Source organism: Grampus griseus (genome assembly GCF_964374135.1).
Source record: "Grampus griseus genome assembly, chromosome: 11".
Taxonomy (NCBI): domain Eukaryota; kingdom Metazoa; phylum Chordata; class Mammalia; order Artiodactyla; family Delphinidae; genus Grampus; species Grampus griseus.
Genome location: NC_139005.1, coordinates 90,392,408 through 90,678,888, shown reverse-complemented (window position 1 = coordinate 90,678,888; position 286,481 = coordinate 90,392,408). Strand labels below are relative to the sequence as shown.

The following is a 286,481-nucleotide window of genomic DNA, read 5'->3' as shown; positions in this document are numbered from 1 at the left end:
CTCCCAACCCTGGCTCCCGGCACAGGTTGTCTGGGCGCCCTGGAGGGACAGAACTCACCACTGCAGAGGGACGCCACCGCCCCAGGGCATCAGGTCTGCCCCAGGCCCACAGGGCACACCGCTGCCCCAGCCCCTCCCTGCTGCAGGTGGTGCAGGCCGGGTCCTCCTCCTTCACATCTCCGCTGAGACGTCACCCTGTCACCCCCACCGTGCCACAGGGCCATGCGGAGCCCACTCACGTGTTGCACTTCCTGGGCAGGGCGTAGCCCTCCAGGCCGGGGCGCATGGCGACGTTGGTGAGGGTGTTGCGGCAGCTGCGGCACTGGACGGAGATGCGGGTGGCCTTAGCACGGACCCCAGAGGCGGCAATGATGATGCCGGGGATCTTCACCAGGTGTGACATCGTGTCCGACTGCAACAGAGCCACGGGGAGGGTGGCTGGTTAAAGGGAGCCGGGAACACCTGAGATCACGTGAGAGCATCTTTTTCTAATGTGTACTGAAGTATTCAGGGATACAGGACCATGTCTGTAACTTACTTTAAAATACTTTAGCAGGGGGCTTCTCTGGTGGTGCAGTGGTTAGGAATTCGCCTGCCAACGCAGGGGACGCAGGTTCGAGCCCTGGTCCGGGAAGATCCCACATGCCGTGGAGCAACTAAGTCCTGTGGCGCCACAACTACTGAAGCCCATGTGCCACAACTACTGAGCCCACGTGCCACAACTACTGAGCCCATGTGCCACAACTACTGAAGCCCACGCGCCTAGAGCCCATGCTCTGCAACGAGAAGCCCGCGCACGGCAATTAAGAGTAGCCCCCACTCACCACAACTAGAGAAGGCCCGCACACAGTGACGAAGACCCAGCACAGCCAAAAATAAATAAGTACATAAATAAATTTATTTAAAAAATAAATAAAATACTTTAGCAGAAAAAAGAAGAAAGCAAATAAGGCAAAATGTTAACAGCCATTAAATCCAAGCAAAGGTAGATGGGGTTCATTACACTATTCTCAGTACTTTTGTCTGTGTGATTTTTTTTTTATAATAAAAAGCAAAAAATAAGAAAAGCTCCTTTCAACATCATCTCTTCTTCCCCCTCCCAAGAGCTTTTCTGGGACAGACAGGCAGGCTACAGGTTCGTGCTGAGGCCCCTCAAAGCCCAGAAGGTGGGGAGGGGAGGGGAAAGGTTCGGGAAGGAGGCTGCCCCCCCCCCAAGAAGTGAGACCAGAGCCATGTGTTGCTGCCACGGCCCGGGGACCCCAGACCTGCTGAACCCGCCCCCCCCCCCGCCCCCGCAGAGCTTGTCTTCTGGAAAACTATCTACAAGCTGCAGGAAGCCTAGCCCTCCAGGACCCCAGGGTTGGAAAAGACTGAGGCTGCCTCAGCCCATAAGCCACCCCGACAAGCGATCCTTCTAGAGAGGACCCCTCCTCTACCACTGGACACCCGTCACCCAAGGCAGGCCAGTCACTGGGTTTTCCAGTGGGTCTGAGAATAGGAAGCTTGTCCCATGTGGCGCTGAGCTTTGCTTCTCTGAGGAAACAGCTGCCTCGCACAACAAGTCCAATACCGCCTCCGCAGACAGGCAAATGCGTGATGCTTGGGTGAGTTCCACACACGGTCCCAGGTCCCCTCCCTGGTGCTGGGCACATAGACGAAGCCAACACGCTCCACAGCCTCGAGAGCCCACAGCCCAGCCCTGCTTCTGGAACAGAACTGCCATTGTGCTAATCAAGGAGGATTTGGCAGGGACCCCAGCCAAGCTGCAGGACACAGGGATTCCAGCAAAGACCTTCTGGTGAGTAACACAGAGGTGACACTACCTGGGCCCACAGTTCAAAGGCACAGCTACACGCATCCTTTCATTTGCTTCTCACAACAGCCTCGTGACAGAAGAACCAACGTCAGGCTCTCACTTCCTCCTCAGGAAGCTCTCCTGTCCCAGCCCTGCCTGTTGTATCAATTCTTTCACACGGCAGCCCAAGGGAACCTTTGAAGATAGAATCGGCCCATCCTCCTACCTAACCTTCAACTCAAGCTGCTTTCCACAGCAGCCAAGGCCCTGGCCATCTGGCCTCTCTACCCACTCCCTCCCTTCCTCTCCTCCCACCCTCACTCCCTGAGGTCCAGCCACACTGGCTTCTTTCTGTCCCTTGAAACCTGCTGCTGTCCCCACTCCAGTACCTTTGCACCTGCTTCTCCAGGAGCCTGGAACGCTCCTCCCTCAGGCTGTCACAGGGCTGCGTACCCCTCAGGTTTTCGCGCCAACATCACTTCTTCAGAGGGGCCTTCTCCGACCACCTCCCAGACCCCTGGCCACTGTCACATTGCCTGTTTCCTTTGCTTCATGACTCGTATCACAGGACCTGAAATCAGCTCACTGCTCCTTGTCTGTTTCTCCCACTGTAAGCTCCATGGAACCAGGTCCTGTCTGTCTACAGTGAGGGTCCCCCAGCACCCGGCGAGGGGCAGTCACTCGATAAGTGCTTGTTGAATAAAACCAAAAAAGACTGGATGGCAGACTGGCTCTGCCAAACTCTCTCTCGGCCTCGTCACTCTCCAGCCATGCTGGCTGTCCTTCCCTCGGCCTGGCACACACCCTGCCCCCCTTGCCTCGCAGGCTTTGTACCAGCTGTGCCCTCCCTGCCCCCTCGAACATTCTCTCCCAGCTGTTTGCGTGCTGCCTGTTCTCACCCTCAGATCTCCACTCAGACGTGCCCTCCTCAAAGCAGCCTTCTTGATGTTTTCCAGAAGGGCCCCCACGTTTTCTCATCACCCTCCTGGTTTCTCCCGTTGCTCTTACGGTCATCTACAGTGACCATGGGTGATGTTCACCGGCTTATCCAGTCTCCCCGGGGACAGCAGCTTGTCCTGAGTTCACCACTGTTTCTCCAGGACCCAACTCACGCCTTGCCCACAGGAAGAACTCAGCAAACATTTGCCCAATGAGCTAAGTTTTCAGGGGCGCAAGGAGGCTCAGAAAGGTCGAGTGAGTTGCTCAGGGTCACACAGCTGGCACCCAGGTCTCTCTCCAAAGCCCCTCCTCACATGCAGCCGCCACCGCCACCCTTCAACTGGCCTGAGTGGACCCACCTTCAGGCTACGGATGCTGGACGGGCTGGCATCCGACTTGAGCATGACTTGGATGTCCTGGAGCACCTCGTCGCCAGCAGGCCGGGGCCGGGTCACCTCATCGGCCACCTCCTTGGCAGCTTCCTCCAGCTGGAGAGGAGGAGGGGGGCAGGCTGTGAGTGACCAGAGCTGGGCCAGCCCTGGGGGTTCGGGGGGGAGGGGCGGGGAGGTCCCACTCACCAGCTGCAAATGCTCAGCCGGCTGCTTGTACAAGTAGTCGGCCAGGTCCTCGTCGAAGCTGGCAAGGTCCTCCATCTCCACCTCGATCCAGTACTCCCCCAGGTTATAATGGCGCTTGAGTTCATCCCTGGGGTGGGGGTGGGGAAGGAGAAGAGGAGACAACGCTGGCTGAGGTGCGCCCGCACCCCGAGTCTCCCACACCACTGCCCCGCCACCCCGCTTCCCAAACACATCTAGTTCCAGGCGGTTCTGTTATTTAACCCTGCAGAGGTCCCCCCACTGCTGAAATGCATCCTCCAGAGAAAGCTCCACGGAAGGGGTCCAAGCAGCAATCAAAGGACAGTTCAGCGCTCACAGACAGGGTTCTGTGCACAGGTGTCTGGAAGACTCTCACTGCAAACCAGTCCTTTCAGTGGACTCCTCGGAGCCTTTAATCCTCTCTCAGATACTAACAAGGCACACGGCTAGAACCTGGAGACTGAAGGCAGCAGAGACCATGCCTGTCTTGTCAACCACCAGAATCTTTTTACAGAGCACCCTATGGGACTATTATCCCAAAAACACATTCGGGGGCCACCGACCTCCTCGGCCTCACCCCTGTCTACCTCATGTCCGGAGCCGCATATAACAGCCAGCCTGGCCCCGAGAGCCCCTTGCTGTAACACGCCACCCCATACCCTGCCCCTGCGTGCAACTGCTCCTATCTGAAATGCCTTCCATGCTTGACACTCTCCTCTCAGCTCAAGGTCACCTCGGCTCCCCTGGAAGCCTCCCTAACTCCCCTTGTACATTCCTCCTTTGCAGTAATTATCACTTTGTAATTTATTTGTAGCTCCCTATGCCTCATTCCCACTGACTTAGAAGCTCCTTGAGAGCAAGTAGTATGAATCTTTTCATCTTTGCATCTCAGAGTCCAGCACATAGATGCTCAATGTCGGCTGATGCATGAATAAATGGAGGCAGGAGTGGCTGTGCCGTTTTACTGATGAAGAAACTGAGGCCCAGAGAGACCGTCACTTGGAAGTCACTCAGCTAATAATCAATCAGGCCCAAGCCTGGACCTGCAAACTCACGTTCTCTGCATTTTAACAGCCTATGAGGATCTGGTGCGACGGCACCAATGTACAATGACTAGGAACAGGGGCCTTGCCCAGCTCATTCAGTGCTGCAGCCCAGCACCTGGAACAGTGCCTGGCATGCAGCAGGTGCTCAGTCAATAGGAGGTGACTGAGTGGAATGAAGAATGAATGGATGAGTGAAGTAAAACATAACTACCATTTTCACCTTTTGCACCGAGAACTTGGTTTACAAGATATCGCACACATTACACGAAAGGACAGCAACAAATCAATGAACAGGAACAAATCCTGGACGAAGAACCCAGGTGAGTCACTCAATCGTTAACTTTAGATGTGAAACGTACAAAACCATACGCCACGGGGGTGCGGGGCCCAAGTGAGTGGACGAAACACCGCTGGGACCGCACCTCCCCTCCTGCACCGCTCCGGCCCGCACCTGTACTTGAAGGTGAAGCCCGTGCGGTCCGTGCCCACTCGGTACTGCCGCAGGAACTCCTTGAAGCGCCTCTGCAGCTGCGACTTGCGGGCCTGCCCCTCATCGGCCGCGTTGTCGCCCCCGAAGCTGTCGCTGTAGAAAATGCCGGGGTCGTCGAAGCCCGACATGACTGCACCTGGCGCGGGGACAAGGAGATGGAGCAGATTCATGGCGGGGGGGGTTTATGGGGCCACGCGGCGTCCCCTCCGACACCTGGGTCCTAGGCTCCGAATGCGGGACGGGCGTGAGCCCGGTTCCGCCTCCCGGACCCCTACCCCAGTTCTCCCACGAGAAACCCCTGCTGCCCAGACCTACTGCGCCCCAAATGCAGATGCCTGTCGACCCCTGGGCCCGGCTCCGCGGTGCCCACTCCCCAGCCCCAGTGGCCTCACCTCTCCCTTCCCGCGCTCCCTGGAACCAAAGAGACAAGAGCCCCGACAGTCCACCGCCGCCTTTCGCGGGAAAAACCAGACGCAGCGTTTGGACGCCGCGGCCGCTGCGCCCTCATTGGTTCGCCGGGACCCCGCGGCCAGCGATTGGACCGTGCTGCGCCCGCGAGTCCCGCCCCCCACGAGCGGGCCGCCGGAGAGGATTGGCGGCAGGGCGCATGACGTCAGGCCTCCTGGCCTCCTTCCGGGCTCCATTTTGTGTTCTGGACAATTTGGCGCGAAACTGACCCGGAAGTAGCGGCGGGGCGGGGCGCAAAGATGGCGGAGGGGCGGGCCGAGGGCCGGCGCGGGCGTGCGAGGGCTTTTCTGTGTACTCTTCTTAAACCTTTTTCAAAGTCTCAGGAAGAAACGACCCCTTTCAGAGCTATAGGTCCCTGAGAAGTACCCCTTGCCGGGTGTGAGCCTGCTTCCCCCTAGCGGCTGGAGGGGGCGCTGCCTGCCTGCGCTCCCAGCTCTCACCCTAAACACGCTTCCAAAAGTGGGGGATTAATCATTCAGAAGCCACCTCTGGTCTCGGTAGCGCCTCTAGGACGAAACTCAAACTTGGGACTCGAGGGATGTTTCCTTAGACCCAATTGGTGATTTTTTTTTTTTTTTAGTTGTATAAGAGTTTTCATTATCTGGCAATGCTTAAAATTTGTGAAAATTCATGACCAGATTCCCAGCCTAACTTTAAAAACGGGAAGATCTGGCAAAACTTGACGGATTCTCAAGCGGCAATAAGGACTGCATAATCTCCCCTCCCTTCCTTTCCATTCTCACTGGCAACATGAACTATTTTTCCTAATGTTTATTATTTATTTGGTTGCACTGGGTCTTAGTTGCGGCAGCCTGGCTCCTTAGCTGCAGCACGTGGGCTCCTTAGTTGTGGCATGCAAACTCAGTTGCTGCATACATGTGGGATCTAGTTCACTGACCAGGGATTGAATCCGGGCCCCCTGCACTGGGAGCGCAGAGTCTTAACCACTGTGCCACCAGGAAGTCCCACAACCTGAACTGTTGGAAAGAACTTTTTATTCCATAGGCTACATTGGCACATACTTACGGGGAGTGTTTAAAATATGAGTCTGTTTATAGGGTTTCAAAATTAGATCAAACGAATCTGAACCTTCAGGGAAGTCCCTCTGCATGGAGACATAGCGTTAACTCATTCTATTTAACAGTTCTTTTATTTTCCACCGTGTGAAGAGAATACAAATTATTCAGCCATTTTCCTGTTAGTAGAATTTAAGATGGTTCTCTCTCCTCTCCCTCTCTTCCTTCCTTCGTCACTACAAACGGTATCAATGCTCTTGTCACGAAAAAACTGGCAACAGGGCCCAGGGTGGGAAGAGCTAAGTCGCTATTTTGAGTGCCTACCCTTGGCATACATAGCTCATGAACAGTGGCTCCTGGACCTGGTTGCACCTTGGAATCTCCCAGGAAGCTTTTTTAAAAAAATACATTTATTTATTTATTTTTGGCTGCGTTGGGCCTTCGGTGCTGTGTGCAGTCTTTCTCTAGTTGCAGCGAGCGGGGGCTACTCTTCGTTGCTGTGCGCTGGCTTCTCATTGAGGGGGCTACTCTTTGTTGTGGAGCACGGGCTCTAGGCGCGTGGGCTTCAGTAGTGGTGGCTCGCGGGCTCTAGAGCGCAGGCTCGGTAGTTGTGGCACACGGACTTAATTGCTCCGCAGCATGTGGGGTCTTCCCCGATCAGGGCTCGAACCCATGTCCCCTGCATTGGCAGGCAGATTCTTAACCACTGCGCCAAAGCTTTTCGTAAACAACGATTCCGGAGTCCTGTCCCAGATCTCCAGAATCAGAACCTCTCCGGGTGGGGCCCAGGATATGCGGGTGTTGTGATGCCACCATCCACAGACTGGGGTTTGGAGGCCACTGGACCCTCCTAATAGCTGTAGGAGGCAGGTGTACTGTTAGTTTCAAGGAGACTTGAAGTGACTTAACCAAAGGTTCCAGACTTGATGACAAAGCCAGAACTAGGGAGAGGTCTCCAGGCACCCAATCCTCAGTCACATAGGAGTCGTATAAGGAAAAGCCTTGTCCCCTGCTTTGCTAAATACACCTCCAGCCAAGGGCTTTCACTCTCCCAGACTGGGAGGCTGCATTTCTACCATTTCAGTGGCTTTCGGGACTTCGGAGAGTGGAAAAGACTTGGGTTTAGAACTGGCCGGACCGGGTTTAAATCCTTCCTGACCCTCAGAGAGCGTTAACACTCCTCACAGCTTTTCTCTGAGGATCAAATGAGATGATATCATGGGTGAGATGATTAGCAGGAATCACAAAACACTGATCTCCCTTGTTTCATAATAGTTTTATACACTGTTGGTATTTTACATGCATCTCATTTGCTTCTCAAAACAGATGAGCTGGGTCTCACTGTATTCATGTTAAAAGTGACAGAACTGGGCCCCAAAAAGGTTAATAACTAACCCCAAAGGCAGAGCTACAAAATGGAGCAGCAGGGATTTGAACCAGGGATCGTACTCCAGTCCCTAGGGTTCACTGTACAGGACACAAATTTTACCCCCGAATCTGCTCATTTCAGCCTAACAGGGAATCCCATCCTCAGTAAGGCTGAGTCTTGCATCAAGCAGCGTTCACCACGAAGATCTGCCCACCGACTGCTTAAAGGTCACCACCCCCCATCCTCAGGGCAGAGCACAACATCCCAAACCAGCTCCTGTCATCCCCACCTTCACCCCTTCTCCCCACCAGGCTTTCAAGAAACAAGTGAGAATAAGTCAGCTCCCCAAAGGTAACAGAACCCAAGAAAAACACTTCAGGTTACTATTAAGCCATGTAGTTTATTATTTCACATAAAAGTTAGCGACCAAGGCCACAGTGCTGTTAAACCCCTCCCTCCCACCCCAACCCTGTTATAAAAACAAAACAGAACACAACAAAATACCACAGCTCAGGCCGAGTCAGGAACGAAAAGTGGCTCCGACGAAAACAAGACGGAAACACGAGACACAACATCTTTGCATATTTATACAAAAACTGCCACGGCCCAGGGGGCAGGCGGTCACAGCATGTCAACAGGGAGACCGGGGACCCAGGGCATTTGGAGGTTCACGACAGCGGTCACTTCTGGCTACATCTTTTGGGCTCTACTGCAGGAATGGGGTGGGGAGGGTGCCCTCAAGGCTGGGCAGGACCCCTCGTCCCACTCTAAAGTTCAGGTCATTGGCTGGACGTGCTTTTGGTTGGGGGAGATGCCGCAGACTCCTTTCTTCCAGAGACAGAGGGACGCAGGAAGACGGCAGGGACCCCGACAGCTGCTCCCACCCCCCATGCCCAAGGGAGGGAAGTCGGCCAAGAGGCTGTCCCTCTCCAAAAACAGTTCACGGCCAGGAGCCAGCATGCTTACATTCACAAGGTGTAAAGCCCCACGGCAACCGTTGCCAACAGAAAGCTGAACATGAGGACCCATCGCATGAGCGGCACCTGGGAGAGGATGCTGAGCTGGGGCTTCCCCCTGGACGCCTCTGTGGGAGCAGAGTCTGAAAGAGAAAGGGGACAGTGTCAACACCAGGAGGACAGAGGTGGGCCCGTCTGACATCACAGAAAGACAAAGCAGAGGGGCCTCAGCAGGGTCTAGTACAGTCCCGCTCAACGCAAACCAGTAGCCCTCCGGCCACTGCTTACATACCTCCGAAGACAGGGAGCTTACTACTTCTCCAAGCTCTCCAGTCTTCCATTTTCGGCTACATTGTGAGGAAGTACCCTCCAGGGATACCCAGGGGACCACACTTTGAGAACCAGTGCGTTAGGGCCAAGTCCCCTCACCCCCACCAGGTAGCCAATCCCACCAGGACTGGCCACATTCCAACGTTCCCGGGCTCAATCCCGCCAACAGAGGGGTCGACGTGGGCCTAGCACACATGAGAAAGCCGCAGGGCAGGCGGGCGAGGGCGGCCCCGGGAGCAAAGTCCTGAGGTGACCTGCCAAGCAGGTGGCTGAGCCTCACCCCTCCCCTCCCCCAACTCCCGAAGCCACACTGCCACCCACCGGGCTGTCAGGGGACATTGGGTGGAGCACTCCGGTGCTTTTGGAAGTTTCCCAGATGTTCAGACAGCCACCCCGTCGAGAGCTGTCTGAGAAGTGTGAGGGACGGACTGACACGAGACACGACCCCGAGGTTACGTGTCTTCCCCGCGTCCATGGCAGGGGAAGAGCTAGCAGCTGTCCTGGGCTCCCTGCCCCATGTCAGGGCGTCTCTGTGTGGGAACCATTAAAAGGTCCCCAAAGGAACCTCAATTAAGAGGGGAGAGGGCTTTGCCGTGACTTCTGAGGGTCCTTGGTGTGCAAGTCTTCCTTTCGAGCCAGTGACCTAGAACGAGCCCAACCTCCCTGATTCTGGAACTGGGGAGACCGAGGCGTGGAGGGGTCACCCACGTGGCTGCAGTCACCCGCTGAAGGCTGGCCCCACGCCCTCTGCCCACGCCCGACTTCACATTTAAAACATTGAGGAGACAGAAGAGTCAACAGGTGCTGGAGCCAGAGAGCTGCGCCACGCTCCCTCCAAATGCCGCCCCCTGGAAGCCCTCACCTTGCGCCCTGCTGCCAGCCCGCCTGCGAAGGCCTGGTGCCTGCGAGGGGCTCTGGTCCTTGGCGTCCTGAGTCAGCAGTTCCTGCAACTCCTCAAACAGCTGCAAGACAAAAGACACATGTCTCTGTGAGAGGTGGGGACCGGCCAGCTGAAGGGAGGTTTGAGGTGTGTGGTTGTGAAACGTCAGGACATACCAGAATCACGGGAAAAGATACTGAACATCCATGGACCTTTCACCCAGCTTAAGAGATAAGATGTCACAAGTCCATCTGACCCGCCTGCCTGCTCCTCCCCAAATACTCCCCAGTAATAGCCACCGTGAATTCAGAGTTCACCGTGGCCACTCACGCCCTTATGTTGCATCCCTCTGCAACTGATGTCATGAGCGGTACCCTAGCAGGCACTCCATTCTCTTGGTGAGATTCGCCCCTGCTAAGTGTGCTCCATGGTATTCATGAGCCAGGGTTTACAGATGAGAAAACTGCAGCTCCCAGAGATTCAATGCCTGGGGCCGAGGCTATCCCAGAGGTCAGGCAGCACAAGCCAACTCTCCCATGGGGCTCTGGCTCCAAAGCTCCCGTTCTTTCTATACAACCTCTCTGAAAGACAGATTTTCTTGGAGGACTGACCAGGTTTTGTGGGTGATGATGTTGTTTTTTAGGGGAATGCAAGGAAGGAGCATTGCTCCATTAAGGAATGCTCGGACCAGGCTCTTCTGGGGTCCCAGGCTGGGAATAAAGAGCCAGGGAGAGCATAAGCTGGGAACCCCAGTCCCCGTGGGGCCTCCAGGTGGGGGGAGAGCGATGGGATTCTCAAACATCCGGATTAGAAGAAACCTCACCCGCCCTGGGAACACACCCACCCCCAGCCCTGCCCAAGAAGTCATCCTTCAAGGAAAGGCCTCACTTGAAGCTCACCTTCCCCTAGATTTGAGACACTTATAGAAAGACACACCCAGCCTCCCTGGCTGGGCTGAGGCCCAGAAGGCGGAGGCCACGTCTACAGCACCCATAACCCCTGCAGTGCCAACCTGGCTACACACAAATGCACAGGCAACTTGTATGTTGTCACAGAGGATTGCCACAGAGTGCCACAATGGTGACGCTCACATCCCACAATAACCAACCATAGCTAATATTAGACAGGTGATGCCATGCCAGGCCGTGCTATTAGGACCTGATTGATTTAAATTCGCTTAAACCTCACAACTCTTACGAGATAATGTCATTTCCCCATTTTACAGACAAGGAAACCGAAGTACAAAGCGATTAAGGGATTTGTCCAACATCACCCAGCCAGTAAGTGGCAGAACTGGAACCCTGGCCCCCGAGCCCCTGTCCCTAACCGTGACCCTCGGCCCCCACCTCCCCTGCTCTGCGTGAAATGTCCCTGGAGGAGCAGCTGGGGGACGCGGCGGCCACGCAGGGCAGCCAGACCCTCACCTGGATGTTGAGAAGGAAGGCAGCCTTGGCCTCATCGAGGGCCCTCTTCCTGACCTCGGGGGTCATCTCCAGAGTGTTCATACGGGAGCGGTACAGCTGCTTGAACTTGGTGGCACTGGCGATGTTGGGGAAAGTGAAGAAGGCCAGGCCCTCTCCGGAGCTGGGCAGGTCCAGGGCCTTCTGAGCGATCTTCTTGAGGACCTGGCCCCCGGACAGGTCACCCAGGTAGCGGGTGTAGGTGTGGGCCACCAGCAGCTCAGGCTCGGCGCGCCCCACCTCTTGGAGTCGCTGCACGTAGCGCCTGGTGGCCTGCGTGTAGGGGATGGCCTCCTGCCAGCGGGACCCGTACCAAAAGGCCATGTCCTGCTCGAGGGCCCCCCTTCGGTGCAGCTCGTCCGGGAAGTAGAGGGGAGTGTAGACCGGGTTCTCCTTGTTGCGTTCGATCTCCTCCTCCAGGGCCACATAGATGTGGTACAGAGATGCCATTACCAGCTGAAACCAGAGCGAGCAGGTCGGTATAAGACCTCCCCATCCAGCCCCTTCACACTACTGCCTTCAGAGGGACCCTCGTCACCTCCCCGGGCCAGGCCCCCACCTCCTGCCAGCCCCTCCGATCTCCTCCACACAGCAGCCAGAGGGAGTGTCACAAGAGAGAAATTCAATCATGCGCTGTCTGGGCCTAAAACCCTTTTATCACACTGCATAAAACACGCAGCCTCACTTCGTCCTTGGAAAAATCCAACAAAGGCATAGCTATGCCCATTTTACAGAAAAGGAAACTAAGGCCCAGAGAGAGTATGTGACATGGAGGTCACACAGCTAGTAAGAAATGGAAATGGAGCCAAGCCCAGGCATGGCTAGGGGGGCCATCCTGGCTCTGGAAAACGTACGTGAATGAAAGTACTTATAGGAGATGCCAGGCACCTCCGGCCTTTGACCTCTCGATGACCATCTACAGGGCATGGTTCTCCTCCCCAAAGGACCCCTCTGGAAGCTGAGCTGGGGGACAGGGCCAGTGCTCCTCGGTTCGGGGAACTCCCGTTACACATTAATTCTCTAGTTTGAGTTTGAAAGAGGACAAAGGATAAATGCTCTGGTGGAGGTTTCCAAGATGATTTCTGAGCCATAAACGTTCACGGCAGCGCCATTTCTCACCGGGGCAGAAAGCCAAGCAGCCTGGTACAGAACAGCCTGGGCCTTCGACTCTGACCGGCCTGGTTCTAACCCGGCTCAGCCAGTCCTCAGCTGTGTGACCATGGATAAGCCACTCGCCCTCTCTGGGCGATGTGAGGTCTGAGTGGCTCTGCACAGGTCAAGCCTCGGTTCCCTTCCCTGCAAAGAGGGGTAATCCAACCACACAGTAATGGGCTGTGTGCAGGTCCAGCAGGATGACACAGGTAAAGCGCTAGGTGCAGCCGGGCACGTAGCCCTTGAGTCAGAGGCCATGGTGATAAAAAGTGCTACCTCCATCAGCATGATCCGAGTGAGCACTGGGTCCTCTCGCGGACCTTTGTGCTGCCTTTGAACTCAGCGGCTGAGAAGAAAGACCCAAAGTCTACAGTGGCTGGGGATGGGACACTCCAGCAGCCACGTCCCCACTGCCTCTGCCCCAGCCTCATCTCAGCAACTGTAGGTCAGCTTTTTTTTTTTTTTTTGGGCGGGGGAGGACAAGGGGGCAAGGGCATAGCCCAGGGCCCCAACCCCTTAGAGCTGCGCCTTAAATCTCCCTTCACTGAAGCACCTCTCATGTTGGAAGTGGGAGAGGCTCCCGAAAGTAAAAGGCAGGGGTGTCAGGAGTGGAGGGCTACAGCTCCCCAGCCCCACAGCTCAACCGGAACGAGCCTTTCCTCACACCCAGCACCTGCCTGGTTCTTTGCCACATGCTTTCCTTCTATTTTTATGAATTTCACAGTTGTACTGGGAAATAGCAAAACCTGTGCCTCACATACAACGGGCACTTAAGAAAACCCTGCAGGGAATTCCCTGGCAATCCAGCGGTTAGGACTCTGAGCTTCCACTGCAGGGGGCACGGGTTCGATCCCTGGTCGGGGAACTAAGATCCCGCATGCCATGCAGCACAGACAAAAAAAATTAAGAAAAGAAAACCCTGCTGTTGAAAAATCTCATTTCATGGATGAGAAAAAGGTACCTTAGGGAGGATAGATGAGGTGTCCTTAGTCTTACTATTAGGAAATGGATGTGCTCGGGCTCGAACCCACATTCCCCCTTGCCTTCAGAGGCAGATGAGAACTAGATCAGAAGCATAAGCTCTGAAATGAAACCAGCCTTGGTTCCCTTTTGGCCTTTCCCATTTACCTACTGGCTGTGTGACCTTCTGGTAATTACTTAGTCTCTCTGAGCCTTCCCTTCCTCATCTTCCTTATCAAGACTGAAGCACTAATTAGAAATTAAGTAAAATGCCAAGCAGAGCCTAGGTGGTCAGCTGATGGTAGTACTGCCCCAGCCCCTCCACAACACCACACAGCAGGCTGTGAATCTGCTGTGTGACCTTGGGTAAGTCACCTCCCCTCTCTGAGCCTCAAAGTCACGATCTGTAAAAAGATTCCCTTGAACATGCCCATCTGGCCCCTCAGCATCCCTGGTCCCCACCCCCACTTAAACCACTGCCCTGAGCCTTGGGAGCACCCACACCCAACATTCCCTCTGCCAGGGCTGGTACCACCAGGCCACATACCTTAAAGCCTTCTCGGGTCACCTCGCCCTTCTGAAAGTTCTTCATGAACTGGGCGTTCTCCGCCAGGGTGTGCACCTCCTTGGTGGCCTCCTTCAGGGCCTCTGACAAATCCTGGGGCATACTACAGAGAAAGGGAGGGACGTGAACAAGGTGGGGGGCTCTGAGCAGAGTTCTTCCCAACGTCGAGCTTCTGAGGGTACCCCCGCCTGTCGGCAAGACTTAAAGAGATTTCAGCTTTTATCACACTTCTCTGCAGAAATCCAGCCTCCCACGTAATAAACAGCCATGTTCCCAACTGCCTTAAGATGCAGCCCCATCCACACTTTTCAGTCATTAAGATACTATGTAACACGGTCCCCCCCAAACCAAGAGGGAAGTCCTGGTACCAGTTATTCTCAGTGGAGGAGAGGAGGCGGCAGCACAACCCAGGGAGAAGCAGCAGTTGGCAGGATGCACATTCAACTTTGTAAGTGCTTTGATTGGCTTTTAGACCCAAGATTTAATTCATTAACTTTGTTGAGCTCAGATACAAATCTCATGACCCCTTATAATACTTTGCTCATCACAGAAGTGTTTGAGTTAAAAAGGCTAAGTAAATTCAGCTTTACTCAAGAAAAAGTCCCTTTCGGCGAGTATTTCTGCCGTATGTCTGCAACCGCCTCCCGAGAAAAGGGTCATTTCTCCTTTCTCTCCCACACCTCTTCCAGAAACATCATCCCCTCTTCTGTATGTGCTGATCAAATTCTTGGGAGAAGGAAAGGAGCCAGACTCGGAGGGGGACAAACCAAGGTTCACATCCCAGCTAGCCAGGGAACCTTGGCCTTGCTGCCTCCCCCAGCTGTGCCATTCTCATCGGTAAATGGGGACACAGAAGCCACGGTGATGTCCTGCTCCTGCATTCAACAGGTAGTGAGAGGTGGATGCGGCCAAGAGGGGGCTCTAGTGAGAAAAGCAGGCACTCACAGCCAGCCTTGGACAGCCCCCAGGATCTCGGATTCAGCACACGGCCACCTCCAAGCACACACAAGTCCAAAGCCAAAAACAAAGTTGGATCCCACGGCAACACTCCCATCGGGTCACCCACCCGGAGCCAGGCATGTAATTCATCTTTCATCGCTCCGACTACCCCACCGGGCGGGACTGGAACCCCGCTCCTCCTTATACCAAAGCCCAAGAGACCGGCCGTCCAGCGAGGTCGCTTCCTGCTTCCCGGCTGAGTCTCGGCAGCTCGGCAGGAGGGCAGGGGCAGGGGCAGGGGTCGCCCCTCCCGGGAGAGGCCGGTCCCTCGCCCCGCGCTTGCCTGTCGGGCTGCAGGCGCTCCATCCTGCGGTGGTGCTGGTGCGGGGTCCGGTGCTGGCTCCGACGTCTCGGGACGGGCTCTTGCAGGCGGGAGAGCGACTGTGCAAAGCCCAGACCGTGCCGTCTATTTATCCCCGGGGCGGGTCACGTGGCCGCCGCCAGACAGCCGATCCACACTTACTGGCCCGACATTGCAACACCCGCGAGGGCCGGCGCCCCGCCCGCCCCTGGCCTGCGGGGGTGGAGTAGGCGCGGTCATATGACCTTTGGAAAACAAAGCTATTTAAAACAGGACGTGAAAAGAAAAAAAAAAAAAAAAACCAACAACTTCTGGAAATCTGAGCAGCTGTGTGATCCTGCCACTTCCAGAGCCTCCCACCCAGTGATGGAACTTGAACGCTCCAGGGGTCTGAATGGTTCCAGAGGGCTGGGAGGCAGCGCTTCTAAGAGCAGGAGGTGTGTGTGTGGGGGGGGGGGGGGTGGCAACGTCAGGGACTCTCCGACCCCAGAGCCTGCCTGCAGTTCCCCGCTTCCCCTCCCCAGCCTGCTCCCTAAGTATCACCTCCTCCCGGGTCCCTCAGCTGGCAGCCTGCCTCCTCATACACCCTTTAAATGTCCACTTAGGGCCTTTTTTTTTTTTTTCTTGAGAACCTACTACGTGCTAGAGACCGCACTGTTTTCATGGTTCATCCCTCCAGTTACCCTGTGGGGTAGATCACTACCATTTTACAGACAGTGAAACTGAGGCTGGGGAATGAAGTGGCATGCCCAAGGTCACACATAAAGCAGGAAGACGGGACCCAAGCCCCAGGGTGAGTCCAGGTCGCTGCCTGCCTCCTCCAGGCCTTCTTAGCACTTGGTACCCAACCGGACAGCAATGCTGGTCATCCGGACCACCTCCCTGCTTACCTGCGTAGGGCGCTCTTCCAGGACTCATCAGGTCTGATTCATCTCACCCTCAGTGCCTGCACCAGGCCTGGAACGGAGCTGGCTCTCTGATCAACTATGGAATTAATTATGCAGGAGATTGATCCCTTAGGACTGGGGATAAGTATGTCACTGGGTGAGCCCAGATGACAAAACAAACAGCGAGGATGATTCCTAAGGCCCCTTCCCAATGCTGCAATACTGGATTCTAGATTAAACAAAACAAACAAAAAAGGTAATTTTGGCTCATTACAAGGATGTTGTTTGTAAACAGGGTAGCAAGTGCCCCATTTCTGAAGGAGTGTGAGTACAGGCTTGAGGACCGCCCGTCAAGCACGGATTCCCCAACTGGGGGACTACGGTGGCTGAGGCATTCCTTCCCAGCTGTACCCCTATAGGAGTCTCCGATGTTTGGAGGAAGTCTGGAAGAACCAGGCAGGTATGGGAGGTCAGTGTGTCCATCCAGTCCAAAGTCAGAGCTCTGGCCCATGATCCACACTCTTCCAGGGTCACTGACCTGAATTTCAGTCACCAAATCAATCCAGTGACCTGGGGGTTGCTGAGCCTCCTAGATAGAAGGGCTATACGCCAAGGAGTTCAGCTCTTGGTATAAATTATATACCCACCTTCTGCTTCAATGAACAGTGATAGCAATACTAACAGCTAATGTTCACTGAGCACTTACTGTGCGCCAGACGCTGTACTGAATGCATGTATTAACTGATTAAATCCTCACAACACCTCCATGAGGTTGGTACGGTTATTGTCCCCGTTTTACAAATGAGGAAGCTGAGGCAGAGAGGTTAAGGGTTTGAACCCAAGCAGTGTGGCACAAAGATTTCAAAATTTAAGGTGCAGTGTCATCTCCCAGAATACAGTGGAGGGAGAGACCACCCGAAGGAACATGGTTATCCCACTACAGCCCAGAAGTCATCTCCGAGGTTGTCCTTGAAAGGCTCATTCTACAGAGGGTGGCATTTACTGGTTCACAAGATTCACAGACGTCAGACCTAGAACTGGAGCTGCTAAAAGATTTCAAAAAAGAGTTGCCAAGAACTTTCTAGAAAGAACAACTATTAGAAGCAGATGCCCCATTAGAATGTAAGCTCCAGGAGGGCAGGGGCTTTGCTTTGTTTTGTGAAATCTCCAGAGACTGGAACCATGCCTGGCAAGTAGCAGACAACATCGAATGAATGAATGACTAACTAAATAGTTGCCACAAGATCTCTTTCTGGTAAACATGATAATATTGCTAGGCTGCCAGAAAGGGCTGGAATCAGGCTACAATTACGAATTGCGATCTGAGCCAAACTTTATTGAACACTTACTATGTGTAGAACCTTTACGTGCAAGATTGCATTTAATGCTGGCAACAGCTCTGTCATTATTTGCATTTTGTCCATGTAAATATTAAGGCACAGAGAGGTTAAGTAGTTTTCCCAAGTCACACAGCTAGTGATAACAGAGCCAGGATTCAAACCATGGCACTTTGAAGCCACAGCCCATACTCCTGACCCCCACACCACATGCCTTCTTACAGGGGGGCTAGTCTGTCCTCCAGGAGTTTAGAGGATAAGCGTGTGAAGGTCTGAATGCTTCCCATCAGCCTGTCCGTTCAGAAACCCCAGAAGGTAAAGCTCGTGTGATCTGACATCTTCGTACTTAACGTGGGGAAGCAGAGGGCCCAAGAGGGGAGTGACTTCCCCAGGCTGTGCCCCGTAGGACACAGAGCCTTCAGTGACCCAGAGTTCCTGGCTCCCAGTCCGGGTTTGCTACTCATTCCAGCTTCTTCCCTGGGAGCCCCTGACTTGGTAAGAAGAGACCACCCCTCCGTCCCAGACGACCCCAGGGCAAAGGAGGCCGGGTAAGAGTTGATCTAGTGTCTCTTCTGTCCCAGTGTTGAGCTTGTGGCCCTTCTCCGTGCTGATTCAGCTTCCTGACTTACCCCTTTCCCTGTCCTCAAGCAACTGGAACGATGTGAATGGTATTCTTTCTCCTCCTGTGGTAGGCTGAGGTTCACATCCTAATCCCAGAACCCCCGCATATGTTACCTTACATGGCAAAACGGTTTTTGCAGATGGGATTAAATTAAGGATCTTAAAATGGAGAGACTATCCTATATTATCCTCATGGGCCTAATGTGATCAGAAAAGTCCTTATAAGAGGGAGGCTGGAGGGTTACAGGTACAGAAGGTGATGTGATAAGGGAAGCAGGACACAGAGAGCTTGGAAGATGCTGTGCTGCTAACTTTGAAGATGGAGTTAGGGGCCACGAGCCAAGGAAAGCAGGCACCCTCCAAAAGCTAGAAAAGGCGAGGAAGTAGATTCTCCCCTAGAACTCCAGAAGGAATGCAGCCCTGCCCACCCATTTCAGGACTTCTGACCTCCGGAACTCCAGAGAATCAATCTGTGTTGTTTCAAACCACTGTGTTTGTGGTATCTGCCACGACAGCTTCGGGAAGCAGGACAGGGATGGATAGAGAGACCCTTCCTGCCATTTCCCAGCGTTACAGCTTTATTGCATCAGAGAACCCACCACCCTCTCTCTGGGATTTCCTTTCAGAGTCAAATGCTTGAGCAGCTGAAACGGGCCAGTTTTGTATGTGTGCTGGAGGTACGAAGCTGAAGAGGCTAGAAGCCCACCGTGACAGAATGTGGGTGCTCAGGGTCCTAATGAAGTCTGGGCCTCGGGAAATGATCCAGAAAGGGGGCAGGGGGCACCAGAGACAAATGTGAGTGGAAATCGGAAAGAAACACTGGGGTCTGCTCTGAGCCAAGCATTCTCCCAGGCATGGTCACGTTTCATCCTCCCCAAACCCAGGAGGTGGGTGTTTATCTGTGGTGGGCAGAATCATGGTCCCACGAAGATGTCCTTGCCTAATCCCTGCAACCTGTGAATATGTTCTATTACCATCGAATAGGGGCGTACTTTGCAGATGTAATTAAGGTTACAGACCTCAAAGCAGGGAGATCACCCTCGAGTCTCTGGGTGGGCTCAGTCTAGTCACAGTAGAGAACTTTCCCAGGCTGGAGGCAGAAGAGACCTGGCAGGAGAAGTCAGAGAGACGTGAAGTGTGAGGACTCAGCGATCGTGATGCTAAATCAGAGTCAGGTCAGGGCGGGCCATACAGGCTGGGAGATGTCGGGGGTGGGACGTTGTTTTGGGGCCGCAGGGAAAAGGCACAGCCGAGGCCCCTGGTGGCACAGACCCGGCAGGGACAGGCAGCAGCATGGAGGCCAGTGTGGCTGCAGCAGAGAGTGGGAGGGGACAGGGCAGAAGATGGGAGCAGAAGAGATGCGAACAGAGCCTGTAGGGCCTGCAGGCCGTTGCAAGGACCTTCTACGAGTAGGGGAGACTGCAGGGCTTGGAGGGGAGGAGTGCTGGGGTCTCACTTGGGGTTTCCTGGGATCAATCACTGGTTACTATGGGTGACACAGGACATGGGCAGAAGGCTACCTACTGCACAAATCCAGGGAGAGATGATGGTGGCTTGGAAAGGGCGGGGAGAGACGTGGCCTAGGACATTCATATTTTAAAGGCAGCACTACCAAGAATGTCCGAGGAACAGGAAATGGGATGTGAGAAAGGGGAGAAGTCAAGGATAACTCCAAAGATTTTGGTTCAGCCAAGTGGGAGGATGGAATTGTCAGTTCACCGCAGTGGGGGAACCTCAGCAGCTCAGTCTTGGACAAATCCATTTTGAGATGTATGGGACAGGGCTTTGCCAACGCTGTGCAAACACTTGAGTGGGAAGCTTCTACCCTTTTCTAGAAGTTTCACTTCCTCCTGCCAGCTGTGAAAGCTGCCCTTTCACCAAGCACCCCGTTGGAGGCTGAGGAAGCAGCTGGTGACTCAGCAAAATCTGCCTTTCCTGTCTCCGCCAGTCCCCCCTCCCAACCATGACACAGCAGAAACGCAGCTGGTGAGAGGGCAACGTGGAAACGGAGACTCAGCATTCCGAAGGCGCCGCCCCGCCCGCCTGCCTGGAAAACAGAAGTGGTTTGGACCGCAGGGAGGGGCCAGGGCTGCAGCTCCCGAGGCTCCAAAGTGAAAAACAGAGGCAAGGCCCCCGCTGAGGCTGGGGGAACACGGGGTTGGGGGGTGGGTGGCCTCTAGCTTCAGCTGGACCGGTATTCCAGGGGAATCGGTGGACCCCCGCCTGGGTAAACAGGGTCACTCAGGGTGTCCTGACCGCACCCATGCCCCACACAGACCTTGACCCAGCGGGTGTGGGGCGGGGGGTGGCATGGGGAGCGCAGTAGTGATGTGCAGCCTAAATGGACCACAGCCTTCCTCTCCGCAAGGCACACGAGCCCAAGTCGTGAAAACCATTCTCAGTCTGGACTGTAAAACGCTGAATCTTTCAGGGTTGTGAGAGACCTCATAAAGAAGGTTGAAACCCCACCAGGAGAATGGGAGAAAAACGTTTGCTCCACGTGTGACAGACAAAAGATGAACATTCCTAATAAAAGAGCTCCCCATGTTATATGTGTATAACTGAATCACTTTGTCCACTTGAAACTAACACAACGTTGTAAATTAACTGTACCTTAACACAAATAAAAATAAAGTAAAAAAGAGAGAGGAAAAAAAAAAGAGCTCCCCAAAGCAGTAAGACGGTCACCAGGAAATGTTAGGTTTTGTTTGTTTGTTTGTTTGTTTTTTGCGGTACGCGGGCCTCTCACTGTTGTGGCCTCTCCGGTTGCGGAGCACAGGCTCCGGACGCGCAGGCTCAGTGGCCACGGCTCATGGGCCCAGCCGCTCCGCGGCATGTGGGATCTTTCCGGACCGGAGCACGAACCCGCGTCCCCTGCATCAGCAGCCGGACTCTCAACCTCTGCGCCACCGGGGAAGCCCCAACGTTAGCATTTGATAGGGGTTGCTTATCATGACCTTCCTGGGAGGGCTGGATGCCCTCATCCACAAAAATGCAGGAGAAGGGGGGGGGGGCCCTGGCCCTGACGGAACACCTTTTCATTCCTTATCTCCTGTACTCCTTCTCCTGCCCCTGATTTTGCTGATAAGGCAACTGAAGTGTTGGCAGCATTCCTCTGGTCAATACGCATGGCTAGCTCCACATGGCCCCTGAGATAAAGTGTAAACTCTTTAGCCTGGCACTCCGAGCCCTCGGCCACGTCTCCAGTGGGAGGGATCTCACCCTTCTTGCTCCGTCACACCCTGTGTGCCAGTCTCAGGAATACCTACCTCCCCCTGAACTACCGAGGCGCGCACGCCTCTGGTCCCTCTTGCCTAGAATGCTCTCTCCTGTCCCTTTGCTGGGCTGGTCACCTTTCAAGACTCAGCCCAGAAACAGATTATAGGCCTCCATGAAATAGCTAAACCTATAAAACATATAGAATAAATCATAAAGGAAAATCTTACTGACCTTAGATTTGGCAAAGATTTCTCAAATACAACCAAAAAAAAACCAAAAAAAAGCACAAAATATTAAAGAAAAAAAACAACCAATGGGACTTCATTAAAAGTTAAGACTTTTGCCCTTTCAAAGACACTGTGACCAAGAAAAGAGGCATCAGAGACTAGAAGAAAATATTTGCAAAAATATATCCAACAAAGGACTTGTCTGTAGCATATGTAAAGAACCGATACGATTCAATAATAAGAAGGCAAATAAGTGAATTTTTAAAAACAGGTAAAAAGTCTGAACAGACAATTTACCAGAGAAGATATGTGAATGCTAACTAAACACATGAAAAGGTATTCAAGTTCATAGGTCGTTAGGGAAATGCAAATTAAAACTGGTATGAGACATCACTACACACCTATCCTAATGGCTAACATTAAAAGCTGGTTCTTCCTGCTGCCGAGAATGCAGAGCAACGAGAACACTCATTTACTGCTGGTGGGAACATAAAATGGTACTCGCAGGAGGCCAAGTGTGACACCCCCCAAACTACCACTTTGGTATGAGGGTTATTTTGAGCTGAAGACAACTAAGAGCAAATGTTAGCAAACCATTCTCTGCTTTCCCCCTTACTTGCTTCAAAGCAGGCTTAGACAACTCCAGACTCTTAGCCCAGGGACGGCACTCAGAGGAATCGGCGTAACACACCTTGCCAAATGAACCCTTATCTTCCATTAGTTTCCCCCGTACATTTACCCTCCCCCAGCTTGCTGCCCCCAAAGCCTAAACTCTTTTTCCTTTTTCTTGTCACCCGTCTACACATGTATTCTAAGATGCTACATAAGCCCCAGTTCTGACCACTCTTTGGAGTTACTCAGCACTGTGTTCCTCCCATGTGGATGTACGCTGTGTGTGTTAATACACTCTGCTTCTCTCTTATTAATTTATCTTTTTAAAAATTAATTAATTAATTTGGTTGCACCGGGTCTTAGTCGCGGCCCGTCAGCTCCTTAGTTGCAGCACGTGACTCCTTAGTTGTGGCATGCGAACTCTTAGCTGTGGCATGCATGTGGGATCTAGTTCCCTGACCAACGATCGAACCCGGGCCCCCTGCATTAGGAGCTCGGAGTCTTAACCACTGCGCCACCAGGGAAGTCCCTAATTTATCTTTCATCGGCTTAATTTCCAGGGCCCCCAGCTGGGAACCTAGGAGGGTAGAGGAAAAAGGTTTTTTCCTCCCCTACAGTACAGCCACTTTGGAAAATGGTCTGGCAATTTCTTAAGAGGTTAAACATACACCTACCGTACACCCCAGCGATTCCACTCCTAGGTACCTATTTGCCTACAAGAAATGAAAGCATATGTTCACACTTGTACATGAATGATCACAGTGGCTTTATTTGCAAAAGTCTCAAACTGGAAACAACCCATCAACAGGTGAATGGATAAACGAATTGTGCTGTGAACATACTCTGGTTACTCAGCAATGAAATGGAATGAACCATTGACCCACACAACGTGAATGAGTGTCAAAATGATTATGCTGAGTAAAAGAAGCCAGGCCCCCCGCAAAAGAGTACTCACTGTATAATTCCATTCATATAAATTATATAGGAAATGTATATAGAACTATAGAAAGTTTCAGGAAATGCAAACTAATATAACCAGATCCGTGGTTATCTCATTGGAGGCGGGGATTACGAAGGACCATGAGGAAACTTTTGGGAATGATGAACAAGCTCATTATCTTGATTGTGGAGATGGTTTCGTGGTATACATATGTCAAAATTCATCAGTTTGCATACTTTAAATACGTAGAGTTTATTGTATGTCAGTTACATCTCAAAAAAGCTGTAACTCAGCCCAGACTTTGCTGATGTTCTCCCCTTCGCCTTATGGGGTCCCCCCACTGAGGTCCCTGTGTCCCAGTTGCCCCCATCCTGACCGTGAGCTTCTTGAAGACAGTGAGGATCGTGTCACTTCTATGCCCAGAGCCTGGCACAAGGCAAGAAATCAGTATGTATTAAATGAATGAAGCTTAGCAGGGTTACATCTCCTGCCGATGGTCACACAGCTCACCTAGGACTTGAGGCCAGGTGTGTCTGTCTCTAAAGCATGCTGAAGTTCTACAACACTGAGCTGGGCCTAAGGCAGTGAGGGATGGAGAAGGACCAGTACCTTTCTCGAACACTGCCTAGCCTCCATTAGCACAGGTCCAGGGGCTGAAGACCTATGGCGAGACCAGGCAGCAGTCCAGTGTTTGGGAGCTTAGACGGCTGGAGAGCTGGGCCAACATGGAGCCTGACTATGGCTCCAAGACCTGGTTGGACCTGGTTCAATCTGATCACAGCACTTGTAGGTAGTGTAGACTGGTCAAAACAATGAACCCTAAGCAAAAGGACTGCCGTCAAATCTGGGATTCATGACTTACCTCGTGTGTATACTTCAACCCCACTAAGCTTTTATTTCATTGTCTGACAAAACGAGGAGACATAATTGCATCAGCTCAAGGGGATGTGGTGAGGATTAAATCAGTTTAATATCTGTGGGAAGCTCAGAGCCGGGCCTGGCACAGGAAGCCTATAATGAGTGTTAGGTGTTGTTTGATCAGAAAGGGCCATCCAGTTCCCCTTTCAGGATCCCCCAGAGCCTTCTTCCTATCTAGAAGTCTCTGGATGGTTCTGAGTAGGGTGGGGTCACTAACATCTGACAAACCTTGCTCTCAGTTGGGAGTTTTGAATATCAGATTCCTCATCTTTATTTTTTTCTCAAAAAGTAATCTTTGAAATAATTCCAAATATGCAGAAGTTGCAGGAATAATATAGAGAATTCCTGTGTTTTCACCTAGATTCACCAGTTGTTGGGTTAGCATTTGGTCACATTTGTTTTATCATTCATCCTGTCTCTCTCTTGATTTTTTATATATATACATACTCTTTTTCATATAATATATATTTATTTATTCGTTATTTTTTAATTAAAAATTTTTTTTATTTTATTTGGCCACACTACACGGTGTGCAGCATCTTAGTTCCTTGACCAGGGATGGAACCCATGTCCCCTGCGTTGGGACTGCAGAGTCTTAACCATTGGACTGCCAGGGAAGCCCCCATATAATATATATTTATTTTAAATAAATTTTTCCTGGCTCATTTAGTATGTATTGTATCTGGAAGCCTGTCTCTCGTAACCTGCAGTACAAGTATAAACATCAGGAAATTTGACTTTTATACAAATCATTATATAAAGCCTATATGCAAATCTCACCAACTGCCCTCAAAGGTCCTTTATAGCCCTTTCCCTCAGTCCAGGTTCTAACCCAGATGCTGCATTGCATTTAGTCGTCCTGCTTCTCTGCCCTCTGCAGCCTCTGTTTCATGACTGTGTCGTTTGGGGATGCTCCGGACTGGCTGTTTCCCAGACGACCCTGCCTTTGACTAGATCCCCATCTCCTGAAGAGGATCATCACGCCCACCCCACTGGGCTCTGCAATCTGCAGTGTGAAGCCTCCAGCACTGCGCCTGGCCGCCAAGAAATGTTAGTTCCCTAAAACAGGGATGAGGCGAGGACAGCAGGCTGGGGAGGAGGGGAAGGGAGGAGGAGAGGAGGGCTCGCCTTGCTGGACTCCGCTGTCCGAGGGGACGTGCGGGATCCAGGGAGTCACCGCCTCCCCCCGCCCGGCAGCGGGGATTTTGCCCAGAGAAATTAAACCGGGAGCAGCTGGAACCGTGACTCAGCGAAAACAGATCTCGGGACCGTGACTCAGCGAAAAGCCGCAGGGGACCGTGACTCAGCTGTACGTGCCTGGGAAATGATTACTCAGCAGGGCAGGCGGAGCCCGGCCACGTGCGCTGGCGCCCAAGCAGTCCTCAGGAAGGGGACAGCGTGCCGGCCTTGACCGCCGAGTCCTCCCCAACTCCTCACTTTTCTGAGAGCCAACAGCCGTTTAACACCAGGGCCAACCGTGCAGGGCTGTTGGGAGGCTTACATGAGCTCTGGAATGGCAGACGTTCACAGGGTACCTTAACAAATGACCTGGAGCGAGTGACACCGCCACTCACTGCCTCAGCAGTGTGGGAACTGCTGCAGTGCCTCGAAGGTGGTTGGCCCAGCCGAGTGATCAGCGATTTCCTTCTGCCTGATTCAATATATACTTGGTTGTCTCTCTGAGACTTCAGTTTACCCATCTAAAAACTGAGGGACAGGGACTTACCTGGTGGCCAGTGGTTAAGAATTCACCTGCCAATGCAGGGGACACGGGTTTGATTCCTGGTCGGGGAAGATCCCACATGCCGCGGAGCAACTAAGCCCGTGCACCACAACTACTGAGCCTGCGCTCTAGAACCCGCGAGCCACAACTACTGAAGCCCACGTGCCTAGAGCCCACGCTCTGCAACAAGAGAAGCCACAGCAATGAGAAGCATGTGCACCTCAACGAAGAGTAGCCCCCGCTCACCGCAACCAGAGAAAGCCCGCGTGCGGCACCGAAGACCCAATGCAGCCAAAAATTAATTAATTAATTAAAGAAAAAGAAATTAACAACAACAAAAAGACCTGAGGGACAAGATAAGCTCCCTTCACTTAATGACAGTCCATGGTCTATTATCATCCTTGAAGCTTAGATAAATTTTTAAAATAATCTGATTTACCCACCAGTTATGAAAGTACTGCATGGCTATTTGCCACAGTGAAATCTGTAATCTCACACTTGCAGACAATCAGTGTTAATATGCTAGCATTTTTTTAATTGAAAAAATGAAAAAGTGTGTCATACTCACAAAGGAGTAAGTATACAATATGATATGTAAGAAACAGTGAGCACAGCTTAAGAAATAGGTGTCTTTCTTTACAGCCTTTTTCTTTGCAAATTCTATATGTTGTGACCATGTCTATTTTGTGCCTTTTTTCCCCTTTTACTTAACCATTTTCCTCAAATATCACAAGCCCCTTGTAAGCATCATTTCAAAGGCTGCACAAAAATCCACTAAGTGGACATATATATTCATTCAACATATAATATACCTAAGTGGCCAGCCCCTATGTTTAACCTTTGGGTTGCTTTTTCTTTTCTTTTCCTTTTTTTCTATCAAAAGGGGAAGATGAGTATTTAAAACAAACAAACAAAAATAACCTCAGTGGATTTCATATAGCAGGGGAGGGGCATAATTCACATCAGAGATTTGCCTTTTTGATTTTGGAACACACTTTGCTGCCTCACACCCACCCCACAAGGTCTGAAAGGAGAAGGTGAAACAGAAGGAGAAAGGGTGGAGAAAGGGTGAAGGGGGAGGGGCTTCTGAGACAGGGTCCTTCAGCTGAAGCTGGAAAGTCAGCACACGGAAGGAAGAATACAGCCCAGCTGCTACACTGAGGCTTAGGGTGAGAAAGTGGTGAATGGCCACTGGGCTTGTGGACAGAGGTAGCAAATATTCAACTTTAAGGTGCTGCCTTTGCTGCGTGCCCTGTAATTCTCCTCCACCACCCCAGACCCTCAGTCAAAATCTGCAGTTCACAAAAGTCTCAGGCAGCGATCTTTGCAGGAATGAAAAAATGGGTTCCCTGAGAAGAGATGGAGGCTTCAGAAGCAAGAAATGCGGGCAAAGGGGGGTGGCCTGGGGGACTGTGAGCTCCCCCAACAAGAGGTGCCTTGTGGGGGGGGGCTGGGGACTTTGTATTTGAAAATTAAAAAACAGGGTGTTTCTACATAATTCAAAAGTTGGGGCACCAGGGAGGCACACACTGGGTTACACATCATTGTGAATAACAACAAAAGGAACATCTTCAGGCAAAAAGTGTTTCCTTATATAAAGTAGATAAAGAACAAGGACCTACTGTCTAGCACAGGGAACTATATTCAACGTCTTGCAATAACCTATAATGGAAAAGAACGTGAGAAAGAATATATATGTATATATGTATAACTGAATCACTTTGCTGTATACGTGAAACTAACACAACATTGTACATCAACTGTTCTTCAGTAAAAGAAAGTTTTTTGAAAAAGTGTTTCCTGCTTTTTTGACTATGGGTTTCCATAGAAACCTGAGAGCAGAATTACTGGGTCAAAGCATAAACATATTTTTAAGGCCTCTAGAGTCGTTTGCCTAATTATAGGTAAAAGTAAGTTATTGCTTTTTAAAACTTTGACTATTTCCCACATTTTCTATAGTAAATATGACTTTTATTATTGAAGCTGAGGGAGGGGGGGTTGTTCTCATTTGTTTGAGTGACAGCCTGGGGGAAGGACCACCTTGGGGTCCTGTGAGCGAAGGCAGCGAGGGGTCCGGGCCCCACCCCCTCAGGAAAGGAGAAAGGATTCTGGGGCTCCAGGAAGAGGCCTGTGATGCTGCACCCAGGGTAGGGAGGAGCCTTCTCACAGCTCACTTGGCAGCCCTCACCCCCAGTACCTCAGTATGTGACTTTGCCCTGAGCAGTTGGCTGGGCAGCTGGCTGGAGGTATGTGTAAGTGTGTGCATGTGTTGTGTGTGCATGTGCTGTGTGTGCCTGTGTTGTGTGTGCATGTGTTGTGTGTGCCTGTGTTGTGTGTGCATGTGCTGTGTGTGCATGTGCTGTGTGTGCCTGTGCTGTGTGTGCCTGTGTTGTGTGTGCATGTGCTGTGTGTGCATGTGCTGTGTGTGCATGTGTTGTGTGTGCCTGTGTTGTGTGTGCCTGTGCTGTGTGTGCCTGTGTTGTGTGTGCCTGTGCTGTGTGTGCCTGTGTTGTGTGTGCATGTGCTGTGTGTGCATGTGTTGTGCAGGGATGCAGTGGGGTGGTGGAGGAGGCAATAAGGAATGGAGGAGAAGCTTGGTGGTGTGTTCGGGGGGGGAAGAGCTCTCCTTCCTCCCTCCTCCCGCCCAGAGCTCAGCCTCGGCCTCTGCGAGAAGGGGAAGCAGAATTGGCTGATAAGGCTGATATGTGCCCCTGTGGAGTATGGGGTGAAGTTCAAGGTAGCCTTATGCAATAGGAAAGAAGGAACCTAACTCCACATTGGTTCTGTTTCTTTTACTTGAACCTTTGTATTCTATTGCTTTTGCTGCAAGTTAAGAATGTTGCCTGTAGCCTGAAATACACAGGATAGCCCATTCTGAGGGCTCTGACCTTTAAAGGGCTAACACTTTTCCATGCATATAGAGATAAAATTTGCAGAACAGGGATTCCCTGGTGGCGCAGTGGTTGAGAGTCCGCCTGCCGATGCAGGGGACATGGGTTCGCGCCCCAGTCCGGGAAGATCCCACATGCCGTGGAGCGGCTGGGCCCGTGAGCCATGGCCGCTGAGCCTGCACGTCCGGAGCCTGTGCTCCGCAACGGGAGAGGCCACAACAGTGAGAGGCCCGCGTACCGCAAAAAAAAAAAAAAAAAAAAAAGTTGCAGAACAGAGAATAACATTTGTCTTGTTGGAGGGTTCCAGGAGCATCATGACCTGACCTACCTGGACAGCTGCAAGAACAAAGGACTCTGACAACACGAAGTCTACAACAACCAAACACCCGCCCCCACTGCTTTAGAACAAAAGAAGCCTGAATTCTATGTTGGGTAAGATGGTTCTTTGGGACACTAGTCCACCATCTTCTCGGTCAGCTGGCTTTCCGAATAAAGTCACTATTCCTTGCCCCAACAACTTGCCTTTTTTTTTTTTTTCGGTACGCGGGCCTCTCACTATTGTGGCCTCTCCCGTTGCGGAGCACAGGCTCCGGACACGCAGGCTCAGCGGCCATGGCCCACGGGCCCAGCCGCTCCGCGGCTTGTGGGATCTTCCCGGACCGGGGCACGAACCTGTGTCCCCTGCATCGGCAGGCGGACTCTCAACCACTGTGCCACCAGGGAAGCCCATGCCTCTTGATTTATTGGCCTGTCGTGCAGTGAGCGGTACGAGCTTGGACTCAGTAGCACTTAGGGAATGTTCTAGGCAGAATTGTGTCCCCCCAGAATTCATACGTTGAAGCCCTAACTTCAACATATGAATGTGACTGTGTTTGGAGATGAAGTTAACAGGAGGCCCTTAGGGTGGCCCTAATCCAATGTGACTGGTGTCCTTCTAGGAGGAGAGATACACAGAGCCCCGGGGCGCATGCCCAGAGGAAGGGTCATCTGCGAGCCATGGAGAGAAGCCTCAGAAGAAACCAGCCCTGCTGACTGTTGCACCTCCAGCCTTCGGAACTGGGAGAATGAATGTGTGTTGCCACCCGGTCTGTGGCACTTGGTCCTGGTATCCCTAGCAAACTAACATGGGGTCCCCGACTCCAAAACCTGGAGGGACCCTGAGAGACCAGACTTACCAACTCTGCCTTCCTCTCCTCTTCTCCCTTTCTCCCTTTTTATTGTGAAAGCATTTCAGACCTTCCGAAAAGCTGAATGGGACAGCATGGTGAGAACCAGCACACCCGTCCCTGAGGTCACATACTGATGACACTTTGCTGCTTTTGTTTCTCTCCCTCCTTTTCTTTTTTATAGGCAGACCTTGGAGATATTTGCAGTTTCGGATCCAGATCACCGCCATAAAGCCAAGATTGCAATAAAGAGAGTTGCACAAATTTTTTGATTTTCCCAGTGCATATCAAAGTTGTACTATACTGTAATCTAAGTGCGCAATAGCATTATATCTAAAAAAACAATGTATATACCTTAATTTAAAAATACTTTCCTTATCATACTAAGTGAAGTAAGTCAGATAGAGAAAGACAAATACCATATGATATCACTTATATGTGGAATCTAAAATATGACACAAATGAACTTATCTATGAAACAGAAAACAGACTCACAGATATAGAGAACAGACAGGTGGTTGCCAAGGGGGAGGGGGTTGGAGGAGGAATGGAGTCGGAAGTTGGGGTTAGCAGATGTAAGCTTTTATATATAGGATGGATAAACAACAAAGTCCTACTGTATTCAATGTCCTATGACAAACCATAATGGAAAAGAGTATTTTAAAAAAGAATATATATCTATATATATCTGAATCCCTTTGCTGTAAGCAGAAATTAACGCAACATTGTAAATCAACTGTACTTCAACTTAAAAAGTTAAAAAATAAAAATATTTTCTGCTACAAAATGCTATCATCTGACAACACAGGGTTGTCACAAACCTTCAATTTGTAAAAAAAAATGCAGTATCTGCAATCACAGTAAAAAGAGGTATGCCTGCATTCTTTTTTTCAGCACTGCTTAGAAGTAAATTGCAGACATCATAACCCTTCACCTGTGAGAGAAAGGGCTCATGCTATCATCATCACACTAAAGAAGGTGACCGCTGACTCCATGATGTCCTTCACCATCTGTCCACATTCCATTTCCCCAGGGGATCCCCAAAACAGCTCTTTAAAAGACACCTTCCTCCCCCATAACCCAGTCAAGTTTCACACCTTCCTTTTGCTTGTCATGTCTTTTTAGTATCTTTTAACAGTATCTTTTTTTTTTTTTTTTTTTTGTGGTACGCGGGCCTCTCACTGTCGTGGCCTCTCCCGTTGCAGAGTACAGGCTCCGGACGCGCAGGCTCAGCGGCCATGGCTCACGGGCCTAGCCGCTCCGCGGCATGTGGGATCTTCCCGGACTGGGGCACGAACCCGTGTCCCCTGCATCGGCAGGCGGACTCTCAACCACTGCACCACCGGGGAAGCCCTTAACAGTATCTTTTGACATTAACTTGTGAAGAATTGTTTTGAAAATTTATGTCAGTTGCCTTGAAAATGTCCCATGTTCAGGACTTTCCTGATGGTCCAGTGGCTGACTCCATGCTCCCATTGCAGGGGGCCCAGGTTTGAACCCTGGTCAGGGAACTAGATCCCACATGCTGCAATGAAGATCCCGTGAGCCACAACTAAGACCTGGCATAGCCAAATAAATAAATAAATATTAAGAAAGGAAAACAATACTCCCATTTACCATTGCAACAAAAAGAATAAAATACCTAGGAATAAACCTGCCTAAGGAGGTGAAATTGTATTCAGAAAACTATAGAACACTGATGAAAGAAACCAAAGATGACATAAACAGATGGAGAAATATACCATGTTCTTGGATTGGAAGAATCAATATTGTGAAAATGACTATACTACCCAAAGCAAGCTACAGATTCAATGCAATCCCTATCAAATTACGCATGGCATTCTTCACAGAATTAGAACAAAAAGTCTTACAATTTGTATGGAAACACAAAAGACCCCGAATAGCCAAAGCATCTTGAGAAAGAAAAACGGAGTTGGAGGAATCAGGCTCCCTGACTTCAAACTATATCACAAAGCTACAGTAATCAAGACAGTATGGTACTGGCACAAAAACAGAAATATAGATCAATGGTACAGGATAGAATGCCCAGAGATAAACCCATGCACATATGGGTACCTAATTTACAACAAAGGAGGTAAGAACATACAATGGAGAAAAGACAGCCTCTTCACTAAGTGGTGCCAGGAAAACTGGCAACATGTAAAAGAATGAAATTCGTGCCCCGATCCGGGAAGATCCCACATGCCACAGAGCGGCTGGGCCCGTGAGCCATGGCTGCTGAGCCTGCACATCCGGAGCCTGTGCTCTGCAACGGGAGAGGCCACAACAGTGAGAGACCCGCGTACCGCAAAAAAAAAAAAAAAAAAAAAGAATGAAATTAGAACACTACCTAACACCATACACAAAAATAAACTCCAAATGGATTAAAGACTTAAATGTAAGACCAGACATTATAAAACTTTTGGAGGAAAACATAGGAAAAACACTCTTTGACATAAACCACAGGAAGATCTTTTTTGACCCACCTCCTAGAGTAACAGAAATAAAAACAAAAATAAACAAATGGGACTTAACTAAACTTAAAAGCTTTTGCACAGGGAAGGAAACCATAAACAGGACAAAAAGACAACCCTCAGAATGGGAAAAAATATATGTGAGTGAAACAACAGACAAAGGATTAATCTCCAAAACATACAAACAGCTCATGGAGTTCAATATCCAAAAAACAAACAATCCAGTTAAAAAATGGGTGGAAGACCTAAATAGACATTTCACCAAGGAAGACATACAGATGGCCAAGAAGTACATGCAAAGATGCTCAACATCACTAATTATTAGAGAAATGCAAATCAAAACTACAATGAGGTAACACCTCACGCTGGTCAGAATGGCCATTATCAAAAAAGCTAGAAACAATAAATGCTGGAAAGGGTGTGGTGAAAAGGGAACCCTCCTACACTGTCGGTGGGAATGTAAATTGATACAGCCACTATGGAAAACAGTATGAAGGTTCCTTAGAAAACTAAAAATAGAACTACCATATGACCCAGCAATCCCACTACTGGGCATATACCCTGAGAAAACCATAATTCAGAAAGAGTCAAGTACCACAATGTTCATTGTGGTACTATTTACAATAGCCAGGACATGGAAGCAACCTAAATGTCCATCGACAGATGAATGGATAAAGAAGATGTGGCACATATATACAATGGAATATTACTCAGCCATAAAAAGAAACGAAATTGAGTTATTTGTAGTGAGGTGGATGGACCTAGAGTCTGTCATACAGAGTGAAGTAAGTCAGAAAGAGAAAAACAAATACCGTATGCTAACGCATATATATGGAATCTAAACAAACAAAAAAATGGTACTGATGAACCTAGTTGCAGGGCAGGAATAAAGAGGTAGACATAGAGAATGGACTTGAAGACAGGAGGTGGGAGGTTGAAGCTGGGGCAAAGTGAGAGTAGCATCGACATATAGACACTACTGAATGTAAAGTAGTTGGCTGGTGGGAAGAAGCAGCACAGCACAGGGAGATGGCTCGGTGCTTTGTGATGACCTAGAGGGGTGGGATAGGGAGGTTGGGAGGGAGGCTCAACAGGGAGGGGATACGGGGACATGTGTGTGCATATGGCTGATTCCCTTTGTTGTGCAACAGAAACTAACACGGTATTGTAAAGGGATTATACTCCAATAAAGATCAAAAACAAAAGAAAAGAAAAAAAGGAAAAAAAGAAAATGACCCATGTTCTAGATTTGTCTTTTTTCTCCTGATTAGATTCTGGTGAAACATTTTTGGCAAGAATACTATGTGGTTATGTTAAACCTCCGCATAAGGTAAATAAGGAAACTGAGATCCAGTTAGCTGGCGGCAGAGTTTAGATGCTTTTTATTACCAGATTTTTAATTTGCCTTTATTAGGCCTATGACTGATTATGTAGGGCTTTTAGGAAAAGTGCCTTTGTGTCAAGTGGGAGATGCTCACTAAACAAAGGGAAACAGACTTATAAACGATGCTATTCCTTCTTTATAAAGCCTGGTGGTTAAACACATCTAGACCTGGCTTTGGATCCCATTAGTAATAAGCCGTGTGACCTGGCCAAGTCTATTACTGTCTCTGTGCCTGGGTTTTCTTATCTGTAAAATGGGGATAATTATAGTATCTACCTCCTAGCTTGTGTGAAATCAAATTATCCATGTCAAATATTTAGCATTGTGCCTGGCTTGTTATAATTGTTTGATAAAAAGTAATTATTTCCGTGGATATGTTTTTTTAAAATTTGTAACTGATATTTTCTTTTTAATAAAAAGTGACATATAAAAAACAGAGTTTTTAAAAGAAGCTTTTCCATGTGATTTGTCAACTATTTTTTTCTCAATCATTTCTTTCCTCTAAGCTATTCTTTTTTTTCTGTTTTAATATTTTAAAAATTGAAGTACAGTTGATTTACAATGTGTTAATTTCTGCTGTACAGCAAAGTGATTCAGTTATACATACATATATACATCTTTTTAAAAAATATTCTTTTCCATTATGGTTTATCATATGATTTTAAAAATATATTTATTTATTTTTGGCTGTGTCGGGTCTTAGTTGTGGCATGCGGGCTCTTTGTCGCATTGTGCGGGTTTCTCTCTAGTTGTGGCTCATGGGCTCCAGAGTGAGTGGGCTCTGTAGTTGTGGTGTGCAGGCTCAGTAGGTGTAGCATGCAGGCTCATTTGCCCTGTGGCATGTGGGATCTTAGTTCCCCGATGAGAGATTGAACCCGTGTCCCCCACATTGGAAGGCGGATTCTTGACCACTGGACCACCAGGGAAGTCCCTATCATAGGATACTGAATATAGTTCCCTGTGCTATACAGTAGGACCTTGCTGTGTATCCATCCTATATGTAAAAGCTTACATCTGCAAACCCCAGCCTTCCACTCCAGCCCTCCCCCAACCCCCTCCCCCTTGGCAACCACCAGTCTGTTCTCTACGTTGGTGATTCTGTTTCTGTTTCATAGGTAGGTTCATTTGTGTCATATTTTAGATTCCACATATAAGTGGTATCGTATGGTATTTGTCTTTCTCTTTCTGACTTACTTTGCTTAGTATGACACTCTCTAGTTGCATGTGGATATGTTTTTATAATTATGATGATTGAGAAATGAGTGCCCTGGTCCTGCCCCCTGCCGCCTTCTCCTCTCCCTGAAGTGAGTGAGCAGGAGGGAGGTAGAGGTGGGGAAGACCTGGAACTTGAGCGAGCCCCGCACAGGAGGAAAGGTATGGCCTGAATCTGGAATGTCACAGGATTCTCTGCAAGGCACAGGACTCAGGGCTTGGGGACACTGGGGCGCAGTCCACGCTGTGGACCATGTGAAAGACGTCTGAGGAGGTTGCTGCTCTAAGCCTGGAGCCATGATCTTCCCCCAGAGCCCCTGGGAGGGTGGGCATTCATTGTACACCTGAAACTAATACAAACTTCTATGTCAATTATATGTCAATAAAACTGGGGAAAAAATGAGTAAAAGAGTGGAGTGGCTGAGAGGAGGGATTGTTTCTCACCTCAGCATCACCCGGCGCATCCTGACAGGCGCCCCCGTAACCATCGCTGCTCTTTCCCAGGTCCCTCTTCTTGTGGCAGCTGCCTCATCTCTCCTTCCTCTCTGTCCTCGTCAGCCCACTTCCTTCCCACGCTCCTCCCCAAGTGCCTTTCAACTTGCACACCTGCTGTTTCCTACACACGCGGGGGAGGGGACCTCAATTCTGCCTGCCGTGATGAGGACCCCCACTTTACAGATGAAGAACCAGGGCTCCCAGAGCTGGTGAGGCAACAGGGAGTCAAGGTTAGACCAGGGGACACAGGAATTGTGGCGAGGGGTGAGGACCGCGCCTCGTTCGTCTGTGTCCCCTTGGAGTGGGGCACGTCTGCAGCCGGACGGGGTGCCTGACTGGCCGTCTCCTCAGGTTTCCCAATGAGCCACCTGCTCGCCTCACCACACAGGCAAGTCCACTTTGCTGCCCATCAGCAGAGCCACTCCGGAGGCTCTTTGGAGGATTGCGGTGGACGCTGGGTGGGCCCCCTGAGATTCTAGATCTTTCTCGTCCCAGATGAGCTACTTACTGGGAAAGTCACTCTCCCTCTGGGCTTCATCAGACTCCTCTGTGAGATAGAGATGTTGGATTAGATCAGAAATCCTGACCTCAGAGGCCTCCAGGGGGCCCGGCAGGCAATGTGAGTAAGGGAAGTTAAGGGGTAGGGGCCCATGGGTCCCGTCCAAAGGGAGCAGTTGGAACTCAGCTCCAGCCAGCTCTTGCCATGAAAGACACCCTCTTTTATTTATTTATTTTAAAAAGAGATGAGAAATTTCACAGGTTATTATTATTATTTTTTTTGGACATTGACAATAAACTCAATCGAAAAAAAATCCCCTTACAAGACTTGACATGGCCCGCGAGCTGCCAGCGTGAGCCCTGTGGGTTACCTGGGTCTTCCACTCCCTCCTGTTCTCCATCCAGTTCTCTGATGGTTTGGTGGGTCTGTGATTCCTGGGCGGGTCAGGTGGGGTTGATCTGGGATGAGATTTCAGAGATGGCAATTCCTGCCTCCTGTCCTTCCACACATCCCCACGCTGTCATGTGTCACCGACATTCCCAGGAGACCACACATTGCACCAAACAAACATTCCGTGTGCTGAGTGCTCAGGGACCGGTGTCATCCTGTGCCACTGTCATCATTCCACCCAGGTGAGGTCTTCAAGGATGAATCATTGCGGGCCAGCCCTGCAGGTTTCACGGAGACTGGAGCCCTGTAGGTTTTTACTAACAAAAAGTAAAGAAAAATTCTGATTGTTCCCTGTGTGTCAGGGAGGACGAGGGCTCTGACTTATTCCTTGACACATCCTCAGAGCCTCAGAGCCTAGTACATAGTAGGCTTATAGCAGGGGAGGGTCACGGTGACTGTAATCCCTGCGGGGGGCAGAGGCAGGACTTGAAGGTGGAAATACTGAGCCCAGATTTCCGAGGCCTGAATGAAAGCAAATCAGGATCAAACAGCATGGGGCGCACTAAGAGTTTGCCTTAACTATTTTTTTGTTTGTTTTTTAAAAAATTATTTATTTGGCTGCACTGGGTCTAGTCACGGCACGTGGGATCTTCATCTCGGCGCACGGGCTTCCCTCTCGTTGTGGCACGTGGGCTTAGTTGCCCCGTGGCATGTGGGATCTTAGTCCCCTGACCAGGGATCGAACCTGAGTCCCCTGCGCTGGAAGGTGGATTCTTAACCACTGGACCACCAGGGAAGTCCCTGAACTCTTAATTATATATGTTTTTAGAGTAACCTTTAAATGGTTACTTTTAAAGTACTCAAAAAATGGTATAGATGATCTTATTTGCAAAGCAGAAATAGAGACACAGATGTAGAGAACAAACGTATGGATACCAAGGGGGAAGGGGTGGGTGGGTGGGACGAATTGGGAGATTGGGATTGACATCTATACACTATCGATACTGAGTGTAAAACAGATAACTAATGAGAACCTACTGTTTAGCACAGGGAACTTCACTCAGTGCTCTGTGGTGACCTAAATGGGAAGGAAATCCAAAAAAGAGGGGATATATGTATACGTATAGCTGATTCACCTTGCTGTACAGTAGAAACTAACACAACACTGTAAAGCACTTATACTCCAATAAAATTAATAAAAATAAATAAAAGTACTCAAAGCCACACAAGCTTGTAAGTTTTGAAGTCCAGAGCACTTTTTTTTTTTAAATTATGGTAAAACTACATAACATAAAATTTACCATTTTAACCTTTTTTTTTTTCAAGAGGGTATTCAATTGTTTATTTATTACACGTGATAATGGATGATACACAAGCTTCACTCCCATCTATATCTGGTACCATAATCCAATTTAGATATATTGCATAGGGTGTGCCAACAATCATATTAATAATCAAAAAACTCCATGACTTTTCTTGGGTGACCCTCTTCACGGTGAACTCCAGGTCACAACGCAGTAACTGTCAGTTCAACTACACCAAGGTTTCGGAAGACAATAGCTTCTCCACCAGAGCAGGTTTTAAATAAATTTTGAATGGAACCTGGCATCACTCTGAAGGAATACTAACTTCACACTGTTGGGGTAGTTTACCAAAATGGCTTCAGAGTAGACTAACTTTACACAGCACATTTAAAAAAAAGGCCCATTTATTCAGCGTCACGATCAGACTATTACATTTAGCAATCAACAGCATGGGTGCAAAAAAATAAAAATTCTACATTAAAACCCTTTGTTGGAATGCTTTCCACTTTCCACAGAAGAGAAACTAAAATAAACTTTTATACAATTAGTCACAAATACAGTCCTCGAGTTTTTTTGCCCATACACGTGAGTATTGTCTAAAACATGTCTTCTTTGTAGCAGCCAGGCCCTGCCAGCGCTGTGCTTGGCTGAGTTCCCAGATCTGCTGTAACCTGTAGCTTCCCTGTCACTCCTCTGGCTCCCCTCTCCTGCTAAGCTTTGTTTCCTGGCAGTCATCAAAACCTCCTGCCACTGCCGTAGCTACTGCTGCTGGTGGAACCGCCATAGCCACCTCGGTTTCGGGGTTTGGCAAAGTATTGGCCTCCACCACCACAGGGGCCAGAACTTCTGCCTCCAAAGTGTCCTCCTTTCATGGGTCCAAAATTTGAAGATTGATGGTTGTAACTGCCCAAATCATTGTAGCTTCCACCACCTCCAAAATGGCTTCCATCATTACCAAATCCTTTATAGCCATTTCCACTGCCACCACATCCACTGCCACCACATCCCCCACCACCACAGCTGCCACCAAAGGCACCTCGACCACTGAAGTTTCCTCCACGACCACCACCAAAGTTTCCAGAACCACTTCGACCTCTTTGGCTGGATGAGGCACTAGCCGTCTCTTGCTTAGATAGGGCTTTCCTTACTTCACAGTTGTGGCCATACACAGTGTGGTATTTCTGAATGACAATCTTGTCTACAGAGTCATGGTCATCAAAGGTTACGAAGGCAAAGCCTCTCTTTTTGCCACTGCCTCGATCAGGCATGATTTCAGTCCGTTCAATTTTCCCACACTGTTCAAAATAATCTCTTAGGTGATGTTCTTCAGTGTCTTCTTCAATGCCACCAGTAAAAATCTTTTTCACAGTTGAGTGGGCACCAGGTCTTTGAGAATCTTCTATTGAGACGGCCCTCTCTGGTTCCACAACTCTTCCACCCACCTTGTGTGGCCTTGCATTCATGGCCGCGTCTACCTCCTCCACAGTGGCATATGTGGCAACCCCGAAGCCTCTGGAGCGCCTGGTGTCTGGATCCCTCATCGCCACACAGTCTGTGAGCACTCCTCACTGCTCACAATGGCTCCTCAGACTGTCATCGGTTGTTTCAAAGCCCAGACCTCCGATGAAGAGATTCCTCAGCTGTTTGGGCTCTTTGGGTGACTCTGACTTAGACATGACGGTAGTGGAGGCGGGGGGGGGGGGGGGGGGAGACGTCAACGATGCTTACTCAGCGGCGTCCACGGGCAGAAAGGCCATTTTAACTATTTTTAAGTGTACCTTTCAGTGGCACTAAGTACATTCACATTCTTGGGCAACCGTCACCACCATTCACCTCCAGAACTTTTTCATCATCCCCAACTGAAACTCTGTTCCCATTAAACAATATGCCAATTAGATTTTATGGTTTAATGATGGGTCGGTGGTGGGGGTCTGGTCAGGTGGAATGGGCTTCTATGGGAGTTGGTGGGTATCCCATCGCTGGAGGTGAGCAAGCAGACTGGTGTCAGATACAGGGATTAGCTGAATGGCACTAGTCTATGACTCTGTACTGGTCTTTACCAGGATTCTGTCGGAGGATGAGATAAAAAGCCTCACTTGTTGCTGAGGTGGGAGGTTTTGCTGTGTGGGTTTTTTGTGTGTCCCAGGGGACATGATTTGACCTGCAGTTTACCTGGATTAAAAAAAAGCTGTCCAGTAATGAGGCTCCATCATACCTCACACAGTCCACAACCTCATCAGGCCAGTGTGAGTCCAGACCTGAGACATGGTGAGTTCATTCGTGCTTCTGCCCATTGCATCACTTTCCAGAATACATGATAGCCCCCCTCCACCCCTGCAAGAGGGTGCAGACACTGTTGGTTGTCTACTTAACAGCCATCCCCCTGCCCCCTCGATGACAGACCTTCACTTTGTTGGGGATTCAGATGTACTCAGGGAACGTGTGCCCAGTGCCAGGGCATGAATCATGATCGTTCTAAGGTGTGGACTCTGAGCCATGTTGTGGTTGTTCCATTCCTCTTTGCCTCTGTAATCATGGTGGTAAATTCCAAGATGGGTGGATGACTTGGTCAGGAGCTCAGGAGTGGCTTGTCTGAGCTGAGCCCTGAAGGGTGAGTGAGTTAACTGGGGGTTGGGGTTGGGGTGGGGCAGTGCTAGAGAGAACAGCATGTACAAAGGCCCTGTGGTCAGTAGGGTATGAAACTTCTGAGGTGAGAAAGCCAGCCTGTATGTCTAGAGTGCAGAGAATCTGGAGAGGGTGGCAGGGCCCAGACCCCAGAGGCCTTGCGGGATGGGCCAGGAAGTGGGTCTTTAACTCAAGAACAAGTGAAGGGTTTTAGGTGTGTGTGTTGGGGCTTGGGGGTGCAGGTGTTATAAAACATGGTCAGATTCGCCTTTTGAGATTGATTCTGATTGTGTGTGAGGAAATCACTGGGGGGAAGGCAGAGTTGATGCTTTAATCTTCTAACTTTATGTCCAGTAAAAGTCCAAAAGCCTCCACAGTTTCAGAGATCCCTGGACACTTATGTTTTCACCACTTCCCCTGCCATTCTTCCTTCTTCCTGAGCGATTTCTGCTCAGTACTGTGCTGACTCAGACATGAAACTTCACCCCTTCTCCATTTCCATAAAACCCTCCTCTTGACAAATACTGGTGAGTGGAACATAGATCTCGGGGTCATAGAGAGGGGTGATATCAGGTCCCACACAGAGGACACTTCACAGGGCATCTTAGATAAGTCTATTCTTCCAGACCTTTTGGGGATACTCTGTTCCCTCCCCTCCCCCAGTCCAGTAGTTCATCTCCAGATCTTCCCCCAACCCTTTGCCTGGTCACCTCGGCTCCTCTCTCCTCCTCCCCTTCGCTTGTCTTTGGGCTCCCCTCCCCTCTACCAGGGGGCATTGGAACTGTAGGATTCATCTCCCGCTGACACACAGAGCAATTCCGCTCTCCCTAGCTCCCTCTCCAAGCTTGCAGATCCCAAGTCACAGTTCACAAACCTGACCATGACTTCTGTTCATTTTCTCCTACTCCTGCCTTTGATGGAGCCCAGCCTCCCATTTGCAGCCTTTTTGCAGCCTTTTTGACACCTCTGGCGGTTTTGTTAACTTTCTTGTTACTTTCAAGCATGAAAAAGTCCAAAGTTAAATCTCACATCTGATTGAACACCCACCTCCTCAGTTCCCAGGGCCTTACTGGAGAGACTTGGAGGGGGTGGGGTGGCCTGCTCCTTTACCCCCCTTCCCCCTGTCCTTTGGGTCCCTTTCTTCTCTGGTGGGCTATGGTGGGGACAAGAAACACAGAAAGGGCCTCATCTCTTATCAGGTGGCGCTGCCGTGGTCCTTTCTGTGTGATGTCCCTGCTTCTGTGGCCCTCATTGGTGGCTCTTGATGTCCCCTGTGTGGCAGGTGTCTATGCAGTCTGGATAGACGGGCGACGGAAGGAGGCTGTACTGGCATTTGTGTTGGATGAATGAGTGGCAGGATGGTGGATGGATCGGTGGTGCACAGATGGGGGGAGAGGGACTCCGAGAGATGGAGGAGGGAATGGAAGGCATTGGGCGTTCGCACCTGGAGGTCTCTGACTGCCCCTGTCTGGCCCTCAAGCCCCATGGCAACATCTGAGAAGGCTCAGCAGTACCCATTCTTGATCCTCAGTCGGTGGGCAATGGGTAGAGAACGCGGTGGGAGAGTAACCGGGGAGGGGTGAGGGAGAGAGGGGATGGGTCTTCTCACCGCAACTTGGGGTCTAAAAGCTAAGATTCCAAGTGCCAGGGAGGGTGAGGCAAATGGGACTCAAACAATTTGAGAGTCTGGGTTTGCAGGTGTCAGAGGGAAGAACAAATCTGACTCCATATTGGATCTGTTTCCTTTAACCTGTGTATTCTATTGCTTTTGCTACACGTTAATCACTAAAAGAATGTTGTCTATAACCTGAAATATACGGGATAACCTATTCTCAAGGCTCTGACCTTTACAGGTATAACACTTTTCCATTCATATAGAGCTAAAAAGTTGCAGAACACAGAATAACATTTGTCTTGTTGGAGGTTTATAGGAACATCGACCAGATCTATAAGCTGCAAGAATAAAGGTTTCCGGCACCAAGAAGTTTACAACAACCAGCCACGCCCCCTCCCCTTTTAGTATAAAAGAAGCCTGAATTCAAACCCCGGTAAGACGGTTCTTTGGGACACTAGGCAGCATCTTCTTGTTCTGCTGGCTTTCAGAATAAAGTCACTATTCTTTGCCCCAACAACTCATCTCTCGAGTTACTGGCCTGTTGTGTGGTGAGCAGTATGAGCTTGGACTCAGTAACACAGAGTTGAGGTGGGAAGTGGGAGCAGACTGTGTCCACAAGGGAGAGACCAGTGCAGAAGCCAGGGGTCAAGAATGGCCACGTGCGCAGTGAGAATCCGCCTGCCAATGCAGGGGACACGGGTTCGAGTCCTGGTCTGGGAAGATCCCACATGCCACGGAGCAACTAAGCCCGTGGGCCACAACTACTGAGCCTGCGCTCTAGAGCCCGTGAGCCACAACTACTGAGCCCACGTGCCACAACTGCTGAAGCCCGCTCGCCTAGAGCCCATGCTCCGCAGCAAGAGAAGTCATCGCGAGGAGAAGCCCGCGCACCGCAACGAAGAGTAGCCCCCGCTCATCACAACTAGAGAAAGCCCACACACAGCAACAAAGGCCCAACACAGGCAAAAATAAATAAATTAATTAAAAAAAAAAAAGAATGGCCACGTGTGGTGAAGGTGAAGGCCGAGGCCTGTGGGAGCTTGGCGGGTGCCCTGGCCGATGGTGAGCTCAGCTGTCCTCATCCCCTGCCCCTTTAGGTCGTGGGACTGCCCCAAACAGCGGGCAGGCCCAGTGGGGCTGGACAAACAGGCTGTACAGTTAGTTCCCAAGAACGAGCTGCTGGGGCACGTCTGGCTGGAATGAGAAACTGCCTCGGTAGGCGATGCAGTCCAATTATGATGCACAAAAGGTAAAGTATACTAACTCCTCATTGCATTGCAAAGTGTTCTGTAGGCAAAAAACCAAGACCAACAAAAAACGTGCAAATTCAGGTCCTGGGGAAACCGTGATAAAGGAGGTCCTTGGTGGGAGAAGGTTTATAACCTGCAGACCAGTTGGGGAGCATTAACATTCTGGGGGAGCCAGGGGTGCGTACAAGGGGCCAGGAGGTGTTTCCACAGAGGGACTCCCAGCTACCGTCCTTTCCCTGCTCCCTGCTGCGCAGGCTCCATGGGGGACCTGGATTCTAGTCCTGATTCTGCCACAGATTTGCTGTGTGGCTTTGACCAAGTCTCTGCATCACTCTAGGCCTGAGAAGGGACCCTGCCTTGCTTCACCCTGGCAGCCCCCCTCCTGCAGGTGGCCGGAAGCTCCTGCAGACTAAAGGGCACGTCCAGCCCGAGCTCCCCAGGGGGCAACCGGTGTGCTAGCAAGGAGGTGGCCCAGGGCCTTCCATGTCTGCTGACCTGGCCAGCAGGCATTTTCCCACTCCTGTGGTTCCTGCAGCGGGAGAAGAACCCTGGGACCCCATGTTGCCACTTCTGTTACGAGGATTTGTAGCCTCCCATTTTTTTTCCCAGAGGGAGGATTGTGGAATTTGGGGGTTGAGGGAGCAGAAGAGCAGAGTGGGAGGAAGCCTCAGGGTCATTTAATCAATCTCCTTGGTTCATAGTTGGGGAAACTGAGGCCCAGGCAGGAAAGGGCTTGTCTCAAGTCAAACTGTAAATCAGTGGTGGTGTGGGCCAGAAGCTGTGTCTGCTGATCTCCCGCCAGGGCTTGGGGCCACACAGCCTCTGCCGGACAAATAAGGCCTCCACCCTGGCCTCGCTGAGCTCTCAGGCTGGACTGAGGGCTGCCTCTTCTGGGGCAGAGAGGCCCCTCCCCTCCCTGGGCCACTGTTTCCCTGTCTGTGATACCACAGCGGCCCAGCCTGGACTCTGGGAGGAAGAGGGGTGCAGGCTGCCCTAGGGCAGGGGCAGGGAGAGGCCACAAGATTCCTGAGCCAGAGGCAAAGGGAGAAGATGGGGCCATGTGAGGCTGCTTCCCTAGCTTGGTCCTGCTGCCCAGGGCGGGCAGAAGAGGGCCCTGCCAGCTCGCTGCCTTGGAGCTGCTCTAAAACATAGTAGGTGGCAGTGGGGACCAGGACAGCCCCTAGCCCAGGCTCTGGGTGCCTGTGGCCTCCTCGCCTCCACCTCCTTCCTGTTCTGCTCTGCTCCTGGTCCCAGTGGCTGGCCCTTCCTGGGCTCCCAAGGCCAGGTTGGCCCAAGGATGGATCAAACCACCCTCAACTCCCTAACAGGGGTGTGGAGGTGGGTGTTACATGTGGTCACTCCTCTGCAGAGCCAGTGTAGGGCAGAGGTGATGCTGTTCTAGGATTGGGTCCAGAGCAGAGTGGTTATGCCCTGGGAGGATGGCCAGAGGGGCCAGGACTTTGTATATCTGACCAACTGTGGACTGAACTGTGTCTCCCTCAACTTCAGCTGTTGAAGTCCTAACCCCTAAGACCTCAGCATGTGACTGTATTTGGAGATAGGGTCTTTAAAGAGGTAATTAAGGTAATGTGAGGTCACTAGGATGGGCCCTAATCCAGTATGACTGTGTAAGAAGAGGAGATGACGACACAGATACACACAGAGGGAAGACCATGTGAAGACACAGGGAGAAAACGGCCATCTGCAAACCAAGGAGAGAGGCCTCAGGGCAAACAGCCTGCTAGCACCTTAACCTCCATGCCCCAGAATTACGAGATAATATACTTCTGTTGTTTAAGCCCTCAGTCTGTGGAACTCTGCTATGGCAGCCCTAGCACACTAATACACTGGCCAAGGACTTTTGTGGTGTTTTCTGATGCAAGAGGTAGGCAGGGGTAGTTTGGAGGTGTCAATACTAGGTTTGCACAAACATTTGGATGGTTTGAGGAGACAGCGGGACTCAGACATCACTTTGGAGTCTGATCGTTCTTCTTAATGTGAAATCTCCTCTTCCTCTTCCACTCCTGTCCTGAATAATTGGTTTAAAGCCATCAGATGGGACCAGGCAAGGCAGGCAGCTGCCTTGAGGCGGGGCTGGGCTGCAGTGGCCCCTAGTGGGGTGTTGGAGCCTGCACTGGGTGAGGAAAAGTCTGAGCAGGGGCTCTGGTGGTCCATCCAGGGATGTCGGGACCCAAACAAGGTGAGGACACCTACAGGGCCGGGGCAGCGGGGGCAGTGGGAGACTGGCTACTGATGGGACTGAGCAAGTAAGTCTGTACACAAAGGGCAGCAGGAACCAGGCTTCTCACTGTTATCGAAGGGGGTCATAGGGAACGGGGAAAACTAGAAGGAATCTCTGATATTGGGTTGTGATTGGGGTTGTTGGTGTAAACTTGTGCTTTTCTGCCTATACAGGTAGAACTAGACATACACAGGGGTCTGAACTCGGCGTCCGCTGAGCAGGCCCACAGGAACGAGTGCCCCCGGGCTTCGCAGGAGGCACTCAGAGCTCCCTTTTGCCGGCCCTCCCGGCTTGTCAACTCGGTGGTGCCGGCCCCACTGGCCCTGCTACATGCAGCGCTGCTGCCATCTCGCGGTCGCTGTGGGACACTGTCCTGAGCCAGGGTCACCCGTGGAGAAGGGGTTGGGGGCGCTTCCCAAAGCTCCCCACTGTGCGTCAGCAGAGCCCAATCCAGGACCAGCGGGCAGATCCTGCCTCTCTCTCATTGCCGGGATCAAGACACTCCGGCCCCACTCAGGGGCAGCAGCTCAGACCCAAGAGAGGGGCACAAGGGCCCTGTTGTTGGAACTGCTGTCTGGGAGGCAGCGAGCACCCTTGAGAGCTGGGAGAGCAATACCAGAGGCTGAGCTGGGGTCTCTGAAATTACCCAGGAGTTGGCGGGGCAGTGCCCCTGGCTGGGTGTCAGATGCAGAGGCCGTTCTGGACGGAGGGGGTACCATCCATGACAACATGTTTGGAACATTTCCTTGACAGATGTTGTGGTACTGGTCTTCTCAGTTAACCCTCATGACAACCCTATGAAGCAGCAACTGCTATTAGCCTATTTACAAGTGAGAAAGTTGAGGCACAGAGAGGTTAAGTAATTTGCCTAAGGTCACACAGCTCAGAAGGGTAGCATCATGATTTGCTGTTGTATGACACCTGGAGAGGCTGGATGTTGACACTGGGATTGGGGGGTGGGGTCAGCGTCCAGGCCCAGGGTTGGGTCTGGGCGGGGGTGGGGGGTTGGTCAGGGAAGCCGGGAGGGTGCAAAGAGGGTGGAGGCCCTGCTAAGGGGCTTCTAGGTAGCTCTGGTCAGAGCTTCCTCCAGGCTCCAGGGACTGCCTCCCAGGTGGCCCCTCCCTACCCACCTGCCTGCCTCCACTCAACCTCCCTACACCCCTGGCCAGATGCCATTTCCGAGGCAGAGGGCCCTGCAGGAGCCACTGGTGCCTGGTTAATCCTGACGCGGGGGCCACAGCCCAAGGCTCCCGCCTGCAGCTGGTCCTCTTTTACGTGGGGCCGCATGACTTCCCGCTGCTGTGATTGGCCCAGGACCTGTGGCCTCAGACACTGTCTGGTGCCAGGAAACCCAGCCTGACCAGCACCGGTGGCTCCTGCCGGGGCTCCCTCACCCAGCCCAGCCCAGCCCCAGATGCCTTCTCTCTGGAGGGGTCCTCAAGGTGGGGCCGTCCAGAGCTGCGCCCTCCGGGGAAGCCTGGACACCTTCACGGCAGGGCTCTTTGGGCAGGCCTCACCTCACTAGCCTTGGGTCCTGGTCAGAGGCCCTCCCCGGCCTCCTAGCCCCTGTCACTTGGCACTAGTCTCCCTTTCCTTCATTTCAGAGAAGGTGGCACGTTTGCAACTTACACCTGTCTATATTGCCCCCTTCCCTCCACGTGACCCATTCACCAGGCCCGTTCACCTCTGTATTCCCAGCACCTAGAATCATGCCTGGTGCGCAGCCGGCGCTCCTACACACACGCAGCAAAGAACGGGTCACTGGGCAACTTTAGCCATTCACAGGCCACGAGCCCCTGCAGCCACCGACTGAGGGTTCCCTGGCTCGCTGTCGCTCACCTGGAGGAGGGGCAAGCACAGGGGAGAGGCAACGGTGCCAAGAGGAACAGGTCCCGCTTTTCCCTTACTTAGGGTGTGACTGGTCCTGGCGTGCCCCGGCCTCAGTTTCCCACTTGTAAGCAGTGGTCAAAACCATCAACCCCGCAGGACCGCTGTGAGGCATGGAAAGGCCCAGGCCAGGCAGGGCCCACAGCAGGCATGTGGTGGGGATGGAGGGGAGGATCTGGGAGAGCTGGGGAGCTGCAGGGAAAGGGGAGAGGCCCCCAGTCTCCCAGGGGCTCAGGTCAGGTCCCAGGACAGATGGCTGGAATGGCCGTGCAAGCAGGTGGCACACCTGTCTGAGCTCAGCGGCGCAGCGCGCCCCACTGCGCATGTGTGAGCACGAGTGGCGGCCGTCCAGCCTAGCCAGCGGTGGGGGTGGGCAACCCACCGAGTATCCCCACAGTCCTCTCGTCTGACCGCCAGGTGCTGCCAGCCTCATGATACAGGTGCACATTGTGAAAAAGATGGTCACCAAAGCCAGGTGCTTTAGGGACCTTCACAGGCTATGAGTCAAGCACAGACTTCGGCTCCGGCTCCAGACGCTGGTGGTCTGGTGTGTGGTGGCTGGCCGTCGGCCAGAAGTGGCCAGAAGCGGCCGGGGAAGGGGCCTCTGGAAGCGACCTGCTGTCATGAGTGCTGACGGGAGGAGGCGGCCGGGCCAGCAAGATAAAGCAGACTGGGGAGTCGGGCCGCGGTCCCCAGCACCCAGCCGCCTCTGCGTGACCTAAAGCAGAAGACGGCGGGGGTGCTGGTGGCCGTGTGACAGCACGGTACACCAAGTTGGGCTTCTTCCCAGTTTTGAGTCCCAGTAGCCTTGGCAGGGCTGGCAAGGCTCCACCACCTCAGCACAGGCGTCACTGCTGAGTAACTAGGCAAAGCTGGACCGTGTCCAGGAGATGCTTAATACCTCGTTAAAACCACTGCCTTCCCCTTACCTGGGCGGACACAGCTAACTTACGTAGGACGTAGGCGGTAACCTTGAGTTTGGACCAGTTGAGCTTGTTATGACTGACGGGTGAGGGCCCAGGGCGCCTCCGTCTCCTGAAAAGCTGTCCGACCAGGCCGATGGCTGGCTACCCAGGGGACAGTGATATGGCTGCTTCCCTTGGGCAGGGGTGGCGGGGAGAGGAAAAAAAGGTGGTTTAGGTTGGGGAAATGGGTCAGATGTCACGTTCAGCCGCCTTTCCTCCAGGCTGGCTCCTCTGCAAAGCTCTGAATCTCGGCCTAGACGATAAGGCCCCTCCTCCCTGCTTAGGGGATGGACAAGCCTCCCGTCCCCGTCCTCCGCCTCCCAGCTGCTTCCCTTGCCCCAGCTCCACCTGGAGGGCTGGCTGAGCCTGGTCTCCTGTGTGCACGGCTCTAGGCCACGCCTCAGAACGCATGTACAGCCCACCCGCTCGCTGCTGATGGGAGCTGGGGGCTGCTCAGAGACCCAGGTGAGCCCCACTCCAGCTGCCCAGGTCCCCTGGACCCAGGCATTCAGACTTCTGCTGACCTTCATGGGCTGACCTTTCAGGCAGATCAACTGTTCCAGCCCCCTTCCCTCCCACCACCGAGTGCTGGGCCAGGAGGCACCAGTGTGCCTCAAGCAGTGACTCCTGGACAGCCTGGTGTGAAGATCCCAGACCAGAAAAGGTGGTACCCCGAGACCTGGGGTGGCTGAACTGCCATGGAGATAAGAACCGACACCCGCGCCTGATCTGTGTGCCCAGGCAGCCACGCTGAGCCTCAGTGCTGTCATCTGCAAAATGGGGACGACGCACTGATGCGTGAGGAAGTGCCCAGCACCTGGTAAACAGCTGCACCTGGGGTGGCTCACATGACCCACTGAGTCACAGACTCAGTCTCTGTAAAACAAGATGCAACTCGGCTCCACCACGGGCTGTCGAGACGATTCCACGAGCCCACGTATAGCCTGGTACAGCGCCTGGCACCTAGGCCTCAGACGGGATGGCCGTATCCTCCCTGCAGGCTCCCTGCCCCACCATCCCCACACCTGCTCCGTCGCTGTGATCACAGTGCTACTGCTGCTGGGCAGGAGCCGGCCTGAGTGCGGACGGCAGTGTGAGGCGCTGAGGATGCAGACGCGTCACTCGTGGAGAGCAACGGGGCCACTTGGCAGGCCACGCGTGGCTGGAGCCTGTGCTGGTGTGAGCTGCGGCGGGGTGCCCAGGCCTGCGGCTGCACCTGCCTCGCCTGCAGATGCCCATCTCACGGGTGGCCCCCAGCCCAGCCCAGCCCAAAGGAGTCCCTGCCTCTGGCGAGGCCAAGAAGTCACCTCCTCCTGGAGACTAAACACTGCTAGCAGGATGCTTTTCTACCTTTAATTGGGGATACAAAAGGCACCTCTCCCAGGACAAGAGGATCAACCAACAGGTGCGGAGGCCCAGTGCCTGGTGGAGCCCTGCGTGGGAGGCACAGAGGAAGGCCGGAGGGCGAGGAAGTGGAGGTCGTGGGGGCCACAGGTGCCCCAGGCATCCCTGGAAGCCTCCCCTGGCGGCCTGGGCCTGGCGAGGTCTCCCCCCACCATGTGCAGCTTCACATCTGGACAGCGTGCGTTCAGCAGAGGGCCACACGCCCTGCCCTCGACAGCTGGCCAAAGCCTTCGGGCTCCAAGGCAGGGCCTGCGGAATGGACCTGAGGCTGCGACAGAAACTTCTGCTGTCTCCAGCCCACGGCCAGGCCTCAACTGTCAGTGTGGGCTCGGAAGAGGGCTCCTCTGGGCATGGGTCCAGGGAGGGGCAAGGGGGACTCACGCTGGGGCAACCAAGCAGCCGGCCTTGTCTGTCCCGGGACCTCCGGGTTCTCAGCCAAGTCGCAGTGGTCAGCTGGGGTGGGAGGGGAGGCAGGGGCGTCCAGGGTTCCGAAGTGCAACTGACCTGTTCCCCCAATTCATCCGGCTGCCCCCCACACCCCCAGGCAGCGCGGCCCCAACCTCAAGGGGGAGAGAAGGGCATACGTAACAAGCCCCCCCAAAGCAGCCATAACACTGAAGGAGAGACAGGTTCCCCGCGCGGGGTGTGGGAGCAGCGGGGGCTCGGGCTGCAGGGTGCCAGACCCCACACTCATAAGGCAAACAGCACGTCGTCATCCTTCTCCTGGGTCTTCTTTCGAGGGGCACTGCCAGGCGGGGGACCCGGGGGCCCCTCGGCGGAGGGGCTGGAGACGTTGGGCAAACGGTCGGCCACTTTGGCTCGTTCTTCCAGGAACTTGTCAAATTCTGGAGGAACGAGAGGGAGGCTGCGGGTGGGCTCGGAGGCTGGAGCGGGGCAGGGGTGGGCAGGGCCAAGGTCTACTACCTTCACTGGTGACGCCCTTGGGCTCCTCCGCATGGTTCCCCTGAGAAAGCAGAAGGTGAGGTTAGCTGCGGCACTGCGGAGCGGGCTGGGGCGCAGGCTGCTGACCCCGAGGGGTCCAGACCTCGGCCCCACCCCTTCCTGAGCCCCAGGCCTTGGCCCGAACCCCTGGACTTCTCTGAGCCTCGCTTTTCTGCGTGGCGGCACTCACAGGGTTGTCGGGAAGCTATAAAAGAGGAGTACTTGCAGAGGGCCAGGCGCAGGGGAGGGTGCCCGGTGGGCCCCTGACAATCGCTAGTCCCTTCCTTCCAGTGTCTAGAGGGGTGGGCAGACTCGCCCCATGGTGGAAAGGCTGACACCCAAGCCTGAGGCCACACATGCTCACGCTGGGGGCTGGGGAGCGGATAAGCCTTCACCCACCAGATGAAACGGATGGACCTTCTCCTGACCTCGGGCAGAAACATGGTCTTGGCCACTTGCAGAAGGCGGCCTCTGGGCCTGGAAGTGCCCAGGCCCTTGATCCTTGGTGCCAAGAATTGGGGGGGCGGCTCTGGAGACTGCCACTCACAGGGGGCAGTGGGGCTCTGGAGACTGCCGCCCCCCACCGCGGGCGTGGCACCCCTCGCAGCTGTCTATCGGCCTCCCGACCTGCACGAGGGGGCTGCCGAGCTCAGTGCTCCCATGGTCCCGGCTGCCCTCGGCCCACCTGTCCTGCTCACAGTGGGACCTCGATCGGCAGCAGGCTCAGGGGAGGGAAGGCCCCAGAGGCTGCGAGGGGTGCGGGGCCGGGCCCTCCTCTAAAGGGAAGAGCCGGGGGAGCGGCAGGGGAGGGGACACCAGCCCCGCTAATGCCCTCTCCTCACTGGTCGCTCATCCTGACCCCGCCCCCTGTCACCTCCTCATGAGACAACAGGAGCCCCGGGTCAGGTGGGCGAGGAGGGGGCCGGACTTACCACGTCCGTGGACAGCCACTGCTCGATGTCTTCCATGAGGCAGGCCTGGGTGATGGGGATCTGGAGGGAAGGGCAGTGGGTGAGGGCAGTGCGCCTCGCCGGTCTGGGGCCCACTGGCCGCGGCCTGGGGCAGCTGCCCACCCCTGGGACTCCTCCCTCATGCAGTGGGGCCAGTTGGACCTGCCCTGCGCTCCTGTCCCCGGCAGTCCCTCCAGGATGGCTCCTGCCCAGCTGCCTGGGACCCCAAGTTCTGCCTGCTGTGCCAGGCTGTGGGCAAGGGGGAGGCGGGGCCAGCAGGCTGAGCAGGGGATGGGGAAGGGCTCCTGACAGCTGGAGCAGGGCCACGAGGAGAGAACGGACCCCCGGCTCCTACAGGCCAAGGGTGTGGGCTTGGTGCGCAAGCCCAGGGCCGGGACCAAGCACAGGTGCTCAGGGGCATCTGACACAAGAATATTCACAGCCCAGGGAGTGGCCAGCCAGCAAGGCTGAGGCAGGGGGCACGACTGCAGGCTGTCCCCCTACACCTCCGCAGACTCAGCGTTCGTGGTGGAAGGGGGCAGAGGTGGGCCGGGACAGAGGGAGGGGCCAAGACCACCAGACGAGGCCAGGCCGGTGCATCCCAAGGGGCTGCGGCTGTGGCTCCACCACACAGGCTCCTGCACAGAGGCGGGGGGCTGAGGGCTGGACTGGGGCAGGGCTGGGGCCTGGGGGCTTCCCACGCGAAATGCGTCTACAGCGGGAGAATCCAGCTGGAGGTTAGGGGCACAGACTCTGGGATCAGAGAGACCAGACGCTGGCCGGACCCCTGCGACTCGGCACAGGTTACTCAGCTTCTCTGACCCTCACTTCGCTCATCGTTAGAGAGGATGACAGTACCTACCGTCCAGGTCCAGATCGCTGTGAGGATTAAACGAGACGAGGGAGCTAAAGAGCTCAGCACAGCGCCCGGCACAGCGTAGGTGCTCGGGGAAACGCGCTTACCACTCAGCTACTTTGGGAAACAGGGAGAGCGAGTCTTTCTCCAACCAAAGCCAGGTCAGTCCCCAAGCCCCGTCCTCAGCACCAAGGGCCCCAGGGGGCAGCAGGAGAACCCAGAGAAGAGGCAGGAGCTGACTTCCCAGCAGCAGCAGCAGTGACTTCTCTGGGCTGCCCGCCTCAGCCCCCTCTGCAGGCACTCGGCCCAAGCCCAGGAGAGCCCCGGTCGCCTCCCGGCTGCCACAGGGGCTGCCCGGGCCTTGCTTCCAAGGCAGCACCGAGGGGCCGTGGAAGCGAGAGCAGAGGGAGCCGGACCATGCTGGGTGGGCACCGGCAGGCCCTTGGCTGCCCACCCTGTTCTCCCCTGGTTCTGATGGACAGCACCGCCTGGGGGGGCCCCCTGCGAGTGTGCCCGGCCCCTCCTCTCCGTGCCTGGTCTCACCATCCAGTCACTGAGGTTCTTCTCACTGCCGCCTCCCATCTGGGTGAGAGAGGGTCACGCTGAGGGTGGCGGGAAGGCCAGGGCCAGGGCCACCGGTGCACTGGGGGCCTCCTCCAGCAGGGGCCTGCTACCGCCTCAGGAGCCTCTGTGCGCGCATGTGCGTGCGCACGCACCCATGCTTGTGCTGGGCTGGTGGGCGGTAAAAGGGGACAGCAAGCAGCAGAGGGCGTCTCCCTGTGGGGACTCCGGAGTCCTGGACGGGCAGGGCAAAGCTTCTCCCCTACTCTTCACCCCAAGGGTCCCTGGAGGTGGGGAGCTGAGCAATCCTGGGATGGTGGAGTAGGCAGCCATTAGCCCCTCACTGGTTCTCAGGGGATTCTGATGGGCACCCAGGGTTAGGAGCATTGCTCTACCTGGTCCCCTCATGTTTACTGATGGGCAAAGAGGAGATCCCTAGGGCCCCAGAGCAGACCGACAGTGGAGGAAGCCTCGGGTCCTGGCTCCCAGCCCATCACCCTGTGACTGCCTTCCCCGCCTGGACAGACCCAGCCTGGGGACTGTCACATGCCATCCAGCATCCCCACCTCCCAGGACTCACTAACCCCGGGGGGCAGCCACTGGCTGCCCACAGAGTCGGCACTTGATTCCATTCTGTACATTGCTGCCTGGGATCATGTTCTGACAACCGAGAGGGAGAAAGCCTTACACCCCAGCCAGACGTAAGCACCTCGGAGCAGATGTTTATGACCTGGTTTTAAGGAAGTCACACTCTGATTTGGTGGAAGTCACTTAAATCTCCCAAGTCGTCAGAGATGAACGAGCAGAACTTAGCCAGCGCCTGCTTTTCTGCAGGCAGTGGTGTGTGCGTGTTTCTGCCCCGTGGCCGCCTGCCAGGTGGGGCAGCAGTCAGGAGACCTGCATCTACTGCTCCTCATGCCCTTGCATTGCCGTTGCTGTGTGCCCCTGGGCAAGTGACACCCGTCCTGGGCTGCAGCGGTCAGCACAGCCGGGCTATTCGGTCAGCCTCCGCCCATGGGAGGCAGGTGGCGTGGGAGGGAAGGGCTTCCCGAGTGTCCTGATTCATATGGAGTCCCGGAGCCAGAAAGATGGCCCCTGGGAAAGGAAGGCTGAGCGGCAGGGGAGCACCTCTGCGCTTTAGAGCTCCACGGGCCGTCTGGGGTTCTTGTTACCAGCACTGGCTTCCAAGCTGGACAGACCAACAGCTGTGAGATCATGGGCAAATGACCTCAATTCTAAGCCGTGGTGTTCTCCTCTGTGACTGGGAAAAACCACACTGCAGTGATGTAAAGGTTAAAAGCTTCACTGCGTGCCGGGCACTGTGCTAAGGATGTGACATCTGTGGTCTCACTTAACCCCCCTCTGTAATTAACCCCTCATCTGTAAAAGGGGATACCTTAAGGGTTTGTGTGATGACTCACTCAGTAAGCTGGGGTCGCAGAGTGCTTAGCACAGGGCACAGGTTCAACAAATGACTGCTTACGAAGAAAAATGGCGGGAGGCTCTGAGACCGGGGCGTGAACACGCTCTGCGTGGCAGCAGGTCCACAGCGCACAGGAGGCATCTGAGTCCTTGCTGGTCCCACCTCCACAGTGTTCCAGGTCTTGCCCTGTCTGACTTGGGAATGACTCCCAGGATGCTGGGGACGCCTCTGGGGAGTTGCTGGGGATCCCTCCTGCACCCCCTGCCCCGCGCCCCACTCCAGAAGACTGGGCAGCTTCCACGGCCTCCTGACCGCTCTCCCAGCTTCCAGGCTGGGTCCTTCCAAAATGGAAGCCAGATGAACGTTCCCCTCTGCTCAAGACTGCTCAGGGCTCCCACCTCACGTGGCATAAACCCAGTCCTCCCAGTCGGGCTCCGAGCACCCAGTCCCACCTCAGCCTCTGAAGCCCTACGCTGTCACCAACCCTCTCCTCTGCCACGCTGTTCACTGCCCCTGCATCTCCAGCTCCCAGGTCCTGCACTTTCTAACCACCTCCCAAGGAGCTACTCAGCCCACTTACTGGGACAGAGATTCTCTCTTCCCTACAGGCACCCAGAAACAAATTCAAAGGTGCGAGAACTGTACTTGGAGCCCTTGCGAAGGGGAGGGGTCGCCCACAGCGCCTGCTCGGTGTGGGCACGTGGCTGTCACTCCACACAGTCCAGGAGTTAAATGCAACAAAAATGGCGCCCTTGGATGCCGCCCTGTGGTCTTAGGGTCTGTTCTCCCGTCCAGCTCTGTCCACACTCCTGCAGATAACAGGTCTCTGGAGGGGCAGTGAGGCCGAATACTGCCTCAGCTCCCATCTGCCCTCTCAGGCTGCCTATTATAAACCACCGTGGGCATCGCTGGGCGAGCACCCCCCGGGACTCCTTCTGGACGGGCCCCAGGGTGGCGGCAGGGCCCCTCTGCTTACCGCTCCGGTGCTCTGCTGCCGGGCATCCAGGGCTCCAGCCAGGCCCTCTGCTGCTTGAGGGGCTTCGTATTTTACCCTGAAACACAGAGGCCACCGTGGCCATTACGTGCCGCCCTGGCCTTACCAAGCATGCCAGCTGACGTGAGGACACAGGCGGCTGAGTGGGGATGAGCTGGACTCACAACCCGTGTGGACTTGGGCCGTGCCTGGGCAGCGGCGGCTCAGACCTCAGGAAGTGTGCCAACTCTGCAGGCCTGCCTGAGGAGGGTAGGAAGGGTCTCACTTCCTGCCTTTGGGAACCGGGATCAGAGGTGTGACCCGCATGACAGGCAGAGCAAGGCTGGAGAGGGGAGGGAAGGTGTTGGGGGCCAAAGACCAAGACCACCAACCTCCTGTGACCAGATCTGGATGAGAAATAGCGTCACTGACCCCACAGCCATAGAGAATTTGCATCTAGACCCTTTTCCGAGCTGCTCCCATTCCATAATTTCAGAAATTGTGGTTCTGTGCAAGGCTGCATTTGAATGGGGGAATCCCATTCTGCAGCTGAAAACAAACGTGCAGACTACGGGTGAGGGTTCTGAATGTCCTCTGGGGGAGTCCGGCCGGCGGGTACTGGGAGGAAATTGGAGCTGATACCACAGCTTCCGGGCAGAGGAGGACGGGGAAGGAGGTGCCTGTGGTGTCTGAGGTGAGGTTCCAGGGGGGCGAGAGAATAAACCAGATGTGGGACTGGGTGCTAGCGAGGGGGCTGGGTGTCTCTCTGACTGCTACAGAGGGGACGTCCAGGGGAGGCTTTGGGGACTCAGCTCCGGCACTGGGAAAGAGCAGGTATCCTCGACCTGAGCTGCTGGCGGAGAGGAGGTGAGACCGGGTCAGTCATTGAGGCACAGACGAGGGCACGGAATTCTAGCCTCAACGGGAAAGCCGGTACGGATAGAGATGAGGGCTCTTCTTCCAGGTGGGGCGGGGTGGGGAGCATCTCACCCTCTGCTGGAGCCAGGGCTGGTCCAGCTCGAGGCTTCAGGAGCCGAGACCATAGCACGTGTGACTCTCGTAACGCCAACCTGCCCTCCTGGGGACTGGGTAGACTGGCACTTAAACAGGCCTCTTGAGGAAAAGCCCCGAATTCTCAGGCGGCCTCTCTGAAGAGCAGCCGCCCGCTACTCCCACAGGACCTGGAGGCAGCCGGGAGAGCGCGCTCATCAGAGCTCACCGCCCCCCACCCCCCAACGACTGGCGCCCATGCACGTGGGCTGCGGCCAAGCTGAAGGCCGGGCGGCGGGCGGGGCGCCCAGCCCTTCTGGAGGGCAGCTTAGCACCCCTGGCTAATCGGGTCAACAGGAGCTGGCGAGGAGGAGGAGATGCCAAAGCCTGAGCAGCGCATCCTGACCCGGGGAGGCCCGCTGACTCTGGGGTGGAAGTGGCCGTGCACCTAAGATACAGTGGGTGCGCTTGGGGAAAGGCAGGGATGAGGCATGTCCAGCCCCAGGAATGTACAGAACACGACGATGCCCTTCGTTCAAAAGAACCATGTGTTCCTTCCTGATTACTCCCCACCATCTCGGCTTTTCCGTCTCTCTCCTGCTCTCATACAGCCCCCAAGGCCAAAACCTGGTCATCCCTGGGGGCTGTGCCTGCAGTGGTGGGGCCCACACGACGCACACAGGACTGCCGGCCCTGTGCCCGGCGCAGGAGGGAGGAGGGCCACCCCTCAGGTGGTCTCGGTGAGGCTGAGGGGCAGAGGCTGGACCCGGGGCCACTTGGGGTGACACTTGTCAGTGCCTGAAGAAGACACAGCGGCACTGGGGAGCAAGTGAGCATGGAAGACGTTGAGAAAGAGAGCACCCTTGGGCTCCCCTGGTGGCGCAGCAGTTAAGAATCCGCCTGCCAATCAGGGGACACAGGTTCGAGCCCTGGTCCGGGAAGATCCCACATGCCACAGAGCGACTAAGTCCGCGAGCCACAACTACTGAGCCTGAGTACCACAACTACTGAAGGCCATGCGCCTAGAGCCCGTGCTCCGCAACAAGAGAAACCACCGCAATGAGAAGCCTGGGCACCGCAACGAAGAGTAGCCCCCACTCGCCACTTAGCCTGCATGCAGCAACAAAGACCCAACGCAGCCAAAAATAAAAATAAACAAATTTATTAAAAAAAAAAAGAGAGCACCCTTGCTTCTGGCCAAACCTGGCTAAGGCGACCCTAACTCTGCTCACCCAGATGTCCCCATGGCTCTACTTGGCATTCTGAGTGGAAGAGCCTGGTCAGCTGGTGAGGCCGTGACTGTGCCAGCTGTGGTCGGCACAGGCCAGAGGGAGGCATGGGGCAGACACTCGGTGGGCAGAAGAGGTCTTGGAGGGTTCAAGAGTCCCAGGGTACAGGGCAAGGTGGGGAGTCCAAAGGCCAGCCAGGTGACCAGGGCTAGAAGACCCAGCTGATGCATCAGAGAGGGACGGCCAGGGAGGCTGGCAAAGCAAAGAGGAGGCTCGGGCACACTCCCATCCCGCAGGGCGCTTGCTGCTGGGGTGGAAACCCCTCCCCAGGGAGGGCCTGCAGGAGGACCCACGACCTGAGACGGTACTTGCTGCCCTCTCAGTACGTCTTCCCTGGCCCCGGCGTCAAACATTCTCCCCTGTCTCTGACCCTTTGCACGTACTGTTCCATGGCCTGAAGTGGCCACCTTGACCTCCCCACTGCGTGGTCCAGTCCTGAGTGCCCTCTGCAGAGCTGCACGCACCTCCTCCGAGTCCACAGTGCTGGGTCCGCCCCTCCAGGACGGCACCCGGCCCTGCACAGCAGCGGTCCGCATGCAGGTCACTCCCCCCGTGAGACTGCGGGCCCCAGGGGGCAAGCTCGGGTGCGCTTTTCTCTGTTCTTCAGGACCCCGCTCCCCAGAGGAGTGACGGTGCAGCAGCAAACCTCAGCCGGGGTGGGGCTCTCGGGTAGGCTGCCTTCCAGGCTGCAAGTCCCACCAGACTCTAGCCTGCAGCAACACAGCAGCCTCAGTGTGCCCCTAACTCCAAGGTGACCGTGAGCCACTGGTCCTGGAGCACCTGCGCTTGGGAGTACAGGCTCTGCCCCAGCCTAGAGGTGCGGCTCACAGCGCAGGGCTGGTTAGGCTAGTGGGCAGCCTGTCAGGTTCCACCTGGATTGTCCAGGGTGGAGAGGGGATCCCTGGGCCCTCTGGAGGCCCATCAACAGTCCCCCAAGACACCAGAATGACCACTAGGGAGCTGGGGAGTCTGCTGGGAAGGTCCCTGAATCCAGAGCTTTCCTTGGCTGTACATCCTGGTTGCCCTGGGGTTATGAGCAAAGGGCTGGCAACAGCCTCAAGCACACTACTTCCAGCCTGCGCGGAGCCGGTCCTGGGAAGCTGGCCCTGGTGGGCACTCGGCCGCGTGCCTCAGCTGCTGAAAGCCTCTCCCTGATGGCGATGGACAGTCCCAGAGAAGGACAGAAGCCCAGCTCCAGTGCAGAGCAGGCAGACTTGGGTGGGGTAGCAGGACTTCTCTGGCCGGTTACAGAACAGCAGAAATGACTGGACCAGCCCACGAGGGCTTGGTACACAGCCTACAGTGCAGTGGAGAGCTGGGCTGGGCTGGAGGCACTGTGTTTTGGAACGAGACGGCCCTGGGTTCCCAACCTAGTGCCTCCAAACATTAGCTGCCTGACCTGGGGCAAATGACCCAGCCCCTCAGTGTCTCGGTTTCCTCATCTGAGCGGATCATGTAGGATCCTGGCACCTAGCTGGTCATCAACCTACAGGCATCCCTCCCCCCATCCATCGCTGCCTGTAGGGCACAGGGTTCCCCGGGCCTCCCAGGATTGGCTCGGGGGAAAGAACTCTGCTATCCTGAGGGGGTGCAGGCAGGGGCTGGTGTGCCCACCAACAAACTGGGCTCAGGGACCTGGAGAGAGGCCCCCCCCGATAGGGGGCGACCCAAACTGCAGGGGCCCGGCCACTCACTCTTTGCGTTGGTCAGCCAGTGAGCTGCCCCGTGTCAGCGCAAACATGTCAAACTCATCTTCCAGGCGGCCAGAGGTCTCCAGAGACTGCAGGCCAGCCCTCACGCTGCTGGAGCCCAGGTCTGTGGGGACAAAGAGGCCACGTGAAGGGTCTGCCTGGCTGTCCTTGGACACTGAGCTGTGGCTGAGCTGCTCCCTGCCAGGCTCAGGTTGGTTCTGGAGAAGCAGCGTGGCCTGGAGTGGTGGTGGGGTCGGGGTGTGTACGGACGGAGCAGGCCACCTGCTGGCTGAGGGACCAGGGGCAAGTCACTTGCTCTCTCTCAATTACTTCCAAGGGCTTGGTGTGAAGCAGGCAGCCAATAACGCTCATCATGGTGACGACGGTGGTGATGGCTAACGCTTACCAGGAGTGCACTCTGGGCCTGGCCCTGGTCTAAGCCCGCTCTGTGCAGAAGCTTATCCAGGCCTCACGATGACCTGTGAGCAGGGCCCATTCCTGCCCCTGTTACAGAGGAGGAAAAGGGCCCAGGATGTCCAAGTGACGTGCCCAGGTTCACCAGATGATTCAGGCCGGGGGAAATTCACGGTGTTGATGGGAAATCACACAACAGTGGGATTTCTGAGATCTGAGGGGGCTCAGGAGTTGTGAGACTGCAAGGGAGGGTCCCCTGTGTTTTGTCCTGGCCGCTCAGCCTTGCAGAAAGATTCAGCACTGGACCCTGGCGAGGAGGGGTCTGGGCCAAGATTCTGCTGTTGGCACTCCAGCTGCAACTGTGTAATGGGACAGCACCCCCAGAGCTGCAGGGGTGTCCGCAGTATGTAAGGTACCCTCAGCCCAGAAACCCGCACGCTGCACTTACTCATTCCCGCCAGCTGGGACGAGAGGCTGCTGGTGGCTGCAGGGTCAGGGCCCATGTCGATCAGGTCAGCGGCCACCTCGGCCTCGCTTGGGGCCTGGGGGCAGGGGAGAGGCCACCGTCATCCTCCCAACCTGACCTGCAGCCTCATTCCCTTCTGTCCTGAAGCACTGGCGCCTTCATTCTTTGCCTGAGGATCTGTCACCAGTAATACCTCCCCCCCCCCACACACACACCCGGTCCCTGCAGCAGTGATTGGGAGTCAGGGAGTCTTGCTCCCTCCCCTTGGCCTATCTAGCTCAGCTGGAGGCCTGGGAGGCTCAGAAGACCCTGGGGCATCAGCTGGCGGCAGAACCTTATCTACCCTAATGGCACAAGGACATAAAAACTGAGAAGGGGCCCCGCTGGAGATTCTGGCTAAGAAGGCACATCCCAACCAGGACACCTGGGGAGGGAAGTGGGCCCAGCCCTCCTTCTTCCCATTATCACGGAGAAGCAGCCTCTTACCTTGGCGGTCTGGCCTGTTCGGAAGCGTTCAAACCTACGAGACAGAAAAGACCTGAGTCAAAGAGAAGGACTGGGTGGCCCCTTAGCACAGCCAGGCCAGAGCTTTTCCCACTGCAGGTCTCAAAACCAACAGAGTGGGTCACAAACAGGGTGATGACACGGCCTGGTTTACCCTGGACAGATCCAGTTTATGCCTGCTGCCCCAGGGAAGTATTAGCAGGGCCTGTTTTTCACTTGCAAGTGTCCCAATTAGATTATCAATTATCTGGTCACCTTAGTCACCATTAGCATTAAATAAACAACAGGAATAGACTAAAGCAGAAAAGAATACGGGGGTGCGTGCACACAGCAAAGGTAAGTACTGGTTTTTGGAACTTGTTCGGTAACATACATTTGCGTGTGTGCGTGTGTGTGTGTGCGTGTGTGTCTCTAAAGCGGTGTAAGGAAGACACACTGCTTTATGGAGCCATTTAAAACCGCCCTAGACAGGTCAAGGGGCTGGTGGGCAGACTGAGGACTTCGGTCTGAGATCTGTTCCTGCCTGGCCCCGTCCCTCACTGTGTGACCTTGGGTAAATCACCTCACTTCTGAACTTCAGTCTCCTGTCTATCAATAAGCAGGTGACAGTGGAACCTGCCTCCCAGGTGTGAGGATCATGCGAACCACCCAACAAACGTAAGGTCTGATGAATTGGCGTCAGAGGGGTCCCAGTCACCCCTAGATCGGGCCCTTGGGCCACCTCACGGCCCGCATGGCAAATGGCAGGGGCTCTTAGTCCCACCAGGTCAGCAAGCAGGAGAGGCCAGGCAGCCGTGGCCTGCCACGGCCCCGCCCCCTCACCTGATTCAGAATCACTCAGCAAGTGTTTGCTGATGGACAAAAACACGAAATGAACCAGTGGCTGGAGGCGGCTGGCATAACTGGTACCCTGTGCCAGACAGCCTGACCACCGAGTGCTTTATAGGCATAACCGCACGGGCCCTCAGTTATCTACAAGGAATCATGAGCTCCGTTTTACAGGTTCAGAGGAAGCGTGGGGGACATCATTTCTGCAGGCCCAGCACCTCTCCCTGCCTTTATAACAGCACCTAAGTGCTCCTCTGGGGAGCTGCTCCCCCCCTTTCCTGTGATCCCGGCGGGACTGTGGTCAAGGGGGCCTGTCCCCTCCCACACCTGCATCCCACAAGGACGCTGAGCCAATCAGAGTTTCTCGTGGGGAGCTGACTCTTGGACAGAATGGTACAAGGTGGGCAAGCGTTTGGAGCCCATGTATTCATGATGACACCCTGGGGTCATGGTCCAGGAGTTTCTGCCCCAGAGGCCCCTGAACTGCCCTGGCATCTGTCCTTCCTGCCCCCCTGGGAGGCCTGACTTTTATTCTTCTTTGGATTCTGAAAGCTATCCATTCAATAAAGGCTGTTCTCCTAATGACTTCTTTTTCTACTTAAGTTAGAAAGCTTAAGCTGTGATCCTGGATGCAGGGACGCAGGCGGCAGGAAAGGAGGTGTGGGGTGAAGGGCGGGCGCTCCTGCCTACACTGGACGAAGACAGCTGAGGGCATGTGTGCTGGGCAGCTGACCTGGTGTTTGAGAGGGACCTGAGAAGTCAGAGGGTGTGAACAGGGGAGAAGGGAAGGAAGAAGGTGGGGCGGCTGGCCCGGGGCGGGGCAGACAGCGGGGCTACCGTTCGTGGCGCAGGAAGACGTTGTTGAGGTTGTCGTTGACGATGAGTAGCTCCTCCGTCAGCTGCTCATTGGCGACGCAGGGGATGAGCTCCAGGACCCGCTGCTGCATGGCTCGGCATGTCCGGTTGAGCTCCTGCCAGGGGAGGAAGTGAGACAACCACGGCTGCTGGACCCGGAGCGAGGCCGTCTCTACTGGACACCTGGCCCTGGGCGCACCTTGGAGGCGGAGAGGTTTCCAGACTGGACTTCAGGTTGCACAGAACAGCTTTTAGGGTTCTACGGACGACCACTGGCATCTCATTTCTAAGTGTTTAGCACACAGGAGACGACCAACATGGGGGCCGTGCTGTGGGTTTAACCTGGCTGTGGGGCCCTCAGGGTGAAGCTCCTGCCCTCACCTCCGCATCGTGGAAAAATCAAGACTGTGAGGTGGCTGGTGGAACACTTGCCACTTCTCTGGGTGCACTGAGGTTTTTTGTGCCCAAGGCATGAAAAATAAACTGGATGATCCAACTATTATCCCAACTCTGAATGTCTGCCTCATTACTCTTTTTTTTTTTTTTTTTTGCGGTATGCGGGCCTCTCACTGCTGTGGCCTCTCCCGTTGCGAAGCACAGCCTCCGGACGCGCAGGCTCAGCGGCCATGGCCCACGGGCCCAGCCGCTCCGCGTCATGTGGGATCTTCCGGACCGGGCACGAACCCGTATCCCCTGCATCGGCAGGCGGACTCTCAACAACTGCGCCACCAGGGAAGCCCTCTAATTTCTTTTTTAATGCTTTTTATTTTGGAATAATTTTAAATTTACAGAGAAGTTGCCAAGATAAGACAGCACAGCCTTCACCCAGCCTCTCCTTAGTTTGGCATTTGTCAAAACTATGACATTGATGTGGGTACAGTGCTGTTAACTAACTACAGACTTCATTCAGGTTTTACCAGTTTTTCCACTAACGTCCTTTTTTTCTCTGTTCCCACATTGCATTTAGTCACCACGTCGCCAAGTGACTTTTAATCAGTTAGTGTTATGTATTTAAACTTGTTTGGGAAAAAGAAAAAAAAATAGAAGCCGAAGCATTTACAGGCTTTTTATTTGTAGGACTGAGTGTTTCCGTCCTCAGGTGCCTGCCATCAGGTGGACAGGGGCCCGGGTCACGGTCCTGAGGTCCCAACAGATGGTCGGGCACTGCTGACTGTGGCCACGCGCCAGCACTTTTCTCCTGGCATCATGAAGACCACTGATTTTGGTTCTTTTCAGACTCTGCTGCCCCCGCCTCCCCCCAGGCCAGACCCTCTCCCGGGATTTCCTCTCTTGCCTGAGCTGGGGCAGGGCAGGCCCAGGGGACTTCCAACATCCTGCGGGCCTCCCCTCTCCTCCCCCCATGACCAAGCACACCGCAGCTTTGTCCCTACTTCCTTTCCTGCCCCTCTCAAGAGCAGAAGAGCAGCTGGTGGAGCCAGGGTCCTGGGTTCATACCCCAGCTCTGTTGCTGACCAGCCCTGTGACCCTGGGGGCATCCCATGACCTCTCTTTGCCTCAGTTTGCTGACCTGGGATGTGAGGATAACAAGAGTACCTACCTCATGGGGGGGAGGGGGAGGATTAAGTGAGTGAATGTATATCACGTGTCCACATCAGAGCCTGGCACACAGGACATGCTCAGTGTGCATGAGCTGTCCCTGTGTCACCCCTGCCTGCCAGCCAGCCTTCTGAGTCCCCAAAATCGCTCACACCCGCAAGGCCTTGGCTTGGGACACCCAAAATTAACTGCACTACAGCAATCCTGCCGCTTCCCAACTCACTCAAGCTTCTGTCATTTATTCTTTTTAAAAAAAAAAAAAATTTTTATTTTTGGCTGTGTTGGGTCTTCATTGCTGCACGAGGGCTTTCTCTAGTTGCGGCGAGCGGGGCCTTTTTTGTTGCGGAGCACGGGCTCTAAGCACACGGGCTTCAGTAGTTGTGGCACTTGGGCTCTAGAGCACAGGCTCAGTAGTTGTGGCGCACAGGCCTAGCTGCTCTGCAGCATGTGGGATCTTCCCGGACCAGGGATTGAACCCGTGTCCCCTTCATTGGCAGGCAGACTCCTATCCGCTGCGCCACCAGGGAAGCCCTGTCATTTATTCTTCATATTCGTGTGTTCACTCAACTGTGAGACTCTGACTTCACTCCCCTCAACCCTGCCCCCTGCTCCCACCATAAGGTAAGGACCCCGGAGCAAGAACACTGTGTCAGCTTGGTCGGGCCCAGGGACAGAGAGATGAGCACAACCCAGCCTCGCTCTCCAGGAATGTGAGGCCCAGCAGGAATGACACAAAATGAGGTGATCATGCCAAGCCCTCTGTCCCCTCACAGGTTCAGGTTGACTCCTGGGTCTCGGGGGTCCCTAGTTTTCTTGGCGTGTCTAGGACTGACCTCTGTGGGGAGGGTGCCTTTCCCCACACACAACCCCCTCACTCAAGTGGGGCCCCAGCTGGGGGTGGCACCCTGGGGATATCACGTGACATACGGGAGCCCCAGCCTGCAGATCCCGGCTCAGGGCTGCCTGCTAAGTTTAATGTTCTGAAAGGTGGACACCTCACCTTCCAGCTTTTCCTCAAGACCACTGATGGGGAGCTATTTACAACCAGGCACAGGGAGGGTGTTTTACGTGCAAAGCCTTATTTAATACTCGGGTCAAACTTGTACCACAAAAGCAAACTTGCCGATGAGGAAACTGAGACAAGAGGGGCTATTCTGTTCAAACCACCAAGTGGTAGAGCCCCGAGTTCCAATCTGATGGAGCCCAAAGTCCCTGGCTTTACCATCTCCCACTGTGACCAAGGGGCTCAGAGTCCGCTATGGAAAGCACCGTGGCGGTGGCGGCGCCGGGAGGCCGAACCGGGCGACTGCTGCTCACCTGTAGCAGCTCCAGGTCTGCCGGCTCCGCCTGGGTGGGCACAAGCTCCGTCAGCATCTCCGACATCACCCTCACGTTCCCGCTCACCATCTCCAGCTCACTGCGCAGCTTCCCGATCTGGAACACACGGTTGGCCCCGCTGAGAGAGGCCGGGGTCTGGAGCCTCTGCCACTCCTGGGACACAGCCTGACACTAGCAGCCCGACCTGCCGGCACCCTCTCTAGGCTCCCGGGCCACAGCCCTGCGCCAAGAGGCCCATGGTAGGCTTGCCCTCACCCCCGCTGACCCCCTTACAGAGATGTTAGCAACTGTTACAAGGCGCCCAGTGCAGGGAGAGGCCAGGAGGAAAGAAGCTGAGGGCGGAGGCGGCCCTGAGTGTGGCTGGAGGGCTCTGGCATCTCCTGGGTGCTTGGCGCCTAACAAGGCCCTGGAGGGGGGGGGGTTCCTCCCTCCTAGGAGGACCCGGTTCTGTCTTGCTCCTGGTCCGCTTTGGTGCCCCAGACTCTTCCGAGGATGAGACCCAGTGCCGCCCCCCACCCTGAGTATGAAGCTGAGACTGAGCACTCGTTAAAGGGACGTGAGCAGGTTTTCAACGATCAGAGGGGTCCCAGTCTTGGCTTGGGGAATAGCTGTAAATCGAGTCGCACAGTCTCTGTACTCAGGTGAGGTGGGGAAAGGCCCCTGCTGCGGCGTTTCCTGTCCTCATGGACAACGTGGACACTGTGAATGTCCAGGAAGGGACCAGTGTGGACGTTCCCAAACCTGATCTGGTTGATGAACCCTTTGATCATGGGCTACCTCACGGGTCTAGGATTGAGCAGCCTACGTTTTGGGGAACGCTGGTGCATCCTCAGTTGGCTGAACCAGCTGATTTCAGAATCAGTGTCACCATATAAATTCACGGCGCCTGCCTGTGAGGGCAGCCACCATTTTGATCACCTCTAAGGCCCAAGCACTTAATGTATGTTGCCACTTAACCTTGACCATAGTCTCATGAGGAAGGTATCACTGCCCAACCCTTACAGATGAAGAAGTGGGAGTGCAGACACAGGCCCACTACGGTTTGCCAGCAGCTTCCAGACCCGTAAAACGTTTGGTACATTTGGCCTGTTTAACAAACGCTCCTGGCAGAAGCAAGGGAAAAACAACTGATCCCAAACCCAGCATGTCCAGGTCAGATGGGACCTAATTACAAGGAGTCTGGGAGTTACATCAGTGCTGCCTGAAAGCCTTAACGTGTCCCAGGAGACAGAAGGGGACACTGAAATTAAACAGACTACTCGGTCTTGTTTAGCAAGAACCTTCTTCCACTGGACATAATCAGAGTCTGAATCCACACAGGTGCCAGACTTCAGGCAAATTGGTTAAAATTATAACCAGGTTAGATCAGTTTTGGATCCCAGGGTGATTTTACCACTTTTATGCACTTTTAATTATTGGGCCTGTTAGGAAAACTTTTCCAGTAATGTTATTTGTAACTCTGGGGGTTGATTTCTTAACTTGCTATAAGTACAGAGGTTTCTCTTTAAATAGGTTTGGGTATGAAAGGCTGTTGGTAAGTTTATTTGTTTGTTAAGACCAAACGATACCGTAGAAGTTTGTAAAACACCTCAAAAGTGGGCATCCCCAGTGTGCAGGCCTCGAGCAACCCCGCCATCCACGACTAAAATGACCGCGCACCCAGGAATGCCGGTCATGGCTGTGGATGTCCCTCGTAGGGCGGCGGCTAAGGCTGCCACAAACTGCTCGGGGCCAATGTGCAGGGCGCTGGCCTCACTGGCAGTGGGGAGGGGCCGAGGGACAGGCGGCCTGGTCTGAGGAAGGCAGTCTTGCAAAGCTACTCACGGGGCCCCAGAAAACGAGGCCCAGGCCCGGCCTCCAGGATCTTACACTATGACTCAAACCTTCTTCTTGGGGCTTGGTGGGAAGCATCATGGTGCCAGGCAAGGGTTTAAATTTTTTTCTATACAGATGTTTTAGAAACGTTTTTAGCAAGAACCTCCGTCCAAATGAAATCTTACGTGAGACCCTGAGCAAACCCCAGCAAGGAAGTGGAGCCGCTGCGGCCGAAGGGCTGCTTGCTGGGTGCTTCCTCTCCCTGGAGCTGCCCGCAGGGCTCCACGGAAGGCACAGTTTGGAGAAGGGCCCAGGTGCAGGACAGAGCCTGCCTGGAGTCAGATTTGCGCTTGAATCCCAGCTCTGTCTCTGCTGAACTGTGTGGCTCTGGGCAAGTGAACTGATCTCTCTGAGCCTCACCTCCCAACAGGAAGGATGACACATGCCCTGTGGGGCTGCCCTGAGGACTGGGCAGAGTAATTTCCACACTGACAGGGGCCTGCCCTGACTTGTGGGGAGGGGGAGGCCCACATCCTGACCTGTGTGGCTACGGCCCAGGCTTGTTTACCTGCTCAGCGGTTGGCGTTATGGGTGTGTCGCTGGGGAGTAGGGCCAAGGTGGGCAGCGGGGTGTTGTGCTGGCCGGAGTCCCCTTGATGACTGGCATCAGTGCCCACAGAAGAATTCTGTCCTGACGGTGTCTCTGAGTTGAACACGGTCTAGAAGGCAACAAGCTGAATCCGTGAGGCTGGCAGGTCGGGGCCACCAGGAAGCAGCACCTGCTCTGGGGGTGACTCCCGCTGCCCCTGCCCGCCGCTCCTCACCCTCTGGGGCGTGTGGATGGGGGACAGCATGTCCAGGTCGGTCATGGGGAACTCCAGGCCCTTCCTCCGCAGGTCCTCGTAGACAGCGACCACACCCGTCAAGTCGGGCGAGCTGCGGAACGCGTCAGCCCAGGACTGAGAGGGGACAAGGGGACACAGCCGGTAACCACTGCTCACCGGCTCCCCTGCGAGCCTGCTTGCCAGCCCCCAGGGAGCAGAAATTCCCTCCTGGACTCGCTGGTCCTTTGGTGGCATCACCTGGACAGCCCGCTCCACAGCAAGGCCCTCAGCCAGCAAGGCTCCCCCCGACCCCCCCTTAGAGGTCCCGTCGGCAGAGGAGCAAGACGAACCCAAGAGAACAGACGCGAGAGTAGCAGTGGTGGGGGCACCTTCCTCCCGTCCCGCCCGCGGCCGCCCGCGCTCACCTGGATGAGGGTGAGCACCTTGTCGTGCACGATGGTGGGCGGGTTGTTCTTGGGCAGGATGGTCTTCACCAGCACGCCCTCCACGAAGTCCTGGCTGGCCACCAGCACGTGGAAGCGGTGCCCGCAGTTCTTGACGCAGGTTTCCAGGACCTGGAGGCCGTGCGGTGCCCGTGAGCACCCAGCAGAGGAGCGGGAGCGCCCGGGTCCCCACCCTCACACCCCACCCATGTCCCAGTGGGGAGGCCCAGCAGAGGATGCAGCTCCCTGAAGTGAGACCCAGGACATGGAGGAGACGGGATCACACCAGATTCGGCAGCTGGCTGGCTGGGGTGGGGAGGGGACTCGGGCGGGCAGAGGGCCGCGCGCTGGCTGGAGCCCCTGGCTGAGTGGCTCTGGTGCCCACAGAACCCTGTCCCGAGGCCGTCTCTGAGCTGAACACAGTCTAGAGGGGAGGTGGCTCTCCAGGTGTAAACCAGAGAACTTTCAATCAAATGGCGACTTCGCGGCCTGCGACAAAGGCGCCCACCTTCCCTCCCCACTCCTGTCCCCGCTCCTGTCTCTCTATTCCCGGGCAGGAGCTGCCTCTGATCTTCAGCTGAGCAAATGGATCCAGATGTAAGTGCTGCCACGGGGGAGGCGGAGACAGAGAGCTCGCGCCCCCACTCCCCAGCCAAGCCCACCCTGACTGCCAGGCTGCCAACTCCTGCCTGTCCCGCCCTGCTGTGAGCAAGGACTGTCCTCAGCCTCTGGCCTTTGCTTTATGTTCGTTTTTCAGGGCCAATTAGGCCAAGTGCCAACTGGAACCCAACTTGGGTACTGCCCCCCAGAGGCCTGGGTGCACTGAGCTTCTGTGTCACCGGCAGGTCCTCTGCCCACGCGTCCCATGACGGGCCCTTGAGGGGTGTGGGCCTCAGTGTGTCTGCTCCCTGCACCGGTAGGTTAGAGGGAACTTTTCCAAATAGCTTCTCTTGCCACTCCTCGTTGGCCAGCCGTGTAGACAGGACAGTGCCTTGAAGGCTGACCACAGCCCTTGAAAGGGTAGCCCCAGGGGGGCTGGGAGTCCTGCTGGGCCCCCAGGGGACTGTGGTCCCGCTGTGGATGGAGGGACGGGGCACTCACCGTGAGAGCCAACATCACCTCGTGGAAGTTCTTATTCCCCACGATTCTCTTCTTCACTGCTCGGAAGGCATCTTTGGGGCTGGGAAGAAGGACAAGGGGAAGGACGGGCTGAGGAATGGAACCTCCTTACCCCACAGAGGAGGCTGCGCGCCTAAGGTCAGGAGGCACTGGGAGACGGAACGGCTCTTATTTACCCGTCTCCCTTGGTCCCACCCTGTTTTGTGTGCCCAGGTTCTAATCACATCAGAATCTTCCTGTCCCACCAGAATCCTCAGTAGATGACGACTGCCTGGCAGGGATTCTCAGTGAGCAGTCTCTGGACACCCTGCACTAGAATCCCTTAGTGGGGAGGTGTGAGTGCTTGTTAAACATGCGGAACCCCAGACCCAACCCTAGACCCCCTGAAGCAAGCTCTCAGGGGATCTGCATGCCCACCGTGCCCCTGGGGCTTTATATGCAGTAGTGAAGGTTAAGCACCAATAAGCTGCAGGCACAGAGTTCTTGTGCCCCATCCTGGCCAGCTCCTCTGCTCACCCCTGTTTCCACCCAGGCCTTATCAGGCACCAGATGTGCCCACACCAGGCTGGGTGCTGGGACGCACTGGTGAATAAGACCCTCGGCCCTGCTTCAAGGATCACATGTTCCAGGGAGACCCACCCAAGGGAGGGAAGCAAGCAGGTTCCGAGGTAAGAGCGAGTGTGAGTGTGTGAGTGTGGGCGGGCGGGTGGGTGCCGGAGGTCAGGGAAGTCTTCTCCCAGGAGGTGGCGCCACAGCTGAGCGTGAAGGATGGGATGCAGCCAGCTGCGGGGAGCAGGGCACGCGGTTCGTGGAGGCAGGAGCCTGGACCAGGGCCCGGGCAGGCGGGCGGGGAGGAGATGAAAGGAGGCCGCTGAGCGTTGGAGGAAGGTGGAGGGAAGGGCTGGGGAGGCTGCGTGGTCATGGCAGGGAAGCCGGCGGCAGCCTGTTCTCCCCACCCCATCGGTAACTCCACTGACGCCCCCAGGCCTGCCGCCTGCACCCTTGCCGCTCAGCCCTGTACAGGGGAAAGCCACGTTGCCCGGACTGTCCTGGCCTAGGAGTCTTCGTGGCCCCCCCAACTTCCACATCTACCGGGTAGAAGCCCAGCTAAAATCCGCTTCACCCGTGGCGCTTCCCCAGTCCTCCATCTCCTGGGTGCACTGACCCTGGGACTGCCCGGCTAGAGAGGATGCTCCCTAGAGGCCAGGGGTGGCGTCCTCCTCTGACACTTTGCCTCCCCAGAGCCCAGCACGCTACAGGAGCTCAAGCAACACTTCTTAGGCCGGGGAGGGCCTGTCCTGCTGTCTGCTGGGCATCTGTCAGACTGTCAGTGCCAAAGCCATCACGGGCGAGTCGACAGAGTCGGGAACCCTGACATGACATGGGCCCCCCGACAGGAGTGAAGGCGGCAGGCAAGGCTTTCTGGAAGAGACTTGCGTGGGGGTGGCTGTGACGGAGATGACACGAGGGGTGAAGGGCCACGGCCCCTAACGGGGTGGGACCCTGCCCCTGAAGTGTGAGGGCGCTTTTCAACCCAATGCCCTGGGGCAGCCCCTCGCCCTCTGGGCTCCATCTCAGGGGAAGGTGGCTTCTGTTCCTGGCTTGGCCACTCCCCTGTGGCCACGTCAGCTCTCTTAAGGGACTTGTTTCCACTCCTTACAGAGTGACCCAGAAGTTCTGGCCTGTGTGCCACTACTGTGGGCCTACCGTGTGTCTAGTACACTGCCAAGAGCACAGCACAAAGTGGGTGGCACGGAGGCCACACACAACCCAAGGCGGGAGTGGACGAGAGACTAAAGCTTAGATGACAAGCTCTGTGAGGTCAAGGGTCACATCTGCCTGGCTCACTGCTGGGTCCCCTGGGCCTCGTGCAGAGCCTGGAACCCAGGAGGTGCTCAAATCAATAGCACCTGAACAAGTCTGACCCCAGTTCTGCCTACGTTTACAAGGGAGATGGGGACTTGCTTCTCCAAGGACACAGCAGTGACTTTCAGCCCCGACATTCAAGAAGAGGCTCAGTGAGGTTTTCTGCCTCAGTCTCCTCTCTTGGTGGCCCTGCCGCCCGCCCACCACTCTCACCCCCGACACTTACGAGTCCAGATGCAGGGGGGCGTGTCCCCTCCCAGCGCCTCGGCAAGCCCATGGCACACGGCTGGGGAGCTGGAAGGTTCTGGCAGCCCCCGTGCAGTCCTAATTGGCCTTGACCGTGTGCTGCAGACTCCCACAGCCTCCTCAGGCTCTGAGCTGGGTGCTCCCCGTCTGCTCCCTCCACACACAAAGCACCACGTGGTGAGAGGAACCCTCACAGGGCAAATGGACCATCCCAGTGAAAGACGGGGAGAGAACTGAGGCCTGCTCCAACTGCGGAGCCTGTTTTTCTGGAACAGAGGCCTCATCTGGCGCTTCTTGCTGGCTGTGGTCATCACACCCCTCCCAACCCTTCCCTGGTTTCTCCTGAGAAGGACAGTGACCCTGCATCCATCCCCTCGCTGCTCCCCTCAGGGCCTTGGGCAGATTGCTGGAAGGGTGGAAGAGCTCTTTTCTGAGACAAAGACCCAGAGAGGTAAAGTGATTTGCCCAAGGTCACACCGCTGGTCAGTGATGCCGGTCAGAGCCCAGGAGCCAGGACCACGGTGCTTGCCCCACACCACATCTCTGGCGGGGCTGCCTGACCCCAAGCAGGATGCCGGGACCCGAGCACCAGAAATGCTCGGCCAAGGCTAACCTTGACCAGCCTCTCGGTTCCACTGCACGTCTACTCCCCTCCCTGTGGCAGCAACCCTCCCTGCTGGCCTCAGAGCTTAAGGAAACGAAAGTCCGTTCTTGCTCACTGGGGAAGCTAGGGGTCCCTGCTGCACAGTCTAGCCTGCGGCATGCAGATGGGGCTTGGGGCTTCCTCCTAATTCTAAGAGCTGCCAGCTGGCCTTGTCCTAGGAAGATGCCTTCCAGGTGACGTCCTAGGAAGGGCCAGTCGACTGCACTGCTGCTGCTGGGTGGGCCGCACACCCCATATCTCTGGGCTTCTCATCCATTTGATGAGACAGTCAGACTAGATCGTGGTTCCGAAACGTTTAAGGCGCGCTGTTGTGGCCGCCCCGCCGGCGTCCCGCCTCTCCCCTGGGGTCCTCACCCTTCCTCGGTCTCATTGATGATGTCGCAGATCTCCATGTTGAGTGCCCAGTTCTCGCTCTGCAGGGAGCCATCTGTAGCTTTCTCTGAGGACAAGAAACCACAGGTCACACCAGCGTGTGGGGTTCCCAGACGGACAAACTCAGCGGGAGTGGGGAGGACAATGGGTGCTTTCCGGGCACCCGAGATGGGCCAGGCACCATATAAATGGTGTCACCTTCATTGCCCCATTTCGTCACTTAATTGTTAGAGTAGCCGTGCGAGGCTGGGGAGGGAGCCACGGCTGAGTCTACCAGATGGGTGAGCGGGACGGGGGTTCAGGGGGCCTGGCCTCAGAGTGCTTGTTTTTGACACGACAATATAGAGACAGGGTTTTGTTTTAGATTTTTGTAAAGAAATGTTCCCTCTTGACCCTTTTATTATCTTTTGACTTGGAAACCATTCACATGGTTCAAAATGGTTCAAAAGCTCCAAAGAGGCATCGAATGGAGAGTAAATCTACCGGCCTCCCCTGCCCCCAGCTCCCTCTTCCTGGAGGCCCCCAGTTTCCTCTCAGATCTCCCAGAGATATTCTTTACCTCCAAAGCCAAGGACACAGGGTTTTAAATCCCGACTCTGTTACCAACAGGAGGCCTGGCCGTGGTCTTCCTCTACAAGCTAGCTTGTCTGTAGGTGGGTAGAAGCGCCCCAGGGTGTCTGATGATGCAAACCAGGCACATGCATGGTACTTGGTGCAAAACAGGTACTCAGTGGGTGGTGGGTCTTTTTTATTTTTTTTCAATTGAGGTGAAAGTCACACAACATAAAATTAACCATTTTAAAGTGAACAGTTCAGTGGCATTTACTACATTCACAATGCTGTGCAACCATCCTGTCTATCTGGTTCTTGGGGTCAGGTCTCCAGGCCAGGAGCCACTACGAGATTCTCCAGGCCTGTCGAGGCCACAGTTGGTGGCCCTTTGCTGTAAGATCTGCTCAGTGTTGGGACCCGGCTGCCTTTCGTGTGCTCTAGTGTGAGAGGAGGTGGGCAAACAGTGAACACAGGAACAGAACATACTATAGGACGTTCAAAAACGTTCTTTAAAATCGAAGTGCTGGGGCTTCCCTGGTGGTGCAGTGTTAAGAATCCGTCTGCCAATGCAGGGGACACGGGTTCGAGCCCTGATCCGGGAAGATCCCACATGCCGGGAGCAACTAAGCCTGTGCGCCAAAACTATTGAGCCTGTGCTCCACAGCCCGCAAGCCACAACTCCTGAAACCCGGGCGCCTTGTTGCTCTGCAACAAGAGAAGCCACTGCAATGAGAAGCCCGTGCACTGCAACGAAGAGTAGCCCCCGCTCACCGCAACTAGAAAAAGCCCGTGCACAGCAACAAGGACCCAACGCAGTCAAAAAAAAAAATCAAAAAAAAAAAACCCCGAAGTGCTGTCCTTGCGTTCACATCACCCACTTTCCCTGCCCTCTCCATCTTCTAGATTCCATCCTCATGCAGACCTGACTTTAAAACAAGTTCCAACTGGACACAAGATGGCGTACTAGGAGGATGCAGAATCCGTGTCTCCTTCCAACCAGGGCACTTACCAGGCACTGGTGAGGGACCACAGACACTTAAGGGGACGGGAGGAACCCCCAGTGACCGGCTTGCAGGATCTTGGTTCCCAGGCCGGAGGTTGGGCCTGAGCTCCTGTGGTGGGAGCTCCGAGTCCAAACCACTGGACTAACAGAGAACCTCAGACCCCAGGGAATATCAATCGGAGTGAGGCCTCCCAGAGGTCCTCATCTCAGCACCAAGACCCGGCTCTATCTAACTGCCTGCAAACTCCAGTGCTGGACGTCTCAGGCCAAACAACCAGTAAGACAGGAATACAGCACCACCCATCAAAAACAAAAAAAAGAAATGACAAAAAAATTTTTGCAGAGGAAGGAGCAAGGTAAAAACCTACAAGACCAAATAAATGAAGATGAAATATGCAACCTACCTGAAAAAGAATTCACAATAATGACAGTAATAAGATGATCCAAAATCTCGGAAACAGAAGGGAGAAAATACAAGGAACGTTTAACAAGGATCAAGGAGAACTAAAGAGCAAACAAACAGTGATGAACACCACAATTACTGAAATTAAAAATACTCTAGAAGGAATCAATGACAGGATAACTGAGGCAGAAGAACGGATAAGTGAGCTGGAAGGTAAAATGGTGGAAATAACTACTGCAGAGCAGAATAAAGAAAAAAGAATGAAAAGAACTGAGGACAGTCTCAGAGGCCTCTGGGGCAAAACTAAACGCACCAGCATTCGAATTATAGGGGTTCCAGAAGAAGAAGAGAAAAAGAAAGGGCCTGAGAAAGTATTTGAAGAGATTATAGTGGAAAACTTCCCTAATATGGGAAAGGAAATTGTCAATCAAGTCCAGGAAGCGCCGAGAGTCCCATACAGGATAAATCCAAGGAGAAACACGCCAAGACACATATTAATCAAACTATCAAAAATTAAATACAAAGAAAAAAATATTAAAAGCATCAAGGGAAAAACAACAAATAACATACAAGGGAATCCCCATAAGGTTAACAGCTGATCTTTCAGCAGAAACTCTGCAAGCCAGAAGGGAGTGGCAGGACATACTTAAAGTGATGAAAGGGAAAACCTACAACCAAGATTACTCTACCCAGCAAGGATCTCATTCAGATTCAATGGAGAAATTAAAACCTTTACAGACAAGTGAAAGCTAAGAGAATTCAGCACCACCAAACCAGCTCTACAACAAATGCTAAAGGAACTTCTCTAGGCAGGAAACACAGAGAAGGAAAAGACCTATAAAGACAAACCCAAAACAATTAAGAAAATGGTACTAGGAACATACATATCGATAATTACCTCAAACGTAAATGGATTAAATGCTCCAACCAAAACACACAGACTGGCTGAATGGATACAAAACAAGACCCATATATATGCTGTCTACAAGAGACCCACTTCAGACCTAGGGACACATACAGACTGAAAGTAAGGGGATGGAAAAAGATATTCCATGCAAATGGAAATCAAAAGAAAGCTGGAGCAGCAATTCTCATATCAGACAAAATAGACTTTAAAATAAAGACTATCACAAGAGACAAAGAAGGACACTGCATAATGATCAAGGGATCAATCGAAGAAGAAGATATAACAATTGTAAATATTTATGCACCCAACATAGGAGCACCTCAATATATAAGGCAAATGCTAACAGCCATAAAAGGGGAAATCAACAGGAACACAATAATAGTGGGGGACTTTAACACCTCACTTTCACGAATGGACAGATCATCCAAAATGAAGATAAATAAGGAAACACAAGCTTTAAATGATACATTAAACAAGACGGACTTAACTGATATTTATAGGACTTTCCATGCAAAACAACAGAATACACTTTCTTCTCATGTGCTCATGGAACATTCTCCAGGATAGATCATACCTTGGGTCACAAATCAAGCCTTGGTAAATTTAAAAAATTGAAATCCTATCAAGTACCTTTTCTGACCACAATGCTATGAGACTAGATATCAATTACAGGAAAAAAACTGTAAAAAATACAAACACATGGAGGCTAAATAATATGCTACTAAATAACCAATAGATCGCTGAAGAAATCAAAGAGGAAATCAAAAAATACTTAGAAACAAATGGCAATGAAAACATGATGACCTAAAACCTATGGGATGCAGCAAAATCAGTTCTAAGAGGGACATTTACAGCACTACAATCCTACCTCAAGAAACAAGAAACAACTCAAATAAACAACCTCACCTTACACCTAAAGCAATTAGAGAAAGAAGAACAAAAAAACCCCAAAGTTAGCAGAAGGAAAGAAATCATAAAGATCAGAGCAGAAATAAATGAAAACGAAATGAAGGAAACAATAGCAAAGATCAATAAAACTAAAAGCTGGTTCTTTGGGAAAATAAACAAAATTGATAAACCATTGGCCAGACTCATCAAGAAAAAAAAGGAAGACTCAAATCAATAGAATTAGAAATGAAAAAGGAGAAGTAACAACTGACACTGAAGAAATACAAAGGATCACGAGAGATCACTACAGGCAACTCTATGCCAATAAAATGGACAACCTGGAAGAAATGAACAAATTCTTAGAAAAGCACAACCTTCCGAGACTGAACCAGGAAGAAATAGAAAATATAAACAGACCAAGCACAAGCACTGAAATTGAAACTGTGATTAAAAATCTTCCAACAAACAAAAGCCTAGGACCAGATGGCTTCGCAGGGGAATTCTATCAAACATTTATTAAAGAGCTAACATTTGAGAAGAGCTTCCTTCTCAAACTCTTCCAAAATATAGCAGAGAAGGAACACTCCCAAACTCATTCTACGAGGCCACCATCACCCTGATACCAAAACCAGACAAAGATGTCACAAAAAAAGAAAACTACAGGCCAATACCACTGATGAACATAGGTGCAAAAATCCTCAACAAAATACTAGCAAGCAGAATCCAACAGCACATTAAAAGGATCATAAACCATGATCAAGTGGGGTTTATCCCAGGAATGCAAGGATTCTTCAATATATGCAAATCAATCAATGTGATTGATAAACCATATTAACAAACTGAAGGAGAAAAACCATATGATCATCTCAATAGATGCAGAAAAAGCTTTTGACAAAAGTCAACACCCATTTATGATAAAAACTCTTATAGTATGCAGAAAACTATAAGACACTGATGAAAGAAACTAAAGATGATACAAACAGATGGAGAGATATACTATGTTCTTGGATTGGAAGAATCAACATTGTGAAAATGACTCTACTACCCAAAGCAATCTACAGATTCAATGCAATCCCTATCAAACTACCAATGGCATTTTTCACAGAACTAGAACAAAAAACTGCACAATTTGTATGGAAACACAAAAGACCCCGAATAGCCAAAACAATCTTGAGAAAGAAAAATGGAGCTGGAGGAATCAGGCTCCCGGACTTCAGATTATACTACAAAGCAGTAATCAGTATTCAAGACAGTATGGTACTGGCACAAAAACAGAAAGATCAATGGAACAGGATAGAAAGTCCAGAGATAAACCCACACACATATGGTCACCTTATCTTTGATAAAGGAGGCAAGAGTATACAATGGAGAAAAGACAGCCTCTTCAATAAGTGGTGCTGGGAAAACTGGACAGCTACAAGTAAAAGAATGAAATTAGAACACTTCCTAACACCATACACAAAAATAAACTCAAAATGGATTAAAGACCTAAATGGAAGGCCAGACACTATAAAAAGGAAAACATAGGCAGAACACTCTATGACATAAATCACAGCAAGGTCCTTTTAGACCCACCTCCTAGAGGAATGGAAATAAAAACAAAAATAAACAAATGGGACATAATGAAACTTAAAAGCTTCTGCACAGCAAAGGAAACCATAAACAAGACGAAAAGACAACCCTCAGAGTGGGAGAAAATATTTGCAAAGGAAGCAACTGACGAAGGATTAACCTCCAAAATATACAAGCAGCTCATGCAGCTCAATATCAAAAAAACAAACAACCCAACCCCAAAATGGGCAGAAGACCTAAATAGACATTTCTCCAAAGAAGATATACAGACTGCCAACAAACACATGAAGAGATGCTCAACATCACTAATCATTAGAGAAATGCAAATCAAAACTACAATGAGGTATCACCTCACGCCAGTCACAATGGCCATCATCAAAATGTGCACAAACAATAAATGCTGGAGAGGGTGTGGAGAAAAGGGAACCCTCCTGCACTGTTGGTGGGAATGTAAATTGTTACAGCCACTATGGAGAACAGTATGGAGGGTCCTTAAAAAACTAAAAATAGAACTACCATATGAACCAGCAATCCCACTACTGGGCATATACCCTGAGAAAACCATAATTCAAAAAGAGACATGTACCCACAATGTTCATTGCAGCACTGTTTACAATAGCCAGGACATGGAAGCAACCTAAGTGTCCATCGACAGATGAATGGGTAAAGAAAATGTGGCACATACATACTATGGAATATTACTCAGCCATATAAAGAAAGGTAATTGAATTACTTGTAGTGAGGTGGAGGGACCTAGAGTCTGTCATACAGAGTGAAGTAAGTCAGAAAGAGAAAAACAAATACCGTATGCTAACACATATATATGGAATCTAAAAAAAAAAAATTGGTTCTGATGAACCTAGGGGCAGGACAGGAATAAAGACACAGACGTAGAGAATGGACTTGAGGACACGGAGAGGGGGGAAGGGTAAGCTGGGACGAAGTGAGAGAGTGGCATGGACACATAGCCGCTACCAAATGTAAAATAAATGGCTAGTGGGAAGCAGCCGCATAGCACAGGGAGATCAGCCTGGTGCTTTGTGACCACCTAGAGGGGTGGGATAGGGAGGGCGGGAGGGAGACGCAAGAGGGAGGGGATATGGGGATATACATATGCATATAGCTGATTCACTTTGTTATACAGCAGAAACTAACACAACACTGTAAAGCAAGTATACTCCAATAAAGATGTTAAAAAAAAAAAAAAGAAAAAGACCAAGTTCCAGCAGAGTGTGCAGAGACAATTCCATACTCTGCTTGTCTCAGGCAAGATTCCGCCCCGCACGTTACTCCTGCGGGTCTGTCAGGACCACACACGAGTTTTTAACCATCGGTTGGATCAGCGTTTAGGGCAGTAGCCAAGTTCCCCCATCACAGCTGTGTCTTCGGCTTCAAAACCTGGCTCCAGGCTCGGAGCCCTCACACCCGCGGCCTGAGTGCACCCGCGGGCATAGCTCTGTGGGCATCTCCCAGGAGCCCCGATGGACCGGGCACACGGAGCTCTTATTCCACGCGATGGTGCAAGGGAGGCTCTCTCACCACCCTGCTCTCGGGTGAGACCCCTCACGCGTCCGTCGCACAGCTACTGACGTGGCAGGCCTGCTCTAGGCACTGGGGATGCGGTGTGGACAGATGGACACGGTCCCTGCCCTGTGGTGCCCAGAGAAGCCGCATTCCGAGCCAGGCCCGTCAGGATAGACGGGGCAGACTCCGTGTGACTGGGCAGGGCCCTCTTCCAGCTGGGCAGGCAGCCCCATCCTGTGGGCAGAGCCTGGCCTGGGCTGGCACAGTCAGCTCCCTACAACGGTGGCTTCCATGATCCTGGTTTTGAAACTGGCCTGACTTCAGTTCCACCCTGGGTCCCCCTTGGGTCCTGCGGGCTGGATGGATGCCAGGGTGGCCTAGGACACATGCCAGGCAGCTGAGGCATCCAGGTATGGACCCAGCAGCAGGGTGGGTTGCTTTGCTCCTGGGTTAGGGCTGAGAGAGGGGATGAGAAAGGTTGCCCTTTAAATGGGTGAAAGATGGACTCGCTCATCCCACAACTATGTCCTGGGTGTGGCTTCTTTGGGCCACACTCCCACCCCTGGGAGTCACACACATACTGAACCACATAAGAAGAACCAAAGAGAGCTGGACAAGTGCCTCCTGAGCGGGGGGCTGGGCCCTGCTTTGGAGGGTCTGGGGGATGGCGGCTGGTCAGCCACGCAGAACTGCTCCTCCTTCAGAAGCCACATCTCAGTGACTTCCTGGCCTGGGGGATTCGCCAACCTGACTCCCGACCACCTCTAAGGGGCCCCTGAGTCCTGCCAGTTCCAGCCCCTGAGGCTCTCTCCATCCCGGCCTCCCCTTCCCGCCCTGCCCTCACTGCCCCAGCTGGGCCACCGCCCCGCCCTCGTCAGCCACGCCCCGGCTCCTCCTGCCTCCCTGCCCCCGTGCGTCCTCCATGCTGACCCAGAGTGAACCTTCCGGAGCTTGAAAGTGACTGTGTCCCTCCCATGCCCCTTCAAAGGCTCCCTTGCCCCCAGCTGGGCCCTTCCACAACGGGAATATTTTAACTTCCCAAGTTAGATGCTAGGTAACACCAAGCATTTGTTAGCTGTTAGCTGTTTATGTAAAGAAGGTGATTCAACCCTCACACCTACAAGGCTACACTATTGCCCTTGTCTAATGAGGAACCTGAGGCCTGGAGAGGTCACACATGGTGGAAAGGGAGGATGGCTGTGGATGCCACTGCCCCCGTCTCCCATCAGGAGTCAGGGAGCTCTGCTTTTCCAGAAGGATCCGCCTGGACCCCTCAGGCCATCTGCCCCCTCCTCCACTAGCAGCCCTCTCAGTGGTCCCACCATTGATCCCCTATGACCTCTCCCAGTGACCGCTGAAAACGATGGGCGCCTCCCTTCTCCTGTGGGAGAGAAGGGCGGGGTTTCAGAAGGGATTATGATCATTTTGGAACAGCCAGCGGGCTGCTAAGGGGGCAGCTGGGACATTTATGAGTAAGAGGCAAGCCATCCCAAGGAACCAAGGTGGATGCGTCAGGACCCCTGGAGCGCGAGTCTGATGCTAACCTGAGTACAGGTGCCAAGTTCTTTAGTCCTGAGTGCCAGTCGTGGGCAGAGCCATTAAGAGGATGGAGTTTTTTGGAGGGAGTCGGGGGAAAGGGGGGAGCTTCAGTCAGTCTAAATAGGTGTGGGGTGGTGGAGAGGAAGAGGAGGAAGGGCAGAAGAGAGACAAGAGCCATCTGATCAATTCCAGAAGAGAGGTGTACCCAGACCCCTCCCCTCAGATCTGGGAGAAGTCTAAGACTTCCTTAATAAACATGTCCAAGGGGCAGGCATGCTCCGTTAAGGGCAGAAATTTTAACCCACAGGAATCTGGGGATATGTGTTCTATTTTTGGTTTTAACCACAAAAGTAACTCAGCTGGCTATTTTAAGAAGGGGGGATAAAAACACTGACAATGGTTACCAGTTCTAAAAGACAGCCCGCTGACTTGTCCAGCTCTGGGCTGTTGGCAGTAACCTTTGGAGGCCCTGCCCTTGTCCCCAGCTCCTGAGGAAGCTGGGCCCTGTCGTCGGGGGCTGGCGGGCAGTGGATGGGGTCCCCGGGTGTCTTTCTGTCTGCTCTGTCCTCTCCACGTGGGGCTGGTGCCCGCACAGCTGGGCTGGGCGGTGGCGCAGCTTTGGAGTGGGATGAGCCTGGCCCCACCTCTGAACTCGGACGCCACGCGCAAGGATCCGAGGCTCGGAGTCTCGGTTTCCTCATCTGTGAAACCAGGAGAAGACTGACTGCCTCCCTCACAGGTGTTGGGACTCTTCAGCCAGACAATGTACGTATGGTGTCAGCTAAAGGGCAGCGACGGGTCACTGCTAAGTCCCATGACTGTGACTTGGACCGAGAGCAGCAAAGAGTGGCCACCAGACACTCTCCAGCCCCGGGGCCCTGGTGTCAGCCTGCGCATCCTCGGGGGCACCCTGGGTATCTGGCGAGCCTGCCCTCTCGGCCACTGGGGAAGCCCTGCTTTGCAGGAAGCCATTTCCGCGGCAATCAGGGGACCCGTGGTCAGCACTGTGGATGTGAGTCACACTGACCACCTCCTGCCAGGTCAGCCCGAGGGCAACAGCCTAGAGCCTTCTCCCCACCACCCTGCATGTTCACTCACCGGGGCTCCAGCTGAGGGTTCCAGCTGCTCAACGCCTCCATCATCACGGCCACGGCCCTGGCTTAGGCACTGTCTCCCACCCAGACCTGGACGGTCACCTCCACACTCTCCTCTTTCAACATAAATCCAACCAGTGCTTTTCTCTGTCTAAATGTCATCCATGACCCCCCACTGCCTGAGGGTCAAAAACCGGACCTTTTCAGGGGCTGAGAGGGACAGCTGGGGCTGAGCTCAGCCCCGACCCACTGTGTTGTTCTCCCTCCCTTTGCGGACCTTGTTCTTTCAGGCGTTGGGGCTTCTGCCTGGGATGCCCGGCTCCTCTTCAGGCCGGCACTGGTTCACAGGTGATGACGAGACCACCCCCCACCGGCCCACCACACTGACTCGCTGGGCTGTCACCACACACCAAACACGGGGCTCTGCACTTCACAGCAGCTCCGCCGGCCCTCACCACAGCCCCTAAGGCAGAGGATGGGTACGCTGAGGGGCACAGAGAGGCCAGTGGCTTGCCCATGGTCACACAGCTTGTACGTTGCAGAGCAGGGGTTTGAACCCAAAGAGGTCTGGTTCCCAAATCCATACCCTTAACCACTAGATTACGTGCCTCTCGAACACGCTCAGCATGTGTCACGTAGGCCCTGGGAGACGTCAGAGAGCAAAACCAACCAGGTCCTGCCCTTGGGAAGTCTACAGTCTGGTGGGCGGCCACAAGTGACATTACAGACGGCAAAAATGCCCCGACGGAAAAGAGCAGGCACTGAGACAGTAGAGGGGCTGAGATTCAGACGACCCGATGGGGACGGCTTTTAAGGCCCTACCCCAGTGTCAGCCCCGCAGTGTCACCTCCAACTGGGCAAACCGTGCCAGGCCTCATCCCGCACTGCGGCAGTAACACTGTGGACAACAGCGACCAAATGACCGGCCTTCGCTGCATGTCAGCCTGCGCAGGACGTGGCGTGGACCTCTTGTTACTGCCCTACAGCCGCCACCACGTGTGGGCACAGCTGATGCCCACACCTGGCAGTGGAGTACAGGGATGCAGAGACGGGCCCGGGGGCCTCTGGACCCGTGTGCTCTCCCTCTGCTCTGCCCCCGCCTGCCTCGGCTGGACCCTGAGCTCCGGGGACATCTCTGTCTCACCGGGGCCTACCCTCTGGTGGGAAGGAGGGTAGAGGTTCGGCCAACGTCTGCGGAAGGAGCGGCCGAGCCTCCAGACCCCCTTGCCGCCCCAGTTCAGTGCTGAGCACCTGTCCCCACCCCATCCCGGGGAACATTCCTCATGTTTCACTGACCCTAAGCTCCCTTGTCCACTCTTCTTTTATTTTTGGCCACGCCACACGGCTTGCGTGATCTTAGTTGCCTGACCAGGGATCGAACCTGGGCCCCAGCAGTGAAAGTGTGGAGTCCTAACCACTGGACCGCCAGGGAATTCCCCCCTTGTCCACTCTTGAGCCCCTCTGATACTGGGATGTTTCTTACAAACGATGACCTGTCAGAGCTCAGCTGGTAGATTTTTCTTTCTAGATTCAATGAAATATGGTTTGTAAATAGTAAGGAACTGTCTTAAAGGTCAAGGCCGATAGCAGCCCTAGTCCCACCTTGACTATGACCAGGTCTAGGGCAGGGCTCACCCACCCGGGGGATAGGGATAGAATGGGAGTTAGCTGACCGTGATCAAGAAAGCAGTGACACGGTGCGTCAGCTCTACCCAGAGCTCCCATGGGGGCCCTCTTTCGAGATCCTTCTCCCATGACTGGCACCCTTGCAAAGGTGCCCACAGCCGTTTTGTTTTTAGTCCACATTCATGGAATGTCATCTTTCCAGTGTAACGGCCACCTACTAACGTCACTCAAAGGAACCATGGTGAACCTCTGAGGAGATTTCCTTCTAGTCTTTACTGTTTTCAGGCTTTAAAAAACACATCTGCATAATTTTTTTTTAAAGTGTGTAATGGTATTGTGATTATGGCTTGTTTGTTGGTTCCTACATGGGAATCCTATTCCATGCCCTTAAGAGACAAGCTGAAATATTTATGAACGAAATGATATGCTGTTTGGAATCTGCTGTAAGTAGTACCCACCCTTTTGCTCGACTCCACTCCCCCCACCCACCAGCTGCCTCCATCCCTTGCCCAGTACCCCTTTATCCCATCTGCCCCCCAGTTGCCTCCTAGATGCCCTCTTCCCGCCCATCTATTCTCCATCCTACGACACGCTCGGAGCAGCTACTGTGCCAGGTGCTAGAGAGGCCTGTGCCCTGTGCCAGGTGCTAGAGAGGCAAAGAGGGAGAAGAGAATCCCTGCCCTTAGGGAGGCCCTACAGCGGTCAGTGAGAACAGCTGGACAGGCGTGTTCAGTGCAAAATGACAGGTGATGTGACTGAGGTCAGTCTGGGGCGCTGTGGAAGCCGGGAGCAGGGGGTCAGCACCTCAGGGGAACCGGGAAGGCTCCGGTGAGGAGGTGCCGACTGAACTGAGCACAGAGCACAAGCTGCCAGGCTGGGGAAGGTGAGGAGGGACGTTCCTGGTAGAGGAAGAGCACGTGCTGAATGAATGAATCCGTGATGAAACCTCAGGGATGACGGGAAGAAGAGCAGAGACGAGGGGCCTGAGGGTCAGTCTGAAGGACCTGAAGGAGGGAGAAAAGGCCGTGCTGAGACGGGGAAAGATCCAGGAGCCCAAGGGAGGCTGAGGGTCAGGAGGGAGCAAGGCAGCTGGAGGAGAAAGGCAATGATGCCAATGGCTTGGCAGACCAGTCTTCAAAGCCAGACAGAGGGAATCAGGCACAGACACCCGCTAGCCTGCCCCCCAGCCGCTCCTTCCTCTTCCCCACCCAAAGCAGCAACCCCTCTCCCCTTTGCCAGAGCCCGGTCCAGGAGTGGGTGAGCTACCCAGTCCGGATGCCTGGGGAGTACAGGGTGTCGGCGGGGCCTTGTCGGGGAGGGGAGAGCCTTGTCCACCCCCCCACCCCCCGGTCTCCTTCTGTCCTCTCTTCTGGGAGCCAGCATGGGAGCACGGCGCCTGGAGCTCGGGCCGAGGTGACACGCTCAGGACACAAAGCCAACATATTCAGGACAGAGAAAGAAAAAGCCTGGACGTTGCAATACATCGTGGATCCGTGAGACCAATCCTGGAACTGCCGACCTTCCGACTTCTTGCCAAGTAAGCCCAGCGCGTGGGGCCGGCTTGCCTGTCTCTCGGTCACTTGCAGCCGGTCACTTGCAGCCGAGGTACCCCAAAGCCTGGTGGCAGCCTGCGGCGTGCAGACCGGCCCTCTCCCCGCTTCCTCCTCCCGTCGCCTGGGCCTTCTGCCCGCTGCTCCCTGCGGGGCCTGCCCTGACCCCCAGAGGGCCTTCCCCTCCACGCTGGGCCAACGGCACTCTGCGCACACCACAACCACAAGCTCTGCTTAGTGTTACAATAACCCTATAGCATTTACTTCTTTGTTTCTACGTCTCTCTCATTAGGCTGTGAGCTCAAGGGTGGAGGTTACAGCTTGTGAGTCCTTGAATTCTCTACACCACACAGGATGACCGGGCCTGTGAAAAACCTGCAGGATGTGTTTGATGAATGACTGAATGAAGGATGAGGCCGTATTCACCACGATCGTAAGCCCTTAGAGCACTTTAATTTAAATGAAGTACTCCCACCCTTTGGCCTCATTGATCCCTTAGTAGCGGTTGTGCAGAAATCCTAATCTTTCTTCAGCTCAGCAGTCCTGCGAATGTTTTTAAAAAGCACCGTGTGCCTCCTTCATCTGACCTCCACGTTACCATCCTCAGTTCCTGTGACCACTCCATTCTGGAAGTGACTGCTAGAGCCTTCACCGTTCCCACCGATCCCCCTGGGACCTGGGACACCACCCAGCTGTGCTGTCCTCCTGGAAACAGGGTGGGAACCCACTCACCTGCCCACATGGGATATGGTATTTGTGTTAATTCACCCTGTGACTACATTGGATGTTTATCGACTCTGCTGCATGGAACTGACTCCTGCAGAGCTTGTTGCTGTGAGAGACACTCTCCACTGGCCCACATTGTTTAGCTTTTCTAGCCTCCCTTGCAACCAGAAGAGGCCCTGTGTTCTGGCCACTGAGGTGTGGGTGGAATTTTCTTCCCAGTGGCTCCTGGGGAAGTTTCTCCTCTCCTGATAACAGAGGCAGCACCAGAGGGTGCCTGCACCTGTGCTCTCTGTTACGTGGGGGCTAGCAAGAGGAGGAAGCCAATATGCCGAAGCTCGGGGTGGTGGGCGGAGAGATACAGAAAGAACCACTAGGAACAAACTCATCCTGGATGGACGCTGAGCCCAGACATTCTCACTCTAGAGGAAACCCGCCAGGTCCCTTTCAATTCGAAGGGGAAGCAATGAGGCGGGAAAGTTAGGAGAGTAGGATCTGGACACAGACAAATCCCAGTGCAAGTCCTGACTGGAGCACTCACTAGCTGTGTGTCCCTGAGTGAATTCCTTAACCTCTCTGTGCCCTCGTTCCTCCCCTGCAAAATAGGGATAACTAAAGCACTCACCTTCCAGCGTTATGTGAGGAGGAAATGAGAGAATGCACTTCATGTGCTTTGCATCCCACCTAGCACAACAGCTAACACCAAAACAAACGTTACCAACTACAAAAATATCAACCTAAAAATCACTGTGTGAAAATTTCAAGCATTCCCATAAAATAGATTTTTAAATCACATACATGCAGAAGCCATTCATTTTTCCCCAGCCAGCACTGTCCTGAAGCCTATTTTCCAAACGAATAGCTCTTTCCAGACCTAGCATGGAAAGTTCCATCCGTCTCCTAACTTGCTGAGCCATCCTTCCTCAAAGCCCTGGCTGCCTCTCCCCTGCCATTTTGTAACCACAGGCCACAGGAGGAACTCTAAAATACTTTACAGAGGCATAACTTTGGCAACCCACAATTTTAAAGTTGATATAACTAACTATAGTACCTAACTGAAGAAAATTTCAGTTAGATGAAGGATGGCTTTTAAAAAACTATCTAGGTAAGAAGGAGCAAGGCCATGAAAGTAGAGAGGCGTGAAGGGGCTGGCCAAGGTGTATATGACGTTCTTTTTTTGTTCCCCCAACTCACGAATGTAAAAGATGTTACTGACAAATGTATGTATGTAGGTATGTACGTACCTATCGAGAGATTTAAGGAATTGCTCGTGCTATTATGGAGGCTTGGGAAGTTCAAAATCTGCCGGGTAGACCAGCAGGCTGAAGACCCAGAGGACAGATGCAGCTTAAGTCCAAAGGTCATCTGCTGGCAGAATTCCCTCTTCTTGGGAGGCCAGTCTTTCTTCTATTCAACAGATTGGATGAGACACACACACACTACGGACAGTCATCTGCTTTTCTCAAAGTCTGACTTAAATGTTCATTTCATCTAAAAAATACCTTCATATAAACATCTAGATTAACGTTTGGCTAAATATCTGGGTACCATGGCCTGGCCAAGTTGATACATGAAGTTAACTACCCCAAGGGTTTATCCTGCATCAATACAAACAAGTTCCACTGGAACAGGGGACACCTCTGTCTGTCCTTCAGTTCTCCTGGTCTCAGCCTGTGTGGCCTCGCTGGCTCCTCCCCCCCTCCCCCCCCAGCTCCCTCCTTCCTTTCTCTACCTCCCCTGCAGGAGCAAAGCCCAGGTGCTCCCCATGGGTCTTGCACAGCTGCTTGGCTCTCTGTGGCACTTTTTGGTGCTTTCTCAGTTGTCAAGCTTCCCACCTCCGTGGGGACGGAGGTTCTGTCACTTGCCTGCGGGATGCGGCTGGGAAGGGGAGGAGCTGGCACTTGAACCCACATCTTCTGATGCAGGGTCTAGGCTCTGACCCTATTCAGACTGCTGACGTCCCCGTGGTCAAAACGTGCCACCTGGGAACATGCTAGGTGCGCTCATGGGCAAACGTAAAGACATTTTTAGAGTTACCTATTTACTTGAACGTCGAGTAGAAGGGAAAAAACACAAACTAGCTTATCAAAGTCATGATTTCAGGATATAATTACACAGGATAAGGTCAAATTTAAAAAGTGAGTGAACAAAAGGAAAACACTCTGAAAATAAAACTAAAGGTGGTACATGAAGGGCAGACACATATCATAAAGGTGGTACACGAAGGGCAGAAGTCTGGAGAGTGCTAGCCTAGACGGAGGACTCCTTGGTAAGAAGGTAAAGAGTTAACTTGTCCTGAATCCTCCTGCTTCTCACGGGGTGATGGCCCCAAGCTAATTAGAAGACACTGAGGGTTTTTGTTTTTTTCTGAAACCAGAAGGATGGAACTCCAGGACTTTACTCTTATTTCTTTGAGCTCAGGGAGGGAACAAAACCTATTCACCAGTTCCATCTGTAGGGTCAGGCAAAGGCTTTAATTCCCAAGTGAGAACCGGCTCCACCCCGCAGCCTGAAACCTGACCTGTCTGTGGCTGTGGCTGCCACCCAGCCTGCGACTGCTCATTCCCAGTGACACCAAGACCAGACAGAGGCTGTGCTGGAGCCAGGGCCCTGGGTGGGCACCTGGGCTCTGCCTCGAACTTAGACTACATCCCAGCAATGATGATAATACCGGGTAAAAAATCACAACAGCTAACAATTATGGACAATTACAGTCTGGCGGGCACCGGGCCGAATGCTTCACAACGTGACAATACTACAATTTCCCAACACAGCAACGCAGCAATCCCAACTGATACGTGCTATCATTATCCTTATTTTTTAGACAGGAAATTGGAGAACAGAGAGGTTAAGTAACTTGCTCCAGGTAACAAAGCAGGGGAAGGATAAACCAGGACTCAGACCACCTGGCCTGACTCAGGAGCACATCCTGGATGCCTTACTGTGTACCATGCGGCTAGCTGACACAAAGCCCTTTCTAGACATTTGTCCCTGTTATCCTTAAGACAGAAATTCTGGGTTCTAACCTGGCGCCAGCACTTATGGATCAAGGAGTTGGAGCTTCAAGATGCAAGGGCTCCCCACGGCACAGGGTGGGAAGCGGTAGAGATTCTGACTCAGGGGGTCCAGGGCTGGAGCATCCTCAAACATCTCTGACAGGGGTGCTCTGGGACCCCAGTTTGAAGAACAAATAACTTAATCATTCTGCCTCTGGCTAAGAGGTCAGCAAACTATAAACCCACGTGCCAAATGCAGTCTGCTTTTGCATGGCCCACAAGCTAAGGATGGTCTTTACATTTTTAAATGGTTGAAAAAAATCCAAAGAAGAACAAATTTCATGACCCGTGAAAATTATATGAAACTCACATTTCAGCGTCCATAAATAAAGTTTGATTGGAACACAGTCACGCCCTTTCATTGACTTATTGTCTGTCTGCCGTCGTGCTCTGAGGGCAGAGTTTAGCCATTTGCGGCAGAGGCCATATGGACCATAAAATCCAAAATATTTACTATCTGGCCCTTTAAAGTCTGCAAATCCTGATCTAGTCTACCCTGCCAGCCATGCAGCATCCTCCTTACAGCCTCCCTCCCCTCCAACCTCTGCCTTCATACCTCCAGGGTTAGGGAGCTCACCACCAAACAAGGCAGCCAGGCCCACTGTGAAAGGCGCTGGCACTGAGCTCCTCTGGCAACCGGCCACTCTGCCCTCTAAGCCTGTGCAGTTGGTTCTATCGCCCCTCTGCAATGCCCAGCCGTGTGCTTCTTTCCTCCAGCATCAATCCTTCCTGTCCTCATCGTCCCCTCAGTTGTTCAATTCTCTGGGAAACAGAGGGAGGACGGTGGCACCTCTGTGTGACAGGTAAGGGAGGCAGGGGAGAAGGAGTGTGACATAGTCAGCAGTGGAACTGCAGCTGGACCCAGGTCTCCTGCCGCCCCGCCTGGTGTCCCCTTGACAACCTTGCTTGAGTGTCCAGTTTGGTTTCCACTCATCACTCCCAAAATGGCAGCCCCGAGGGCCCGAGGTGTTCTCTTCCTGCTAATGCCTATGGTCTCTTACCTATGATGCCTTCCGGTGGCCGCCCTGGCTTGGCCTTTGTGGAACTAAGCGTGGCTCTCCCCGACCTTTCACCTCTCCCGTCCAGCCCAGGACTCAGTCTTAGGCTCTGGGCTCTCCGCCTGGTCCATCTTGTTCTCCCGCACCCGCTGCCTGGGGCTGGTCCCCAGGCACTGCCCATGTTTATAGTCTCTGCTGCTTGCGGCTTGCTCTCCTGAGTCACCTGCATCTCTAGTTCAAAGGGCCAGGGGTGAGCCGACAGTCTGAAGTGGAATATGGGGTTCTTGGGTTGCCTTCTGACGTCTCTCTATAAGACACAGCCAGTAAGGGCTGTCCTCAGAGAATACCTGGGAAGGGTTTTTAAATCCTTGGAAGAAGAGGGCTGTGTCAACACCAGCTAGTACGCAGCTATCTGGGATCCTTTCAGCCCCAGGCTGCTGCGCACGGGAAATGGGAAGCCCTCCTGATAGATAAGGCTGTGCGGACAACAAAGGCAGCTGCGGCCATCAAGCCTCTGGCCACTGCAGCACCCTCCCCTCACCAAAGGTGCACCTGAGTGGAATTCAGGATGGAGAAAAACAGAATATTGCCACTAGATACTGAAGATGCATGTCAAAGGACTGATTTCAATAAGCCCAGACTCTTGCATCTTCCCACACAGAGGAAAGCACTAAAATCATTAACTTGAGATGTCTGTTTTTTGTGATTAGCAGTAATCTTTTTATGTTTGACTACTTTCTTTTCCCCCCAGCAAAAACTCCTGTATGTCCTGGCTCCTCCCTCACCTCTTTGGAGCAGTCCCTCAGAGCTAGCTGAGAGGCTGCCTCGCAGGCTGTAATCCTCAGTAAGGTCTCCAGATGAAACATAATTCTCAACTTTTAGGTTGTGCATATTTTTCTTTAGTGGACAGGTGAGTGACGTGGAAATGTGCACAGGTCCAGGGGTGCATTGCCATCAGAAAAGCTAGTCTGTGGGTCAAACGGTAACTGTATGTTGGAGGGCTGGGATGCCGCATATTCCAAACAGGTGTTGATCAGCCAGAGGCAGTGTGGTGAGGGGACGAGAGAGGACCTCAGCTTTGCAGCCAGAGACTCTACTGAGCTGTGAGACCTTGGGAAGTGACACCTGCCTTCAGACTTACCTTTAGTGACATGGGAAAAAATAGCAAAACCCTGCAGGGTTGAAACTGAGTCTCCCTAAAACCGACGTCCTCTGCCGAATTCCTGATTAAGCTCTCCATCCAAAACTATTCCCTTTCTCGTCCTGACGAATATCAAAGAAAAGGGGGCTTTGAAACTGAGCGGGACCCTGTGGGGTCCTTCCGGGCACAAAAGCTTTTCCGTGTCCCCCTTCCCTCCCTTCCTTATTTCTTGTTTGTGGGAAAAAGGCTTCAGCCTCCTAAATCTCCCCGAGTGCCAAAGTGCAGATTCAAACAGTTACTAATTAGGGAAGGGAGGGAAGGCAGAAACAAAGGAAAGGCAGTCAAGAAACACTGGTGCAGCGATAAAGCAGAGTCCCAGCTCCTCCTCGAGGGATTTACTTAACAATCTGATACAAATCTCTGAGTTCTTCTGCTGGACCTAGGGGTCCCACCCAGGGGGAGGATGGTGACTTCAGGTCTGCCCAAGCAGACCCCAGAGTGGAGGGAACCAGAAGGTTGATGCCTGAGATTCCTGGAGCACCATCGTGTCACCTCCCCACCAACCAATCAGAGGAAAGTTACAGACCCTGCACTCCCCCCAACCCCGCAACCAATTTTGCCTTTAAAAACTCCTCCCTGAAAACCATCAGGGAGTTTGGGTCTTTTGAGCACAAGCAGCCCATTCTCCTTGCTTAGCCCTTGCAATAAACCTTTCACTGCTCCAAACTGTTTGGTTTGTTTAGCCTCACTGTGCATTGGGCACACGAACTTGGGTTCGACAACAGGGTCGTGATACCAGCGTGGCACCTGGCATTTGCTCACAAACTGTTACTTTCCTTTTCTCCTTTCTTTCCTCCTACTATGCGCCAGGCACCATGCTAGGAGCCAAGGGTCTGGATCAGTAAGGTACAGCACCTGCCCTCAGGAAGCCCAGGCTAGACGGGGAGACACATGCACAACTACTATCAGAATGGGACAGTGCTATATTAGTGTGATGACGGTGAAAATAATAAAAATGACAATGGTGTTTCCCCAGCACTGACAATGTGCCAGGCCCTCTCCACGGAGCAGCTCACTTCACTCTCACAACCATCCTGAGAGGTGGATGCTGGTATAACCCCCATTCCACCCAGGAAGGAGCAGAGGCTCAGAGCCCAAAGGCAGACAGTGAGGGAGCCTGCAGAGCTAGGGTGATGGGAGGGCACAAAAGCAATGGCTGGATCTGAAGGGGTCAGAGAAAGCCTCAGGGAGGAGGTGACGATGCCCGGGGCTTTGAAGGATGCACCGGCAGCAGGCAGAGGGAGCAGCAAGCACAAAGGGGTGTAGGTGGGTGGCTGGGAACTTTGTGAGTTGAGAGACACTCACCCCTGATTAACACCGTCAGGACCCACTGTGCTCAGGGCTGCCAACTGGACAGGACTCTACTCTCAACAGAGAGATAGAGTTGGCAGGCTTGAGAAGAGATTATTTCACCCCTGCAGTTTACAGAAATGCAAGCAGCTAATACTAGGTCATTAGTAATAGTAATCACAGCCAATCAGGGCTGTTGCCATCTCTTTATCAAAAAAAGAAAAGAAAAAAGAAAAGAAAAGAAAAAAGGAATACTGAGGGTATTAACTCAAATGGCAGACATTCTTCATTTAATCCTACTTTTAGAGCTTCTTCAGCTTCGGTTCAGATATCAGGGGCTCAGGGCAGTTCATCTCAGCTTTCCTGTCACTTCACTGGGGTCCTTGGGTGAGTGCTAGTCTCTACCTCCTCTCTCTGGGCCTCAGTCTCCTGTATAAAATGAAGGGGATGGGCTAGAACAGAGGGTTTTAATGTGTGGTTTCCAATCCAGTGGCCATCTCAGATCTACAGGGTCACGAACTCTGGGGATGGGGTCCAGCCTTCGATGCTTTAACAAGTCTTCCAGGGGATTCTGATGAGAGCCCTGGGTCACAAGAGCCCCAGGGTAAGGACTGTTCCTGCAGTAATACTTGCTCTGTGCTCTAAGGTATTAAGGGTTAGTAACTCTTTGGACTGAGTTATCTCTTGCCCAAGACAGGCAACCTTTCAGAGTAAGAAAAGAAACTCTTTTCTTTGACCATCTAAAGCCCAGAGTCCAGACGAGTTTTTCTAGAGAGGCTCAGGCACATGTGGCTGACTGTGAAAGCCAGAATTTTTTTGGGCGGGGAGGGGTAGGAAGTCTCAAACTTGGCATGTGATGAAAGCAGTGGTATCTGCAGCTAGAGAAATAAAGATGAGAGACAAGCTGCCTTCTCTTTTCAGCTCCAAAACAACGACTCACCTGTGCATGTGTGTGTGTGTGTGTGTGTGTGTGTGTGTGTGTGTGTGTGTAGTAGGTGGGGCAGGGAGGTGGCCCTGAGAGGTACAGCTTCCCCTCTCTCATCCAGGAGCTTCCTGGTGTGTAAATTCTCTACTGACAGCCTCCTCTTGAAGACATTTCATTACAAAACCTCAGAAGAGCCGCAAATGGCCACGAGGGCGATTTCAACAGAGCTGGGTCAACAGACTTAAGCGAGGTTTGGCTTCCAAGATAGTAAGAATGGAAAGAATATCTTGTCTAAAAGATCCAATTTTCCCAGTTTGAACTTAAGGCTAAAAACCGTCAAAAAGTTGGAGAGAGTTTCACAGTACTGCCCTGGGCTTCTTCATGCAAGGAGGCACACCCAGACTGCCCTGGAGAAGTGTTAGCGGTTTGGGCCACGGCCTGTGGGTCCTCTCTGCGTTGGTGGGCAGAAATGAGTGCCTATGAGACCAACTGTCCAGCCATTTTCAGGAATTCGAGACCCTCACTTGGCAGTGTCTCAGTAACAATAATAAATATTACCACTTTCTTTTATATAGCATCGGCCACGTGCCAGGCGCTAAGTCCTTTACATTTATTAACGAGTTTAACCTACACAACAACCTCACGGAGGTCGGGATCATTATTATCCCCTAATCACAGGTGAGGAATCCTCCCTACAGAGGCAACGTCACAGAACTAATAAGTCTCCCGTCAATAGGGGGCGAGAGATGCAGGAGATCTGGGCTCTGAGTGAGTCTGTGTCTCTGCCACAGGGCTTGGCCATCCCCTCTACTGAGAAATGAGGGAGACCGAATCAGGTGGTTTCTAAGATCACTCCCAGCTCAGAGTCTGCGACTCCATGCGGTCCATCTGATGCCGGTTGGTGAGGGCGGCCAAGGCCGGCACGTCCTGAAGCTTTGGCCTGGCTTCCTCATGGAACGGGTTCCTCAGCGTCTAGCCCCGGCCCGGGGGAGGCAGGGCTCCCTGTCCCCCTCCCAGCAAGACGCCAACCCAGCCGCCAAGCCCTTGTCTCCTGGTCCTGGAGAATGGACTTCCAGCCCTTCTCAGGTATCCGTGTCCGCAGCGCCGAGTAAGCCAGGAATGAGACGGCAAGGGCCCAGGCGGCGCGACCTGCGCCGGGGAGGCGACGAGAGAAACATTCGAGGGGCCCATGGACTGCAAAACCACGCAGTCCCTTTAACCCCCCAAACTTTCTCCCTTGATTAGCGACCCTAGCAGCCGCACATTGGCTGAGTCGCGGCCGCCAGGACCCGCCTTCTCTCTTTATCTATTGGTTGCTGTCGGTATCCATCACAAGCCGAGGCTTCTTAGTGGACCTCGGCTTTTGTCAATCAAAGCAGGCGGGCGGCTGGGCGGGGCCAGGTCAGGCAGAGACACTCCAACCTCGTTCCTCTCCCTGCCTCCCTCAGGTGTGTAACTGGGGACCTGGAGGCGCGCCGGGGGGCCGGTGCCGGGCGCGGAACCCTGCGCTGGGGCTGGGCCGGGCCCAGGGGACTTACCGATGCGCTGTCCCACCGGAGAGCTGAACGGGTTCCCCAGGAGAAAGTCCATCGCCACGGCTGCCGCTGCCGCTGCCACTGCCACTGCCACCAAGCCGGGGAATCAGCTGACAGCAACCGCGAGCGCCGGACCCGTCACGTGACGCGCCGGACGGTCCTCGAGGAGGCGCGGCTGGGGCGGGGCAGAGGGAGTCTGGAGCCGGCCGCAGGCCCCGCCCCTGACATGGAGGGTCGGCGCCTCGAGGCGGAGGACGATGACCTCACTGCGGTTTACTCGGCGTCGGTGGACGTCACGCACGACGTCGGGCGGCTGCGGGCCTGCGGCGCTTGGGTCTAAGCCACATCCTTCACGTCTTTTTAAGGATTAGGGGCGTTGTCTTTGATCTCTACACACCCAGAAAACCCAGTCTTAGACCAGGGAAATGACTTGGGTAAGGTTACCCGGTAAGCTGAGACTCCAGCTCTCGCTCTTAGTTTTAGCCTCTAGGACCTCACTATGACTACACACCCACTGCTGGGTTTGACAGCCTCTCTGGCCTGTTGTCTCCCTGCCCAGAGAAGACTCTTCCTATTTGAGATCGAGGTCTCCCGGCTGCAAAATGTATCCTGTTTGCAGCCCAGATTCCGTTACCTCAAAATAGGAGGGAAGGGCCAAGGGTTTTGCGGCACCTTGACACTGAGAGCCAACTCAGTGAATTGCAGCTAGGGACGGGCTAGAGCCCAGGGTGGTAGAAAGCACACAGATGTCACGAGTGGGTCCTGGGACCCATCTCAGCCATTCATTTACTGTGTGATTCAAACAGCGGGCTTCCATTTTCTCTGGATTCTGGAATTAGGTCAAGGACCTTTCTTTTTTTAGGTCACTGGCTCCTTTGAGAAAGTGTAGAAAGCAGCGGAGCCTTTCTGAAGAAAAAAGGCAGAGATACAATTTGACCTCAGGGAGTTTCTGGGGTCCCTGAGGTGCAGCAGTGGACCCCAAGCTAAAAATTAAGAATCTCAAAGGCTGTTCGCAGCTTTGTAATTCTAATATCTTCAACCTTCTCGTGTGCTGTGTTTCAGCTATGTCATCTACTCATTAGATACCAATATTAGATCTATTGGTTATTTTTTTTTGCTTCTAATGACATGCACTCCAAAAGATACAATAACCACTGCTTTGGTAGTTTGGGTTACTGCTGGATGCTTCAGTATTTTTTGGGCATATCTGTGAATTTTAAATTTGAAAGGCTAGTAAATTGCAGAAATTTAGGACGATAGAAAACGTGAATTAGATCTTAATCACTTCCGTTAATCTGAGCAGTCATAGGGGCTGACATCTTTACCGTACAACATAAAAGCTTTATGGACGTCATGTACTTCTGTGCTTTGAAGTGTTTTAATAATGCTCATGAGACCTGTTAATACATGCCCATACCCCCAGTAGTCTAGATGCTCTTTGAGGGCTGGGATGCTATGTCCATTTCTCTCACTGTTGTGCAGCACAGTGACTAACGCATGAAAATCTAAATCAATCTACCTTTCTGTAATGGTATTTGGACTATAAGGGGAGATGTACACTTAAGATGATCTTCATGTCAGGTACCTTCCATGTTTTTCTTCATTTAAACATATTGCTTGGTTGTATGGAATATATTTAGCATGATTTTCCATTGGATTCTTCCATTAACAACCTTTAACACCATGTTGGGTGGTGATTTAACCAGAAGTTCTTGCCTTCTTGCACCACTCTGGTTTAAAGTGATTATGGGCAGGGCTTCCCTGGTGGCGCAGTGGTTGAGAGTCCGCCTGACGATGCAGGGGACACGGGTTCGTGCCCCGGTCCGGGAAGATCCCACATGCCGCGGAGCGGCTAGGCCCGTGAGCCATGGCTGCTGAGCCTGCGCGTCCGGAGCCTGTGCTCCGCAACGAGAGAGGCCACAACAGTGAGAGGCCCACATACCGCAAAAAAGCAGAGATTAAAGTGATTATGGGCAGATCTTGGCTTTCTGCCAAGAATAAAACAGCCATAAGTTTTATGCTTCATGGTAAGAAACCATATACCCCCAAACAGGGAGTGAAACCATAGCTCTATGTAAACAGAAAGCTATTTAGCTATTATATTAGAAATGGAAGTGTGTGGATTTTGTCAATACGATAGATAGGAATGTAAATTGCAAACATTAAATGTAGTACAGAACTAATTAAAACTATATGTTCAAAGTGTTTCCTAACAGGAACAAACTCATTTAGTAAAAAGTCTGTTTTAATTTTTCCTTTTAAGTGTTTTAGCAATATCAATATCAAAATGCCAGACACAAGAGAGAGGAGATATGGGGATATATGTATATGTACAGCTGATTCCCTTTGTTATAAAGCAGAAACTAACGCACCATTGTAAAGCAATTATACTCCAATAAAGATGTTAAAAATAAAAAGAAAAAAAATCTAATGCCTTCCTAAGGATAAAAATGTTTTAAGTCCTTTAAAATTGACATATTGCATAAATGTAACATAATTATATCCTTTAAGTACTTTTAGACAAAAAAATCAAGATACTTTGCCTCCAAAGCTTAAAGACAACAGGATGACAAGAAAAGTGAGGTCTGTATAGTAAAATCCAGCTAGGACAAAAGGACATTTGAACAATGAAAAGGTCTGACAGTTTTCCTACAATCACATTTGCTCAGGACTGCATATAATGGGGAAGGATTCTGATGAATTACATACACAATTTAACTTTGAAAGTGGCCTGGGGTTGAAGAGAGCCTCAGCTTTGGGGTCAACTGCACCAGTGTGTTTATTCTGGCTTTGCCATTTATGTAGCTGTATAAACTCAGGAAAAGTACTTTTCTGCATCTGTCTCCTCATTTGTAAAGGGGGATAATATTCATAAAGCCTTGGGGAGGAGTAAGTGTGATAAAATATGCCAATCACTCTAGTCGTTCAGTAATATAGCTGTCTCATTTTTGCTGCCTCTCCGTAAGAAGTGAGCCTTTCAACCAATCATAGTATTTTGCTATTTATGACTATTAACAACCTTGTGTTTGAATTGAAATTTTTACTTTGAAAGGTCTGATCTCATATATTGAATGTTCACAATACTACTAAACTTCATGTCAGGCTGGCTGGCTTCAAGGCTTGTAGACAGGGAAGTGACTAACACTATTTTACAGATTAGACTGCAGATGCCCATAAAGATTAAGTGACCTATCCAATCCAACATCACTCAGTAAGGACAGTACTGAAACACATGGTTTAGCACAAGATTTGGATGTGATTCTTATACAAGACTCATAGGTATTTCTTGAGTTAGGCCAACAATGTAATGTACAGACAATTTCATTTGCCAATGAATAGAGCTACGCTTATCAGAGCCACTGGCTTTGCAGTTTGCAAGAGAGAAGATGAGAGTCCGCAACGTAAAAGTTACTAGAAACAGAGCAAGATGTTTGTTAGGAAGATGGCTATGATCAGAAACTTGACCTCTATTCCAAACGGATTTTTTTTTAAAGAAAATTATGGTAGGATATAGTGTGAAAGGTTTAAAATTTCATAGCAACTTTCCTTAGCAACAGGGAAAAGATAGCTGACACTGGACTACAAATATTAAAAATGTGATTTTTAATAATATAAGTACAAAATTTTATTTCTTTATACAACTGTAATGGGATTTGGATCAAACAGCTAGAATTTATTTAAAAAACAAAATAAAACAATGATATAAAAATTGCAAGAAGGTCTGAATCCAAAGTTTTTCCTCTAATAGTACCAAATACCACAAGGAACAGATTATTATACAAATGTGTACAAATTTTAAATACAAATACAATAGGTTTGGATTTTAAAGGAAAACAAACAAACAAAAAGCAGGTCCTCGTCAGGACTTCATTAATGTGTACAAATGACAATGGGAGGACTGACTTCTTTCCGTACTAATCCACGTCTCCGAGGCCCTTCCTTGATACCCTGTGTCAAACAGAAAACTGACATGGGTACAGAGGAGGCGTGGGATAGGTGCTAACACACAAAATTAAACCAGGATTTCTGCTCTTCGTGATTTTGGTTCCCAAGAATTCCTGTTTCCTTCTGTTTCCCAGTTAAATTTCAAAACTGCTCTGAGGTGAGAAAGGCATTAAGCAGCCAGAATACCTTTAAGAAACACAGCCCTGTGACCACACTGGTGGGAAAAAAGGAAAGAATTAAATAGGATGCAGCAGAATTAAATAGGCTGGCGGCACTGTCCTCCAAGATCTACTTTGATGCTGCAGTGCTCCGTCCAGGCCAAGGGAAGAAAGCAGTCACCTCCGAGCTTGGTTTTGACGTGGACTCTCAAACCGAATTTAAAAACAACGCTGAAGTGCTCAACTGTTTTCTTTGGAACTGGGAAGCAAAAGCCTGGTTCTTTGGAAATAAGGGCAGCTGGGAATGGTAACATTCCTTTTTATTTACTTTCTTGACATTATTCATTTTTAAAGAACTAGAATCCCAACATAATGATTCCTTCTTGAGGCACGATACCTTAAAGTGTAGATGATTTGGAGTTTGCAGAGGAGACCAGAGGAAGGAAGGGAGGCAGAAATGACAAATCTGTATCTTCCACATGCTGTTGCTGGTGGAGGCTCTTGTTTTTAAATTATATATACAGAAATTTACAGGATAAATTAAAATCTAGGAGAGTTTTAAGAGTTAAATACACATAATTAAACACACATTCACACACGCACATAAATAACCCTACATGAGAACAGAGTACTTTTTTCGCAATTCGCTTATGTGTGGAATGCAGAACGCTGTGTATCTGCCCAGCAGGGGAGCCAATGAGATGAACCCAGGAATCAGCCTGGGCAAAGCTCACCTTCCACACCCGCCAAGCAGCTAAGCAGCAGAACTGTGAGCTAAGCTGACGCGGCCAATGGAAGATACCAGCTCTTAGTTCTGCAGACCAAATGCTCTGGGTCAGCTCACAATACAGGCCATTCAACTGGTGGCACTGACAGCTTTACCCTCTCCAGGGCTCACAAATCTCCTTGGCTCCGGCTGAGGCTGCCAATGGTACCAATGACTACAATAAGTTTTGCGACATGGACACTGGTAGAGCAGGAATTGGAATGAACCCCCTACTAAGTTAACTTAAGCCATCGCAATAACTTTCAGATGGGAACGATGTTATCACTTCCCACCTAGGTCACTTCAAGTTGAAAAGCTTTGTACTTTCAGTTAACTGACATCCTCCCATAATCTTTCCCATTACATTTCAGACTGTAAGACAGGTAAGGCAAATGGTCAGTGATGGGTCTGGAGGTACAACTGAGTTTGGAAAAAAATCACATTTTAGCTGACCTTAAAGCGATGCACTTGGCATCCAGAACAAGCCCCCAGCCCCCAAGTTACACTGATTTTTAAGGCAGATTTATCCACCACAGTAGAAGAATCCCAAGCCCATATTCACGCCAAGGTTTCCTCTTGGCTAAACCTTTGCCATTTCATAAAATTATTAAAAGCAAAGTAGTTACAGTCCTATGTATATATTATACATTATATATATAGATATATATATATATGCATATATATAAAAATTTAAAACCTACACCCAGATGCCAGTGAAGGGATCTGGAACAGTCACATATACACAAGCCAGCAACAGGCAGGATAAGGTTTCTGTCCCAGGAGTCTTTGCTGTCACAGTCCAGGCATGATGTAAGCAATGTTGTCTAGTGTGTTTGACTGCAAAACAAAGGAAAAAGGTTCAGCTGAAGAGTATTTTACCTTAGTTCCCTGAGACATATTTCTTTATTCAAGGGAGAGAGATGAGAAAGAAAATCTAGAGTTAGAGAAAACAGGGAGAGAGAAGATGTCACGCCGTTGTCTGTTATGCTGGGAGCTTTTCTGCTGGCTTCTCCCGTTAACCCTAGTAAAATAGAGGCAGGAGACTCCTGTACTTTCTTTGTCTCTGGAAGAGCAAACAGGCAACACAGGAGGTGCAGTACCTTAAGGGCTACAACGCTTCCCTCCAAAGGAGAGAAATCTTAGGAAACGGCATGTTTGCTGTTTCACTGAAGGCCTGGCAGGCATTCAACACTCAGTGTCATGTTCACGGGGCGACAGCCTATGGCAACGCTGTATCCAGGAAGCCTTATGGGCTTGTGCTTCACAGGGCTCATGAAGGCAGGGCCTCTCTGGCTCCCAAGGGGTCTGGCCCCCAAATCCCAGGAAACAAGGAAACTCACCAAGACCTGTTTGGGACAGCCATTCAACTCAGGTAGTTGTGTGGTCAGACACGCCAAGGGGCCAAGCGCACAGATGATGGAATCCAGAAGCACTGACAAACTGCCGGACACAGCAACCATGCCCTGAAAAGGAGAGCGTGACAGGAGAGGACTGAAGCTTGACTCACACTCCTGAGGCTCCCTCCAGGCTCTGGGTGAGTTCCTTGCACGGTTCTTTAAGTCCTGGGTGGTTCTATGAAACTTGTGGCAGAAATGGAAGGTCTCTGCTTTGATAAGAATACATTCCCAGGTTTCCTTTCTATATTCCTAATCCACTGTACTCTCTGTGAGACCTTAGGTTAGTCACTTAGGAACAGTAGGAAAAAAACCCCAAAAAACCTATATCGAAAAATCGTAAAAAATGCCTCATCTATTCTGGAGACCTGCTGGGAAGATTTGTGGAGATCATGTATGCAAAAGTATTTTTCTTATGAACTCCACAAATATAGCTCAAATGTGATAACCATGAGAATTCTACACATTAACATTTAACACAAACACACACACACACACTTCACATATGTGGCTTTTTTGATAGTGGATGATACCACTTTTCTGTTCTTTTTAAAATTTAACTTATAAAATGCATATTGTTTATATCTCTGTGATTCAAAGACATAGCAAATAAGATTGCTTGCTACAAATAATGCTGCCCAGCTCTTGTATAATCTGCTTCAACCAGAAGTACTGTGAGGATATGTCACCTAGGAAGGCAGCACAGAAGCGTCCTTCAGAGAATGAGCTCTGGGCTTGAGATGCGGGGTTGAGAACCTGGCTATATCCCACTCACCGAGAGGGGCAAGCGGCTTTCTATACTGTGCCTGAAAAACACAGTACTGACAGCATCTGTAGCACGGAGTGGATTAAGTGAGACAACAGACATCAAGTACCTGGGGTGGCGCCTGGCACCTGGGAAGTGCTCAGAAAGTATCAATAATGATTACTACTATTACCAACATCTTCATCTCCAAAACTGCCTTTCTGGCTGCCTGCTAGGGCTTTCATTTTGGATATTTCTCAATCTCAACATACGGTAAAGAGAAATAACCTACCCTTCCTCCTAGCATCCCTTCCTCTGCTAAAATCACCACCATTCACACATCTGCCCAGTCTCAAGGCCTTGCCACCGTTGACTTTTCTTTCCCTTCATTCTCCTTGTCCAATGTCTCCCCCCACTTCCAAGGCAGGCAGCAAAGGGTTAAAAGCATGGACCCTGAGGTCATACCACCAAACTCAAGGCTCTGTTTCAGCACTTATGGGCTAAACTCTAGAGAAAGTTCCTTAACCTAAGTCTGTTTTTCCTTCTATAAAATAAGGGAACACAAATTTTGTTTCACGAAGTTGCAGTGTGAATTAAAGGAAAGGATCCATGTACAGCACTCTGAACCAAAGCTGCCTGAGTGAGCATTCAACGGAAGACAGCAATTAGGAATATTATTCCATACTTTTGCCCTACAGTTAATGATAGCTAATATTTTATGTTCGACTCTCCCAATAAGCAACCTGAGAGTAGGAACCAAGTCATACTCATTTTTATATCCTTCCAATAAATACTGGGGTTCTGCACAGAGTAAGCTCTCAATAAATATTTGTTAAATTCAAATCTTTGTCATGTCTAGTCTAGATTATTGTTATAACTTTTCCCTAATTCTGGTCACTTTTCACTCCCAATCTAAAATAGAAGATATTCTCAGTGAAAACCAAATGAGAGCTCTGATCATTCCTCCCTACTCAAAAAATTCCAGTAGTTCCTGAGCAGTCATTTCCCTCTGTAGTTTGGACTATGCCCTTAATATTCAGCCTTCCTCTACCCTATGCATTGGATCTTCTAGTTTTTCATCATTTTAGCAATAAACCCCTCTGGAAATAAAACGTTAAGTGGAACCCCAACATATAAAACAGCTAAAAGATCTAGTTGAAGTGGGAATGGGGGGTCTAGAGCCCCACTGGGTCTCTTTTGGCCCATCTCTGCAGAAAACTCCAGGGCCGAGAAGCAGATGTTCTCTTGGTTTACGATGTCTCTCTCCAACAGCTCCGTGATACCAAGTCCTGCTTATCCTTCCAGGTCCCACTGGAACTCCACATCCCCTTCACAGAGCCTCTCCTGACCCCCTAACTCTCTGCTCTCAAGCGCTACTGTAACTGCTTCAGGTGGCACAAAGCCGCAGAATGAGAGCAGGCTGAGAAGTGGGGCAAGCTGTGCTCGGTCACAGCGAGTTGTGTAAACTTGTAATAACGGTCAGTTAATTTCATTAGGTTTCAGGTATTCAGTCTTTAAATGAGCAAACTGTATAAATTAGTGTTCCTTAAAGTGTAGTACGTTTACTAATTTCAGGTGGCGTAGAGGTGAACATTAATTATTTGATATAAATCCATTTTGAGATATATTAGAAAAAAGATTAGAGTATCTCACTTGTGATATCGAGGACATCATTGTGAAAGCATGGATAAATTTATTTAAATAAAAATATAAATAAATCAGGAGCTTGGGATGAACATACACACACTACTATATATGACAGATAACCAACAAGGACCTACTATATAGCACAGGGAACTCTACTTAATATTCTGGGATAACCTATATGAGAAAAGAATCTAAAAAAGAATGAATATACATTTATGTGTAACTGAATCACTTTGCTGTGCACCTGAAACTAACACAACATTGTAAATCAACTATACCCCAATAAAATTAAAATTAAAAAAATACAAAGTAAATAACAGTATAAAGTGGTATGTGGAAATGGCAAAATTGTGAAGATATACACAAATGATTAAAGTCTGGGAAAAAGTGGAGTATAGGGGGAATGGGGAATTACTGCTGATGTATATGGGGTCTCTTTCGGGGGTAATGAAAATGATCTGGAATGGACAGTAGTAATGGAGCCACAAATCCGGGAATATACTAAAAGCCACTAAATTCTACATTTTAAAAGGGTAAACTTTATGGTATGTGAATTATATCGTAATAAGACTGTTCCTTATGTTAAAAAAAAGGGGACTAGAGATTCTGCAACATTCTTTCCCTTTTCTGGTCAATATGTATATGTAACTCTCCCACAGCAACCGCTCACAGAAGCTGGCTTGTTTTATTTGCTAATTATTTATCTATTCTATCTTTCCAATTAGATTGTAAGTTTCCTGAGGATACGAAATCATCATAATTTCTACTCCCCCCAGTTTTTGGAATAATGCCTAAGTACTCAACAACTATTTGTTAAACTCAATGGAAACATCAGGGAAAATCTGGAATATGGAAGGTGAAAAACACAAATCATTTAAAATTTTAACTTTTTAGGAAATGTAAGAATGTCTACATATGAAAAATAAATAAGGATCCCAGAATATTTTATTCTGGAAATACCTATATCCATTCAAATATCTGGGCCTACAAGAAAGCAGCTGTTTTGACACCTACTAAATTTTGAGAAACTAGCCAAAGAACTTAGACAAAGCTTCACCTCTTGCGGCCTTTGGCATTTTATTTGTTGAATAATAATTCAACAAATTAAGTAGTAGTAATTCAACAAGTGAGTAGTTTTATATCCCTACACTGATTTCTCAGCTTAAAGATGGCTTTAGTAATTCAGACTGATTTCTTTGCTGAAATGTCCTATTAGGACCCAGTGGAAAACTGAAATACTACACTACTTACTGAGTTAGCCAGGGAGAAATATGATTAGAAATTGCATATGGTAATAGAAATGGAACATGACAGCTTTGCAGGTTAAGTGATTTTGAAATTGAAGCTTAAAAGGACACAGATCTCCTTAGGGTACATAGGACTGTATGATTCAAGTGCAGAGAAATGAAGAGCTTGAGAACCTCAATCTCCCAGTTGCTACCTACTTTCAAAGCAGTAGAGGAACACTTAATCCCCTGTACAATCTAATCTGTCTATTGAAAACCTTGCTGGAAATGCATAGAAAAATCCAAACTCTCTTAGAAATAATAACGATCAAAGCTTCCATGGGATTTGTACTCATTTTTCCCATTGCATTTTTAAAAAATAAAAATGAGTTACAGGATTATATGTCAATTGTATCTCTGTAAAACTGGGGAAAAAAAAGTTACAGGGTAGTCTAATTTCCTTTTGTGCCATTGTTTCAATAGGACGGTATTAGTGTAAACTTTGAGAGCCAGTAGGTAGATTCCAAATCTCTAGATGTTTCTATTACCATCTCTCTTCTCTATCACTGTATCCTGAGCACCTGGCATAACCCAGCATACAGTAGTTGCTCAATGAATGTATGTGGAATGAGTAAGTGGATTCAAATTATATAAGCAACTGGAGTCATGCTGCTGGCAGTGCCCTCACCTCGGTTTCCTGCAGGCGGTGTCCAATGAGGCTCAGGGACTCTCCCAACAGCTGGAGATGAGCAGCCACGTCGATGGGCTCTGTCTCAGGGGCTTTGGCTGGCGAGGCGGGTAACAGCATGGTGGTGGGTGGGGATTTCTTTTGGGGTGACAGTACTCCTGCAGAGGAAGCTGAGAAGAGAGACAAAATAGAGAAAGCTTGCCAATATTCTTCCAGATTTTCCCTTTTTATGAGCTCTACCAGGCATTAACAAAATTATGGACTGTGGGCCAAATCTGGCTCATGACTTGTTTTTATATTGGCCTGTGAGCTAAGAATGATTTTAGATTTTTAAATGGTTGTTGTAGAAAAAACAAAGAGGAATATGTGACAGAGAATGCATATGGCCCTCAGACTTAAAATATTTACTCTCAGGGACTTCCCTGGTGGCACAGCAGTTAAGACTCCAAGCTCATGCAGGGGGCCCAGGTTCGATCCCTGGTCAGGGAACTAGATCCCACATGCATGCCACAACTAAGAGTTTGCATGCCGCAACTAATGAGCCCAAGAGCTGCAACTAAGACCCAGTGCAACCGAATAAATTTAAAAAAAAATTAAATAATAATAAAAAAATAAAATATTTACTCTCTGGCCCTTTACAGGAAAGCTTGCTGACTTCTGACTTAACATTTTCTAGGGCTTCCCTGGTGGCACAGTGGTTGAGGGTCCGCCTGCCGATGCAGGGGACACGGGTTCGTGCCGCGGTCCGGGAAGATCCCACATGCCGCGGAGCGGCTGGGCCCGTGAGCCATGGCCGCTGAGCCTACGCGCCCGGAGCCTGTGCTCCGCAGCGGGAGAGGCCACAACAGTGAGAGGCCCACGTACCGCAAAAAAACCCACAACATTTTCTAAATTTTTTTGGCAACCCTTAATATTTAGTAATAATATCTGGATATCAAGATCTGCTTCTAATATAGGCTCTTCTCCCCATTTCTTAGTGAGGAAGCAAAATTCACAGTGCTCTAGGGAAAAGAATGAAAAGAGGAGAGGGATGTGGTCACTACCTTTCACTTTCATGGAACCTTCTGAGCTGGATGCTTTTCTTTTCACAGTTGTAGCTTCTGCTTTGTTCTGTTTGTGTTGCAGATACTGAGCTTTTTGTTTCCAAATCTGCAATCAGATCAGGGCAAACAAATTTAAAAGGGCAAAAAAGTAAAAGGGAAAGCAGTCATGGAAGAGGAGAATGAAGAAAAGAAAGGGAACAGTGGAGGGGAGCAGACAGAGGGTTAATGTTAACTTTTAAGCTGGAGGGTCAGTGAACAGGCTTCAGATAGCGGTGACAGTAGTATCTTAGTAGAGGACCACGAATACCCCCCAGTGCTAATGGTCACATTGCAGCATTGATTCTATGATCACTCTAAGGTTGAAATGTAAAATCATAGAGGAAACATCTGGCTCATCCTAATGTCCATGTGGTTTAAATATTTCTTCTAACCTGCCGGTTGGAAACACCAATACTAGGATAACAATGACATGGAAAACAGAAACTAAAGATAATTGACCTGGGTGAAAAATATATGTTGTTTTCACCCAGATGAGCTGTACCTTAAAAAAGCAAGATGGTAATTCTAATGCCTAGACTACCCTCATATCATCTAATTGGAAAGTAACTGTGATTCAAATATGACTATTTATCATTGTCTTATTAGCTTTTTGACAGGAAGGTTTATTATTTGGTAATGGTTGATGAGGATGATGACCTGGAACCTACTTACCTAGTAAACATTGTCCCATGTTTTTATTATTTGCTGTGACTATCAGGTGGACCACTTTCCTCAGTTCTCAGACCACAGCTGACTAGTAGGTGTTTGTGGTCAAGGTCTCTGACTTTAGATTCTCTTTTAACACGACTCATTGCCCAAGTTACATCATCTTTTGGCTCAAATGTCAGGTTGGTGGGAAAAAATTAGATGAGGTTAGAAGACAGCCTCCCTGCAGCTAAATCCTCATGTAGAGTGAACTGGCGCCAACTACTTTATTGTCCTCTGCTAAACCATTTGCCACTGTTTGGGATGGTGTGTCGGAGGATCACACATTTTGGAAGGCATAAATCAATGTGTCCGTTGTAAACTGTACTTACCAGTTTGTCCTTCTCTGGCAATTGCTTCCACACCTCAGCCAGTTTTTTGCTCAGTTCCCCAAAATCTAGCATAAAAGAGTAAAAAAAAAAATAAAAAACAGAAACAACCCAAAACAGTAAAGGTTTAACCATAAACAAAACAGACTACTGATAGGAGCAAAAACTAGGAAAAGGGTCTTGAAGATCAGATTTAAATAGCACAAGAGTCTTTCAGAAAACCAAACCAAACCCCATCACTTTCCTTGATTCTTTTCTGGAAGGAAGGGGTTGTTTTGGTGGCCATGAGACAGGCTCAAATTCTCACATGTCTACTCTCTAAGGACTTATTCCTTAAGCATCTTTCTGGTGTCTTTTAATTTGATTCCACGGAACAGGGCTTATCTACTTAAGTTAGAGAAAATATGTTATGGAGAATTTGACTGATTAAGAGATGTTAGAGTTTTACCGAATTTCTGAGAGCTCAGAGACAAAGAAGAATTTCCCTAGAGCAGCTCGGAAGCGATCTGCCAGACGTGTAATGCTGTGCTTCCACATGTAGAGCGAGGTCGTGCTGTATAAAGCACATCTGTGTCTTTCACGGTGCTTCAGTGTGCCTCACAACAAGCCTGGTGAGCAGGCTGGGAAGCTAGTTCACACATTGGGCAAATGAGATGTGCAGAGGGTGCGTGACTTGTCTAAGGCCTGAGGTGTAGTGTGCTTCTCACCTCACTAACTTCCATATAGAGACAAATATGAACAATGTAATATGTCATCTCACTCCGACTCTATACTGAGGGCAGTTTAAGGAAAAGGTCAACTGTAGAACCTTGGAAAGAAACAACTGCGTATTTATGTACTGTGCTTTATGGACGGGGTGACCTAAGACAAAATCTACAGTGACTTGCACAACTGAGGGAAGAAATGAGATTTGTGTTCTTTTCATACTATGGGAATAAGTTTGCCTGCTGACTGGATTAACTGCACTGCTTCAGGGACACAGATGGAAAGTAAAAGCACTAAAGATGAGAAATGTTCTTACCTATGCCTGGATGGTCAGCCACAATGGTTACACGATACTCCTTACAGAACACCTGGTAGGCCGACATGTTCTTCTTTTTTGGCTAGTACCACATAAAAATAGAACAGAGTTAAGACTTAATTAGAACACAGGTTGAGCAACCTTGCATCTATGGGAACAAAACAAAAAAGATACCTGCACTTTTCCATCAAGAGTGCTAAATTACTAACCAGCTTTCCTAAACACGATAATTAATTTTTAATCCATGTTACTTATGACTCAGAGATGAGTATCAGTTTTACTTTAGAAGGTAAAATCCACATGCTAAATTAGTTTTAGATTTTTCAGGTTGTTGCAGCTTCTTGATAATTATTTGTAATGCTCTTCATCCTTTCTACAAATGTTACATATTTCGGTTAGAATTAAGTGCTAAGAAAATCTTTACTTCTCCTTGGGTGTCTAGTTTTCATCTTCTTTGAAAATAAGAACCACATAATTTCCCTTTGCTTTGGGGCCAGAAAATCAAGAGCTAAATTTTGTTCATATTGTTCCTCTGGTTTTGATTTCTAATCTTAAAATTTTCCTGATCCTGCTTTGACCGTCACTTGTAGTTTATCGTTATTTTATTATTCACATTCTTGTGGTCCAAGGTGAGAAGTAAATAACTGAAGACAATTCTTTGGTACTTAACGTAAGATGAACCTCTTTCACTTCAACAAACTGCTTTGTACTACCTGAAATATGTTTATTCTTCACTTATGACAATTCCAAAAGCAATGCATGATTTTTGAGAAACAAAAACAAAATGAGCTTTCAAAACCAGTTCAATGAGGGATATATAAAACAAAAGATACTATATATTACTATGCATCCCATTTTACAATTATCCATAGACTCAGGAGAAAAGAGCTTTCCTACCTGAAAAGGTGCATTAGATAGCACCTGTTCAAATCTCTCATTTTGAGGATGAGAAAGGAAACTTAGAAAAATAGTGACTTCCCTGGGTCCTGCAGCTATGCCAGTTATAACACGAGAATGGCTACAGCCTAGCCTGACCTCCAGGGCTATGCATTATGGGCCAAAGAAAAAAAATATGTTGTAACAGAAAAAATTACTTTTCAAAAGAAAAGATTATCCGTTTGTAACCATTATCTAATAAACTGAGATGTCTTCAGTCTGGCTTTCCTTACAACCTCATCTGTAAGTGTCAAAACATGATGATCAGTCCTCCATCGCCTCCCAAGATAGTCCTTTTGGTCCTGCACTTATAATGACATTAACGGTTGGTTGGTGCTTTAAAAGCTACCGGAAACTTCTGTTTGCCTCAAGAATCTGATTTTACAACCAAAACAAACCAACAAACACAGTCCTGTCTTGTGACTTCAGAGTTGCACCTTGTTTTTAAATGAAGCCTGATCACACACTTTATTCACCTTAGTTCTTTTTTAAAAAAAATTATTTATTTATTTTTGTTTGCATTGGGTCTTCGTTGCTGCGCACGGGCTTTCTCTAGTTGTGGTGAGTGAGGGCTACTCTTCATTGCGGTGCACGGGCTTCTCACTGTGGTGGCTTCTCTTGCTGCAGAACACGGGCTCAAGGCGTGCAGGCTTCAGTAGTTGTGGCACGTGGGCTCAGTAGTTGTGGCTCGCGGGCTCTAGCGCGCAGGCTCAGTAGTTGTGGTGCACGGGCTTAGCTGCTCCACGGCATGTGGGATCTTCTTGGAACAGGGCTTGAACCTGTGTCCCCTGAACTGGCAGGTGGATTCTTAACCACTGCATCACCAGGGAAGCCCTCACCTTAGTTCTTAATGTTGTTTTCATAAAACAACTATCCTCAAAGGCCAAAGACTAGCCAAAACTTATGACAGTAAAGAAGCTGTGTGATGTCTCAGACTTCAATTCCAAAAGGAATTCTGAAACCATTTTTGAAGAATGGAAACAACCCTGAAATGTCTTCCAAAGTAAACTGCTTTGAATGAGATAGCACTTCTCTGGCTATGAAAATTATGCCATGTTTGTTATAAATTTAGCTTCAAAAATTTTAGACTAATCTTTTAAAAACAGCTTATTCATAGGCCTGACATTTGGCCATAAAATAAAACCTGCAAGGAGTTTTAACAATGTTTTCTCAAACATGATATAAAACTATGAAAAGTCAATGCTCTCTATTCCACAAGGTTATCTACAGCTATAACATAAAATTGAACCTACCTTTAAAAAATTAATCGCAACTCTTACCCAATATGTTAGATCTAAATCCACACAGTGAAGAAAGGGGTTCCTCTCGTAACTCTTATAAAGGACTTTATTCAATTATGTAGAAAATATACCGGCATTTATTGAGTATCTGTACTGGGTACAGTGAGTAGTTAAGAGGATGAGCTTTTGGAGCCCAGATCTTATTCTAAGGCAGTCAAGCAGCATAAAATAGTGGAAAACATGAGATGTAAAGTTTGAAGGCCCACCATTTTTTCTCACCATTTTAGCTTCACCTTATACTAATTATCTGATCCTGAATAAAACGCATGAGAAGTGGATTGCTCTCTGACATGTGATATTTAAAAACAAAATTTTGTTATTTATTTATTTACTTATTTGGCTGTGTCGGGTCTTAGGTGCAGCGCGCGGGATCTTCACTGCCATGTGCGGGATCTTCGTTGCGGCATGCGGGATCTTTTAGTGGTGGCATGCAGGATCTTTAGCTACGGCATGTGGGGATCTAGTTCCCTGACCAGGGATCAAACCTGGACCCCCTGCATTGGAAATGCAGAGTCTTAGCCACTGGACTACCAGGGAAGTCCCCTGACATGTGATATTAAAAGTATTTCAATGGCAAAGAAGGAAAAACAGAGACTAAAAAGAAGGAGACTGCAAAGGAAAGAGAAAAGAAGTAACCCACCGAAGTATTCTGCCATTCATTTCTTAATAAATATTTACTGAGCATCTACTATGTGCCAGACATTGGGAATACAGCCAAGAACCAGACACATAACCTAACAGAAAAGACAGATAAATATGTCATAATAAAATGCAACAATATTATAGGGAAACTACTGGGTGTTACAGGAACATGTATGAGGAGCACCTCACAAATTAGGCAATTGAAGAGAGCCTCTGGAGGAAGTGATGTTAAATGTACATTGGAAAGCTGGGTGGAATTAGCCAGGTGAAGAGTGGTTACGGGTGTTCTAGGCTCTTAGAGTGGTAACACTCATGAGAGAGAGAAGTAGGAGATGATCTCAGAGAAGCACGGAGTGCTTAGAGACGGATGCCTTGTAACCTGTATTAAAGAGTATGGACTCCATTGGAAAGAAGTGATGCAAGTATTTTAAGCAAGAAGTCACATGGTCAGGTTGCACGTTAGGACCATGGAGAATGGACTGGAGCAGAGCAACAGCAGAAGCAGGAAGCCCGATGGGGATTGGGGGGCTGCTGCAGGAGTGCCCAAGAGGGATGATGAAGGCCTACAGCCAAGACAGTGGGGTTGGAGAAAGGCAGATAAATTGAAAGGGAGGGAGAAGTGACAGGATTTATCAGAGATAATGTGAAAAAATGGAAAGAGCCTGGCCTTTGGAGGCCGACAGAGCTAGGTTAGAATCCTGACCATACTATTTACTAGTTACACAAACTGCTTCATTTCCCTGAGCTTTAGTTTCCCTGTCAGTAAAACTTGGTTAATACCATTCCCAGAGGTGGGAATTAATCAGCGTTTGGCACTTCAGTAGGTACTCAGTCATGTTATTTCTGCGGTAGGCAGAATTCCAAGATGGCGCCCAGGATTTCGGCCTCCTGGTGGACACACCCCGTAAAATGCCCTCCCCTTGACTGTGGGCAGGACTGGAGAATATGATGGGGCATCACTCCCGTGATCATGTTATGTTACATGGCAGAAGGGAATTTGCAGATGTAATTAAGGTCCCTAAGTGAGCTGAATCTGAGTGAACCCAAAGGGAGGTTATCCTGAGTGGGCCTGACCTTACCCAGTGAGCCCTTAAAAGAGGTGAGACCCAACAGGAGACACTCTCCTGTTGTTGGCCTTGAACTTGAAGACAACAAGGTGCCATGAGTTTTACAATTGCAAGGGCCTGAATGCTGTCAACAACCTGGAAGAGGACCTCCAGCCTCAGCTAAGAACCCAGTTCTAGCCAACACCTGGATTCAGTCCTGTGAGAGATGGAGCAGAGAACCCAGTGGAGCCCTGTCTGGACTTCTGATCTACAGAATTGTGAGCTACTAGATGGATATTGTTTTGAACTGCTAGATTTGTGGTAATGTGTTATGCCACAATAGGAAAGTTCCTTTCTATCCCCTCTGTATTTTTCAAAATAGAAGTTGTAGCATCCAAAAAGCTAATACAAGATTTTTTAAAAATAGAAATTCTGGTGAGGGAGGATAGAGTGAAATCTTCTGACCTAAATCAGACAAAGAAAATAGCAGCAAGGCCTTTACTTTAAACTTTCGTTTCAGTAGTAAAGGTCCTATTTTTAGCATTCTTCTGGTAAAGTTAGTCATGTTCAGATGCCACGCAAGTGAGCTCTGGGTGCTGCACCGCCTTTATTAACTTAGTAGCAGCCTCACATCCCCAAATGCTCTAAGTGATCCAATCCTTTCACATCCCCCTTTACTGGGCCCAAGATAAAATGAGGTTGCATTACAAAGAAAGGCATGAGTTCATATAAGTTCTGTTTGGCTATGAGAGAGAGACGGAGAGAGGGAGATATGGATTGATTAGTCCGTGTGATTCTGCTCTAAGAACCCATTCCTTGCAGTGTGTGTGACAGCATGAGATCGGCTTTCCCCAGGCAGTTCCTGTATGTCTCCCTCAGTGTGTGTAACTCGCTACCCAAGTGTAATTCTGATGTTTGGAGCTGACATAGTTTAAAAAATAAAATTATGAAAAAATAAATAAATAAAATTATGGCTCTTTAACATATACCAATGACTTCACCTGGTGAAGAGAGTAAAATCCAGGTGCACTGGGCTGACATTCTGTTGGACTGAGCAACTGCTGGCCTTCATCGTGGAGCCTTCCTAAGGGATTTTCAAGGGAAACTGACAATTTTCACCTTATGTGCTGACCTTAGAACCTAACCATTGTGCTCTAAGATGCAACTCAGGCCTGTGGATCCAAAGTTTGGAATTCGAACTTAAGGGTTAAATTTTTTCCAGGGAACAGACATCTTTCTACATTAATAGTTAGAAATAACACAAATAATGATCTCGAGACATCAAAATATTTCCAAGTGACTCTAAATGCAAGGCTAGTAACTGCACCCTAGACTTTCTAGTGCAAGAAAACAGTGTGGCAAGTGAATCACAGTAGTTACATCTGGAATAACATGGACTCTCCTTTAACAAAATGTTAATATTTTAAAAACTTGGATACTTTATTACTAGCAGCAAATGACTAGCAACAAATCCACTTAAGTGTGACTCACAAAGTTGTAATTTTTACAGCCAGAACTTCTTTTTAAATGTTTGAGGATACATGTCACAATATCAAGACCTTCTAAGAGCAACTTTTTTTTTTTTTTTTTGCGGTACGTGGGCCTCTCACTGTTGTGGCCTCTCCCGTTGCGGAGCACAAGCTCCGGACGCGCAGGCTCAGCGGCCGTGGCTCACGGGCCCAGCCGCTCCGCGGCATGTGGGATCTTCCCAGATCGGGGCGCGAACCCATGTCCCCTGCATCGGCAGGCGGACTCTCAACCACTGCACCACCATGGAAGCCCTAAGAGCAACTTCTTAATGCCCTGTTTAAAGCAGTCACGCTGAATTCTTTGAGATCATAGAACTCTTTGAGAAACTGATAGAAATCCCTCTTCAAGCCGATCTATGAACCTATAGCTTAGGTTTAAGAACCTATTTTAGTTTAAAAACCTATTTTAAAGGATAAAACATCTGGGAATTAAGGCAAAACATCATTTATGAATCTTCAAAATAAAACTTGGCTTTCTTCTGCTGATGACAGGAATCCAATCTCTTCATTGATGTTAATACTGTGTAGGAGACACTGTTACCAAGGCTTTACCTATAGAAACTCATTTAACCCGCCCAGCAACCCTACGAGGTAAGTTCCATCATTCCTGCCATTTTAAAGATGAGAAACAGATCCAGAGTCATTTACCCAGCGAGTGGCAGGGCCACCGTCTGATGCTCCTCTGAACTAACTTGACTCAGATCCCTAAATGCGATCTGGCTAAAGGAAAGGGTGACAGAGCAGTAAAGTTTTCACACCAAAGCTTTTATTTTAACCATTCTGAATCGGAATCTATTTCTGCTCTCTCTCATAATACACCACTGAATATAAATTAAACATTCTTTCTGGGTCCTGTAATCAGAAAAATCTGGGTTCAAATTCCTGTGCTGCCACTAAACAGGTGTGCATCCTGGGGCAGGTTATTTCACTTTGAGCTTATTTCTGTGAAATGGACAGGATAATACCTACATCTCATTGGGTTCCTGTGAAAATTCACCAATACACCATAGATAAAAAACGTAGTGCAGTGCTTAGAACATATGAACAACTCAGTAAGTATAGCTCTTATTATTATTGTAATTTACTAAAGCCCCCTTCCTGCCTTCCACATGGTTACTTTTAACCTGCTGGTTGGACCTCCTGTGGTTCTCTGAACATCCTATGCCCTCTTGGGCCTTCACATGCATTTCCACTCCCTGACTGGAATACCTATTTGGCCTTAAGTTTCAGTTCAGGGCTGCCTCCCCCTGAAAGCTTCTTGGACACCCACAGGCTTTCCCTGGCACTCTGCACCCACCTCTGCTGAGGTTCAACACTCTGAATGCTTTCCAACCCCTTACTACACACGGAGCTCTTTGAGAGCTAACACTGTACCTGATTCAGTGCCTGGCACAATGTAAGTGCAGAATAAATATGTACTGAATGCATAACAAAGTCTCAGAATTGTGTGTGAAAAGGCCGGTATGCACATTCATTTGTGTTACCTCGTCTGCTTTTCACAACACCCTCGTAGGTGAAGTTCTACGAAGAAAACAACGGGGTCAGAATGGTCCCCTGACTCCTCTCCAGCTGATGTTCCTTTCCCCAGTGCCCACGACGTGCTCCAAGGAGCTGTAGGAAACTTGCTCTATAACATCTGCTTTTGGTCCTTAGAGACCCTGTTTTCTTTCTGGTTCCTAACTGCTTTCCAAATAGGTGACAGCTACAGAGTTTGCTTCCTAAAAGGTGGAGGTTAATATTAAAAAGCAAAAGAAAACATAAACAAGAGCCCTTTTGCTTAGTCGAATATGTGAAATGAGTGCTTGAAAAAAAACTTTTAAAAAGATGTTTTCAAGTATATTTTATATTTCCGAAGAATGTGGGATGAAAGCAACAGTCGTTGTTAACAGCAGCTACTGACTGAGCCCTGCCCTGTGTGTGCCAAGCGTGCTACGTGTACACCTAATTTAATCTAAATAACCCCATTTCACAAGTGAGCAGAGAAGCGAGGAAGCAATCTCAAGAGAACAAGGCTAGTAAGTAGCAACAAGAACAAGAACCAAGTCTGCTGAACTCGAGTCCGAGCTTTCCGCCCCTTCATTTCAACATCTGTATGCTTCCACAGGACAAATCTCAGACACCAGTGCACCATGTCAGTCTCCCTTACCCTAGAACCTACTTTTAGCTTTGTCAAAGACTGGTTGTGGCACCGGGTAACCGTCTCTTAAGTTTTGGAAAGGCATGTGCTACAGTGGAAAGAGTACAGCCTTGGGGTTAAAGAACCTCCATTAAAATTCTGGCTCCATGTCTTTTCTTCTCAGCTTCCTCCTCTGTGAAAGGGGGCTAACAATACCTGTCAGTCAAGACCCCTATGTGTGCAAAAATGCCTCAGAGAGCCTGGCACATAGCAGGCTCTCAGAGATGGCACCTCCTGATTTGTACCACTTATCGCTACTGTTACTCAGCGTCAGTCTTAACAGAGGGAGAATTTATGTAACACCATGACAAGTCTAGTTATCTCTCAGAATTTAACTTTTTTCTTAAAAAATTTATTTATTTTGGCTGCGTTGGGTCTTTGTTTCTGTGCGAGGGCTTTCTCTAGTTGCAGTGAGCGGGGGCCACTCTTCATCGCGGTGCGCGGGCCTCTCACTATCGCGGCCTCTCTTGTTGAGGAGCACAGGCTCCAGACGCGCAGGCTCAGCAGTTGTGGCTCACGGGCCTCGCTGCTCCGTGGCATGTGGGATCCTCCCAGACCAGGGCTTGAATCCATGTCCCCTGCATTAGCAGGCAGACTCTCAACCACTGTGCCACCAGAGATAGGGAAGCCCTATCTCTAGGAATTTAGTTTATAAGTAGATCAACAGCAATGTCTGAGTGTGTCAGGCACTAGGCCACTGGACCAGGCTTCATTTGCTTAGAGGAAATGAGAACATTCTGGAAACATACAGGTAAGTGAAGGCATTCCTCTGAAGTGGCAACGTCACAGATTTTAGTTTGAGTGGAAGTGAATGGGCTTTTACTGATTTAGTAAAACCAAAAGTAAGGTATTTCTGAAATGTTACCATATCCTGCTCCTCCAACATAAACCAAAAGATCCCCACTCCAACGGGATGGTCTTAAAGCGGAAACGATCATCAAGGTATCACCATATGATTTCTCTCTCCTCCTGGAAAGCAGGATTCAACAACAAAGAAACAAACAGGCAAACAGAAAAGCTAAAAAAACACTCCCTAAATGAAACTCCACACTGAAAGTGTCATCATTCACAGGGGAGAGAGTCCAATCTCCCTTCTTTGTATCAGTCAAAATTCTCCAGGAAGAGTCCCCCACTGCTGCCTTCGCTTCTCATTCTCATATGAACTCTGCTAGCCTGGCTTCCATTCTCCCCACTACACCTGAACTCCTGTCTTCTCAAGCATGAGACCAATCTGTTCTTGAAACTGTCTTCCTCCCTCTGCGATGCTAAGCCCTCTCAGTGTCTCCTCCAGCACCACGGCCCCTCTTCCAACCCTGGTTGCAGGTGGTCCACTGAACTCTAGGTCTCGCATTTCCACTGCTCCCTGGGAAGTCTACTGAGATGATGACTGTAACAACTAACATGTATTGAATGTTATTTAGCTAATGTGCCAACACTGTGCAAAGCCAAGGTTCCCAAACTTTGTTGGTTCATGGTTCCTGTGTGGGTCTTCACGTGGTACGTGCTTTTTATCACAGCAATCACTGAAAGGAATGGAACATAAAAAGACGTTGAACCTGTGAATTACTTTGCGCTAGTAGTTCATGAGGTACCTGACAGATGGCAAGTATGACCGTTTTTTCTGAAATGTTAATGCTGAAAAAATCTAGTGGTGCCACTGTGAGTCTGCTGTGGCGCCCCAGAGGGCCTTGGCACACCGAGGCCCTGAACACCTTCCCATGTATTACCTCACTGAACCCTTAACAACCCTACCAGGTAGGTCTATCATCATCCCCACGTGTAGATGGAGAAGTCATGCAACTTGTCCAACATCGCATAGCTTCGAAGTGGTAGAGCCAGGAATGCAGCCCAAGGGGTCTGGCTCCATAGCCACGCTCTTAACCACTTAGCTATGCTGAATCTCTAGATGCTTATATCTTGGAATCTAAACCTAACTTTTCTTCTTCTCCCAAACCAGCCATTCTCTTGCTTCTCTATTTTCATTGCAGTCTTGGTCACAGATTCTAGGGTAGAAAGGGCACACAGAGGCCTCCTGCATTTCCACCAGGGGGCTCTCTGTGTGTGCTCACTGCAGGCAGAGGGAATGCTATTCCTGAAACCTTCCTTTCTATCTCTAGGTGGACTTTCAGATACTATTTTTTTTTTTGGCCGCACTGCTCGGATTGCAGGATCTTAGTTCCCCAGCCAGGGATTGAACCCGTGCCCGTTGCAGTGGAAGCGCAGAGTCCTAACCACTGGACTGCCAAGGAATTCCCTCAGATAGTTCTTTTTTTATACTGAAACAAAACCCAGGATTTAAAAAATTTCTTTATTTCTTTGGAAAGGATTTTTTTTAAAGCTCCATGGAAATTTTCAGGCACAGGTCAAGTTTAAAAAACATGGTGTAGCGCTTCCCTGGTGGCACAGTGGTTGAGAGTCCGCCTGCCGATACAGGGGACACGGGTTCGTGCCCCGGTCCGGGAAGATCCCACATGCTGTGGAGCGGCTGGGCCCCTGAGCCATGGCTGCTGAGCCTGCGCGTCCGGAGCCTGTGCTCCGCAACAGGAGAGGCCACAACAGTGAGAGGCCCGCGTACCGCAAAAAAACAAAAACCAAACCATGGGGTATGTCCCATAAATAATCTGTTGGCTAAATAAATGATTACATTCAAAGTATCAGGTTTCAGGTTTGGACAGTCACAGTCAAATACTGATTCATAGTAAGACTTTTTGCTATAAACTGAAATTCACTTTTCACTAGCAACTGCTAGCTGCATGGGGGAATTATAAATAAGTCCCCACCCTTGAGGAGATTATAATTTTATCTTGCAAGCCACCCAGGTTCAAAACCTTAAGGGACATTTATATACTCATTTATGTTTCTGGCTCCCCAGAGCCAAGCCCAGCTGCCAAATCTTGTCAGTCTTTTCTTCAGAGTCTTTCTTGAATCAGTCTCTTCAATTTTATTTCTATCAGGCTTTCATTACTGACCTCCGACTATAATAACCTCCTGGGTGATCTTCCACAAGTCTCTCCTCGGTCTAAGTCACCAGGTATAGCTTCATCATTTTATTCTTAAATTATCATTTACAGCATATTTAAACTCTGCTCATAACCCCAAAGTGCCCATGGCCAAATCCCTTACTTCGGCATTCAAGATTCTTTACCATTTGCTTACAACCTACCTTTTTGAGGCTATGTTTTCATCCACATATTCATTCATTTGACATGTGTCACAAAATGCTTACCAAGGACACCGAGGAGTTGAAGGTAATAACATCAAGGTGGCTGAGAGTCCCTAAGGAACTAAAACGCCCTCAAGGAGTCTTCAGTAGGGGAAATAGAATATACACAAAGATGAATCCAATATAAGGAAGAGAACAAGTGCAGTAACTTCCCATAGCAAGGGAGTTATGGGAATTCAGAAGTTAATTATAACTGGAGAGTCAGGATGTCTTAGGGGAGGTGGCATTTGACTGCATTCTGAAGGGAAGGCAGGCCTTCAATATGTGAAGGAGAAAAAAACAAGGGGAAGAAGGTCACTGCAACATACCATCCAAGGAGTGGAGCTAAGACGGTAAGGAACAAGTATGGTCCCCACACAGTACAGGCAAAGCAGACTAACAGGAGGTAAGGCTGAAGAGGGAAGTTTCGGGCTAAATCACAATTATGAATGCTTGGTCAAGGGTTTGGACTTTGATACTTATTCATTCAAGAAGTATTTACTGACTTTCTACGATGGGCCAGACTGTGGGTTAGGTACAAGGGACAGAGTAGACAGCAAGACAGACATGATCCCGGTCCTCCTGGAGCTTATGGGTCTAACATAAAGGCAGTAAGGATGCTCTGAGGATGTTGAAGAGACAACTGTCATCATCAAAGTGGTCCTTAAGTTCATTCTGGCATCAGAGTAAGATGAATTTTGCATGGGGGAAGAAATGGAAAGGGGGCCATTTATTACTACATTAAGTAGTAATGTACTTAATGAGAGGGATGAGGGAGGGATGAGGCAGTGGTGATAGAGGGCATAAGGGTGTGGAAGTTATTAAAGAGGAAGAGTATCAGGCCCAACAGCTGAGTGGAAATAGTGGAGGATGTGGGCAGGGAAGAGGGAAATGTAAAAGTGAACCATAAGGTTGGAAAAAAATCAGAACAGTGATTGGTTTTAGGGGTCGGGATTGACTGAGAAAGGGTATGAGAAACATCACTGAGTATCTGTGATGAGGGTAATAGCTGTATCTTGATAGAGGTTTGGTCACACAGGTGTGTGAACTTATCAAAACTCATCAGGTGGTATACTTAACATCTGTGCATTTTACCATATGTGAATTTTACCTAAAAAAAGCCCAGAAAACAAGTATTGAGCTGAAGTTAATGATATGCAAGCTGAAGTGTTTAGGGGTGTGTATGTGATACCTACAACTTACTTTAAGGTACATTAACAAAGGTAAGATGGATTGATGGATGGACGGATGGATGATAAAGCAAACAGCAAAATGTTAACTGAAGAATCTCAATGGGTGGCATATGTACAATTCTTTCAATACTTTCTGTTTGAAAAATTTCATAATGGAGTACTGAGAAAAATAATCAGCATATAGTTTTTAGTTTGGATTGACTGGTAGGACATGCGGACTACAGAAGGAGATGGAGGAGGAGATGCATGTTTAAGGGTCTGGATGATGAGCTCCATTAGTGACACATGGCTCTGAGGTAGCCAAGGCATCCAGGAAGAAATATTTATCAGACAGTTGGAAGCATAGGACTAGAGTTCAGCTGTTTTGCTATGTTGCTTCCTAAACCTCTCTCTGCCTCCATGTGTTCCCTTCTGCTGACAACCTTTTTCTTCTTTAGAGCTTTCTCTGACCACCCTGCCCTCCTCCCATTTAGCACTGTAAGATTAGTTTACGGCATTATCATGTATCACTAGAATGGAAATTCTTGGAATAAACAGACTCTTACACAGGATATGTACTATTTCATGAAACAATTTTGGAATAAACAATGAATAAAACCCACGCTAGTATTGGACTGTTCAGTTCTTGATGCTCACACTGATTCTTAGCTCAGAAGGTACAGTTAAAAAAAAACAAGATACAGCTTTTTCTTTCTGATCTGTATACTTGCTTAAAAGGCACTCCTACTAGTGGAGAAAATCACTTGTGACTCAATTATAGACTGAAATGAAATCGCCAATCCCATATTCTTAATATATTTGCTTTTCTCTTTCTTAGCTGCCTTTCTTTCAGGTTTTACCTGACATTTAACTTTGCAGAGCAAAGGAAGAAAATGGTTGTCCTTAGGTGGCAAAACTATTATTTTTTTTCTTTCTACTATTCTGAATTTCTAAATTTCTAGAAAAATAATATATTACTTTGGTAATCTGGGGAAAAAGTTTACCTTTTAAAGGAAACCTGTAATGACACAGTCATCAGCCCCTGTACTGTAGTACAACTGCTAGAAAATTTCTTGAGTTGTGAGAAAGAAATCAAACCAAGGCGGCTGATCTCTCATTCCCGTCTCCTCAACAACAGTGAGCTCACTGAGGTCAAGAGCTGTGTCCTCCTGCCCCTCTTTCCACCTCTTAACTCCTATGGTAGCACTGGGCTTGGCACACAGGAAGCACTCAAATGGTGAGAGCACACACGTTGGACACTAAAAAGAATACCAGAAAGTAGCCAACACCAGTTCGTGGGAAGCCGTTAGCTTATTTTGTTGATCGGTCATCATTCTAATCTTTTTTTTCCATCATTCTAATTTTGAAAATCTATTTTTCACAATGAACTCACAGAATGAATACGTTTTTATATCTCTCAACTGCCTCAGCCAGACAGCGCTGCTGAGTGAAAGAAATTGGGTTTGGCTCCTTCTGTGAATTTTAAGGGCCAGTTAGAATAAGCCTCTGTATTTCTAAACCTATGCTTGGCACGGTGGGAGAACAACTCTATCAAGAAAACCCATGAATAATTAAGGTCGCTCCTATTTTTGTACCATTGGTAATATTTTCTACTTTATATCATTCCAGCAGGTTTACCTTGCTACATTCCCAGCGGTTCATCTGCTTAATTCCAAGTCCACTTACTACTGTCAAGGAAAAACCTGCTTCACCTCCTACCCTGCATCATACTTTAAAAAATGCCTTACCTTTTCTCCTCTGTCCCTCTCTTTGTCCTTCTCCTCTCTCTTCTTTTTTTTCTCACTGTGTCCATCTGTGTGGAGGCCAGGAAGCGGTGGGGGAGGGGCGGCTGCTCCAGTGTACGGGATGCTGGGCGGAGGGCCGGGCGGCGCTGGGACCTCTCCCACTGCTGCAGCGGGAAGTCCCGAACTTCTCTTGGACTTGGAGTGTCGCCTCTCTTTATGCTTCTCCTTGTCCTTCTTCTTCTTGCTCTTCTTTGACTTCTTTTTCTTCTTGATTTCCCGGTAAGAATCATCGATCACTAACTCCCCTGCCTCTAGCTCCCCGCCAGAGGAGGAGTCTGATTCTACTAGAATAGGTTCAAGCCCTGAAAGATCAAGGTTAGCACTGTGGGATTCTGGGAACTGGGAGGCATCAGACCCACAGCCTTCAGGGCCAGGAGACGAACGTGAGTCTGAGGATGACTTGTGCTTCTTCCGGGCTGTTTTCAGAAAGCTCTGTAACTCATGTCCTAGGAGTAAAGCACCTTGCTCATCCCGAGCTGACTTCTTAGAGGATTTTTTCACAGTCGCTTGTTGAGAGGGGTACTGAAAAGACTCCTCATCAACTGAGCTGCTTCCCTTCTCCTTTGGTGAGAGAATAAGTTTCATCTTTAACCCATCAGGCTCACGAAGGGTCAGCGTCTCTGTGTTCACATACAGTGGTTTCATTTTTTTGGATTTGTGGGAACCACCATCCTCCAGGGACAGCTCCCCACTGCTTCCGCTGACTTTCTTCCTGTGGTGTTCCTTTTTACTCTCTGAATGGCTTGAAGAACTGGAGGACTTTTCTCCTGTCTTTTTGGAAGGCTTGGTGCCTGTTGCCAGAGGGGAAGTGATCGCTTTCAACAGGTCCATAGCTGTATCAGTAGATTGCGGGCTAGACTTTTTCTTTTTCTTCTGTGACGACTCCAAAGACGAAATATCTAGAAATAATCAAGAGAAGTAATTGTCCATTTGACAAAGCAACTTCCAGCAAGTTTCCTCTCTCACCAAAAACACCCAACTAAGATGAGGAAGAGGCTAACAGGAATGATTGGAGGGGAGGCCCTTCAACTGATTCCAAACATTCAGAGATGATGCTCATGTGCTTCTTGGCTTGGTAGATTCTGCCTCTGACCCTGGAGACAGCTCTTGCCACTCAAGTTGTTTTTCTTCACTGAGTCTTCACAAGCAACCAAAGAGAGCATGCCCAGAAGAATGGACCATAGCTGCAGGATTACGAGTAGTTACAATTTAGATTACACTGAAGACAAAGCATCATTTGTTCCTGTGTTCAGGACAAATCCATTCTAGGAAAGAGTTAGTCTTGTCAGCTATGTGCACAATATAGCTAAGAAAAACTGGTCTTGTGAGTGGATACGCGCTGGATTGAGAAGTAACCCACAGGTGCAGGCCAGAGGGCCCAGGACTACATATGGCAGAAGGGATGCTAGACAGCAATGGGCACAAGATAAGTGGATGATTGAGGGGAGAAGGAACCTGGTACCTGGTGTATCACAAATGAAGACTGTTCTTCTATGCTGAATCCTCCAAAATACCAGCCCTCCACCTCTCTCCTCCTTCACACTGGTTTATCGGCACTCAGAACAAGAACCACTGTCCTGTTAAATAGGCCACTGAGTCAGCAACATCTGGATCCCTTTCCCCTACCCCGACTCCAAGAACCAGTGATGTGTTTCTCCCGCCTGTTGCCCCTTCCCATCCTTACCTCCATAGTAGTAATCATCAGAGGAGTGCTTCCTCTTTTTCTTGTGCGTGTCCGTCCCCAAGAAGTAAAGTTCACTATCCTAGAATTGAAGAGGAAGAAGAATTGAGCAATGGATAAGATGATGAGGCAAAGGCAGTTTGGAACCAATGTTGTTTTCTGATGATTTCTGACTTTGGAAAATAAAGTAAAACACAGGAAATAGTGAAAATAGATGTGAATGATGCTTATTTTTCTTTTTAAATGTTTTTCAAAGAAACCTCTTTCTTCAAATACTAGGAAACATGATACGAAACAGTTTAAAACTTTCCTAATTCAAATGTTTAGAATTTACCTTCAACTTCTTCTTGGAAGAATTCCTGACCTGAGCAGCGATTTCTTCCTCTTCCCTTAAAAAATCTTTGTAAGAACGTTTCTTTTCTCGTTGGCTTCGGCCAGCAGCTAGCCCTATGTCCTCAAAGCTGTGATCACCATCAAAGCAATCTGAGAAGCACAGGTTCATTTGGGAAAGGAAATGAGAAAGTCAAGTAAGTCACAACCAAATCGCCACATATGAAATGCAATAGTCCCTTCACTTCCAAATTAGAATCATGTTATTTGGTAAGTCCACTGGAACACAGGGCTAGATCCAAGGGGACAAGAATATGTCTTGATGACTTGGCTGCAAATACAGGAATCAAACATGAAGAAACAATGCTTCCACGCTATGCAAAGGCCCAAGGTGCATCCTTAGACATGGTTTCTTAGTTGTGATTTGGCAGGTGGACACAGACTTGCAGAGGTAAGGCTGAAAAGAATAAGGATTCGTGTGCTGTGCTGCTCTGTGGGTGTCCACTGTGTGACTCCTATCCTCAGACTCCTGCACACTGGAGCTGGCAAGGACCACGAGTGCTGCAGGGGATCACCCCAATAGACTACAGAGACTTATGGTTCGGACTCTTGTGTTGGAACCCTGTCCTGGTTTTCGTTTCCATGGGCCCAGTCTGGGGATGACGTGGAGTTTTACTAGTGCTCTGGATCATCACTTGGGAGTCCAGGCTGTGATGGCCAGTCCTGGTCTCTATGTCCATGGGCTGCAAGGATTGAAGAGGACACCCCCTTTGGAATGCTTCTCAGGTTAAGGGGTCATACCTTCTTTCTTCACGGAGTCATCATAAGCCATGGCGGTCCTGCCGGGCCTTTGAGAATGGGTCCCTGTGTCCAGGCTCCTTCCCGTCTACAGGACCAGGTCTGAGAAACAAAGAAGGAAAACCCTCCTGTAATGCGAAATCACTGTGGAGAAGCAACCTTCCAGATGGAAATGCGTAGTGGTCCAAGGGCAGCCTGGAAGGGCAGCAAGGAATAAAGGAGTGTCTTGTCACCTCCGCTTTCTGTTTGTAAATACACTAGGGATGAAGCTGTAGGAAGTGCATTAGGCTTAATTTGATTTGACTCATGAATTAAAGCTGTTGTTTGGGGAAGTATATAAAATACCTCCTATATAAAAAAATACTTCAAGATTAATGAGAACTTCTGACATGCCAACAGGTCTGACAACACTGAGACAGGGTGAAAACCGACATTAAGTCAGAGGGATAGGTTCAATCACGGTTACAAAATGCACAGATAAAGCAGGATGCAGAGGAAGACAGGTTATACCATGCATTCGAGACCACAAAATCCTACCATTTGAATCGGTGAAAGGCTAAAATCTATTGTATTGCAATTTAAACAGAACTGATGAGAACATGATAGTGATATTAAAGATCTTGAGAGCATACTTTTTTGGTATGCATTTTGTTGGGCTCTCTGAATTTGCTCAAAATCAGAGAAGTGTAAAAGTAGGCACACTTCTTATATTAGTTGCCCACAGAACAGCTTTCAACTCTATCAAGCCTTTCTTAAAGGCTATAGGTGAAAATAAGGAGGAATTGTCATCTGTACACTGGTGATGAAATTTTCATCATTATTAAGATTTTCACTGATTTGAAGAACTACAAAAATTTAAATGTTCTAAATATTGTCTTAAATTTGTTAAAATTTTTTTTTTTTTTTTTTTGCGGTATGCAGGCCTCTCACTGTTGTGGCCTCTCCTGTTGTGGTGTTGTGGAGCACAGGCTCCGGACGCGCAGGCTCAGCGGCCATGGCTCACGGGCCCAGCCGCTCCGCGGCATGTGGAATCTTCCCGGACCGGGGCACGAACCCGTGTCCCCTGCATCGGCAGGCGGACTCTCAACCACTGCGCCACCAGGGAGGCCCTAAAATTACTTTTTTGGCATTCAAGTTTATACGTCCATTTTGACTTTGAAGATGACAAGCCATGAACTGCACTCGAAGGTAAAGTTCTTCAAATAATTTTAGGACAGGCAATGTCACAATTCCCGCAGGAAAAGTTTTTTCAGGAAATTTAAAAATTATATACTAAATATATTGAAAATGTCCTCATTCAGTTAGTGAAATGCTTAAAAGTTGATCTGACTGGTTATTTACTTAAATTTTATTTTACCTTCACCACTATAGTGGGGTTTAGAAATGCTGAAGGACACTTCAATGAGACATTGCCAGTCCCTTCAGGAAGGTATGGGTAATAGTGAAGTATGTAACTTGTGGGAAAGAAAAGATGAATTAACAAGGGAAAATTTCATAAGAGTTACATTTAAAATAAACCAAAAGAAAAAGGCCTATTTGCACAAGTCAGAGAAGATACAATGCACAGATAATGCCTAAGTTGAAAACAGAAAGAGAAGTATTACCAAGAATGATTTACAAGTCAGATTCAGAAACATAAAAAAGCATTTCTCCACTTCCCTAAGAAGTGGAATGAATGAACTTGGTCAAGGTAAGAGTGAAGAAATGAACTGGGTTATTTTACAGGTAATTGGAGAACTATTTACTCAAAGGGCTTTTCATAGGAAATGAAGGTGATATGAGGTCAGGTCTCATGTAGAAACTATGAGGAGGCAAGATACTTAATATAGCCAGTTTTTCATGTTCCAGCATTAGGCATTAAACTTTCTCAAATAGAAATTACTGTCATCCCCTGTCCACCCAAGTGGTGTAACTCCACAAGGGGTTAGGGGAGGGGGATCATCATAGGGAATTATATCCATTCACTTAAAAATAGTACATCCACTCACTGGCACTAAAGTAGTGAGCTTATTAGAAGAGTATATGGATCCCATTAATCTTCATAGGCCGATAATGCCAAGAAATACCACATCTTGAGACCTCAGCTTAAATGTTTTTCATGACAAATGGAGTTTGGCAAAGAACGTTTGAGAAATGGGCAAAAAATCTTAAATATTCAACATCATCAGTGTGTCCACCAATCTGTTGTCAACAACAAAATGCTCTTCTGTATGACGCAAAGGCAGGTCCTGAGACTTATAACCAGGCCTTCCCTTTGGTAACATCAAAACTAACATAAAACAGAGCTGAACAACGAACAGTCAGAATAGGAGTTAAGTACCTCTGAAGACAGTATGAGAAAGAAAACAATGATGTCACTGGACTGTGAAAAAGTGCTCATGGTCTCATAACTGACTGCTTTGAAAAACAGCCAGTGGATGAAATAATTGTAAAAGGGAACACAAAATTAGGAGCTGATCCTCAGAGGCACAGGGCAGCACAGAAAACATGTGCTGGCTGTCAGCATTATGTACTAGAATTAGGCCCGCTACTATTCAATTTTTACAAAGACATGGAAGAGCACTTTATAACTTACAAGATTAAATAACCGATAGTAAAAAATGAACAGGGCCTGAAGGCAAGTCTAATTCAATAAAGAACTGGGACAGCCAAGAGCTTAAAAAACTAAGTTTAGACACAATGGACTATCTCACTCACAGCCTGGGCAGACTGATAGACCCTGAACTTCTGGGTTCTTTAAAATCAGGATATTATTGCAGCCCAGAGGTTAGTTTTGGTTGCTGACTCATAGAAGAAAGATGAAACCAGATAAAGAAGTCTCAAGCAACAGTGTGGAAGAAAGGCAGAGTTAGGGCAACATTTATATAAGATCAGACGACTCCTGTGATATTCTTTCCAGGTCTTGAATATTATCCACGATAAATTCAGAGTCCAGGGTTAGGCAGCAGATTGTCAGGATTAATGAAAATGAAAAATATTAGGTTTGATATTCACATTAGAAAACAGAAGCCATAATTACATTAAATGTTGGCAAGTGTAAAACAGGTGTTAAAGCTCATTCTCCCGAATTCCACAAATTTTGGAGTTTACAGAATCCAATGTTGTCAACTTCAAGAGGCAGGGATAATTTTACAATTATGTTCCTCTCAGTGGGCTAAAAAATGACAACAGAAGTAAAAGTTCATTACTTAAAGCTGTTTATGGAAGTAAGAAATATGCCATCATAAAAAATGTGTACTTTTGAAAGGTGCAACTTATCAAACGGCTCTTGTGGGACTTTTCTTCAGGAGATGAAAAAGGAGGCAGAGCTGCTCTTCCACTTGTAGGTAAGTACATGCGTGATGTTCAGGCTTTGCTTTTAGAATTATCAAAGGAATCAGGGAAAAACTGAAAATCACCAGACACAGTACTTTGTTATTTTGAAGGTCCAAATCACAAATACTGAAAAAAAAAAAGTTTCAGAAGGTGATTTTTTGAGGTCATCTGAGCCCCAGCAATCACTAACAAGCCTCTTCATCCCAAAATGTAAGTGTGTATTGAAAAAGACAAAGTAAACCTCGGAAACGGGGCGGTAAGCAAAATCCTGAGACCCAGGTCCAGTCCAGGAGGACAGCCTTGCTCAAGATTCCGTGTTCTCTTCTTCCAGCACTTCTTTCAGGAACTCAAATTGCCAGGGCAGGAAAAGGAAGATGCACATCCAGCTGTTGCCAGTTTCTGAATTGTTATCGTTGTTGTTACTTCTAGGATAGGAGCAGGGGATGTCTTCTCATTTTCGTCGAGATCGCCTCCAATCTCAGAACCCAGCGACTCCGAATTCTTGCCACTCCCTTCTCCACGAACCTACCTATGCAGCACTCACAGCCCCTGCCAGCTCTGGGAACTGCAGAGATCCCGACAGCCTGGGATGGGGACTGAATCCTCACTGTAGTGCAATTGAGCGGAACCACGACGACCTCACAGAGCGGCTGACAACACACATTCCCAAAAATCCAGCAGTACAAATTTTGACAAGCCTTGTCCAATCAACGGGCTCTAGTTTGGATTCAGTTTTTTTATTTATTCTGCTATGGGGGAATATAGTCAGCCATCAGGAGGCAGGGAGATAAATGGTTCTCTTCTGCCCGACAGAAAATAAAGTGAAATCTACAAGTACCAGCTTTGGGGGGAAATGGGCCTGGATGGAGAAAAACCCACTCGGAAGGTATGTTCAAACTGGGTCGCACGCAAAGAGTACACACCACACCGGGTTATTGCTACAAAGAGCCCCAAGGACCACCGTCTTTGTGGTCCCCACGGCAAACCAACAGGATTCTCCCGGCAGTTCTGCAGCAACAGCTAGTTCAATAAAGCTGTGCGAAGGTGCGAAGAGGAAAAGAGGAAAGCTCCTTGCATCCTCTCCTGCCAGCCGCGGCCCCGGCCCTCCCATCACCCGGCCCCCTCGCCCCTTGACAGCCCAGGGACTCTGCGTCCCGGGTCCTGAGCCAGGCGGCCCCACTCGGGTTCCCGCGTCCCGGCGGCTCCCGGCGCCCCCGAGGGCGGAGACTGCCGGGCAGGGGGAGGGGCGGCCTCGGCCCGCGGGCCCCCGGGGCGGCCGCACGCCCCCTCCCGGCCCGCACTTTCCCGCCTTCCCCATTTGAACAGCTCCCGCCCGCCTTCCTCCTTCGACCCGCTCCAGCCCCTTCCCGGGGGCGGACTGCGGCCGCTACTCCAGTCCCCGGCTCGGCCCCTGGGCTAGGCCGCGACGGGCCCCGGGCGCCCTCAGGGCGGTGTCGCGGCCCGAGGCGGCGGGTGGTGGCGGGGCGGGGCCACTGCCGCCTGGGGGTGGGGGCCCAGCTCGGCCTCGTGGGGGCTCCGCTCGCCGCTACCTTCACTAGGCTCGCTCGGATCCCGCCTCAGCGCCGCCGACCGCCGCCATCTTGGAGAAGGAGAGAAAAGCGCGAGCGGCCAGGGAGCCTCAGTCGAGCCCAGAGCGCAGACTCCGCTTGGGAAGGGGAATCCCGTTGGTGCAAGAGTGCCGAGCGCATCGAATGAGACGCTGAGCTTGCTGAGCTCCGGAGCTGTCCTGTGGTGAGAATTTGCTCTGTGCCGGGCTTGGGCTAGAAGTTTTACGAACACGATAGCATTTGATTCTCACTGCATCCCTGTGAGGTAGGTTTTGTCACATTTTATAGGTGAGAAACAGGCCCAGAGGGAGGGGTTAAATGATTTGCCCAAGCATACACAGGTAGTTGGAATGGGAGATAGATACTACTCCCAAGTCTTCTGAGTCTCAGTGAAGTGCTCTTTCCAAAAAACTTTGCTATTTCCTTCAAGATATTTTTATACAGTAATTCCTGTCTTTGCAAAACCTAGACCATGCAGATTAATAGCAGTGGTGCCTGTCTGGAATTTAGCGTCTACATTTGGGTGTTTGGCATATATAGGGTGGCAGAATATATCTTTATAACAAGGCACTGTAAAATAATTTGCATGGCACATCATCTGCATTTCTCCCCATAAATTATTTGCATTTAAAAGTTAGAAACAGTCTTCAGAGAAATGAAGAGATGCTACACACAGGAGAGAAATTTTTTTTTTTCTGTTTTGCTCTGGAAAATTTAGGCCAATGGGTAGAAGTCACAGTGTGCAGATCTTGGTTCAATATGAAGACGAATTAATTTTTCCAGAGCAGTTCAATTACGTTGGGCTACTTTTAAGGTAGTGATCTCCCTGTCACCAGAGGAGTCCAAGCAGAAGCTAGTGTCCTAGTTTCTGTAGAGCAGAGAGGTTACAGATATAGAATGGCTTCTAGAGTTGTGAAACCCATGAGACTCTATGCAAAATTATGTGTTTGTGCACATGTGTACTTTTCTGGGGTTTTGACCCCATCAAAGATTAAGAACGTCTTAACTAGTGGGCTTTCCATTCCAGAACTGACTCTTGGTTCAGTGATGTTTTCACCATATTATGCTCTCTTTGAGACAGAGCTGTTGAATAAATTCCCAAAAGGTAAACACAAATAATAAAAAACTAGCATCATGACCTTCTCCTCAGCCCCTATCCTGCTCACCAAAAAGACTGGCAATGAGTTTCACCAAAAGGTATGGGATGGCCCTTCTGGAACACCTTGCCTGACATTAGGCTTCTCAGCTAGGTATTTAAGAACCTCAAGAATGTATTTCCCTCTTGTTCTTTAGTACTGGTCAGGATGTTCTTAGTTGTATGTGACAGAAACCCAATTTAAAATAGTTTACCAGAAAAGGAGAATTTATTGGCTGGCCTTATTGAAATGCCCAGTACCTTCAGGTGTGGTTGGATCCAGGGAGGGACTCAAGTCTGTCTCTTGACATCTCTCTTTGGTGCTTTCTTCTGAGTTGGCTTTATTCTTAGGCTCCAGGTGGTGACGGCGACAGCTCCAGGCTTTATCGTCTTAATTGCTAGCAATGTTCTTGGAGAGGAAGTTTCTTTTTCCCATTTGTTTTGGTAGATATCATGGGATTGACTCTTCTTTCCTGAATTGGATCATGTGTCCAAACAGAAAGCAACTGGTATGAGCAAAGGTGTGGGGTATGGTGATTGGCTAAATTAGGTCACATCCTCACCCCAAAAGTAGGTCAGGCAGAACCTAAAGGAAAGTCAGAGGTTATTGTCAGAAGGGTAAATGGGTGCTAGGTAGGCAAAAACCATAGCTGTTCGCCTAACTGTACTACTAGCTTGGACCTGAATGCCTCATGAGTCCCATTTGTCCCATTCCTTCTTTTATCTCACCTGAGGATGGGCATATCAAGTTTTTGCTCATCGTCACCTCCTGTAGACTGGAAGTTGGATCGCTCCTCTGTCTGTTCTCTCTGTTAACTTGCTCTTAGTCTTACATCACTGCATGTGCATTCATTCATTCATTCAACAAATATTTATTGAAAACACAGCATGCGTCAGGCACTGTCCTAGATGTTGGGCATAGAACAGGGAACAAAGCTGAGAGTCTTTGACCCCTTAGAGCTTACATTCTAGTTGGCTTGGAGGGCAGAACATAAAAAAATAGGTACCATGTTAGATGATGCTTAAAGGTAGAGAAAAGTACCTGGAAGGGATACCAGGATGGGGTGGAGGTGGTAGGGATTGTTATTTAAAACAGTGATCAGGAGAAGCTTCTCTGATGAGTTGTACACTGGAGGCCATCTCATCCAGAAGTAGGTCAGTGTGGGAACCCGGGGGTCATAGATCCTGGAATGGATGCTGATGGAAAAAGATTCTCTACTGAATATCCTGTCATGGTTCTTTCGTTTCTGAAACTTGGAGAGAGAGAAAGGAGGACCTGCTTGGTAGCCTGAGTTGGTCATGGTAGGCTTTGTGAGTGATAATGCCTCGTCCCATGATGAGTGGAGGATGGCATTTAAGATATGTGAAGATTGGGCACTCCCTGGGCTGTTGCTGTTCTCTGGTCCACCTGACCCAAGTAAAACTGTCCAGTGCATGGCAGTAGCAGGTGGTGGCCCAACAAGTTGTGCTTCATTTGGACATTTTCTTCTTCAGACCATTTTTCTGTGCTTTGCCCTTTTCAGCTGGGTTTTAATCGGCTTCTTTGTGCTAATGCAGTGATGGGTTGTACATTAGTCAGGGCCCTTTTGGGAGTGACTTCTGGGAGTGATGGGACCTAATTAAAACTACCTAACGAGGCAACGGTTTTTTGGATAGGACACCAAAAGCACAAACAACAAAAGGAAGAATTGGTAAGTGGGACTACATCAAGTGAAAAAGTCTCTGCACAGAAAAAGAGATAATCAACAAAATGAAAAGGCAATCAATGGAATGGGTGAAAATATTTGCAAATCATGTATCTGATAAGGGGTTAATATCCAAAATATATAAAGAGCCCATGCAACTCAATAGCAAAAACCCAAACAATCCAATTAAAAACTAGGCAGAGGAACTGCATAGACATTTTCCTAAAGAAGACATACAGATGGCCAAAGGGTACCCGAAAAGGTGCTCAACATCAGTACTTATTATGGAAATGGAAATCAAAACCACAATGAGAAACCGTATTCTGTTAGAATGGCATCATCAAAATGACAAGAAATAACAAGTGTTGGTGAGGATGCAGAGAAAAGGGAACCCTTGTGCACTGTTGGTGGAAATGTAAATTAGTACAGTCATGGTGGAAAACAGTATGAAGTTTCTTAAAAAAATTAAAAATAGAACTACCATATATGATCCAGGAATCTCTCTTCTGGGTATTTATCCAAAAAAGTGAAAAAGGATATCGAAGAGATAGTTGTACTGCCATGCTCATTGCAACATTATTCATAATAGCCAAGACATAGAGACAACCTAAGTGTCCATCAATGGGTGAGTGGATAAAGAAGTTGTGGTACATATATACAATGGAATATTATTCAGCCATGAGAAGGAAGGAAATTCTGTCATTTGTGACAGCATGGATGGACCTTAAGGATATTATACTAAATGAAATGTCAGACAGAGAAAGACAAATACTGTATGATATCACTTATATGTGGAATCTGAAAAAGCCAAACTTACAGAAAAAGAGAGTAAAGTGGTGTTTACCAGAGGCTGTGGGGTATGAGAAAAGGGAAGGTTTTGATCAAAGGGTATAAACTTTCAGTTGTAAGATGAATAAATTCTGGAGACCTAGTGTACAGAATGGTGACTATAGTTAATAATAATGTACTGTGTACTTGAAATTTGCTAACAAAGTAGATTTCAAGTATACTCACTGCACATACATACAAATGATAACTATGGGAGGTGATGGATATATTAATTAGTTTGATCATTTCACAATGTATACATATACCAAAACATGTTGTACACCTTAAATTATAAAATTTTTTATTTGTCAAAAACAGAAGAGTCACGAACCTACAACTGTATATAGAGTTGTTCGTAGTATTTCCTTATTATTGTTTTGGTGTCTGCAGGGTCTGTAGTGATATCTCCTGTTTCAGTCCTGATAATGGTAATCTCTGTTCTCTTTCTCTCCCTTTCTACCCGCTTGTGCTCTCTCTCTGTAAATTTATTGATTTTTGTCTCATTGATTTTTTCTGTTGTTTTCCTGTTTTCAATTTTGTTGGTTTCTGCCCTTAACTTTATTATTTCCTTCTTTCTGTTGCTTTGGGCTTAATTTTTTCTTCCTTTCTAGGATCATTAGGTGGAAGCTTCAATTATCAGTTTGAGATATTCCTCTTTTTTTTTTTTTAGTTTTTAAAAAATTTATTTAAAAATGAAGTAACGTTGATTTATAACATTATATAAGTTTGATGTGTACAGCATTCATATTTCTACTTCTGTATACCCTACAACATGCTCACCACCAAAAATGTATTTTCCATTCATCACAATACAGTTGATCCACTTTATTCATTTCACCCTCCCCCCACCCCTTCCTCTTTGGTAACCACTACTCTGTTCCCTGTATCTATGTGTTTGTTTTTGTTTGGCTTGGTTTGCTCATTTATTTTGTTTTTGTTTGTTTATTAGTTTTTTATATTCCTGTATGAGTGAAATCATGGTATTTGTCTTTCTCTGTCTGGCTTTTTTCACTTAGTGTAATACCCTCAAATTTCATGTGTGTGTTGTCCCAAATGACAAGATTTCATATTTTTTATGGCTGTGTATTATTCTATTGTGTATATATGTGCCACATCTTCTTTATCTATTCATCTGTTGATGGGCACTTTGGTTGTTTCCATTATCTTGGCTATTGTAAATAATGCCATGATGAACATGGGGGTGTAGATATCTTTTTGGATTAGTGTTTTTGTATTCTTTGCATAAATACCCAGAAGTGGGATTGCTGAATCATATGGTAGTTCTATTCCTAATTTTTTAAGGAACCTCCATACTGTTCTCCATAGTGGCTGTACCAATTTATATCCCGCCAACAGTGTAAGAGGGTTCCCTTTTCTCCACATCCTTGCCGACACTTGTTATTTCTTGCCTTTTTGATAACAGCCATCCAAACAGGTGTGAGGTGATAGCTCACTGTGGTTTTGACTTTCATTTCTCTGATGATTAGTGATGTTGAACATCTTTTAATGTACATGTTGGCAGTGTGTATGTCTTCTTTGGAAAGATGCCTATTCAGCTTCTCTGCCCACTTTTAAACTGGGTTGTATTTTTTTTTTTTTTTTTGCTGTTGAGTTGTATGAGTTCTTTATATATTTGAGATATTAGCCTCTTATTGGATATATCATTTGCAAATATCTTCTCCCATTTGCTTGGTTGTCTTTTCATTTTATTGATGGTTTCCTTTGCTGTACAGAAGCTTTTTAGTTTGATGTAATCTCAGTTGTTTATTTTTGCTTTTGTTTTCCTTGCCTGAGGAGACATATCTAGAAGATACTGCTGAGACCAATGTCAAAGAGCATACTGCCTATGTTTTCTTCTCAGAGATTTATGGTTTCAGGTCTTATATTCAAGTCTTTAACCCATTTTGAAATAATTTGTGTATGGTGTGAGATAGTGGTCTATTTTCATTTTTTTGCATGTGGCCATCCAGTTTTCCCAGCACCATTTATTTATTTGTTTATGTAAATTTATTTATTTATTTATTTTTGCCTGCATTGGGTCTTTGTTGCTGCTTGCGGGCTTTCTCTAGTTGTGGTGAGTGGGGGCTACTCTTTGTTGTGGTGTGTGGGCTTCTCATTGCGGTGGCTTCTCTTGTTGCAGAGCATGGGCTCTAGACATGTGGGCTTCAGTAGTTGTGGCACACAGCCTCATTAGTTGTGGCACACGGGCTTAGTTGCTCCATGGCATGTGGGATCTTCCTGGACCAGTGATCGAACCTGTGTCCCCTGCATTGGCAGGTGGATTCTTAACCACTGCATCACCAGGGAAGTCCCCCAGCACCATTTATTGAAGAGACTATCCTTTCTCCATTGTATGTTCTTTGCTCCTTTGCTGTAAATTAATTGTCCATATATGTGTGGGTTTATTTCTGGGCTCTCAGTTCTTTTCCATTGATCTATACATCTATTTGTCTTGCAATACCATGCAGTTTTAATTACTATGTGTTTGTAATATAGTCTGCAATCGGGGAGTGTGATACCTCCAGTTTTGTTCTTTTTTTCCTCAAGAATAATTTGGCTATTTGGGGTCTTTTGTGGTTCCATATAAACTATATATCTTTTGTTCTTTTTCTGTGAAAAATGTCCTTGGGATTTTGATAGGGATTGCATTGAATCTGTAGATTGCTTTAGATAATAAGGACATTTTGACAACATTAATTCTTCCATTCCATGAGCACAGAATATCTTTCCATTTATTTGTGTCTTCAGTTTCTTTTAACAATGTCTTATACAGTAAGTCTCCTACAAACAAACCTTCAAGTTTCGAACTTTCAAAGATATGAATGTGTGTCACATGTCCAATCATGTAAGTTAGTTCACACGTCTGTCATACATTGTCATGTGCATGCATCCTCTACAAGTGGTTGCGCTTTTGTGTACTTTACAGTACTGTGTAGAGTACAGTAGTACAGTATCTTTATTTCAAGCACAGCATGTCTGGAAGCAAGCGTAAAAGCAGCAGCGATGTAGCTGGTACTGCTGTACTTTTCAAGGTTTGTTTTTTTATGTATTATTTGTGTGAAAAGTATTATAAACCCATTACAGTGCAGTACTATATAGGCAATTGTGTTAGTTGGGTACCTAGGCTAACTTTGAACAAATTGGACTTAAAAACGTACTCTCAGAACGGAACTCGTTTGTATGTAGGGGACTCACTGTAGTTTCCAATGTACAAGTCTTTCATCTCCTTGGTTAAATTTATTCCTAGGTGTTTTATTCTTCTTTATTGCAATTGTAAATGAGATTATTTTCTTAATTTCTATTTCTGCTAGCTCATTGTTAGTGTATAGAAATGCAACAGATTTTTGTATATTGATTTTGTATCCTGCAACTTCACTGTATTCGTTTATTTCTAATAGTATTTTGATGGAATCTGTATGGTTTTCTATATATAAAAATCATGTCATCTGCAAATAATGACAGTTTTACTTCTTCCTTTCCAATTTGGATGCATTTTATTTCTTTTTCTTGCCTAATTGCTCTTGCTAGGACTTCTAATACTATGTTGAAGAAGAGTGGTGAGAGTGGGCATCCTTGTCTTGTTACTGATTTTAGAGGGATAGCTTTCAATTTTCACTATTGAGTATGATGTTAGCTGTGGGTTTGTCTTATATGGCTTTTATTATGTTGAGGTATGTCCCTTCTGTTCCTTTAGGTGTAAGGTTAAATTCTTTATTTGAGATTTTTGTTTCTTGAGGTAGGCCTGTATTACTATAAACTTCCCTCTTAGTACCATTTTTGCTGTATCCCATAGATTTTGGTATGTTGTATTTTCATTTTCCTTTGTCTTCAGGTACTTTTTGATTTCTTCGTTGACCCAATAGTTGTTCAGTAGCATGTTGTTCAGTCTCCACATATTTGTGATTTTTGCAGTTTTCTTCTAGTTTCATTTGATTGTGATCAGAGAATATGCTTGATACAATTTCAGCCTTCTTAAATTTCAGTCTTTAATTTCAATCTTCTTAGCTTTACTGAGACTTGTTTTGTGTCCCAGCAGATGGTCTATTCTTGAGAAAGTTCCATTTGCACTTGACAGAATATGTATGTTGCATTTGGTTGGAATATTCTGTACAAATCTATCACATCCATCTGGTCTAACGTTTCATTTAAGGCCGCTATTTCCTTGTTGATTTTCTGTCTGGATGATCTATCTACTGATGTAAGCAGGGTGTTAAAGTCTCCTACTATTATTGTGTTGCTGTCAATTTCCCCTTCAGGTCTGTTAATAATTGTTTTATATATTTTGGTGCTCCTATGTTTGGTGTATAGGTATTAATCACTATTATGTCTTCTTGATGAATTGTCCCCTTTGTTATTATATACTGTCCATTTTTATCTCTTGTTACCTTTTTGGCTTGAAGTCTATTGTGTCTGATATGAGGATGGCCACACCTGCTTTCTTTTGGCTTGAAGTATTGGCTTGAAGTATTATCTTCCATCCCGTCACTTTTAGCCTATGTGCGTCTTTAGAGCTGAGGTATGTTTCCTGGAGGCAGCTTATAGTTGGGTCTTGTTTTTTTTTTTTTTTGCAGTATGCGGGCCTCTCACTGTTGTGGCCTCTTCTGTTGCGGAGCACAGGCTCTGGATGTGCAGGCTCAGCGGCCATGGCTCACGGGCCCAGCTGCTCCGCGGCATGTGGGATCTTCCCAGACCGGGGCACGAACCCATGTCCCCTGCATCGGCAGGTGGACTCCCAACCACTGCGCCACCAGGGAAGCCCTGGGTCTTGTTTTTTAATCCCTCCAGTCACTCTGTGTCTTTTTAAAATTTTATTTATTTATTTTGGCTGCGTTGGGGTGTTCACTGCTGTGCACGGGCTTTCTCTAGTTGTGGCAAGCAGGGGCTTCTCATTGTGATGGCTTCTCTTGTTGTGGAGCATGGGCTATAGGCTCATGGGCTTCAGTAGTTGCAACACATGGGCTCAGTAGTTGCAGCATGCAGGACCTAGTGCATGTGGGCTTCAGTAGTTGTGGTGCATGAGCTCAGTAGTTGTTGCGCGAGGGCTTACTAGTTGTGGCTTGCGGGCTCTAGAGCGCAGGCTTAGTAGTTGTGGTGCGTGGGCTTAGTTGCTCCATGGCATGTGGGATCTTCCTGGACCAGGGGTTGAACCCATGTCCCCAGCATTGGCAAATGGATTCTTAACCACTGGGCCACCAGGGAAGTCCCACTCTGTGTCTTTTGATTGATGAATTCAATCCATTTACATTTAAGGAGATTATGGATATATTAGGATTTGGTACTGCATTTTAAAAAATTAATTAATTTAATTTTTATTTTTGGCTGCGTTGGGTCTTTGTTGTGTGCAGGCTTCTCATTGTGGTGGCTTCTTTTGTTGTGGAGCACGGGCTCTAGGAGCACAGGCTTCAGTAGTTGTGGTGCATGGGCTTAGTTGCTCCATGGCATGTGGGATCTTCCCGGACCAGGAATTGAACCTGTGTCCCCTGCATTGGCAGGGGGATTCTTAACCACTGCGCCACCAAGGAAGTCCCGATACTGCCATTTTAGTTTCTGTTTTCTGATTGCTCTATATGTCTATTGTTTCTTTTCCTTGTATTTCTGGCTGCCAGTTTGGTTTGGTGGTTTTCTGTATTTTTCTGAATTTCCTTTTTTTAAAAATATGGCGTTTCTATGCTCCATGTTTATGTTTTGTGGTTACCCGGAGGCTTGTATAAAATGCCTCAAAGATAAAGTAGTCCTTTTTCTGTTGCTTGCATCTTATCTTCATTTAGTTTTATGTATTCTATCCTTTACCTCTTACCCTTTTATGTTTCTTTTGTCTTAAATGATCCCGTTTTACGTTGTGAGTTTGTTACCAAACTGAGCTAGCTGTAGTTATTTTTCTGCCTTCTTCTTTTCTCCCTTTAACCTTTATGCTGTAATAGAGCATCATGTAAAAACCTATACAATCTGATAGAGAGTTGCAGTTTTCTGGTTCTGTCTGCTTATGACCTCGTTCAAAGTTTTGTGTATTTTGACTGCTTTTTTTCTGGTAGAAAGCTCCTTTCAACATCTCTTATAAGGCAGGTCTAGTGTTGATGAACTCCCTCAGCTTTCGTTTGTCTGGGAAGGTCTTTATTTCTTGTTCATATATGAATGACTACTTTGCTGTATAGAATTTTTTTTTTTTTTTTTTTTGCAGTACGCGGGCCTGTCACTGTTGTGGCCTCTCCCGTTGCGGAGCACAGACTCCGGACGCGCAGGTTCAGCGGCCATGGCTCACGGGCCCAGCCGCTCCGCGGCATGTGGGATCTTCCCGGACCGGGGCACGAACCCGCGTCCACTGCATCGGCAGGCGGACTCTCAACCACTGCGCCACCAGGGAAGCCCTGCTGTATAGAATTTGAAAAAAAATTTTGGCCACACTGCACAGCTTGTGGGATCTCAGTTCTCTGATCAGGGATTGAACCCAGGCCACGGCAGTGAAAGTGCTGAATCCTAACCACTAGACCACCAGGCAACTCCCCTAGAATATTCTTGGGTGAAAATTTTTAATCTTTCAGTATTTTGAGAATGTCATTTTACTCCCTCTTGGCCTGTAGGGTTTCTGTTAAGAAATCTGCTGATAGCTTAATTAGCGTTCCTTTGTAGATTACCATCCTTTTCCCCCAGCTGCCTTTAAAATTCTTTCTTTGTTACTGACTTTTGGCAATTTTAATATTATGTGTCTTGGAGAAGGTCTTTTTGCATTAAGGTAATTAGGTGTTCTCTCAGCTTCATGGACTTATATATCCAGTTTCTTCCCCAGGTTTGGGAAGTTCTCAGCTATTATTTCTTTAAATAATCTGTCTGCTCCCTTTTCCTTCTCTTCTCCTTCTGGGATACTCATTATTCTAATGCTGCCCTTCCTAAAAGAGTTGAATAGCTCTTGTAGGATTTCCTCATTTTAAAAATGTCTTGTTTACCTTTTCTCTTGTATCATTTTTAGATTTCTGTCTTTGAGCTCACTAATTCTTTTTTTCGATATAGTCTGCTGTATTTCCAATGCTTTTTAATGCATTCTTTATCTCGTTTATTGTGTCCATCAGCTCCAGAATTTGTTTGGTTCTTTTTTAGAATTTCAATCTCTTTGGTAAAATATCCTTTTTGTTCATTAATTTTATTCGTGAGCTCATTAAACTGCCTTCCTGTGTTTTCTTGCATCTTGTTGAGTTTCTCCGTGACAGCTGTTTTGAATTCTCTATCCATTAGATTGCAATATTTTGTGACTTTAAGTTTGGCTTCTGGAGAATTGTCACTTTCTTTTCGTGTAGTGTTACTGTGGCTCTTCATGTTGTTTGATGAATTATTCCTCTGCTGATATTAAAAGACAGGTTAGGTGTTTGATTCCTTTCTTTTGTTTTCTGGTAGGTGGCGCTGTCATACACATTCTTGGTTTCTCTTGCCTGAGCTGCCCCTGGTAAAATTTGAGCGTGGCACTTCCCAGCCTCCACTGGCTCTGCAAGAGGTGTGGCTCTGTGCCTTTGTTGTTGCTTCTTGTGCCACCTGGGTGTTTGCTGCCTTGCTTCTGCCAGAGCCTCTGTCATCACTGGGATGGCGGGCTCTTCCCTTGCGTCTGGGACCCCCTGAGTCACAGGCTCTGCTGCTGTGGAGGGAGGGGGGCGATGCAGGGGGAGAAGCCAGGGTCGTGCAGGTGCCTCTACCTTGTCCATTGTTGTTGGGTTCATGAATTCTGCCACTGTGAATGGAGGGAGGCGGGGGCTGGGATCACGGGTGCCTCAGCAGCTGGAGGGATGGGGTCCCAGGCCTCACTGCTGCTGCTGCCCGGTTAGCAGTGGCAGTGGGCACTGGTGTGGTTGGGTGACTGGAGTCATGTGTGCTGCCTTCCTTGCTGTCCCTGGGTTCTCTGAAGCTGTGGGCTCTGTGCCTGGTCAGAGGGGTAGGATTGCAGGAACCATGGCTGCTGTTCCCTCCTCTGTGTGTTACAGCCCACCCACCTTTAGACATGCAAATGTGTGAAATTCTTCGGCGACCTGTTATGTTGGGCAGAGGCACCTTTGTTGAGTTGTGGATTTTTTTTTACTGGCTGTAGATTGACGGGGAGAGACAAGGGTAGATTTTTCACTCTGCCATGTTTCTGATGTCACCCACATTCCTCTTTTCTAATGTGTGCATTTAATGCTATACATTTCCCTCTTGTCCCTGCTTTAGCTGTGTCCCATGATTTTCATATGTTTTATATTCATTCAGTGTTATTTGTCTATTTCTTTGAAACTTCCTCTTTAACTTAAGGATTATTAAAAGTGTGTTGCTTAGTTTTCAAGCACGTGGAAATTTTTCTGTATCTTTGTTTCTAGTTTGATTCCACTGTGGTCCATGGATGCGCTCTATATTATTTTATTACCTTGATTGTGGCAATTGTCTCATTGGTGTTTATATATGTCAAAACTTCATCTAATATCATACTTTAAATATGTGCAGTTTAATACATGTCAATTATATTTCAGTAAAGACATCAAAAATATCAGAAAATAAGAGACTTAGATAAAATTTCTAGAGATGAAAGCTACAATGTCTGAGATGGAAAATATACTAAATGGGATTTATGGTCAATTAGACACTGAAGAAGAAAAGTTTATTGAACTTTAAGATATAGCTAGAGACACTATGCAAAATGAAACAGAGAGAAGAGACCCCCACCACCACCAAAATGAAGAGTATCAGTGAGCTGTAGGAAAAGATTAAGTTTAATGTAAGTGTAATTTGAGTCCCTGAAAGAGGAGAGAGAGGAGAGAGAGAGGATACAAAAAAACTATTTGAAGAAATATTGGTATCAAATTTTCCAAATTTTCCAAAATCACAAACATAAAGAAAATGACACCAAGGCACATCATTAGCTAATTGCTTAAAACCAGTGATAGAGAGAAAATCTTAAAGGCATAAATAGAAAAAGAAGACATTTTGTGCAGAAAAGACTTAACATTGCAGGCCTAAGACTACTATCCTTAGAAAATTTGGCCCTTGGCTGGTGTCTGTGAAGTTGGATTTTGGGGTGGGGGGTTTCCACCCTTTCCTAACTGGTAGGAGTGGCGCACTGTGCCTGCCATTCGTGCAAACAATGTGATTTAAGATGAACACCTGCTTTCTCTTTGGAAGTCTGGAATTTTAGTACATGCTAGGCAGAGTTGGCATGACCAACCCCCCAATATAAGCTTTGAGTATCCAATGGGCTTCTCTGGGTAGGAATATCACACGTGTTCCGTCATTTTTACTGTAGGGGAAGAGTGCACTGTGTGACGACTTATGGGAGAGAGAGCATAAGGAAGTCTGTACATGGGTTCCTCCAGGCTGTTCCTGTGTCTTTTCCCCTTATGTATACTCACTGTGTACCCCTACTGTGTATCCTTACTGTATTGTATCCTTATATGTTGCTATAATTGATCTTAGCCATGAGTACAGCTATATGGTGAATCCTATGAGTCCTTCTAACAGATTTCTGAATATGTGGGTGACCTTTGGGACCCCACATATATTACACAAAAAAGAGCACAGATAAGGATGACATCAGACTTCTTGTTCGAAACAGTGTAAACCAGAAGACAGTGGAGCACCATCTGTAATGTCCTGAAAGAGAAGTCAACCTAGGATTCTATACCCAGCAAAAGTATCTTTCAAATGAAGCTATAACTGATATAAAAATGTAAAAAAGAAATAATTTCAGAAGCTAAAAATTTCATTACCAGCAGACCTTCACAAGAATGTTAAAGGAATTCCTTTAGGTGGAAGGAATATGATCCCAGATGGAAATCTGGATCTGCATAAAGGAATAAACAGCACTGGGAGTGGTAACTATGTGTGTAAATGTGAAAGCTTGTTTTCTTTGAAATCTCTTTAAGTGAAAATTGGCTTTTAAAAGCAAAAATAGTCACAACGAATTGTGGGTTTTTAAAAACATATGTAAAATAAGATGAATGACAACAACATCACAAAGGTCAAGAGTGGTAAAAAAGGAAGTAAAGTGTTGAAAGATCCTTGTAATATATATGAAGTGGTAAATATCACTTGAAGACAGACTGAGATAAGTTAAAGATGTATAGTGTAAATCTTGAAGCAATCACAGAAACACTCAAAAGAGTTATAGCTTATAAGCCAAAGAAAGAGATAGAAGGAAATCATAAAAATACTTAATTAGTCCAAAAGAAGGCAGAAAAAGAGAGAAAAGGCAACAAAGTAAAGATGGGAGAAACAGAAAACAAGTAGCAAGATGGTAGGTTGAAACCAACCATATCAATAATTGCATTAAATGGAAATGGCGTAAACAATACAAAAATAAAAGAAATTGACAGGTTGGGGAAAAAACCTCCTAACTATATGCTGCTTATAAGAAACCCACCTTAAATATAAAGCACAAATAAATTAAAAGTAAAATATGGAAAAAAATATGGTGCTATAGACTGAAGTTCCCCCTGCCCCCTCAAATTCATATGTTGAAACCTAATCCCCAATGTGATGGTGTTTGGAGGTAGGACCTTTGTCAGTTAATAGAGTCATGAGGATGTAGCCTTCACAAATGGGATTAGTGCCCTTGTAAAAAGAGATGTAGGAGAGCTTTCTTCCTCTCTCTTGTTCTGCTCTCTGCCATGTGAGGATACAATGAGGAAAAGACCTCTGCAAACCAGAAAGTGGGTTCTCACCAGACACTGGATCTGCCAGCAGCTTGATCTTGGACTTCCAGCCTCCACAACTATGAGAAATAAATGTTTGTTGTTTCAGCCACCCTGTCTGTGGTATTTTGTTACAGCAGCCTAAGACATTCTAAAGAAAGCTGGAGTAACTTTTTCTATTAGACAAAGTAGATTTCAGAGTAAAGAATATTACCAGAGAGAAAGGGGGGGGGGTTATTCACAATGATAAGTAGGTCAATTTATTAAGAGGACATAACAATCTTAAATGTTTATGGTCCAATAACAGAGCTTCAAAATACATGAAGCAAAAACTGATAGAACTGTAAGGAGAAATAGACAAATACACAATTATATCAGAGATTTCAACAACCGTCTCTCAATAACCGATAGAATAAGTAAACAGAAAATCAGGAATGCCACTAAAGACTTGAGCAGCATGTTAATTGGCCTAATTGACATTAACAGAACATTCCACCCAACAGCAATACATGCTTTGTAAGGGCACATGGAACATCTACCAAGATAGATAGACTGTACAGTGAGCCCTAAAGAAAGTCTTAATAAATTTAAAAAGGATTCAAGTCATATAAAATACGTTCTCTAACAACAATGGAATTAAATTAGAAATTAATAACATAAAGATACTTGGAAAATTCTCAAATATCTGGAGATGAAATAATATACTTCTAAATCATGCATAGGTCCAAAAATAAAAGGGAAATTAGAAAGTATTTTGAACTGAATTAGACTGAAAATAAAACATATCCAAATTTGTGAGATGCAGCTAAAGTAGTGCTTAGGGGAAAATTTATAGCACTAAATACATCTATCAGCAAAAGACAGGTCTCAGGGCTTCCCTGGTGGCGCAGTGGTTGAGAATCTGCCTGCTAATGCAGGGGACACGGGTTCAAGCCCTGGTCTGGGAGGATCCCACATGCCACGGAGCAACTAGACCCGTGAGCCACAACTACTGAGCCTGCGCCTCTGGAGCCTGTGCTACTCAACAAGAGAGGCCGTGATAGTGAGAGGCCCGTGCACCATGATGAAGAGTGGCCCCCGCTTGCCACAACTGGAGATAGCCCTCGCACAGAAACGAAGACCCAATACAGCAAAAATAAATAAATAGATTAATAAACTCCTACCCCCAATATCTTAAAAAAAAAAAAAAGGACGGGTCTCAAAGTTTTAAATCAAGGACATCAACTTTCACCTTAAGAAATGAGAGGAAAAGAGCAAATTAAACTCCAAATAAGTGGAAGAGAGGAAGTAATAAAGGGAAGGGCAGAAATCAGTAAAGTGGAAAGCAGAGGAAAAATAGAGAAAAGAAATGAGACTGAAAAATGGATTCTAGGCTGGGGAAGAGAAAATCCAAATGAGCCTAGAGCAGTCCGTAGTACCAGAAAGTAAGGAGAGTTCTTAACAAAGAGAGAAGGGGGTGAGGGTATGTCAAAGGGACAGATGAATCAGCCTGAAAGGACTCCCAATGGTCAAAGCTGGAGCAATTCAAGCAACAAACTAAATGATATATTGGATCGTAACACAGATTATAAAATAAATATACATGAGTCTGTAATGATATAAAAGAATGAATGAAGGACACTTCACCTTGAGGTATTCTTCCCCTACATCCACTACTCCGGCCAAATCACAGGAAAATACATCAGACACACCCAAATTGAGGGACCTTCTCCAAAATACCTGACCAGTACTCCTCAAGACTGTCAAGGTAATGAAAAACCAGGGAAGGCTGAAAAATTGTCACAGACCAGAAGACACTAACACAACAAAACATGAAGTGGTATTCCAGAATGGATCCTGGAACAGAAAAAGGACATTAATAGAAAACCTGGAAAATCCAGAGTCTAGAGTTTTGTTAATAATAATGTATCAGTGTTGGTTTCTTAGAGTTGACAAATATACAACAGTAATGTGAGATAGTAATATAAAGGGAACCTGAAACTGGGTGGGTGGGGGGGTGTATGAGAACTTTCTGGACTATCTTTGCAAGTTTTCTGTAAGTCTAAAATTACTCCAATTATTTTATTTTCAAAAGGTCATCCTTTGAGAAGATCAATAAAATGGATAAATCTCTAGCTGGACTGATCAGGGAGGAAAAAGAAGAGAAGGCCTCAGAAACCAAGCTGCAGAATGCACAGACACAGAATTTTGTCTTTGCTGTCCATCTGTGTTGACACGTACACAACCAGGTAATTTATTTTCACAGCTGTGTAGTATTCTATGGCGGCAATGTACCAAATTTTATTTATTCATTTTCATCACTAGGGGCATTTATTTATTAATTTATTTTTGGCTGCATTGTGTGGCTTGCGGGATCTTCGTTTCCCGACCAGGGATCAAACCTGGGCCACCTGGCAGTGGAAGCGCAGGGAAGGCGGTGGACCACCAGGGAAGTCCCACTGGGGCCATTTATTTATTTATTTAATTTATTATTTATTTATTTATTTTTGGTTGATTGGGTCTTCGTTGCTGCGCGTGGGCTCCCTCTTGTTGTGGCGAGTGGGGGCTACTCTTCGTTGTGGTGCGTGGGCTTCTCACCGTGGTGGCTTCTCTTGTTGCGGAGCACGGGCTTCAGGCGCACGGACTTCAGTAGTTGTGGCATGCGGACTCAGTAGTTGTGGCTCACGGGCTCTAGAGTGCAGGTTCAGCAGTTGCGGCGCACGGGCTTAGTTGCTCTGCGGCATGTGGAATCTTCCCGGACCAGGGCTCAAACCCGTGTCCCCTGCATCGGCAGGCGGATTCTTAACCACTGCGCCACCAGGGAAGTCCCCACACCGACTTTTTAAAAGACTTTTTTGTAAGGGAAATGCTGGGGGTGCTCCGGAGATGAATAAACTCGCACCTGACTCTCCTGGGGGCTGCAGGGTTGTGCATGAGGTAGACACACACCCCCTTTCCATCCTGCACAGTGTAACTGGGGCCCTGCATGGTCCGTCTTGGGGGCATAGTAAAGGTGATTTCTTCAGAAGAGTTGATTGAGAAGCAGAAACATAGGTCAGTGTCGATACATTTTCCTTAAAAAATAACGTACACATCAAACTGCCCTTTGTATAAAGCACTTACATGTGAGTCATCTTATTTAATCCTTAGAACCACCCTTCAAAGTAGACAGTTAATTTAATCGTATACAGATACATCTTATTTATGGGAAAGGAAACTGAAGTTCAGAAGGGTAGTTACTTGCCTCAGATCCAACTGCAGGTAACTGTACATGCTGATCTCTGAACCTCTAATGATAATGACACAACTCTGGGGTTGGAAGGTGGGGCTGATGAGAAACTTCAGGGAAGCCGATGGCCAAATTGGCCTGCCAGGCTTTGTGCTGTGCGGGGCAGCTGTGTCCGAGCTTTGGGGCTCTCTGAGGCTTTCCTCTGCGTTTCCACTAGAGGGCACTGCTGGCCCAGTTTAGAAGTACTTACTTTCCCTACAATTTAAGTGTGGTCAGAGCAGGAATTGCTATAAAAGCCAAAAAAGCTTAAGCTTCAGGGTCTCTCACTTGCACAGACCCCTTCTACTTTTGTACCCAATTTTGCATTTATAATTTTGAATTATTTTTCCACAAGAGGCATCTCCGAATAAGCTTCGGACCCCCCAAATCTGTATTGACCCCGGCTCATGCAAATACTTTGAGAACTAAGGGCTGGGAGCTTTGAGACACTGACCCTCGTGAGCAGCACAGAGAGTAACTTTCCACGGGACGTGGCTGTCCCCTCTTTTGGACTCTGGACCCCCAGAGAGCCGGACTCTGCCCTTTTTGACCTTGATTCCTGGCCTGTAGCACACAGTAAGCTGTCTACACATGTCTGTTGAGTGAATAAACGAAGCGCAAACATTGGCCAGTGTCACTGCTTTTATCTTTTCCTCTTTCTCCTCTTTTGTCTCAGTTGCTCAATTTCCGAGGTGGGGGAGGCGGTCTAGAATTCATCTGAGGCCCCTCCTGGCCAGAGATTTTCTCTAGATTCTCTCTCTATTCTCTCTCCTTTTTTCTCCTCTGCTGCCTCTCATCTGACTTTTAATTTCTCTGTTTCTGCCACCTCCCACCCCTGCACCCAGCCTGTGCCTTAACATGGCCAGAACCCCCTTGGTTCTGCTAACACCCTTGGGGGAGGTCTGGAGTCCTCAGCAGGGTGTGGTTTTCTGGGTTTCTGTGTCTGAGGACCCAAGGATGATGCTGGGTGGGTAGCGTGGGCAGGGGGATGGGGAGAGGGTCAGCTACCCTTTTCTCAGCACCCGCTCAAGCACGAGGAAAAGCTTTGCTCCCTTCCTGCCTTGTCCCCCTCTGCTGCCCCCATTAGCTTCACTTTTCCTCCCACTCTGCCATCCTGGTTTCCAGAGCCACATTAGCCAAGGAAGAACCAAGGGCTTACATAACAGCCCTCTCTGGTCACTTCTTGGACACCATTTCTGATTTTCCTTCCTTGCTCTGATGGTTCTTTTGCAGTCTCCTTCCTGAGCTTTGCCCCTTTAATTTTGGGGTTTTGCAGGGTTGCATGCTCCCTTTTCTGCCTTTCTTGCTCTGCATATTCTCCCTCGGTAAGCTCCTCCACTCCCCAGGTGTCTATTGTGCGATACACCGATGACTCACAAACTCTGCAGCCAAGCACGTCCTCTGAACTCCAGACCCATCTCTGCCATGATATTTCCATTGGCACTTCCAACTCAGGTGTCCAAGGTTTCTATCAGCTTTATTGAGGTATAATTTGTATATAATGTGATTGACCATTTCAAGCGGCTATCTCAGTCTTGGCAAAGGCACACAAGAGCATAAGCTCTACCATGCTCACGATATAGAACACTTCTGGCACCCCCCCCAGTTTCCTCATGGCCCCCTTGCCTCCCCCATCTCTGGCCCTGGCGACTACTGATCTGCTTCCTGTCCCTGTATTTTGCCTTTTCTGGAATTTCACAGAAATGGCGTCCCACAGAATGTGCCTGGCTCCTTTCACGTATGGTAATGTCTTTGAGATTCACCCATGTTCTGTCTTGCAGCAGTAGTTTGTTCCTTTTTATGACTGAGTAGTATTCTATTGTATGGATATACCATGATTTGTTTATCCACCTACCAGTCAATGAACGAGGCATCTAAAATTAACCTAAAAGTCAGGCGGAGCTGCCTGGGTTTGAATTTAGACTCCGCTACACATCAGCTGTACGATTCTCAGCAAACTGTGTGGCTTTCATGAGCTTCACGCTTCTCAGCTGTACAATCGGGACGGTAATGCCTTGCTCGTAATGTTGCTGAGCAGATTCACCGAGCTCGCCGATGCCAAGCACAGGGCTGTGTGTCTGGTACTCAGTAGCATCGCCATGTGGATGTATTGGACCTTCTTGACCACGTGGGGGCGCAATACACACTACTGTCTCCCTCTCATACTGCTGCAGGCGGATCCCACAGCTCTCTGGTTATTTGCAGCTGAGAACTTCAATTCCACATTCTAGTTCGTGCCCTCTTCCCTCCCTGCAGCGCACACGTGACCCAGGGCAGCAGGGACCTGCACGGGGTGGGGGATGAGAAGGTTGAGAGCCAAGGGGCCCCTGTGTGGGTTTCTCCGAGGGCCCTGTGGAGACCTCTCCACGGTCCTGCCCCCTGGCCATCCTTACCACCCGCCCCCGTGCCGTTGCTGACGGTGGAGCTCACAGCTTCTTCCTCCATCCTCTCTCTCCAATTCTTTTCTTCCCCGTTGAGTTAGAGGGAAAGTTGGAAAGCCTGCGACATTAACACAGACTCAGCCTCCTTCCTTTCAGGCCACCTGGAGCAGGTGCTGGGGTGCTCCGCCCCCCCCAAAGTGCTCACTTGCTGACTTCTGGGGCAGCCCCTGCATCTCTTTATCCCAGAGCTTTCTACGGGGGCCTTGGCAGGAGTGGCAGACAGAAGTGCAGGGAATCAACAGCCTAGCAGCAGCCCCCAGCTGATGGCTAATGAGTGTTGGTGAATTAACCCCCATTGTCCCCTTGTCCCTTGATGGGGGATAGCTCTGGGGCTCGTGCTCCTCCCTGACCCCAGCGCTCCCCAGCGGGATTCAGCTCCGTTGTTCAAGGGGTCCCTTGCTCAATAACCAAACCCTTTTCACTGCCCTCATTTCCCCTCCTCTTTCTCACTGCCCTCTTGGTGTTTCCTGGGATCATCTCTCAAGTGAACCACTTGTCCTTCAACACTTGTGTCAAGGTCTCCTTCTGGGGGAACCCAAAGGGAGACTGAGCCCTAATCTTTGTAAGTGGTTTTCTTGAGGTTGGCTGGGGGAGGGGAGGGGTATGTGGCAGGAAAGGAAAAGTGGCCGCCCTCTCCCCCTAGATCAAGGCTCTCTTCTCTAATGCATCCCCTTAAATTTAGATATTAGCTCTTCTGCTGATAGAGGCTGGAGGGGCTCTGGGAGGGGGGATGACGGGGGGGCAGAGGTGCTTCTGTCTGCTCTTAGATCCTCCTCCGTGTCTGTGTCACAGCTCTGTTCAGACGTGAGAGTATTTGGTGTCCATTGTCCTAAATTTGGGGGTTTATGTACAACTTTGAGACAATAGGAGAAAAAACTCATTCATTAGCACAACACACAGTACTTAGGTACAGTACTTAGGTATTAGTTTGCTCGGGCTGCCACACAAAATACCATAGACTGGCTGGCTTAAGGAACAGATATTTATTTCGCAGTATTCTGGAGGCTGGAAGTCCAAGGTCAAGGTGCTGGCCGATTGGGTTCCTGGTGAGAACCCTCTCTCTGGCTGGCAGCCTTCTCGTTGAGTCCTCATGTGGTAGGGGGACAGCTCTGGTATCCCTTCCTCTTATAAGCTCACTAGTCCCATCACGAGGGCGCTACCCTCATGACCTCATGTAAACTTAATTACCTCCCAAAGGCCCCAGCTCCAAATGCCATCACATTAGGGTTCAACATATGAATTTTAGGGGGACACAGTTCAGTTCTTAGCAACTTGTTAAAATGGTGAGGATTTAGCTCTGTCCACTAAAATCTGTTTCTACTCCTCTATTCCTTATCTAGGGCAAGACACTCACTCTTCATCCTTGATTCCCTCCTCCTCTCATGTCCAATCAGGTGTCAAGTCTTATCAATGATATCTCCGAAGCATCCCCCGCATTCCCCCTTCTGTCCCTCTACAGCTTCTCTAGGTCAAGCCCTCATCATTCAGATCAGCTAGGACTGAGTATCAAGAAACTGCTGTAGTGGCTTAAAAAAGTAAAGGGTGAATTGATCATATGCGACAAGAAGTTTGGGACAGGCGCTTCAGGATCGGAACGGAAGCCCAAGGATGTCGTCAGAGACCCTGGCTCCTCCTACTTTTTTTTTTTTTCTTTGGGGTACACGGGCCTCTCACCATTGTGGCCTCTCCCGTTGGTTGCAGAGCACAGGCTCCGGACGCGCAGGCTCAGCGGCCATGGCTCACGGGCCCAGCCGCTCCGCGGCATGTGGGATCTTCCCGGACCGGGGCACGAACCCGCGTCCCCTGCATTGGCAGGCGGACTCTCAACCCTGCGCCACCAGGGAAGCCCTCCTCCTACTTTTTCTCTTCCACCATCCTCAGCGTTGGCATTGGTTCTCTTGGTCACAAGATAGCTGCTGCTTCTCTGAGTATCACTTCCACATTCTAGGCCATCACTCCTATTAATTGAGAGCCTTTGTCTTTTTATTTGGGAAGGGGACCCTTCTCTAGAGTCTTCCATCTACGTCTCAAGAACCATGTCACATGACTCCCACGGGTCTCAGGGGAATCTGGGGAGGTGAGTATTTCACTTTCCAGGCTCTATAGGAGAGGGAGGCAGGGGAAAGGGGAATGCAAATGGCTTTAGGTAGCCAGTCCTGGCATTTGCTACATCATCCCTCATCCCAGCAGCCTCCTAACTGATCTTTCTGTCTCTGTTCTCACCAGAGTGTTCCCATTGACAACATGTCTGTCTTAGGGTCATAAGAAACCATTATATGCAGCAAGTCAATTACAGTACAGATGGTAATAATAACACCCATGACAAATGTCTATTATATGTGTCCTGGTGTGTCAAACTTTCAGGACTTGTGAGGTGTAATTCTAAAAGTCACTTTATTATTGTCTCCTCCTGTCCCTCTAACCCTGGCTTTAGAAGAGTTGTCCCTTCCCTGGTGCCGGAGGAAAATTCTGGTGTCCTCATGGCTCTGTGGGTCAGCTGAGGCAAGAGAAACCCCTGTGGTCACTTTAAGATAGAAAACAGAACGTTTGTTCGGAAATTGGAATGTACAGTCCAATCTGTTAGTCAGCACTTCAGTGGGTTTCCAAGGTAAGATGCCTCCCTCCCCCATCCAGCTGGGCCGACTGCAGGTAGGGCTCTGGCTTTGGGAAGGGGATGGTCCTTTTCTTTTTCCCACTGAGAGTTCCTATTTCTGGCTCCTCTGGGGTTGTGGAGCATTGGGTAGGAGCATGTGGAGGGTAGGAGGAAAAGGGGTCAGGAAGGTTCTTATTTGCCTGGTAGTGTCATCACATGCCTTCCAGATCTTTGGAGTGGTCGGTGGAGCTGACCTGCTCTTTCAGGTGCCAGATGGATTTTCTGGGGATCCCACTGCTGCCCTCAACTCCCATTCAATTCCCCTGGACACTTCTGCCTCATCAGCTCCTGGATTTCCCACAATTCACTCCCACAGACCCTTGCAGTTGTTAGAATCCTCCTGACGTGCAAACCCTGGGTCCTTTCCCAGAGGCAGATCCTGAGACCAACCTTTGTGTCCATGTGGTTTATTAAGGAGATGCTCCGCAGAGAAACCTGTAAGCAAGTTGGGAAAGGAGGACAGGGAAGGGGAAGAAGCCTAGCAGCCGCGCGACCTTAGGCGAAGCCGCAGCATCATTCTGGTTCCGTGGGAAGCTCTGGAGTGGATATTAAACCTCAGAACACTTCCCCACTCGGAGCTTTGGGCTCTGGGCTTTCGTGCTGTCACACCAGACAGTCACTGGCTGAGAGCTGTCGTGGGGCTGGGGGGACGGGGTTGGAGATTGGGGTTGGGAGGTGGACTGCAGAGTTTCAAAGTCACTCCAGTAGCCCAAAGGGCAGGCTTCCAAAGAGAGTTTACAGGTGTAGCCTTGAGAATCAAAGCACCTAGAAGATGGGTGATGGTCACGCAGGACAGGTAAGAGCCATCAAAGGGGATATGAGCAGGGCACCAGCAATGTCCCCAATACCATCCCTACTAGGCTGGTTTTATTTTATTTCCCAAGCTGGTTTTTCCAGCTATCAGCCCCCTTGTTTATCCTCGTAGCTGAAATCTTCTTGGCATTTCACCTCCCAAACTCCCTTCCTAGAGACTGAACCCCGTTGCAGGAGGAATAGCATGTTGTGAGCATCTCTCTGCCTGAGGCCACCCCCCACCCCTTCCCTTCTCCCGACATCCCTCACAACTCATCACCATCTGTGTAAACTTGGACATACACTTTGTGTATTTCTGTAATGTTGTCAGCTGCCCATAGAGCATCTAGAATATTTTTGCCCATTTTGGAGTGCTGGTGACTCAACTTACAGCAATTTATTCCACAAAAGCAGACAGTAACTCAACTGGCGAGAGGGGGAAGAATAACCCTACCAACCCACCACAGTCCCTCCGCGCTGGCACTCAAAATGGTAATGCATGGAATAGATTACTGCAAGTAATAGGCCTGGTTGGCAGACGTGCGAGCTGAGTTAAATGCCTTTTAAGTAAATCTCAGCGTGTGTTATCTGTTCACTCAGACATGTGTGCATGGAGACAGAGGGAGGCCGTGTGGACAGACGGCACACGCTGTAACTTTCATTATCCCACACTGAGGTTCTTTGTTAATAACCACAGTCAAAGGCACTGCAGATTTTCTGATCTCTGTGACAGGTGGCTACCAGTGTGAGGTCGAGGCATTCATTCATTCATTTGTTCATTCATTCCCCAAGCCGTTGTGAGGCCCAGGATGCACCAGGCGTTGTGCTGGGCAGTGGAGGCATAGAGATGCAGAGATGGGTCGACAAGGTCCCAGCCCCTGCCGAGCTCACAGTCTGGTGGGAGGAGACGAAGTGATAAACAGGGCAGGTGATCAGGTGTTCACGTGCTGTGAGATTGGGCAAGGTCTGGCGAGTCACAAGCTCTGGAGTCAGACTGCCAGCATTCGAATCTGGGCCCTGCCACTTACTCGGGCAAGGTGCTTACCCTCAGTTTCCTCATCTGCAAAGTGGATAGAAATAGTGCCTATTTGATAAAGTGGATAGAAATAGTGGATGGGAGGAGTAAATGACACATGCATGGCAGAGTGCCTGGTTACACTTAGTGCTTAATAAATGTTGTTTGTTGCTGTCGTGATTACTGACATCTGTACAGGGCCAGCGTAAGGAGGGTCGGGAACGTTTTGTTGGAGAGGGTGATGCTTGTTCAGAGATTTGAGTGGTGCTGGCACACCTAAGCCAGGAAAGGGACCTAAGTGCAGGGAAGTAGGGTGAGCAAAGTTCAGAGGGAGGGGCAGGTGACAGGGGCACATTAAGAAGGTGCTGAGCAATGGATCACAGACTGGTGGCTTGAATGACGATTATTTTCACACGGGTCTGGAAGCTAGAAGTCAATGATCAAGGTTCTGGCTGATTTGGTTTCTTAATGAGGGCTCTCTTGCTGGCTTGCAGATGGCTGCATTCTTACTATATCCTCACATGGGCTTTTCTCTGTGCAGGTGGGGGGAGGGGAGAGAGAGAGACAGAGAGAGAGAGAGAGAGAGGGAGAGGAAGGGAGGGAGGGAGAGAAAGAGAGAGAGAAAGAGAGAGAGGGAGAGATCCTTGGCGTCTCTTCCTCTTCTTATAAAGGACACTAGTCCTATAGGATTAAGGCCCCACCCTTATGACCTAATTTAAACTTAATTACCCCCCTAAAGGCCCCATCTCCAAATACAGTCACATTGGAGGTTAGGGCTTCAACATGTGAATTTTGGAGAACACAAACATTCAGTCCATAACAGAGTCGTTGGAAAACTGGATCTGAGAATCATGTTTCTCTGTTTACTAGTGGTGTGACCCTGGGATCTATAAAATTAGGCCAATTATAGCTAACTCTTGGGACTTTTGCATGAATTAATTCAGGTAATACTTTGTATTGAAGTGGAAGAAAATGTTGAAGGCTGTGGTTCCTTAGTGGAATGATGGAGGAGTGTCTGGTTCCCAGAACAACGCAAGGGCAAGAGTATTTTCCGTGCCCACCAGTGGAGAGGTCATCCAGTCCAGTGGCCCACTGACCCGCTGGGAAGTCAGAGGGAATCTACCTTCCATTGCACATCCATCCGAGAGTTCCTCTCCTGCTGCTTTGGACAACCCATGCTGCATGAGCTACTGGGGCCTTTTGTATCACAAGGTGCTGGACCTGTCACTGCCTGTTAAAACCACACACAACAAATCTTCTCATTGGTCCTTTCTCCACTCCTGCCTTCTTCCTTAGCTAGGGCATGAAAAAAACACAAAAAGGAAATTTGGACAATCTAACAAGACCAGACAACAAGTTGACTGTAGATCAGTGAACCTCAGGAATGACTTTTAAGTTTGCTGTATGTCGAGCTAATTCTATGGCGTTCTCATTTTGCATAAGACAGGCATCTCAAAGATATCATTGCCGATTGACTAATGCTGTGGTCTCCTATCATGTTAAAAACATCGTCACTCATATAAATTGTAGGCCACTTTTTATCTGTTTTCAACAGGAATCTCATGCAAAGAATGATCGGTCCAGAACCCAAAAGTAGCTGAACAGGCAATTTAATTTTTTATTGCAATCCTCTTGAGAAAATGACAGAGAATTGGCATTAAAAGGCATAACAAAACTTCTTTTTTTAAAAAAATTAATTAATTAATTTTTGGCTGTGTTGGGTCTTCGTTGCTGTGCGAGGGCTTTCTCCAGTTGCGGCGAGCGGGGGCCACTCTTCATCGCGGTGCGCAGGCCTCTCACTGTTGCGGCCTCTCCCGTTGCGGCCTCTCCCGTTGCGGAGCGCAGGCTCCAGACGCACAGGCTCAGTAGTTGTGGCTCACAGGCTTAGTTGCTCTGCGGCATGTGGGATCTTCCCAGACCAGGGCTCGAACCCGTGTCCCCTGCATTGGCAGGCAGATTCTTAACCACTGCGCCACCAGGGAAGCCCACAAAACTTCTTAATACTCATTTCTCCTTATTTCTTGTACTCTTCATATCTCTCACATACATAAAGCTCCCCTCACCCCAATCATCCCAACCATAATGGCCCTCTTGCTTTTGTCCCCTCCCACCCACTTCCATTACTATATATTTATTCAATTTTGTGTTCTCTCTTATGTGCCAAGTTCTGAATATAATGGCAAACCAGAGGCACGTGGTTCTTGCTTTCTCAAGTTTACATTTTTCCCCCAGTTTTTCCCAGGTCTGTGTCCACCACTGTTATTGTCATCTCTCACCTAGATGACACCAGTGGCCTTAATTTCTGCCCCTCTTCCACCCTTGCCCTGTGGATCTGCTGCTCAGACTGCCTGTCTGGGTTCTTGTCCCTGAGGTTCTCGCTTCTCTCCCTCCCTCCCTTCATTCCCCCTCCCTCCCTCCCTCTATCTCCCTTTGTTGAGATATGATTCAGTTTACATTCTTTGATAGAAGATATTTAGTATCTTCTCCAGTCTCCCTAGAAGATGCCTAGAAGCCACTATGTGAAATTTATAACTGGGAAAGGAGCATTAGAACAAGAAGAACAGCTCTGATATTTGGAAGGAACTGTAGAGATTATCTGGTCCAATGTCTGGGGGTCTAGGTTGAAAGGACCCCTCAGCAATATTCTTGGAATCGCCCAGACTTGGCCTTGGCTTATCCAGCACGTCATTTCCAAGGGTAGTTACCTTTCTATGCTGTTCCTGGGAGTAACCCAACACCTGGAACCATAGGTGCTTGGTAAGTAACTGTTCACTTTTGGGTAAATGGGGAACTTCTTCAGAAAATGGGGAACTTGCCTCAAGAAAGTTCTCGATATTGAGCCCAAATCTGCCTTCCTATCCCATGGCCCTGTTGTTCTGAGCGCTACCCGCACAGAATGGTAGCTGCCAACGAAGCTCTCCTTTCCAAGATCAATTTGGAGACAATTTCTGCAGCTCCTCTTTAAAAATTGTTTTTGGTGTCTGTTTCTGAGGCATATAAAGAAATTGTGCTTCGTGCTTTGTCTTAATATCAGCGTCCTGGAGTCTTTTCTGTATTGGGATTTGCAACGATCCCATATTTAGACCAAGGGAGACTCAGGTGGTGAGGGAGGCACAGCTGGTTTGCAGAAATCACTTAGTGAGCCGATGCTCTTTCGGGACTCGTCTCTACCCGATCAATAGATTGCAACTGGATGTATAGATTTTTTTCATTCATTTATTTATTCATTCGATCTCTCATTTATTTGTTCAACAGACATTTGTTTAGCACTTACCGTGTGCCAAGCCCTGTGTTAATCACTGGATACAGAGATGAATGAGAAATCTTATATTCTCAAGAAGCTGTTAGCCTGGTGGGGAAATCGGATACAAAGGCAGATAATTCCAATACATTGTGATACGTACTATAATAATCATTATAGTGCACAAGGCACAGTGGGAGCTCCAGAGAGGGAGGGTCCATTCTACGTAGCAGATGGGGTCAGGAAAGTTCTCACTGAAGATCTGACACTTGAGCTGAATTTTGGAGGTAGACCAGATAGGTAGATGGCATTGAGGGAGGTGTTGGAAGAAACCACCAGGGAAAGGTGCAGAATATGCAAAAGCTTGTAGGGGGCATGAAGGATCGTGGTCTGTTTGGGGAAATAGGTTGTTTTCGGTTGGCAGGGTGAGAGCATATGTGTAGGAAAGCAGCAGGATGGAGAGGGAGGCAGGGACAGACCTTGGAGGACATCAGCTCAGAGCCACTTGTGTATTCTCAGCACAAGTTTGCTCAATCTTCTGTGTTTAATGTGGAGTTCTTCGCTTTATGGAGGTCATAAAAGAATAGCCAGATTTAAAATAATAATTGTAGAAAACTTGAACATACTCAAAAATTGAGATATAGTACAATGACTTCTCACATATTCATCAATAATTACTGTGTTTTTGTTACATTTGCTCTATCCATTTTCTTTTCCTTTTTCCCTGCTGAAATACTTGAAAGTAAACTTCAGACACTATGGCATTTCATCCCAACATACTTTATTATGTATTTCTAAAAAATGGTCATTTTCAGGAATTCCCTGGTGGTCCAGAGGTTAGGACTCTGAGCTTTCACTGCCGGGGCAGGGTTCGATCCCTGGTTGGCGAACTAAGATCCTGCAAGCCGCACACCATGGCGATAAAAGGAAAAGAAAAGGGTCATTTTCTTATATGGAATCACAGTGCTATTAGCACACCTAATAAAATTAACACTGTTTTCTTCATATCATCTAATATATAGTTTATATTCAAAATGTCCCAAGTGCCTTAAAAGTATTTTATAGGAGTTGGGTTGTTTCACTCAGGATCGAGGTGAGGTGGGAGGGGAAGATTTTCATCTGAATTTGATCAATAGATGTATCAATAAGGATGGTGGGCAGGCTGAAGGATGGCTCCAGTAATGCCCACCCCCTGGCAGTCCTGCCATGTCTAAATCCTTCTGTGTGAGTGGGCAGGACCTGTGACTTTCTTCTACCCAGTGGAATATGGCAAAGGTGCAGACTTCTGTGACTGGATTATGGAAGATGCTGACTTCCGTTATATTTGTGGAATCTCTCTCCTGATGGCTTTGATGCAGCCAGCGGCTACGGCTACGTTGTGAGCTGCCCTCTGGGGAAGCCCAGATGGCAGGGAACTGAGGCTGACTTCCAGGCAAGAGCCAGTAGGGAACCAAATCCTTTCACAACCAGAGTCCTTTCAGATGAGACCCCAGGCCCAGCAGACACCCTGCCTGCAGCCTCTTTAAGGGGTCCTGAGCATAAGACCCAACTCTGCTGTGCCCAGATTCCTGGCCTCCAGAAACTGAGATCATGCACATGTGTTGTTTTCAATGGCTAAGTGTGTGGTGATTTTATGCAGCAATAGATAACTAATATAGATGTGTTTGGTTGCTAGTAATAGAAAACCCAACTACCAGTGGCTTAAAGCACAAGGAGATTAATTGTTTGCCTAACAGGAAATTAGGTAGTTACAGGGCTGTTTCAGCAACTGAATGGTGTCATCAGGGACCCAGATCTTCCTATCTTTCTGCTCTGTCAAGTATTCTTGCGTGTTGGGTAATGTCTTTTATCATGAGGGCAGTATGGTTGCCTCAGCTTTGAGGATCATGCCCTCACTGCAGTGACCAAACAGTAAGGGAGAGGATGTCTCCCTCTTACTAGATAGAAATAGCTTTCCCAGAAGCACCTGGTTGTCTCCTCTGAGTATCTTTTTTTCCAGAACTGGATCGAATGCCCATTCTCAGACCTAATACCTGGCAAAGGGAAATAAGATTGTACAACTAGTTTGGACCAATCAGTCATGGTTTATCTCCTGAGCTAGGCGCTTTGTCACCTGAATGAAACGGACGTTTCATTAGCAAGGGAGAAGGGAGGAATGACGCCTAGGCAGGCGATGGTCAGTATCTGCCGAAGCAACACTGCACGCCAACAGAGGGATGCGTATGACCTTTTCCACACGTTGAACCTGCACATCGAGCCTCTTCCCTCAGCCTGGCAGGAGCTAGAAGGAACTTTCTCTCGCTCTGGCTGACAGCTGCAGCCAGCACTGTATTGTCTTGTCATGGATCCGAGGATAACAGGCATCCAGGGATCAGGGCTGGGACCTTTTGGAACATGTTTTTTCTAACTCAAATGAAAAAAAGAATACACATGCATTATAAGACTGTGCATCACAACGTAATGAGTCAGTAGGTGTCAAAATCTGGTTCCGTCATTATCTGCGATGTAAAATTGGGAAATAACCTCGTGACCTTCAGTTGCTTTATCTGCAGTGCCCATTTGATTTTTTTTCTTCCAACATTTCTCCTTCTAAAGCTGGGGTTTACTAAAGGGCTATATGCAAATTTTTTTAAACATCTTTGTTGGAGTATAATTGCTTTACAATGGTGTGTTAGTTTCTGCTTTATAACAAAGTGAATCAGTTATACATATGCATATATCCCCATATCTCTTCCCTCTTGCGTCTCCCTCCCTCCCACCCTGCCTATCCCACCCCTCTAGGTGGTCACAAAACACCGAGCTGATCTCCCTGTGCGATATGCAAATATTTTAACCAGGGGACTCCTAGGGACTTTAATTGGAGCCCATTGCCGAGGGCTTGTATACACTACATTTGGAAAGGGAGGCCTGAAAACTCCCCTCCTGTTACCAGTAATTCTCTCTCTTTTCCTTATTTCCGGGAAGGACAATTCTCATGTTTTGAGGAGCACATCTGGTGTGTGGCCTCATGCCATGGCTCAATCCAGACGACGGTGACTGTCTCAGTAGGATGGGGTCAGGATGGACTTTTGTTTTTTCTTTTTGCAAATTGAATGAAGTTTAACTGGGAATGGGTGGGAATGTCCATTTATGTATTGCAAATGAGCATGCAAAACCTGACATATTGGAAGGAGCAGAAACTCCTCCAAAATTCTCCCCTGGGGAGGGGCACGGCTCAGGACCCAGCTGGCTGTCGTGTTTAACTAAAGCAGCTGATAAAAGCAGAAGCCTAGTTCTTCTGGAAGCAGATTCCAGCTAAAGTGAAGGATGTAAGTACTGACACAGCTGCAGGGCTGGGGGTGTGTCCGGGAGACCTGCGTTTCTCAAATGCACAGTAGAATCATTTGGGAAGTTTATAGAAATCTGGAGGCCCAGACTGAACCCCCATGCCAATCACGTTAGAATCTCTGGGAATAGGATCAGTAGCTTTTATAACTCCAAAGCTGATTCCAATGTACAGCCAAGTTTGAGAACCGGTTATCGTTCTAGACCAGGGGTCCGCAATCTTTTCTGGTAAAGGACCAGGTAGTAAATATTTTTCGGCTTTGCTGCCCATGTGTTCTCTATCGCAACCACTCAGCTCTGCCGCTGTTGCAAAAACAGCCATAGCCAATGTGTAAATAAGTGAGTGAGGTGGTGTTCTAATAAAGCTTTATTTACAAAAACAGGCAGTGGGCTGGGTTTGGCCCATGGGCCCTAGTTTTCTGATCCCTATTCTAGACCCTGCAATGCAGTTTGGGCTGCAAGCATCACCTGGGATCTTGTTGGAAATACAGACTCGCGGGCCCCATTCCAGACCTACTGTATCTGCCTCTACATTTAAACAAGATTCTCCAAGTGATTGCTATGCACATTGAAGTTTAAAAAGCAGTAATCTAGACCATTGGTTCTCAAAGTGTGGTCCCTGGGTCAGTGCCATTGGTATCCCCCGGCAACTTGTAGAAATGCAAACCCTCAGGCTCCACTCAAGACCTGCTCAGTCAGAAACTCTGATGCACCTTAGTGGTTGAGAACTACTGGAACCGACAAGTGGTTCTCAAACATTAGCTTATTCTAGGAGATTGAAATAATCTCCAGGCTCAGGCTTCACCTTGGACCAATTAATATCAGAATCTCTGGGATGGAGACCCAGGCATCGGTACTTAAAAAGTAATTCTCCAAAAAAAAAAAAGAAGTAATTCTCCAGGAGATTCCAAGGTGTAAGTGAGTTTGAGAACCAGTGCCGTAGGCAGAATGGGCACATTGAGAGCATGGCCATCCGCTTGGGTGGCGCTTTACTGCAGCAGGCAGTGGAGGGAAGGCCCACCCTGGGAAGCAGGTGGGTAGCAGATACTGTTGATTGGTGAGCCAACAGCTTCCCCTACCTTATTTCCCTGCTCGAGGAATTATGTGCTTCATTAGATGCTGGGCCGTTACTCAGCCCCAGGGAGATCATGAGTGGTCAAACCGATGGATAGTTCAGGCATAGGTGTATGAGCCAGTCTTGGCCCAGGGAACTGAGAGGAGGCCTGTTGTCTGTTGTTCTGAAACGATTTTAAAAAGTACATGATAGGAAACTTCCTTTTTGCTGGATGTGATGTGTGATGCCTGAAAACACTGTAGCCTTCTTGGGCCCATAAGGCGTGATGAAGATTGTAGAGAGCAAGTAAGCGCTTGGGTCCTTCAAGGCGTTGGATCGCTGAATTTACCAATCCTGGACTGCTTTGGATTTCTTGTTACGCGAGATAAGAAATTCCTTAGCATCTAAGTCACTTTCAGTTGGGTCTTCTATTACCTGTAGCCCAGAGCATCCTAAAAAATTTAGGGGAGTAATTACAGATTCACAATGTCAGGACCCCAGAGGTTCGTCTGCAGGTTTAACAAAGCCATCTAAGGCAGGGGCAGGGAAACAGAGCTAACATTTACTGAGTGCCTATCTTGGGCCAATGGCTTTTTCTTCTGTGATCCATGAAATACTCATAAATATCCTGCAGTGGAGGTTTCTGCCTTCATTTCATAGGTAGGACTCAGAGAGTTGGCAGTATACTTCAAGTTAAATAGTGGAGCCAGGATTCAAATACAGGTTTTTCTAATTTCAAAGTCTATCCATGATCTATAGACATATGGGAACCTACTTGTACTAAGACTGCGAGATTTTAAACTGGGGCTCTCAGCCTTAGAGAGCGGGGCTGGTAAGCAGGGCCCCCCCCCGCAAAACATTCATTTACTGGGAACGATGAAGGGACGTAGTTATCATAAGTCGAATGTAGGCAGGGATCTCTCTTGGAAACAAGGCAAAGCTCTCCTTGCAGAAGTAAGGCACAAGGGAAGGGTCAGGCCAAGAGCACGGTGCTGTACCCTAAAAGAAGACTTGAGGCTGCTGTCACCCCTGTGAGTCTCCTGGGCATCTTGTTAAAATGCAGATTTGTATTCAGGCGATCTAGGGTGGGGCCTGGGATTCTGCATTTCTAACAAACTCCCAGGTGATGCTGATGCTGCTGGGCTGGGGACCCCACTTAGAGTTTCAAGTGGTTAAATCCATCCCTCTGAAGCTCAGTCCTCACTCTGTCTGACTTGAGTGGGTCTGAACCCACAGCCAGGGCAGGGTTGCTAAATGGCCTTGGTGGTGGGGAGAGGAGGGCTCTAGGGATGGGGGCCCAGGGGGGACCTGATGTAGGGCTACAGGGTGAATCTAGTGCCGCTGTCAGAATGGTTTCTGGAATTCCTGAGAAGAGAATTCAGAGGAGATATCTTTGGGGTAACTTCCAGAAGCAGCATTTGTCTTGGGGTCCGTGTGATGTGGTGAAACATATATGGGTTTTGAAGTTGTTCATTCATCCCTCTGCCCATCCATCCACCCATGCATTCAAGTTGGCATTCGTTTATGCAGTAGCCATGTGCCAGAACTGTGCTAGGTCTCCTTCTGGCTCTGTCCTTTGGCAAACCATTCTATTTCTCTGATTCTTTATTTCCTCATTTGTAAAATGGGGATGAGCATAACAGTCACTTCACAGGCTCGTTGTAAAGATTGGGTGAGACAACTGAAAGGGAAACTGCTTTTTAGATCATGAAAAGTCACCGTGAATAAGGAGGAAGGTTGTTTTCTCGTTCACCATGTCTTTCTTCATCAGGTGCTCCTAGAGGCAGTGCTGGTGTGAGAAGCTCTTTGAACTTCTGACTTGTGACTGGGATCGGGGAGAATGTTACCATGTGATACGGCACATCCTCCTCCCTCCCCAGGCTGCCGAGGCGATTCGTTCTGTGTCAGGTTTGTTCCTGGGCCCTTGTGTAGGGCTGAGATAATGGGTCAGGGCAGAAACAGTCACTCAGGCTGGCTGGATTGATTAATGTGGGTGGAAAAGGAAATGCAGAAAGATACAGCTCAAAGCCAGAAGAATACACATGAAAGGTGTGAGAAGACGGAAGAAAGATAAGATGGACTGATTGGGGGAAGAGTTTAGGTAAGTTTGGAGAAAGGGAGAAGAGGATTTTGGAGGGTGGTTCATGGGAGCTATTGAGAGAGTTGAGGAAAGAGGAGTTGTGAGATGTTTGTTGTGTCTTATAGACTTTCCTTCTTTAGAAGTTATGTGAGGCTCTTCAAGTAAGGATTTACCTTGCTTTTCAAAAGAAGAAAACCAGAGCATAGAGACTGTTGGTTTGGAATGCGATACTGGGTCATATGCAATATTGGGTCTAGGTAGAACCCTAAAACCACTTTTTTTTTTTTTTGTAAAATATTTATTTGGTTGCACCAGGTCTTAGTTGCGGCAGACGGGCTCCTTAGTTGCAGCTCACGGGCTCCTTAGTTGCGACTCGCCAGCTCCTTAGTTGTGGCATTTGAACTCTTAGGTGCGGCATGCATGTGAGATCTAGTTCCCTGACCAGGGATCGAACCCCGGGCCCCCTGCATTGGGAGCGCGGAGTCTAATCCACTGCGCCACCAGGGAAGTCCCACCACTTGGTATTTTATTTTATTTTTATTTTTTTGCAGTACGCGGGCCTCTCACTGCTGTGGCCTCTCCCGTTGCGGAGCACAGGCTCCAGACGCGCAGGCTCAGCGGCCATGGCTCACGGGCCCAGCCTCTCCGCGGCATGTGGGATCTTCCCGGACCGGGGCACGAACCCGTGTCCCCTGCATTGGCAGGCGGACTCTCAACCACTGTGCCACGAGGGAAGCCGCTGCCACTTGGTTTTATAGGGATTACATGGAATGAAAGTAATGATGTTACAAATATACTTATACATATACATATATGGAAGAGGGAGAGAGAGAGAGAGAGAGAGCGCGAGATTGATTGATTGATTGATTTGAGGTTCTCCCAAGGAAAGGAGCTTTCTATATAATGTAACCTTCATCAGGAAGACACTCTGATACCATGGAAAGAGCATTCTCGACTTGGGTGTCAGACCCACGTGGTAATCACTTCCGGTTTTGCCACCACTTGGAGATGTTTGTTTCTTTAGTTCTCAGTTTCCTCCTCTGTGAATTGGCAACACTATCTGCCATGCCCACGTTGTGAGGGTCAAAGTAGAATAAGAGGCAGTAAAGCATTGGGGACCAGTGAAGTGTTCTGCCCGTGTGAAAAGCATAATGAAGGAGGAGATTGCATTTAAAATTAAGGCATCCATGGCAGATGCCCAGCACAGCCTCCGCCATAGTCGTTTCCTTCCCACCTCCTTTCTTCTTAGAGCATCCAGGCTTTGTTGAGGTAATGAGTGCCCAGATACTCCGTGGGCCCCTCCCTAGTTGGGAGGTGGAAACTGAATGCTGATTGGTGTAAGCTGAAGACAGTAATCACATTCTCCTGGCCAATGGTAGGTTGAGGCATAAACATGTGATGCAGATTATCCCATGAGGCTGCTGGGGACTTGTGGGAAAATTTCCCTTCATCCTTAAAAAGGGGCAGAGGGTGGACACCTGCTCCTTCCTGACTTTGGACATTGTCACATCAAGATGTGATGCTTTGAGCTGGGACAGCTATCTTGCAAGCATGATGGAAAAGCCAGGAGAACCACAGAGAAACCAGCTGGATCCCTTATGTCATGGAGCTGCTGATTTATACCCCCCCGGAAGCAATTTGTCTGTGCGCTTCTTGAGATATAAAATACATTTCTGCAAGCCGCTTTTAGCTAGGCATCCCTTTCTGCACTCATTCTTCATTCTTCATTTGTTTGACAACTATCTGTAGATGTCTGACTGTGTATCAGGACCTTCAAGATACTGGGGCTAAGGTGGTGATATCCCTGCCCTCACGGAACTTACTTTCAGATGTGGGAGGTGGAAAATGGACAAATCAGTAAATAAAACATAGAGCATTTCAGATGGGGATGAAGGCTGTGGGGAAAAATAAAGTAGGGAAGGGGGTCCCGGAATAGGGTTGGCCTCACCACCTGTAGAACCGAATGAGGATGTGTCCAGAGGCTGAGAGTGCCGGAGGTCCTGGGCTTCTACTGGGGACTGACGCAAATGGACATAAAGGCCATGATGAGAATAGACCCGGGGGGGTCTCCAGACATTTGGCAGTCGTGAGTATTGGGCCAGGGGAGAGGGAGGCAGGGGGGTCTTACCAGGAGCTCACCTTGTTTGGGGGCCCCTCTTTTTTTAAATACATATATTTTCTTGTCCGCACCGTGCGGCACGTGGGATCCTAGTTCCACTACTAGGGATGGAACCCGTGCCTCTTGCATTGGCAGCTCGGAGTCTTAACCACTGGACCACCAGGGAAGTCCCTGGGCACCCCCTCTTTACTTGGCTGTAGTAAAGGGGATGTGTGGACTGAAGGAAGTGGGGGTGTTGACATGACATGATCTTCTGAGCTTCCTTTTGACTCCCGAAGGCATCCCGATGATGCTGCATCCTCAAAAGTGGTGCCCCCGCCCCCTTCCACCTTGGAACTGAGTATGGCTGGGACGTGGGTCCGCGGTGGGATTTAAGGGGAGGCTGGCATTACCACCATGTTCATGGCAGGGGGATCCGCACACTGCACAGCTGTAAATTGTGGTCCGAAGGTCAGGCTTCCAGAATCCCTCAGACCAGCGTTTTATCTTCCTGGAAGGCACGGGTGTCATGTGATTTGCGTTCTGCTCCTGTAGGGACTGAGGGTCAGAGACAGGGGCTGAGGGGCTCAGTCTCCCCTCCCGTACCCCATCGCTGGCCACCCTGAGCTCCAGGACAGCCGGCTGAGGCGGAGGTTGAGCCGTGGTGTTTGTCCATCTCCTGTCATGACTCAGCTCTTCCAACACCCCCGGCTGCCACAGAAACCCCCAAAGGAGCAACACAGCTAAGGATGCCCCTCCCCGGGCTATTACTAATAATGCAGATTCCAGAATTAGCAGGAATTAGCACATTCCAGGCCAAGCAGGGTCAGCACTGATTGGCTTTGTGGCAGGGCTTACAAAGGACAGATCCAAAGGCCTCCCAGGGCCTCTTGCCCCGACACACTCCCATACAGCACGGCGGCACCATGGCAAGGGCACGGCTCAGGCTCAGGGCAAGCGCTGTGTTCCCGTTCACCCTCCAGCACTTACCAGCTGGTCACTTTAGGTCAATCATGTAATGTCTTGGAGACTCGCTTTTTTCATCTGTAGAAGACGAGGACAATGCATCCCCCATAGGGTTGCCATGGGAATGAGGATAAGCAGGATAACGATGGGTAGAGGATAAATGTTAGGTAGTGTTAAGAACCTGGGCTGCTCTTTCCAGCTAATAGAGCAGCATCCCCCTGGGGCACTTGGAGTGGCACAGGCTCTGTAAGTGACATGTGTTTTTTCTTCCAATAAATTGTCAGAAGCACAGAAAAAAAAAAAAAAAAGAACATGGGCTGTAGGTACAAGTCCCTGGGTCTGAACCCGAACTCCTCCACCTCATAGCTGTGTGAAGTTGGGCAAGGGCATGACTTGGGACCTCAGTTTACTCATCTATCGAATAGGTGTGTTAATAACACCTACATGATGGGATTGTTAGGACTTGATGAGGTAATGCAGGTGAAGCTCTTAGCATAGCGTCTGGTGCCTAGTAAAGTTTCATTCAATGTTTGACATTCTTAATTTACTGTTATTTCAGGTTACATGACTTTCGATTGGAAGACTCTATACTGAGCACACTCAAACCCTCGGGCAGTTAGCAGTTTGAACAAGGAAAGGGAACTCAAGTGCCTTGACTCTCCAGTTCCTTTGATTTCCCCATGGCTGTAATTCATTTCCTCCTAGACTAGGCTCCAGCACTCAGGGCTACAATTTCAGGGTAGAGTAAGGAGCAGGGGATCACAGCCTTTTGACTCTTTCTCTGTCAGCCCCAGGTGTTTCTGTAGAAGTCATAAACTGACTCAGTGTCAGAGCTATAGAGCATCTGGTTCAATACTTCCCATTTTACAGGCAAGGAAACTGAGACCATAGTCCCAGATGGTAGAAGAGCCTGATCATCTGATTCCTGGGGCAGTGCTCTTTCCACTACCTTACACTGCTAGCTGATTAACCCGGCACTCATTCCCAACATTTTCTCCCTTGAGTAGTCAATCTAGAGTACAGCTAGGTGTTTTAATGTGGTCCTATTTTAGCCAATGAGATGTAAGTGGAAATTTGTTGTGGGTGAAGTGAGGCTTCCAAGAAAGCTTTTGCTTTACTGGTAAAAGGGATAGGTAGAGTTGTCTTTGCTCTCCTCTGCCTTTCATCCTGCCTGGAATGTGGACGTGATGCCTGGAGCTGTAGCAGCCATTTTATAACCATGAGGGAAAGGCTGAGAAAATTGCAGAGACACTGCCCTGACATCATTGAGCTAATGAGTGGATTCTGGCAGCCCCTTGTTTGTTTGCATTAGTCAGATGTTCTGTTACTAGCAGCAGAAAGCATCTCTAACTGCCTTTCCCCTTGTTGAGCTCTTCTTAGAGGTGAAGCACTGAGATCTTCAGACAGGAGGAAGGGCCTGCATGGAGGGTGGGGGCCAAGGAAATGCCGGCTGCTCTTACAGAGCACTAACCCTTGGATCTAGCCATTTTTAGACGTAGCTTTTGGTTCTCACTAGACTGTGGGGTCTCATTCCAGCCTATGACTTAGGGCTGAGAGCCCAGTTACCAGTTAATAATATGGGCTGCTGCAGGGTGATGTTTGCAGGCACTCCCTGCTGCACAGCGGCCTGTGAATACAGAGTGTTATTATCATTAACCCTCCACTGGCCTCCAGGAGCCAATGGAAGTGAACCATCTTACTTGTTTGAGAGACAACGAGAGAAATGTAATTGTGATTTAATTCTTGGCTCCTCTGAAATGTGCCTGTACGCTGCTCAGAGGTGGGAGGGGGAGAGACAGTAAAAAGAGAACACTTCTCACGGGTGGAGGGGAGAAAAATGGCAGCGTGAAGGAGCATCAGTCTCCATTCAAAGGACCATTTTCTATGTGACATTTTATAAATTATTTCAAATATAATCTTGAATATAATCAACAGTCACGCTTCTGCCTACCTCCCTGCACTCCACATCTTCCCCCACCAATCTTCGAAGGAAAAGATCTCAGATAAGCCTGCCCTTCCATTGAATCCTCCAGAATTGAAAAAAGCTGAAATTATGGCTTAAAATGACCTCTTAGCTTAAATGAAGGTAAATCTGTGAAGGTAAATCTCACGGAAAAGAGACAGTAAGTTTGGCTTCTGTGGCTCGGGTGGCTCCCCTCCTCACAAAGGCGATGCATTACTAATTAATTAATTAATTAAACAGTTGTGTGGTGGGCACTCTGTTTTATGTATCTGGCCCACTCTCTGGGAGCAAAGATTCTGTCTTACGTATTTCCACGAGATACAAGCTGTTTAATTAGTGGTGATGTGATGGATGCTGGGGCCAGACTTCCTGGCTTCCAACCCTGGCTCTGCCACTTAGCTGTGTGATCTTGGACACATTACTTTACCTCTCTGTGCCTCAGTTTCTTATCTGTAAACCGGGGATGATAATAATACCTACCTCCTGGGGTGGTTGTGAAACTAAGGGAAAGAGTACGTGTAAAGCTCTTAGCTATAGCTCTAATGTGTTAGCAGTCTCACTGTGCCTGGTACATGGCCAGGTGTGGTTAACATGCGGGAAGAATAACGCCAGTAGAATTGGTGGTAGAAAGAACAGCTAACGATTATTGAACCCTTATCCTTACCAAGGCACTTTGTTAAGCTTGTTGCATCCATTATCTTATCTAATTCCCAGGCCAGTGCTGTTCATTCACTCACTCACTCACTGACCATGGTTGTCGGGTGCTGCACTGTGCCAGGCATTGTGTGTACAATGGAGAACCCAAGAAACGAGGTCCCTGCTCCAGCCAGTTACATTAATTTACGTTCTCGTGGGGAGACAGACAAGAAGCTAACAAAAATGTCACCTACAGTGAAATGTTATAAAGGGACAGGAGAGATGCTCTGAAGAGACGCCACATAGCCTGGGAAGTAGGGCATCGTGGGAGGAACTATTTTAGGCAGGGTGGTCGAGGAAGGTCTCTTCACGGTGATTACCTTTGTGGAGACTCCAATGATGGGAGGGAGCGGGCCATGTTCCTCAATGGATTGGGAGGAGTTAGGCAGGCATCAAGCTCTCATGAGACTTTTGTTTTGGTGGGAGAGTCCGATGTGATATCTGGACCTACAAGCAAGGGTGACAAGAGCTGCCACAGGAAAAATGCAGGGCACTCTGAGGACACCACCTATTCATGTGTCTCTCCTCTACAAGTGACAGAAGCCCCACTCAACTGGATTAATGAAAAGAGGGCCCTGCTGGTTCAGGTAATTTCCAAGGTGGGTTAGGTTGGCTTCAGGCATGGCTGAATCCAGGTGTTCTAAGGGTGGCTTTAGAACGAAGTCGCTGCTTCACTTCTCAGCTTGGCTCCGTGTGGGCTTTGTCCTCCACAGCCTCTCCAAGTGGTGCTCTCAGTCCCTACCCTGATTACCGTGGTCAGGAGGATGGTCAGAGGCCAGGTCGTCTGCCCACCCCGCCCACTCCCTGAGGACTGACAGTAGGCTTCTAGAAGGAAACTCAGGCTGGTTTTACAGGAGAAGGTCTGCCAGGCAGATGGAACGAACAGGCTGCCACCTAGTCTGGGGGCACAGGGCGGAGCTTCTTGTGGAAGTGATGTTCAAACAAGTCCTGCAGCTGAATAGCGGGGAGAGAGCCAGCAGGGTAGGGAAGAGAATCAGACTCTCAGGGTTGAAAGGGGTATAAAGTGAGGGGTCCACTCCGGGACACTTTTGGGGAGTAAAAGAGCGCTGTTAACCATTGCACCGGGACAACCGTGGTAACAGGGACTGCGGTGGGCAAACTGCGACATAGGGCCACCCTACTTAAAGTCATCTTTTTTGAACTTCTTCTGATACTCAGCTCCCCTCCATATCCCTGCTCAGTGCTTCCCAGCCTTGGCTTTCATGCCTTCAGGGCCGGGACTCTCACTACTTCCTGTATAAGCCTGTTTTCTTTTGGTTCAGGTCTGCTTGTTTGTTTTTCTGTCTTTTGCACCCAAATATATTTCTCTGAAGCATCCGTCCATTGGTCCAGGTCCCAGATTCAACACTTTGGAGTGCAACACATTTTTTTTAAATTGAAGAGGAGTTGATTTACAGCATTGTGTTAGTTTTAGGTGCACAGCAAAGAGATTTGGTTGTGTTGTACATATCTATAATATATGTATATGTCTATATTATTTTTTGATTCTTTTTTCCGTTATAGTTTGTTACAAGATATTGAACATAGTTCCCTGTGCTATACAGTAAATCCTTGTTGTTTATCTATTTTATATATAGTAGTGTGCATCTGCTAATCCCATTTTATCCCTCTCCCCACTTCCCCTTGGGTAACCATAAGTTTGATTTCTATGTCTGTGAGTCTGTTTCTGTTTGGTAAATAAGTTCATTTGTGTCATATTTTATTATTTTTGGCTTTTTTAAAACATCTTTATTGGAGTGTAATTGCTTTACAGTGGTGTGTTAGTTTCTGCTTTATAACAAAGTGAGTCAGCTGTACATATACATATATCCCCATATCCCCTCCCTCTTGCATCTCCCTCCCACCCTCCCTATGCCACCCCTGTAGGTGGTCACAAAGCACCGAGCTGATCAACCTGTGCTATGCAGCTGCTTCCCACTAGCTATCTATTTTACATTTGGTAGTGTATGTATGTCAGTGCCACTCTCTCACGTCATCCTGTGTCATATTTTAGATTTACATATAAGTGATATCATATGATATTTGTATTTCTCTCTCTGACTTACTTCACTTAGTATGATAATCTCTAGGTCCATCCATGTTGCTGCAAATGGCATTATTTTATTCTTTTATATGGCTGAGTAATATTCTATTGTGTGTATGTACACAATGGAATGTGTGCGTAGGTTGCTTCCATGTCTTAGCTACTGTAAATAGTGCTGCTATGAACATTGGGATGCATGTATCTTTTTTTTTTAATTAATTAATTTATTTTATTTATCTTTGGCTTCGTTGGGTCTTCGTTGCTGCGCGTGGGCTTTCTCTAGTTGCGGCGAGCGGGGGCTACTCTTCATTGCAGTGCGCGGGCTTCTCATTGTGGTGGCTTCTCATTGCGGAGCACGGGCTCTAGGCGCACGGGCCTTCGGTAGGTGTGCCACGCACGCTCAGTAGTTGTGGCTTGCAGGCTCTAGCGCGCAGGCTCAGTAGTCGTGGCGCCTGGGCTTAGTTGCTCCGCGGCATGTGTTCTATAAAATCTATAAAAATCTTCAACTTCCACCGCTGCCCTTGTGATAGGCCTCAAATGGCTGAGACAGTTGAGAAATCTGTCCCAGTGCCAAGCCTCAGCGTCTTCACATTGCCCGTTGCATGTAATGGACTGATTGGTTCCTGTTGCACTGAAGAAAGAAACCAGCTCCAGAGGGGACCGGCCCCCGGGAGGGTGGGAGCTGGGTCTGGGTGTGTGTCTGAGTCCGAAGGGAAGTGTTTTGCAGAAGTTGTTTCTTAACAACCTGCACACAGACTAGCCATTTCCCTCACCGGCTCTGTGGTCGGAAGGAAATATCAATAACATGACTAATTATGGAAATTGCATAATGCACCATTAGTTAGTAATTATGACTTTGTCAAGCGCCTGTTAATTTTTATGTAAGAACCACTCAGTGTGTGACATGGAAATATTAGCTTGTCATCCAGCTTTCCTTTCTGGTGGGGGAGAGTGATCTTGAAAGTTTAGGTTAATGATGTGTTGGGGTGAAGGAAGAGGAAGAGGGGGAGAAGGATGAGGGGAGGGAGAGGATGGAAAGGGGTTGGGCAGCAGAGGAGCGTGTGGCAGGACAGGTGATGTCACGCGTGGAGAGATGCAGATGCTCCCATCTGCATGGGACCCAGGAGCCGGCCTCAGAAGGTGACTCATGTCAGATGGGCCTCCCACTTCTACCCCAGAGCCAAAGAGTTTGCATGGGGTGTTGACATATTTTCCTAGTAAGACAGCTTTATCATTTTACAGCCTCCCCGGAGATTCTTGGCATGTCTCATTTTGCTTGAATAAATTATTAATTTGGTTTAATTAGGCTCATCCAGCTGCTGGGAGGCAGGTTGAGCTAATTCGGGATTCCTGTGTGGGTCTGCATGCATGCTTGGCTCCGTGGAGATGGGGGTTGTGGTGGAAAGCTCTTGGAAGGAAAGGGGAGGTAAGGTTTTCTGCAACTCCATCCACTCGTGACTGTTTCTTCTTGGGCACCTGCCACATGAGAGACAAGTGCTAAGAACCTTTGTCTTTCTTGGGACACTTGGATCCTTAATTATGGTGGCAGAGTTGCCTAGGTCAGGAGAGGACATGGTTTAAAAGAGTGGATTCTGTCAAGGTGTCTTCCAGCCTGACGTTCAAGGAGCTTCACAGTCAGGCGTTGCATCTACCAAGTTCATTTCCTTGGAGTTACAGACCCTCAAAGACCGCTTCAGCTGACAGGCTTTAGAGCAACACAGCTCTGGGTTCAGAATGTAGCTTTACCCCACATAGCCCTTTGAACTCCGGAAGTTATGTCAACTCTGTGGCCTCTATCACACTGAGATAATAATGCCCTGCCCTTGCACCATCACTGTCAAGATGAATGGAGATGATAAATGCATGGAAACTTCCTAGGATGGTGTCTGGCCCATTGTATGTGTTCAGTAAATGGTAGCCGTGAAGTTCATGGGAGAATCAGGGCAGAAACGGTTACAGCTACTTTATACATGGGGAAATGAAAATCCACGGATTTGCCTTGGACAGATGAGATGAAATCCCTATCCATTGTTCTACCAGCCCCATGGGGGAGGAGGCTTGCCACCTCTCAAGGCTGACATTGGCTATTTAGCTGTTTATGTTTTTTGACAAAAGTTTGTGTTTTCACCAGCTGTGAAAACAATGTGCTTAAGAGCCCTGATTATATTTTAATTGTATTCAAATCCCTCTGACACTTCTCCCCATGTAATAAGCTTTCACGATTTAACTTGTTTTGGGGAGAACAAAATCGTCTTCATGGGTTTTGTGATTAATAAACCTGTTTCTAAGCGGCAGCACAGGAATCCATCTCGCCCACCTCTGAGCCCCGGAGCCCGGGTGCGAGCTCAGACAGCACATCTATGTTGGGTCTTCAGTGGTTCTTTCTGTGTTTGTCTCCCGGGCTAGGCTTCAAGCATCTGGAGGAGATGCTTCTTCCCCCGGGTTGGGGGCTGCAGACAGCACGCTCTTCCAGGCTAGGAGCTATGTCTCGTATCTCAGGGACCTAGCTCGCTAGCTCAGTGTATGACACCTGGTGGCCTTTCTAAAACGTCTTGATGGATAAAGACAAGACGCTTAACAACAAAGCTGCAGTGGCTGTCATTTAATCATTCCTCGGTGTTCAGAAGCCTCCATAACATCTCAAGGCCATCCATTTAAATCAATCAGCACACACAATAAATATCACCACTGTTGCACTGCTTCTGTGCCCACGTGCCAGCTCACATAATCAGAGGATCAGAGACTCCCTTGTTTACAGAGAGGAGACCAAGGGCAGAGGAAGCAAGCAACCCGTGCAAGGTCACCTGTATTTAACTCTTCCCTCTCCACGGCCCCTTTCATTAATTGGTCCGGCATTGTTGACTCTTCTGATAATATATATAATATATATGATAAATACTATATATATATATTTAATCCTTTCTCCACCACTTTATGCCAAGATTGCTGAAACCCCTCCTCACTGATCTTCCTGCCTGGGTCTCTTCCATCTCAGGTTGACAGATTCTCCTGAAAGAGGGTTTGTCTTATTCTACTTCTTAAAAGAACCTACTGTGGCTTTTTCATGCCTACTGCTTGTCTAAGGAAAGAAAATCTATACAAGCTTGCTCAAGAAAAGTGTGTGTGTATGCGGGTTGGGAGGGGTTACAAAATTTGTCCAAGTGCTTAAAAAAGTGCTTGAGACATGGTACTGTATAAGCATTGGTGCTGCTGGTGATATTAGTGCTTATTATTGTAGTTGCTGTTATTTTTGTTATTAATCTCTAATAGAATCCAAGGGTAACAAGTCAGTGCAGCAGGACCTCATGGGAATTAGAATTGAGACTCAGCAAATATGTGACTTCTTTCAGGAAATGTTCTTGGCACCGCTATGCTGTAATTGGATTATCTGAGTGGCCCCAAACAGTCAAGAACCATTATCCCAGTTCTTATCAATATTGTCTTTGGATCAAGCCAGACATCAGGGAGCTGTGTATTTGGACTTTACTGTCTTGGCCCTTGTAGAACTGCTTTCATATAGGCCTTCATTGAAGGGCATTATAAAAAGCTAGGGCAAAAACCATGTTCTTGGATTTGTTAAAGAAATATCTAGAAAGTGGTATCCATTACCTTGCATACTTTCCCCTGTATTGGGGACAAATTTCTCTCAGGTCTCTGCACCAGGGAGAGCTGTCATTCTTCTTTTGGTTTGTATTTGATGCTTTGGACATTGGGAATGTTACAATAATGTTCACATTTCCCTCTTTGCTTTTGCTGCTGGGAATCTCAGAGTAAACTCTCCAGCTGACCTCCAGCAAGGCTTTATGGATGCATTTTATGTGCTAATCTGACTTCATCTTATATTATTTTCAACCTATTTTCCTTTTTCTTTGATTTCATCATAAAAATTCTGTTTTACTATATGCATCTCTGTAAGCCACATTGATTCCTTTTGGATATCAAGTAGTATATCCGCGAACAAATGTTCATCCATATCCTTGTCCCACCCCATCCTGACCCCAGAGGGTGCATCAAAACAGAAAACCCTTATAGGCTGCCAAGCAGAACCCATTCCCAGATCCCATATAGGTGAATTTTTAACCCAGTGTTAAAATCTCAGTCTTTTAACTGGAGAATTTAGTCCATTTACGTCGATTATGATTTATATATTAGATTCATTTTTGCTATCCAATTTTGACTTTTTATGCATCTCACTTTTTCTAGCTTTTTTACCTTTGCTTTCCTGTTTTCTTTTGCCTTGATTGAGATATTTTAATCCTTATTTCAGTTTTACCTCTGTTTGTCTGGAAGTTGTACTAAACCTATGTTTCTATTTTTTGTGTTTTCCCTAGAAATATACATGATAATAATATATAATATTATTATATATTATATTACAACATATATATTATAATTAAATAAAATATACTAAAGTATAACAGGTAATACTATATATTCTTATATAGACAATATAAGAATATAACATGCACAAATGTAATATATATTATATGTAGCATATACATATATATGACAATGTTCTAAAATTAATTAACATCTTTACCTTCCTCCCGAACAAAGCAAGGCTATGAGAATACTTTATTATTATCTGCCTCCATGCTTATTTGTCATTGTTCAGTATTTCAATTCTTGGTTTTTTTGAACCTCATATATTGGACATTATTGTGAATATTTTATAAAATCAATTTTTGTTTAAGTTTATCCACGTATTTACCATTTATTTGTTCCTGTTTCTTCTTTCATGTGAAATCTTCTCTGGGATCATTTTCCTTCCTTGTGAAGCACATCCTTTAAAAGTTCCCTTTGTGAAAGTTTGTTGGTTAGTAGTCTTTTCTTTCTCTCTCTCTCTCCCCTACCCTTCCTCCCTCCACAAATGCCTTTATTTCACCTTTATATATAGTTTTTCTCTTGGTGCAGAATTCTAGGTTGATGCTTACTTTCAGCACTTCGAAGATGTTACTTCACTTTTCTGTGGCTTCCATTGTTGCTATGAAGTCAGTTGTCAATCTGATTATTCCTTTGTGTGTATTGATAATAGATGCCTTTTCTCTGACTTGTTTTGGGACTTCCTATTTAATCCATTCACCGCCCAAGTAATATTTATTGATGGCTATTATGTGCTTGGTGCTCCTTCCTTTCATGGAACCTATACCCTTGGATCTTTGGCATTCTGAAATTTGCCTTTGATGTATCAAGATAGGGATTTCTTTTAAATTTATCTTGCTTGGGGCTTTCTTGGGTTCCTTGACTGTTTAGTTTTGTGTCTTTCGTCAGTTCTGGTAAAACCTTAGTCTTTTTCTTTTTATGTCTGCAAATACAGCCTGTTCATCATTCTCTCTACTCTCTCACTTTCAGTTCTAATTAGACATGTGTTGGATATTTCACTCTATTCTTTATTTCTCTTCACTTTTCCTACCTCCATTTCTGTCTCATGGGCACTTTGAATAACTTCTTTAAATCTATTTTCTGTTTTGCTGATCTTCTCTTTGGCTAGTTCTAATTTATCTCCTGAGTTTTAAATTTTAATTATATTTTTATTTCCATAATTCTATTTTAAACATATGTCTGGTGATCCTGATTGCTTCTTATTTCTCTGTCCTGCTTTAAGTTCCCTCTATCCTTCCCTTGCACTGATACCACACTGTCCTGGTTACTGTAACTTTATGGTAAACCTTGGAATCATGTAGTGAAAGTCCTTTAACTTTATTTTTCAAGAATTCTCTGGCCATCTTAGGTCTTTTACATGTTCATCTGTTTTAGAATCAGCTTATCAGTTTCTTCAAAAAAGTCTGCTGGGATTTTAACTAAGAGTACATTGAATGGTACATAAATTTGAAGAGAATGGACACAGTACCTCCCCATTTATTTAGATCTTTAATTTTTAATAGAGAGGTCTTGCATGTCTTTTGTTAGAGTCATTCTTTGGTAATTAATTTTTAATGCTATTTTTAACTAGGTTGTTTTAAAAAATTTAATCTTTCAATTGTTCCTTTCTGGAAATACAATTAATTTTTATGTCCTGGTCTTGTATCCTGTGAACTTGCTAAATTCACCTATTAGTCTTATTGGTGTTTTTGTAGATTCCTTAGAGTTTTCTATATAAACAGCTTTTTTCATTTGGGAGTAAATATATCTTTATGTTTTCCTTTACAATATTTGTGCTGTTGTTTCATTTTATCACTTCATTGCACTGGATAGGACTTCCAGTATCATGCTCAATAGAAGTAGTGCGAGCAGACATCTTTGAGTTCTTCCAGATCTTGGGGAGCTTCAGTGTTCACTATTACGTAGGATGTTAGCTGTAGATATTTCATAGATGTTCTTTATCGGATTGAGGAAGCTCCTTCCTATTTCTGGTTTTCTGAGAATTAAAATAATCATGAATTGGAATTGAGTTTTGTCAAAGGCGTTTTTTGAATCTTTTGAGATGATCATGTGATTTTTATCCTTTATTCTTTTAGTGTGGTGAACTGCATTGATTTCTTTTTTTATATTAAATCAAGTCTCGAGTTCTTGGAATAAACACCACTTGACCACGCTGTATTATATATTTTTACTCTCTTGCAGATTCAATTTGCTAATATTTAATTAAGGGATCTTTGCATCTATGTTCAAAAGGATTATTGGCCTGTAATTTTCTTTTCTTGCTATACCTTTTTTCAGTTTTTGTTATTGAATTTTCGCTGGCCTCATAAAATGAGTTGCAAAGTGTTTCTTCCTTTTTTACTTTCTGAAAGAGCTCATAACAGATCCTGTGGTGTCCCTGTCCACTGCAGATACCACTTTCAGGAATGAAGGGCTCATTTTTCCAGCTTCTGGGAATGGTGCCTGTTGATGAATCAGCCCCAGGAATTGCCCTGAGACAAATGGAGTTGTCTTGCCTACTCTGCACCCAATGACTAGGTTGATGTAGGACTACAGAGATCTGGACCCCTCCTGTGTTTGAGATGACTTTAAAGAGGCTGAAACCTCTGTTGCAACTCCATCATTGTTCAACTTTTTCTGTTCAATCTTTCTTCCTTTGCTCCATTATAGATGTTGTTCCCAAGAGCATCCCCCAATAAACGACTTGACTAAAACTCTATCCCAATGTCTATTTCTTGGGGAGCTCAACCTATGACAGAGTTTATGTAAAGTTGGTTTTATTTATTTCTTAGATGTTACAATTCATTAAACCATCTTGACCTGGAATTTTCCTTGTGGGACAGTTTTGATTAAGAATTCAATTTCTGGGATTTCCCTGGTGGTCCAGTGGGTAAGACTCCACGCTCCCAATGCAGGGGGTCCGGTTTCGATCCCTGGCCGGGGAACTAGATCCCGCATGCATGTGGCAACTAAGAGATCGCATGCTGCAATTAAGAGCCTGCATGCTGCAACTAAGAGTCCGCATGCTGCAACTAAGAAGTCAGCATGCCACAACAAAGACTCCGCCTGCTGCAATGAAGACCCGGCGCAGCCTAAATAAATAAATAAATAATAAATTAAAAAAAAGAATTCATTTTCTTCAATAGATATGGGGCTATTCAGACTTTCTAATCTTCTTGTGTTGGTTTCAGTAAGTTGTGTTTTTCAAGGGATTCATCCACTTTATCCTTTGTCCACTTTGCCTAATGTTAATATAGGCACACTAGCTTTCTCATGCTTAGTGTTTACATGGTGTGTCTTTTTAAAAATACTTTTAATCTGTCAGTTTCATATTTAAAGTGCTTTTGTTACAAATAGCATGTAGTTAGGTCTTGTTTTCTTATTTACTCTGATAATCTCTGGGTTTGTTTTTAAAATTATTTTATTATTTATTTATTAAAATACTTTTTATTGGAATATAGTTGATTTACAATCTCTGGTTTTGAATCAGAATCCTTAGTCCTTTTACATTAATGAAAGTATTGAGTTTCCTTCTTGGTATATGTTTTTATTTTGTCTTATCTATTTTTTTTTTTTTTTTTTTTTTGTGGTACGCGGGTCTCTCACTGTTGTGGCCTCTCCCGTTGCGGAGCACAGGCTCCGGACACGCAGGCTCAGCGGCTATGGCTCACGGGCCCAGCCTCTCTGCGGCATGTGGGATCTTCCCAGACCGGGGCACGAACCCGTGTCCCCTGCATCGGCAGGCGGACTCTCAACCACTGCACCACCAGGGAAGCCCGAGTTATATAAATATTTACCCTCATATTTATCATTCTTATTTCTCTATTTCTTCCTTTAGATCCAGGCTTCCATCTGATTTAATTCCCCGTAAGCCTGAAGAATTTATTAGCGCTTCTTATAGTGCAAGTCTGCTGGAGGTAAATTCTCTTAGCATTTTTGTCTGCTGAAAATATATTTCTTTGACTTTCATTTTTGAAAGATATTTTCATTGGACATAGACATCTTGGTTGACAGATTTTATTTTCTTTCCCCACTTTAAAGATGCTGTTTCACTGTTTTCCAGCCACTTTTGTTTGCATTGAGACGTCAGCTGTCATTCTTATATTGTCCCTTCCGTATAAGATATGGCCTTTTTCTCTTGACACTTTTAAGATTTAAAAAAATCTTTTCAGTGGTTTAACTATGATGTGCTTAGGTGTGGGTTTATTTGTATTTATCCTGCATGGAGTTCACCATTCTTATTGGATCTCTGGGTCTAAAATAAATTTTTGAATTTTGTGTAGAGATGAAGTTTAAAACAAAGTTTAATAAAAGTAAGTTTTGATGAACCCATCACATACATTTTCTACTTTTCTCAATATAGTGGCAAGAATGCATTATGATTTAAAAGTTTTCCCACCACAGAGGAGATACAAATCTTCTGGATTGAAAAACAGAGAGAAAATATTTAGTGAAGATTGGAGCTTCACTGTTTACTCCCTAGAAAGAGCTCTGCCTGTCCTTCCTTTCTGAGGAAAAATAAAGGGGAGAGGAAATGACAGAATTTCCCAGTTAATTACGGTACCTGAGAGCAGAGGGAACATGTGCCCCCTTTCCTGCATAAACGCTGGGAAAATGGCAAGACCCCATGATTCTCCTGTGCTCTATTTGGCCTGAGGAATTGAGTAGAAATGGTTCCAGGTGTCTGTCAGGCAGAGATTACTGGGTCAGTCTCTTAAGTTTCCTGGGGAGCAAAGAATGCCTTTTCTGGATTCCACTTGTATTACTAGAGGTCAAGAAAAGCTTCAGTCTTCCCCCAGCGAGTTTCCTGTAGGCCCTCAGTAGAATTTAGCCTGTAGGCTTCACTGTTGGGACAAGGACACACAACAGTGCGGACTCTCTGAAGATGCCACATGGTTAGATAATAACGTCTGAGGATCAGATTCTGCTCTTTATACCTGTGCTTGGACATTATTTAACTCTTAAGAATATGGGACTACACAGTAGGAAAGAAGACTAGAAACTGAGTGAGGTTTAGTTTCTGCCATCAAAGAAAATGAAGCTTAAGAGAGAAATTAAATGCAGTGACAGCAATATAAAAAGTTTTATTTCTTGTATCTGTGAGCTTTTGGACTGTGCAGATTCCATCTGCAATGGTGACTGTTATTATTATTATTGGGATATCAAGTGCTTCCGCTAGGACATCCCCAGCTCTCCTTGTGTCAGATTATTAAGCAAGTCTCACAAGTTTATTTACTGTATTATGTCATATTATACTCAATACTTAATAGATATCCCATAAAGATTGAATCACATGGTTGAATTCTTTTGACATATCGAGCCAACTAAAGTTGTGCTGGTTTGCCTCCTGGATGCCTAGACCACTTTCTGTTTTAGTGTTTGGTTCTTTGTGGGTTTCTTTGTTTTGTTTTTTTGTTGTTTTCCTAGTCCATTATTTAGGCAGGAGCCAGTTGGGACAGTTTAAGGGGGAAGGGAAAGCTCAGTGGGGAATATCCTAGGTCTTTACCGAGTGCACTTGACTACCTGAAGCAATTTTTTAGCTTCTTCCTTAATCGAATCTCAGAGAATTCTGTGTTCTTTTTCAGCACATGCGTCACTCCCATAGTATACCTATAGTGAATGCATATGCCATTATGTTAGAGTTAAAACCAGAAGAGTGATTTGGAAACACATCATGGCAGACCTTGATGCCAAGCTGATGTGTTTGGACAGAATCCTGTAGGCATGTGGAGTACAGAGGCATTGGATTTTAAACTCTGGGAGAAACTTGATAAGAATGGTGTTTTAAGAAGATTAGCTTGTTTTTCTGGTACTGAGACATCTAGGAAGCTTTAAAAAAAACAACAACAGAAAACCTAGATTATTTTTTTTTCGCTTTTAAGGAAAAAGAGACCAATTATAAAGTGATATGGGTCAGGTGGGCATAGAGGGGTTAACAGTAGGAAAAATCCAACTTCTAGGGACTTCCCTGGTGGCTCAGTGGTTAAGAATCCGCCTGCCAATTCAGGGGACACGGGTTTGAGCCCTGGTGCGGGAAGATCCCACATGCTGTGGAGCAGCTAAGCCCGTGTGCCACAACTACTGAGCCTGCGCTCTAGAGCCTGTGAGCCACAACTACTGAGCCCGCAAGCCACAACTACTGAAGCCCGTGTGCCCTGGAGCCCGTGCTCTGCAATAAAGAGAAGCCTGTGCTCCACAACAAAGAGCAGCCCCTGCTCACCGCAACTAGAGAAAGCCCGCGGGCAGCAACGGTGACCCAACACAGCCAAAAATAAATAAATTAATAAATTTATTTGAAAAAAATCCAACTTCTAGACACAACATAGAGTATATCCAGTCTCTGCAACTTTCTACATCCTCATATGTGCAGGTTTCCAAAGGTGATGAGACCCTACAAGAAACGAAATATTGAGATCTAGTGCATCTAGGAGCCCAGCTCTAGTGCCTCCTCCCCCAGAAAGCCTTCCAGGATCCTTCTAGCCCCCAAGCTAGATATTTATCAGTTCCAATAAATATTTAATAATTTATTGTGATTATATATATGTGTATATAATTATGTATATGAATGTATATGAATCTGTCTCCCTGTATATCAATTTACCAATTTATCATGATAAATTATTGGCCAATAATTTATCAACTTACCAATTTATCATGATAAATTATTGGCCAATAATTTATTAATTTACCGATTTTATTGGTTCCAATAAATATTTAATAATTTATTGTAGTATTTAGCAGTTCCAATTTTAAGGCTCGTATCATTTTTTTGCCTTGACTGAGAGTTAATGGCCCTGCCTTATATGCATTTCCAGACTGTGAGCTTTTTGAGGGCTGGGAAATGCTTTATCTCCATGTGGTGGGCACTCAAAATGTGGTGGTTAAGTACACGAGAACATCTAATATATGTGAACCACTGACACTTATGAATCCTCAAAGGGAAAAAAAGATTAGTACCTGGTAATTTTAGTTGGAAGTGTATTTAATTGCATGCATCCTTTGAAGAGAGGAATTCCGGTAAGCTAAGGGGTGGGAAATTTTTAATTCTAATCAGAGTTTGGGATCCACAGGGAGAAAATAGTTTATCCAAGGTCACCTATAAAAGGAACAGAAAAGTTGACAAGGAGTTTCAGAAACAAGTGTAGAATGTCCATCTCTTGTGCATTCCAAATTAGGAGCAGGGATCGCATGCGTTACCTCTGGTGGGAAGCAAGAATTGGGCTGTGGGATCAGACGTTCCTGAGCTCTCATTCCGGCTGTACAAACTCTCGGCTGTGTGACTTTAGCCAAGTCGCTCAACCTCTTTGAGTCTCAGTGGCACAGGCTTTGAATCCAGGCTACTTGAATTTGAATTCTGACCCCGTAAAGAACACAACTGTGTGACTTTGGGCAAGTCACATGTGCCTCAGTTTTTTTCATTTGTAAAATAGGGGAGATCATAGCACTTGGCCTTAAGAGTTACTGTGAGGATTAAATGTGTTTTAATACTTGTGAAAGTGGGTTTTTTTGTTTTGTTTTTTTTTACATCTTTATTGGAGTGTAATTGCTTTACAATGGTGTGTTGGTTTCTGCTTTATAACAATGTGAATCAGTTATACATATACATATGTTGCCCTATCTCTTCCCTCTTGCGTCTCCCTCCCTCCCACCCTCCCTATCCCACCCCTCCAGGCTGTCACAAAGCACCGAGCTGATCTCCCTGTGCTATGCGGCTGCTTCCCACTAGCTATCTACCTTACGTTTGGTAGTGTATATACATCCATGCCTCTCTCTTGCTTTGTCACAGCTTACCCTTCCCCCTCCCCATATTCTCAAGTCCATTCTCTAGTAGGTCTGTGTCTTTATTCCTGTCTTACCCCAAGGTTCTTCATGACATTTTTTTTCTTAAATTCCATATATATATGTTAGCATATGGCATTTGACATACAGTAAGCATACAGCATGTCATTATTATTATTATTTTATTACCCTTTATTACCTATTATTATTACCCTTTATTACCTATTTATATTATTATTTTATTACCCTTTATTACCTATTATTATTTTATTTATTATTATTTTATTACCCTTCTGGGTTGTGTGGATTATGTATAAACATATCTATAGTATTCTCTAGTGATTTTAGTTCCAGGCTTGATACTAACAGAGGCTGGTTAGCAAATATGCGTACACTCTTCTCCTGATCGTTTTAGAAGAAGGGGGCAGTGAGGAGAGAAGGAGCATGGCAGTGGAGGAAGAGCAATAGGAAAAGGAAGTGGGATTGATGAGGCAAGACAGAGTAAGGAGGAGAGTAAAAGAAGGAAAAGTGTGAGGGAGAGAGCAGCAGAGGAGAGAAAGAGACAGGGAGACAGATTCATATACATTCATATACATATGTATTCTTTTTCAGATTCTTTTCCGTTATAGGTTATTATAAGATATTGAGTATAGTTCCCTGTGCTATAAGTAGGTCCTTGTTGTTTGTCTATTTTATATACAGTAGTGTGTATCTGTTAATCCCAAATTCCCAATTTATCCCTCCTCTCCCCTTTCCCCCTTTGGTAACCATAAATTTGTTTTCTATGTCTGCGTGTCTGTTTCTGTTTTGTAAATAAGTCCATGTGTATACTTTTTTAAGATTCCACATGTAAGTGATATCATATGATATTTGTCTTTCTCTGACTTCCTTCACTTAGTATGATAATCTCTAGGTCCATCCATGTTGCTGCAGATGGCATTACTTCACTCTTTGTTTTTATGGCCGAGCAGTGTTCCACTGTACACACCACATCGTCTTTATCCACTCATCGGTTGATGGACATTTAGCTTGCTTCCATGTCTCGGTTATTGTGAATAGTGCTGCTATGAACATTGGGTACATGTATCTTTTCAGTTCATTGAGGTTTTGACAAGTCAGGGCTCACACTCTTTCTGACTCATTAAAGGTAGGGACTTCACACTATCTTCCGCTATTCTGAAATATTTACCAAGTAATTAACCACCACCTTCCAGCTAACAGAGGTAATTGTTGATCTCTGGCTGGGAGATGGTCCTTTGGATGGCGGCAGCGTAAGGACAGCACCTGGGGGGCTGGGAGAGGCAGAGTTGGGGCTGCCTCTCCTTTGGTCCCAGCTCCGCAACCAGCTGAGCTTTGTCTGTGGCAACTTCCTGTTAAGAAGACCAGAAAGTTAACCCTCCAAATTTGGAATCAATGGGAGCGTCCCCTCCTGTGCCTAACCCCTCTGCCAGCCATTCAGCCATTGTGCATTTGGATGTACTTGGATGGATGCCCCAGCAGAGAGAATCCACAGAGAACACTGGCTGCATCTCCCTGGCATTCCTCAGATGCTTCTGTGATGTTCAGTGCTCTCCAATTTCTCTTTTCAGTCACAGCCGTCCCTGGCTCCGGTAGACATGCCCGGCTTAGCCTCTCTCCTCTAATTTCTGGGAGACAGGGCAGTGGAAGGGGCTTGCTTCAGAGAGGAGAGGAAGCAGAGAATAGGGACGGCAGCATTTTAATTTTCCATTCGGACACTTCACTAACATTTGGCAAGAGGTCGCTGGCTTTGTGTAGACGGTCCAGTTCCCGGGGCTGCCAGCTGTTCAAAGCTTCCTGGTGGCCGCCAAGGGCATGACCACATGCTCCTGCCCATCAGTGCCTGTCCGGGGCACTGCTTGTTGGCACGTCTCAGGGATGGGAGCTCTGAGAATGGAGGCTGGCTGTTGAAAGCCTGGGCGAAGGACGGTGGTGGGGGGAAAGGCAGGCCTGGGGCAGTGCAGAGGAATCACGCTAGGGACCCATAGGTCTGCCGGGAATAAGCAGAGAGCATGGTCAGAGCAGGCACTGGGTCTGGGTGAGGAAGACAGGTGAGAAGCAGCTGAGCCACTCTGGGATCAGGTGGGCAGTAAGGTGTAATTTCCACATACGCTGAGCATCTCCTGGGTGCGAGGCTTGTATTTCTGTCCATATCGCTTCCTTCCTGGTACAGTTGCTGAGCTGTCCTATCCAAGGCCGTCCCTCCACCTGGGCACTAGACACCCTCTATCTTCTTGAGGACAACATGCAGCTGCTCTCCCCTCTCCTGCAGTATCAGTTTTTCCTTCTAAACTCTGGGTGGTTCCCATCAGCATACAAACATGCTGTAATTACAAAATCCTTCTTTGACTCCGAATTTCCCTCCTATGGCCCCTTCCCCCTTTCTTTACTCCCCTTTACAGCGAAACTCTTTGAAGGAGTTGACTGTTCTCCCCATCACCACGACTTCCCCCTCACTCACTCTTTTTTTTTTTTTTTTGCGGTACGCGGGCCTCTCCCTGTTGTGGCCTCTCCCGTTGCGGAGCACAGGCTCCGGACGCGCAGGCCCAGCGGGCATGGCTCACGGGCCTAGCCGCTCCGTGGCATGTGGGATCTTCCCGGACCGGGGCACGAACCTGTGTCCCCTGCATCGGCAGGCGGACTCTCAACCACTGCGCCACCAGGGAAGCCCTCTCACTCACTCTTGAATCCAATCAGGCATTTGCTCCTACATCTCCCACCAGCTTAAACCTCCAGTGGCCACATCTAGTGGGTGTTTGTGTTCTTGTCTTAACTGACCTCTCAGCGACTTTCCACCCTGTTGGTCATTCCTTCTTTCTAGAAACACTCCCCTCTGTAGGCTTCACGAAACCACACTTCCCTGTTTTTCTTGCTGTTGCCCTGCTCATTCTCTCACTCTCCTTGTCTGGCTCTTCCTCCTCTCTTCAACTTCCAAAGGCTGACCTAGACTCCCTATACCTTGACTCCTCTCTAATTTATACCTTTAGCCCATGTGTATTTGAAGCTAGGATGTGTATATCCAATTATCTGCTTGACAGTTGCCTAGTTCTACTTGTATATTTCACAAACGTTTCAAACTTACAACTCCAAAACGTAACTCTGCCCACTGTTCTCACTATCATCTCTCACCTGGATGACACCATTGCCTTAATTTTGGTCCCTCTTCCACCCTTGTCTTGTGGATCTGCTGCTCTGACTGCTTGTCTGGGTTCTCGTCCCCAGGGTTTTCCTTTCCCCCCTCCCTCTCCCTTCCTTGCCCCTCCCTGTCCCCTCCCTCAGCTTTCCCCCCACCCATCAGTGTTGCTGCATGCCTTTTCTGTACCAGGCCCTGAGTGGCTGCTGGGGGTCCAGAGGTGATGGTAGTGTGGTCCCTGTCCTTAAGGGGCTCCCAGCCAGGGTTCCTCCTTGCTTTCTCTATATGCTAACTTCCAACTCACTGATGAATTTTCTGCTTTGGTATCTGTGTCCTCTTGTTTGGGGGCTGACACGAGCTCCTAGAAACACCAGCCAGGAGCTCAAGCCAACATCTGCTTCCAGAATCAAGAGCTGAATCTGTGGAGTAGGGTGTAATACCAGCAGCCAAGAGTGAGAGGGGACCAATTATGAAAGTGAACTTAGGCCCTAGGAAGCACAGAAGGTCAAAATCAGGAAGTCTAGAAATGGGTGAGGCCAGAAATGGGACCCTTGTATACTGTGTTCAGTTGCACAGGTTGTGGACTGCACAAGAGGCTGCCTACCGTGGGGGGCAAGTAGGAACTGAAATCCAGCCTTTGTTCCTGACTACTCTTTTGCCTTGAGCTTGAACCCCAGTTTCTGGGAGAGGCTTTTCCCATAGTGCCCTGTCTGGTGTGGGTCTCCGCTGCTGTTCTGGTCCTTACTTCCCTCTTTGGTCTTCCTAGCTCTTGTCAAACTTGGAATTGTGCATCTACATGCTGACTTATTTATTACTGGATGTCCCCCCAGGCTGCCAGCGCCTGAGGGCAGCAGCCCTCTCTGTCTGGTTCCCCGTGTGTATCTAGCACCTAGCACATTGTGGGCATCAGTTCACATCTGCTGGATGAAGGACCAAGGGCAGAAGCAGAACAGGGGATGGGGGTAAAGAGAGAGGATGAGATAAAAGTGCAGGGGGTAGGCAACAGCAGGTGAGCAGGTGAGACCCACACCCAGCTTTCCTAATTAACTGAGCCCTGTCTGGTTCCCAAGATCTCACCAGCTACTCCTGGGTTCCTGCTCAACCTGCCCTTGGCCCTTCCAGGCCCTTGTATTGAGCACCTGCTGTGTGCCAGGTCCTGCACTAGGTGTGGGTGATAGAGGAGGCTTGGACCTAGTCCAATCCTAAGCGAACTCACTGTCCCTGGTGAGATGAGGCTCGTGGAGCAGAGAAGCCGGCATGGACGCAATGGGACGAGTGCAGAGAAGTGGCAGGGGAACCTTGTCTTGCTGGAGAACCAGAGGGGTCTCAGAGAGGAGAGGGCACCTGGACTGGGACTCGAAGGAGGCATGTGATTTCCTGGGAGGAAAGAGAAGTGGGGAGAAGGGCACTCTGGCCCGAGGGAGCAGCAGCTGGATGGCCCAACAGCAAGTCGCGTTCTCTGTGGCTGCAGCATGGGCTGTGTCTCAGCTACTGGGCTAAGCGATTCAATACTTTCAACCACTCTGCCAGGTAATTATTATTTGTTCTATTTTACAGATGAGGAAACTGAGGCGCAGGCAGGCTAACTGGGATGGCCAAGGCCACACAGTGAGAATGTAGTGAAGATGGTGGAGGTTTTGGGAAAGGATGTGAATGTGAGAGGGGATCCTCGTATCAGTCTGCTCAGGCTGCCACAACCAAGCACCACAAACTGGGGGCTTAAACAGCAGAAACTTATGTCCCCACAGTCCTGAAGGCTAGAAGCCCACCATCAAGGTGTTGGCAGGGTTGGTTTCTCCTGAGGCCTCTCTCTTTTGCTTGCAGATGGTGGGCCCCCCTCTTGTTTGGGGGCTGACATGAGCTCCTAGAAACACCAGCCTTTTGGGAAAAGGCACTCCTTTTCCCTGTGTCTTAACGTGGTCTTCCTTCTGTGTGTTGTCTCTGTCCTAATCCCCTCTTCTTATAAGGACATCAGTCATAGTGGATTAGGGCCCACCCTAAAGGCCTCATTTTAGCTTAATTACCTCTTTAAAGACCCTATGTCCAGTACAGTCACATTCTGCGGTCCTGAGGGTTAAGGCTACAACATACGAATTTTTTCAGCTCATACCAGCTGTATGTGGAAGCTGGAGACCAGGGAGGAGCCACGGCACAGCCTGGTGAGGGGTGAGAGGATGCTCTGGGGTGGAAGGTCCCGGCGTCCGTCCTGTCTCCAAATGCCTGCAGCCTGTCTTAGAGATGAATTGGGATGTGGCTCTCAGGGAGAAAAGCTGTGATCTCCAGAAGGCCCGGCACAGATGCTCTCGAGGAGCATCCCCTCTCTCCATCCTGTCTCCATACTGAATTTGGGACATCCTTTTCTTAAAGGAGACTAATTGATAATCCAGGGTGATAAAATGTTATCACTGTCATCCCACTGAAATGCAGCGGCAATGCCAGGTCCTATAAATCACCCGGAGCTTAAAGAGGAGAGTGCAATGAGCATTGCATTCTAAACCACAAAGCCCATTAATCACATGGCTACAAACCATAAGTATGACAAGTACATCCATCAATCCCGCACCTTTCTTTCTGGTCTGCGAATGCATGCATTAGCAACTTAATGGCTTTAGAAGGCGTTTTCTCCTAGGGACTCGGAAGCAGAGAGTATTTTATGATTAGCCTCATGGGCCCAAAAGGAAGGAAGAAGGAGTCACCTTTCACCAGTGCTCAGGGGCATCCCAGGCGGTGGCCAGGCAGTGGCTAAAACTACTGACTCTGCCTGTATGCTGGAGACGCAGGAAACGGAGGCTGGCTGCTGGTGGGAAGGGGCCTTCAGTGGCCACGACCCGCCTACTCCCCCCACCCCACATTTGTCCCCCACAGCTGTGGCTCCTTGGCCTGAAGGCTCAGGCCTGCCCTGAGCTCGTCTTTCCCCGGGATTGGAGAGCCTTAGGTAGCTCGAGTTTCATGCTGGAACCGCGTCCATTCCTGCTATTTGAGCTACTTTGGTTTTGGCTTAACGATGGGCTTCTGTCTCCCCTTTGAGCCTGTGTTTGCACCTTACACCTGAGTTCTGTTCCCTTCCTTGTTTGTCCTCCATTCATTTGTTCTATAAACACTTTCCAGCACTTTCATGCCTGAGGCTCACTGTCTGTGCCTGACTCATGGGAAACCTAGGTGAACAGACACAGCTCCTGCCCTTTGGGGCTCACGATGGAGGGGGAGGGGGAGATGCACCCCGAGTGTGGCAACGCAGAGACAGAGGTCCACAGATGGCGAGAGCCCTATCCTCTGCTTAGTCATGGGAGCCCTTACTTGCCACCCGCATCCTGACATCACGACATGGCCTTGCTGGGTATATGGATTTCAGCTCCCCAAAGATGCGGAGCTATTTTCAGTGTTTTAGCTCACGTTCTTCAGCCTGGGAGGCCTTTCTCCCAGGTCGATGGCTACTCACTCTTCCAGACCCAACCAACTCGATGGTCCCCTTCTCAATGGAGCCGTGACCCAGTCCCCCAGGCAGCCTGGTCTTGCCCTCCCTTGAGCCCTTTGTCACTTACTTATCACCTGTCTGTGTCTTCTGCTGGTCTGTGAGCCCGGAAAGGGTGGGCACTGGGTCTCGTGCAAAAAGCCGAAGAGAGGAGCTGATGTTTGGCAGGTGATTAATAGATAGTACATAGCACACCCCTGACCTCACGGTAGCTCCTTCCATGTGCATTTCTGTCTTACATGTCTTTGCACCATGTATTAGTTTTCCATTGCTGCTGTAACTAATTACCACAAACTTGGTGGCTTGAAACAACATGAATTTATGACGTTACATTTCTCACTGAGCTAGAAGTCTGAAACAGGTCTCCCTGAGCTAAAATCATAGTGCTGGCCGGGCTGCTTTCGCTGGGCTCTGGGGAAGAATCCCTTTCCTTACCTTTGCCAACTTCCAGAGGCTGACCCTTGGCCCCTTTCCTCCACCTGCAAATCCGGCAATGTTGCATCTCTTTGGTCATTCTTGTGTACTCACATGTCCTTCTGACCACAGCCAGGAAAGAGTCTCTGATTTTAAGGACCCATGTGCTTAGATTGGGCCCACCTGGATAATCTAGGCTAACGTCTCCATCTCTAGGTCCTTAACCTTGATCACATCTGCGAAGTTTCTTTTGACGTGTCAGGCAACATATTCACAGATTCTGGGGATTGGGACACGGACATCTTTATTATTTTGCCTACCGCACACATACCATTCCCTCTACCTGGAATTTCTTGCCTCCTCTGTGTCCACCTGGCTAACTTCTATGGACCTGTCAAGGCTCATTCAAATATCCTTCTCCCCTGCCTTCCAAGAAACTTTCCCTGCACTCCTTGTGTGCTGGGAGTCAGTCACTCCCTGCTTAAGTTTCTGTGAAGCCACCTGTATTCTACTATAATTATTAGTGTATATCTCCTCCTCAGCTGACAACAAACAAAGTCTTTGGCATTGGGGTCTCTGACTTAGTTGTTTCTATATCCTTAAAATCTATTCAAATGTTGGACATAAAAGTGCTCTGTGTTTGTGGAATGAATGACTAATTATGTTTTTTTAATGCAGTTGTATTGGAGAGAGTGGAATTCAAGGCTTATATCTTATAATTTAAAAGGAAATCTGATTTCAACCTAATTATTCCTATAGGATTTCAAGTCTTATCCAAAGGCCTTTTATATCTTAAATGTTTTTTTCTTGATTACAGTCTCACTGCTAACATTCTGATATATTTCCTGCCATGTTCTTTTCTATGCCCATATTTAGGTATTCCAAAATTACATATTTTTACCTATGGGTATTGTTACATATTCAGTTTTGTGTCTTGTATTGTTATTTAATATTTTATTGTGAGCAATTCTTCACGCCACTAAATGTTTTTGGAAAACATGACTTGTCATGCATGCTTGTATTTCATTATATGAATGTACCATTACATGTTCATTATGTGTACATTATATGAATATACTTGACCATTTCCTTGTTCAATGTCTGGGTCTCTATTGCAATTAATCTTGTGATGACTGTCCCTGTATATGAATCTTTGTTTATATCTTTAATTATTTCCTTGGGTTAAATTTCTAGGGCCAGAATTATATGGCAAAAGGATGTATACTTTTTTTTTTTTTTTTTTTTGTGGTACGTGGGCCTTTCACTGTTGTGGCCTCTCCCGTTGCAGAGCACAGGCTCCGGACGCGCAGGCTCAGCGGCCATGGCTCACGGGCCCAGCCGCTCCGCGGCATGTGGGATCTTCCCGGACCAGGGCATGAACCCGTGTCCCCTGCATCGGCAGGTGGACTCTTAACCACTGTGCCACCAGAGAAGCCCGGATGTGTACTTTTAATGACTATTTCAAAGAAGGTTGGACAAATTTATACCTATCATGAAATATATCAGCTCAACTTTTGACATGTTCTAATGAATGTTTCTTAACAGGAAACAACTTTGCATATTTCATGAGCAAAAAATTGTGTCTAATTGTCATTTTAATGTACATGTCTATGTTAATGAGGGTTTGTATTTTGCTGTTTATTAACCTTTTTTTTTTCCTTTTATAAACTTCCTGTTCTTTGCTCATCTTTCCACTAGGTGTGAATGGTTTTTTTTTGTTATCTATTTATATATCTCTGAATATAATGCTATTAATCCCTGTGCTGTAATATTTCTGGTAAACATTTGCCTCACTTTGTTATTTAAAAGTCTCTTTTCAGATAGGAGCTGGGGGCTGGGATCATTCAGCGTGTCCCCACCCGCTTTCCTTAGGGAACGACATTGACCTACCTCCGTCTCCAGTGAAGGCGACAGGGCTCCCAGCCCCTGACTTCAGAATCTTTCATTTTGTCTTCAAAGGGAGTTGAACTTGAAGCATCTTTCTTAGGTCCTCTGGGACGAAACCACTTTGCAGGCTTGAAATCATTCATTTCCCCCATTTCTTTTCTCTCTGCTGTTCCTCACAAATTATCTCTGGCGGCTGTTAAGCATCTTTGTGTGGCTTTATACTTTTGAGTGCTTAACGGTCCTTTTCTGTTCATCAGAGAAAGCAGAATCTTTTCCTCCTTCTTTTGCCTCCTTGGGAAATTCTGGGCTGTAGGCATCTTTCTAACAGAATGACAATTCTTAGGAGGGGTGAAGATCCTGGACAGCGCCCATCACCCAGTCTGGATCCAGGCAGTTCAATAAGGGAAGTAAAGGCCCAGAGGGTGTGGGGGTCCCTCAGGGCCTCACGGATACGTGATGATGAAGATGAGCTGCATTAAGTGAGGACTGAAGGAAATAGACAGTCCCTCTGCCGTGGACTGAATGTTTGTGCCCAGCCCCCAAATCCATATGTTGAAATGCTAACGCCCCCCCGCCCCCCCGCCCCCCGCCACCGCCGCCAGGTGATGGTTTTAGGAGGTGGGGCCTTTGGGAGGTGCTTAGGTCATGAGGGCAGAACCCTCATGAGTGGGATTAGTGCCCTTATTACAGAGGTTCCAGAGAGCTCCCTTGCCTCCACCATGTGAGGTTATGCTGAGAAAATGGACCCTGAGCCAAGAACTTGGCCCTTATTGACACCAAATCTGCTGGCACCTTGATCTTGGATTTCCCAGCCTCCAGAACGGTGAGGAACACATTTCTGTTGTCTATAAGCCACTCCGTCTGTGATATTTTTGTAACAGCAGCCTGAACAGACTGAGACAGCCTTGCCTGGAGAGGCAGTAGGCTAAGGGTATGACATACCCAGAAACTGCCTTGAGAAGCATGTTCTCACCAGGGTGGCATGTTGTAGTCACAGGTCTACCGAAGCAGGACCCCCATCCTCTCTGGGTCTCAGAATCCTCCTCTATGAACTGATGGGACCTAAACATTTCAGGAGTTTGCTATTCTGTGGTCGTCCATCCAGGGCAGAAGTGTGTGCCCTGGTATTACCATCATTGGCTTTGGACCAATCCCCCACAAATACCAAGGGACAACTCTATACGGGGGTCCCTCTGGCAGAGCCTGAGCCCATGGGTAATCCTTCCTGCTGCTTGAGGCTTTGTCTCCACCACCAAAGTCTGAGTATAGGTGATAGAAACTTAGATACTAGACTTAGATACTTAGATTTATGCAAAATCCTGTAGTGTACACCCACTGATGGGGATTTTAAGGGAAGGACCTGGGAGCTAGTGGGCTGGAAACCCCAGGTCTGAAGCTTAAACTCTTTTGCTACCTGACTTTTGCTGCTTCCTGCCACCAGGGCACAGCTGGCTTGAGCAGGAGGTGTGTCCAGACATCAAATGGTGGTCATGTATGTTTATCACTAACCCTTCATAGTGTTAGTGGAGGAATTATGGAATATGGTAGAATAAGACATTGCATCAGTTACTATAGCCACAGTAATGCTGTATAACAAACAGCCCCAAATCCAATGACTTACAACAATAAGCATTTATTTAGCTCAGGAGTCTGCAGGGCTCAGCTGATCTGGGCCAGGCTTGGCTGATTTCAGCTGTGGTCACTGAGGTGTCTGGGGACAACTGCTGGTCACCTGAGTGGCTCTGCTGGTCTAGGCTGCCGTCTCATGTCTAGGGTTTGGCAGGTGTGGCTGCGCCGGGATGGCCTCGGTTGGGGACAGGTCACATGTCTCTCACTGGAGGCCATCCAGGCATGTTTGTGGTGATGGCAAATGCAAGAGCGAGAGCAGAAACAAGCAAGTGCTTTGTCGTACCTCTGCTTCAGCTCCATTTGCTAACACCTCTTTGCAGGCAAGAAAACCCCATGGCTGAGCCCAGAGTCGAGTCAAGGGTGTGGGCAGTTACACGGCACAGGTCACGGACACAGGGAGGGGTGAAGAATTAGGGCTTTTAAAGCAACTGGTTTATCACAGACATGGAACTCTGCTGTAATTGTTTTGAGGGTGAGCATTTCAGATTTGGGGGCTTCTGGACATTACATATCCCACATTTAGGGGTGAGTGCAAATGCTCAGATCATATACTCAGGAAGGCTTCCCGTTCTTACAGGGATGCGCTGGGCGATCAGGAGATGACTCAATTAGGAAGTTTTAAAAACCTTCCGTCTAGTGAGCCTTAACTTAGCCTGGGTGGGGAGACAGCGACAGCAGCCATGCCCCAAACAATTGTTCACACGTTATGGGGCATTTTACTTATTCAGCCTTTAGAGGGTGATAGGTGTGTGCTTGAATCAGGAACCCTTGCCCTCACTCCACTTCTCCTCGGATGTGATGCCCCCAGGTTGGCAGCTGCCGCTATAGAGGAGGGAGGAGGGGACAACTATCTTTGCCTGTGGCTTTCCTGAAAGAGGTGATATTTAAGTTGGGTCTTGATGGATAAACAGGAGTTCACCAGGCAGAGAAGGAGAGAAACGTCATTTTAAATAGAGGCAGCAGCACGTGCAAAGATACAGAAGCACAAGAGGGCCTGTGGGCGGGGGATCGCGCTCAGGAACCATAATAGCTGATACTCACCGAGCCCTTAATACGCGCCAGAGCCTTTCATGGAATATTTTTACTTCATCTTCGCAGAAAGCCTTTGCATGAGGTGCTGTTACTATTTCCATTTTATAGGCGAGGAAATTGAGGCACAGAAAAATTAACTTATCCAGAAGAGTAAAAGGCAGAACCAGGATTCAAACCCAGAGACCTCTGGCATGAGAATGGGCTCACTCTTAACCCACTCTGCTGGTTACCCCAGAAGTTAGTTGGCACCCATGACTCAAACACAGGGGTGGGGGTACATTTCAGGATGAGCCAGAAGCCCGTTGGATTTGCCAAGGGGACCCCCTTTCCAGGGGCTCCGTCTGTGTGTGTGGGGAGATTTCTCTGACTCTGGTCCTCTCCTCGGGAGCAAGACCCATCTGGGTTGTGCTCTTGTCTGAGTCCTGTTCACAGGCCCTCTGCCTTAGGATTCCCTCTCTAGGGAGGCGGTGAGTAGGGAGAAATGGGGAAGGCGGTCAGGAGCCTGCTCCAGGTGGGGCCCTCAGCCACTGGGGCGAAGGCCAGGCCCGGCCAGCGTTGCCCGAGGAAACTTCAGCCTTGGCCTACCCTCCTGCCTTTGGCCTGAGAGCTGTGTGGTTAGCTGTGCCGGAGACCAGAGGGACCTCAGAGGGCATGAGGAAGGCCAGGTCATGTGTTTTACCTGCCCACCTGGACCTATCCCCAGAGCCCCAGGGGACCTCAGAGGAAAGTCAGTCCAACGCCCTCCTCTATGCAGGCAGCCCTGCAGGAGACAGATGCCTCCCTCAAACTGGACAGAGTGTACTCAAGGGACTGTTTACAAGGTGCAGGTGGAACTAGGAAACCTTCAAGTGCTGGTGAAGCTTCCCGGGCCTGGAAGCATCTGGAGGCACCATCAGTCCTCCACCTGAAGTTGCAAAGGGTGCAGCTGCTCAGGATCTGGAGAGAGTTGTAGCCATAGGAGAGGCCAGGAGACCAGGGGCTTTGGGTTGAGGAAGGAGGGAGCTGGGGCATAAATACTCCAGCCCCTCTCTCCTCCCACCCTCCAGTCTCCTTCTGCTGCCTACCATTGGTGCTCCCCTCAGGGAGCCAGAGGGTCAGGGGCAAGAAATCAGTGTGGCCCAGTGGCATCAGACCCCTGAGTTTAATTCCTGGCTCTGCCACTTGCTGGCTGTGTGACTTTAAGCAGATACTGTGGGTGAATCTCAGGGCCCTTGCTGGTATAGTGGGGACAGTGACACTACAACCAGGATTCCAGTGAAGACTAACTGTGATGGTGGTTCACCCCTTCCAAGCCCTGTTCCTCATGGGTTTCTAAATATATCCTCCTGTAAGCTCCCCTCCATCCCTGTGTGGTATCATATTAGCATCTTTATTTCACAGACGAGGACGCTCAGCGAGCATAGATGATTTGCCATCCCGGCGAATAAGCAGTGGCCCCAAAGCCTTGGCCACCGCGCAGGCCACACCCCCTGTGACAAGTGGTACCAACTTCATGGAGCGCCTGAGATACCTAAGCTCAGAACGTGGCACTTAATATTCTTACAATAACACTTTGTAGACGGATATGAACGCATAACTACTGGAACTGTAGGAAGCACTTTCCTTGAAGTGACCTTAGCAGTTGGGATTATCATCCTCATGGATGGGGAAACAGATCTAGGGAGGTTAAATGCTTTGTCTCAATCCTACTCTTGCCGTCAGTTTAATTTTAGCACATGGTTTTGCAGCTTTGGGGAAAAATAAACCCAGTATTGTCACTGTCTGCTCATGGGATTATGCGGTCTGGCATATTTAGAGGGGGGAAAAATGGGAAAGTTTGCAGAAAAGAAATGCTATGTTCTCCATCCAAGGGGAAAAAAAAATACTTGGAATAAAATAAAATGCCTACCTCTCAATTTTTTAATATTTTTTTTTCTCTAAAATGTTATATCTCTGACAAGGAGCGAAACCTTGGCCTAGGCCAGGGTGACCTGTCACCATGAGTAAGGTGGAGGGAGAAAAATGAGCCAGTTCATTTCTAAATGGCTCTGTAACTCCAGGGTGTTATCGAGCAGAGACAACGGACACCCCATAATTCTTGGGAAGGGAATCAGGATCTCTGGAAAGCGGCACAGACGCTGTCCGGCCCGCCGCAGCCCCCCTGCCACCCTGGGATCCGAGCTCCATAAATACACAGAGAGATCGATCTCCAGGCGCTGCTGATTTCCCCTGGCCATTATTGATTGTATTCTTAGATGAGTGGAGACTTTTCGACCAGAACCAAGCTCTGTGTATCTTTCTTGGAAGTCTTTGCAGTGCGGAGAGCTTGGCTGAGAGAGGAAGCTGTGCCTCTGTTCCCTTCTCAGGATGCTGCCCTGCAGCTGTGTCCTGGACTAGGGGAAATTAGAGGTGTGTCTGTCCGTGGACTCCTCAGTCTTCCAGGAGGTGTCAAGGTCGCGAGTTTCCGCAGGGGAGAAGAAAGTGGCTTCCGCTGATGGCATCTATAGATGTGTTCTATATGCATAAAATCAACCCCAATGATAATTCCTTGTGCATGAACGCAGAGGGGGTGAGATAGCCCCTTGCAGGGTTTCTCAAACTTTAAATGTGTAAGTTACCTGGGCATCTTGTTAATACAATGCTGTCTCTGACTCAGCGGGTCTGGATGGTCCTGAGATTGTGCGTTGCTTACGAGCTCCCAGGAGATGCTGGTGCTGACGTTGCTGGATCTGAATAGCCGAGGGTAGACCCGGCACCCTCTCAGGCCGTGCTTGCGAGCCTTTGCTCCTTAGGGCTGCCTTTAATTCCCTTCTTAACCCATTCATCGAACATATATGAGCTTCTGCTTTGTGCCAGGCCCTGTGCTGGGCGCTGGGGGCAGACAAGGGATGGAACACAGTGCCTGCCCTCAAATTACCCACAGTTGGATGGGAGAGACCACTGTTTCATAAGCACTGCTAGTGCAGTGTGATTCGGTCTTGAGTCCTGCTGGGGGACCACCTCCTAGGTGAGGGGCTAATAATTCTGCTGGGAGGCCTCAGGGAGGTGACACTGAAGCTGGATATTGAAGCGAGATAGGAGTCTTTGAGATGCAGAAGGTGGAGGCAGGCAGGGTGAATATCCGGAGGCCTGGAGGTTTGAGAATATTTGCTAAGACCAAGGAAACCAGCATGTTGGTTCGGTGGATGTGGAGTGTTGCTTTGGCTGTTACCACCAGCCTGGGAGTTTTTTGAGGTCAAAGGCCTCGTCTGGCCTATCTCTGCACCCCCAGCCCTGGCAGACTGCTCAGCAAATACCTAATTAAGCCAGAATGAAGCTGATTTGTTCACTTTGGACAGAAGTGCTCATGCTTTAGTGTACATCAGAATCTCCTGGTGGACTTGTTAAAGCAGGTTCAAGGCCCTCACCCTCAGAGTTTCTAAAGCAGTAGGTCTGGGTTGGGGCCCAAAATTTGCATTTCTAACAAGTTCCCAGGCGAGGCTGTGCTGCTGATCTAGGAACCACCCTTTGAGAAGGGACAGTCAACATTCAACATCGTTGTTTTCAGATAAGTGATTCATTCCTCTAGGGGGAGGGGAGTGGGTGGGTCCAGAGAAGACAGTATGGATTAATGTAGAAAGCATGGCCTTTAGAGCTGGATAGACCAGGTTTAATCAAGTTCTGCCACCTGTGTGACCTTTATGTGATGCTGCTTTCACTTTCCCCATCTGTAGAATGGGCACAGTCACACCCATCATGCATTGTGGTAATAGGCATTTCCGTCTCCTCCACAAAGAAAGGGACTTCAGATCTGGGCATCACAGGATAGAAGACAGACAGTCCATAATACCCATCATAGGACTCTTTTGTAAACTCTCAAGTGTAACCCAATTTAATCTAGCTTAAGAAATAAAAAAAAATTATTGGCATATATAACTCAGAAGTGTAGGTGTCTGGAGTCAGGAATGCCTGGATCAGGAATTCAGATGATGCTCTCAGAGCTCTCTTTCCTTCTTTTGGCTCAGATTTCTTCTGTATTGGCCCCACTGTCAGGTTGGCTCTCTCCCTGTAGCAGCTTTGATGATCTAGGTAGCACCAGGATTTTATTGATCCCAGAGGAAAGAGGTTGTCTCTCCCAATATCTCTGGCAAAAGCCCCAGAGATTCCTTTGATTGGCCTGGCCTGGGTCATGTGCCCATCCTGAACCAATCACTGAGCCTGGGGACGGAGAGCTGTGATTGGCCAAAACTTGGTCATATGGAGACTTAAAAAAGAGAGTGTGGGGAGAATTGTTGAGAGTTTCCCCTGGAAAGCTGCTCTATGGCCAGAAAAATGGGGACAGGGAAAGGATGTCTGGCATTTACAAATTGCCTTGCTTTCAAAGGATTTCTAATCTGGTGTCTTCATCATTTTAGAATTCCTCTCAGTCTGCCTGGCTTAATGAGGTTTTTAAAGGGCTGATAAGGACTTCAGAGCACCTCATATTATCATAGTACCGAGCATTCACATGACACAAAGGGGCAGGTGGTGTTTTATATATCAATTTTACTTATTCTTTTCAATAAGTAGGCACTATTCTTATTTCTTTTCGTACAGATGAGGAAACTGAGGCACAGAGAGGTTAAGTAACTTGCCCAGTGTCACAGAGCTAGTGATTGGCCGAGACAAACTGCAAACCCAGGCAGTCTAGTTGTCTGTGTGCCTAACTGCTATGTACACCATCTTGCAAATCTTGAAATCTTATTACTGAAAAATTTCTTAGAGATGATATCAACCAGTGGCACTCCCCCATCTCCCTACCCCATTCCCCCTTTTTTTTTTCAAACTTGAGGCCTGGAGAGGAGGATTCATTTGCCTGTGGTTATGCAACCCGGTAACACACAGGATTTTGTTTGTTTGCTTTTTTAACATCTTTATGGAGTATAATTGCTTTACAGTGGTGTTAGTCTCTGTTTAAAGCAAAGTGAATCAACTATACATACGCATATATCCCCATATCTCCTCCCTCTTGCCTCTCCCTCCCACCCTCCCTATCCCACCCCTCTAGGTGGTCACAAAGCACCAAACTGGGCTTCCCTGATGGCGCAGTGATTGAGAGTCTGCCTCCCGATGCAGGGGACACGGGTTCGTGCCCTGGTCTGGGAAGATCCCACATGCTGCGGAGCGGCTGGGCCCGTGAGCCATGGCCGCTGAGCCTGCGTGTCCCGAGCCTGTGCTCCACAGCGGGAGAGGCCACAACAGTGAGAGGCCCGCGTACCACAAAAAAAAAAAAAAAAAAAAAAAAAAAAAGCACCAAGCTGATCTCCCTGTGCTATGCGGCTGCTTCCCATTAGCTATCTATTTTACATTTGGTAGTGTATATATGTCCATGCCACTCTCTCGCTTCATCCCAGCTTACCATTCCCCCTCCCCGTGTCCTCAAGTCCATTCTCTATGTCTTCATCTTTATTCCTGTCCTGGACCTAGGTTCTTAAGAATCTTTTTTTTTTTTTTTTTTTTTAGATTCCATATATATGCGTTAGCATATTGTATTTGTTTTTCTCTTTCTGACTTACTTCACTCTGTATGACAGACTCTAGGTCCATCCACCTCACTACAAATAACTCAATTTTGTTTCTTTTTATGGCTGAGTAATACTCCATTGTATATATGTGCCACATCTTCTTTATCCATTCATCTGTCGATGGACACTTAGGTTGCTTCCATGTCCTGGCTATTGTAAATAGTGCTGCAATGAACACTGTGGTACATGACTCTTTTTGAATTATGGTTTTCTCAGGGTATATGCCCAGTAGTGGGATTGCTGGATCATATGGTAGTTCTATTTTTAGTTTTTTAAGGAACCTCCATACTGTTCTCCATAGTGGCTGTATCAATTTACATTCCCACCAACAGTGCAAGACGGTTCCCTTTTCTTCACACCCTCTCCATCATTTATTTGTAAATTTTTTGTTGATGGCCATTCTGACCGGTGTGAGGTGATACCTCATTATAGTTTTGATTTGCATTTCTCTAATGATTAGTTATGTTGAGCATTCTTTCATGTGTTTGTTGGCACTCTGTATATCTTCTTTGGAGAAATATCTATTTAGGTCTTTTGCTCATTTTGGGGTTGGGTTGTTTGTTTTTTGATATTGCACTGCATGAGCTGCTTGTATATTTTGGAGATTAATCCTTTGTCAGTTGCTTCATTTGCAAATATTTTCTCCCATTCGGAGGGTTGTCTTTTCATCTTGTTTATGTTTTCCTTTGCTGTACAAAAGCTTTTAAGTTTCATTAGGTCCCATTTGTTTATTTTTGTTTTTATTTCCATTCCTCTAGGAGGTGGGTCAAAAAGGATCTTGCTGTGATTTATGTCATAGAGTGTTCTGCCTACGTTTTCCTCCAAGAGTTTTATACTGTCTGGCCTTCCATTTAGGTCTTTAATCCATTTTGAGTTTGTTTTTGTGTATGGTGTTAAGAAGTGTTCTAATTTCATTCTTTTACATGTAGCTGTCCAGTTTTCCCAGCACCACTTATTGAAGAGGCTGTCTTTCTCCATTGTATATTCTTGCCTCCTTTATCAAAATAAGGTGACCATATGTGCGTGGCTTTATCTCTGGGCTTTCTATCCTGTTCCATTGATCTATATTTCTGTTTTTGTGCCAGTACCATACTGTCTTGATTACTGTAGCTTTGTAGTATTGTCTGAAGTCAGGGAGCCTGATTCCTCCAGCTCTGTTTTTTTTCTCAAGATTGCTTTGGCTATTCGGGGTCTTTTGTGTTTCCATATAAATTGTGAAATTTTGTGTTCTAGTTCTGTGAAAAATGCCAGTGGTAATTTGATAGGGATTGCATTGAATCTGTAGATTGCTTTGGGTAGTATAGTCATTTTCACAATGTTAATTCTTCCAATCCAAGAACATGGTATATCTCTCCAACTGCTTGTATCATCTTTAATTTCTTTCATCAGTGTCTTATAGTTTTCTGCATACAGGTCTTTTGTCTCCCTAGGTAGGTTTATTCCTAGGTAGTTCTTTTTGTTGCAGTGGTAAATGGGAGTGTTTCTTAATTTCTCTTTCAGATTTTTCATCATTAGTGTATAGGAATGCAAGAGATTTCTGTGCATTAATTTTGTATCCTGCTACTTTATGAAATTCATTGATTAGCTCTAGTAGTTTTCTGGTAGCATCTCTAGGATTCTCTATGTATAGTATTGTGTCATCTACAAACAGTGACAGTTTTACTTCTTCTTTTCCGATTTATTCCTTTTATTCCTTTTTCTTCCCTGATTGCTGTGGCTAAAACTTCCAAAACTATGTTGAATAGTAGTGGTGAGAGTGGACAACCTAGTCTTGTTCCTAATCTTAGAGGAAGTGGTTTCAGTTTTTCACCATTGAGAACAACATTGGCTGTGGGTTTGTCATATATGGGCTTTATTATGTTGAGGTGAGTTCCCTCTATGCCTGTTTTCTGGAGGGTTTTTGTCATAAATGGGTGTTCAATTTTGTCGAAAGTTTTTTCTACATCTATTGAGGTGATCTTATGGTTTTTCTCCTTCAATTTGTTAATATGGTTTATCACATTGATTTATTTGCATATATTGAAAAATCCTTGCATTTCTAGGATAAGCCCCACTTGATCATGGTGTATGATCCTTTTAATGTGCTGTTGGATCCTTTTTGCTAGTATTTTTTTGTGGATTTTTGCATCTGTGTTCATCAGTGATATTAGCCTGTAGTTTTCTTTTTTTGTGACATCTTTGGTTTTGGTCTCAGGGTGACGGTGGCCTCGTAGTATGAGTTTGGGAGTGTTCCTCCCTCTGCTATATTTTGGAAGAGTTTGAGAAGGGTAGTGATAGCTCGTCTCTAAATGTTTGATAGAATTCACCTGTGAAGCCATCTGGTCCTGGGCTTTTGTTTGTTGGAAGAGTTTTAATCACAGTCTCAATTTCCATGCTTGTGATTGGTCTGTTTATATTTTCTATTTCTTCCTGGTTCAGTCTCCGAAGGTTGTGCTTTTCTAAGAATTTGTCCATTTCTTCCACGTTGTTCATTTTATTGGCATATAGTTGCCTGTAGTAATCTCTCATGATCTTTTGTATTTCTTCAGTGTCAGTTGTTATTTCTCCTCTTTCATTTCTAACTCTATTGATTTGAGTCTTCTCCCTTTTTTTCCTTTATGAGTCTGGCTAATGGTTTATCAATTTTGCTTATCTTCTCAAAGAACCGGCTTTTAGTTTTATTGATCTTTGCTATTGTTTCCTTCATTTCTTTTTCATTTATATCTGATCTGATCTTTATGATTTCTTTCCTTCTGCTAACCTCAGGGTTTGTTTGTTCTTCTTTCTTTAATTGCTTTAGGTGTAATGTTAGGTTGTTTATTTGAGTTGTTTCTTGTTTCTTAAGGTAGGATTGTATTGCTGTAAAATTCCCTCTTAGAACTGCTTTTGCTGCATCCCATAGGTTTTGGGTCGTCGTGTTTTCATTGTCATTTGTTTCTAGGTATTTTTTTATTTTGTCTTTGATCTCTTCAGTGATCTCTTGGTTATTTAGTAGTGTAGTGTTTAGCCTCCACGTGTTTGTATTTTTTACAGATTTTTTCCTGTAATTGATATCTAGTCTCATAGCGTTGTGGTCGGAAAAGATACTTGATACAATTTCAATTTTCTTAAATTTACCAAGGCTTGATTTGTGACCCCAGATATGATCTACCTTGGAGAATGTTCCATGAGCACTTGAGAAGAAAGTGTATTCTGTTGTTTTTGGATGGAATGTCCTATAAATATCAATTAAGTCCATCTTGTTTAATGTGTCATTTAAAGCTTGTATTTCCTTATTGATTTTCATTTTGGATGATCTGTCCATTGGTGAAAGTGGGGTGTTAAAGTCCCCTGCTATGATAACACACACGATTAAATGTTGGTCTTTGAACGCTGAATCTAGTGCCCTTTCTGCAACACTGTCCCTCTCCTGCCCCCTGCTGGGTTCTCTGGAAATAGTCACTCTTCCTAAGGTTGTGAAGAAATCAGCTGGACTGCAGGCTGTGAGCCCTTGTCTTGGCATCCCCAGCACCTGGCCCTGTGGTCCGGTGCTTGTGGACACTCTCTACGTATGAGTGCTTTGGGGTAACACCAGAAAGCGTTTCCTTATGTGTGACCCAGTCCAACTCCATTTCTTCTGTTCCGACCACCGGCAGGCTGTGCCCACTGGAGCCACAGACAACCTACAAGCCTCGTGGATAAGCCCCTGCACGTTTGCCTCTGGTCGGCACTGCTCAGGAATGCCATTTTCCCTGCCACTCGAAGTGGGGTCTGAGGACCACCAGTACCAGCCTCTCCTGGGAGCGCCTTAGAAATTCAGAGTCTCAGGCCCCGTCCCCAACCTGCTGTCTGAATCTGACCCGGCGATTCCTATGCGAAGCCTCCTTGTCTCCCAGGCTCTTTGCTATCCTGGAGAGAGGGCAGCGTCACCACTAGGTGGGGGTGTTGCCTGGGCAGAGGCCAGAATGGAGCTGTGGGATCGCCAGGCCGAGCTGAGCAGAGGCAGAGCCAGCCAGGCTCTGGGCTGCAACCGAACAAATGTCTCAGGCTTCAAAGTGTCCCCACCGTCCGCACCCATGTGTCCCCCAGCTCCCAGCAATCTTGGGATGTTTCAAGATATACAAACTAGCCCTAAGGAGAAAGATTTCCCCCACGTAGACGATTCAGAGAAAGTGCCCCAGGCTCTATAGCCTCCCTCAAAGCTGGGTTAATTCCATGTGTCCTTGAGGAGACAAGAGGGTCCAGGTGGCCCAGCTGGGAAGCGGCTAAGTTGGAGTCCCATTTGAGGGCCTTGGCTCCAAAGCCGACGCCCATCTGTCCCTCCGCACCGGCCCCGGTAATGCCCTGAACACCAAGCGCCTTGTTGGAGTGAATGTCTATTCACATTGGGGACGTCTTTGAAGGATGTGGGCAGGAAGGCCATCAGGCTGTATAAGTCCCGGCCTTTTGTCCAAAAAAACTTGTCACTGGGCATTGTGGGTCTAGATGTCACTCTCTCAAAGCTCTGCGTGTGTGTGTGTGTGTGTGTGTGTGTGTGTGTGTGTGTGTGTGTGTGTTTACCATCTTTTTCATCAGGGAGTGATATTCCTCCAGTCCCTGGCTCTGCCACTAACTAGCTGTGGCAGACAGGTCACTCAACCTCTCTGAGCTGTGGTTTCCTCATCTCTGAGGTGGGGATGACAGTACTGTCTCTTGTGTTTGTTGTGAGGATTACAATCCAATGTCATTATCAAGTGAAGGTGCCTTCTCAGCTGCAGAGCACTGTACCAAGTGAGATGTGACTGGGGCTGAGGGGCAGGACAGACACTATTGTAGCAATGTCATCCTGGCTGCAGAGGTCCCCTCACTGTTCCCCATCTTCCATCATTCTCACAATCCAGCCTCTACACAGCAGCCAGGGTGATGTGATAAAACCAAAAATAAGATGCAAACTATTATATAGAGAATGGATAAACAACAAGGTCCTACTGTAGAGCACAGGGGACTATATTCAATATCCTGTGATAAACCATCATGGAAAAGAATATGAAAAAGAATGGACATGTATGTATAACTGAATCACTTTCCTGTACAGCAGGAGTTAACACAACATTGTAAATCAACTATACTTCAATAAGATAAATGTTAAAAAAATAGTTTATGATCCCGCCCACCCCTTAAAACCCTTCAGTAGTTTCCCTTTGGCCTTAAAATGAAATCCAGTTCCTTACTCTGATCTACAAGACTCCTCCGCTGCCGTGTTCCCCCCTCAGCGCATCCTACTCGCTCTCATTCCCTCCACCCCTTCTTGCTGTCTGTCCCTCACTCCCACCCTGGGATCTTTGCATTTGCTCTTCCCTGAGCCCACTTTGGGGTGGCTACCTCTTTCTTTTTTCATTCAGACCTCAATTTCAATGTCACTTGCTCAGAGAGTCTGTCTCAGCCCACCAGGTCCAAGTGGCCATCTAGCCCCTCTCTTGGGACCACCTCTGATTTAAATTCTCTGCACAGCATCCTCACTGTCTGACATTCTGCTTGTCTACGAGTGTAGTCTCCCTGGCTAAAGTGTAATCAGTGTTTCAGAAGGGATCTTGCCTGCTTTGCTCACCTTGTCTCCCCAGGACCTAGGACAGTTGATGGCTGGCGCACAGTAGGCACTCCACAAATCTCTGCTGAATGAATAAATTCAGTCCTGACTCCTGGGAATGCGCCCAACCCAGGAGGAAAAGCCAGATACTTTCATGGGCTTGTGGCCCCGTGTAGCTGTGCCCTGGCGTGCTCACACCCGCGGGCATGGGGGAGAAGCCGCCATCTCTGCCCCTTTGCACCCTGCCTCCGAGGGATTGGAGGAATTAGGAGGGAGACACCTGCTTGGCCAAATCGCTCCATGAAAGCATGGGTTTTCTCCGAAGCCCGTTAATTCTCACGAGTTGGGAGAATAGTGAAATCTCATTTTATAATGATGCAGTGTTATCTCACACTTTGGGTTCTGTTGTAATTATTAAGCAGGATGGAAAATAAAGCATCCAAATACCATAACTAATTTTCAGATCAGAACAGATGTCAGCTTGGGGAGGGCTAGCAGCTCTGGGGCAAGTGTTTTTTCTTTGCCTTCTTTCTGCCACTGCCTGCCCATCCCTTGCCTCTGTCCCCCCTTCTCTCCATCCGTCTAGACTTGTGTCCTTTAATTTCTTTGCTCACGTGGCCAGCAAATGTCCACCAAGCACTGCTGGGGGATGGGCACGTTTCTGGAGAAGGAGAAGGAGAGCGAATTCCTCTTCATCCTGCAAGGCTTAGCGCAAGCAAGCATCACCTCTCCCTCTGGCTTCCTGGGCCCTTTCCTCTCCACTCTCCTGGGAGTTTGTTACTGCTTCCTCTGAGCAGCTGGGCACCCAGTGCAAACTCCATATTGAATTTGCACCTAGAACTTGGTGGAAGATGTGTTAGAGGTTTGCATGTGAGTCTCCCCCACCAGGCTGTCTGCGCCTTGGATGCAGGATCATTCCTTTCTTGTGTATCATCATATCCCAATGCCTAGAACAGAACCTGGCACTTAATAGCTGCTCAGTGAATATTTGTTGGATGAATTAAAGTTCTTATTCATTTCTCTCTCTCCAGGAACTAGTTCATGGTCATGCTTGGGAAACATTTGTAGAATGAATGACCAAGGGTTTATCTTCAGATGGAGAAGGGGAGAGACTCGGGTAGGGGGAGTCACGGGGGGCCAGAGGAGGAAGGAGGATGGGGGTCTGTATTCGTTTGCTAGGGCTGCTGTCACAAAGGACCATAGACTGGCAGGCCGTCACGTTTGTTACTCTTAAGGAGGTGCAAACTGGACCAAGAGACTCTAATGAGAAAATTGACGGTGACTCGGGTTGCAGGGTGTGGGTGGTGGGCATCTCCTTCCCCCTCCTGGCTGCCCTCTTCCAGCTGACAATGGACAGCGTCATTCGGGGCACATCTCTGGTCCGGCCACCAGGGGGAGACAGAGCACCTAGCGCCCGCTCCACGGCTGGGAGCCAGACCCGCAGGGGCAAACCAGCTGGTGGTATCACCTGGTCACCGGTGTCCTGCTGCGGACCCGGTTACGAGGCAGCGGAGTGTGATAGCAAAAGCCCTGGCCCGCGTGTCACGAATCCCAGGTTGGGTGGGGGACTCGGTGGGCGTCCTTGGGCTTGTCACTCGTCGGCTCTGGGACGCCCCATTCGTAGCACCGAGTGGCTGTCCTCCCCACTCTCCAGCCTCCTCCCGGCCCTGGCGTTCGGCGAGGGGGATGCTGAGCTCCACATCTGGCTGCCATCTCCAGCTGTCACGCAGGATTAAAAATAGCAGCATAATGATGGCAACGTTTCGGGGGGTTCTCTCCCTCCCGTTTTTGAGCATGTGAATTTCTTTTCTCCCAAGGTAGGGGAAGAGTCCTTGATACAATCAGGATTATCCCATAATGCTTAATGAAGGTCTCCTGGTGCCGGGGCGCAGATTACTCTAAGCCCTTGCTAACCCGCTGCGAGGATGATAGAAATCAGCACTGGTGCAAACCTGTCCCCTCAGTGCTGACAGGGCTGTCGGAGGAGGGGGTGTGAGACCTTGACCCTGAGGCTGTGGCCTGGCTTCCTGAGACAGGGATTCAACCAGGAGAGGGGTCTGGGTGCCTATTGTGCACCAGGCAGCGCTGCTGTCTTGGCAGGTGCTCTATGAGACGGGCACCGTTGGAAGGAGCCCTGGGGGGAGACGCCCCACTGGTTCCCAGCCAGTTCTGCCTCTAGATACTGTGCGCTGGAGAGTTAGCCACTCCTCTGCACAGCACCTTCTCAGAAAATGTGGAGAGTAGGTTCCATCCTGCAGGTCAACATTATTTGATTGGTCCTGGCTGCCTGAATGTCTCGCTGAGAAGCACGTGAAGGCCACATCCATCGGGCTGTTCAAAGACAGAAGGCTATGATTGATTAGTGATGTCTGCCATGGCCCAGACTAGGAGAGTATAAATGCTACCCGCTTATCACCCCTGGACCAAATGAACTCTAAGGCTCATTCCAACTCTGGTATCTGATATTCATCCCATGAGCAAAACATCCATAATATTCTTACTGTGGCTTCTTACTAGGTCCTTTAGACATCATTTTCTATCAGATGTTGGTGGTGAGGAGTGTATGCGGTGGTCCTGTGGTTTGCTACGCAGCTCTCAGGCTGGAGCACCCATTTCCTTCCCTCAGTTGCTGGGATCGGAGGCTGCTGGTGGCTCACGGCTGAGTCCCTTTCTAGGCATTGCACTCGGTTGAAGAGAGTGACTTTGTCCTAGATAATCTCCCAGCCCCCTGCCAGGAGCCCGCTGTATGCAGTGACTGGTCCCTTGAGGAATATCATTCGGGACAACTTTGAAAGGCCATCCCAGCTCTGGAACCGTTCGTAGGAGCAGCTGAGCTTCTGTAATCACTGCGTCTGAGCCCAACTTTTCCCTCTGCCCAGTCCTGCAACCTGTGCTTTCTCAGAGGTGCTGGAAAGGTCCCCGCCTACCCCACCCCCGCCAAGAAACAGCCTGCAGACACATCTCCATCTCAGAGTCGGTTTCTAGTGAACTCAACCTAAGGAGGGTGTGAGTCCAGAGCGGACCCATGCATGTCAGTGACCTGGGTCTCCTCAGTTCCCACGTGTCTTGCTCCCCTGCCTTTGAGCGAAGCTGATCCTCTGGGTTCACAGCCTGTCGAGAGGAGAGGCCGTGCTTGCTGGGAAGGGCCAGCTAATCAGTAGGTGCCACTGTCCCTTCTCACCTAGTGACAGCCTTCCAACCATCTAATCAGATGATGTCACCTCCTGCAGTGCCTCCCAGCTCTCGGTCCTTGGTGCTGTGAAGCTGGCCCTCTGCCTGTCTCTAATCAGGACACTTGGCATTGGATTTAGGACCCACCAGGATAATCCAGGGTAAATTATTCTTCTCAAGATCCTTAGTACTGTCTGCGAAGATCCTTTTTCCAGATAAGGTAGCACTCGCAGGTTTCGGGGTTTTGATGCGGATATTTTGGGGACCATTTCCTGGCCTGCTGTGCCTGCTAGGGATGGAAGGAGTGGGTGTTTGTAGGAGGTACAGTCTATTGTCAGGGCCTCCCGGGCCAAACCAGCATGAGAGCCGAGGAGGTCAGCTGTCCGGTCAGGGCGAGTCTCCTTTTCTTTCCCTGCCTTCTCACTGCCCTCCCCTCTGCTGCCTTCTCTGAACAGGACCTGTGTTGTATTTCTCTCCACTGCTGCCCCCCCCCACCCCCCAAATGGGATTCCAAGGACAAAATGGTCTGGAGACGTCCTGGTGAGAGGAAGCACAGTTGTGGACCACCACTGGCCCACCTGTCAGGGCCCCTTGTAAGTCTGTCCCCAAAGCTCAGCTGCTTTTTTTGTGTGTGTGTGTGGTACGCGGGCCTCTCACTGCTGTGGACTCTCCCGTTGCGGAGCACAGGCTCCGGACGCTCAGGCTCAGCGGCCATGGCTCACTGGCCCAGCCGCTCCCCGGCATGTGGGATCTTCCCGGACCGGGGCACGAACCCGTGTCCCCTGCATCGGCAGGCGGACTCTCAACCACTGCGCCACCAGGGAAGCCCAGCTCAGCTTCTTTTTTGACATGAGTTACAAATTCAGCTCATTTCTGGATCATGGCCCTTCTGGGAAATTAATGGAACCAAAAGAAATCTCGTTCTAAAATTTCGACACTTTTCATGAATCAGTAGTCCACTCAAAAGTCAATGTTCTTTTATGGCATTGACTTTTATATCGGCCTTAGTTTGGTCAGGAAAATGGAAGCCTCCCTATGTGTTCCAAGCAGGAAGGTTTACTACAGAAGCAGGGGCCTACGTAACAGTTGGAAAAGTGGGGGGACAGAGGTCAGAGGAACTGCTCCCCAAATCCATGGATGTTGACCTGGCCTGAAGCAGGTGGTTCTCAAAAGTCTGCCAAGAAACAGCTGCAATGCCTGGGGATCTCTAGAACCTCCTTCCAACCACCTTGGATGGTCGCAGTGAAGCCAGTGGTTCTCAAGATCTGCTACTTCTTGAGAATGATGCTTCCCGTTCTCTTCCGCCTTCCAAATCTCATGCCAGCTCCTTTCAGTGACAGACTCTACCCCAGAGTCATATAGGCCAGGAGGTTCTGTAAAGTGTGATTCCCACGTTGTCCTCTGTAATGCAGAGATCGTAGAAGGAAGGAGTGAGGGAGTGGGCTGGAAACAAGACAATGGGCATGGGTTTCAAATGATTTTGCTCCTTCTGAAACCTGCCTCTTTCTTTGCTTTCTCTAAAAAGAGGACCCTATTTGCCAGTGGTTGGGTAAGGGGCCCACAGTATCTTTGGGAAATGAGATGGAGGAGAGCATCCACTGTAAATTAAAGGATGCTTGGCGAGGGGACCATTGGTGAGGCAGTAGAAGCAGCCTCGTGTAGGGGACAAAGCCGGGGCCCTGCAGACAGATTGATTGGGGTCAAACCCTAGCTCGGCTCTTTGACAACGCTAGCCTTGGTTTCCCCACTTTTCATTGCGATGAAGATCTACTTGTCAAGGAAGGGGGATAGAACATATTTTATGTAACAGTATGTAGTTTGAGTGATAATTTTTAAATATTTAGATGTGTGGTTATGGCTGCTTCTCGGGTATATGGGAGCTGGGGCAAATACTTGTGGGTCCCTGTTTACGTGAACAGCCCTGAGCCACGCCAGATCAGCATGCCAGCCTCATTCTGTGGCCCAGTCCCGAATCATCTCAGGAAAGAAGTACCACGCCGGCCAGTGGGGACAGTTTGCTTGCTCAGCCCCCTTCCTGGAACCGGAGTTGGGTCATGGGCCAGAGAAGGGGGCTGGGGGTGGGAGGGAGAGGGTCGGAGAGCGCCACAAAGGGGAGAAGCGGGAACTGTGGCCCACGGAGGACCCAGCCTGCACTTGCAGCATCACTCCAGGCTGGCATTGCTGGCTGTTGCTGGTCAGAGGCCCTGGAGGAGGGTTAGAACTTTCGAGAAGGCACGCTAAACGTGGGGCCCCTGGGCCTGGGCCCGTCTCAGGGCAGTACTGCGCACGTCACATGGGCCTCCATTTCGTCTCCCCACAGATGTTGGGAGTGGACCTGATCCTGCCCAGGACACAGTGTGGCCCAGCTAGGTCTCAGTCTAGTATTTCCTAGATGAGCAGCAGGTCCCCCATATGTGGATGCTCTCTGCCCAGACTCCCTCTCCTTAGGAGTGGGCTTCCCATTCCCCATGAGCCAGCTCGGATAATGGAAGTGTCCTCCTTTCCCAAAGAGCATCTTTTCTCAGAAGCCTCTGATGACTTTCTTCCTGCTCTCAGGTTAGAGTCAAGGCCCTAGCCTGACATTCCAGCTCCCTTCATTGAGCTGGCCCAATGAGCCTTTCCAGGCTTTTCTCCTGCTACTCTCCCTGTGCAATTGCCTCTGTAGCTACTGGGATGATCTTTTAATTCCAGTTCAATTTAAATTGAATGAGCAATTACCTGGTGCTGAGCGCTGGGCTGAGTATTAACTAATAAAACTCCCAGGCAGTGGTTTCTGACCTTAGGCTCCTGTAATTCCCTCTTTTTAGAAGGATCTTCCCAGCAACCCTCCTCCTCCTCCAGATGTCACGTCCAATCCAATTCAAATTTATCACATATCACATATCAAAGATACTCACTGGTGAAGACCCAGGCTTTGGGGTCAGACAGTTTGAGTCCCAGCCCTGACATGTACTCGCCGTCTAACCTCGGGTAATCTACCTCCTCTCTCTGAGCCTCAGTTCCTTCATCTGTAAAATGGGGATAATAGTAGCACTACCTCACAGGGTTGTTTTTTTAACTCTTTATTTTATATTGGAGTATAGTTGATTAACAGTGTGGTGTTAGTTTCAGGTGTATAGCAAAGTGATTCAGTTATACATATACATGTATCTATTCTTTTTCAAATTCTTTTCCTATTTAGGTTGTTACATAATATTGAGCAGAGTTCCCTGCGCTATACAGAAGGTCCTTGTGGTTATCTGTTTTAAATACAGCAGTATGTACATGTCAATCCCAAACTCCCTATCCCTCCCCCACTCCCGTGCCCCCTGGTGACCATAAGTTGAGGATTCAGTGAACTAACGAAGGTGATGAGGACACTTAGAGCCTGGCCGTAAGCCTAATATCTGGCACTAGTAAATGTTCAATAACTGTTAGTGGTTACTGTTATCCTGGCTGTTAATTGTCTACCTTCCTGGTCCTCTACACCCTGCTGCGATGAACGCACACAGGTGGCACAGCCCCTGCTCTCAAGGAGCTCACAAGTTGGGTGTAGAAGCAGATAGGTAATTCGAATACACTGCGTAAGTTCCACAATAGAGGTTTGAGCTTGTCTGCCGGCGGACTCAGGGAAGGCCTCACAGGAGGAGGTGTCCCTTGGGCTCACCTGGAAGGAAGGGCAGGGTGGTGGGCAGGTGAGGAGCATACATCTCCAAAGTGAGGGGGTCGAGCTGGGTGATGCCTGATGTCTGGTATAAGATGCCTGGAGCCAACTGGACAGTCAGGTAACCGTTAGGCTGCTGTCCCAGGCGAGGGCCTTGAGTTGACTCTGGCCTGGTCATCTTGTGACGCCAGTGGCCGTGGGGAGCCCTCCTTGTGGGAGAGCCGAGGGGGCTCATGTTCTCTCTCCTCGCCTCCCTCTCTGGGACCTGATTCGGGCACGTTCCTCTGCTTGGAATGCCCGTTCCCCTCCTGGTGGACTCTTGAAGCTGAATCTGGCCTCTGCACCCCGACACCGAATTAAGTCTCAGAAACAGAGTTTTGGGTGAAGTAGGAAAGAATAGCTTTATTGCTTTGCCAGGCAAAGGGGGCCACAGCGGGCTAATGCCCTCAAAACTGTGTGTCCCAACCTGGAGAGGGTCCTGAGAAGTTCTATAGTCATGGTTCAAAGAGGACTGCACTATCTATTGTTTCTTTCTTTTTTTTTTAACATCTTTATTGGACTATAATTGCTTTACAATGGTGTGTTAGTTTCTGCTTTATAACAAAGTGAATCAGTTATGCATATACATATGTTCCCATATCTCTTCCCTCTTGCGTCTCCCTCCCTCCCACCCTTCCTATCCCACCCCTCCAGGTGGTCACAAAGCACCGAGCTGATCTCCCTGTGCTATGCGGCTGCTTCCCACTAGCTATCTATTTTACGTTTGGTAGTGGATATATGTCCACGCCACTCTCTCACTTCGTCCCAGCTCACCCTTCCTCCTTCCCGTATGAAGAACCTAGGGGTAAGATGACACAGAACTCCTAGAGCCTGGCCTTGCACTATTGTTTCTTCACTGCTCCTCCCTTGTGTCCACATCCCCTCCCTTTCCTACTTAGCATCTGTTTGAACCTGCCCCTTGGAACTCAGGGAAAGGCATGGAGGCTGAACGAAGCCTATTTCCTGTAATCAGGAAACGGGGGACACAAAGGCTTTTGTGCCCAGGTGCCCCACAGAGTCCTGCTCAGTATCACTCTTACTCACCCTTCAGTACGTGGCTCAGGTGACTCCTTGTGTCTCCGTGAGCTTCCTCGGCACCGCCATAGACCCTGGCATCCCCACTCTCGTGACACCTATTGCTGTGGGCTATGGTGTTTTGTTTACCTGCTCGCCTTCTTCCCCAGTAGACCGAGGGCCTCGAGCACGGGGCCTCTGGAGGCAGGGTTGTGACTCCGTATTCCTCGAGTCCCAGTGCCTAGCAGAGCGGCTGTTTGCTGATGGTTGTGTTGATTCCCAGAATTCCAGGCCTCGCGGGAGAGACCCCGCGTACAGATGCACCCATTTTAATTAGCTGGCCCGGCCTGTCTCCTAAACAGTCCCGTTTGGGGTTTTCTGCACATCCCGACTGCTGCATTCAGCCTCACCACCTCTTGGGAGATGCGGGGAAAATGAGGCAAATGGCTTTCAAAGGCCCAGTTATGGCAGCCACAGTCATTCATTCCTGGCGGCTCCAGCCCTGCTGGTCTCCCCAGGTCATTGGCTGTGATTTGGGGGTCCTGGATGGAGATGTTTGATGGTTGAAATGTGCCAGTGTGATGCCATCCACCATGTGCTGTCCCAGACTGTGCATCATCTCATCAAACCCCTTCCGTAAACCCTGAGTCAGTACCACTCCCACTTTACAGATGGGGAAACCGAGACTTATGGAGGTGAGGGGACTTGCCCACTGTCATGCAGGTGACAGCAAAGGCAAGGACTTGTGGGAATCCCGCTGTGCTTTTTCTTCTCAGCTGCTGGGAGCCTGGACCCACCGACCCTCCAGTTCTGGGGTCAGGAGAGACTGAGCAGTCAGCTGACCAAACCTTTGGCCAAAACTTTACCTTTTTTTTAATTGATGTATAGTTGATTTACAATGTTGTGTTAATTTCTGGTGTACAGCAAAGTGACTCAATTATATAGATATGTATCTTTTTCATATTCTTTTCCATTATGGTTTATTACAGGACATTGAATATAGTTCCCTGTGCTATACAGTAGGACCTCGTTGTTTATGTGTTTTATATATAGTAGTTTGTATCTGCTGATCCCAAACTCCTAATTTATCCCTCCCTGACCTTTCCCCATTGGTAACCATGTTTGTTGTCGAAGTCTGTGAGTCTGTTTCTATTTTGTAAATAAGTTCATTTGTATCATCTTTTTAGCTTCCACATTTAAGTGATATCATAATTTGCCTTTCTCTGTCTGACTTACTTCACTTAGTATGATAATCTCTAGGTCCATCCATATTGCTGCAAATGGCATTATTTCATTCTTCTTTATGACTGAGTAGTATTCCATTGTGTGTGTGTGTGTGTGTGTGTGTGTGTGTGTGTGTGTGTGTATCACATCTTCTTTATCCATTCATCTGTCAGTGAACATTTAGGTTCCTTCCATGTCTTGGCTATTGTAAATAGTGCTGCTATGAACACTGGGGTGCATGTATCTTTTCTAATTAGAGTTTTCTCTGGATATATGCCCAGGAGGGGTATTGCAGGATCATATGGTAACTCTATTTTTAGTTTTTTAAGGAATCTCCATACTGTTCTCCATAGCGGCTGCACCAATTTACATTTCCACCAACAGTGTAGGAGGGTTCCCTTTCTCCACACCCTCTCCGGCATTTGTCATTTGTAGACTCTTTAATGATGGTGGTGTGAGGTGGTGTCTCATTGTAGTTTTGATTTGCATTACGGGCAGTTATTCTAACACCAGAACACCAGTGAACATTCTCCAAGAGAAACCCAGGAAGGGAAGAGGTGAGAAGGAAACCCTTTCAGCTGACCACCTGCTATGGGTCAGGTGCTCTGCTGGGTACTGGAGATACATTCTCAGTTCAGCCTCACGTTATTTCTGCCAGGAGACAAGGACAATCCCAATTTCTATGATGACAACACTCAAGTTCAAGTTCTCTGAATTGCCTGAGGCCATAGAGCTAGAAACTATCAAAACTGGGATTAGAACTCAAGTTCAAGGCTTCCACTAGCTCATATGGCATTATGAAGCTCATTATGCACGTTAGAAGAAGGTCCATCCTCCAGGCAGATGAAGCCCTGTACCAGGATGCACTGCTTCATGAATGGGACCAGGCGGTATTCCAGCAGACCTCCTCACTCCCTCAGCTGCGCACGTTTGTGCAGTGCGTGACCTCAACAAACGTACATGGCAGCCCTGCCTGAGTCTGCCTCCTAACCGTGTGCTCTTCAAGTCACGTCGTGCCACCTCTCAGCTGGGTGGAATTGCATCCTCCATAGACATTCCTTCCATGTAGTGGTTGGAAGAGAAACATAGAATCACAGAAGGAGTAGAACTGAGGTCATCAAATCCTAGTCCCTCATTTTCCAGATGAGGAAACTGACAACCAGAGGGTAGAAGTGACTGCTGAGGACACATCTTGAATCACGAAGAGAAACCGCTAGCTCACCAGCCTCCCCTCCCAGTTCCCCTCTCCCCCAGGAAGGGGCTTGGCCTCAGACCACCTGTCCTCAGTTCTGGGAATTTTATCCCAAACCATAAGACCATCCAGGTCACTGCCAGGCCCCGACGCCTGGCACTGATCAATTTCCTTTCCTTTTCAGGACGACCAAGAGTTTGGGCCTTCACCCATCACCCTGAGGATTTTGCCAAAATGTCTCTCCTGAGGACACACTGGTGGAAATTTGGTGAGTGGCTTTTTTCCTGTATGTTACTCTCGAGGGGTAGAGCCCCCTCACTGTGGTTAGAATTAAATGAAAGAAAGCATTTGATGGCAGGCACATCGGTTCCCAAGTGCACGGAAGGGCTGTTCCCTCCCTCTGTCCTCTCCCTGGTCCTGCTGCTTTCAAATACAGGAGGGGCCATTCTTCAAGATATTCATGCTTACGAGACCAGGGTTGTTGGCAGCAGAGATATTCAGAGGGTTTAAGCCCTGGCAGTTCCTGGCACTGTCTAATCAGGACTGATGCAGGCTGTAGCTAGGCAGGGTCCTGGGGACCCCTGCGGCTCCCTGAGGCCGCATGGTGAGTAGTCCTAGGTCAGAGGCAAGGGGCAGGGTTGCGGGCTCAGAAGAGAAATGACTCGATATTTGGCACATGGCCTTCCTGTACCCGTGCCTCTAGGCTTACTGTCACCCCTGGTTGTTGGTGAAAAGTGCTTGAGCTCTGATTCCACCCCCACCAGCCACTTTCCCCAAGTCTGGGCCACGCCCAGTGGAATCAGAGAAGTTGCCCGCTGACCAGGTCAGAATTCCAGCTGGAAACTTTCTCTGGGATGGGGTGGGGTGCTGCCCTCTCCTCCCTTTACCTTTTCACCACTGTGCCCTGCTGGTGACCCAGGTTTATGGAGCTGCCTATCTTCTCCCACAGCTGCAAGGGGAGCTTGCACTGATTACACTTGACAAAGCACAAACGCCCGTCCTGCTCTGGCAGGAAGGCAACATGGGCTCTAATTGTTTTATGGGCTTTTCACGCCCAGAGAAGAGGGGGAGAAACACCAGCCACACGGGGTTTCTATTCTACCGTTGCCTCCGTGTCAACCCCTCCCGAGTCCCCAGAAGACTTCAGAGTGGTGGAGAGAAAACATCTCAGAATTGGCCTTTCCACTTGGTGAAAAGAGGCAGAGGGCTCCCCCAGAGCCAGCCAAAGCCCCCCATCTTGCTAGTCCTCCTGCCAGGCCTGATGGTGGGCACTGGGTTCTGAGCCCAGCCAAATGGGGGAGCTATGCGAAGCCTGCTGTGTGGAGTAGAAAAACTCACTGCTGTCATCAACATCACGGCACCCCTCCCGTCCTCCAAACTCCAAAGGCTGACATCTGTCATCTCCCGGTGCCGCCAACAGCCCAGGAGTGGGTGGGATGGGGGACGGCCAGGAAAAGCAAAGATTACTACCCACACTTCCCAGATGAGGAAACTGAGGCGAGGGATGGTAAGGGAGCTGCCCACGATGGCACGGCCGAGCAGCGGAGCTGGGATCTGAGAGGCTCCTGAGTCCCAGTGTGTCCTGTCCAGTCTGCATCTCAGCCTCACTCTAACCTCCTCTCCTCTCCCCCCAGCCTCTTCCCTCTCCTTCTCTCTCTCTTTCTCTCTTTGTGCCTGTCTCTCTGTGTCCGTTTCTCTCTCTTTTTTCTGTCTGTCTCTGTCTCTGTTTCTCTCTGTCTGTCTCTATGTCCCTATCCCTCTCTTTCCCTCTATCTGTCTGTTTGTGACCCCTTTTCGGCCAGCGGCTGAGACAGTGAGCACACCTCAGATCCAAACCTTTCTCCCATTCACTCCCCTCTGCTATTTTGTTATCTACTTGTATACACCATTAGCTTTTATCTTGTTGTGTCACATATATCTCCGTACACTGCCTTGAAACCTCTGGGGAACAGAACAAGGCAGGGCAGAGATAAATACATTGAATTTAAATGTGCCAGGTTAGGTGAAAGCAAAGTTCACCTTTGCAACTGAGAGAAGATTCCGCAGCTGCGTGGGCTTCCCGCTGCTCCCCCACTCGGCTTCCCTCCTGCCCTTAGAGACTGGACTGAAATTTGCAGTGAATTCACAGATGAATTCCCTTGAACTAGACCAGAGGTTTGCAGAGTGACCCGTGGAGCCTCCAGGCTTCTGTGCTCCCTGGTGCTGCAGCATCTGTAGCTCAATGCTCCTGGCTCCCAGTTCCCACCGGAGGAAGGAAGATTTCCCACCTAAGGACAGTCTGAAAAGCCGTAGAAGTAGATGGACTCTACAGATCTTTCAAGTCCTGAAAGTTTGACGATAACGTCCCCTTTGGGAAGGAGCAGGATTCAGAGTCACCCCTGTGCTCCACAGCCTGTCACTTCCAGGACCCCAAGATCTTTCAGTTCAGGGTGAAGCCAGCCAGGCTCCTTGGGTACAAAATTAAGGAGGTGCGTGCTCTCAGGACTGGGCAATGCCCCTGCACTTTAAGGAGTGAGTGCCCCCTTAAGTTTGTGCCCTGCATCTTTTTTGTAAAATTTATTTTATTGAAATATAGTTGATTTACAATTTGTGTTAATTTCTGCTGTGCAGCAAAGTGATTCAGTTATACATATATGTACACATGCTTTTTCATATTCGTTTCCATTGTAATTTATCATAGGACGGTAGGACCTTGTTGTTTATCCATTCTATATATACTAGTTTGCACCTGCTATCCCCCAACTCCAAATCCATCCCTCCCCCACCTCTCCTCCCCCTTGACAATCACAGTTCTGTTTTCTGTGTCTGTTTTGTAAATAAGTTCGTTTGTGTCGTATTTTAGATTCCACGTGTAAGTGATTTCACATGGTGCTTGTCTTTCTCTGTCTGACTTACCTCACTTAGTAGAATCATCTCTAGGTCCATCCACGCTGCTGGAAATGCGCCCCGCATCCTGCTTGCCTTAGCGTAGTTCCCATTTCTGCTTTGGCTGCCTTTTTTCTCTCCTGCCCTTTGCTCTCTTGGGTCCTTTAAATGTGCTCAAATCCCACCCCTGTTTTGGAAAACAAACACCTCCACTTCGACCTTGAGCCCACGCTCCCCTCCAGCTGCCACCCTGCCTCTCTCCTCCTCTTGGGTGCCTATATGTCCTCTTTCTCCTCCCTCCTTGGCCCACGCCGGTCTGGGTTCCCCCAACAAGCCGCTCTCACTGTGGTCGCCAGTGTTCTCCACGCTGCTAAATGTGCAGATATTTTTCGTTATCTCTCTTCTTCCTGAAAAGCCCATCTCTGTTGGCTTATTCGATGCAGTAGTGTCTTGGCCGTCCTCCCACTTCCCTGGACACTTGTCCTTTGTCCCTTATCTGGCATTAAGTGTCAGTGTTCCCCAAAGCTCCCTCCTAACTGCTCTGCTCTTCCCATCCGCCGTCATGCCTTCAGTTACCACCTGTATCCCACGTCTTCAAAATCTCTATCTGTAGCCCAGCCCTCTCTGCAGGGTTCCAGACCAGTACAGAAATGGTCACTTGTCACCTCCATCTGGATTTCTCCAGCGTACCATGAAATCCACATGTTTAAAACTGAACTCAAACTCTCCCTGTCTCCCCCTCCACATCACCCCCAAATATCTGGTCCTGTTTGTTTTGCCTTTTCAGTGTTTTCCTAACTGAGACCTGGATTATGTGGAAGAAGGTAGGTGTGTCTAGGTGGGAGGAGTCATGGAGGGCTCTGTGACCTTTAGTCCTAAGCAGGGGAAGGAAATTATTTAATTGTCAAAAACATGACAACACTGTCAAAAATAAATTAAACGAGGCATATACGTTGTGAAACATGAGTCAGCATTCTAGTCACTCTGAGATGCTATATTCATGAAAAACTTTTCATCAAAAAAATTACGTGCTATGGTGAAGTCTGTGGATGATAACACTTGGTGACATGAGCAAACTCTATCATCGCATTCGAGAAGCCTCTGTGTCATCCCCCTACCCCACTCCCAGCTCACTGAAGGGGACTCTGCTGCTGACTTGCAGGAGAAGCTCCCCAGAGGTTGCCAGTGAAAGCAAAGCCCTACTTGGCACATGCTGTTCCCACTGCCTGGAATTCTGTTCCCTAATTCTCTCCCCTCTTCAACCTGTCACTATTCCCTTCACTCGACCTAGTCTTACTCATCCTCTGGTTCTCAAGTTAAATGACACTTCTTCCAGGAAGCCTTCCCAGAATCCTTAATGTCCCCCAGGTCCCACCCTTACACATCCCTCCTGGTCCTTGAGCTTGCCCTTCCAGGCTCTAATCAAGTGATAACTTACCTATTATATGGGCTTGCCTGCGGCCAGCTCAGCATCACTGTCACCCTTTCAGTGTGGAGTGAAGCCTGGGGCTGCCATTTCCCAGAATCCCCTTCCCAGGATGGTTCTGGGTTAGAGTTGGCCAACAAGGCACTTGGGGGACATGTGACCGTGGAAGAGAAACAGAGCCATTTTTCTCCAGAGGCACTGCAGCCGACAGGTGTGCAGACGTGAGGCTGGAAGCAGCGCCCAGGTGGGCTTCTTGAGGGGCACCTACATCAAGGCTGCAGGCTGAGGTGGCTCATGGGAGCTTCCCAGTGGCCTCTGGGTGAGCTCTTGAAAACCAGCTCATCAGGGGTGGCTCCCTGCCTTCCAGCATCATGCAAACCTCAGATTTCCTACCCTGAATCCCTTCATACTTGGAATACACAGAGTGGCTTCTGTTTTCTTGACAGATTCCTCACTGATAAAAAAATCATGTGTGTGAATAGTGTTAATATCTGTCTTCCTCCCAAACCATAAGCCCCATGTGGTCAGAGCCAACATGTTGTGTGGCTGTATCCCCAGATATCAGTCTGAACTGAAATAGAATCCACATAGTCCCATTTAACAGATTGGAAGACTGAGCCCCAGGATAGATCACAAGATAGTGGCAGGGCCGCCATCAACCTGTTTCTGAGTGCATTCTTTCCCTACCGTGAAGGCACTAGAAACGGAAGGAAGGACTTATTCCAAACAGCTTTTGAGTGACTCTTTCAGATGTTAGCTTCCTCCCCCCAGTCAAGATGCTAGTCACACTGAAACCAAACCACAGGCTTCTCACTAACACAACTGAGTTATTATCACCACTTTCCAGTTGACAAAATTATTTCTTATCTCTGTATTTTACAGGTATAGCAATAAAAATTATTGTCAAGGGCATTATTACAATTTTTAACTATTAATGGAATTATGATGCCCGATGGAGTATGGGCAACAAAATATACTCCCCACAACATGCAGGAACTTTTTGTTTATTATCTCTGGGCTTTACAGTTACCATAGCAATAAAATTCATACTCACTGGGATTATTACCGTTTTCAGCAACTAATAGAATTATTGTTTTTGAGTGTGGTTTTAAGCCTTAGAATAAAATGTAATCTCATCAACAGTACTGAAATTTTTAATGTCCTTCAACATTATCGTAAATGATCAATATAATAACAGAACTCCTCTAAACCTGTCATTGACACTTCTCCTTCAACCACGGGGTCTTTGTGTTTCTCTTGTTATGAGATCTAAATTTGTCAAGGGAGCATTTGAGGCATTCGCTCATTATACAAGCATTTAGTAAATAGACCTCATGTTAGAGGTGGAGACTTCCAGAATGAATAAGAGAGCCTAGCATGGTAGTTAAGGGAGCTGGCTTTGGGGTCATCTGGACATGAGCTTGAATCCCAGTTCCGAGGGGTGTCCCTGGGCAAGTTTTCTTACTGTCTTTAAGTTTCCACTTCCTTAATCCAACCCCCCCTCCAAGAAACACCAAAAAACCCAAAAACAAAAACCCAAAAAGGAAACCATTTCCACCTCTCAGGGTTGGAGTGAGGGTCAAAGGTGACTATCTTGTACATGCACCCCTATGTTCATAGCAGCACTGTTTACAATAGCTTAGACACGGAAGCAACTTAATGTCTGTCGAGAGATGAATGGATAAGGAAGATGTAGTGTATATATACAATGGGATATTTCTCAGCCATAAAAAAGAATGAAATAATGCTGTTTGCAGCAACATGGATGGGTCTAGAGATTATCATACTAAGTGAAGTAAGTCAGAGAAGGACAAATACCATATGATATCACTGATATGTATGTGGAATTGAAATCTAAAATACGACACAAATGAGCATGTTTATGAAACAGAAGCAGACTCACAGATATAGAGAACAGACTTGTGGCTGCCAAGAGGGAGAGTGGGTAGAGGAGTGTTGGATTAGGAGTTTGGGATTAGCAAATGCAAATTATTACATAGAGAACGGATAAACAGCAAGGTCCTACTGTATAGCACAGGGAACTATATTCGATATCCTGGGATAAACCATAATGGAAAAGAATATATATACATATAGTTGAGTCACTTTGTTGTACAGCAGAAATTAACACATGGTAAGTCAACTCTACTTCAATACAATTTAAAAAGAAGTGACTATCTTTGCAATATGCTTGGGAAGATGCTTGGCACAGAGCAGGTGCTCAGTGAAGGAAGGTAGTCGCTGTGTTTGTGGTTGTTGCTGTTGTGATAATCTATCCCTTTCTCTGAAAGGACGCGCGTTCTAATGGGGAGGGGCATCAGCCTGCAGTTGTGACACATGCTGCACAGACAGCCATCTAACCCAGCCAGGAGACAGTGGGGTGGGGTGGGGGGCTTCCTGCTGGAGGTGACCCCTAAGCCGAGTCCTGAAGGATGGGTGGCATTGACATTGAGGGATAAAAGGAGATAAAGGGCCCTGGGCTTCCCCGTAGGCTAAATGACCCCCCACCAGGCCACTCTGTGACTTTGAGCAACTCCCCAAACTTCTTCCTTCTCAACGTGTGAAAATCCATTACTAGTAATACAGGGAGCTCGGAGAGTCTGCAGGCTGTCTTTGGATGAAAGAAAGCATTATCATATTAACTAATTACATGAATTAAAATAAGTTAATTAAATAAATGACTTAATGAGATTAGTGCATTTGTTGTTTAATGATCCGTTACCGCTATTGATAATAATGGATTCTGCACTATGACAGGTGACAAGTCTGTTGTCGAGCGGTGGAATTTGAAACCACAGAGGAGCCACATAGGTAGGGGGTGAGAGAGGATCCTCTCAATGGTACTTTCCTGCTTGGGCTGCTACTCCCCTGGCCTCGTCCTGCAAAACCTTGGGGTGAGAAAGGTCAGAATGTGGCCAGGGGGCTTGTCTTCACCCCTCCGTCAGGTGACTTCTCAGAGCTTGCGTTTCCTCACCTGTAAAGGGGCAGGGGCATCAGTGATACTGGGATTAGGTCATGTTCACGCCTGAGTCGGGGATCCCCCCGAGCGGAGCCTGAGGCAGAGGCTGATGAGGGCGTCCCTAGCTTGGCACTCGGCCTTGCTGTCTATCTGGGTAAACTCATCAACTTGACCTTCGCAGACGAGGCACTGCCACGTGGCCGGAATCCATCATCTCCATCGATACTGGACACTGTGGTTCCGGGGCAGCATCTCCCACCCTTATCAGAAGGATAACAGGTCCTTGTATTGGTTTCCCTCCCATCCGGTGTTTATTTCTCTTGGTCCTCACTCCTTCTTGGATCACATTTCCAAATAAACCATCCACACGCAAACCTTTGGGGGAACCCAGGCACAGACACTGGGTACCAGAAATGGCCCTAGTGGGGAATTCCCTGGTGGTCCAGTGGTTGGGCCTCTGCACTTTCACTGCTGAGGGCTCGGCTTTGATCCCTGGTCAGGGAACGAAGATCCTGCCGCACAGTGGCTCAGCCAAAAAGAAAGGACTGGCCCTAGAAAGCAGTCCTCAGGATGACTGTAGCCTGCAGAGGACAGCTGCCCCCATATTCCTCAAAGATGCCGGTTTACTCTCCTTCCGTCCTAACTGAACCCCGCCCCCGCCTCCACCCCCAGTGTTCACGTACAGCCTCAGTGAAGGATGGATTCACCCATCTCACATAATAAACCCAGTTAGCCTTCTTGCCCTCAAGTCTCCCGGCCCCTTTCTCAGCACTATGCCCAAACATTTCCAGCATCTCCGCCATATTTGTTAGAGAACATCATTGTGTTTGAGCTTCAAGGAGCCGTCCCAGCAGAGTGTTAGGGTTGCTCCAAGTATCCTTACCAGGTGCTAACTGCCAGGTGACACGTGGGTGCCGCCACGTCAGCGAGTTCTTCCCTGCCCATCTTTATATTTCACTGGTGAAAACCCACACAGGCCTGCTTCTTAGCTGGGTCTTCAGACTCCTTTGGAGTGAAAACTGCCTCTACCCAGAGCAGCAGTGGTACTTTCCTGCTTGGGCTGGGCTGAGACCTGATGTCATCCTGCAGGCAATGTGGAGCTCGAGGGGCTCAACTTCTGGGCCTCAGGAAAGGGCTTGGCAGGGTCTCTAGGCAAAGGGGAGCTCCTCTTTCTAAAAGAGGGGAGAGAGCTGTGTCTGCCAACCTGGTGGTTTAGAGGAATCTGGGTTCAGTGTTCTCAGGTCAGTTCATCCAACTGTCCTCATTCTGGGCCTCAGGGTCCTGCCCTTTGCCCCTGCAGGAGGCCCCCCTGCAGCTATGCATTCAGTTTTCCCTGTAGTCCTTCTACCCCAGAATTAGATCCCAGGCTGGCTTTTCAGCACACTCCACCACTGGGCAGCTGCAGGAGGTAAGGGGGGGTATCCTTAATGCTGCCACCGAGTCAGTGATACGGACAGAGTAAACGGACAAAGTAGGTGATTAAATAGTTAATCCCACTAGGGAATTGTAAGTAGGAAAAAAAAGGTATGGGAGACCCCTATAAGTTAATGATCACTCAAGAAAGCAGGTTTGCTTAACCACAAAACCAAGCAGGCTTGCTTAGCAACAAAACCATGCAAAAAAGCATGAGACATGCCCCCAAACAATAAAACGCTGGTGGCATGAGGCCCACATCCTGCCCAGTGAGCTCAGTAAGTTAATGATTCCTAGGACATGCTTCTCTGTGCACACTAAAATCAAAAATATAAGGAAAAGGTGACATTATACTGAAACCTGAGATGATTTACCTAGTTTAGTATATGTTACCACCTTTTGCTCATTTCCATTGCACCATGACAGTCCCAGCTCGACCATGGAGGGACAAGAAAACTCCCCCACCTGACAAGGAGGCAGAGCTGGTGATGGAAGCGTGATGTCTACTCAAGAGTGAGGAAGGGCTTCCCTGGTGGCGCAGAGGTAGAGAGTCCGCCTGCCGATGCAGGGGACACGGGTTCGTGCCCCGGTCTGGGAAGATCCCACATGCTGCGGAGCGGCTGGGCCCGTGAGCCATGGCCGCTGAGCCCGCGTGTCCGGAGCCTGTGCTCCGCAACGGGAGAGGCCACAACAGTGAGAGGCCCGCGTACCGAAAAAAAAAAAAAAAAAAGGGAAGGAAGAGGGAGGATCAAGGGAAATAAAAACAGGACAGAAGTTGCCCCACCAAGAATTGCCCCACGGGAGCTAGCTGCCCTACACTTCCAGTTCTCATCTTAATGGGTGCTGAGTGGGTGTCCCCCAGGCACCTGGGGACAGGAAGTGAGAAATGCGCATGGGGCCTGAGGTAGGGCACCATCAGGGTACGTGTGCATGAGACTGATGGAAGCCTACACCCTCCCCCTCCCCCAGCAGGGGCTAGAATAAGACATGAGGCGGAGAAGATTAGAAATGTCACCCAAGACGTGGCCAATGTGTAAAGTGCCAGACAAAGTGCCTGGTACAAAGTTAGAGCACACTTTAAAAGGCATTTATGGTTTTGTATTCCTGGTAACCTACATTTACTAAATAATGGATGAATGCAAAGAAAGAACAAGTATCTGGTCTTCTGTAAGTAGGCCTCATGCATATTTAAATGGCGAGGCTCACAGTCTAACAGAACATGAACTAGGACCCCTGAGAGGTCTCTGTGTACCTCCTGCAAAGATGTCTGAGCTGGACCAACAGGACTTGAAACTGTCATTCTTCTTCTTTTTTTGGCCGTACCACGCATCATGTGGGATCTCAGTTCCCCAACCAGTGATAGAACCGCACCCACTGCAGTGGAAGTGCGGAGTCTCAACCACTGGACCGCCAGGGAAGTCCTGAAACTGTCATTCTTGAGAAGAGATTTTGGCCTGTGAACCTCCGAGGACTTCACAGTGGTAAGGAAGGACAAGGTTGGGGGACAGTCCCCAGAGAGCAGCACCCTGAATAACCTGGTCTGGGGCAATCCGCCTAGTGATTACATCCAAGGGCTCTGAGCCCCCACTGCCTGGCTTTGAACCCAGATTCTATCACTAATTAAAATGTGTGTGTGGGACATCTGCTTCCAGGAAGATGGAGTAGACAGACTTTTCCCTATTCCTCCTACAAAGCACAACCCAAAACCCTGGGCATTAAATAGAAAAGAAATGTAAGAAGGTTCTGGAAGGCGGAGAGAAGAAGCCAGCCTGGATGGGGGCTTTGGAACGATATGATGAAGAGCTCCCTGGGTAGTATCAATCCAGATTCCTGAACCCAGTGAAAATATCCTTCGGGAATGAAGGGGAAACCAAGACAGTCTCAGATGAAGGAAAACGAAGAGAATTTGCCCCCAAAAGACCTAACCTAAAAGAATGGATAAGGAAAGTTCTCCAGACAGTGTTTAAGGAGGGGTTAGGGATCGGAGAGAAGTGGGTGTCATTTAAAAGGGCAACCTGAGGGATCTTTGTGATGATGGAAATGTTCTGCGTTCCTTTTTTAAATTGAAGTATAGTTGATTTACAAAATTATATTAGTTTCAGGCTACAACACGATTCAATGTTTTTATAGATTATACTCCATTTAAAGTTATTACAGAATAGTGGCTATATTTCCCTGTGGTGTACAATATATCCTTGTTGCTCATTTATTTTATACATAGTAGTTTGTATCTCTTAATCCCCTACCCCTATATTGCCCCTCTCCCCTTTCCTCTCCCCTCTGGTAACCACTAGTTTGTTGTCTTTGTCTGAGAGTCCGTTTCTGTTTTGTTATATTCATTCATTTGTTTTATTTTTTTAGATTCCACATATAAGTGATAACATAGAGTATTTGTGTTTCTCTATTGGACTTATTTCACTATATAATACCATCCAGGTCCATCCATGTTGCTGCAAGTGGCAGAAGTTCATTCTTTTCGTGGCTGAGTAATATTCCATTGTGTGTATCTATCTCTCTATGTATCTATCTATCATCATCTCACATCTTCTTTATCCATTCTTCTGTTGATGGACACTTAGGTTGCTTCCAAATCTTGGGAATTGTAAATAATGCTGCTCTAAACATTGGGGTTCATGTATGAAATGTTCTGTGTCCTGAGTGTATCACTGTCATTATCCTGATGGTATACATTGTATATATCGTACTACAGTTTTGCAAGATGTTACCATTGGGGGAAACAAGATAAAGGGCACTTAGGGTCTCTCTGTAGTATTTCTTAGAGCTGCATGTAAAACTCCAATTGTCTCAATATAAAAAATTTTAATTAAAAATGAATGACCTTCAGCCAACTACTCACTTCTCTCAGCCTCAGGTTTTCCTATCTGTAAAATGGAGATCATAGGAGGATCCCCACATGTAAAATAGAACATCAGAGTGTGGTTGTGGTGACTAAATTAGCTAAAACAACTCCCTAGAACAGCACCTGACGTGTAGTCTTTTCTTGTCATATGTTACCGATAATTAGCGCTACCAATATAAAGAACCACCTTGCTCTGGGCAGCAGTCAAGCCCTTCACATGGTTTCTCTCCGCTTACAACAATCTGGGAGGCAGATGCTACCTGAATGGCCATTTCCCAGATGGGAAGACTGGAGCTGCAATAAGTTGCCCAGGGTCACACAGCTAACGGGAGGCACATGTATGCTTTGAACCCAGGCCTCCTTGCTCCTCTGCCCAGGTTCTGAACCACTGGGCCACAGAAGCCCAGATAGTGGTTCTTCCTCCAAGAAGAAGTTATTTTTCTTATTTGTGTCCCTCTTTTCATCCCTTAAGTGATGACCACAAAGGTCTCTGGCGTTTGCCTTTGTCAGGGAGAGGCCATGCCCTGTGACCCCGTCCTACCCCTCCAGCCAGCCAGAAACCCAAAAGTTGGAGTAGGTGGGGGCAACCTGAAAGAAGGCAAGACAAGTAGGCAGGCTGGGGTCCTGGAGCCCGTGACAAGGGATGTAAAAAGAGCGAGAGAAGTTGGTCAAGGCTAGAAAAGATCCCCGAGGGGCTTATCAGGTGTGAGCCAGAAAGACAGACCAGCGCTTAGATCCACCTCTCCCTATTTGCTGATGCTGTGACCTTGAACAAGCGGCCTAACCTGAGTCCCAGTCACTTCACTGGGAAGCAGGGCCTGCGTTGGCACCTGGGGGGCAGGGGCACTGAAGACCAGATGAGGTCCCAGCAGTGAGCACATGGCGCCATTGCTGGTACACGGTCGGTGCTTAATAAATGTTCTCTACTGCTCTTCCCGCTGGTGGCTGATTTCAGGGGGTGGGGCTCAGAGAGTGCAGACGACTCCATTGCTTCAGAAGCCAGAGGCCCAGTGCAGTGGTGGTTTTCTGGGACTCAAGGAAGCTTCTTTTGAGGCTGTTGTGTTGAGGGTATAAAGAGGTTGAGGAGGGAGGGGCGAACTGGGCTGTCCACAAGCGCCCCTTTCCTCAGGGTTCAGGGCAGGCGGCTCAAGCCCCAGGTCTTTTGAGTAAAAGCCAGCTGTGTGGCTCAGGAAATGAGGATTTCAAAACAGCAACAATATATAATAATAAAAGTAGCAACCGCAAGGCATTATTAGCAGGCTAGTTTATCAGCAGAGTACTCAGCAGGCATTAACTAATGAAAACTCCTCCAAGGTAAGCAGTTATTGATTTGTGAGGAAAGAGAAAAAGAACTCCATGGGGATGTATTTATGTCCAGCCACGCTGAACAATTAGTCAGTCTCTGCCACAGGTTCCTTTGTCTTATCATGGCTCCATTCCCAGTGGCAAAAAGAGGCACAGGGAGGGACAGTCATCGCAGTGAGGGGGGCCCTACTGTCCCCCAAACACACTAGCATTTGCCACCTGCCAGCCTTTGCCTGTACCGTGAAGTGAGACAAAGGACGAAGGGGGCAAATGGGGGCCGAAATAGCATCTTTATTACTGATGGAGCAGGACATAGAGGATGTGGCTTAGATCCGGGGGCCAGAATCTGACAGCCCACAAGGGGTGCTGTCTCCTTCCTTCCCTGCATCCCTCCACGGGCAGGGGTCCCCATGGAGGGGGCTTGTGAGCTTGTGGCTCCCGAGAAACTGGGAAGAGGAGGGGCCGGGCTGCACAGGCCCACCTGTCCGCAGGCATGAGGGGCAGCGGGGGCTGGTGGGTGCTGGTCTGTGTCTCCCACATGGAAGTCAGTAGCAGGAGTGAGGTGAGTCTAACGCGTCCTTCATTAACGGAGCGTGTGGAGCGCTTAGTAAACATCTGTGTGATGAGCGTGTGTCTGCAAATCGGGGAGGGTGATGCTTGCTCTCCTACGCTGGCTGAGGATTCCCGGAGGCTGAACCAATTCGGCTAAAATACGCTGCCCTGCAGACACTTTATTAGGAGAGTTTGTGGGGACAGAGCTCTGGACCTGTGTTCTGGTCCTAGCTGGGCTTTGTGTGTGGCCTTGGACGTGCCACCTCTCTGAGCCTCTGTCCCCTCATCTGCAGAATGAAGACAATCATAATATATGGTCCCAGGGATGCATGAACCAATGGCGGGGGACCTGCCACGGATGCCGCAATCCTCAGGAAGGGTTCGGGGCTGCTGCTTAGATTTTAGGGCTCTGCACTGCCCTGCTCGCTGCTGTGGCAGCATCTGGTCGTCTGGTCGGCTTTCCCTCCTTGGAGCCCAGAGGGTTCCCGCCTGAGTGAGCCCTGGGATGCTCTGGCCTGGGCCCACCTAGCCACACCCCTCCTCCTGGCTGTGGCAGCACCACTTTATAAAGCCTGCGGGCACCCTCCACCAGAGCTACACCCCAGGCACAGGTTTTTATCCTGCAGCCATAAAGTAGGATTGGGGAAGAATTTACAATCAGGGCTATAAAGTAATAACAGCAGAGAGGCTATTTCGTTGGGTTCAAGTGGAGGTGAGTGAGGGGTTCAAAAGTTCAAGACCTCCAGGCATTTCCTGGTGACTGATAACCTCCCTGGGCGCTGAAACCAGCTGGTGTCCCAGACACAGAGGTTTCTTGAAGACTGAATAAGGGGGGCCAGTGTTCATGGTTCTGGGCTTGGACTGACAGACACCTGTTGGCTCAGGTGGTGCCCCAAGACAGGCACTGGGGGTGGGGTGCCGTCTTCCCCATCTTTCTCCTGTATGCCACCTGGGGAGATGCCAGCAGGGCTCCTGCCCTACTCTGAGCATGTAAATGGAGGGGCAGAGCATGGCCAGAGAAATCAACCGTGCCCTGCCATACGGGGTCTGACAGGCCTAGGTTCCTCTCCTGACTCCCACTTACTGGCTGTGTGACCTTGGGCAAGTCCCTCCACCTCTCTGGGCCTGATTCCTCATCTGTCCACAGGGAGGGCAACACCTCCTGTAACTGAGGTCATAGCCTGGCACACAGTTGGGTGATGGAAGAAGCTCCTTGGTCTTCCCTTTGCCGTCCTTCTCTTCTTTCCTGTGGGGCCCTCCACCTTCCTAGGACTCAGAGAAGTGGACCAGAAGGGGCCTTGGAATCATTCCCGGGAAGAGGTGAGAGGTAGAGTCAGGAGCCCAAAGAACTAAATTCTGGTTCCAGCCTGGATCCTTCCTAGCTCTGTGACCTCAGGCAAGTTTCTTAACCTCTCTGAGTCCCAGTTTCTACCTTCATAGGAAGCAGATTTTGGTACTGATGTTCTGAGGCTGTTCATCTGGACACCCCACTGGCTGCTGAATCTGTCCTAGAAGAGCCTTCAATATATACATTTTTAGGGGCCCAGGGAGGTGGGGGGACTTCCCAGCACCAGAAGAAGGAAGGTGCTTCTTACATGTCCTAATTGGGGTTACTCAGGTTTTAAAAGACAGAGTCTCGTATCAATGGCAAGACAGATTTGGTGAAGTGGTCAATGTGGCTGGCCACAGAAACCTTAGTGTTCAAATCTTCTTTATCTCCACAAGAGTCCAGCAGCATTTTGGGGACCCTTTAGGGCAGGAGTTAGAAAGTGATGGCTTGTGGGAAAAATCCGGCCCATTGACTGTTTTGTAAATAAAGTTTTATTGGAACACAGCCACACCCATATATTTGCATATTGCCTCTGGCTGCTTATGAGCTACAAGTGCAGAGTTGAGTAGCTGCTACAGAGACCATAAGGCTTGTAAAACCTAAAATACTTGCTACCTGGCCCTTTATAGAACACATTTGCAACCCCCACCCTGGCGGCTGGGGATCTGAGGCTGGGATCTGTGCTTGAATCCGCTGCCCGCCCTTCATTTTACAGGAGAGGAAGCTGAAGGTCAGTGACTCGTCCAATGCCATGCGACGGTGGGATGGCCTCTGAGGGTCAGAGTACAATGTGGCGAGCTCAGTCCCGTTCTCACCCAGGGGTCACACTGGGGACCGTGGAAATGAACGAATATACAAGGGAATCCTTGTATGTTTTAGAGGGATCATTGAAATTCCCATGACCAACATCGGCAGATTCTGAACTCAGAGCCCTGCCTGCTCCTGCCTGGCTCCTCTGTTAAGTTCAGAGCCTTCAGCCTCCCTCTGCATTGGAGACACAGGCAGGGCCAGCTGGGCACGTCGGAGAGTGCTCAGGACCCCAGCCTGTAATCTAATCCACCACCCCGAGCTCTCTGCCTGACGTTCCCCGCTGTTTATGTTGTAGGCGCATCATGCCCACACTGGCTTAATCCACTAGGCATACACCGAAATGCAGAGCTTTACAGAACTCTTTAGGGACGCCTCTTTGAGTGAGTCATTGGAGAGAGTGTGTTCCTGTCAGAAAGTTGTGTTGGTGGCGTGCCGGCGCTGGCCGCGTGATCTGGAGCTCTGGGTGATGGCACCTCTCCCTCCTTCCTCCCATGCCCACCAGACTCAGGAGGCTCCTCGTCCTGGGTTGGCGGGGGGGCCTCGGAGATCTCCTGGATGCCCCGAGGCCAGCAGAGCGGTCCAAGACACAGCTGGAGCGAGCGTCCCTTTCTGTGGACGCCCTCTGTGGAGCAGGGTTGCCGTGTCGGGCGGAAGAGAGGGCAAACGCTACGGAGCCTGATGGACTTGGGTTTGAATTCTGAACTGGCCACTAACTGTGTGGTTTTGAGCCTGTTCTGAGACCTCTGGGCACCCCTTTCTTCATCTGTAAATGAAGACAGTGAGGATTCCTCCGTTGATTCAGCTGATGTGTACAAGAGTTCCTTCCAGATCCCAGCAGCTGCCACGTGGGTTAAAGGCAGTAATTGCCCTGAAGAACAGGGACCCAGCAAGGCCCCATGGGATGGCCATTTGTATTCTTCTTGTTCTCGGCTTCAGTCCTGGCTTCTTGACCTTTCGCTTCTCTGGGGCCGTGGAGATGACCTGGCTGTTTGCACAGAATGCAGGATGGGGCTGTGGGAGAATGGCGAGGATGGACAGGGGTCTAGACACCCTGCCCTGGGAGGGATCAGGGACCAATGAGATGGGGAAGATGAGGCTCACGTGGACACAGTCCCTTCAGCCAGTGTGCAGGAGGGGGTCTGGAAAAGGGCAGAGACAGGGCCAGAGTGGTGGCCAATGTGGTGGGCTCTAGTGCCCAATGGCTTGGGTTCCAAACTCCCATCTGCCACCTGGGTCTGTGCACTCCATGCGGGTGATTGACCAGGGTCTCGTCTGTGCACCGGGGATAGTCACAGACCCTAGTTCATGGGTGCCGTCAGGGTTAGATGCGTTCAGCCGTCAGAATGGAGCCTGGTATGTGGGAATGGCCCACAGGTGTGGGTGTTATTATTCTAGGGTTCCAAGGGCAGAGCTTTGAGTGGAGGGCAGGGAAGTACAGTGGTTAGGTACATTGATGTTCTTGGCCTTTGGGTTGGACCGTCAGAGTTCGAGTCCTCGATCTGTGCCTCCCTAGCTGGATAAGCATGGAAAAGTAACGGAACTTCTCTTAAATCACATTCCTCAGCTGTAGAAGAGTCACATGCTGATTTCAGAGAGCTTGAGAGGTTTCTTTGAGATCACATATGGAAAATACTTAGCACAGAGCCAGGCACATAGTAGGTGTTCAATAAACGGTAGCCATAATTATTACTTGTATCAATAGATGAATAGGTCAAGGAGGTGAATTTCAGTTCAGCTTAATGAAGGGCTCTGGATGGAATTCCACTTCCAACCGTGGGGGTGGGCTGCCCCATCAGGTAATGAGTGCCCTGTGAATGGAGGCATTCAAGCAGGGGCTGAGGGATCGTTTCTCAGGATGGAATGAAAGAAACCCGTTAGTGAGAGGAGGCTGCACTAGACCATACCCAAAGTAACTTCCAGCTTGAAAATGAGCCCCCTAAGTCTTATCGTCTTGTGCAGCCGCAGACGGTAACCCTAGGAGGGTGTTCTCCTAACCGTTTGAGGGAACATATTAAGCTGTCCCTAAAAAATGTTCTCAGTTAAATGAAGTTGGAAAGTGCTGTATACTGTGGCCCATCTTAAAAAATCACATGCACATCAGCAAATTCAAGGCTCTGAGAAAAAAAAATAGCCGAGGAACTTTAATTTTCTTTTGTTGTTAGAGTCCGTCCCTCTTCAGATATTGCAGGGCAACAGTGTTCAACAGAATATACTCTAAAAACATGGGTCTAGGAGAAGTCCCACCTCTTGGCAGGCTCTACATTTCCAAGCTGCGGTTAGATGACTTGTTTAAGTTGGTGATCCGCGTCACACTGAAACCCACACCCTTGCAGAAGCTCCTGGGCCTGTGAGCTTTCCTTTCCAAAACCCTGTCATCCCCAAGAAGGCCTGCATTTATAACCTGTCAAATCAGACCTGATCTGGCTTCTCTTACTGGTTCCTATGAGAGATGGTGACCCCTGGGTGTCGGAGGAATGTCCTGCTGTCCTGTCCTTGACCTTTAGAAAGGCATTCAGCCCCTTGGGGTGAAGATCAGCTCCCTGCTGTCAATTCTGCCCTGGTTTTGCCAGAGGCTTCATAGCCCATCTGATTGCCCTGAGTCCCCAGGGAGGGTCATCCCCTGTCCCACCTCTACCTGTGTGCACGCAGCACAGTGACAGTAAAGGAATTACTAGGACTGTGTAGGAAATTGCTTATGATCTGGCTGCCCTCCTGGAAAGCAAACTCAGAGAGCGTGTTCGACTAGTTTGCTCCTGAATCCCCAGCAAACGCTGCTGAATGAATGAACATCTCTTTCCTGCTGGTCATCTGAAAGTTGAAACTGAACTTTGCTTTAGGGCCATAAATGCAATTTCAGAGATCACATGCTGGATAAGAAGACAACTTTGTCCTGGGCTTGACTGCATCAAGGAATGTTCAAGAAATGTTCAAGGAAGGACCCAAGCCTGGAGAATTTCACACCCAAGGGCTTCTCGATTCTTTGTTCCAGTCAAGGTCACTTGCTGCCTTCCCGCCGGCCTTCTCTTCCTGCCTCCGGGATTTTGTTCATGCTGTTTCGCCTCCTGGAGAACTAGACCTCCGTGTCTCTCTGTCTCTCTCTGTGTCTCTGTCTCTGTCTTTCTCTTGGCAGTTAGGAATCCACCCCACCTTCATGAAGCCTTTTCAGACCCCTCGAAGCATTCACTCATCTCCCATCCTTTACTGAACTCCTTCGGCAGAATTAATTTTGCCACAGTTTTGAACCTTACCTTGGGAGTTTAACTGTTTCATTGCCTGTTTCTCCAACCAGATGTCATATTTCCTGGAGCCACATGTCACGCCTTCTAGACTGGGAGGGCTGTGGCACAGCACTGGGCCCAATGGGGCCGAGCAGGATACCCTCAATACCATTGATGGACAGCTTGCTGTGTGCCAGGGATATGCCAGATGGCCTCACACATTGCCTTCTTGAGCCAACGGTTCTCTTGTCATCGCATCGTATAGATGAGAACATTGGGACGTTACAGAAGCTATAGCACAGCCTGTAGAGCTGGGACGCAAGCCCAGGACTTCCAGAATCTGGATACTTAACTCATCACACTCCATAGGTTTAAATCTACAGGGACCTCAAGATGAGAGGCCTGACCTCTGGTTTCTTCATTTCTTGGACTAAGGCCACTATCACAATATGGTACATGTATCTGTTGGAGACAGATGGTCCTGGGTTCCGGACCTGGTTGCAATGCTTACTGTCCTTTGGCCTCTGGCCTGCTGTTTCCCCTCCCTAAGAGCACAGTTCCTCTTCTGGAGAGTGAAGACAGCAAGAACACCCCCGCAGGGCCGTGGAGAGGATCGAGAGGGAGACACTCTATGAGAGGCAGTTATTCTCCTTCCCATCCCCTCCCTTTTAATGCTTTAAGCACCTCTGAAATCTTTATCTGATTTTGATTGCAATCTTTGTAACTTTGGAGATTTAAGCAAATCTCCAACTCCTAGCATATGGCAAGCATCCCACGACGGTGTGTGAATTGATCCAATTTACGTTCAGGAGAAGCATCTTGTGGAATTTCATCTGAACACAGAGGCCGAGAGATCCAGGGTTGACTCCTAGCCTACATTTGTCTTACACTTACTCTGTGCCTAAGGGTAGTTCATCAGCCTCACGGAGCCTAGGGCTCTTTACACGCGCAGTGGAGGTACTAGAACTCAACTCCTTGGCTTATCTTTGCCCCTTTCTTTCTTTCTTTTCCCCCAGCTTTATTGAGATATAATTGACACATAACATTGTGTAAGCTTAAGGTGTACAGCAGGATGACTGGACACATACGTATATTGCAAAATGATCGCCACGATAAAGTTAGTTAACACTTTCATCACCTCACATCATTACCATTTTTTTTCTTGTGTTGAGAATGTTTAAGATTCACTCTCGTAAAGAGAACCCTCTAACACCGTTGGTGGGAATGTAAACTGGTGCAGCCACTGTGGAAAACAGTATGGAGCTTCCTCAAAAAACCAAAAATAGAGTTGTCATATGGTCCAGCAATCCCACTCCTGGGCATATATCCAGAGAAAATTATAATTCAAAAATATACATGCACTCCTATATTCATAGCAGCACTATTCACAATAGCCAAGACATGGAAACAACCTAAGTGTCCACTGACAGGTGAATGGATAAAGAAGATGTGGGGGGTGTGTGTGTGTGTGTGTATGTGTGTACAATGGAATACTACTCAGCCATAAAAAAGAATGAAATAATGCCATTTGCAGCTACATGGATGGACCTAGAGATTATCATACTAAGTGAAGTAAGTCAGAAAGAGAAAGACAAACACCATATGATATCACTTATGTGTGAAATCTGAAATACAACACAAATGAGCCTATCTACGAAACAGAAACAGACTCACAGGCATAGAGGACAGACTTGTGGTTGCCAAGCAGGAGAGGGGGTGGGGGAGGGATGGACTGGGGGTTTGGGATCAGCAGATGCAAACTATTATATAGAGAATGCATAAACAACAAGGTCCTACTGTAGAGCACAGGGAACTATATTCAATATCCTGTGATAAACCATCATGGAAAAGAATATGAGAAAGAATGTATATATATATGTGTGTAACTGAATCACTTTGCTGTACAGCAGAAACTAACACAACATGGTAAATCAACTATAATAAGTATACATTAAAAGGAAGATTTACTCTTAGGGACTTTCAGTATGTATTACAGCTTTGTTAGCTATAGTCATTATGCTGTATATTACATCCCCAGAACTTATTTATCTTATGACTGGTAGTTTGTACCCTTTGACCAACATCTCCCTAATTCCTTCACCCTCAGCTCCTAGCAACCACCATTCTACTCTCTGTTTCTCTGACTTCGGTTTTTTTAGGTTTCACCTATAAGTGAGAACATAACGTATTTGTCTCTCTGACTTACTACACTTAGCATTCATTGAGTTATTTTAAGACTTAAATGAGATAATGAAGATGAAGCAATTAACATAGTGCCTAGCACATACTGAGTGATAAAAATAGTTGGTTTTGATAATAATAGTTATTCCCATTTTCATGCTAATTAGTCAATGTGGAAGAAACTGATGTCAGCAGAGGTCAGGCTATTTGCCCAAGATCACCCACAAAAGTCTAGGAGGGGTCGGCGTCAAGTGCATTGTCTTCATTCCTGTGCACCACCCAAAGGCAAAAGGGAAGACCTCAGTGAATGTTATTCATTCACTCAACAAACATTTATCAAGTGCCTACTATGCACCAGGCACTGTGGTGTGAGCTAGAGGCACACAGTCCATCAGGACTTAGTCCTTCCCTCCAGGGGCTGATGGCCTAGAAAGCAAGAAGGACAAAAAGAAAATCTTAACATAGTCTGGTCACTACGGTGCTCCAGGCACAGGGATGCTATTGGTCACCTCACCTGGTCTGTGGCGTCAGGGACCCTGGTGGAGAGGGCAGGAGCTGAGCTGTGAAGTTGGAGATAACTATTCAAAGAAAGGAAGGGAAGGGTTGTTCTTGACAGAGGGAACAGCATATGCAAAGGCACAGAGATGTGAAAAGCATAATCCAGAGAAGCGTCTGCTTCTGGAAAGTAGATTAGTTGTTGCATTTTCCCAGTGACTTCCACTAAGTACAATTAAACACCCTGTATGTAAAACAAACACGAAAAGACTCTGAAAGGTGGAGAGAAGAAGGAGACTGGCTTGGGATCTTGGGACCCAAGGAAGGACTGGTGGGGAGTTCCCAGGGTTTTCTCTTTGCCTCATATTTCCAAGAATTGGAGTTGAAGCTAGAAACCTGGACCCACCAAGAAAATAGACAGAAAGCCCCACAAAAGCCTGCTCTTTCTAGCCAAAGGGCCAGAAAAGGGGGATCCAAGCATCACAGAGACTTTTTGAATAAACCTCTCTATTCCAATCAGAGTTTTCAGGAAAAACTGAAAAAAACTTGGAGAGATTTCACTGAAGAAGATAGAAAGGTGGAAAAATAAACACATGAAAATAGATTCAACATCATCAGCCATTAGAGAAACGCAAATTTAAATCACAATGAGATATCACTACATACCTATCACAGTGGCTAAAATTAAAAATAGCGACAACACCCATCGGTCAGAACGACCATCATTAAAAAGTCTACAAATAATAAATGCTGGAGAGGGTGTAGAGAAGGGAGCCCTACTACACTGTTGGTGGGAATGTAAACTGGTACAGCCACTAAGGAGAACGGTATGGAGGTTCCTTAAGAAACTGAAAACAGAGTTACCGTATGATCCAGAATCCCACTCCTGGGCATAAATCTAGAAAAGATGAAAACTCTAATTTGAAAAGATTATATATATACACAATGGAATACTACTCAGCCATAAAAAGAATGAAATAGTGCCATTTGCAGCAACTAGAGATTATCATACTAAGTGAAGTAAGTCAGACAGAGAAAGACAAATATCATATGGTATCACTTATATGTGGAATTAAAAAAATGATATAAATGAAGTTATTTACAAAATAGAAACAGACTCATAGACATAGAAAACAAACGTATGGTTACCAAAGGGGAAAGAGGGGGAGAGGGATAAATTTGGAGTTTGGGATTAATAGATACACACTACAGTATATAAAATAGATAAACAACAAGGACCTACTGTATAGCGCAGGGAACTAAATTCAATATACTGTAATAGCCTATAATGAAAAAGAATCAGAAAAAGAATAAATAAATAAGTAAATAAATAGGGACTTTCCTGTGGTCCAGTGGGTAAGACTCCATGCTCCCAATGCAGGGGGCCTGGGTTCGATCCCTGGTTGGGGAACTAGATCCTACATACATGCCGCAACTAAAGAGTCCGCATACTGCAACTAAAAGATCCCAGGTGCTGCAACTAAGAGCTGATGCAGGGCTTCCCTGGTGGCGCAGTGGTTGAGAGTCCGCCTGCCGATGCAGGGGACACGGGTTCGTGCCCTGGTCCGGGAAGATCCCACATGCCGCGGAGCAGCTGGGCCCGTGAGCCATGGCCGCTGAGCCTGCGCGTCCGGAGCCTGTGCTGCGCAACGGGAGAGGCCGCAGTGGTGAGAGGCCCGCGTACTGCAAAAAAAAAAAAAGGAAGGGAGAGAAAGACTAGGTTCTTGTGCTATTGACAGTACCGTGTGACCCCGTGCAAGGCCCTTCGCCTCTCTGCCTCCTTCTCTGCTGAAAACTAAGGCATTTGCATGAGGGATCTCTAAGGGCCATGATTCCCCATATACTGTTATCCTCAAAGGGTATCCCAGTGTGCTTAGTCCCAGGATCCTCCCGGGGGACGCAGGACTAACATGCCACTCTCCCCCATTTGCTGCTCTCAGAGGGCTCCTTGGCCAGACTTCTTTGCCTGGGCCAGCATGGCCTTGACTCAGAAGGACCCTGAAGGAGGCATGTTGATGAGGGAGTGTAAGACACCAGCGAGAAGCAACGCCTGTCACTGAGCATAGCCCTGGACCCCCAGCACTTCCTGGCCCTTTTGGCTGAGGACCCCTGGACATCCTGCCTCCATGGAGGGGCTCCTTTTCATGGCAGAAGGCTGTGGACTCTGGGGCCCGAATGGGGCTACCTGTTTGATCAAGCAAAGCCAGAAATGAGGCCAAGCAGCGCTGGTGGTGGGCGGCACCTCCCAGGTGCCGTTCACTGAGTGGTGTTGATGTGGTACCCAAGGCCTCCAGAGACGGATTATCCAATCTTCCCTCCTCCTTCTACAGATGGGGACACTGAGACCCAGAGGTGTTGGGGCCGCTGTCCAGATGCATCCAGCCGTGAGGAAAGCTTGGACTTGAACCAGAATCTTCCCATTGCTAACCCAGGACCCTCTGTCCTCTGCCCTGGGTTGCATCTTCCCAGAGGGCTTTGGAAACACCCTGGAGAATGAGCCGTGGGGGTGGTGACATAGAGAACAAAACTGGCTAAGTGGTTGCCCACCCCCCACCCTGAGTCTTGTGACCCTCCAGCCCCTAGCGAGCATCCCAGGTTGTGGAAGCATCACACCAAAGTTCCCTGGAGGGCAGGTTACTCGAAGATCTGGGTCAGGTGATTCAAGGAAGGAAGATTTCCGTGCCTGTGATGGAACAAACTTTAAGTCTGGGTTTAAACTCATCAGAAGTGTGCTGGGGCGGCATTTCCCACTGCTATATGGAGGGGAATGTGAGCCCATCTACAGAAAACACTTTGCTGCCAGGGGACTTTGTGAGCTGTGCTCCTTGCTGCGCAGGGACTCTGCAGATGAAATCTGATCTTCCCTTTGAGTATAAAATTCCAGTTCGTCAACTCAAAGCCTCCCTTTGAAAGACTGAAGAGGCTGGCGCTTTCCCTGGTCTTCAAAAGGTAAGTGGGTGGAGCAAGTCTGATGGGGGAAAATTGGTTCCGGAGATTAATGTGGTGGGCAGGATGCAAGCCCAGTGCGACTGCAATTTCTTTCAGCATGAATGATGCAGGTGGAGAGGGGGCAGGACAGAAGCTGAGAGACGCTGGGCCTCCGATTAGCCTAAAGAGTCACAAAAGTTTTCTGCATACAGGTCTTTTGTCTCCTTAGGTAGGTTTATTCCTAGGTATTTTATTCTTTTTGATGCAATGGTAAATGGGAGTGTTTCCTTAATTTCTCTTTCAGATTTTTCGTCATTAGTGTATAGGAATGCCAGAGATTTCTGTGCATTAATTTTGTATCCTGCTACTTTACCAAATTCATTGATTAGCGCTAGGAGTTTTCTGGTAGCATCTCTAGGATTCTCTGTGTATAGTATCATGTCATCTACAAACAGTGACAGTTTTACTTCTTTTCCGATTTGATACAGATTGCCAGCAAATACATGAAAGGATGCTCAACATCACTAATCGTTAGAGAAATGCAAATCAAAACCACAATGCGGTGTCACCTCACACCAGTCAGAATGGCCTGCATCAAAAAATCTATAAACAATAAATGCTGGAGAGGGTGTGGAGAAAAGGGAACCCTCGTGCACTGTTGGTGGGAATATAAATTGATACAACCACTATGGAGAACAGTATGCAGGTTCCTTAAAAAACTAAAAACAGAACTATGATATGACCCAGCAATCCCACCACTGGGCATATACCCTGAGAAAACCATAATTCAAAAAGAGTCATGTACCACAATGCTCACTGCAGCGCTATTTACAATAGCCAGGACATGGAAGCAACGTAAGTGCCCATCAACAGATGAATGGATAAAGAAGATGTGACACATATATACAATGGAATATTACTCAGCCATAAAAAGAAACAAAATTGAGTTATTTGTTTTGGATGGATCTAGAGTCTGTCATACAGAGTGAAGTAAGTCAGAAAGAGAAAGACAAATACAATATACTAAAGCATATATATGGAATCTAAAAAAAGAAAATGGTTCTGAAGAACCTAGGAGCAGGACAGGAATAAAGACACAGACACAGAGAATGGACTTGAGGACATGGGGAGGGAGAAGGATACGCTGGGACGAAGTGAGAGAGTAACATTGACACATATATATGCTACCAAATGTAAAACAGATAGCTAGTGGGAAGCAGCTGCATAGCACAGGTTGATCAGCTCGGTGCTTTGTGACCACCTAGAGGGGTGGGATAGGGAGGGTGGGAGGGAGACGCAAGAGGGAGGGGATATGGGGATATACGTATATGTATAGCTGATTCACTTTGTTATACAGCAGAAACTAACACAACATTGTAAAGCAATTATACTCTAATAAAGATGTTAAAAAAATAAGTCACAAAAGTCTTTTGGGGTCTCCTCTTTGGAAGCCCCTGGCAGAGAAGGAAGACTTCATGTGGAGGTGGGGTTCTTAGCTTTTTGAAACCGTAGAATCTTCTGGCTGTCTGGCAAAACTCATGACCGTTTCTCTGAATAATGAATTGATGACATAAAACACAGATTTTAGAGGTAATTAATTATACTGAAATCCAGCTGTCAAAATAGTAAAACAGTTGTGATACTGTGGCATACATGTGCTTCTTTATTAATACATTAGATATTTTGAGGTATCTGCAGGTCATAGGTACTGTGAATACACCACCGTGTAATTTTTTGTCTGCAGTCTTAATGGAAGGAAATGCTGCATCTTAGTTAGAGGTTCATGAAAATACAGATGCACACGCCCACGGAGGTGGATGTATAATAAGAAAATAGTCTGAGCCAAAGTCTCAGAAAAGGTTAGTGTTTTGAATAAATTGATTGCAGTAAGGTTAAATGGAAAGATAAATAATACCCTTGTTTGCTTTATGAGATCTTTTTTTCTCGGTCTTTTAAAAACGTTTTAACACGGTAAAATGTGTTAAATATATAGTTTGTAATAAAGATACCTTTTTATTTATTTATTTTTATTTTAAATTTTTTTTTGCGGTACGCAGGCCTCTCACCGCTGTGGCCTCTCCCGTTGCGGAGCACAGGCTCCGGACGCGCAGGCTCAGCGGCCATGGCTCACGGGCCCAGCCGCTCCGCGGCACGTGAGATCTTCCCGGACCGGGGCACGAACCCGCGTCCCCTGCATCGGCAGGCGGACTCTCACTCAACCACTGTGCCACCAGGGAAGCCCCCTTTTAATTTAATTTTATTTTTCAGCATAGGAGGGAAATTATACTTACTTTTCCCTCTGTTAAGCCACAGCTGAGGTGTAAGTGTACTGTTTGGTTCTCATGAATTGGACCTATTATGTCCCAGGTGGGAGAGACACCCCCCCCCATAAGGAAATGATCTCTTGAAGGCTAGATGCTCCTCCCCCCACCCAGAGTCCACGTGGACTGGGTCTGGGGGAAACTCTGTGGAGTATGAAGCTCTACTACTTATTATGGGTGACCATAGATTTCACTTGAGCCTCATTTTTCACAAGCTATAGAGTGGGGATTGTAATCCAAACCCCATGGGGATGTGATGCGGAGTAGAGGCTAGACAAATACGAGTTCCCTTGTGGTCCTGTAGCTGTGCAGTGCCCTCTCCTTTAACTGCAAGACTCCCCCCGACCCCCAGCTCTACCAAGGTATAATTGGCAAATAAAAATTGTATGTATTTAACGTGTACAACGTGATGGTTTGATATACGTATACATTGTGAAGTGATTACCACAGTCAAATTAATTGACACGTCTATCACCTCACATAGTTATTTCTTTTTTCCATGTGGTGAGAACACTGAGGGTCTATTCTCTTAGCAAATTTCAAGACTGCAATAGAGTATTATTAACTATAGTTGCCAAGCTGCACATTACATCCCCAGAACTTATTAATCTTATAACTGAAAGTTTGTACCCTTTGACCAACCTCTCCCCATTTCCCCCAGCCCCCAGCCCCTGGTAATCATGGTTCTACTCTCTGGTTCTATGAGTTCAACTTTTTAATATTTCACATGTAAGTGAGATCATTCAGTATTTATCTTTCTCTGTCTGGCTAATTTCACTTAGCATAATGTCCGCCAGATTCATCCATGTTGTTCCAAATGGCAGGTAATCCTCCTTTTTTATGGCTGAATAATATTCCATTATGTGTATGCACATACCATATCTTCTTTATCCATCCATCTATAGAGGGACATTTATGTTGTTTCCATATCTTGGCTATTATGAATAACACTGCAATGAACGTGGAGTGCAGATATCTCTTTGAGATACTGATTTCATTTCATTTGGATATATACCTGGTAGTGGGATTGTTGGATCACGTGGTAGTTCTACTTTTTAGTTTTTTGAGGAACCCCCATAATGTTTTCCATAATGGCTGTACCAATTTACATTCCCACCAACAGTGCACAAGAGTTCCCTTTTCTCTACACCCTTGTCAATACGTATCTGTTGTCATTTTGACAATAGCCATCCTAACAGGTGTGAGGTGATATCTCATTCTGCTTTTGACTTGCATTTCCCTGATGATTAGTGATGTTAAGCCCCTTTTCATGTACTTGTTGCCCATTTGTATGTTGTCTTTGGAAAAATGTCTTTTGAGGTCCTTTGCCCATTTTAAAAATGGGTTATTTGGGGTTTTTCTTATTGTTTGTTTATTTTTTTGCTATAGAGTTGTGAAAGTTCCTTGTATATTTTGAATGTTAACCATTTATTGGATATATGGTTTGCAAATATTTTCTCACATTCTGCAGGTTGCCTTTTAGTTTTGTTGATGGTTTCCTTTGCTGTGCAGAAGCCTTTTGGTTTGATGTAATCCCATTTGTTTATTTTTGCTTTTGTTGCCTGTGCTTTTGGTGTTATATCCAAAAAAATCAATGCCAAGATCAATGCCAGGGAGCTTTCCCCTATGTTTTCTTCTAGGAGTTTTATGGTTTCAGGTCTTATATTTGTCTTTAATCCATTTTGAGTTGATTTCTGTGAGTGGTGTAAGAGTTCAGTTTTATTCTTTTGCATTGGATAGCCAATTTTTCAAACACCATTTATTTATCCCTTAGCCATTGTGTATTCTTGGCATCCTTGTCAAGGATTAGATTAGTTGACCATATATGTGTGGTTTTATTTGGGTTTTATCTGGGTACCCTATTCTATTCCATTGGTCTATGTGTCTGTTTTTATGCCAGTACTATACTGTTTTGATTACCATAGCTTTGTAATATAGTTTACAATCTTCTTTCTCAAGATTTCTTTAGCTATTTGGGTCTTTTGTGGTTTTATAAGAATTTGGGGATTGCTTTTTCTATTTCTGTGAAATATGCTGTTAGAATTTTGATAGGGATGACTGCAAGACTCTTAGTTATCCTCACACTCTGGAGGTGGGTTGTATTTATTGGTGCCACATGACTCAATTGAATAATTCTTTACTGAGAATCTATAAGGACATGTATATGCTCCAGATTGGGAGCTCCGAAAGTGGGGGTGGGGAAGCACAAAGATCATGGGAAATATTTTATTTACATCTCCTGGAAACTTTTACGTCTAAGCATACAGTAGCTATGATGTTCTTAGCATCTACTAGGATTAAATGTGCCAAGTGCCTCTCTGTGCCTCAGTTTCCCCTTGATAAAATAGGAATACTACCAGTGTCTACCTCCTAGGGATATTAGGAAGGGTCAATGAGTAATATTAGAAAGTGTTTAGAATGGCACATATTACTGATTCTGTGCTTGCTAAGTAAGTACATAGTCCCTTACCTGGGTAGCATTTTTGCAAAGTTTACAGCTTCCAGTTGTCAGATGAGGAAACTGAGGCTTGAGCCTGAGATTGTTGGCATTTGTCAAGGGAGAGGGACTCTACGATCTCAGTCTGATCAGTCAGGGGCGCCGTCAAAGATCCTCAGAACCAGAAGGATGCATGGGGTTGTCTAGGCCACCGATGCTAGACTGTGCTGTACCTTCTCGCCCTCATCCACAGTGTTCTCCCAGCCCCACTCACCACACTGGCCTCCCCTTGGTTCTTTGAATACATTCAAAGTATTTCCACTGCAGAGCCTTTGGACATGTTGAACTGTATGGTTGGTTCAGTGCTCCTAGAGCTTAGCTCTCAGCTCAGGTGTCTTGATCCCACGGAGGCTTTGCCTGGCCACCATAACTTCACTAGCCTCTCTCCCACTACTAGGACATCACCATTTTAATATCTTATTACATTTATTTTTGTTTACTTGGCTCTTACCTGTTTCTCTTCCCTCCCCATCAGAATATAAGCTCACATACAGCAGGGACTTTGCTCATCACTATTTTTCTGCCTTCAGTCAGTGCTTTGAACAATACAGATTCTCAGGTATTTACTAGTTGACTGAGTACTACACCCCTAAGGGCTGTTCAGCTTTGGCTCATACGCACATGTTGTCAGGGAGCTCATTCCTTCCTGAGGCCATCTGTTCTGCTGTCTGCGGCTTTGACTGTTAGAAAGTTCCTTCTTTAACTGGATCAATTCTGCCCTTTTGGTATGCACAGACTAAGTCTCTTTCTGTCACCTTTGGAGGTGAGGCCAGTTGGTGATCCGATTTTTGGTTTGTCAGAAGATTCTCTTTTTCCTTTCCTTTTCCCCTTTCACATGGCCTCTCAGGTAAGACCAAAAAAAATGGAGGTTGTCCCCCATTATCTTCCAAAGGTATCCACAGATGGCTGACTGCCCACTGTTGAATGCAAATACTTGTCCTAACTAGGGGTGTGTTATAGAACAGAAAGCCACTCAGTTTAACTTCAGTCCAAGAATGAGAAGGAAACTAGGATAAAAAGATCCATATTTCTAGAGGCTTCTTGTGTTGTTATTAATAGATTTCCTGTGGGGGTGAATAGGTTCAGTGGTCAAAGTCTGAACACACTGGGTTTCACTGAGTTAAACTTTCCTGTAGATCTTGGATTCTTTCCTATAACTCTTGCCAGAATCTTTGAGATGCAGTGGGGCCTGTGATTTCTACGAGGGAGTCACAGTTTATGAATTGCCCAAACCCATTCACCTTGGGAATATTTTCATTCAACACCCATGAACATCTCACGAACCACAGATGTCCAGGGTTTCTGATTTTGGAAATACTTTCCTAGCTGTTTCTTCAGCTTTTCTAGCCAAGATCTCATGATTCTAAAGAGGAACCTTCTAGAGACAGAACACTTTTCTCTTACAAAATCCACAAGGATAGGCCTGCCTTGCCCACATCGGATGAAGGACCAGGCACGCGAATGGGGCCCTAAAAATTTTCCTCTTTTCCCATCACCCTGGGAGGCCATCTTTCCTCCTTCTCCTCTGTTTTCATTCCCCACCCCCAACCAGGTTCTTAGTTTATAACCCCTTTCGAATAACATCTCAGGATTCTTGGGGAGATAAGGATCACCAGGGAATTGTTTGAGAGCTGTAAATGACTTAAATTGGTTAGGATTCTAATTACCACGAAATGGCTTCATTGCCTCCTGCCGATAACAGGGCTGTAACCTTCCTCCCCTGGGGAGTACAGGTCCCCACCCCAGGGGTCACACAGCGGTCAGGGCCCTGGCAGCTGGGGAAGAAGAGAGAGGCTTTCTTACCCCCCTACCCCGCTGCTGGCTCCAGGAACGGCTAGGAGCAGCCTGGGCTGATGACAGCCTGGGTGGTGGTCCCATAGGGACCCTGCCGGGCAACTCCCCTCCCTCTGTCACCCCCTCGACTTCCTGGGGACCTTGGCAGGCCCCTGCCACTCTTGCCACTTGGACTGCCCTTCTATCCCGTGTGGAATCCTGGCGCCTAGTCCCATTTATTTATTCTGTTGTCCAGAGTTTACCACGGTGGGGCTTTGTGGGGAAAAGCGTCTGTATAACTAGTCATAATGCTGGATTTATTCATTCATCTATCCATCCTTCGTCAAATATTTATGGGATATTTACCTTATGCCAGACAGTGTACTAGAAAGGAAAACAGACTCTATGAATAAGGGGAGTAGTGTATATACACACACCCTTTATACATTCATAGTATAAAGAATAGTATATAGACATATGCACATATATGTACATATATATACTGTATATGTTATAAACGTATATAACATATACATTTGTTTAAAGCTTTGACATCGGGCAAGTCTGAGTTGAAATCAGACCTTTGCTGTGTGACATTCAGTTGCATCCCCCTCTGACACTTATGGTGCCTGTGTCATAGGACTGGAGTGAGAATTAAAGCATTTGGCTCATATAGGACCCTCCATACATGGAGGCCACTATTATCACAATAAAGGTACACAGAGTTGTGGGAGTGAAAAGGAGGAATCATTTTAAAAGGTAATTTATAACTTATCTTTGATATCTATCTAGAGAGATATGCATGTAACAGCCACCAGCAGATTCTGAGCAATTACTTCAAAAGAGGGATCAAGGGCAAGGCGGGCAGGGCAGCGTTTGAGTGGGGCCTTGAAGCATGAGTAGAATTCCAATAGCTGGGGAGAGGGGAGGGCATTCCTAGCCAAGGAAAATGCAGGGCAAAGGGTGTGAGATAGGAATGTACCTGATGTGTTCCAGGACCCTCAGATGATTTAGTGTGGTTGGAATGCGGGGCTCACCAAGGGCTGCAGGAGAAGAGGGAGTCAGAGAGGTGAGGGAGAAGGGACCTTTGGCAAACCTAGTTCCTGTGTTCTTTGCATTGGCCTTAAACTTCTCTTCCTGTAATTCCTGTATTGGTCCTGCTGCTGCCCTCTGGGGTGCTTGCACAGAGCGAGTCCTCCCTCTTTCTCCTGACAAGCCCTTCAAACCTTGGATTTCCTGGAATCCCTCACCTGTGTCCCAAACATACCCGGTGCTTTCATGTGACCCTCAGGAGACCTGACTTTTAGAACCTGTGCTCCTGTTCCTTCCAGGTCATTTTTTTTTTCTGCTCTGCACTCCCTCTTTTAAATGAATGGCTTCTGGATTAAAATTTCTTTATTAGGAAACATTTCTAGCATATACAAAACTAGAGACGATAGCTTATGAACTCCCACACGCTCATCAATAATTTTCCACAACTATGATCATTTTTGCCAGTCGTTTTCTCTGTTCTCTCCTCCTCTGTTTTGTTTGCTGAAGTAGTTTGAAGCAAATCCCAAACATTACATCTTTTGATGCATAAGATTTTAGTATGCATCACTAACAAAGGAGGGATGTTAAAAACCTGACCATGTTATTTTGACAGTCAACACAACAGAAAATTTCAATATCCTCTATTACTCATGTTCAGAGTTCCTTGATTGTATTCGAGATTTTATGATTAAAAAAATCAAGGTCCAGAAAGGATTCATATATTGCCCTTGCTTATGATATCTCCTGTTTCTTTTACTCATTAACAATTCCTCCCGTCTCTTCCATGTTACAGATTTGTTGGAGAAACACAATCACTTGTTCTGTTGACTATCCCATATTCTGAATATGACTAATTGCTTCTTCCTGGTATTTAATTTAATTTATTCTTCTATCGTCTATACTTCCTGAAATAGGTAGTTAAGTCTACAGCATAATTGGAGTCAAGTTCTTTTTTTTTTTTTTTTCTTTTTTAGGGGAGAACAATTCACAGATGGTGGCGTGTGTTCCCCACTGCCTAATGTTTAGGAGTCACACAAGGAGTGTTGTTCCACTGTTAAATGAGGCGGAAACTGATGGGGGTTTAGATGGTGTCAGTCTGATCTCTCTATAGGTCGTCTCTTCTGGACATCTCTTCTGTCTACCCTTCTCTCTTAAAAAGAGGCACTGAGGGGCTTCCCTGGTGGTGCAGTGGTTGAGAATCTGCCTGCTAATGCAGGGGACACGGGTTCGAGCCCTGGTCTGGGAGGATCCCACATGCCGCGGAGCAACTAGGCCCGTGAGCCACAACTACTGAGCCTGTGCGTCTGGAGCCTGGGCTCCGCAACAAGAGAGGCCGTGATAGTGAGAGGCCCGCGCACCGCGATGAAGAGTGGCCCCTGCTTGCCACAACTAGAGAAAGCCCTCGCACAGAAACGAAGACCCAACACAGCAAAAATAAATTAATTAATTAATAAAATCCTACCCCCAACATCTAAAAAAAAAGAGGCACCAAGAAAGGGCTGCATCAGTCCAGCTGTTGTTGGATTATAGATAAGAAGTATCACCCACACCCCTAATTCTGTACCTCATACTTCTGTTCACGCAGCCAAAGCCTCCTTTAACTCATTCTGGGGCTGCAGCACACTGCTAACTTCCACTAAGCTCACTTTAAAAAAAAAAAAATCTATTTATTTATTCACTGTTGGCTGCGTTGGGTCTTCGTTGCTGCGCATGGGCTTTCTCTAGTTGTGGCGAGCAGAGACTACTCTTCGTTGGGGTGTTCAGGCTTCTCATTGTGGTGGCTTCTCTTGTTGCAGAACATGGGCTCTAGGCACATGGGCTTCAGTAGTTGTGGCACGTGGGCTCAGTAGTTGTGGCTCGCAGGTTCTAGAGCGCAGGCTCAGTAGCTGTGGCACACGGGCTTAGTTGCTCCACGGCATGTGGGATCTTCCTGGACCAGGGCTCGAACCTGGGTCCCCTGCATTGGTAGGCAGATTCTTAATCACTGCGCCACCAGGGAAGCCCTAAGCTCACTTTGAGTAAATCCCCTAAGCCTCTTTTTCATGGGTTACTGATAAGCCACCTCTCTTTCTTCAGGAACTTTCCCATTTGGTTTTTTGGTCTGAAGTAAACCTTATATTTATACAAATAAACCTTATATATCTTCTACATATATAACATTTATATATGTATTATATTATTCAAAGTGAAGTTTTGTTTTGTCTCAGCCAACTCTTCAAGGTTCGTTTCCATTGTGATTTTGTCATTATAGGAAGGCTGATAGGAGAAGGGACTGCTGAGAGCCTTGATTTTAGCTCCTTCACTTTATAGATGAAGAAAATGAAGTATAGAGAAATTCCCTTTCTTGAATTAAGTTGCTCAGGGTCACGCACCGTGGGGCAGACAGTTATGCTGGTGACCCCTGCTGAACCACACTTCTGGGTGGTCACTCGATTATGTAGCCTCCGCCCACATGGGGGAGTGGTCATGTGACTCTCCGGCCAATGAGACATTAGCAAGCAATGTTAGCAGAGGCTCCGTGAGCACTTAGGTACTGGTGCATGTCTTCTTGGAAGGGTCACTCTGGCGATGCCAATGGGGAGGGACCTCCAGTGGCTGAGAGCACAGGGTGATGGGGCTAGAGAGACACCCAGGTAGCTGTCCACAACCTGCTGCTCCATGAAGAAGGACAGCAGAGGGTTGAGCTTCTCTGGAGCATCTGAAAGCTTCAAATACCTAATGATATAAGTATAAACTCAAGGCTTCAACCTCGACTTCAAGCAAATGAACCAACAAAGATCAAGACATGCTCTTGAGGGCCTGGAAGTGAGGACTAGAGACCCCAGATGCAGTAGCATGGTTTGAGCATGGCGTGGGACACACAGGGTGCTCAAAACCACAACCAGATCCATTCCTTGGTCACGGTGCTTTGAGGATCTTCACGAGGGCTTTAGTATAAATAGCTGGGCATTGCTATTAGGAAACAGAGCCTGCCCTTGATAGTTTGCTGAGTTGAAGTCTGCAGAGAAAGCTCCACTGAGTTCTCCTTCCAGGTTGCTTGTGGGTTCAGCCATCTGCAGCCCATCCTTTTGTTGTCTTTATGCAATAATGCTGGGATTACAGCATCCATTCAGGTACTGTCTGAACAGGTACCTGGATTGGGTAGGTGACTCCTCTATCTAATTGCACCAAGGAAGATTTTGGAATCTAGCTTGATTCATGTTTTATGGAGCCTAAGTTTTATGCAATTCAGGAGACCTTTTCAAAGCAGGAGAATGCAATATTACAAGTATCAAATTCAGTCCAAGATCTTGGAAGGGACCCGTACAAAGGAGGAACCTCCAGAATGAAGTTTCATAGCTTTTCAGTAAATCCACCTCTGCTCCCATTTATGTAACAATTCCTTCAGCCAAAGCGTTCTTTCTCCTACTTCTTTACCTCTCACACTCCTACTAATACTTGAAGTATAAGTAAAATGTTCCCTTCTCTGGAAGCCTCTGGTTTCCCTAGGCAGATTGAATCACCTCAATACGGTGCTCCCACACCGCTCCATTTAACTCATATCCCCCCAGATCCTAATGTTCTGTCTAACCTAAGTGTCTGTCCTCTCCTGCCAGATCCACTCTTGACGCCAGGGACTGTGTCTTCTTGTTTTTGTTTCTCTAGGACCCAGAAGAGGACTCTGTAAGTGTTTATGGGATGGATAAGCCCTTGTCGAATCCTGGAGACTACCCATTCCTTTGTAAGACTCAAGGTCAACTACTGGCTTGATAAAGCTGGAACACGCCCAGCATGGAGGAGAAACAGTGAAGGTAAACTGTGGTCAGAGGTCTTTACTACACACGCGCGCGCGCGCGCACACACACACACACACACACACACACACACACACAGATTCACAGCTTCCCAAGGTGCTACCAAAGGGCAGGGCTCTGTTGTAAGAAGTAGAAAAGTCCTTTCGTGTGATGCAGCGAGTTCTTTCTGCCCATCCACTGCATTTAACTCCAGGTCAAGGAACCAGACGATTAGCTGGAGTGACTTAGCCCTGAGGGGGACCAATTTTTTTAGCTGAGACCCCAGAGAAAGATTAGCAACAGCTTCCATTTAGAACCTTTCTTTGCAGAGCCTGAGGCTCATGGCAAACACTTTCATTAACCCTGATCTTTTCGTTAACACTGAACCTTTGTGGGGGTAGGGGAAGGGGTCAGTGCTTATTCGAGCCAATTTCCGGCTAGAACCCCGGGGACCAGAGAGAAAGTGAGTCAGTGTCTCCTGGGAGCTCAGGTGACGAGTTGGGCTCAGACCTTGGCTTTCTGAGGAACAAAGACCATCAGAACTGGAAGGGGCCCCAGGAGCCACATCTTGACCAATGTTATTTTAGAGTGGAGGAAGCTGAGCTGTCCAGACGGGGAGCAAATTGGCCACTGCTGCTCATGATGGGGACGGGACCAGAGCTGAGGCTTCCTGAATCCCAAGTCAGAAGTTTGTTTTATACCATGAAAGTCTGGATAAAGAGCACCTAGAGACCCGCTGTGGAAGATGTTAAGCCTAACCAGCGCCCTGGGAGGGGAGAAGGAGGAAGAGGCAGATGACCTGCCACTCATTGTCTCCATCTTCGGGGGCTTGTTATGTTTTAACTAAATGATTCTCCTCCTTTGTGTACAAGAAAAAGAATTTGTTTATTTGGTTGCTCTTGACTCCCAGCCTGGATTTTAGAGAAATCATGGCAAAGGAGATAGGGCCATAATTCTGGATTCAGAAGGCCTGAGTTCAAGACCCAGCTCTGTGCTTTCTGACCTTGTCGCCCTGGCAAGTCACTGCCTGTGTGGTAGCCACAGTTGTTTTGAATGATCAGACACCCATTTCCAACCTTCTCCTCCATCGCCAGCCTCCATCAAACAAACATGCTTGGAGAATCTAAATATTTGTTCTCTCACCTTCCCTCGCATCTAGGTGTGGCTTTTTGCAAAGTTTTGGCTACACAGTCTTAAGTGGAAGTCTGCTGGGGGATTTCTGGGAGGGCTTTTTTTTAATCTATTTTTTTAAATTGAAGTATAGTTGATTTACAGTGTTGTGTTAATTTCTGCTGTACAGCAAAGTGACTCAGGTATACACATATGTACATTCTTTTTAATATTCTTTTCCGTTATGGTTTATCCCAGGATATTGAATATAGTTCCTTGTGCTATACAGTAGGACCTTGTTGTTTATCCATTCTATATATACTAGTTTGCATCTACTAACTCCAAACTCCCACTCCATCCCTCCCCCACCTCCCCTCCCCCTTGGCAACCACAAGTTTGTTCTCTATGTCTGTGAGTCTTTTTGTTTTTCCTGATAGAAGAGACAGACATCACTGACGCTGCTTTCTTTGCTTCTTCCTAATTGAGTGCAGATGTGATGGCTGGAGCTGAAGCAGTCACTGTGTGTCCATGGGAGAAAGGTCAAGTGAATCGTACACATGCTGGCCATACCTCCAGGTTTCTTGTTAGATGAGAAACCCAAATTCACATTGGTATAAGTTACTGTTGGTTTCTTGTAGCTGAAAGCATTCTTATGTGGTATAAAATAGATAAACTTTTAGGTTATCTCTAGTGAATGACTATTATTTGTCAACCCAGAATCCATTTCCCTTTCTTCTGGTAGCAGCATCCCAGTTTTCCCAGGGGATCCCCTGTTCCTCTACTGTCAATCCACATGGTTGGGGGTGGAGCTGACTTCACCTCTGGCTATACCCTAGGGTCCGTCAGAACGGTTCACACCCTCCCCTCAACCTTCGGGATAGACAGATTGAGGGATGCTTTGTGCCTTGGGAGTGGCTAGTGGCACCCAATGCCAGGACCTTTGTGATAATCCTGGGAAAGGGAGACTCTTCCCCTCAGACCTGAGAGGCTGGCTGACGCAGAGGAAAGCAGAGCGGAGAGATGGGAATGAGGTGGAGACATAACTGGATTTTAGATGCAGCCCCACTCACACTCTTCAGTTACTTGAGCTGACTCTTCCGTTTCAGGAGTCCAGACTTAGTGACGAGGTGGGGCCACTTAGCTTTAAACAATAGTTGTCACCAGAGCAGGGGCTCAGATCCTTGTCGAAAGTGAATCCATGTTTTGCCGAATTCTGCAGATGATCTGCTTACGAGCCAGAACGCAGTCCCTGGGCTCCTCTTCCTTATTTGCCCTGTTAACATCTTGCTCAGAAATTTACTAGAGGATTTCTGTCAAGCCATCGCTGCTGTTCCTATGCGGATCTGCCCTCTTATTAGACCACCATGCAGCAAATCAGCTTCTTGGTCTGATGGCCATAAAAGGTCTTTTCCACCTGACCATCTTCTGCATTTATTTCCCTGAGATTACATTAAAATTCCATCCTACAGCCAAGAGCTCTTGGCCCGGCACCATCTGTTCTCAGATTCCGAGCCTGCCTGCTCCGTGTTCTTTTATTCTGTGAATGAACTTGATCTCCGTTGGATTTTGTCCCAGAGCTCCTGGTCCACTTCTCCTTGTGCCCTGAGTCTGCCCTCCCCGCCTCCAGAGGACGCTTTCCAGACCTCCATCCCCTCCTATGATTCTCTGCAGTGGCTTATTGGGTGATCCCCCTGTGCCCACATGGGACCCCTCCAGCACCAGAAGAGGCAGAAAAGCATTTTCTTTGATAGCAAGAGGGCATGTTGTAAAGCACAAGAGAAGTGAGAAAAAGCAACCATTGTCCTGTTATTTGTTAACATTTAATTTCTAAAAGTATATACTTAGGGCAAAAAATTCAAACACTGCCAGGCGTCAGGGAAAACAAATATTCCTCTCTCCATCATGTGAGACCATCAGCCCACTCTCTGGAAGTAATTGCTGTCAGGGTTTTTTTTGTATTTGTCTAGGAACTTTCTAGATATATAGATGTGAGTACGCACACACACATAACAAATATTGAGTGTCTACTATGTGCCAGGCCCTGTTTTGTTCACTGTTTGGGGAATACAGCAGTGTACAAATCAGATAATATCCTTGAACAGTAGAACTTTCATTCTACTGTTGGGAGATAGACAATAAATAAAGAAATGCATAATATGTCAGGTATTCATAAGCACTGTAAAAATTAAAAAATTGGGTAAGGGGTAGGGAATGACAAGGTGTGTATGTGCGTGCTCTCTTAGGTAGGATGGCCTGAGGGGGGCTGTCTGAGTACTATTTGATTGAGGGAGTGAGCCAGGCAAATAGCTAGAAAAGGATGTTTCAGGCAGTGACAGGAAGTGCAAAAGCCCTGGGGTAGGATTGTATTCAGCACTGTGGAGCAGTAGCTGGTAGGAGGCCAGCAACGCCGGAGCAGGGAGCCCTGGGGAAGATGATGGGAGCCACGGAAACTTCCGTGTTGGCCACGGGAAGGACTTTTTGACTTTATTCCACGTGAGGCAGGGAAGAACTTGAGGGTTTGAGTCATGATCTGACTCACATTCTCCCAGCATCCCTCTGGCTGCGGAGTGAAGAATAGAGCCCAGATGGGGCAAGGTGAGCACAAGGAAACAGTGAGGAGATGCTCGTGGCTGGCATCAAGGAGGTGGAGTTGGATGCTGGGTTTGCTGCTTGATTAGAAAAGATAGTCATCAGACAAATATCATATGATATCACTTATATGTGGAATCTAAAAAAATGATACCAATGAACTTATTTACAAAACAAAAATAGACTCACAGACACAGAAAACAAAGTTACGGTTACCAAAGGCAAAGGGAGGGGGAGGGATAAATTGGGAGTTTGGGATTAACATATACACACTACTATATATAAAATAGATAAACAACGAGGACCCACTGTTTAGCACAGGGAACTATATTCATAATAACCTATAATGGAAAAGAATTGGAAAAAGAAAATATATTTATAACTGAATCACTTTACTATATACCTGAAACTAATACAACTTTGTAAATCAACTATACTTCAATTAAAAATATATATTTATAAAGAAAAGATAGTCATCAAAATTGCTGTAAAGATCTGAGCCTGAGCAACTGGAAGAAAGGCATTGCCATGTGCTGAGGAGAAAGGCCGAGGAAGAAGCACGTTTGGGGTGGGGAGTGAATAGAGTTTGTTTTCAGACGTGTTAAATTTGAGAGTGATGTCAGGTGGCCGCGGCCTGCAGCAGCCTGAAGCAGGGTTTCGGTTCCCAGCCAGAGACTGAGGTCGGGTCGCAGCGGTGAGAGCGCCAAATGCTAGCCACTCGACCAGTGGCCAGTGACAAGGCCCTGGCCCTTCGGCTTTGCAGAAAAGAATTCCCACAAAGATGGAAAGTAGTGAAACAAGTAAAGTGTTTATTAGAAGAAAACAGAGTACAGTACGTGGGGATAGACACACGGGGGGGCTCAGAGAGGGAGAGAGTCGCGCTCTCGTGGTAGTTTAAATCACTTATTTGGGGCATTTCTTCTAGGTTTTCTTTGGCCAATCCTTTCGATTTGCCTGGTTCAGAGTCCGTATTTGGTACATCTCAGGGTCCTCCCGGGTGTGTGCGCATCTCTTAGCCAAGATGGAGTCTACTGAAGAGGCCTATGGGTAGCTAGCATCACTTACTCTGGGGTGGCGCCCCCTCGCGTTTGACCTCCAAGGAGCTTTTCTGTGCATGTGTAGTCGGGGAGGTCTCCTGACTTTGAGAATGAGGAATATGTGGTCTCATGTTCTATCTGGGCAGGGCCCAGCCTCCTCCCTCGATTGTCCGGCTGTTTTCGTCTTGGAGTATCGGTCCACAGAGAACGAACTCCAACTGTTTGCCCCGGGGGCCCACCTATCTTCTGCCTCAAGATGACATTAGACAGTCAAGTGGAGGTGTCAGGAGCACTCAAGGAAGAAGTCTAGATGAGAAATTTATTTGGGTGTTACGGTGGATGGTAAGCAGGGCATGCACTTTGTAGCTCTTCCTGTCAAGAGGAGGACTGTTTTCCCACCCCTTGAATCCGGGCTGGCCTTATGACTTGCTTTCAGCAGTGGACGCAGTGGAAGTGAGAAGTGAATTCTCAGGCCAAGCCTCAAGAGCCCTTGTACCTTCTGCCTTTGTGCTGTTGGAATCCTGTGACCACACTACGAGGAAGCCTACTGAGGCCCAGTCACCCTGTGGCCTCAGCTAACAGCCTACCAGACCCAGGCCTGTCTGTGAGTAAGGCCACCTGAGATTCCCCCGGTGGCCACTGACCGACTAGCTGACCACAGACACAGGAGCAGGCCCAGCCGAGATCAGCTAAGTCAGCACCGACTAGACCGGGAGCCCGGTCAAGCCTGAGCCAAAGAGATCATTATTTCAAGCAACTAAGTGTTGGTGGGATTTATTACGGTGCAGAAACCATCACATTCTGATGATGTGTTTAAATATCAGGATATCTGATCTGTTTCTTACTCAGCTGAGCCCATGATATTGTTCTGAAACATGCCTTTTCCATTCAGTGATGTGTCTAATGACAGTTTCCCATGAGGTGTATTTCAGTCTCTCTCATTATGTTTTTCTTTTTTCTTTTTTTTTAAACTTATTTATTTATCTATTTTGAGCTGTGTTGGGTCTTCATTTCTGTGCGAGGGCTTTCTCTAGTTGTGGCAAGCGGGGGCCACTCTTCATCACAGTGCGTGGGCCTCTCACTATCGTGGCCTCTCTTGTTGCGGAGCATAGGCTCCAGACGCGGAGGCTCAGTAGTTGTGGCTCACGGACCTAGTTGCTCCGCGGCATGTGGGATCCTCCCAGACCAGGGCTCGAACCCATGTCCCCTGCATTAGCAGGCAGATTCTCAACCACTGTGCCACCAGGGAAGCCCCTCTCTCATTATTTTTAACAGCTGGATGAATATGCTATAATCAGTTGTCTCAACCAGTGTCTTATTTTGGTGGTTTCCAGGGTTTGCTGTCACAAAGCCTTGGTGAACATTCTTATAGACGGTATTTATATCCATGTGTATTTATCAGATAAGTTCTTGCAAAAACAATGAGTCAAAGAGATGTGCATTTAGAATATGAGTAGTTGTGAAGTTATCGTCCAAAATAATTTATTAATTTATACTTCCTTCTATATGAGAGTGACTTTCATCAAGCCCTTACCAACACTTTGAAATATTTGCCAGCCTGAAAGTTAAAAAAAATGTATTGCATTACTGTTTTACTTAATTTTTTTGTGTGTGGTACGCGGGCCTCTCACTGTTGTGGCCTCTCCCGTTGCGGAGCACGGGCTCCGGACGCGCAGGCTCAGCGGCCATGGCTCACGGACCCAGCCGCTCCAGGGCATGTGGGATCTTCCCGGACCGGGGCACGAACCCGTGTCCCCTGCATCGGCAGGCGGACTCTCAACCACTGCGCCACCAGGGAAGCCCTACTTACATTTTTAAATGATGGATGAGGTTGAGACTATTTTTGTATGTTTAGTATCTATTTATATGTTTTTCCTGGGAATCTCTTATTTCTGCTCTTTGCCCATTTTGTGTCTTGTTTAGCCTTTTAAAAAACTGAACCATCAAAGGTCAATGAATATTAAAGAAATGTTACTGTATTTCTAAACACTTTCTAGATGTAGACTTTTAAACTTGAGTTCTAGAGGAGTTTGAAAGGCAATAAATAATCATTTCCTACCATCATGGTGTTTTACAAGTACAAAACACTTGGCTATATCATCTAATATAATCTCATAGCTAACTTCTGAGGCAGGTCCTGGTATCCCCAGAGAGATTAAGTAACTTTTAGGTCAGGAAAAATTGTGAAAGACTTTGAAATAAGCATAAAAAGATTGTTCTGTCTAGCGCACTCTTCCAGAATTTCTGCCCCTTTCATTGTCTGTGAGCTATTTTTCCACTCTGTATAATTGTTGGAAACTGGCACTAATGCAAATGATACTTGTCTATAGAAATGCAAATGAATTGTGCCTGGTGGAGATGCCATTGATTACTTCCCTGTGGCCATTGACCCTTTCTGTCTCTGTAATTCATTTCAGCATTCCTGATTGCCTCTGCTTGTGTCTGTTCTTTGAATTCTCCTTTGAACTGTTATGATGTCTTACTGGTTCCCCCATTAATTAGTGAGTTAGATAAAATGTTGGCACATGTTCATTTTATATTTATATGATCGTACTGAAACCAGGGGGGCAGGAGGCAGGGCACAACCTTTAAAAGAATGAGATAGCCGTTGAGGATACGACATAAACTGGTTAGAACCAATTAGGTCCAAAGTGGTGGAAGATTCGACTTCCAGTAGACCTTGAGCCTCATTATACGCTCATTGTAATACATTAGCCTACGCTAAACGAGACTCCCACCAGTGCCATTACATAGAAGGCCAAAAAGTGGGCAGTGGCCCAATTCCTGGAAATCCCCACCCCTTCTCCAAAGTAGTTGGAATAATCCTTCCACTCATTAGCCTATGAAATTACCCAGCCCATAAAAGTTAACCACCCTAGTTTCTCTCTCCCTCTTTCTTAGGCTTTTCAGCACAGAGTGAGGCTGGCCTTCTAACTAGGCCCCTTGCACAAATCCTGGGGAGTTAAACTCTGAAAAGAGCTTACTCTCTAACCCTTCATTCAAACTAGAAATGACAACATCTCTCCCCAAGCCAGCAGAATAACCAAAGACACTAAATTCTGTTTAAATTTTTAAAGAAATGTTTCTATATTTCCTTCCCTCTTTAGGACATTCATATCAAAGCCAAACAGAATGTGTTAGACATGGGCCTCGTGCAAAGTCATTGAGTGAATGTTCTGCTTGCAGGGGGAGGTCAGTACCATTCCTTCCACCAACCTGGACTGAGCTTCAGGGCACAGAGCCTCAGCTGTTCATGTCAATATCCAGTTCCATTTATGAAGTGCTCAGTAGGTGAGCCCTTATGAATGAATGAACAAACCTCTCCTTAGTCTCCTCTGTGCCTCTGTTCTCACCATAGTTCATCTCACCAAAGTAAGGGCCAGAAGGACCCTCAGAAGTCACCTTGTCCAACTGCCTGTTTTACAAATGAGGCCCAGAGGGGGTGAGTGACTGGCTGGAGGTCACACAGCAAATTAGAGGAAGTACAGGTGCAAGAGGACGACCTCTTCCTTCCAGAGATCATCCTGAGACCTCCCACAGTGTCTGTCGCCTGAAGCAGGAGGGTGACATTGGCCAGGAGAGATGAGAGCTTCCTTTATTGGTCACCTTGCTGCTAAGTCCGATGCAACCTTCCAAGGGACAACCTCAGGGTGGCTTCCTGGGCTGTGGGTTGTCTTTGGATCGTGAGATTGATTCCCCCAGAGACCTGGGCACCTTCCCGCCACCTGCCTTCACCTGGAGAAGAGAGCAGCTCCACTAAGGAGAGGATGTCTGGTCCCTGTGTGGAAGTGGCACAGATGTTGCCCCATTTGGGGTGCAGAGGTGCAAAAAAAGCAAAGTGCAGGGATGCAGGTCTGCTGGATGATGAGAGGGCCCGGGAGAGGCTGTGTCTCCCACGGGTGGCATGGCAGGAGGGCGATCCGGGTGGGGAGCCAGGCAGAGGCCAGCTGACCTTGAGCCGGTAAATAGCAACCTGTGGGAGGAGCCAGCCTGGGCCGTGCAGGGGGCAGCAGCATGGGGCCCTGTCACAAGGAGAGGCCAGGAGAGAGAAGTGAGCCCTGAACTTTACCCTGGGCTGTCCCTCGGCTTCCCAACCTTTCCCTGTTACTCTCGGGCAGCTCGGAGTGGGTAGGGGGACCAACTTGGGGAGAAATGTGTGCCCAGGGGGGCCAGGAAACATCGTCCCCATCCCGTCATTTGCAGCAACTGTTTGTTGCGGAAAAGTCACTTTGCTTCTCAGAGTCGAGTTTCTGCATTAGCAAAAAATGGATAAATTAAAAATCTTACCTCATAGGGTCACTCATGGCTTTGTACAAACCGTTACCCATAGGAGTGTCTATTCGTGTACTGCTGCCGCCCCTCTGTTTGGCATCTGGTACACATTCCAAATCTGTGTTGACTCAGTGGACAGCTAAACCTTAGGGAGCATTTCCTAGGTGATGAGCGGTCGTTTCATCCTCATCAAATCTATGACTGTCCTCTGAGGGGCACAGTGACTCTTCCAGGCCACACTGCTGCTAAGCGCAGAGCTGGGATTCGAACCGGGGCCACCTGACTCCCCAGCCAGTGGGCTCGACCTCCACGCACCACCCTTTACTCTGTGATCCTGCTCCATAAACTGGGAAGTTTTGCATAAGTAATACACGTGGGTCCCCGGAGGAGGGAGAGGAGGGTGATTGGCACTCAGTGGAGGAGGACACGGGGACAGAGGCAGCGACTTCTCCAGCATCCGGGCCTACTATCTTTCTATAAGAATTGTTGCACTTTTTACTGTAGACAGAGCTCCGGAGGTCCCCAGCCACACCCCCTCTCCCGCCCGCGACCGCCCCCCGCCGTCCGCCTCAGCCACTCACGACCACGTCTGGGTTTGTGGGCGGGGCCAAGTCGGCCTCGCTCGGCTGCGGCGAAGCCCCAAGGCTGCTGGTCTTCTGCTTCCGCCATTTGGCTCGCTGATTCTGGAACCAGATCTGAGATGAAGGCGAGAGAGGATGGAGATAAGCAAAAGGGATTTTCTCCATCTAGTTCCTCCCTCCAAAATGCATAATGACGGCGCCTTCCAAGGGACCAACCCTTTACAGTAGGAAGCTCCATGGCATCCAGGATTTCTTTGGATCTGATCTGCCTTGAGAGAGGGGGCCGGGGATCACAACCTTCAATACCTGCAGAAGTGTGGGCTCATGGGATGGGGTGAAGCAGCTGGGTGCCATGTAACTGGGAGTGGTGGAGTCTGCGGTGAACAGTGGCTAAAGGGGGCAGCTTCTCAGCTTTAGCCAACAGTCACCATGTGGAAATGTGAGGCCAGCGTTGCAAGCTCATCCAACTTCTAAGGCAGAAATCTTGATTTTTATGTGAAAGCGCTGAGATTTAAGATACCGTGCAGTTCATATAAAACCCATCTAGGTTCTTTCCTGGTGGAAAGGTGGGCCACTGGTTTGCAGCCCCGTTGGGCCCCGTGGCATCTGTAGGTTGGTTGAATGTTGGTGGTTCCCTGTGTTCACAAGTGCCCTGATTGTCCATGACATGCTGCCATCTGCACTTGGTCATACTGCCGAGGCAGATGCTGAATTCTGGGCATTACACTAGGTGCAGATGCTACCCACCTAGCTGGTGACTGTTTTCAAATAGGAAGAAAAAGGGGAGAAGTCCAGACAGGGGCGGTCGTTCACCAGAAGAACAGTAGGTTCCAGTGAAATGAAGGGTGGAATGTTGACATAGACCCTGGAGCAGATTTTGAATTCGAATGAGTCCATCATATATTTTTTTAAATTTTTATTGAAATATAGTTGATTTACAATGTTGTGTTAGTTTCAGATGTACAGCAAAGTGATTCAGTTATACATATACATATAAATATATATATTCTTTTTTAACGTTCTCTTCCATTATAGGTTATAAGATATTGAAAGGTGGATGGGGGGAGGGATAAATTAGGAGGTTGTGATTAACATATACACACTACTATGTATAAAGTAGATAATCAACAAGGGCCTACTGTGTAGCGCAGGGAACTCTACTCGATACTCTGTAATAACCTATATGGGAAAAGAATCTGAAAAAAGAATAGATATATGTTTATGTACAATTAAACCACTTTGCTGTACACCTGAAACTAACACAACATTGTATATCAAATATACTCCAATATAAAATTAAAAAAATTATATTGTTCTGTTTTTCAAGGATTGCTTTTTTGTTTATTCATTAAAAGTGAAATTATAAAAAAAAAGATATTGAGTATAGTTCCCCCATTATATTTGTTAAAAAAAAATGAAGAGTGATTTAGAAAACTGTTTTAGAGAGAGTGCCAACATGTGACAGTTGGATTTGCTAGAGCGGTTCTTGCAGGACTGGGGATATGCAGAGGGCGAGGCATACCCCTAGTGAGTGACAAGGGGCTACTGTATCTCTAACCACAGAGGAAGCCATAGGCACTTGGGGGGAAAAAATGCCAGATTACAGATTAGGTCTCTGACCATGGAGGGTCCTTGCCACCTCTCTGTGCTGCCTCCAAAGTGATGCCCATGTGTTCTAGGTCAGGGGTTGGCAAACTAGAGCCTTGGGCTTTCTCTGGCCTCCTACCTGTATTTGTACAACCCTTGTGCTAAGAATGGTTTACACATTTTTAAATGGTTGGGAAAAAAATCTAAATGAGAATAATATTTGGTAACACATGCAAATGATACAAAATTCAAATTTTGGTGTTCACCACTACAGTTTTATTGGAACATGCTCAGTTGTTACATACTGTAAACTATGGCTGCTTTTGTGCTACAAGGGTAGAGTTGAATAGTTGTGACAGTGACGTTATGGCCCCCCAAAGCCTAACTTAATTAGCATCTTGTCCCTTACAGGAAAAGTCTGTTGGGCCCTGGTCTAGATTGTCAAGACCTATTTTGTGAATGAGGCTGTGTGGTGAACGACGTTCTGGAGCTACAGCCAAGTACAGAAGGAGGGAGTGGAAGCAGATATCTATGCTACCTCCGTGTCCATCCCCCAAGGTGAGAAACCATCTTATAACTATGGTGGCCTCATTTCCTGGAAGATGATATTTGGCCAGTATAACTGTACTCATGGGATAAAGCCAATGGAAAATTTCTGATGGGACAGCACTAGAGGGTGCAGGATACATGGGATCTTACCCATGGCCCCAAGTGCACTGAGGTGGGGGGCCGAGGGCGGGGATGGCTGTACCTGTACCCGAGCTTCTGGGAGGTTGATCCTGGCTGCCAGCTGGTTGCGGACGTAGGCATCAGGGTAGTGGGTAAAGTGGAAGATCTTCTCCAGCTCATGCAGCTGCTCTGTGGTGAAGGTGGTTCGGATCCTCCGCTTGCCCTTCCTCTCCTCTGGATGGAAGAGGGTCCAAGTTGGGTTAGTGACCTTGGTCTCAGTGAAGCTTTTGTGCTGTCTTGTTCTACCTGTTCAACCCCTGTTGCCACTACTTGGCCTCTAGCTCCTTAGGTTTGGAGTTTTACAAGGTTCTCTTTCCTAGAAACTCTGCTCCTAGGCTGACCCCACTCTCCCATCCATCCTGGACAGTGTGGCCAAGATGACCTTCTAGAAACTTCTTTGATTGTCCTTTCTGCTGCTCAGATGCCTTCAGACAAATTTCCCTTGTCTGTAACAAGGAATGGTAAACCACAGCTTGGGGGCCACATCTGGTCCACTGTTGGTTTTTAGAAATAAAGTTTTATTGGAACACAGCCTGACCCATGGGTTTATGTATTGTCTATGGCTGCTTTGGGCAGCCCTAGGCGACTTTATATGGCAGAGTTGAGTCGTCGAAACAGAGACTGCAAAAGCTAAAATAATTACCATCCAGCCCTTTACAGTAAAAGCACAGCAGTCAGCCCCTGACAGCCTGTTTCCAGCCACATGACTAGTCTCATACCCACTCAGAGCCGCTGCATCATAGGTGGTCCTAGTGCAAAAGGAAAACGTGGGTTCAGAAAGAAAGCTTTTTCCTTTCTTCCTCTCTCTCTCTTGACTTGTCAGGGTGTTTTTTTATTTGCTACTTAAGGCCTTGCTCCCTTGGGTACAGGGATACTAATAGCATGAGTGTGGACCCTCACAGGGCCCTTCGACTTGGTGCCGGGGTGCCTGTGCCTGACCTTGACCCTCCTCACATCTGTGCCCTTCCCTCCCCAATACCCCCAACACAGACGACAGAGGAGGCAGCAGTCACTGGGTAGGGGCGGGGAAACAGGTGGCTGAGAGCCCATCCCAGGGAAGCAGGGAGGCGGTGAGAGGGGCGCTGAGCCTGAGCTGAGGCTCCAGGCCCCTGGTACGTGGTTCGTGGTCCCACTGGATCGCGCTTGCGAAACACAGATTCAAACATAAAATCGTTAAGAATTTCAAGAGGGTGACCATGAGCTTTAACCCGCAAGTGCCAGGCCTCCTTCTGAGTGCAGGGCCCTGTGCAATGGCACTGGTCACACACAGGCCCATGAAGCTAGGCCTGCGTGCTCGTGTGTGTGTGTGTGTGTGTGTGTGTGTGTGTGTGTTTGTGAGAGAGAGACGGGAAATCAGGTATTCAGTTTGGACGTGTTAAATTTGAGATGCCTGTTGGCTATTCAAAGCAAAGGATCAAATAGGCAGATGCTTATGTGTTTGGAGCTCAAAGGGGATCTCGGGACTGAGGTTCACACTGGGGACTCATCAGCGTATATTTGGCCTTTGACCTCATGAGAGTGGGTGAGATCACTTAGGCAGGAGGAGAAAAGTGGAGGGTCTAGGAGTGAGCCTGGGTCCGTCACTATTTAGAGGCTCAGGAACCAACGGGGGACCCAGGAGAAATCAATGAGGGAGGCCAAGAAGGACAGGTCTCTGTGGTAGGCGACAAGTGCAGTGACATGGACACCTAGTGAAGAAACTCTTTTAAGAAAGAAGGCTCAGCTGTGTCCATGCTGTGCCTGGAGCAATTGCAATGAGGACAGAAAGAGGGTCCTTGAACCTGGCTCCATGAGGACCTTGACGTTAGCAGTTCCCACAGAATAGGGGCAGCAAGGGCTCAGGGGCAGTGGGCAGAGGAGAGAAGGGAAGGGGAATTGGAGGAGACAACAACTGTGCACATCTTCAGAAAGGTTTGCTGGGATGTGGAGGAAATATTGCAGTTGACAACTGGAGAGACCATGTTCATGTGGTCCCAGGGATTTAAAACAAATTAACAGTATAACATCATGTCATCTCTCCAGCCAATCTCTCTCTCAGTCTATTTTTGGGGGAACCCTACCTAAGACAGAGGGAGCTCAGATCCACAAAATTCCATAGAAAACGTGGGGGAAGAGAGGTTTGGAAAGAAGGGAGTGATCACAGACTTTAAATTAGAGAGGATGAAGGGGAAGAAAAATAAGAAACAATCAGTGTGTTTATTCAACATCTGTTAAGTACCAGGTACAGTGCTAAACCCTGACCTTGGCCTGTGTGTATGTATATTTAGCTTGCCTTTTTCCAACATGGATTTGTGAGGCATGTGGTCCCGAATTTGGCATTCAGGACATCATTGAGGTCCACAGGAAGACTACTTGGGTTGAATTAGGATGGTCAAAGCCAAGCGAAAAGAACAATTTTGTGTTATCCACAAACACACTAAATACAGTGTCTCTGATACTGGGTAGGAACTTCAACAAGTATATGTTGTATTAAATTGGATGCGGTGTGAGTGGTTGGGGTGAAGTCAAGGCGGTGAGGAAAAGAAGAACTTTTATGTCGAGAAGGTGCGAAAAAGGCTAGAGGGAGGTTGGGGAAAAGTCTGGAGTGCGGCCTGGAGCATATATCTAAAGCCTCTCAGGAGGAGAAACTGAGGAAGAAGAGTGAGGGCTTTGGCGGATGCTTGATGGAGCAGGGCTGCGGGGCAGGCTGGTCAGAGGTGCTCATTATACCTGGCATTGAGTTGTTCAGGACAGGACAACGGGAGCTCAGGTCATCAGCAGAGAGTGAAGGAGGTGGGAGGGATTAGAGGCTGGAGGAATGAAGAAGGGATTTGGAAAGCTGTTCTGGAGAAGGGTGAGAGAAGCTAGGAGAGTAGGGAGGATGGCGATTCAACCAGCCTTACTGTACCTCCTGATGAAACCAAGGGACGGTGAACATTGGAGGAAGCACCAAACCAGGTGGGGCAGGTTTGTCTCTCTGACCATGGACTTCTGAGGCCAGGGTTACAATTCTAGTCTGACTTGCAACAAAGACCACATGATGCAATTTTAGGAAGAGTAGGAAAGGTACACTGCCCCCCACCACCACAGATCACCTTCACTTTTGGGGCCAATTGCTACCATTCTAGTTGACCACCATGGCTCCTGATTTCTTTCTCACTCCTGTAAGAAAAGTCTGCTCTCAGAAATGATGGTGAATCTAGGTACGTCCTGTCCTAGCATCCCTCACGCACATTGGCAAGACTCAAACCCCTGGGGAAAGAAGCCTGCTGTTCTCTGTGTCTGTGTCTGTGTCTCTCCACTGTGAGCTCCTGGAGGGCAGGGACTATACATTGGACTTGCTGAGTAACTGGCACCTATCGGGAGCTTCATAATTATTTGCTCTAAATGAATAAAGGTGAAGTTTAGGCTCTGTTCTCAACCCATTCGGCAGACAAGACACTGTCACAAGAAACAACGCGGAATGATTTGTGTGGACTCTTGTGCACTGTCAGATGTCACAGGTCGGGAGAGAGCAGAATTAACTGGAAAGGAGGGGTGGGGATCTAAACTCTTGTTGAGGTCTCCTTACTTCCACTCAGTCCGCTTTCTTTTTCCCCCCAAAAGAGGTAAAACGACCACAAACTATGAGCTGGAGTAGACACGGTGAAAAATGAATTTCACTTGTGGTGGTTTAACAGCTGAAGAGATCAATTAACTTTTATGTGTGTGTGTGTGCTTATTATCCGTCCTGCTATCATTGGACAGTAGAAAACCCACTAAGCTGAATGTCAGAAGCCCTGAACTCTGTTCCTGGCTCCAGTCTACAGCTTGGGCCATGTTTTGTTTACTCTCTGGGCCTCAGTCTCCCCATCTGTAGAAATGGGCGAGGAGAGAGGGTTTGAATGATCAAATCGCTAAGGCCCTGACACGCTGTAATTCTTTTTCTCTTCAGTTGGAGGCTGAATGGCTTAAAAGGCCTGGCCTTGGGCTTGCCTGGTGGGTGAAAGGAGAGGGCCAGAGAGGAGAGATTTCTGCTGAGGATAACTCTCCCGGCTGAATTGCTCCTGCATCTCTGAGAATCAACAAGTGCATTTCATAGTCTGCCTTTGGTCTCACCCCTCCTGACTACCCCTCATTTTTGTTAGTCCATTTTTTTTTTTCCCTCAAAGTACTTTTACTCATTTTTCTGACTCTTGGAAGCTTCTTGGGAGTTCCGGACAGCGAGGTTTCAAACATGATTACCCCCTAGAGTAAGCTATTGGATTGTGAACCAGCTGATGTGATCTGATTTCTCTCCTTCTCTATCCCCTTTTCCCTCCTCAAGTCCACCCTACTTTTTAAATTTAAAAAAAGAGATATTTATTCTATGTTTAGAGCTGGTGATGTATTTAAGGGATAGAGCCAAACCCAGCCAGAACTGATGTAGAGAGAAATGGCAAGCCATGCTGAAAGTATTCATTCATTCATTCATTCATTCATTCACGAGGTCAGCATGTCAGATGATATTAGTGATACAGGGCAGTTCTATAGAAAATTGCAAAAAAATTTCACAGAATGGAAGATTCCAGGTTGGACGGGCAAACTGAGTCAAGGACAGCATGGATCTGGGATCCTTCTGGGAATACAGAGCTTTGGAATAGAGGATACTGAACAGAAAACGTAGGGTGCTGAACCGGAATACAGGAAAGTAGGCAAAGTGGAGAACAGAGGATTAGAAACAGAATGTAGATTGTAGTAGAAATAAGCCATCTCCTCCTTTTTCCCCAGAAGGAAAGTTAGGCAAACAAGGGCTCATGACTAAGCATGATCCTTAATAAAATGATTATTTCAAGTTTCCGTTTGTGTAATTAAGGGAGCAGCTATTAGGATATATATGGCTTTCCCGTATTTCCTGTAGGACCAGAAGGGCATCATTTGGAGATAAGGTGAAGAGGAAAAGATCTGAACCCTACCCTGCAGAATAATTGGGGAGGGGCTGCTTGGCAAGTTATGGGCCAGTAAGAAAAATATTGTTCTCATTAGCTTTGAACTATACATTCTCAGGATAAATGTTTATTCTTGAGAGACGATGATAATGATGGTGATGGGATCTATGTGTATGTGCCCAACAGCTGTAGTGACTTCTCTTGTGAAGAAAGAGGGGTGTCTAAAATTCACATGGTTGGCGAGATGGAGGCTGAGCCCCAAGTGGACCGGGCTGCAGGACTCAAGGGCCAAAGCCCCTCCCCTAAGACTGAGCATGGGTTCTTGGGGTGTCAATAGTCAAACACTGATTGTCCCCGTCCAACTCTTCTTGGGATGTTATCTGGGACTGAATATCCCTAAATTGGAGAACTATAAAAAGGAGTGGTAGGGAGAGGGGTCCTGGAGTTGAGATCACCCCCAGTGAGTGGGGGTCCCTGAAATATGACTAGTGACACCCCACCAGAAGAGCCATTTTGGGAGACAGATAGACTTGAGCCTGGAGCTAGGGGAACAAGGTTAGGATCTAAGGCTGGACCTTGTTAAAATTTTAACTCCTTAGGTCTGCCTCATTCAATATGGTAGCCACTATCTGCTTGTGGCTGTTAAAATAAAATGAAAAATACAGTTCCTTAGTCACACTAGGCATAGGTCAATAGCCACATGTGGCCAGTGGCTACCATATTGGACAGCACAGATATAGAACATTTCCATTATCAGAGAAAGTTCTATTGGATAGTGAGTGCTACCTTACTGGTTTTCTCATTGGGTTCTTGAACAAGTCATACTCTGGGTCTCACTTTACGTCTCTTCTCGTGTTGCAGTTTCCTCTAATTGCCACGTTTGTCTAGGAAGGAGAGTATCCATCAGTCATAGAGCTGACTTTGATGGTGCTGGGAAAACTGGAAGTACAGGGAAAGTGAGAGGAAGGGAAGACTGGCCCAGGCCCATCTCTCTGCTGGTGACTGGGGAGAAGGAACGTGTCCAGTGGAGAGGATGGTGCCCTGGAGCTCCGGGTGGTGACTCAGAGCACAGTGACCTGCCCATGGTCCACAGGGCAGGGAGGATGGGGGAGAGCAGAATCTGAGGGGCTGGCTCAGGAAGTATGAAGGTCAACACTTCAGTTTTCCCATCAAATGCAGGAGGAGGCTGCTCTAGGAAAGGAGTGAGGGGACCAGGAAGCCTGAGGCTTGGGTTACAGACCACAGTAGGCGATGAGAGAGATGAAGCAGGGGAGGGAGGCAGAACAGCATAAATGGAATGTGGAACCGGGAAGAAGGCAGAACACAGGACTCTGCAGGTAGAATTTTGGAACCAGAAGGAACCTCATTAAACAGGAAGCTGGAAGTACCAGTTCATGGTTGGAGCGCCCATTGCATGGGATGATTCTTAATCATGGGGAAGGGCTGGGATGTTCTGGGCCCCGGCTCAGAGAGGACGATGGGGAGTGTGGAGCCCCATCCAAGGGCACCCGGGAGAGGGTGGGGAGACGGGGCAGGAAGCGGGCAGGGAACTGCCGCCCCTTTCAAGTTGCCCCTCACCCGGTTATTAATTGTTGGAGCTGTGAATCCCACTTCAGTGGGTCTTCAAAGAGAACGAGTCAGCAGAACTTAATTAAACCTGAGATGTTTAGCACATTGATCATAAGAAATACACAATTTACACAGGTGATTAGGTCACCTAATTATAAACGGATGGTTTTCCGTGCATGGCTCCCTCCCCTGATTGCTCCTTCTCTGCCGTCTGCTAATTGGCCGCTCAGCTAAGGCCCCGGGGGCTTTGCTGCTGGGCTGAGACTCCGGAAACGGGCCTTGTCCTTGTCTTCCCAAGGCAGCGGGTTTGGCAGGATGGAGATCCAGGCTCCCTTTGGGGCCCTCCTGCAGGGTGAGGACACCTGAACAGGACAGGTGGGGTGCAGGGAGGTGCCTCCCAGGGCAGAGATGCTCTGGCCTCTTCCCTCCGGGTGTGGTCCTGGACTTCTACAGTTCCCTGTGCCCACAGCGTGCAAGGCACGCTCCTTGGCCCAGCATTCAAGCTCTTCAGGCTCCCCGCTTCCCAGGGTCATCTGCTTTCTACCCAATCATCACTTCCATTATTTCTGCGCCACCTGATGGCTTCTAGATTCCCCAGATCGGCCATGCCTTTTTATCCTCCAGGGACTTGCTCTCACTACCCCCTACATCTGCAAGCCTGTCCTCCTCCTTTGCCTAGTAAACTCTTACTCATCCATCAAAACCCAGATCAGTCAAAGATTTCCTTCTCTCCAAGGTCTGTTGTGAATCTCCATGTGGAAACACAACAGGTTTTTTGTTTAATCGATAAGTAAAGAGTGCTAAATTTCAGTGTGCAAGAAACCAGCCTCCATATTTGTACAAAAAAATCTCTCTCAATCTTCATGTATCCATGTATCAAAGTGTTAATGGTACTTACTACTGCATAGGAGATGGTAGAGTTATAGCTACATTTTCTTTTATCTTCTTTCTGTTTATTTGTATTTTTAATTTTTCTATAATAAATGTGGATTACTTGTATAAATAAACAACAACCCAGCGAATACAGCTAGAGTGGAAAGAGATGAGGATAAAGAAATTGCTAAAAGAAACAGCTGAGAGACCATTGGAAAGCTCACCAGCCATGGATTTGCGCCCTGTTCCCAGGGGTGACTGGGTCAGTGCCCATCCGCCCCTCAGCAGCGTGAAGATGGTTATTTTCCACATGTATGGTCTCCCTTTCATAATATTTTTTATATATGGCTCTCAGCATATATGTCCCCTCATACTCTACCACACTTTTCATATGTGTTTTTTCTTTTTAAAATAGAGGTTTTACCTTTGTTTAAAGGATTTTGTGCGGGAAAGCTACAAAACAAATAGCACGAGGGCTCCTATCTTGACACCTTGTGAGGGCACCAGAGTGTAGCCTGCTCCGTCCCCCATTCATCCAAGGTCTCTCTGACTGTGCAACTCAGCCGAAGCCTGAAATTCCCCAAACGTAGGTTTTAAAGATGCTGATGGACATAGATAAAGGCCAAGGTGCTTAGCTTGGCACACGTGACCTCAGCCTACCTCATGCCTCTCATCTCCGCTGACATTGGTCCATGATTTCTCAACTCCAGCCACCCTGAGTTTCTTTGTTTCTCAAAAGAAATATTCCTTTTTATTCCTCTGGGCTGCTTCACCTGCTTCCCTCTGCCTGGCGTGCTCTCTCCCCTCCTCTGCCTGGCTGCTGTCTCAGATGCCACCTCCTTCTGAAGTCTTCCTTCAAGCAGAGTTTGTTGCTGTCTCCTCTGCGTTCTCAAAGCACTGTGTCAGGGTTGTATGTTTCTCTGTGTTGTTACAGTGTAGCTCTCGAGACAGTGTGCTTGGATTTGGGCACAGGGTACTGCAACATGGGCTGATTACATGTGCTTTCAAGGTGGCATCATATTTCAACAGTTATGAGAAGGTGTGTGTGTGTGTGTGTGTGTGTGTGTGTGTGTTTGTGTTTGCTTCCCTCCTGCCCTTATTCCTTTCCATTCTATACTTGTGACAATGCAGGGGAACAGACAGACGACACAAGCTGTGAAGCTAGAGGATGTTTTCTGATGTGACACAGGAAGTGTCACAGAACTTGTTTCTATTCAGTGCGGGAATGCATATTCAGTTACCCTTCCTGCCGAGAACTGAGGAGGAAGTTAACTAGCTCTTATCTCTGTGAAAATACATACAGAAGGCCAGCCCAAGTGCAGGTGTGCAGAGTACCCAGATTAGAGGTATCCAAGGCCCCAGGCCCTGTAAACAGGGAGAAGAGCCATTTCTGGCCAAAAAATGCTTCACAACTGCTACAGTACAAGGAGTATTTGGAGGAGTAAACCTCTGTGGCAACAAGCATTGATTAAAAGAAAGGAAAAAAGGAACTTTGAGAGTTCTATATATGGAGACCGAAAGTGACCTATGAGGGGTCATAAGGAATAAGAAACCATCAACCCAGTGTGGAAGAGTGTGAGGACAAGAAGAGGAACAGCGAGAAGAAGGCTTGGCCCCAGCCCTGAGCCCGGGCTCCCCCTCCCAGGGCCCAGAGCAGAGCAGAGCCACTGCCTTTAGTTCTAGGCAGCTGGGGGCTGAGGAGGGAGGGCAGGGGAAGGAGGGAGGGGAGGGGGAGAAGAGAAAAGAAAGAGGAAGGGGACAGGGAAGAGAGGGGGGAAAGAGGAAAATGAGGGGGACGAAGAAGTGAGGAAAGGGGGAGTGGGTTGAACCGTGTTCCCCTCAAGAAGAAATGTCTAAGTTCTAATCCCTGGTCCCTGTGAATGTGACCTTATGTGGAAATAGGGTCTTTGCAGATATGATTAGGCTGAAGTTTTGTTTTGTTTTTTTTTTTTTTGCGGTACGCGGGCCTCTCACTGCTGTGGCCTCTCCCGTTGCGGAGCACAGGCTCCGGACGCGCAGGCTGAGCGGCCATGGCTCACGGGCTCAGCCGCTCCGCGTCATGTAGGATCTTCCCGGACCGGGTCATGAACCCGTGTCCCCTGCGTCGGCAGGCGGACTCTCAACCGCTGCGCCACCAGGGAAAGCCCTGCTAAGGATCTTGAGATGCGATTCTCCTGGATTTAGGGTGGGCCTTAAATCCGATGGCAGGTGTCTTTATGAGAGAAAGGAGAGGAGGGTTCCACACAGACCCAGAGGCCTGTAGACGCGTCTACAAGCCGAAGACGGCTGTAGATGGTCAGCAACCACCGGAAGCTGGGAGAGAGCCATTTGAGCAGGTTTTGCCTCAGGGCCTCTGCAAGGAATCAACCCTACCAACACCTTGGTTTTGGAATTCTGGTTCTGAACTTCTAAGATAATACATTTCTGTTGTTTTAAGCCATTCGGTTCGTGGTAATTTGGTACAATGGCCACAGGAAGCTCAGACAGAGGGAGAGGATGAGGGAAAGAAGAGGAAGAGGAGGAAGAAGGGGGAGGGCCACAGAGGCTTCTAAGGGGCAAAGTCTGGAGGCATTGAAAGGGCAAGAAAGACTGAAGTGGGAGAGATGCTCCATGTGCCTGGAAAGTGAGGGACAGGAGGCCGTGGTGGGGGATGAACCTGGGGATCGGCAGGGCCAGTCTGTGAAGGACTTTGAATGTCACACCAGTGGGTTAGGGGCTGATGAAGTACAGCCTGAGGCCAGATCTGGCCCTCTGCCTGTTATTGTAAATAAAGTTTTATTGGAAGGTAGACATACCCGTTCATTTATACCTTGTCTCCTTTTCAGCTGTGATGATAGAGTTGAGTAATTGCCACAGAGACCATCTAGCTATCAAAACTTAATGTGAGGCCCTTTGTAGAAACGCTGCTGACTACGGCAAGAAGATATTCTTCCAGGCTCAAGAATTCCACGGTGCCCCCGGCCACCTCCACCAGATAAGAGGGGCGGAAGTTAGCACCGCCCCAAGATGGTGTTACCAGTACTCTCATTGCTGACCCCACTTCTGCTCCAGGTGGGTGGCCACTACTTCTGGTTTTATTCACCTTTGCCTCCCCAGCCTGCCGCCTGGCCCAGAGTAAGCACTCAGCAATGATTCACTGAGGGACTGAATGGCCCATGAATGGACAAGGGAAGATATCTGTGTCCTTCCCAGGCCAGAAGATCCACACTGGTTTACCCACTGAAGTGGCCCCTTCTTTGCCCATCTTCCTCTCCCCTTTCCCCGCCGGGACTCGCAATTTCCCTGCAGAGGGTCATCAGTGGGACAGGTGCAGAGATGATCTCTTTCTTTCCAGGGTCTGATCCTCCAGTACAAAGTCACTTCCTCCTGACTGGGTCTCCCTGGACTTTGAGGACCCCCGAGCTCTGGGGGGCTTTCCTCTCTCAGGAGGAGTGAGCGGGCAGCTGGGCTTAGCATCCCTTCAAATTGGGAGACCCTCTTGGATTTTTCCACGGAGGCTGGGGAAGGTCCAAGCCTTAGATTATGAGGGTCCCTGTGAGAGTGGGAAGCTGTGGGGAGGGACCTGGGTCTCTGCCATGAGAAATGAGGGAGGCCCAGCACTGGCCTTGGTCTGGATCGCCGACCTGGCCCCGGATCTGGCCCGTATTGCTCTGTAGCACCGAACAAGCCAGTTTGCCTCTCTGGACTCCAGCCTCCTCAAAAAACGGTCCTTGGACCACCTGCGTCAGACTCACTTGGGAGAGCTTTGCTAAGATAGATTCCTGGCATCCACCCTAGACTGGAGGCAGAGTCTTAGGTGCCAGGCCTGGAATTCTGCCTCTTCACAAGCTCCCTAGGGGATTGGGATCCTGAGGTAACGCTTTGCAGTCAACATCCAGGAGCCCCTCTGTGAAGCCCTTTAAGTGGAGACAAAGAGGAGTTTATTCCTCTGTTGTTATTATTGGGACAGGGGAGGGCCCTGGATGCACCTCTTCTGTCCTGTTGCCCATTCCCTGAGGGCTCCTGCATGCTGTGTGTGTGTGTGTGTGTGTGTGTGTGTGTGTGTGTTTGGTGGGGAACAGGACAGAGGTGGAGAGGCATCAGCTGGGCCACCAGCACTGGCGGAGCTGGGGCTTCCTGGGGGGCAGTGAGAGGTGGAGGTGGTGAGTAGGTCCTGCCCCGCCTGGCACGGACACCCCTCTGCAGGGAGGAAGCTTCTGCCATGGAAAATGCCCACGAGTGACACCACCGAGGCTTTTGCGCAAGCAGCTTCTCGTGGAATCGGTCGTGGCATGTCGGAGCGGGGAGGGCCCGTAGGAATTTTCTAGCTCTGCTCTTTCGTGTTCCAGATGAGGAAACGAAGGCCCAGCCAGGGCAGCGGCTTGCCTGAGGTCCTCCAGTGCATCGGTGCCAGACCAGGTCTTAGAGGCCAGGTTTCTGGAATCCCAGCTTCCTGCCCTCCCCGCCCAGCCTAGCATCTCACAGACTCCAACTCTTTGCAGTTTGTGCAAGTTACCTTTATAGTTTCTGACATGCTGGCATCTCACCTGCATTATTACTTACTTCACATTTAAACAGACTGTTTTTTTGTTTTACCTAAATAAATACATTTATTTTAAAAGAAAACCTCACATCATGACCATAAGTGGGTAAATGGTATCATGTGTCATAAATAGAAGGTTAGTGTAGAAATCATTACAGAACGATTGACATAAATAATCTTTGTAGACGGGAATAAAGATGCAGATGTAGAGAATGGACTTGAGGACACGGGGAGGGGGAAGGGTAAGCTGGGACGAAGTGAGAGTGGCATGGACATATATCCACTACCAAATGTAAAATAGATAGCTAGTGGGAAGCAGCCGCATAGCACAGGGAGATCAGCTCGGTGCTTTGTGACCACCTAGAGGGGTGGGATAGGGAGGGCGGGAGGGAGACGCAAGAGGTAGGGGATATGGGGATGTATGTATACACGTAGCTGATTCACTTTGTTATACAGCAGAAACTAACACACCACTGTAAAGCAATTATGCTCCAATAAAGATGTTAAAAAAAAAAATCTTTGTCTGCCTGCCCCTCGAAGTCATCTTGAAAACCACCACGGCGACCCTTAGGAATCTTGGACGTGCTGAATTCCAGCCCAGGGGGGAGATGGATGGATTTAGGCCACATTCAGGAATACTCTAGAGTGGATGGTCTCAGACCACCAGGGTTCAGTTCTAATGCTACCCACTCTGCGGTTTTTGCAGGTGATTTGTCTTCCTGGTTTCATCAGCTCTAAGGCAGGGCTCACAACTGGATATGGATAGAACAACGGCCGTGAGATTGCCATGAGAGCCGTGGAGTACCGTCCAATCTTACAACTGCTATTTTCGTAAGCGCTCACTGGGGGGTCTCCTCTGGGTCCAGCGGGATAGCTGGCGTGAAACATGCCAGCAGCTTCGGGGGGGGTTTAGAATGACTGGCCTCCTTTTTGCCATCAGCCAATGTCAGGCTAGGAGAAGGCAAGCTGCTCTGGGAGGGGAAATAAGATCTCTCTTTTTCTCCACAGCAGAGAGGACAGACATGGATGTTATGTAGCTGCAGCAGGAGAGACTCTGGTTAGACCCTTAGAAGAAACGGTTTCTGTGAATGCTCATGGCTCATTCAATTCACTGGAAGATACTAATGAACTTCTCAACATTAAGCTGGGGCCCTTTCCTATTGATAGGCTGAGCTACTGGGAAAGCTGCCAGCTCCCCGGGGACGTGTTGCCCGCCAGGGTCTTTCTCTTGGCCCGCCTCTGAGCACAATCTCCATCTTGGGAGACTTGAATTGGTTGGAGGGATTGGAGCTCCATGCTTGGTAGGAGAAGACATCACGGGCCCCCCCGAGCTTCCTTTCCTTAGATTAAAGGGGTGGAAAGGAAAGAGGACTGGGACCCTTTTGTGAGATGCTCCAGGCTCATCTCCTATCAGACTCCAGTGGGCCCTCAAGACATCACCAGCTCCATTTCCTCCGTCACTCAGCCGTCTCACCAAGGGTGAAGCTGAGGCCAGGGTGGAAAGGCACTTTGCCAAGGTGGCTCAGCAGGCCGGGGGAGAGGTGACACTGACTGCTGACTCCTGACTCTTAGCGTGTGTGTGCCCTCCTCCAGCCCTCCTCCAGCTGGCTCTCAAGCAGGGGCCTGGGATCTGGTCATTGTTATTTGGGGGCAAGCCCTGGGGTGGGCACTGGCCTGGGGTGTGATCAGGGTGGGCAGATCCGGGCCACGGCTTCACCCACTAGAGGCCGTGCAGGCTGAACTCTGCTTACGTAGGGAAAGAACACGACAGACCGGGCAGGTGTTTGGGGGCGGCTGGGTCTCGGGTCCTCTGCTTTGTGACTTGGGGGCATCACCCACCTCTTCCCTTTACAGGTGAGTTTCCACATCTGTCAAGTTATGATAATTATGCTTTTCTACTGAAGTTAAAGAAGAGACGTGCACAGCCTCTGGGGCAGTGCCGACCACACTGTAAATGCTGGATAAATGAACGATAACTCTTAGCTGTGGCCTGGTTACAGGAACGAGCCCCAGGTCCCTGCATCCTGCAGTGAACCGAGGCTTGGTCCACATTGGAACAGCCGCAGTGCCGGGCTGGGGAGAAGAGTATTTTTTTTTTTTTTTTTTTTTTTGTGGTACGCGGGCCTCTCACTGTTGTGGCCTCTCCCGTTGTGGAGCACAGGCTCCGGAAGCACAGGCTCAGCGGCCATGACTCACGGGCCCAGCCGCTCCGCGGCATGTGGGATCTTCCCAGACCGGGGCACGAACCCGCGTCCCCTGCATCGGCAGGCGGACTCTCAACCACTGCGCCACCAAGGAAGCCCCGGGAGAAGAGTATTTACGGCTGACAGCCCAGTGCCTAACATCTCTCTGAATTTTGAAGGCTTCTCTCCTGTTGGGAGCAGCTTCCTCTCTGCCTGAGTGCAGCTGGGTCTTGGAGACCCAGGAACAGATAAGAAATGGCCAGAAGACACTTACCCTGGGGCTGGTTATGCGGGGGTCTCTCCGGCCCAGAGTCTGCAGCTGCTGCTTGCCCGGTGCCCTGTCCACCTGCCCCTTCTGGCCTGACTGCATCACTCCTCTCAGCCGGCCTCTTTAAGATCTCCTCGATGGAGAAGGACAGGCCCCGCTTCTTTGGGGCCTCACAGCACCCCGAGCTCTTCTTCTCCATCCCCCCATGGAGAGCCGGGCCGGCCTTGGCACCCTCCGCGGGCAGCTGCAAGGGGGGCAGAGGGGCCTATGCCAGTGGAGGGTGGCGTTCTTCCTTTCCCGAAGCTCCTGGAATCAAGAGAGTGAGCAGAGGTGGATCCTCGTGTGGGATTGTCCAAGCAGGGTTATGTCTCCACGGGGACTTCCATGGGTCACCTCAGAACACCCTGGGATCAAGGAGGCAGGTCACGTCGGGAACACTGGAAGGGGCTGAACCTCGTGCCCAGGGGCTCAGAGGCCTCGCCAGCTCCACGTCGAGGGAGTCACCATTGCCAAACTGGGTTCAGTCCTACTGCAGCGAGTCTTCTCCAGGGTGGTCACCTGCACAATCCCCAGCGTAGGCCGGGGACCCCGAGGTCACGGACAGTGTGGAACACGGCAAAGAGCTGGAGGGAGGAGGGAGCCTGCCCCAGGGAGATCTGGAGGTGGGGTGGCCACCTTCGCCCTTTCCGCTGGCTCCAGCCAGGCCTCTGGAAGGCTGGGGTGTCCACCTTCGCCCCAGGGAGATCTGGAGGTGGGGTGTCCACCTTCGCCCTTTCCGCTGGCTCCAGCCAGGCCTCTGGAAGGCTGGGGTGCCACTGGCCCAGGTGCCCAACTCAGTCCTGGGCCACAGTGCAGCTGGAGGGGCGCTCCCAGAAACCCTCCTGGGTTTCTCTTGCTTCCGCTGCTCCCAGACTCCAGAGTAGACCTTCCAGAATAGCCGTGCTTTGGCTGCCCTGCAGATGGAGGCTTTGGAAGGGGGTCACTGGGTCACCACTGCCAGGCTGGCTCTCTGTGACGGGGTTGCGCTGAGTACTGGTGTCTGAGTCTCCCCTGGCGTCTCTGGTCCGACCATCGCTTTCTTCCGTTCTCTCCCTGACTTCACTGCACAAGCCTGTCCATCGGCTCCGGGCCCGGGGTGCCTCTCCCTTCCTTTTGGGGTCCTTTCTTCCCCCCCTCCTATTTGCATGCCTCTTACTTGCCTCCTGAGACTGCACTGAAGGGGCACCTTCTCTTTGTCCAGGAAACTGTCCCCGGGGAGCTGATAGGCACCAACCCGTCCTTGCCAGGAGTTCTGTTCGCAATTACTGTGTAACCAGGGAGGAGGAGAAGACGGCTGATAAGAGAGGAAACTCTCCACCCTCTTTACGGCCGGGGATGCAAGTGTTGGGGGAAAGGGGTAAGAAGCAGAGGGAAACTGAAGGGTGGGGATTGGGGGTCCCGGGGAGGTGTGTGCAGGGGAGCTGGCCAGGCCGGAGCAGGACAAGGGAAGGTGGGAACAGCATGGCCAGGAAGTGTCCCCAGGCCCCATAACATGTGTTTACTCAGCAGGGAGAATTTATGGGTCACACGTAGGCTGGAGGCTGGGCCAGGGTGTGGTCTGCTTGGTGCTGGCCGAGGGCAGTCCCTCTAAGATGTGCTGTCCTGGGCTTGCAAATATCAGAGCGAGAGGGGTCTCCTGAGGTCCTCATGGGGTGTGTGGGGAAACTGAGGCCCAGACCACGGCACAGTCTCATCTAAGCAGGCCTTTGGGGAGCTCCAGGGTGCCAGGCTGGCCACAAGGTGCCATCTGAATGAGGGTGACGGATACCCTGGGAGAGACTGGGAGCGTGAATGGGGCATTAGAATCCAGACCTTCTCTCGGAGGGAGGGGGAAGGGGAAGGCCGATCCTTACTCCCTGAGGAGGGCGAGTCAGAGCAAAGAGCATCTGTCCTGTTTCAGGAGCCGTGGCCCTGGGAAGGCTCAGGTGGTCTGGTCTAGCTCGGGGAGGCTGCCACCGCTGCTGGTCTAGCTCGGGGAGGCTGCCACCGCTGCTGGTCTAGCTCGGGGAGACTGCCACCGCTGCAGTCACAGGTAAACGCCCAAATCTTGGGAGCTTCACTGCTTACTCATGTCACAGTCAGTGTAGTTGAACATCCCTTTGGGAACCCAGGCTCCTTCCAGACTGTGATGCTACCCGGATTCAGGATTTCCAGGGAAGTGGAGAGAGCAGAGGAGGGAATGGTAATGAGTCAGCAGTGGAAGCGGCTGAGTGACTTCTGTTCATGTTCTGTGACCAGAATGAGTCATAAGGCCTTGTCCAGGTGCTGGGAAGGGGACTTCTCGTCTGGGCCAGGGGGAAAGTAGCCCAGCTGGGTTGGTGCACAGGGAAATGCCTCCTTTATGGCCAGGTGGCCCGAGTCCCACAGGAGTCAAGCCCCCTGTTGGCGGCCAAAGGAGTTGTTGCATTGGGAGGGTGGGTCTCCTTCTGCTTGGGGCGGAGAAGGTGTGATGGACACTTGCGGCGGCCGGTGAGGAGGGGGGACAGGGACTCCAGGGGCTGAAGCAGCAGAGGGGAGGGAGGGCCTGGAGTCAGGCGCTGTGCACGCACTGCCTCATCTAATCCACCCAACAGCCCTATGAACTGCGGTCGCTCATGCAATTTTACAGCTGAGGAGATGCGCCCAGAGGTGAGTGGCGGCTTACAGGGCTACGCAGCTAACCCGTAGAAGCAGCAGCAGTCAGACCCAGGTGAGTCCAGCTCTGAAACCCACACTCAGCTCCCTTTGCCATAATCCCCAGAGACCATCCGGTCCAAACTGCTCACCGTGCAGATGAAGAACCACATCTCAGAGAGAGAAGTTTCCAGAGTCACACCTGTTCTTTTCGGCACCTCATTAGAGTTCCTTGTATTCTCTCTCTCTCTCTCTGGGGTGAGCCTCACCCTGGGCTCTTGTGGTGTGGACCTGGACACTCGCTCTCCTTCCAGACCATCACCCCCATGGTGAGCCACAGCCTGGGCATTCCCACGTGTGTTCATCCCCACAGATGTTTCTTGAGCATCTACTATGTGCCACTCACTAAATGGCACGTAGAGATGCAGATGAATGAGCCACAGACCCTGCCCTGAGGGACACACACTCTAGGGTGGGGAGTGTGTCGGGGAGGGGAGAAGAGGGCAGACAGGCCAGTGAGTGGCCAAGTGGTCACTCTGGTGGAAAGTGGTCCGTGGTCAGTGTCAGAGGAGTTCAGAGGAGTAACTCTGTGCAGCTCTTTGGATCAAAGAAAGCTTTGACGTGGAGGAAGGAGAGGAGGGGAGCCGTCGCACAAGTTCCCTCAGTCTAACCCTAAAACACGCAAGGAAAGACACCTGGCTGCACGGTGCACTATTGCTAGTTCATTGATGGGAGAGAGATTTTATTTTATGAAGCGGCATTTAGGAAGAACATGCTGGAAAGGTATGTTGGAGCCATCTGTTCATTTATGTGTCCATCCATTTGCCATTTTCAACAACAAGGCTGATCTTGGAGGGTAGTACGTGAAGCAAAATAAATCAGACAGAGAAAGTCAAATACTGTATGATTATCACTTATGGGCAGAATCTACAAAATAAAACTAACTAGTGAATATAACAAAAAAGACACAGGCTCACAGATATAGAGAACAAACTAAAGGTTACCAGTGGGGAGAGGGCAGGGGAGAGGGGCAAGATAGGGGAAGGGGATTAAGAGGTACAAACTACTATATATAAAATAAATAAGCTACAAGGATGTATTGTACAACACGGGGGATACTGCCAATATTTAATAATAACTATAAATGGAACAGAACTTTAAAACATTGTGAATCACTATGAAGCATAGAATATTGTACATCGACTAGAACTCAATAAAAAAATATTTTTAAAGCACCCACAATGATGTGCCACACTATGATTGCAGTGCTGGAAAGACAGCTGTGATCAAAACAGACCAGCCCCCCTCTGCTCATGGAGCTTACATTGGAAGTAGATAGTAAACAGGTAATGAATAAATGTCCAATGATGTATTTTCCATTTGTGACCATGTTGTAAAGAAAACAAAACAGGATGTTGAGCTGGAGAGCGAGCGGGTGAGGGAAGGTACTTTAGTTTTTTCAGATTTGACTTTTATCCCACAGGTGACACAGAGCCGTGGGTGTTTCTGTGAGCGATGGTTCATGAACCCGACTGTAGGGCTAAGGGGAGCATCCACTGGGGATTTGAATAAGTCAGAGATGAGTTACAGGCTGTGTGTGTTGGTGTCTGGGGGGAAGTGTGTATCAGGATGGGCTCTGTTGCAAGTAACCAAACACCCAACTTGAAGTGGCTTAAACGGTAGGGGTCTGTTAGCTCACAGGAGAATATTTGTAGGTTGGAGGCTCCAGAGCTCGTTCATTTGGGCGCAGCAACAATGCCGAGGGCGGGCACTTTCCATCTTTCTCCTCTGCCATCCCCAGTGCATTGGTTTTGTCTTTGAGCTTGTCCCCGCGTGGCTGGGGATGGTCTCTGCAGCTCCAGGCTTTATGGCTTCACACACTCATCCCAAGGCTGCAGGGGAAGACTGGCCTTTTCTCACTCTTTTCATCACAGAGGAAGACATTTTCCAGAAACCTCCAAGTGAATTTCCTTTATTTCCCTTGGCCAGGACTGTGACACGTGCTCACACTTAAACCCATCGCTAGCAGAAAGAGTGAACCAGCCATGGGGATCTCATTCACCGTTCGCTCCCTGGGACGTGGCAGTGGGGCCGCCTGCTGTCATCCCTCTGCTGCTCCGTTTCTGGATAAAACCAGGGGCCCGTTGGGCAGAAAGAAGGCAGCTCATTTATCGCTGTAGCGGGGATGAGCCGCAGTGCGTGTGTGGCAGATCTAGTGGGTTTTGCTTTGGGACGTTGTGTCCGGAAAGTTGTGTGACCATGTGTTCTGGGGATGGGGGCTGTCCTCAGCGACGTGCACGTTGACTAATTCCCTCCTAAGATGCGGGGAAAGAAGGAAGAGAGGAAGGCAGGAGGAAACAGCACTCCTCCGGTCCTCCCCTCCTGGTTACCCTTGAATGTACTCACACTGCTCATAGCTGGACCATTTCCTAAGTCCTCTTCGTATTGGTGTGTCTGATGTTTGCAGCCTCCCCAGAAGGTGGAAGTTACTCTCCCTGTTGTGCAGTCAAAGGGACTGAAGCCTGAGGAGGGAAGGGACTCACCCAAGGTCTGTCTGGTAGTTACCAGCGAGGCAGAGTCCCAGCTTGAACCCAATCTTTCTATGACCCATCCTAACCTGTTTGACCCCTGCACCCCCATGCTGCCTCTTTGAGTTATTTCAAAATTCTGGGTTTTAAGAAGGAACTCCCCAGAAAGTTTCTGTATGGAGACCTCAATGGGTTGGTGGCTGAGAGGTTTGAGGTTGGAGGTGGGGGGTTCCTATTCTGTTCTCTCCAGAGCAATTTTTCAGGGTCTAGACTTCTGTGCATCAGGGATTCTGTGGGCTACTTTATATGGGCTGAGGGATTGGGACAAGAATATAAAGATGGCCCATCATGGGATGGCCTGGTGAGAAGATCAGGAGTTCTCAGTGGACCCCTGTCCTTGCACTATTTGTACTTGAGACTTGGCATTTGACGTGGTCTCTTGGGGGAACTGAGATGCTTAGAACTGACATTTTGAGCTTGTGTTTGATTCTTGTTCACCCTGGATTCTGTTGAGAGCATTCAAAGCCCTTCGGTAGTCTGCCGGGTCTTTATGTTCCCTTACTTGGGAATGAGAACTTGTCCTTCCAGGCAGGCTGGGCATATGCTATAGGTGCCTTAAAATGGAGAGTGGAGATACTCAGTGCACAGGACAGAACACAAGGCTCTTTCCTTTCTGCATTTGGTAACCAGAGGGGCTGGACCTGGTTTAAAGTTGATTCATATCTCTCTGGTCAGGTATGTACAGTCTGCTTGGACCTTGGGTTGTGTGTGATGGTCAAAATCCTCTGTTTCCATCATATATTTAAAGTCAGTCATACGTAGAAAACAAGCTTATGGGTACCAAAGGGGAAAGGTGGAGGGGAGGGAAAAATTGGGAGTTTGGGATTGACATATACATACTACTATATTTAAAATAGATGACCAACAAAGACCTACTGTGTAGCACAGAGAACTCTGCTCAGTGTTCTGTAATCACCTAAATTGGAAAAGAATTTGAAAAAGAATAGATACATGTATATGTATAACTGAATCCCTTTGCTGTACACCTGAAACTAACACAACACTGTAAATCAACTCTATCCCAATATAAAATAAAAATTAAAAAAAATCTTCTTTAATTACCTTTAGTCATGTATTATAGTTTTCAGGGTAGAGGTTTTTCCACATCTTTTGTTGTATTTATTTCTATGTGGTCTATGTTACTTTTAGCCTCCACTGTAAGTGGAATTGTTTTGTTCATTTCACTTTCCAAATGTTTGTTGTTCATATATATAACAATATAAAAAATTTTCTATATTGAAGAAAACAGAGTCAGTCATAATAACCTCAGAAGACCAGTATATCAATATCGGCACAGGGCTTGCAGGGGTCAGCTTGAACCACCTTGATTATCTATAGATCGTATCTCCTGTAGACGGCTGTATCAAGCAGTTCGTCACCAACGGATTTATAGGGTCTAGTGTTCCTGAGTGTTAGTGCACGGCATGGATCTGGGCAATTTTCCACTCAGGGCTTCATTCAGCAAACATTCATCTGGTACCTACTCTGTGTCAGATACTAGGCTAAGGAGGAGGGATATATTAAGACCAACGTGACGCCTGTCCAGATAGGGTTATGATCAGAGAGGGGACATGATAAGCAAGCAGCCAAATAGATACTGCAAATTACGGTAAACAGTTTGAAGGCGAGAGTGCCGTCAATTGTATTACCGTGAGCCGGTCTTATTTTTTTTACAATGTTTAGGAAGGTGATGTTCAGACGGGGACAAAGTGATAATATCCATCCCACCTCAACCACAGGTATGGCCAGGCCCGTTAGAACTCATGGTTATACCTCAAAGGATGGGGGCATTTCAAAGAGAGGAATGGAATTTTCAAATTGGTTGAAGTCGCTTTTCTGAGAATCTCTTGAAATGCCGTGAAATGCCTTGGGTTTTACCCCTTCACCCATTATCGACGGAGTTGCCGGTAAATGAAAACTGGCTTTGCTGGCTCCATGTGGATTTTGTCATTGTAGTTCTTGGTTTGATAAAGGCTGTCAGAAAGGAAAAAGAAAATAAATGAACTAAGAAATAAAAACAATTCTTAAACTGTGACCACAGAAGTGAGTTGATGTATGAAGAGGAGTTGGGAGGCTTATTCGAGTTATAATGAAATTTAAATCTTGCTGTGCCGTGGTAGCGCATCTCGCTGGGGCATCGTCCCCAAGGATGTG

General features: G+C 48.3%; 6 protein-coding genes across 7 annotated transcripts in view; all 6 read right to left on the bottom strand.

Moving 5' to 3' along the window:
• Nucleotides 1–5,331, bottom strand: part of MCM5 (minichromosome maintenance complex component 5) — an 18,302-nt gene extending 12,971 nt beyond the window's left edge. The window contains exons 1-5 of the mRNA XM_082666682.1: nt 5,259–5,331; nt 4,828–5,002; nt 3,313–3,439; nt 3,094–3,222; nt 240–412 (exon numbers count right to left, since the gene is read on the bottom strand). Of these exons, the coding sequence (XP_082522808.1) occupies nt 240–412; nt 3,094–3,222; nt 3,313–3,439; nt 4,828–4,994 (596 nt within the window). The 5' untranslated portion in view covers nt 4,995–5,002; nt 5,259–5,331. The remainder of the gene's footprint in view (nt 1–239; nt 413–3,093; nt 3,223–3,312; nt 3,440–4,827; nt 5,003–5,258) is intronic.
• Nucleotides 5,332–8,166: 2,835 nt separating this feature from the next.
• On the bottom strand, nt 8,167–15,419 carry HMOX1 (heme oxygenase 1). Its single transcript, XM_082666395.1, has 5 exons — nt 15,305–15,419; nt 14,005–14,125; nt 11,310–11,801; nt 9,868–9,967; nt 8,167–8,818 (listed from the first exon to the last, which is right to left on the bottom strand). Exons 1-5 carry the CDS (start codon nt 15,325–15,327, stop codon nt 8,688–8,690), a joined length of 867 nt encoding a protein of 288 aa, XP_082522521.1. The 5' UTR covers nt 15,328–15,419; the 3' UTR covers nt 8,167–8,687.
• Nucleotides 15,420–37,940: 22,521 nt separating this feature from the next.
• LOC309829571 (heterogeneous nuclear ribonucleoprotein A1-like) lies at nt 37,941–39,297 on the bottom strand (the record flags this gene model as incomplete). The annotated part of the gene is given in 2 exon segments (XM_082665560.1): nt 37,941–39,186; nt 39,190–39,297. Coding segments are annotated over 2 exon segments (939 nt in total). The 3' UTR covers nt 37,941–38,355.
• A 10,265-nt stretch (nt 39,298–49,562) lies between these two features.
• On the bottom strand, nt 49,563–95,105 carry TOM1 (target of myb1 membrane trafficking protein). The gene is made up of 15 exons (XM_082665131.1): nt 94,984–95,105; nt 72,577–72,661; nt 69,429–69,507; nt 68,310–68,459; nt 67,885–68,019; nt 67,630–67,779; nt 65,226–65,342; nt 62,334–62,467; nt 60,651–60,684; nt 60,147–60,240; nt 59,288–59,408; nt 55,318–55,393; nt 51,484–51,543; nt 50,534–50,573; nt 49,563–50,454 (listed from the first exon to the last, which is right to left on the bottom strand). The coding sequence occupies exons 1-15, from the start codon at nt 95,033–95,035 to the stop codon at nt 50,300–50,302; spliced, it is 1,482 nt and encodes a 493-aa protein (XP_082521257.1). The 5' UTR covers nt 95,036–95,105; the 3' UTR covers nt 49,563–50,299.
• Nucleotides 95,106–98,574: 3,469 nt separating this feature from the next.
• Nucleotides 98,575–130,230, bottom strand: HMGXB4 (HMG-box containing 4). Of its 2 annotated transcripts, XM_082666680.1 has the most exons (11): nt 130,170–130,230; nt 125,308–125,406; nt 124,511–124,659; nt 124,180–124,258; nt 122,439–123,394; nt 108,687–108,768; nt 107,669–107,733; nt 106,593–106,698; nt 105,550–105,719; nt 101,190–101,312; nt 98,575–100,686 (listed from the first exon to the last, which is right to left on the bottom strand). In XM_082666680.1, the coding sequence occupies exons 2-11, from the start codon at nt 125,336–125,338 to the stop codon at nt 100,642–100,644; spliced, it is 1,806 nt and encodes a 601-aa protein (XP_082522806.1). In that variant the 5' UTR covers nt 125,339–125,406; nt 130,170–130,230; the 3' UTR covers nt 98,575–100,641. The 2 variants fall into 2 exon arrangements, with proteins under 2 accessions (XP_082522806.1, XP_082522807.1); XM_082666681.1 differs by lacking the exons at nt 125,308–125,406; nt 130,170–130,230 and adding an exon at nt 123,958–124,072 and having other exon boundaries at nt 124,511–124,559.
• ISX (intestine specific homeobox) lies at nt 130,063–279,301 on the bottom strand (the record flags this gene model as incomplete). Its single annotated transcript, XM_082666185.1, is given in 6 exon segments — nt 130,063–130,219; nt 261,343–261,449; nt 261,451–261,639; nt 262,471–262,584; nt 264,809–264,960; nt 279,094–279,301. Coding segments are annotated over 6 exon segments (912 nt in total). The 5' UTR covers nt 279,287–279,301.
• Nucleotides 279,302–286,481: the final 7,180 nt, after the last annotated feature.

Excerpts from the sequence above, each read along its gene's own strand:
- HMOX1 (XM_082666395.1), bottom strand. The coding sequence starts at position 15,327 with ATGGAGCGCCTGCAGCCCGACAG. Across the intron at positions 9,968-11,309 it reads CCTTCCTTCTCAACATCCAG|CTGTTTGAGGAGTTGCAGGA; the intron begins GTGAGGGTCTGG and ends TTTGTCTTGCAG. Across the intron at positions 8,819-9,867 it reads GGCTGGCAGCAGGGCGCAAG|ACTCTGCTCCCACAGAGGCG; the intron begins GTGAGGGCTTCC and ends TTTCTCTTTCAG.
- TOM1 (XM_082665131.1), bottom strand. The coding sequence starts at position 95,035 with ATGGACTTTCTCCTGGGGAACCCGTTCAGCTCTCCGGTGGGACAGCGC. Across the intron at positions 68,020-68,309 it reads AGGTGCTCACCCTCATCCAG|TCCTGGGCTGACGCGTTCCG; the intron begins GTGAGCGCGGGC and ends GTCCCCTCTCAG. Across the intron at positions 62,468-65,225 it reads CAGACCTGGAGCTGCTACAG|GAGCTCAACCGGACATGCCG; the intron begins GTGAGCAGCAGT and ends CTCCCCTGGCAG.
- HMGXB4 (XM_082666680.1), bottom strand. The coding sequence starts at position 125,338 with ATGGCTTATGATGACTCCGTGAAGAAAGAAG. Across the intron at positions 107,734-108,686 it reads GGCTGACCATCCAGGCATAG|ATTTTGGGGAACTGAGCAAA; the intron begins GTAAGAACATTT and ends CTTTTATGCTAG. Across the intron at positions 101,313-105,549 it reads ACCGCCTGCAGGAAACCGAG|GGCATGGTTGCTGTGTCCGG; the intron begins GTGAGGGCACTG and ends TCTCCTTTTCAG.